The sequence below is a fragment of the Chiloscyllium punctatum genome, chromosome 26 (genome assembly GCF_047496795.1).
Source record: "Chiloscyllium punctatum isolate Juve2018m chromosome 26, sChiPun1.3, whole genome shotgun sequence".
In the NCBI taxonomy this organism is placed as follows: domain Eukaryota; kingdom Metazoa; phylum Chordata; class Chondrichthyes; order Orectolobiformes; family Hemiscylliidae; genus Chiloscyllium; species Chiloscyllium punctatum.
This window is the reverse complement of record NC_092764.1, coordinates 63113248-63401605: the sequence shown is the minus strand read 5'-3', so window position 1 is coordinate 63401605 and position 288358 is coordinate 63113248. Positions and strand designations below refer to the sequence as shown.

The window sequence follows — 288358 nt, the reverse complement described above, 5'->3', positions numbered from 1 at the left end:
AACATAGGGAAAGGAGAGAAATACCCAACACGTGACAAAAGGTAAGCACCTGACCCCCACACAACATTCACATGAACGCTTGCTCGTAGATGTTTAATTTAATCACCGGGCTGAAACTGGAATTGTACATTAATTGGAGGTGAAAATTAGACGGTGTCTATAACAGACAGCTGATTAGCAACAAGTTGAAAATCACAGATCTCCTGCAGTGCCACATGGCCCATTGAGTCTGCACCAATCAGACAGTCAGCCAAGGCTGGAATTGAACTGAGATAACTGGTGCTGGGAGGCAGCAGTGCTAACCACAGTGTGACCAATCAATCCCACAGATTCTGTTCTCAGATGAACATCACATTTTATGAGCACTGATACCTACCTGTCAGGAATGACACCATCACATTGCCCTAGGAATTTGTTCACTGAATCAGAGTTGTTCATATTTTTCTCCCGGGAAAGCAGTTGCTGCATCATGTCACGGCACATTTGGTTGGGATCCAAATTCTGGGGAGTGGGATTGTTACCTGCACGATGACGGAATATGAAGGAGACAAAATATAAACAAGTAAAATGGTTTGAACTTTATCAGGAATAATACAGGAAATAACAAGAAACTACCCAAAACTCGCAACTAGAATTGGGGAATTGGAAACCTTTGTTCAGATGTTTTTTTGAAAGGAGGAGAGGGTGTTTAGTCATAAGCCCGTGGGTAATGTAAGAAAGGGCTCTTTATTTATTTATTCATTTGTGGGATGTGGGCATTGCTGGCTGGCCGGCATTTATTGCCCGTCCCAGCTGCCCTTGAGAAGGTGGGTGTGAGCTGTCTTCTTGAACCAGTCCACCTGCTGTGGGTTGACCCCCAATGCCATTAGGGAGGGAATTCCAGGATTTTGACCCAGCGATGGTGAAGGAATGGTGATATATTTCCAAGTCACGATGGTGAGTGTCTTGGTGGGAAATATGCAGGTGGTGTTGTTCCCATGTCTGTACTGCCCTTGTCCTTCCAGATGGGTGTGGTTGTGGGTTTGGAAGGTGCTGTCTGAGGATCTTTGGTGAATTTCTGCAGTGCATCTTGTAGATAGTTCACACTGCTGCTACTGAACATCAGTGATGGAGGGAGTGGATGCTTGTTGATTTAGTGGGGATAAAGCGGGCTGCTTTATCCTGGATGGTGTCAAGCTTCTTTGGTAAGTGGGGTAAGTGGGGAATATTCGATCACACTCCTGATTTGTACCTTGCAGATGGTGGACAGGCTTTGCGGAGTCAGGAGTTACTCGTCACAGCCTCTGACCTGCTCTTGTAGCCACTGGGTTAATGTGGTGAGTCCAGTTGAGTTGCTGGTCAATGATAACCAGGATGTTGATGGTGGAGCATTCAGTGATGGGAACATCATTGAATGTCGAGGGGTGGGGGTTAGATTGTGTCTTCTTGGTGATGGTCACACTCTCGCATTTGTGTGGCTTGAAACTTGTCAGTCCAAGCCTGGATATTGTCCAGATCTTGTTGCATTTGAACATGGGCTGCTTCAGTATCTGAGGAGTCATGAATGATGTTGAACATTGAGCAATCATTGGCAAACACCCCCACTTCTGACTTGGTGATGGAGGGAAGATCATTGATGAAGCAGCTAAAGTTGTTTGGGCCTAGGACACTACTCTGAGGAATGTGTACAGAGATGTCCTGGAGCTAAGATGACTGACCTCCAACAACCACGAGTATCTTCCTGCGTGTCAAGGGATGACTCTAAATACCAAAGATTTTGCCCCCTGATGCCCACTAATTCCAGTTTTGCTCGGACTCCTTGATGCCACACTTGGTTGAATGCAGCCTTGATATCAAGGACTGTCACTCTTACCTCACCATTGGAATTCAGTTTTTTTGTCCATTTTTGAGCCAATGCTGTAATGAGGTCAGGAGCTGAATGACCTGGTGGAACCTAAACTCGGCGTTACTGAGCAGGTGCTGCTGGAAAGCACTGTTGATGGACACCTTCCATCACTTTCCTGATGGTTGAGAGTAGACTGATGGGCGGGAATTGGATTTGTCCTGCCTTTTATGTGCAGGACATCCCTGGGCAAATTTCCACATTATTGTGTAGATCCCAGTTTTGTAACTGTACTGGAACAGCTTCGCTCGGGATGTCGCAAGTTCTGGAACACAAGTCTTCAGCACTATTGCCAGTACTATTGTACTATTTATGGGCAGCACGGTGGCACAGTGGTTAGCACTGCTGCCTCACAGTGCCAGAGACCCGGGTTCAATTCCCGCCTCAGGTGACTGCCTCTGTGGAGTTTGCACATTCTCCCCGTGTCTACGTGGGTTTCCTTCGGGTGGACCGGTTTCCTCCCACAGTCCAAAAATGTGCAGATTAAGTGAATTGGCCATGCTAAATTGCCCGTAAATGAAGGGGTAAATGTAGGGGGTGGGTTGTGCTTTGGCGGGTTGGGCGGAAGGACCAGTTTCCACACTGTAAGTAATCAAAAAATGTTGTCAGGGCCCAGAGCCTTTGCAGAATCCAGCATTTCCAGCCATTCCTTGATGTTAGAACATAGAACATAGAAGAATACAGCGCAGTACAGGCCCTTCGGCCCTCGATGTTGCGCCGATCAAAGCCCACCTAACCTACACTAACCCACTATCCTCCATATGCCTATCCAATGCCCGCTTAAATACCCATAAAGAGGGAGAGTCCACCACTGCTACTGGCAGGGCATTCCATGAACTTACGACTCGCTGAGTGAAGAACCTACCCCTAACATCAGTCCTATATCTACCCCCCCTTAACTTAAAGCTATGCCCCCTTGTAACAGCTGACTCCATACGTGGGAAAAGGTTCTCACTGTCAACCCTATCTAACCCCCTAATCATCTTGTACACCTCTATCAAGTCACCCCTAAACCTTCTTTTCTCCAATGAAAACAACCCCAAGTGCCTCAGCCTTTCCTCATACGATCTTCCTACCATACCAGGCAACATCCTGGTAAACTTCCTCTGCACCCGTTCCAGTGCCTCCACATCCTTCCTATAGTATGGCGACCAAAACTGCACACAATATTCCAGATGCGGCCGCACCAGAGTCTTATACAACTGCAGCATGACCTCAGGACTCCGGAACTCAATTCCTCTACCAATAAAAGCCAGTACGCCATATGCCTTCTTCACTGCACTATTTACCTGGGTGGCAACTTTCAGAGATTTGTGTACATGGACACCAAGATCCCTCTGCTCTTCCACACTACCAAGTAGTCTACCATTAGCCCAGTAATCCATCTTTTTAGTACTCTTACCAAAGTGAATCACCTCACACTTTGCTACATTGAACTCCATTTGCCACCTTTCTGCCCAGCTCTGCAGCTTCTCTATATCCCGCTGTAACCTGCCACATCCTTCCTCACTGTCTACAACTCCTCCGACTTTCGTATCATCCGCAAACTTGCTCAGCCAACCTTCTAACCCTTCCTCCAGGTCATTTATAAAAATGACAAACAGCAATGGTCCCAAAACAGATCCTTGCGGAACACCGCTAGTGACGGCACTCCAAGATGAACCTTTGCCATCAACTACTACCCTCTGTCTTCTTCCAGCCAGCCAATTCCTAATCCAAACCTCCAACTCACCCTCAATGCCATATCTCTGTATTTTCTGCAGTAGCCTACCATGGGGGACCTTATCAAACGCCTTACTAAAGTCCATATATACCACATCTACCGCTTTCCCCTCATCTACCTCCTTAGTCACCTTCTCAAAGAATTCAATAAGGTTTGTGAGGCATGACCTGCCCTTCACAAAACCATGCTGACTATCCTTGATCACATTATTCTTATCCAGATGTGCATAAATCCTATCCCTTACAATTCTCTCTAAGACTTTGCCCACAACAGAAGTGAGACTCACTGGCCTATAGTTACTAGGATTATCCCTATTCCCCTTCTTGAACAAGGGAACCACGTTTGCTAGCCTCCAGTCCTCTGGCACTACTCCTGTAGACAAAGAGGACACAAAAATCAAGGCCAATGGCTCTGCAATCTCCTCCCTTGCTTCCCAGAGAATCCTAGGATAAATGCCATCAGGCCCAGGGGACTTATCTATTTTCACCCTTGCCAGAATTTCCAACACCTCTTCTCTACATATCTCAAAGCCATCCATTCTACTTATTCGTGCCTCAGTATTCATATCGACAACAATGTCCTGTTCCTGAGTGAATACTGACGAAAAGTATTCATTCAGCGCCTCCCCAATCTCTTCAGCCTCCACACGCAACTTCCCATTACTATCCTTGATTGGACCTATTCCTACCCTAGTCATTCTTTTATTCCTAACATACCTATAGAAAGCCTTAGGGTTTTCTCTAATCCTACCAACTAAGGACCTTTCATGTCCCCTCCTTGCTGCTCTTAGCTCTCTCTTCAGGTCCTTCCGGGCTACCTTATAACTCTCAATCGCCCCTATTGAACCTTCACGCCTCATCTTTACAAAGGCCGCCCTCTTCCATTTAACAAGGGATTCCAATTCCTTATTAAACCACGGCTCCCTCACACGACCCTTTCCTCCCTGCCTGATAGGTACGTACTTATCAAGGACACTCAATAGTTGCTCCTTGAACAAGTTCCACATATCAATTACGCTCTTGCCTTGGAATCTACTTTTCCAATCCACACATCCTAAGTCATGCCTCAACGCATCATAATTTCCCTGCCCCCAGCTATAACTCTTGCCCTGTAGGACACACTTATCCCTCTCCATCACGAGAGTAAAAATCACCGAATTGTGGTCACTGTCCCCAAAGTGCTCACCTACCTCTAGTTCTAATACCTGGCCTGGTTCGTTACCCAGAACCAAATCCAGTATGGCCTCACCTCTTGTTGGCTTATCTACATATTGTGTCAGGAAACTCTCCTGCACACATTGCACAAACACTGACCCATCTAACGAACTTGAGCTATAGCTTTCCCAATCAATATCAGGAAAGTTAAAGTCTCCCATAACAATCACCCTATTACTGTCACTCTTCTCCTGAATCATCTTCACAATCCTTTCTTCAACGATTCTAGGACTATTAGGAGGCCTGTAAAAGACTCCTAACAGGGTGACCTCACCTCTCCTATTCCTAACCTCAACCCAAACTACCTCAGATGGCAAATCTTCGTCCATCTTCCTTTCCACCACTGTAATACTATCTTTGACAAGCAAAGCCACACCCCCCCCCTCTTTTACCCCCACCTCTGACCCTACTAAAACATTTAAACCCTGGAACCTGCAACAGCCAATCCTGTCCCTGATCTAGCCATGTCTCCGTAATAGCCACAACATCGAAGTCCCAGGTACCAACCCACGCTGCGAGTTCACCTACCTTATTTCGTATACTTCTGGCATTAAAGTATACACACTTCAAGCCACTCTTCTGTTTACAGGCACCCTCCTTTAAGATTGATGCCATATTCCTAACCTCCCTACACTCCAGGTCCTGCACCCTAAAGCTGCAGTCTGGGTTCCCATGCCCCTGCAGAGTTAGTTTAAACCCCCCCCAAGAGCACTAGCAAACCTCCCCCCAAGGATACTGGTGCCCCTCAGGTTCAGGTGCAGACCATCCTGTTTATAGAGGTCCCACCTTCCCCAGAAAGAACCCCAGTTATCCAAATACCGAAATCCCTCCCTCCTGCACCATCCCTGTAGCCATTCCTTTCTAAATATAAGTAGATCCTATCCCTCAGTACCTTCTCCAGCAACTTTCCCACCACTGACATCAGGCTCACTGGTCTATAGTTACCTGGAATATCCCTACTAACCTTCTTGTACAGGGGTACAACATGAGCAAACTTCCAGTCCTCTGGCACGTCACCTGTGTTTAAGGATGCCACAATGATATCTGTCAGGGCCACACCTATTTCCTCTCTCGCCTCCCTCACCAACCTGGGATAGATCCCATCCTGTCCTGGGACAATCCTTTCTTCAACGATTCTAGGACTATTAGGACTATATTATGTGGAGGGAACTGAATTGGCTGAAGATTGGTATCTCTAACGCTGGGGGCCACTGGAGGAGGCCAAGATGGATCATCCACTCAGCACTTCTGGCTGAAGGTTGCTGTGAAAGCTGAGGGGAATGATGGTTGATGCAGAGCAGTGCATGAGTGAAAATCAACAGGATCTGGTGGGAGGGGGGAGAGACAGGTTAGGGGGAAGACTACACCAAGTTAGTGAGATTGGTGGACTCTTGAGGGGAAGTATCCTGAATATAAAATACCATTGCCATCATTATCTCATATTTAATTCTATTCTGAAGACTTTGGAAACTAACAGCAGGTTGCTCTACATTTGCAGTAAAACAATGGATACACCATAAAGCTGAAATCATTGGAACTGTGGTTTAGATTAGAGTGGTGCTGGAAAAGAACAGCAGGTCAGGCAGCATCTGGGGAGCAGGAAAATTGACATTTCAGGCAAAAGTCCTTCATCGGGAATAGAAGCAGAGAGCCTCCAGGGAGGAGAGATAAATGGGGGCTGTGTTTTATAAGAAAATTCAAACAAGATATTTCCACAATCTGCTGTTACAGTGGTCTTTCTCCCACTGTGCTTCCATCCAGCAAGCTCTGCACTAATACAGCCATCACTGTAGCACAATTCCCAAAACTGAATAGTCGATTTTATGATAAAGTTCATTTACCTGCTGAAGAGGACAGGCTGGAGGATGATTCCTAAAGTGGAAATTCATACGTGAGATATTTTTCAATCAAATCGATGTTTATAAATAATGGAATTGAGATACTGAAGGGTAATTCTGTCTTACTGGGGGTGTTTCACAGGCTCTGCCTGTCACTGGGGTAGTGACACTGACATGATTGGAAAGGTTACTCTGTGTTATAATTTTAAATGGGTCACCACTTGGAAAAAAGGCAAAAATGTCCTGTAAAGAAATATGGTAAAAATATTGCAACAGATCATCCTAAATTAAAGCTTCATACTATAAGTATTTCACAGATTGATTCATCTCCAACATGGAAATGTTAAACATCTTCATGTCTCTACCTGTCATCAGAGCACAGAAAAATGAGAAGTGTAATTGGTTTTGAGCAAGTGAAAGGAGATCAGGGAACATTCCAGAATGTCCCTGTTCTTGATCAGTACCCAAGTATCATTGTGTCTTGGATAAATGTTTAAATACTTCAATGGTGACTAAAACGTGATCATTATTATCACAAAGTGTCAGTCCACAGATTCCAAATGTGAGAATTCCCAAGTCTAAGCCCTTCAGTGGGTGCTATTGTGTAACTGCTCTATCTATCCCTGATCGGAGGGGAATCCCACATTAACAGGAGTGGAATTGGGGCTAACCAGGGGCTCAGGCTGAGATCAAGATTTGGACTGCTGAAGGAAATCCAAACATTTAAAATTGAAGCTTTAATACAGCTCTCACTGGGGCCCTATTCAGCCTTCCCAGTCTGGTGGAGGTTCCAGATGTACCTGTTAAACATTGAGGCCTAGCAGGCAGGGACACATATAAACAGATGGACATGGAGCAGGAGCAGGCCAGACAGGCCTTGGGCCTGTTCCACAATTTAATAAGATCATAATACATTGGAGCAGAAGGAGGCCATTTGGCCCATCGTATCTGCTCTGTGATTCAATAAGTTCAAGGGTGATGTGATCATCCTCACTTCCACTTCCCGACCTTTCTCCAATAATTCTTAACTCTGTCACTGAATAAAAATCTGTCGAACTCAGTCTTTAATACACTTTATGGCCCAGTCTCTCCAGGCCTCTGCAGTAAATAGTTTCATACGACCAGTGCCTCAGAGAAAAGACATTCCTCATCGTCTCTGTCTTAAACAGACACACCTTACTCTGAGATTATTCCCTCTGCCCCTGAACTCTCTCATGACGAGAAATAACCCTCAGCATCTCAACTGTCAAACCCCCATAACCTGAAATGTTTCAACAAGGTCATCTCCCAATCTGTGAGACCTCAAGTACAGGCAAAATCTCATCAACTTCTTATCATAGCGATATCCCTCCGTACAGAATCACAGAATTCTTACAATGCAGAATGAGGCCATTTGGCCCATTGTGCTTGCACACCTCTTCAAACAAGCATCATTACCTCATCCCAATCTCCTGCCTCCTCCCCAAAACCTTGCATATGATTTTGATCCAAATAACCAGCCAACGCCCTGTTGAAAGCATCAATTGAACCTGCCTGCACCACATTTCCAGGCAGACCATTCCATACTCTAACTCTTCACTCAGTGAAAATGTGTTTGTTTGTTCTCACATCACCCCTGTTTGATTTGCCCATCCCTTTAACTCCCTGCCCTCTTGTCCTTGTTCCTTTCACAAGCAGGAGCAGTTTCTCCCTGTGGGCTCCATCCAGCCCACTCGGTTTCAAAAGCCTCTATCAAATCTCCTCTCAGCCATCCTCTCTCGAATGAGAACAGTGTGAACTTCTTCAATCTATTCCCATCACTATCATTCCTCATTCCTGGACGTATTCTTGTAAATTACTTCTGCATTCTCTCCAATGCACTCACATCCTTTCTATAATAATATGCCCACATCTCCTAACAATACTCCACTTGTGGTCTAACCAATGAATTATACAAGTTCAACATCACCTCCCTGTTCTTGTACTCCATGCCACTACTAATACAGGTGAGAATACTGTGGGCTTCAACTGCTTTCTCCACTTGTCCCACCACCTTCAATGATCTGTGCACCTAAACACCCAAGACCCTCTGCTCCTGCACCCCCTTTTCCTTGGGACCCACACAGTGAACATTTCGGGACTATCTCCAATGTCCGTACATCTTTCCTTAGAGTAGGGGACCAAACTGTTCACTGTCTTCTTGGTGTGTTCCAGCAGGTGCCCAGTTTCATTTTAACAAGTCGTCCTTATTTTTACACTTCATTCCCTTTGAAATAAGGAGCAACATTCCATTGGCCTTTCCGATTACCTTCTGAACTTACACACTCACGTTTTGAGATTCCTGGAAGAGAACTTCCAAAACCCTCTTTTGTCGTTTTCTACAGGCTTTCTTCATTAAATAACATTCAGCTCCTCCGATCTCCCTGGCAAACCTGACAAACAGCCATGGTGTGATTGAAAACCATGTCCCCAGAAGACCAGCCTGGGGTTCAGCATTACTAATCCAGTTACATTCCCACATTCCCACCACTTCCCCTCCAGTTTGATTGGGGCGTGATGTGCTGCTTTCTCGTTATTGCCAGCGCCAACACGTTCTCAATACGCACCGACCTTTCGTCCTTTCACACAATTAGTTCCCTTTCTTCTCTGATGCAGGCTCTTGTGAGACCCAGCAAACCACCACAAAGAAGAGACACAGACTGGAGTGCTTCAGTTCGAACCCCACCTCTGAAGAGGATGCTGCTGAGTGCTCAGAGGATGTCCCAGCAAGGCTTTCACTGCACCCTGTACCAGCTCAGACTTTCATCTCAGTGGGTACACTTTCTAGATTAGAGATAGGAGCACAGTCTGGTGAGCACATCATTGTGCTGTCCCACAGTTGGCCGAGGAAGAAATGTCCCAGGTCACTGGTCAGGAGAGAACTGGAGACCAGGCACCTGCACAACACCAGGCAGAATATGACCCTCTGTTCACAGCAATTAAAGGAGATCAGCAACATGCAGAGAAACACCCAGCAACAGTATACAAGCTTGTCTGCAGCAGGCAGGAAAGTGAATCCAAGGATGGATGAGTGCACCAATGCTAGCTCTGGCACCATGGACAGGCTGGTGACTGCTCTGGAAACCCAGGTCCTGCACACCAAGTGTCTGCTGCTTATACACCCAGGCCTGAACTCCATTAGTGTAGCTATCGGCTCTCAGCATCAATGGCAAAGCCAAAGGGGGATGAGGGACCTCAACCTCATTCCAGATCCTTCTTCCTCTCAGGGAGACAGGATGGTGCCAGCAGACACCCACTGGAGAAGGAGTCCCACATGAGACCTCCCGCAGCTTCTCAGGACAGTCTAGTGGTGTCTGGCCCCTTCACCTCCCCCCTGCCTCTGATGCTAATACCTACTGAAGTCCAAGCCAAGAGGGATGAGCCTATAACCCGGCAGGACAATCTCAGCTAACCTGGGCCCTCTAGAATCAAATATCCCTGATTTGGGTGACCAACCAAGTCTTCCAGGCTAACAAGACCGGCTACAGAGAACATTGCCCCTATCCCAGCAGCAGAAGGCCGGACTGCACTGAGACATTGGACTGAGATGGAAAGGAAATTAAAAACTGCACTGAGGGCGTATGGGTGACAGGGATGACACATCAGTGCATTTCTCTAAAAATATGCTCCTTTGCATTCTCAAAGTGTCGGCTTCATTGTCTGTGTGGCTGTTGGAGCTAGTAAGAGGTGAGCAGCCTTTTCAGATATCCCAAGGGAGAAAGAAGCTGTGATGGCCAAGCCTTACTCATTCTCTCAGAAGCACCCAACTCCTCGACTGCAGATAGCATCAGAATTACTGCAGATACTGGAAGGTGGAAGCACCTGAAGAGAGCAAGCAGACAATCACATGAAGAACAAACCATTTCTTCATTAACAGACAAGTTCAAGGAGTACAGAAATTGTCTGCTCCACACATACTGACCTGGGGTGTCTTACCATACACCTCACCGAGAATGAAAGGAAGTTGAAAACCCAGCACATTCATCCTGGAAGCAGGTTTCAGTTATTTCCTCGAGCTTGATGAAACATAGCTCTATCATGCTTCCTTGGGCACCTCTCCTTGTCAATGTCCTGATCCTCATCTTCCTCCTCAGAAACTTCCTCAATGAAGTTGCACACCCTTTCTGGTTAGACTCTAAGTCCCAACAGGAGCAGTCCAGGCAGCAAAGCCTCACAGGAACGCAGGAGGCAAAGATGGCCATTCAGCCCATTGAAACTGCCCTGCCCTTCAGTATGATCATAGCTGATTGAACATTTCAAAAGTCCTTTACTCACCCTATCCCCATATTAGTGACCACCAGAAATGTATCAATCTCTCCCTTAAATATACTCAAATCTGGATTCTCCACAGTCTTCTGCGGAGAATTCTTTGGAAGTCTGAGGGTTCCAAACATTCACAACCCTCCGAGTGAAAACAATTCTCCTCATTCACACCGAAGTGGCATCCCCCTTATTTTTCAATTGTTCCTGGTTCTAGACCACCCCCACTAGGGATAACGTTTCACCCGCATCAACTGTTTTACTATTTTGCATTTTTCAGCGAAATAATTTCTTATTCTTTGAAACTCTAGAGAATAAAGACCAATTTTTTTTCAATCTTTCTTCATTGGACAGTATTACCAACGTCAACAGGTCTACGATCAGTTCCATTATGGCCTTGGTGGAAACATGGACAGTGTTGTGTCTCTGTTCTGCCTCAGTCTGAGCCTTTTGTAAAGGTGTCATCAGCTTTTGATGGAGTTGATGAAGTGGGAACCTTTTCGGTTGCCGACGTTTACCGGCTGGTGATAGAAAACGATCAGAGCAAGATGGGTGCACTCTATAGCACCCTGTACCTGGGAGAAACCAGCTCTGGGGGAGAATCCCACTGTTCAGGCTGCTTGACTGAGCCAGCACATACATCATTTGTAGATGTATGAGATTCATATGTGTCCCTGTCTGCAAAGTAACTGGCAGAAGCAAGCAGCTCATTAGCATCCCTGAGCTCGAAAGTGAAGTCTGAAGGGGGTGACGAGGTGTGTGTTTTGTCTAAAAGCAGCTGTGATGATGTGCTGAGGCTGGGTGTTTGGTGATGCCCACTTGCATGGATCAAGGGTGGAAGAGGACAGTGTCCATGGAGCATGTGGTGAAATGATGGAAAGATGGAGTTGTCCAAAGGCATGGAGAAGGAGGCAATAAGCTGCAGTTGCCAGGCAACCGCAGTGACATCCATGTAGTTTAGTTTGAATTGGTGTCATCTAGTTTCTCAGGGACAGGGAGGAGAACTGGAAGCTGCATACAGTGATGGGATTGGGGCTGATAATGAGATGCAACTTCAAGGAAATAAAATGGTGACCGCTCATGTGCAAGATTCAGAATTTGCTGTGTGAACTGTTGGGAAAACTGGAAATGTTATTCCCAACATTGAGGACCTGATTTTTCCATTCTCTCTGTATTTTCCCAATTTTCTTACCATTTCCCATGCCACTCAAGGGAGCAGAAATTTCCACCCAAAAGGACACTCTTCTCAAGTCAAACTGAGAGATGCTGAGAGTGGGAGTGAAGTCCAAAAGCCTATGTTTCTTTTGAAACAAAATGTAACACAGGAACAACATTGCACTGATTGCTGGAAATGGGCCCATAAACCAGGGGCAATAGAAGAGCAGCATGTTCTCCCAGAACCTTCTAGAATAGAGAATGTACCTCAGGATAGATAAGGAAATATTTCCTTGAACTCCATTGAACTTAGCCAGATTACAGGAGGTTACAGAGGTTTTATCTCTCAGTGAGAAGTATTCCCTTTCCTCTCCAACAAAACCAAGGAACAACTTCATCTTTTGAGAGACACTGGGACAGTGTCATTGATGAGTGTCTTGTTGCAGCTCCTGATCATGTTGGTCTTATCCAAACTCTCCACAATTACTGAGGCCAAACCCAAGCAGCCTATTGCTGATAATGACAGTTAAAGGAAAAGCTGATCAAGTGGTGAACCAATTTTGTGCTGAAATGGTGAATTTGCTGAAGAAAATACAAACTGGCGAGAGCACTTCAGCATCGGTCACAGGAACTAAAGTACTTGAGCGAGAACTTACAATGTCTCAATGATAAACACGTGGAAGCAAATTCAACAAAGATTGATCTTCACTTTAAAACGTCAAATGTCAAAAACCTCTCTGAGATCGTGTGACAAATACCGTGAATAGGAGAAGGAATTGCTGATGGCTCAGAATAGTTGGCTGAGTGCAGAATTAAAAACCAGGACGGATGGATTACTGATGCTTTGACATGAAAAGAACAATTAAAGTTCGAAATGCTGATGCAAACTGGGAAACACGAATGATGAGATATTCAGTATGAAAGACAATATCCAGACTTTACAACAGGCAAAGAGATTTTTAAGGAACAGATTTCGGACCAATTAGTAACCTATGGAGGAAAAGTTTTGAAATGAATGAAATTGCCATGTAAACTGGTCAAACTTGTGTCTGGGATTTACAGATAACTCTGAAACAAAGATAACTGCACTGATCAGAGGAGGTGAATGAAAAAACATTAATAAATTTGGGAATGAATTGGGAGATAAGAGAGAAAACAAATGTTTGAAGGAAATTAAGTGGCAGATGACATTCACACTAACTGTCAGACAATAATCATCTCCAACAAGAGAGAATCGAACCATCTCCTCATGACATTCAAGCCATTACTATTGTTGACTTCCCCCCCACCCCTTATAACATCATGGGCTTACCCCTGACCAGAAATGGGACTGATCAGCTATATCAGTCCTGTGGCTGTGAGAGCAGGTCAGCGGCTCGGTATTCTGCTGTGAGTGACTCACCTCTGCACTCGTAAGCCTGTCTACAAGGCACACCTCAGCATTCTGATGGGATACTCTCCACTTGTCCTTACTATGGTTCCAGCTGATGACGGGACTGGACAGTTCAGATCTTAAAATGAAATCGGCCTTGATAGATTGCATAGATCATACTTCTATTTACTTAGATGTGGGGATTATGTATCAAATCTGACAGTGAGGAAGGCAAATGCAATGTTAGCATTCACTTCGAAAGGGCAAGATTACGAGAGCAGAAATGTCCTGCTGAGGCCCCCCAAGACAGGGGTAGAATGAGGCCATTCAGCCCATTGAATCAGCTCTAGCATTCAATCATGGCTGGCCTGTTCCTCAACCACATTCTCCTGCCTGCTCCCCATAACCCTTACTCCCTTACTGATCAAGAACCTGTCCATCTCTATCTTAAAGACACTTGGACAATGAGATCCACAGCTTCAGCACCCTCTGGCAGCAGAAATTCCTCCTCATCTAAATGGTCGTCCCTTCACCCTGAGGCTGTGTCCCCAGTTCCTAATCTCCTATTGGTGGAAACAATTTCTCCACATCCACTCAATCCAGGCCTCTTAGTATCAAGTTTCAGTCAGATCCCCCTCATCCGACTACATGCCATTGAGTATGTTCCCAGAGTTCCCATTTGCTCCTCATGGGACAAGCCCTTTATCCTTGGGATCATTCTTTTAAGCCTCCTCGAGACCTCCTCCAATACCCTTCCTTCGATATGGGGCCCAAAACTCAGACTCAGCAACACATTTCTGTTATTATATTCGAGCTGTCTTAAAATTAATGTCAATAAAACATTTGCCCGTATGCTAATCTCGGGAGAATTCTGAATGAGGAACAACATTCTAGAAGCTTGGCAGTTCGCAGGATAAAGGAAACCACTTGGTTGGCATCACATCCACCACCTTCAACACTCACTACGTGCAGCTCAGGCTCACAGTGGTAGCAGTAAGTACCATTTATTGGATTAACTCACCAAAACTCCTTGAAAATCACCTTTCAAACCTGTTCCATCCATCATCAAGAAGGATGATGCCAGAAGATTAATGAAATCAGCACCGTCTGCAAGTTACCCTTCAAGCCACACACCATCTGATCTGGTAATAAATCACCATTAGTTCACAGCCACTGAGTAAAACTCCCAGAACTCCCCTCCTGTCAGCATTATGGGGATAAACATTATGGAGGTTCAAGTAGGCAGCACACAACCAGCTTCTCCAGAGCAATTAGGGACAGGGAACTATCGTTGGCCCATCCAGCAACACCTGCATCCTGGGAGAGAATGAAAAAACATGACTGATTTCCCTGGTTTGTCTGCACTAGCGGGAGCTCAGACACTGCAGCAGAGTTGGGAGGCCCATTGAAAATCCATGTATGGGCACTGATATCAAAGTCAGAACGGGATTTCAAGCAGGAGGTTCATCTGAACTGAGAGGCTGAAATATTGTTACATTGCTGGTTTTTAAACAGATTAAAAGTAAACATCGAGACTGGGGTGGGAGAGCTACAGAATATTTTGCAGAGGCATGTTCAAGACTTGGGCAGAGCTGTATTGAACTGCAGTAAGAATGTGATAACAGTCTCACTTTCCAGGCCAATTGAACCTTATATTGGAGTTTATTTACAGTGTGGAGATGAGCACAATTCATACCTTCGATTCCAGTGTTAGTACAAAGAAGAAACCCAGACGGTCACATCTGCAAGTGATCGTATCCACTCTGTTCCCTATTCCGTTTATGAGGGTGTTACATCCAGCCTGATTGAAGGAGCCTGTATTGGAGAATTATTAATCATGAGAATCATTCCCTCATTTACACATTCCAGTATTGAGTGATGTCAGCATTTTAAAACAATCTTCACTTACCATTTCCACCAGAGTCCCAGGCGCTGCATGGTGGAGAATCGGGCTAAAATGGAAAAGATAAACCAGAACATTAGCTTCACCAACAATAACACAGTTGAAGCAGCTGGGTCGATACAAACACATTGAGACATTTCTCTCTCGCCTGTCTAACAGGGTAAGGCAGGGAAGGAGGAGGAAATGTGATGCCAACTGGGAAATTATTGGGTTATAATTTTCCGGATCCTGGGTATGACCTCAGTGTTCCCACCAAAGCAACTTTACACAAAGCAGATTCCTAATTGGTCACCTCCCCATTCACCATCTTTAACTTTACCAGGAAGTACAGGGCCCAGGGGGAGGGTCTGAAGCAGTGTCCAGACAGCAGCCTCATTGGGAGAGGAGAACGCTGCTGGACACGGGAGAGACCAAGCAGACACCTTCAAATCGAGGCACTCACAAATGTCCCTCTCTTCAGTGGTGAGAACGATACAAAGTCCTGTGAGGAACCTCAGGTTGGACAGTGATCCCTCTGAAAGACTGTCTGCTCTACTCCAGGACCACTTTGAGCATTGCAGCTCCCTGAAGCTGTCAGTTATATCAGTTACCCATGGTCCACTGCCCTCCCAGTGAGAGAGCCCTTCCACCATGTTACTCAACTCCTGACAGAGTAGGGGCCTGTGTAACACCAGCAGCATTGCAGCACTGGAGGATCATGGTCCCTGATTGGGGCCATATTTGGCCTCACTGCCTGGCCATCTCTGTGGAGGTTGCTGCTGAGTCCTGTGATTGCTCCAGTCCCTTATCATGAGAAAGTCACCCCTGAACAGAGTTAAGGAATACCCACTCAAGCCACTGTCCCCATAACCACGCCCACTCAAGTTACTGTCTCCACCCCCACCTTGAATTCCAGCCCCACTCCAGGTCCTAGCCCCCATCCATGCCGAGTCTTCACCATTCCCCCAGACCTCCCCCTCACTGAGGATGAACGTTTTGTCCTCAATATCGGCCTCACTTTTATCCCTCTACACTCCCAGATTAATGAGTTCGACACACGCTGTGGCCTTGAACGTTTCATCCACCACCTCCTCCTCTGGGCCTACTTTTACAACCAAGACTCCTGCCCACCCACCGAGGATCCCTTCTCCCACCTCCAAGACACCCCATCCACCTTGACACCCCATGCTGGCCTGTTACCCGCCCTTGATCTCTTCATTTCAAACTGCTGCCAGGACATCAACCGGCTCAACTTGTTCACCCCCCTCACCCACTCCAACCTCCCACCCTCACAATGCACAGCCCTCCACTCCCTCGGCTCCAACCCCAACCTCACCATCAATCCAGTGGACAAAGAGGGTGCAGTGGTGGTTTGGTGCACTGACCTCTACACCGCTGAAGCCAGACTTGAAGACACATCCTCCTACCGCACCCTCGACCATGACTTCACCCCCCCCACATCACCAAACCATCATCTCCCAGACCACACACAATCTCATCACCTCAGGGGATCTCCCACCCACCTTCCTACCTCATTGTCGAGGAACCCCGCACTGCCCAAATCTACCTCCTACCCAAGATCCACAAGCCTGACTACCCCGGCCGACCTATTGTCTCAGCCTGCTCCTGCCCCACTGAACCCATCTCCACCTACCTCGATACTGTCCTGTCCTCCCTGGTCCAGGAACTCCCCACATATGTTCGGGACACCACCCATGCCCTCCACCTCCTCTAAGACTTCTGTTTCCCCGGCTCCCAATGCCTCATTTTCACTATGGACATCCAGACCCTCTACACCTCTATCCGCCATGACCAGGGCCTCCAAGCCCTCTGTTTCTTCCTCTCCCAGCATCCCCACCAGTACCCTTCCACTGACACTCTGATACATTTGGCTGAACTGGTCCTCATCCTCAACAATTTCTCCATCGAATCCTCCCACATCCTCCAGACAAAACAGGTAGCCATGGGCACCCACATGGGCCCCTGCTATGCCTATCGTTTTGCTGGCTACGTAAAACAGTCCATCTTCCGAAGATCCACCGGCAGCACGAGGAAGTCAAACAGTTCATCAACTTCACCAACACATTCCACCCCAACCTAAAATTCACCTGGACCATCTGTGACACTTCCCTCCCCTTCCTAGACTTCATCATCTCCATCCACGAGGACCGACACAACACTGATATTGTTTGCAAACTCACCAACTCCTGCAGCTACCTGGATTACACTTCCTCCCACCCTACCTCCTGCAAAATTGCTATCCCATTTTCCAAATTCCTCCACCTCCTGTGCATCTGCTCCCAGGAGGACCAGTTCCACCACAGATGGTTTCCATCTTTAAGAACCGAAATTTCCCCTCCACTACATCTCATCCACGTCCCAAATGTCCAGCCTCAAACCCCACCCTTCCAACCGCAACAAGGACAGAACCTCCCTGGTCCTCACCTTCCACTCCACCAACCTCTGGATACATCACGTCATCTTCTGCCATTTCCACCACCTACAAATGGACCCCACCAGCAGGGATACATCCCCGTCCCTATCCCATCTGCTTTCCACAAAGACCGTTCCCTCCACCACTACCTGGTCAGGTCCATGCCCCCTAACAAGCCACCCTCCCATCCTGGCACCTTCGCCTGCCACCGCAGGAATTGCAAAACCTGCGCCCACACCTCCCCCCCTCACCTCTGTCCACATCCATCAAAGTTTCACATGCACTTCCACACATGTCATTTATTGTATCCGTTGCTCCTAATGCGGTCTCCTCTACACTGGGGAAATTGGACGCCTTCTCCAGAGTGCTTTAGGGAACATCCCTGGGACACCCACACCAACCAACCCCCCCCACCCCATGGCTGAACATTTCAACTTCCCCTCCCACTTTGTTGAGGACATGACATTCTGGGCCTCCTCCATCGTCACTCCCTTTCCACCCGACGCCTGGAGGAAGAACGCCTCATCTTCCACCTCAGGACCCTTCAACCCCAAGGGCATCAATGTGGACTTCGCCAGTTTCCTCATTCCACCCCCCCCCCCTCCACTTTACCCCAGTTCCAACCTTCCAACTCAGCACCAACCTCATGACTTCTCCCATCTGTCAATCTTCCTTCCCACCTATCTGTTCCACCCTCCTCTCTGACCTATCACCTTTACCTCCACCTCCATCCAAATATTGCACTCTCAGCTACCTTTTCCCCAGCCCCATGCCCCTCCCATTTATCTCTCCACCTCCTGAGGCTCCCAGCCTCATTCCTGATGGAGGGTTCTGGCCCAAAACATCGATTCTCCAGCTCCTTGGATGCTGCCTGACCTGCTGTGCATTTCCAGCAACACACTCTCAACTCTGACCTCCAGCATCTGCAGGCCTCACTGTCTCCTCACGGAGTGACCTGTCAGGGTTTCTGGCTGTTTTACCAGGCCATTCACCTCCAAACCTGTCTCCCATGCAGCCCATGCTGAGTGCCTTCCAGAACTTGTGGAGGTCATTTTACTGAAACAGGCATTAGTGCTAATGAAGGAAAGATGACAGCTAAAACCATCATCGTCTGGGAGAGATTCAAGTGAAGACTCACCTCAATTCCCTGAGGACAGGCAGGACATGGCTGTTACTGTCAGGGAATTGAGGTGAGATTGTGTAGCTCTGTTTGAGGTGATGCTCCATGAACAGGTTTCACTCCCAGAGTCTCTCAGGCTGTAAAGGGGATGGGTTTTGGGTGTTTTAGATGGCCAATGGGGCAGCACCTGTTTACACCGAGTCCCTGTCCTTCTCCTGCTGATCTGAAACTGTGGCCATGGGGGGCTGTGGGTCTATTGATGTAAATGAGGAAAATGTCCCATTTAATTTCTTTCTGCTGTTTATGGTCCTTCGAATTCCAAGAGCAGCAATTACTGTTTTATCTGCTGCTGCATTGTTTGGAACTTTGGAGAAAAAAAGTCAAAAGAGCAGAAGTTTTAAAAGGGAGAGGTACAGACAAAGGAAGCACAAGGTGAGGTCAGTGCAGGAGAAGGAGAGAGAGAGAGACAGACCCACATTGCTAACTGACCCAGCAGTGAACCTGTACAGTTACTGCCTTTGCTGTTTGAATTCATGTATCACTGGACATCGGAGTGCGTCTGGGAAAATTAACAAACAGTGAAATTCACACCTGATCTTGGAGGAAACAGAGAAGTGAATATTTTCGGTATGGCCTTACAGTAAGTCTGCAATAGTGAGTAGAGTGGTCTATTTCTTGATTATATGTTATATTGAGATCTATCTCTTGATTAAACTTAAAAATATAAGTCATAAGTATTAATTTAACCTGGAGCAGTGTTTTGTAGAGGAATAAGACAGTGCTATTTTCTACGTCTATGGATTGAAAGAAGCAAAAATAGCCTTTAGTCGAGTGATATGCTCTTCTTGTCAGATGTGGGAGTTGAGGGAGAGTTTACATGTTAGTGAGGATTATACTGGAGTAAATGCCATTAGTTGCAAATCCTCTCAGATTGAATGGATCAACTTTTAGACAGTTAGAGGAAATGAGGAATTTACAAGAGCAAGGGGATGTGATGGATTGCAGTCATAGGAAGGGAGAAAAGCCACAGATGCAGTCAACTGGCTAAAAGGTAGAAGACAGAGGGTGGTGGTGGAGGGTTGTTTTTCAGACTGGAGGCCTGTGACCAGTGGAGTGCCACAAGGATCAGTGCTGGGTCCTCTACTTTTTGTCCTTTACATAAATGATTTGGATGCAAGCATAAGAGGTACAGTTAGTAAGTTTGCAGATGACACCAAAATTGGAGGTGCAGTGTACAGCGAGGAGGGTTACCTCAGATTACAACAGGATCTGGACCAGATGGGCCAATGGGCTGAGAAGTGGCAGATGGAGTTTAATTCAGATAAATGCAAGGTGCTGCATTTTGGGAAAGCAAATTTTAGCAGGACTTACACACTTAATGGTAAGGTCCTAGGGAGTGTTGCTGAACAAAGAGACCTTGGAGTGCAGGTTCATTGCTCCTTGAAAGTGGAGGTAGATAGGATAGTGAAGAAACTGTTTGGTATGCTTTCCTTTATTGGTCAGAGTATTGAGTACAGGAGTTGGGAGGTCATGTTGCAGCTGTACAGGACATTGGTCAGGCCACTGTTGGAATATTGCATGCAATTCTGGTCTCCTTCCTATCAGAAAGATGTTGTGAAAATTGAAAGGATTCAGAAAAGATTTACAAGGATATTGCCAGGGTTGGAGGATCTGAGCTACAGGGAGAGGCTGAACAGGCTGGGGCTGTTTTCCCTGGAGCGTCAGAGGCTGAGGGTTGACACCTTATAGAGGTTTACAAAATTATGAGGGGCATGGATAGGATAAATAGATAAAGACTTTTCCCTGGGGTGGGGGAGTCCAGAACTAGAGGGCATAGGTTTAGGGTGAGAGGGGAAAGATATAAAGGAGACCTAAGGGGCAACGTTTTCACGCAGAGGGTGGTGCGTGTATGGAATGAGCTGCCAGAGGAAGTGGTGGAGGCTGGTACAATTGCAACATTTAAGAGGCAGTTGAATGGGTATATGAATAGGAAGGGTTTGGAGGGATATGGGCCGGATGCTGGCAGGTGGGACTAGATTGGATTTGGATATCTGGTCGGCATGGACGGGTTGGACTGAAGGGTCTGTTTCCGTGCTGTACATCTCTATGACCTTATGACTGTATGACATAGATGGGTTAACTCCAGGAAAACTAAGAGAGGTAGGCAGGTAATGCAGGAGTCTTCTGTGGCGATCCCCATTTCTAACAAGTATGCTCTTTTGGAAAATGTAGGGGGTGATAGATTCACAGGGGAATGTCACACGAACAGCCAAGTTTACGGTATCAAGACAAGCTCGAATTTAATGTGGGGAACGTCAGGTTCCAAGTGTTCAATTGTGTTACAGGACTCTCTAGTCAGAGGCACAGACAAACGTTTCTGCAGCTAGCAGCAAAAAATCCAAATGGTGTGTTGCCTCTCTGGTGCCAAGTTCAAAGGTGTCTCAGAGAGGGTGCAGAGTGTTCTCAAAGGGGAGAGGGGCAAGCAGGAGGTCATTATACACATTGGAGCCAATGACATTGGAAGGGAAAAGGTTGAGAGTCTGAGGGGAGATTACAAAGAGTTAGGCAGGAAGTTAAAAAGGAGGACCTTGAGAGTAGTAATATCTGCTACCAGTGAGTGAGGGCAGGAACAGGAGGATAGAGCAGATGAATACATGGCTGAGGAGCTGGTGTATGGGAGATGGATTCACATTTTTGGATCTTGGGAATCTCTTTTGGGGTAGAAGTGGCCTGTACAAGAAGGACGGATTGCACCTAAATTGGAAGGGGACCAATATACTGGCAGGGAGATTTGCTAGAGCTGCTCTGGGGGATTTAAACGAGTAAGGTTGGGTGGGGAAGGGGGGGTGGTAGTGGTGGGGGGGGTGGGTGTGGGGGGGGTGGTGGTGGGGGAAGGGTGTGGGGGTTTGGTGGTAGGGGAGGTTGTGGGGGGTTGGTGGTAGGGTGAGGGTGTGGGGTGGGTGGGAGTGGGTGTGGTGGTGGGGGGAGGGTGTGGGGGGTTGGTGGTAGGGGGAGGGTGTGGGGGGTTGGTGGTAGGGTGAGGGTGTGGGGTGGGTGGGAGTGGGTGTGGTGGTGGGGGGAGGGTGTGGAGGGGCAAGGGGGGGTAGCGGTGGGGGGAGGGGGTGATAGTGAGGAAGGAGATCAATCTGAGACTGGTACAGTTGAGAACAGAAGCGAGTCAAACAGTCAGGGCAGGGAATTACAGAAACATAGCTCAGGGATGGGCAGGACTGGCAGCTTAATGTTTCAGGATTCAAATACGAGAGGAAGGATAGAAAGGGAGGCAAGAGAGGAGGGCAAGTGGCATTTTTGATAAGGGATAGCATCACAGCTGTACTGAGGGAGGATATTCCTGGAAATACATCCAGGGAAGTTATTTGGGTGGAACTGAGAAATAAGAGAGGGATGATCATCTTCTTGGGATTGTATTATAGACCCCCCAATAGTCAGAGGGAAATTGAGAAACAAATACGTAAGGAGATCTCAGTTATCTGTAGGAATAATAGGGTGGTTATGGTTGGAGATTTTAACTTTCCAAACATAGACTGGGACTGCCCAGTGTTAAAGGTTTAGATGGAGAGGTGTTTATTAAGTGTGTACAAGAAAATTTTCTGATTCAGTATGTGGATTTACCTACCAGAAAAGGTGCAAAACATGACATACTCTTGGGAAATAAGGCAGGGCAGGTGACTGATGTGTCAGTGAGGGAGCACTTTGGGGCCAGCGACCATAATTCCATTTGTTCTAAAATTATGATGGAAAAAGATATAATCGATCTAAAAGTTGAAGTTCTAAATTGGAGAAAGGCCAATTTTGATGGTATTTGGCAAGAACTTTCCAAAGCTGATGGGGTCGGGGGGTGACATGCAGATGTTTGCAGGTAAAGGGATGGCTAGAAAATGGGAAGTTGTCAGAAATGAGGTAATGAGAATCCAGAGAAAGTATATTCCTGTCAGGGTGAAAGGGAAGGCTGTAGGTACAGGGAATGCTGGATGACTAAAGAAATTGAGGGTTTGGTTAAGAGAAAGAAGGAAGCATATGTCAGGTACAGACAGGATAGATTGAGTGAAACCTTAGAAGAGTATAAAGGAAGTAGGAGTATACTGAAGAGGGATAACAGGAGGGCAAAACGGGGACATGAGATAGCTTTGGCAAACAGAGTTAAGGAGGATCCAAAGGGTTTTTACAAATACGTAAAGGACAAAAGGGTAACTAGGGAGAGAATAGGGCCCCTCAAAGGTCAGCAAGGCTGCCTTTGTGTGGAGCCACAGAAAATGGGGCAGATACTATTTTGTATCAGTATTTCCTGTGGAAAAGGACATGGAAGATATAGAATATAGGGACATAGATGGTGACATCTTGCAAAATGTCCATATTACAGAGGAGGAAGTGCTGGATGTATTGAAACATATAAAAGTGGATAAATGCCCAGGACCTGATCAGGTGTACCCGAGAACTCTGTGGGAAGCTAGGGAAGTGATAACCTGGGCCTCTTACTGAGATATTTGTGCCATCAATAGCCACAGGTGAGGTGCCAGAAAACTGGAAGTTGGCTAACGTGGTGCCACTGTTTAAGAAGGGTGGTAAGGACAAGCCAGGGAACTATAGATCAGTGAGCCTGATGTCGGTGGTGGACAGGTTGTTGGAGGGGATCCTGAGGAACAGGGTGTACATGAATTTGGAAACGCAAGGACTGATTAGGGATAGTCAACAAGGCTTTGTGTGTGGGAAATTATGGCTCACAAACTTGATTGAGTTTTTTGAGGAAATAACAAAGAGGATTGATGAAGGCAGAGTAGTAGATGTGATCTATGTGGATTTCAGTCAGGCATTCGACAAGGTTCCCCATGGGAGACTGATTAGCAAGGTTAGATCTCATGGAATACAGGGAGAACTAGTCATTTGGATGACGAACTGGCTCAAAGGTAGAAGACAGAGGGAGGTGGTGGAGGGTTGTTTTTCAGACTGGAGGCCTGTGACCAGTGGAGTGCCACAAGGATCAGTGCTGGGTCCTCCACTTTTGGTCATTTATATAAATGATCTGGATGCGAGCATAAGAGGTATGGTTAGTAAGTTTGCAGATGACACCAAAATTGGAGGTGTGGTGGACAGTGAAGAAGGTTACCTCAGATAACAACAGGATCTTGACCAGATGGGCCAATGGGCTGAGAAGTGGCAGATGGAGTTTAATTTAAATAAATGCAAGGTGTTGCATTTTGGGAGAGTAAATCTTAGCAGGACTTAGACACTTAATGGTAAGGTCCTAGGGAGTGTTGCTGAACAAAAAGACCTTGGAGTGCAGGTTCATAGCTCCTTGAAAGTGGAGTCGCAGGTAGATAGGATAGTGAAGAAGGTATTTGGTATGCTTTCCTTTGTTGGTCAGAGTATTGAGTACAGGAGTTGGGAGGTCAGGTTGTGGCTGTACAGGTCAGTTTTAGGCCAATTTTAGAATATTGCGTGCAATTCTGGTCTCCTTCCTAACAGAAAGATGTTGTGAAACTTTAAAGGGTTCAGAAAAGATTTACAATGTGCTGCCAGGGTTGGAGGATTTAAGCTATAGGGAGAGGCTGAATAGGCTGGGGCTGTTTTCCCTGGAGCGTTGGAGACTGAGGGGTGATCTTATAGAGGTTTACAAAATTATGAAGGGCATGGATCGAATAAATAGGCAAAGTCTTTTCACTGGGGTCGGAGAGTCCAGATCCAAATGGCATAGGTTTAGGGTGAGAGGGGAAAGATATAAAAGAGACGTAAGAGACAACTTTTTCATACAGAGGGTGGTACATATATGGAATGAGCTGCCAGAGGATGTAGTGGAGGCTGGTACAATTACAACATTTAAAAGGCATTTGGATGGGTATATGAATAGGAAGGGTTTGGACGGATATGAGCTGGGTGCTGGCAGGTGGGACTAGATTGAGTTCGGATATCTGGTTGGCCTGGATGGGCTGGACCGAAAGGTCTGTTTCCATGCTGTACACCTCTATGACTCTAAGTCAAAGGAGAAGCGAACGGTCTGGCTGGGAGGTTGAATGGCTGTTAATGGGGAGTATTAGTATCCCTTCCTTTGTTTGTCCAACTGTTCGTCTCTCAATTTGGGCTCTATCCCCAGCTATCATCTATTCCTTACACCTCCCTGCATTCCCCCACCCCACCCCACAACCACCCTACCTCTGCATATAAACTTTCCGAGCTACCATCGATCTACCTTCTGAGGAAGGGTCACTCGACCAGATTTCTCTCCAGAGATGCTGCCAGACTTGTTGAGCTTTTAGAATGTTAAATCTGTTTCTCTCTCCACTGATGCTGCCAGAACAGCTGAGTTCCTCCGGCACTTCCTGCTTTTATTCAGATCTTTGCTCTTATTGACCATGTTTAATATATACTTCAGCCTTTTAAACTTGATTTGTTATTTTTAAAAGAGAATCAATTGGCTGATATGGGAAGGAGAGTTTAAGCTTCCTGTAAACATTGTTATTCATGAGATCAGCTCACTGTGGTACACCTCATTTCTCCTTAGTCCCTCTTGCTGTCCCTAAGTACTATATGTTGCTGCTAGAACCTGCTTGAGTCCCAGCCACGTCTGCCTTTCTGTGATGTGTGGGCTACATTCTTTGTTCCAGTCCTACTTGGGGACATGATCCCACAACACTTTCTCCAGTACATTGATGGCTGTACACTGCTCTTGCTCTCAGTTGGACAGTATCCTTATTTGACTTTTATTTCCACTCTGCTCTCACCTTCACACAGTCTGCCTCTGACTTTTTCCCTTTGTTTCTTATTTTCTCCATTTCAATTTCTGGAGTAGATGATTAACTAACATTATTACAAACCCATTCCTGACACCCTATGTCTGGCGAGGTCACTGTTCTAGTCTCCAGTTTCTCCACATTCTCATAATGCGACCTTCCAAATCAGTGCCCTTTAGCTTTGTCCTCCCTTTTCCTTAACTCCTGTTCTGATAGGCCCTTTAACTGAGGTATTTTTAAACATTATTTCATATGATGTGGGCGTGGAGCAAGACCAGCACTTGCTATCCATCTCCAGTTACCAATGAACGGGTCCTGGTGAGATGCCTTCTCGAAGGGCTGCAACCCATCCTGATGGTGTTTGCAACAGAGTTCCAGGCTTTTGATGTTATTTTAGTGATGAAGCCAGCAATATAGGGCAAAGGCCTGCTTCGTCTCCTGTGGTACTTCAGGGAGATAGGGAACATTTCACCAAACAGGAAGTGACTGCTGTATAAGGTATTGGGTCAAAAAGGATTACCAGTGGAGATCAGTCTGTTAGTGGAGAAGAAGCAGTCTGTCATGGGATCCCCATGGAGACAGATGTGTTAGTCACTGGTTCCTTTGTAATTATTCCTCACTAGTCAAACCCCCACTTGTAGCTATTGCTATCAGCTAATATATAGTATCTCATTATAGTCTTACAGTCATAGATGTCGAGACATTGAATATCCACCCCTAGCCAAGCATCTCAGAATTTCAGATACTTCTATCAGGTTGCCCCTCAGCCTCCGATGCTCCATTGCAAACAATTTAAGTTTGTCTACTCTCTCCTTATAACTAATACACTCTAATCTTGGCAACATCATGGTGTTTTTGCACTCTTTCCAAAACTCCCATATCCTTCGTCAATGTGGCCAATAGAATGACATACAATGTTCCAAATGTGGCCTAACAAAGGTTTTATACAGCTGCAATAAGACTTCCTAACTTTTCTCCTCAATGCCCCGGTTACTGAAGGTAATCCTGCCATAGCCCTTCTTTACTCACCTTATCCAATTATGTTGCACTATCTTCAGCTGCTTCATCACTGACCTTCCTTCCATCATAATGTCAAAAGTGGGGATGTTCACCAATGATTGTATGATGTTCAGCACCATTCACAAAGCCTCAGATACTGAAGCAGTCCATATTCAAATGCAACAAGATTTGGACAATATCTGGGCTTGGGCTGACAAGTGGCAAGGAATATTTGTGCCACAGATATGCCAGGCAGTGACCATCTCTAATACAAGATGATCTAACTAATGCCTCTAGACATTCAATGGTATAAACATTATTGGCAGTGAGTAATTCACCTCCTGACTCACCAAAGCCTGTCCACCATCTGCAGGACCCAAGTATGATGGAATGCTCCCCACTTGCTGAGGAGCTTGAATGGTTTCAGCTCCAAAAACACTCAAGAAGCTTAACAACACCCGGGACAAAACAGCCCACGTGATTGGCACTACATCAACAAGCATCCACTCCCTCCACCTCCGACGCTCAGTAGCAGCAGTGTGTACCATCATCAAGATGCACTGAAGAAATTGACCAAAGATTCTTAGACAGCACATTCCAAACCCATGATCACTTAGATCTAGAAGGACAAGGGCAGCAGGTACATGGGAACATCAGCATTTGCATGTGCCACTCACCATCCTAACTTGGAAGTATATCCCTGTTCCATCACTGCTGCGTGTATACTTAACACCCAGAGTGTCCCCACTCCATTTGCTGCCTCTTTCGAAGGGTGAAGAAACCCTTCACTGTTGAACTGATCTCCCTCTGGAAATGCAGCTTTCACATCAGTGGGTCTACAAGTCTGATCTGACAAACAAGCCAAGAAAATATTCAACACTGCTGTGGGTGAATCTACTCTCACATCTTGATCCTCAAGTTTCTCTTAAAAACCACCTGCCACTAGCCTGGCTTTAGGCTGAGATATTCAATCAGAAAGCACTTTTTCATTGTGTATCCATATCTGTGATAGAGCTGGTTGTCCCCAATCTGACCACTCTCTTTCCATCTCGAATTCTGTCCAGCTCTGCCTGCTTCTATTAATTTGCCTTCTAGTTTGTAAGAGCTGCCAATCCTATGGGCTTCTGCTCCTGGTCTGTGCTACATTCCTTGACCTTGTTAAAGGTTACTCTCTGTCTTGCCTCCTATCTCCTTCTAGACTGCTCCTGTTTGACTTCCTCTCTTTCCAGTAGATTCCTTTCAATGGGTCGAGATCAGTTTCTCGGGGTATGTTCACTCCCAGAGTCACTGTCTGAGTTTACACTGCAATTCCCTGCCTTTCAATATTGTAGTTCGATGCTCACAATCTAAGGACCTAATCACTTGCCCCTCATTCTCCATAATCAACCAACTGGTAACAGTTGTATTTCACCATTGACTAGCCCCTTCTGGTAAATATTTGACTTTATTACCTCCTTATATCTGTAGTCCTTGTGACTGATGAACATACTGCCCATCAGACCTGATATGTCCATGGGACAAACTATCGATTACAACAGTTTGATCTGCGTATTTGGGTAGGAGTAGTACATGGTTACTCATTACCTTCCATAGCTCCTTTAGAATCTGGAAAGTTCTAAATCAAGTAGATTTAGATTGTACCCAACCAGTCTGGTTCCCATGCTGTATAATTATTATTTTTCAGTCTTTACCAAAAGTCCCTATTCCGTCACTGTTGCTGGGTCAAAATCCTGAAATTCCTACCCTAAGGGAATTGTGGGTCAACCCACAGCATGTGGACTGCAACAGTTTGAGAGGCAGCTCACCGCCACTGTCTCAATGGGGCAACTAGGGACAGGCAATAAATGCTGGCCAGCCAGTGATGCCGATGCCCCATGAGTGTACAATAAAGGAGCAGGTCAAAGACTGGGGGCATGGCTGGGCTTTAAGAATGATACCAGTGCCAGAAATCACAGGATGTCCAAGCAGTGGTGAATACTACTGCCTTTGGCAAGAGGGAAGATCGCAGGAACAGGGCCCAACACAGGCAATGAGGCAAGTTGGGGAGAATTGAAGGAGACATTGTGCCAAACCATCCATGTAGCTCACCTCAATGGTTACTTTGCCAATTTCTGATGAAATTCAGCCGATGGTTTATTATAAAAGGTAAGGGCTTAAAAGAGTAGATAGGCTTAGAATTCATGCTTGGCAAAGGCTGCAAAATAATAATTATACAGCATGGGAACCAGACTGGTTGGGGCCACTCTTCAAGGTTACTCAATATAGAAATTTGCAGATTCTGAAGGAGCTATGGAAAGTAATAAGGAACCAGGTACTTCCCATACCCAAATACGCGGATCAAGCATAAATTGTGATGGACTTTTGAAATGTTCTACAATCTACACTGAAACACTACAGCCCAATTCCTATTATAATGCTTCTTGCTGTACCATGGGCATGTTTATACATGGGGCTGTCAGGTAGATGGGAACAAAATAGATAATTCAAACAAATGGCCTGAGTTTAAAAACAGCACTGTGTTTAAAATTATAATAAGAAATCTCCTGAGTTATTGAAAATAATCAAAGCAATGATGCAATTTCAAGCTTTAATCTGCATTTTAATATGTAATGAATAAAACAATAAAGCATTCAAATCTCATAAAATGCAATAAGATTCTTCAAACAAAATTGACAGGCAAGATTCAATGATAGCTTCATTAAAAAGTCAGTGTTTCTCACAAAATAGTGTGGTAGCAAAATAATCATTTAATACATGAAGGTGAAACAGATTTTTGTGCAGAGCCCACAAGAAACAGCCAGAATGTTGTGGATTTACTGAAACAAAGGAATTTTGAGTGAACGGTAACTGAGCAATCAGAGCTTCCCCTCTACGGTTTTATACACGCCTATTGATGTATTGTATTGACGCGAATTCCAACACAATCATTGACCTTCCATCCTGAAGATAATTCTGATCAGGAAAAACATCACTTGACTCGTTGATGCAGAGTATTGATCCCAGATGATGCGGTGACATATGGTGAGATTTTTCATGTGATGAGAATACAAGGCAGCGGGGAACACGACTGGTTTTTACAGACCATCACAAGGTTTTCAGGGTGGCACCACATTGACTCCACATACATTTATATAAGGAACTTGTTTGCATTTGGTAGCAGATGCCAAATGAAAGATTACTGTACAGACTCTAGAGTGTGCAGTATGGGGTAACATCTTAGCAGGGATAGAGAACTGGTTAGCTCACAGGAAATGAAGAGTCAGGGCAAATGAGTCATTTTACAATTGTCACATTGTAATTATTGGGGTGTCACAGGGATCAGTACAGGGGCTTCAATCATTCACAGTCTTTATAAATGATTCAAGAAAGGGATTGAATCTGGTTAGTATTTTCACTGATGACACAAAGGTAGTGAAGAGAGTAAACTGTGCTGAATAGATAGGGAGTATGGAAAGGGATATAGAGAGGGAAAATGAATGGGGAAGAAAGTGGCATGTGGTGTATAATGTAGGAAATGTGAACTCGTTTACTTTGGCAGGAAGAAATGTAAACAGAGAAATTGAACAACATTGTGGCCCAGAGGGATTTGGCTGATCTGATTTGTGAATCATAAAAGGCTGGTGTTCAGGAACAGGAAATCATCAGGAGGACAAATGGACAATGGCATTTATTGCAAGAGGAGTCCAGTGTAAAAGTATTAAAGTGTGAAACCAGTGAATCCACATCTGGAGCCTGAAGTACTGCCGACAGTTTTACTCTCATGTCTTAGAAAGGATCTGATTCCATTTGAAGCAATTCAGAACAGATTCAGCACTGATTCCTGCGATGAAGGGAATGTCTTATGGGGAAAGATTGGACAGATTGGGCTTGTATTCATTGAAATTGAGATGAGTGAGCAGGAATCTTATTGAAAAGGATAAAGTCCTGAGGGGGCTTGATATAGTGGATAAATAAAGGATGGTTTACTTTCTGGGAAAATTTAAAACCAGGGCCACAGATTAAAAATACATGGTCTTTGATTTAAAAGAAAAACAGGGAGAAATATTTTCTCTGACATGATTGTAAGTAAGTTGAATCCTATTCCACAAACAAGCGAGGAGACAGAGTTATTGACAATTTGTAAGGTTGTGTTAGCTCCTTTATTAACAAAAAGAGGAGACAAAGTTATTGACAATGTGTAAGACTGTGTTAGCATCTTTATTAACAAAAAGAGGAGACAGAGTTACTGATGATGTTTAAGATTGTGTGAGCTTCTTTATTATCAAAGTAGTCAAAGGTAATGGAGTAAATAGGAAAGGAGAACTGAAAACATGATCAGATCAGCAATTATCTCAACAAATTGTTGAATAGGCTTGTTGGGCTGAATGGCCTACTCTTTCCCCTTATTTGTTTGATCCTATGTCTCCATGGTCACATGTATGAGGTATTTTATGTTGACCAATAATAAGCAGACATTAACCATTCTATAATGAATGTTGTTATGCTGTTGTATTGCTCTTATTGGCATCTGGGATCCAACCATTTCTCTGCACCGAACTTCCTCTGTCATCTGTCCATCCATTCCACCAACCAAACTATGTCCTTTCTAAATTCTCTACTATCCTCCTCACTTATGGCTCACCACACTTCTACATTTTGTATCAGTTACAAACCTTTGAAACTGTGCCCTGAACACACAGGTTTGGTCATTGATATACATTGAGCCTAGAGTGCCAACACACCCCTGACAATTCTCAACAATAGGACACTCCAACCTTTCTATTCACTGAACCGCTCTTGTTTCCTCTCATTCAGCTGATTCCATAGCACATTGCTATTCCACAAAATGACAACTTCACTTACAAGTCTATGTGTAGCATTGTATCACATGATTTCTGGAAGTCCATGTAAACCACACAAACCACATTGTGTTCATCAAACTTCACTCTAATCTCTTCAAAACCTTCAAGTTATTAAGTCCAGTTTTCCCTTAAGAAATCCATTTTGCTTTTCTTCAATTGAGGCATATTTGTCCATGTCAAAAAGTGTGGTGTTAGAAAAGCACAGTCGGTCAGGCAGCATCTGAGGATCAGGAGAGTTGACATTTTGAGCATAAGCTCTTCATCAGGAACTGCCTGATCTCCAGCATCACTTTCTCCGTATTTGTCCATGTGACTATTAATTTGAGCTCATATTATCATTTCTCAAAGATATTCCACCACTGAAGTTAAACTAACTGGTTTGTCGTTGCTGATTAACCTAAGAACATTAATAGGTATTCATAAACAAATAAAAACTATAAGCTAGGTTTCAAGCCAATCATTGCAATCATTAACACTCTTAAATATTATTAAATAAGACAATGTTTTATCATAGCGATTCCAATTGATAAACTCATCAGTGACAATTGATCTAATAACAATTAGATGATCAAGGCAGTAAATCACACTAAAACTTCCGAATAAAAATGTCACAAGGTTTTCGCAGGACATTGGTCCCTAGTTACAGTGAGAGAAGAAGAAACATGATTAAAAATTAAATACAAATCAAATCAAAGCAAGATGTAAATGTTCAAAATGATCAACATTCTGTGATTCAACATCATAAAGATCAAATTTCTCAGAAATAGATTTTGGATATGAAAGATAATTTTAAAGGACATTCTCTTTATGTATGTTTGTTATTTTGCATTAAAATATTTGTGAAACTCTAACAGAAAATGATATCTGGTGGGTTCTGAACTTATCAAAAAAGAAGCTGTGATCCTAAATAGAATGACATCGACTCTGCAGCACAAAACAGGCCATTCAACCCAATGGGGCTGTGTCACTGATTATGCTGCACATGAGCCTCCCTCATTTCATCTTTCTCTCACTGGTTTGGGGTATGGCTCCAACATTCTTGGACAATGCCTGACAGCTTCTGTATCAGGCTCAGCTGAAACAGCCTGAACATAGTTTGGAATCAATTGGTGGGAAATCTGTGCACATGGAAGGGGAGACTCTCTTTGATCTTTGGTCTTTCCAGTGCACAGCTTCAGGGGTGCACCAGGAATTCAGGTACAGAGGCCACATTCTTTTCTATCTGTGATGGAAAGTTATGGGGCCCTCGCAGAATTCCCTGAATACGTCCCTGATGTGCTGCTCTGTGCTGGGAAATGTGCTCTGTGCTGGGAAATCTGCTGGGAAATGAGAGATGAAAGTTTAACATTGTGAGTCAGAAACAGATGGCAGCACATTACAACTGTCTTCATCAGTTGGTTGTAGTTTTACTTGTCTCGCTGACCGTGCTACTGGGTGATCGTGTTAACATGCAGTACCACAGGAATATGAAAAACCCTGCAAGCAAAACAAACTATTTCAGGAATTTGTTTCGGTGTTTACATCAAGTATGTTAAACATTAATAAATATATTTTAAGATTATTTATTAAAGAACTAGATATTTAATTGTGAGATGGCCAACATTAGTTTGATGATCCAGAACAAGGCATATTGATCCTTGAATGAATGTAAATTGGTAGATTATTTTTAGTGTTTATGTAATTGATTTATTATTCTCCATATCAAGAATGGTGGTCTGATGAATTTCTCCCTCCTCTCTATCAATGACATGGTACAAAGAAAATTAGAACAGCAGTAGACATTCGGCCCATCAAACCTGTTCCATCATTCATTCTGACCATGACTGATTGTCCAACTCAATGCTCTATTCCTGCTTTTCCCCCACATCCTCTGTTCACTCGAGTCCCAAGTGCTATATCCAACTCCTTCTTGAAATTAGACGATGTTTTGGCCTCGACTGCTTTCTGTGATTCTGAATCCCACAGCCTCAGCTCTCTCTGGGTGAAGTTATTTCTCCTCATCTCAGTCCGAAATGGTTTCCCCTGTATCATTAGACTGTGATTCCTGGTTCTGGACTCCCCCACCATTGGGAACATCCTTCCTGCATCAATCTGTCAAGTCCGATTAGAATTCTATAACATTTCTTAATCGTCCTGACTGGCCCAGGCTTGGCCAGTTTTACACTCTCCTGGCGCAGGATCACAAGACTTCAACTTAATGTCCATCACTAGGAGAGTTTGAGCACTTGATAAGTGGGGAAATGATCAATGGTCCAATGTTCATAATAGTCAGAGGTGAACCCCTTCCTAAAAACACTCAGGAAAGTTCAATCACAGGGGTGATCACTCAGAGAAAAGTCATCCCTGCAGGTAGAATGGACAGAATCTACAAGGATCTGCTCCTCCAATCATCTCCAATCAGCAGTGACAGTGGCATAGAAACAGCCTCTGATTGTCGGAACTTAGAGAAGGTGAGTGGCAGCAATGAGCAAAGCTTTTGAGATGGAGAAAGTAGGGGCCCTGATGTTGGAGATGTCGAGGCTACAGACTATAGGAGGGACAAGAGACAGGGTGAGAGTGGAGCCCTGGAGCAAGGTTGCTAGATGGGGGAGGGGTGGGGAGTGTGCTGTGAGGCTGGGGAGGGAGAAGTGAGGACAGCTGCAGGGAGTGAGACCTGGGGACAGAAAGTTGCAAATGGGAGAAAAATGCTGTAACCATGGGAGAAGGTGTGCAAAGGGGGAGAGAGGCTGCAAAGAGAGAATTCACTGCAAAGGATAGAAGAATCTACACAGGGGAGAGACTTTCACAAAGGGGAGAGAGTGGCTGTAATCGGGAGCAAACAGAAAGCTGAATGAGGTCAGGAGCTGCAAATAGGGGGAAAGAGGTGATGAATGCTAGTGAAATGAAGCCTCTGTTAATTGTGTAATTCAATATTAGAACACAGAACATAGAACACTACAGCACAGTACAGGCCCTTCAGCCCACGATGTTGTGCCGAGCATTTATCTTAACCTAAGATCAACCCAACCTCCACACCCCTCAGTTTACTGCCATCCATGTGCTTGTCCAACAGTCGCTTAAACATCCCTAATGTCTCTGACTCTACTACCACCACTGGCAGTGCATTCCACGCACCCACCACTGTCTGTACAAAAAAAACCTCCCTCTGATATCTCACCCTTCTTCCAATCACCTGAAAATTATGACCCTTCATGACAGCCATTACTGCCCCAGGGAAAGGTCTCTAACTATCTACTCTATCTATGTCTCCCATTCCCTTGTATACCTCTATCAAGTCACCTCTCTCTCTTACTCTCTCCAGTGTGAAAAGCCCAAGCTCACTCAACCTCTCTTTATAAAACAAGCCCTCCAATCCAGGCAGCATCCTGGTAAATCTCCTCTGTACCCTCTCTAAAGCATCTACATCCTTCCCCTAATGAGGCGACCAGAACGGGACACAATATTCCAAATGTGGTCGAGTCAGGGTTCTGTAGAGCTGCAGCAAAACCTCCTCACTCTTAAACTCAATCCTCCTGTTAATGAAAGCCAAAACACCATATGCCTTCTTAACAACCCAATCAACTTGGTGGCCACTTGAGGGATCTATGTCCATGGACACCCAAGATCCTGCAGTTCCTCCACACCACCAAGAATCCTGTATTTAATCCTTTTTCATCATTCAAATTCTACCTTCCTAAGTAAATCATTCATATTTATCCAGGTTGAACTCCATCTGCCACTTCTCAGCCCAGCACTGCATCCTGTCAATGTCTTGTTGTAGCCCACAACAGCCCTCGTCACTATCTACGACACCACTGACCTTTGTGTCATTGGCAAACTTACTAACCCATCCTTCCACTTCTTCATCCCAGTCATTTATAAAATCCACAAAGGGCAGAAGCCCTGGGGACCCCACTGATCACAGACCTCCAGGCGGAATACTTTCCATCCACTACCACTCGCTGTCTTCTATGGGCCAGCCAACTCTGTATCCAGACAGCCAAATTTCCCTGTAATTTTCTGAATAAGCCCACCGTAGGGAACCTTATCAAATGCTTTACTGAAATCCATATGCACCATATCCACTGCCTGACCTTTGTCAACGTGTCTGGTCACATCCTCAAAGAGGTCAGTAAGGCTTGTGAGGCATGACCTACCTGACTCTGACAAAGCCATGCTGACTATCTTTAATCAAATGATGTTTTTCCAGATAATCTTAAATCTTATCTCTTAGAATCTTTTCCAATACCTTGCTTGTAACAGATGTAAGACTGATTGGTCTGTAATTCCCAGAGGTTTCCCTATTCCCTTTCTTGAACAAAGGAACACCATTTGCCTCTCACCAATCAGCCGATATTACTCCCATGGAGAGTGAGGTTGCAAAGATCATCACTAGAGGCACAGCAATCTCATTGCTCACTTCCTGGTCCAGTCCTGGGGAATTACCTATCTTGATGCTTCCCAGAATTTCCAGCACATCCATTTCCTCAATATCAATCAGTGCAAGCCTTTTAATCTGATCCATGGGGTCTTCACTATCAACAAGGAGTCTCCCTCGTGGGTTGTGAAGCAAAAACCTCATTTAGGGCCTCCCCTACCTCTTCAGACTCCAGGCAAAGTTCCCCTCCACTGTCCCTGATCATCCTCTCTCTGATCATTCTCTTATTCCTCACGCACATACAGAACGCCTTTGGGTTTTCCCTCATCCTGCCCGCCTAGGCTTGGAGATAATCCTTGGCTACAGGATTACCGGTTAGTGAGGAAAGAATTCAAAAATGGATTGAAGATTGCTAGGAGGGAAATATTGATCAGCTGTATTTCACAAAGATTTGCTTTTATATGTTATCCTATCACGTATTACTTCAACTCATCTCACATGCAGTGAATTATCCGAGGTGCAGTGACCGTGTTTGAGACAATCATGCTCCCACTTAGCAGAGACCTCGCCAGTCCACAGCAAACATGTTTAAGGTGATGGATGTTTGATTAGAGTATGTGCCAGTATGTTTTTTTCAAAAACCATTTGTTGCTTGCTAAATTACTCTGACTAACTTAAATGGAAATGCAGTCTCCAAAATCCAAAATCCCAAATAAAATCTTAAGAGAAGCCCTCAAAACATAATATTATTTTGACCTAAAATCTCAGCAATGTGAACAGTCCCAGTAATAGTCTGACTGACCTTGGAGAGGGTTGAGGATGCAGAACAGGTATATTGCAGTTACACTCTGAGGTCCATATGAGAAGAAAGCTATGCCATAGGTAATGCCCAGTAGACAGGTCAAGCCGAATACACTGATTACACTCTTTCTATCTCTTCCTTTCAATCTGAATGCCTTCACACCCACAATTAGCAGCACGATTGAGTTACTCAGGAACACAAGTGCAAAATATGCAATATTTGTAACATAATGCACTGTCCGGTTTTCTATCCAACACCTGTTGAGAGGACAGAAAAATATTTTAATTAAGATCCCAAAAATCATCCCAAGAAGAGTTTTGTGCAGAATGAGGTGATGGTGTAATATTCATCCAAATGGGGAGGTGCCCATTTCAGTTGGTCAATCCTGCTGCCACAGAGAGGGGGGTGGATGGGTCGGCTCGCTCAGTTGGCTGGCTGGCTTGTTGACGATGTGAAATGACAATAACAGCATGGGTTCAGTTCCTGCTCTGGCTCTGGTTACTATGAAAGTCTCTCCTTCTGGATACGCAACAACGCAGAGTGGCTGGGCAGAGGCTGAAAGCCAAGTTCAGTACCCATAAGGATGGCCTCAACTGGGACCTTGAGTTCATGTCACACTACAGGTGACCCCACTTCACTATATACACTCACTATCTCTCTCTCTCACACACTCCGCAGTCCCTCTGTCATGCACACGCTCTCTCTCAGAGACACACACATACAATCCCCACACTCACACTAACGCACACACCCTCTCACAGACTTATACTCCATCACACTCATGTATAGACTACCAAGGACGCACACACACAAACGCGCACTCACGCTCATGCTCTCAGATGCACACAATGACATTTTCTCCTGCACCCCAACCCCTCCCCAATACACACATACACACACACACACTCTCTCTCTCTCTCTCTCCCTCACATGCACGCACATACACATATGAGTCTCTGGAGTGAATTTGCATTTGCAGAATTGTAAAAGCAGCTACATTCTATTTTGTACAAAAAGCACACAATCTGCAGGCAGTCAATCATGTAACATTTCATAAATTCCTACTTTGAAAATAGAACTAGTCTGGTTTAAGATTGGGATACAGACAGATACTAACTTCACACCTTTAATACATTGTCTGAGCTGAGATGTCACCATTTTTTAATGAAACCTTCAGTTATCTTGAAATTTGACTTGAGAAATGTTCTGGGATTTACATATTATTGAAACGAAACCTGCAACCCATTCTAAAAGATGAAAGTTAACAGCAATTCAGGTTTGTTCACTATATAATTCCAGTTGCATGACACTGCGAGCTGTTGCTATAAATTCTGTGTCTTATGATCCTAATTAGAGAGCAACTCTGTGGTAACTTTGTCTTCACATTGAGAAACAACCTTTTCGCTCTGATTGTATCTCTTTGTATTCTATTTTAGCAGCTAGTGGTTAAGGTGTTCATTGAACATTTCTGTTTGCAGACTTTTCACAAAATCATTAACTAATTCAACAATTTGAGGATGTTTTATACTGAATAATTGAGTCTGATAATGTGTGAATTTACCATGAGTGTTAAATAAGTCAGCAATACTCTCAAAGCACTAGCTGTCTGTAAAAGGTATAAAGAAGTGTTTTACCAAGTAATATAAGGCTTATTGAGATTATATTAGATTTCCTGCAGTGTGGAAACAGGACCTTCGGCCCAACAAGTCCACACCGACCCTCCGGAGGATAACCCACCCGACTCTCTCCCCTATATTTACCCCTGACTAATCCACCTAACACTACGAGCAATTTAGCATGGTCAATTCAGCTAACCTGCACATCTTTGGACTGTGGGAGGAAACCGGAGCATCCAGGGGAAACCCACACAGATATAGGGAGAACGTGCAAACTCCACACAGACAGTTGCCTGAGGTGGGAATTGAACCTGGTTCCCTGGCGCTGTGAGGCAGCATGCTAACCACTGAGCCACTATGCTGCCCCATATTGGATCACAAGCTGGATTTACAATTCCATTCAAGCAGTCCCTGTTATACAGAAGTTGAGAAGGATTTTGGGTAATCCAAGATGGAGGACGGGAAAAATTTCTGCCTGTAACAGGGTGCTCCTTTTTTGAGGTATTTTAGGTGTTGGAGGTGATTTTGCCAAGTTCCAGGAACAGCAATTACTGTTTTATATGCTGTTGCATTGTTTTGCAACTTTGGAGAAAAAAAAGTCAAAACAGCAGCAGTTTTATAAGGGAGAGGAACAGACAAAGGAAGCACAAGGTGAGGTCAATGCAGGGGTGAGAGCAGGAGAGAGAGGAAGAAACCCACACTGACCCAGCAGTGAACCTGCACAGTTACTGCCTTTGCTGTAGGTACAGGGAATGCTGGATCACTAAGGAAATTGTGGGCGACACGGTGGCATAGTGGTTAGCACTGCTGCCTCACAGTGCCAGAGACCCAGGTTCAAATCCCGCCTCAGGCAGACTCTCTGTGTGGAGTTTGCACATTCTCCCCATGTCTGCGTTTCCTCCCACAATCCAAAAATGTGCAGGTTAGGGGAATTGGCCAGGCTAAATTGCCCGCAGTGTTAGGTGAAGGGGTAAATGTAGGGGTGGTGCTTCGGAGGATCGGTGTGGACTTGTTGGGCCGAATGGCCTGTTTCCATACTGTAAGTAATCTAAATGGAGGGTTTGGTTAAGAAAAAGATGGAAGTATATCTAAGGTATAGACAGGATAGATCGAGTGAATCCCTAGAAGCGTATAAAGGTTGTTGGTGTATCCTTAAGAGGGATATCAGGAGGGCAAAAAGGGGACATGAGATAGCTTTGGCAAATAGAGTTGAAGAAAACCCAAAGGGTTAATACAAATACATTAAGGACAAAAGGGTAACTAGGGAGAGTATAGGGCCCCTCAAAGATCAGCAAGGCGGCCTTTGTGTGGAGCTGCAGGAGATGGGGTGATTGCTGGGCCTCTTACTGAGATATTTGGATCATCAATAGCCACAGGTGATGGGTCAGAAGACTGGAGGTTGGCAAACGTGGTGCCACTGTTTAAGAAAGATGGTAAGGACAAGCCAGAGAATTCTCGATCAGGGAGCCTGACATTAGTGGTAGGCAAGGTGTTGGAGGGAATCCTGAGGGACAGGATATACATGTATATGGAAAGGCAAGGACTGATTAGGGATAATCAACATGGCTTTGTGCATGGGACATCATGTCTCACAAACTTGATTGAGTTTTTTGAAGAAGTAACAAAGACGATTGATGAGGGCAGAGTGGTAGATGTGATCTATATGGACTTCAGTAAGGCATTCAACAAGGTTCCCCATGGGAGACTGGTTAGTAAGGTTAGATTTCACAAAATACAGGGAGAACTAGCCATTTGAATACAGAAGTGGCTCAAAGGTAGAAGACAGAGGGTGGTGTGGAGGGTTGTTTTTCAGACTGGAGGCCTGTGACCAGTGGAGTGCCACAAGGATTGGTGCTGGGTCCCCTGCTTTTCATCATTTATATAAATGATTTGGATGTGAGCATAAGAGGTATAGTTAGTAAGTTTGCAGCTGACACCAAAATTGGAGGTGCAGTAGATAGCAAAGAACGTTACCTCAGATTACAATGGGATCTTGATCAGTCAATGGGATGAGAAGTGGCAGATGGAGTTTAATTTAGATAAATGTGAGGTGTTGCATTTTGGGGAAGCAAATCTTAGCAGGGCTTATATACTTAATGGTAAGGTCCTAGGGAGAGTTGCTGAACAAAGAGACCTTGGAGTGCAGGTTCACAGCTCCTTGAAAGTGGAGTCACATGTAGATAGGATAGTGAAGAATTCGTTTGGTATGCTTTCCTTAATTGGTCACAGTATTGAGTACAGGAGTTGGGAGGTCATGTTATAGAACATAGAACATAGAACATAGAAGAATACAGCGCAGTACAGGCCCTTCGGCCCTTGATGTTGCGCCGATCAAAGCCCACCTAACCTACACTAACCCACTATCCTCCATACACCTATCCAATGCCCGCTTAAATACCCATAAAGAGGGAGAGTCCACTACTGCTACTGGCAGGGCATTCCACGAACTTACGACTCGCTGAGTGAAGAACCTACCCCTAACATCAGTCCTCTATCTACCCCCCCTTAATTTAAAGCTATGCCCCCTTGTAATAGCTGACTCCATACGTGGAAAAAGGTTCTCACTGTCAACCCTATCTAACCCCCTAATCATCTTGTACACCTCTATCAAGTCACCCTTAAACCTTCTTTTCTCCAATGAAAACAACCCCAAGTGCCTCAGCCTTTCCTCATAGGATCTTCCTACCATACCAGGCAACATCCTGGTAAACTTCCTCTGCACCCGTTCCAGTGCCTCCACATCCTTCCTATAGTATGGCGACCAAAACTGCACACAATATTCCAGATGCGGCCGCACCAGAGTCTTATACAACTGCAGCATGACCTCAGGACTCCGGAACTCAATTCCTCTACCAATAAAAGCCAGTACGCCATATGCCTTCTTCACTGCACTATTTACCTGGGTGGCAACTTTCAGAGATCTGTGTACATGGACACCAAGATCCCTCTGCTCTTCCACACTACCAAGTATCCGACCATTAGCCCAGTACCCCATCTTTTTATTACTCGTACCAAAGTGAATCACCTCACACTTAGCTACATTGAACTCCATTTGCCACCTTTCTGCCCAGCTCTGCAGCTTCTCTATATCCCGCTGTAACCTGCCACATCCTTCCTCACTGTCTACAACTCCTCCAACTTTCGTATCGTTTGGAATATCGTGTGCAATTCTGGTCTCCTTTCTATCGGAAAGATGTTGTGAAACTTGAAAGGGTTCAGAAAAGATTTACAAGGATGTTGCCAGTGTTGGAAGGTTTGAGCTATAAGGGGATGTTGAATAGGCTAGATCTGTTCTCCCTGGTGCATCGGAAGGTGAGGGGTGACCTTATAGAGGTTTATAAAATCATAAGGGCCACAGATAGGATAAATAGACAAAGTCTCTTCCCTGGGGTGGGGGAGTCCAGAACTAGAGGGCATAGGTTTAGGGTGAGAGGGGAAAGATATAAAAGAGATCTAAGGGGCAATGTTTTCACGCAGAGGGTGGTACGTGTATGGAATGAGCTGCCAGAGGATGTGGTGGAGGCTGGTACAATTGCAACATTAAAAGGCATCTGGATGGGTATATGAATAAGAAGGGTTTGGAGGGATATATGCCAGGAGCTGGCAGGTGGGACTAGATTGGGTTGGGATATCTGGTTGGCATGGACGGGTTAGACCGTCATTTAGACTCTAATTTAGACTCATTTAGTCTCTATGACTCTAAATGACAGTTGATTATCGTTGGGTAGATGTTCAAAGATCGAATGTGACATTTTGCTGGCTGCTGTTTCATCATCAGAAATGACTGGTTTATATGAAACAGTGTAATGTTTCAGGGTAAAATAGTGCACAGAGGAATGTTGCGTGTGCATTAACCGTTTGTGGTGATTATCTCTGAGAGTGACTCTTGGCCTCGAGTCTCCTTTCAAACATTCCATGTTGACAAATGAGAATTCTCCAGCTCGAGTTCTTCATGGGTTAAAATATTCAGTGAGGAAATCCACATCTCAGTGCTTTTTAATTGCTGTAAAAATAGTGTTAAAAGTCAGGAGCTAAAACAAAGTGATTTCAATAAATGAAATGAATTCAACACCTCCCAAGGCATCCTGGGAAAATGAAGACTGAAGGAATGAGAAAGGAAGCTATAGACAACAATTTGCAATCTTTTATTTACACTTTTAAACAGGATTGCTAACTCTCCAATGTATTTTTTGTAAATAAAACAATCAATTTAAGATAAAATGGATTGATCATTTCATTAGCCACTTCTTTTCAGACCCTGGGATGGAGTCCATCAGGACCCGAACACCTGTCAGCCTCCGGGTCCAGCAATTTATTCAGGACCACTTCTCCAGTGACTGTGATTTTCTTCAATTTCTCCCTTCCTTCATCATTAACTTCTCCATGGTAATGTCTCTGACAACCAGAGTTTACCTGCTCACCAGTGACAACTCTTCTCTCTTAAAGTATAAATGTTGTTGCCCCATCAAATTGGTATTCTTGCAAATTGTCCTGATGATTATAAGACAGAAAGCTTTGACAAGATGCATCTTTCTTCCGCAATACAAAAAGATAAACTGTTTCCAGAGGTAAAAGGGTCAATACCTGGGAAGCGATGGGGAAAGAGTAGGAGAGTAAGGATGACTGGACAATTTTACCAAAGGAGCTGGCACAAACTTGATCAGCCAAATGGTCTCTTTCTCGATTGCATTATTTTATTTACCAGTAGCTTCTTATAAGTTAAATTATTAAAACTTACATGCTAGAAGGGGCATGATCGCCATTGAGAAGAATTGAGTACTGGCCATAATTATCTGTGCGTACTCCAATGATGATTAAAAGCACACCAGCTGGGAGGCCTGGGAATACAAATGAGTACAGTTACAGAGATTACTGACATTATTCTGTGATTGTTAATAGAAAACATTTATTAATAATTCCGACTACAGTGAGAATTACACTCCAAACCAATCAGGCTCACAGTGAGAGTTAGCTTCACGTGATAGAAGCAATATCTCTTCGCACACAGGACCCTATCCTTTGGAGGAAGAAGATATTTGCCCATACATCGTATATTCTTCATTGAGGAAAGGGTTATGGAATCAGTCAATCCGTGCTGCTTTATCCATGACAATGCCTTGACGGCACAATTTGGAGGGACCAGTGTTGGACTGAGGTGGACAAATTTAAAAATCACATGACACCAGGTTATAGTCCGACAGCTTTACTTGGAGCCACTAGGTTTTGAAGCACTGTTTCTTCATCAGGTGGTTGATGACCTGATGGAGAAGCAGCAGTCCGAAAGCTAGCGCCTCCAAATAAACCAGTTGGACTATAACCTGGTGTTGTGTGATGTTTATCCTTGACTACACAAAGTATGCTTGCCTGGCCGAGTTTAAGCATCTAACTAAGACTAACAGCTTTGAGTTACTGCTGCATCTATATCCCAAACACGGTCCGATCAGTACCCTCGTCTTACACTACATGGGTTGATGGTCCCTTTTCAACATTATTTCCTTGCACCCCAGTCTTGATGACTCAAGAGGAAAATGATTCAAGTTGTGTTTATTTTAAGCAATATTTTAGAAGTAACCTTGCATAGCAAGAGTTCAAACTGCTCTTGGAGACCTGTTTCCTTGTTTCAATTTGTTTTATTTGGCTTGAAATGAAAACTCTTGGCTATATTTGTCAAATCCACAGAGAATATAAACTGAGACAGTGTATGACAAGCTGCTGAATTCACTCAGAGCCCCTGCTGTGTCGCTGGTATATAAGAATTTCACTCCCCCGAGATTCCAGTATACAGGAGTGTCAGACACACAAAGAGGTCACTGACGTTAAGACTCAGACTTCAGATGTTGGCAGGCTGCTATGGGGTGCTGCGCTGGGAATGTTGAATACAGTCGGCAGGGTTTCTACCCAGCATGGAGCTGTCCCCTGACTCTGACTGTTTTTCTGCTGAGTAATGTGAGTACAGTCAGAAATACCTGCTCTGTTATGGGGAGTGGTGACAGATTGGAAAGTGAACGTTGCTGTCAGAATCCTTCACTTCCTGCTACAGCAACACGAAGGTGGCAGCTTTTGGAAGAAAACTTGTTCTTTGGTTTAAAATACCGGCCTGTGTGTATAGTCATGCTTGGCACATATTAACATGTGTCTCTCAGTGATGACTCTGGGGGACCTCACCCTTGAACCTTTCAGCACTGAATTTAGATTCCTAAGACCCAGCTTTCAATCAGAGACACAGTTCATTGCTGGAGGAATCTCTCTAATTAATCAAGAGAAACCCTCTATCCATGAATTCCACTCTCACAAGAGGGGATGGTGTCTTTGATTGGTGCTGTCTCAGGATTACATTTCAAGGATGTTTCATGCTGTATTCATTCCCAGCTGGAAGTAAACCTGGACTATCAAACATCACTCCCATTCTGTTTTCTGTCTGGGTTTGAATCTGTTCACTTATCAATTACAATTCCTACTTTCACCAAGTTTGATCCTGAAATTTGACAGAGATTTTCTCCTGTTATCTGACAGAGACAGCCAGAACCCTTAAAGAATAGCTGTTTTATACTTCAGCCCCTTTTCTTGTAACAATGAAATAAAAGTTGTTACTACATGAGTGAGAATCAGACCATGCACTTACAAATAACTCAGTGACAGAATACTTCACACTCACCCCAACCGAGAAGGCAGAGTTTCAGCATGTAAAACCGAATGTAAATGTTGAAGACTTTGATCAGCATGAGGTACAGGTGAAATGCTTCAATTCCCATCCATGTAAAACTGCAAAGCAGTGAGTAATGCAGCAGGGCAGCAATGGCTTTACACAGCTCATCAGTGCTCTTGGAACTGAACACTGTGCTGGTTAAGAAGCTCACATTGAGAAGAAACAAGGCAACAGAGAGATTCACGTGGATCTGGATGGAAGCTTCCTTTTGTCTTTTTCTGAATGAAGGGAAAAGAAACAGCAGAAGGTTACCTCAGAGTGCAATGGGATCTTTATCAGGTGGGCCAATGGGTTGAGGAATGGCAGATGGAGTTTAATTTAGATAAATGTGAGGTGTTGCATTTTGGAAAGGCAAATCAAGGCAGGACTTCCCCTTAATAGTAAGGTCCTGGGGAGTGTTGCTGAACAAAGAGACCTTGGAGTGCAGGTTCATAGCTCCTTGAATGTGGAGTTGGAGGTAGTCAGGATAGTGAATAAGGTGTTTGGTATGCTTTCCTCTGTTGGTCAGAGCATTGAGTATAGAAGTTTGAAGGTCACGTTGGTTTGGCCATTTTTGGTACATGACATTGAAGGTCACGTTGGTTTGGTACATGACATTGGTTTGGTCATTTTTGGAATATTTTGTGCAATTCTGGTCTCCCATTTATTGGAAGGATGTTGTGAAACTTGAAAGGGTTCAGAAAAAAATGACAAGGATTTGCCAGGGTTGGAGGGTTTGAGCTGTAGATAGAGGTTGAACAGGATGGGGCTGTTTTCCATGGACCATTGGAGGCTGAGGGGTGACCTTGTAGAGGGGCATGAATAGGAAAAATAGACAAGGTCTTTTCCCTGGGGTGGGGAAGTTCAGAACGAGAAGGCATACCTTTAGGGTAAGAGGGGAAAGGTTTAAAAGGAACCTAAGGAATAATGTTTTCATGCAGAGGGTGGTACGTGTATGGAATGAGCTGCCAGAGGAAGTGGTGGAGGCTGATACAATTACAACATTTACAAGGCTTCTGGATGGGTATATGATTAGGAAGGGTTTGGAGGGATATGGGCCAGATGCTGGTAAATGGGACTCGCTCAGATTGGGATGTCTGGTCAGCACGGATGAGTTGGACTGAAGGTCTCTAACCGTGCTGTATATCTCAATGACTCCATTTGGGAATAAAACAGCAAGTTGATAAACATTGACTTTGAAGATTTCCTGCATCTGGAGATGCCTGAGGCAGGTGAAGCATGTGCCTATGGTTGTTTCTATAACTCCCATCTCCTGGAGCAGGTGGATAACCTGAAGGCACAGCTCGAGGGGCACCTCTCTACAGCAAGAACCCCTAATCAGGAAACTCTCCCTCTCTGACCACCTGCTAAAGGTGTGCTGGAAGGAATTGTAGCTCGATAATCAATCTGGCCTCAGTCTGGATGCACCCTCTATGGTCCTCAAGTCCTGGAGTGGGACTTGAACCCAGAGCTGCTAACTCAGAGGTAGTGACACTGCTCACTGCAGATACAAACTTTGACCATGACATACTGAGGTACAATCTGAAAGTAAAGTGAATCATTACTCAGCTACAATACTCTTAGAATTAATGTCAAACACTAAAACAGAAGTAAGCTTTGTTTCATGAACTTGCTGTTGTGAATTACTCATAAGCTCTATCTTCAAGGAGACATTTGTGATATATTGTGATTATACAGTGAGATCATTGAGAATGGCTTCTTCTCCATGAAATTTCATCTTTGATGATTAATGTTCCTACCTGAGAATAAAGTGGATGATTAAAGTAATTGCTGTGAAAATGCCAGAAACACCACAACCAATCTGGGTGATGTATGTTAGCGATCTCAATGTCTTCTCATCCAAGTGTTGGTTCCCATCGATTTGCTTTATAACAGAAAACGAGACCATTGACATGAGGATTGGGTAATGTTTTCTTCAACTGAGTGACACACCCTACTTTCACTGCACTTTCCCTCACCTCTGGGTTGGGGTCCCCCTGTGATATCTACTCATCTCCTGTTGAGAAGCCACACAAACATCTGATCTAAGGCCAGGTCAGTCTGAAAGCAGCCACAAAGATGTGCACTCTGAACAATTCTCTTTTCTACTCTGAGCTACTGGGCCTCCACACAATCCCCAGAACGACAAGCTCCACATCAGATACTCAGCACCTGGAGAGTAATGAAACTCCCAGCCCTAATGTTGACAATCCTAATGGGATAGACAGTGAAGATGGTGTCGGGGCGGTGGGAGATGACAAATGGGTTAGATACTCAGAAACAATTCACTTCCCAAGAGCCATAAACCTTTAGAAAAAAAATCACCAACACACACTGGGAGTGAGAGATTTACTGCAACCAATCCTTAGGGAGCTGGATGAGTTTTGGTGAGTGGGAGACATCTTGATCTGCCCAAGGTGAGTGGATTAACTGTGATTGTGACATCAGTTGTCATTGTCTCATGGACCTATCAGGGTCAGTGTGACACTTCCCAAAGCTCCTCCCTCAAATTTGGATTCTCCCTCAGATTTAATTTCTCTTGCCTCCCTGTAAAGATGGGATAACTCTGAAAGAAAGGAATGGGGGGAAATGGGTTTGAAGCTGAGTAGCTTGCTGCCTGTTGGGATGGGATCGTCTTAATAAAACAATTGGCTTTTCTAATCTGTTTTTGCATCTTTATGTATTTTGTATTTTTATTGCTGCTAAAATTTGTTGATCGCAGCCAAAGTGGAATAGGCCAAAAGATACATAATATTGCATTACATTGACCCTACCAGCAAGACAGCAAAGAAAGTCAGGTGATTGCACCGACAGATGACTTCATTGACTGTGTTTTGTGTTGTGCAGCCGGAATCGTTCCAGTGACCCTCAGCTGGGTTCCCTGCAATAGAAAGGGGCAGCACTGAGAACTCAATCCTTGGGTCAAGGATAACTGAAATCTGTTTGTAATTTTTATTAATGACTTAGATGAGGGAGTCGAAGGGTGGGTCAGTAAATTTGCAGATGATACAAAGATAGGTGGAGTTGTGGACAGTGAGGAGGGCTGTTGTCGGCTGCAGAGGGACTTAGATATGATGCAGAGCTGGGCTGAGGAGTGGCAGATGGAGTTCAACCCTGCCAAGTGTGAGGTTGTCCATTTTGGAAGAACAAATAAGAATGCGGAATACAGGGTTAATGGTAGGGTTCTTGGTCAGGTGGAGGAACAGAGGGATCTTGGGGTCTATGTACATAGATCTTTGAAGGTTGCCACTCAGGTGGATAGAGTTTGTAAGAAGGCCTATGGAGTATTATCGTTCATTAGCAGAGGGATTGAATTCAAGAGTCGTGAGGTGATGTTGCAGCTGTACAGGACTTTGGTTAGGCCACATTTGGAGTACTGTGTGCAGTTCTGGTCGCCTCACTTTAGGAAAGATGTGGAAGCTTTGGAGAGGGTGCAGAGAAGATTTACCAGGATGTTGCCTGGAATGGAGAGTAGGTCATACGAGGATAGGTTGAGAGTTCTCGGCCTTTTCTCGTTGGAACGGCGAAGGATGAGGGGTGACTTGATAGAGGTTTATAAGATGATCAGAGGAATAGATAGAGTAGACAGTCAGAAACTTTTTCCCCGGGTACAACAGAGTGTTACAAGGGGACATAAATTTAAGGTGAAGGGTGGAAGGTATAGGGGAGATGTCAGGGGTGGGTTCTTCACCCAGAGAGTGGTGGGGGCATGGAATGCGCTGCCCGTGGGAGTGGTAGAGTCAGATTCATTGGCGACCTTTAAGCGGCATTTGGATAGGTACATGGATGGGTGCTTAATCTAGGATAGAAGTTCGGCACAACATCGTGGGCCGAAGGGCCTGTTCTGTGCTGTATTGTTCTATGTTCTATGTTCTATGACCGTTTTCCTTACCATTTTGTTGTAACTCCCAAAAGACACATTTTGGAATGGCCTTTACCTAATATGAAGAAAATGATCAATAAATCTTTGCCACCCTTAACATGAATATTTCCTGTTAATCAATTGAATAATGAAAAGTGAAAAATGTCCTTACCGGTGATGATTTGTTAAATACAATTATCACAGGGTCTGTCAGATTATCAAGCGCTCTATTCCCCACTTGAATTCCAACCACACGATTTAGAACAGTTTGATTTTTAACCTGCAAAGATATACATATAGGTTACAGTAGAATTTCTGATTAAAATCAAATGAAGGAAAGGAATGAACAGCAGCCTAATTTCTGGGTGAAGACAGACTCCACTCACTATAGTCAAACGTACAAAGTGTGTTGACGTGGAGTGTTTGGATCGAGGTCTTACCCTTGTGTTTTCAGTCATCCCACCTTGTGTGATGGACTGGGATCAATGGTTCTCATCTCCACCCAGCTCTCACTGCTGGCTCGAAGGGTCATACCCTGTCTGAGTTGAGGGACAAACCGTAATGGAAGGAGAAATGATGAACATTGAGGTGTATTCATTGACAAAGAAAACAGCCAGGGCAGAAAGATTCCAAAGGATTCAAATAACCAGAATGTTCTGGACCAAGTGCATGCTCCGATCCTTCCCTTAAAAGGTTTGACCGGAAGAGAAAGTCAGAAAGCTGTCTGCTGGAATGGAAGAAAAATGCTCAATGTTGGTGACACCGGTCCCCCCAATGACGAGGGGCCCCTGTACCAGCCAGACTCGACTTGATCTACTGGTCCCAGGGTGAGGTCCTGATGAATACAATGCCAGTGACACCCTCCATTGGTGGGATAGACCTAAATGAACAGGGAGCCTGAGGTGTCAGCTTCATGGTGAAGAAAACGTACTGTCATTAAACATTCAATCCATTCAATCGGCCATTCTGAACATATCATGTCCATGTGTAACCCTGTCTAAGACCAGCAGCATATAACTCTCAGCAGTGTTCATGCTTCACTCCACAGGGATCAGTGCTAGAACAGCAGCTACTCACAATGTTTATGAAAGATTTCGATCAGGAAGTCAGCGTCATATCTCCATGTTTGCAGATGAGATGAAGCTGGGTGGGAGGGTGAGCTCTGTGGAGGATGCAGTGATGCTTCAATATGATTTGGACATGCTGAGTGAGTGGGCTAATGCACGGCAGATGAAGTATAATGTGATTAGTTTACAAAAATAGGAAGGCAGATTATGATCTGAATAATGATCGATTTCCAAAGGGGAGGCGTAACAAGATCGGTGTGTCCTCATAATGCAATTGCTGAAAGTGAGGATGCAGGGGCAGGAAGCAGTGAGGAAGGTCAATGGCATGTTGTCCTTCATAGTGAGAGGGTTCGAGTACAGGAGCGGGAGTGTCCTGCTGTAATTATACACGGCCTTGGTGAGACCACACTTGGAGCATTGTGTCCAGTTTTGGTTTCCTTATCTGAGAAAGGATGTTCTGGATATTGAGGGAGTTCAATGAAGGTTCAGTGACCTCATTCCTGAGACTGCAGAACTGACATTTGAAGAATGTCTGAACCAATCCAGTCTTTGTTCACTGGAGATTAGAAGAATTGGGCAGAATCTCATAGAAACCTATCCAATTCTAACAGGAGTAGACAGGGTAACTGCAAGAAAGATGTTCCCGGTGACTGGGGAGTCCTGAACCAGGGATCACAGATTGTGAATATGGGGTCAGTCATTTAGCACTGAGATGGGGAAAACGTTCTGCACTCAGTGAGTGGTGAGCCTGTGGAACTCTTTACCACAGACAGTGGTTGAAACCATTTCATTGAATGTTTTCAAACTGAAGTTAGATATAGTTCTTAGTGCTAAAGGAATCAAAGGGTACAGGGAGAAAGCAGGAACAAGGGACTGAGTTAGATGGTAGATAAGGATCGAAGGACTGAATCGTCTCGTTCTGCTCCTATTTTCTGTGCTTCCATCCTGCCCCAGCATAAAAACACAGTGAGCAGGAAATAGAGGCATTTTTGGTGGCAATCTGAAGTGTTGCAAATTCAGTTAAATGGGATGTTATGATAATTGCAATGGGTGACTTATACAATTAAATTGGTGAAGGAATATCGGGACATGTGTCGATCAATATGACCTCAGATCCAGAAGACCATTAGACCATAATAGATAGGAGCAGGCATTAGGCCGTTCAGCCCATCAAATCTGCCCTGCCATTTAACCATGGCTGATGAGTTTCATCTTGCTTTCTCCCCATAATGCAATGGAGTGGCTGAAGGACCTGAACTTAAGGGAATTTATATTTGCCAGGATTTGGTGTTGGAGAGACTGTTAGGTCTGAAGGTTGATAAGTCCCTGGGGCCTGATGGTCTACATCCCAGGGTACTGAAGGAGGTGGCTCAGGAAATCGTGTATCCGTTGGTGAATATTTTCCAGAGTTCGATAGATTCGGGTTCAGTTCCTGAGGATTGGAGGGTGGCTAATGTTATACCACTTTTTAAGAAAGGTGGGAGAGAGAAAGCAGGAAATTATAGACCAGTTAGTCTGACCTCAGTGGTGGGAAAGATGCTGGCACATCTGGATAGTAGTAACAGGATAGGTCAGAGCCAGCATGGATTTATGAAGGGGAAATCATGCTTGACTAATCTTCTTGAATTTTATGATGCTGTAACTCTGAAGATGGATGAGGGAGATCCAGTAGATATAGTGTACCTGGACTTTCAGAAAGCTTTTGATAAAGTCCCACATAGGAGGTTAGTGAGCAAAATTAGGGCACATGGTATTGGGGGCAAAGTACTAGATTGGATTGAAAATTGGTTGCCTGATAGGAAACAAAGGGTAGTAATAAACGGCTCCATTTTGGAATGGCAGGCAGTGACCAGTGGGGTACCGCAGGGATCAGTACTGGGACCGCAGCTTTTTACAATATATGTTAATGATATAGAAGATGGTATCAGCAATAACATTAGCAAATTTGTTGATGATACAAAGCTGGGTGGCAGGGTGAAATGTGATGAGGATGTTAGGAGATTACAGGGTGACCTGGACAAGTTAGGTGAGTGGGCAGATGCATGGCAGATGCAGTTTAATGTGGATAAATATATGGTTATCCACTTTGGTGGCAAGAACAGGAAGACAGATTACTACCTCAATGGAATCAATTTAGGTAAAGGGGCAGTACAGAGAGATCTGGGTGTTCTTGTATATCAGTCAATGATGGCAAGCATGCAGGTACAGCAGGTAGTAAAGAAGGCTAATAGCATGCTGGCCTTCATAACAAGAGGAATTGAGTATAGAAGCAAAGAGGTGCTTCTGCAGCTATACAGGACCCTGGTGAGACCACACCTGGTGTCCTGTGTGCAATTCTGGTCACCAAATTTGAGGAAAGACATTCTGGCTATTGAGGCAGTGCAGCGTAGGTTCACGAGGTCAATTCCTGGAATGGCGGGATTACCTTACACTGAAAGACTGAAGCGACTAGGCTTGTATACCCTTAAGTTTAGAAGACTGAGAGGGGATCTGATTGAGACATATAAGATTATGAAAGGATTGGACACTCTGGCAGCAGGAAACATGTTTCTGCTGATGGGTGAGTGCCGAACCAGAGGACACAGCTTAAAAATACAGGGTAGACCATTTAGGACAGAGATGAGGAGAAACTTCTTCACCCAGAGAGTGGTGGCAGTGTGGAATGCTCTGCCCCAGAGGGCAGTGGAGGCCCAGTCTCTGGATTCATTTAAGAAAGAGTTGGATAGAGCTCTCAAAGATAGTGGAATCAAGGGTTAAGGAGATAAGGCAGGAAGAGGATACTGATTAGGAATGATCAGCCATGATCATATTGAATGGCGGTGCAGACCCGAAGGGCTGAATGGCCTACTCTTGTACCTATTGTCTATTGTCTATTGTCTATAACCCTTGATCCCCTTGATACTCAAGAACCTTTCTATCTCAATCTTAAATATACTCAATGACCCGGCCTCCACAGCCTTCTGTGGCAATGAATTCCATAGATTCTCCATTCTCTGGCTGAAGAAGTTTCTCCTTATCTCCGTACTATAAGATCTTCCCTTTATTCTAAGGCTATGCCCCCAGGTCCTAGTCTCTCCTACCATCTTCTCAACACCTACTCTGTCCAGGCCATTCAGTATTCTCTGTGCTTCAATGAGATCCCCCACCTCATCCTTCTAAACTCCATCGAGTAGAGACCCAGATAAAATGGAAAAGGAGAGAGACTGTCACAGTTTGATCAAGAAAATGATGCGATAATAGAAAACACAACCATAGTGAAGCAACCACAATTAAATTACAGACTTGAGAAGTTGAAGCAATGTGTTTAGAAATTATGTGCCGTTGAAATAATATTTTTGAAAAGTATAAATGATATTTATGTGTGTCCCAGCATGGAGAGACATTCCGAAAATCCCAGATAAGTAAATGATGTCTGATCATTTAGACCATCGCACGTTGAAGGATGAAAACATGTGACAGGCATTCACTCTGAAAGGAAAACTCGATTGGAACGTTTCAGGATTGAGGAATCAGACAAACCGAGAGCTCAGGAGAAGGAATAGGAAAAAAGTGGAAAATAAACATGAAAGAGAGTAAGCAGCTGCTGCAAAGGAAATATGACCAACACAGAAAAGAAAGCAAGACCTGAACTGGATGAGAGATGAGAACCCAGCAAGGATGGCAGAAAGGGGAGAAACCAAAGAGAGTACGATGGAATTGAAAAGAAAACCCTCTGCATGGAGGCAAAGATGTGTGGGGAAATGTTGGAGCTGGAAAGAAACCACAAAATGAGAGTTAGGCACGAGACATTGTTCACAGATAGAAAGGGATGACAACAAACAATGGAAGACAAAGCTGGTCAAATATTGTTTGAAAGTGATGCAGTAGCAAGACAATCATGCAAATTGAGGAATATAAATCCAGAGGAAAATGCTGGACAAAACATTGGCATCAGAGATTATAGAACGCTTTCAAATTGATGAGTACAGGAAAAAACTTCGAGTATAGATGAAATAAGAATATACCATTCAAAAGCCCCGAGAGAAATAGAATTAAAAGGGATAACAGGAGGTTGGAATTAAATATAGACCAAAGAACACGTTCTAAGTTGGTTGAAGTGTTCATTGTTCATGAACCAAGCAGCCTCAAGGACTGGAGTACAATCATTTTAGAATGACAATTTTTAAGTCATCTTATTAAAGACATTTGAAAAATCATAATAAAAAGGTATAATACCCCATTTGAAGCAGCCATTGGAGAAACACAGTCATGTTTTAGCCCTGGAATAGGAAGAAGGCATGAAATATTTAACCTCAGGACAATCTCTGATATATACAAGCACTGCATCGTTTTTATCACCAAAAATTAATTGGTGTGTTGCTGAAATGTATCATTGAGAGTAAGGAAAAGTGATTTATCCAGACTCTGAACGTTAGACTAGAAGAGGGACAATCAGATATATTTCACATTGAAGAGAGGAGCTTAACAATACAGGATACTGGAGCCAAAACGTTTCAATCAGTTCACAGAACATATATGTAGAAAATTAGGTGTGCTTCCAGGAGTAGAAACTGGAGGTGAGTACATTCGAGATGTGGGAGGTAAGGTTTTCACACAAAGGGTGGTGAGTGTTTGGAACACTCTGCCTGAGGAGGTGGTGGAAGCAGACACAATAGCAACATCGAAGATACACCTGTCCCAATACGTGAATAGGAAGGGAATAGAGGGATACTGTTTCTGTAAGTGAAGGCAGTTTTAGTATGGAAGGGCAAAATGTGTCAGCACAGGTTTGGAGGGCTGAAAGGTCTGTTCCTGTGCTGGATTGTTTTTTGTTCTTTCATTCTCTTTGTTCTTTATACATAACGAACTTGGAGTATGCTGACAACACTACTTACAGAATCAGAAGAAGGGAAATATTATGGAACAGGTGAAAAATAGAAGTTTAGAATATGGATTAACCCGGGCTCAAGTCCCACCTGCTCCCGAGGTATGTAATAACATCCCTGAACAGGTTGATTTGAAAATATCTAAGATCGAGAAAACGTCGAGAATATGGATTAAGTACGAACAACAAAAAGTCAAAAACAAGAATAGAATATATTTAATGAAACCAGGGCAATGTCACACTGGAATAAGTGGAAAACTATGTCCATTTCTGCCAAATGACAACCATAGATTACAAATATGATGCTGAAGGTTGAAGGAGGATAGAGATAGGCAGGAGTAATTTTGTGAAGATAAAGTATGACAGAACAATATAAAAGTTCAAACGTAAAGCAAGGAAAAAACTTCAGAAGATGTTCCATTCCATTCACGTTCCCCTTTCTCTCAGAAACCTGGACAATACATTAGGATCTATGGAAGAAAACAGAGGCCTTTGGAATGTATCTAATAAAACATATGCTCAGATTGTCATACAGAAACCACATTGAAAATGGAGAGGGGGTTGACATTTCAAGAGCAAAAAGAACTCTAAAATGTGACACCCAGAAAAGAAAGTGTCAGTATTTCAGTGACTGGATCAGAACTGAAAAACCAGGAAGGTCTCTTCTGAAGGGCAAAGTGGGGGCTGCAGAAAGAGGCATCATCGGTGATAGACTCAATGAAAGATGTCAGAGAGGGGTTGTAGGTTAGATATAGTGGATATGGGAGGATGGTACAAGTCAGAAGGGTGTTGCATAGTGTGACAGCAGATCTCCTTGCGGGATACAAGCAGTACCATGAGTCCTCTCAAGTTTTGAAAATGTACCAAGGTTGTGCACACACACTTCCAACAGGAGCACAGGAGATACCATATTCATTGAAGAGTTTGTGTGCATGTACCTAATGATCACCAGCATCATCGACAGGAGATAGATCATGATGTCAGTCAGTGAGTAGCAGCGATTTGACACCAGTGCTGCCACTTTGGAGTTCCATCATCCAGCCGACCCCATGGTTCACCCTGAACACAACATTAAGATCATCACCTGTGCTACTTCGAGTCCTCTGAGTTAATTGTAGGATTGCTGTATTCTTTCTGGCTGATGCTACAATTTTGTGCATTTGGGAATCTTTCCATTCTTGTTAATAGATACAAGGAGTGGTTCAGGGAGTGGTTAAGGAAGTGTACAGGGTCTGATACAGGGAGTAATACAGGGAGTAATACAGGGAGTGGTACAGGGAGTGATACAAGGAGTGATTCAGGGAGTGACACAGGGAGTTGTACAGGGAGTGGTACAAAGAGTGGTACAGGGAGTGATTGAGGGAGTGGTACAGGGAGTTGTACAGGGAGTGATCTGGATAGTGCTGAGTTTTTTTGGTGGATTTTGCTGTATTAATTCGTTGTCATCAGACACAGTGGGGCCTGTGAAGATTCATCATGACGGGGAAAATGAACAGAGGCGTAACCATGAGAAAAGGGACACGGCTTTCAAACAGATACCATGTCAGCTCAGGATGGTTTGGAAGCAATTTCTCCCTGAATTTTAGCGATGAAAACAATTTGTGACTATTTCACTAAAAAGGATTGTGACTGTAATTTACCAACGATTGCAGCTCAACCTCAGAGCTAAGCAGGGACAGCATTAATAATAGCCATCAATTGGACTGTGGCTCTGAACTCTTTAAGCTTCTGACTTTCCCTGAGGCTGCAACAGCTTGCAGTTTTCAGTATACTCCTGCATGAGAGAGACTCTCCGTTCAAAGGGAATGAAATTCATCCCGGTCCCTCTTGAAGGTGGAACAAATTGAAGGATTTCTTTGGATTGCAGCCTTTACACAGTGCGGGTTTCTCAATGAGCTGACACACAGTGCCTTGTGTATGATTACAGTTTACGTTTTACCATTTCCCTGAGCTGAAAGTAATTCCACTCCCTCAATGTGGGTCTGCTGTGTGACCACAGGTAACGTATCTTTCAGGTACATGCCCATTATCCTGGCAGCAATTCTGACACATTCATTCTGTGGCAGTCCTCTGTGCCATCTGTGCCCATTATCCTGGCAATGCAAAGATTGGTTAATGATCAGCAGGATGACCTCCCCATGATATGGCCCATGACTCCAGATGGGAACCTTGCACATGTGCACATGACATTTGACATGCTCCCATTCTTTAGAACAGACCATTGATGTCCTGAAGCAATGTCCTGAACTGTTGTGGAAGAGCCCTGTAATCTCCAGCTGATCAGGTGTCAGGATTTGTCCTGGTCTGCAGTATGTTTGTTATAATGAGAATGCCTGAACGCAAGATCACACAATAGGCTCCTGTAACAAGCTCAGGCAGAGACTCTGATAGACCAGACTACAGAAGAAGGCCGCTGGGTTTATAGTGATCCAACGTCATCATGAGGCTTTCGATGTCCCCTCTGAGTTGAGAAGTTGAGGAACAGGCGTAAGAATGGGAAGGGAGAAGTGGAAGAACAAGACAGATATCTGGAATGAGGCAGCCCCTTTCTGTTCAGGCTGGATGTGAACAAATCATTCACAAGCAATACCAAGAATTTCAAAATAAAAACCGAAAGAACTGCAGATGCTGTAAATCAGAAACAAAAACAGAGAAAGTTCAGCAGGTCTGGCAGCATCTGTGAAGGGAAATCAGACTTAACGCTTCGGGTCCGGTTTCCAGAAACATTAACTCTGATTTCTCTCTGCAGATGTTACCAGACCTGCTGAGCTTTTCCAGCAACTTCTGTTTTTATACCTAGAATTTTAACTCCACTTCCAAGTCAGAGATTCCTTATTGGTTCTCTGTCACTGACCGTCACATTGTTTACTTTCCCCACAAAACAAGAGTAAAAGCCGACACAATGGCTGATGCTGCCTCCTCCAGAGCAGCTGAAACACACAGGGGCCTCTCCCCCCACTTCCTGCCTCCTCATCTGTGACCCACCCTGTCCTGCAAGAATGAAGCGAGTGTGTCTGTGAGTAACATGCAATGCTGATGCAGCTGTTCTGATTGAATAAGTTGTGAGTATTATAATAGTGTGAAGTGTGTGTGGATGAGGGATAACGTGTGTGTGTTAAGGCTGTGTCTTTACTGATGGTTATTGTGTGTTAGTGGGTGGTGGGTCTCTGATGATTTGAGATGTGACTGAGGGATTCTGTCACCCTGAGTACACAGTGCACCTCTCCTATTCATGACATCTCTTCTTTTCAATACCTCTTCCAATAAGATTTGCAGTGCATATCTGAAAGTTTGATCCATGCTGTCCCCGAGGATCAGCACGGTTGGCTGTTCCACAACCCTGATGTTTGAATGGTCTCAGCACCATCTGCAGCCAAAGAGCATCTCCCCATTTCGAAGTGGACACTGGCTTTAGACTATGTTTGACACACATGATACTGGAACCTTTACTGATCTGTTTAGCCAATGATCAGCCACGGGGCAGTGGTTGTATGTAGCAACAATGGAAATGAGGTCGCACAAAACTGATATCCGGTCTCCACCTCAATCAACAGGCATGGATTAATTGGACATCACAATCCCTGGACCTGTGTCCATCAGTAAACCCATACTGTCTCTGCAGTTATGATACAAACTGGTTCCAAGATCCTCACACCAGGCCTCACTCCACGCTCTCTGACAATGACCATCACTGATGATCACACTAAAGTGGGAGACTCGATAAGTAAGAACTCCCTGTACTTTGGAGCACTCTCATCTTCAAGAACATGAAGGGGCTGTTACATAACTGAGAGGATACTCTGGGTCATTCTTGGAGGGATGTTACATACCTGAGAGGATACCCTGGGTCATTCTTGGGGGGATGTTACATACCTGAGAGGATACCCTGGGTCATTCTTGGAGGGATGTTACATACCTGAGAGGATACCCTGGGTCATTCTTGGGGAGATGTTACATACCTGAGAGGATACCCTGGGTCATTCTTGGGGAGATGTTACATACCTGAGAGGATACCCTGGGTCATTCTTGGGGGGATGTTACGTACCTGAGAGGATACCCTGGGTCATTCTTGGGGGGATGTTACATACCTGAGAGGATACCCTGGGTCATTCTTGGGGGGATGTTACGTACCTGAGAGGATACCCTGGGTCATTCTTGGGGGGATGTTACATACCTGAGAGGATATCCTGGGTCATTCTTGGGGGGATGTTACATACCTGAGAGGATACCCTGGGTCATTCTTGGGGAGATGTTATGTACCTGTGAGGATACCCTGGGTCATTCTTGGGGGGATGTTACGTACCTGAGAGGATACTCTGGGTCATTCTTGGTGGATCACACCACTGTGCAGCACCTTGGCAGATTGCTATTTAAATGCAATCTGTTATTGTTGCATTGATTGAATGGAAACCTAAAGCTTGAATCTGTCCCTTGCTGTTGTCCATCAGAAAGGTAACATTTCGGTGCTTTCTTTAGAGATGTTATTACAAACCTCTGGAACAGATGGAACTTGAAACCAGGTTTTCTGGCTTAGAGGTAGGGACACTACCACTGCACTGCAGTGTTTACTGTCATACTAACACACTGGTCACTTGTTGTTGTGTAGTGATGTACAACAAAGTGACTGATGTTAGCCTGAAGCACAAATATTTGACCATTAGGTTTTTAACCAAAGATGGTCATTTTTATTCCATTCCCTCCCCCACCCTGGTGTACTCTGCTCATGTTACTCGGTATGGCCTTGGAAATTCTCACATTCAGGACGGTGTACTAACTGAACACACAAAGAAATATCTGCTCAAAGCATCAATTTACCTCAGCAAGAGTTCAATAACTGTTTAAATAATGCTCAACAAGAACGAAAACTATCGCCTCCGATAAAATGCTCAATAAGCAACAGGGAGAAAGGTCAATTATTTTAGTATCTTTTGATAAAATCCAACAGCTCATTACACACTTGGAAAAGTGATTAATTACCTGGAACAGTCTTGCATCCCTGAATAATAGTACTTTACTCCGTATCATTTTCGTTGTAATGTTGATGTTGTCCAGGAGAGTTGGTGACAGACTGATCCTAATCGCTGGGTCAAAGGCAGAGATATTCTCCTGTGTTTTATATTCAATAGAAATAATACATTTGGTTAACTGACAAGAATCTGCAATGCCATTTCCCTCTTCCCTTCAGGAGTAACGCGCTGAAGAAGTTTCAAACTTTTGGCCTTTTGTCCCACTTTAGGACTTCAGCACAAGAATTAAGGCTGACCCACCAGTGCAGTACTGAGGAGGTGAAGGGGGGGGGCTGCATTGTTGGAGGGGATGACTTTCAGATGGGATATTAAACGGAGGTCCCTTCTACCTGCCTGGTTGGATGTGAAAGGCCCTATGGCACCATTTTGAAGAGGAGCTCAGGAATTATCTTTCAATCAACATCAGAAAAGCAGGTAATCTGGGTCATTGTTATATTGTTGTTTGGAGGAGGTTGCTGTGTGTGAGTTCACTGCCCTGTTTCCGACAACCGTGTCCACACTTCAGAAAGTACGTCACTGGCTCTAAAGTGGTTTGAGAAATGCCAAATAAATCCAATTCTTTTCTTTCTATTAAAAAATCCTGTTGACCTTTGGTGGAAGTTCTAACACTCGCTGTGGGAGTTCTTTAGCAGCACTCAGAGCATCTTCCACCTCACAATATGGTACCAGAGGCCTGGGGCCTGCATGAACATCAGGGAAATGACAGTGGGACCAGAAAATAGAGGCTGACTCACAAGATCAGAAATATAATTATGGTCACCCTCAAACTGTTCAAACTCATTACCAAAACTCTGCTCGTCTCAAAACAGAATTGGAATTTTAAATGTTTTATGAGAGAACTTCTGAGGTAATTTTAATCTCACTTGTCCCGTTTGAAATGGAGTTAAAGCAACCGACAGTTTTATGCTGCACTCAAATTTCCACCGTATTAATTTCAGTTCCCTCTCAATCTTCCGGTCAGTAACGGGGTCATTGAATCAGCACCAGGATGGAGCCCTTACTCATTCCCTTCGTTAAGAATATGGGAGGAGAAGAGTGTGAGCACGTACACAGGGTTATGTGCTTGTTTGTTATGCACTTGTTTGCATGTTATGTAGAATCCCTACAGTGTGCAAGCAGGCCATTTGGCTCATCGAGATCATACTGACCCTCCGAACAGCATCCCACCCAGATCCATCCCACTGTGTTATCCCTGAAACCCTGCGTTCCATATGGTCAATGGATCATCCCTGGATCACATCCCCACTTTAGCATGGCCAATTACCTTACCCACACAGTTTTGAACTGTGGGAGGACCCTGGAGCACCCGGAGGAAACTCACGCAGACACGGCAAGAAGGTGCAAACTCCACACAGACAGACGGTCACCCAAGGCTGGAATCAACCCTGGGTCACTGGCACTGTGAGGCAGCAGTGCTAACCACTGTTCCACCCAGTTGTGTAGTGTGTTTGTGTGTATTTATGTCTGTATATGTGCATGTGTGTTTGTTTACGTATATGTGTCCGTGTTTGGGTGCATGGTGTGTGTGTGTGTGTGTGTGTGTGTGTGCGTGTGTGTGTGTGTGGGTGTGCGTGTGTGTGCGTGTGTGTGCGTGTGTGGGTGTGTGTGTTGCATGGTCTTGGTGGAGGTGGAACAGAAAGTAAGTGAATGTCACACGTTCAAACTCGGAGCAATAACAGAGAAAGAGAGACTGCACTATGAAGAGAAAGTGGGGACACATGACTTCCAGCCACTCATCCTGCCAGCAGGACTCTAACTGGGACACAAGAGGATTTCCACATACACTCACCGTATCTGCATTAGGGAACTGGAGAGCTGGGAAATTTTCAGCTTCTGTATCTTGAATGTAGAATATGACATTCTCTGTTTCAATAACTTGTCTGTCCATTTCACAGTCTCCAATCAGTAATTTGTTTTCCAAACCTGAGATGATCGAAGCTCTGCATAAGATTAGTAAAGGAAGAATGTTACTGCCCGCCAGTTAAGGAGGGCTGGAGTTCAGCAGCAGTGGGTTCGGGATAACTTGCTGCATCAGGACAAATAGTTTTACATAGTGCATTGGCCTGAGGCCCACACTGCACTCTAGCTGCCCGTCTGGGTGAAGGAGGTGAAGGAGAGAGGCCTGAAGCCCTTTGGGGAGGCTATACAGCCGGCTCATGAGGATCTTTATCTTCAGTGTAAATACAGCACGTCCTCAGGGTGCAACCAGACCAGTTTGTTCATTTGGTACGGGTCAAAATGTGAGGCTGCATTCCTGATTACAATATTTCACACATTTTCTTCCTGATGGCATCCTGGGATCTGCCCAGTGCCTTGAGCAGCTTGCTCTAGGCCAAAGAATGTCCTGGTTCTGCACAATGCCATCCAGACAATGCTCATTGATTACGTTCTCTGCATAACATGCAGCACTCACATGAAATAAGACAGAATGATGCCAATCAATTGGCCTGGAGATATCTGGTGGGGTCAGACCAGTTGGTGCAGAGGCACTGGGGGACTTTATCAGACCCATGAGCTTTATTCAGTCATTAGCCACAACAAAAACCTGAGTAATTGATAGAAGATATCATTCTGAGGCCCAGAGGAGGGAAAGGATAGCTCCCAGGAAGCTCAGTTATTCAACAAGACAGTAGATGTTTGCAAATGGCAATGGGGGAGTGCTGAGGGAAGGGAGGATCAGAAGCTTCAGGAAATGCAGGATGGCACTGAACAAAGTAGGAAGACACTGCACACTCGCTGCACTTGGTAGGATTACAGATCGTGGTGTTTATCACCAATGTGATTCAGGGAAGTGACTAAATTACCTTCATGTGTACATGTATAGATCTGGGAGTCAGTTAGCTTGGTTGGCTGGATGGTTGGTTTGTTTTGCAGAGTAATGTCATGACCATGGGTTCAATCCCCTTACTGACCCTCCTTCTCAAACACCCCATCCCCTCGGTGACCTTCAGGTTTAATCACCTCCAGTAATCTCTCTCCATGAGAGAGTAGTTCAGTGATCTTCTAAGATTATGACAACTTTACCTCTTCTATAAATCTACAACTATGATTTTTAAAATGTTTCAGGATTTAAGTGTTTTACATGATTGAGATACGACATCTGTCTATCTGAGTAATTCCATAAAAGTACACAATTACAGCCGGTTTATTCATGATTAATTATAAAACAGAAAGGCAGAGAAAGATATCGAGGACATTCCCGATGTGTAGAAGCAGAAGACTTTGTAACTAAGAAAGATGGATGGTAGGGAGGGTTATAGTCACAGAATAAGGGGTCAGCCAGTTAGGACCAAGGCAAGGAGGAAGGTCGTGTTGGGAAATGTCTTCATTTTTTTTAAAGACAAAAGCCACATTGCACTGACTGAGGATCACAGTCACAGAAAGCACCATCACTTGTACATTCTACATTTTAAACCAGTGAAATGGAGTGACCCTGTCTGCCAGGCTGCACCAAGAGAAATAGCCTGGAAAGAGTGTGAATGGGTGCCAATCCTTATCTCATGAACAAAGGTCAACAAACAATCCAACAGGTAAACTCAAGGGGCTGGTGATACACCATGAGGTGGAGGTAGTGACAAGCAATCGAGGAGGGCTCTAGGAGCAGTTGGCTCACTTCCCACAACTGAGAAGGGGATCGCGGAGGTCCCTGTGCTCAACAAGAGAATGAGCTTCTAACAGAGGTCGGTCATGAGAAGTGACCAAGGAGGACTCTGGGAGAAGACAGCTCGCTTACTCCAACTGAGAAGGGGATTGTGGAGGACCCAGTATCGAAGAACAGTCTCAAAGAACAGTCGTACCAAAGAGTGGTCACTCCACAATGTGATGGCCAGGCAGTAGGAGTGTAGAGATGGCAGGCATGTGAGTGACTGAAAGGAATTGAGACAGCAGATCCAGGAAACTCAGGATTCCATGGAGCTGTCTAACGGGTCTGACATTTTAGATCCCTATTTAGTGAGCAATGTGACTGAATTGGGGATAGATGACTCGAAGGAAAACCACAATACCATGGTGCATGAAGGTACTCTGGGAAAAGAGAGAAGGGCTGAGAGGCTGATTAGGGAGACAGTAGCAGTTGGTGACTCAATAGCTCGAGCAATAGACAGTCTGGTTTGCAGATGAGATTGTGAGTCCCGTATGCTCTGCTGCTTCCTGAGTGCATGGATTTGGGATGTAATGTAACGGCTGGATAGGGAGGGTGAAAAACCGATGGCTGTTCACATTGGAACCAATGACATAGGGAGGGATAGCTTGGAGGTCTTACAGGATCAGCTTCAGGAGGTAGGGAGTAGGTTGAAATGCAGCACCTCCAGGGCAGGAATCTCAGGAATACTCCCTGTGCCATGAGCTTCACCATTTAGGCAAAGGGAGATCAGGGAGGTAAATGTGTGGCTTGAGGGATGCTGCAGGATGGAGGGGTTTAGATTTTATTACAAGTGGGATCACTTTTGGGAAATAGGAGATGGGCTTCACCAAAACAGAAATGGAAATAATCTCCTGGCTGAAAGAGTAAATAGTGTAGTGAGTGTGGGTTTAAACTTGTAAGGCAGGGATGTGGGTTAACTAATGGACCTAGTTTTGGAGGTACCAGAGAAGGGCTAAACAGAGAAGATGGAGAACAAGGAAAAGGAAGTGAAGGAAGGTTTGAGTGTTGACGGTGAACAAAGAAATGGTTGCCTCCCACTGGGCAAGGAAGAAATAAGGGCAGGGTAAATTGTATGTATGTAAATGTACGGAGTATAGTGAACAAAACTGGGGACAGGAAACAGAGATTTGTCTCGTGGGATATGATGTAGTAGCAGTGATGGAATCGATATGGTTAGAGGTGAGAAACTGGAAGGGAGTGGTGACCTTGTTAGATATTTATTATAGACGTCCAAATAATGGGGAGGAAATAGAAAAGAACATTTGCAGGCAGATTATGGAAATCTTCAAGACAAGTCGGATTGTGATTGTTGGTGATTGCAATTACCATTAGGGTAGACTAGTCAGGAAACAAGTGTTCAGGAGAACAGTGTGGAACAGGACATTTCCAGTCGTACAGAGAGGGAGCAGGATTGGATCTGGTCCAAGGAAATGAGGGAGGCCAAGTGGAGAATGTCAGAGTAGGGGAGCATTTGGGAAATAACCCAGGAAACTGCAGACCTGTCAGCTTGTTATCAATAGGAGGAAATCTGATGGAAGCTATAACAGGGGAGAAGATAAAGATATACCTAGAGACAATCAACACAGTTTTGTCAAGTTTCAGCAATATCTGACAAATTTAATTGAGTTCTTTAATGAGGTGAAACAGGCAGTGGAGAGGGTAGTGCTGTGGATGCTGTACATTTGGACTTGTAGAAAGCATCTGATACGGTGCCACACGGCAGGATGGTTCGTGAATTAGAAAGGTTTAGGATTGATAGGTCCTTGTCAGCATGGGCTAGACATTGGCTACAAGGTCGGAAACAGACGGTAGGTGTAGGTGAGCATTTCTAAGACTGGAGATGAGTTGAAACTATTGTTCCCTGTGGACTGGTGTTGGGACCCTTATTTTTTCTGATTTATACAAATGATTTATAGTTGGGTGTTTAGGGTAAAATCTCTAACTTTGCAGATGATACTAAGCTCAGGAGAATAGTGAATTGGGAGGAGGATACTGAGGGACTTCAGAGGGACATTGACAAGGTGACCAAATAGGCAGACACCTGGCAGATGAATTTCAAAGCAGAGAAATTTGAGGTGATACATTTTGGTAGAAGAATCACGATACAGAATCCAGGCTCAATGGTACCACCCTGAGGGGAGGTACAGGAGCAGAGGGAACTCAGGGGTCATGTGGATGATTCTCTGAAGGTGGTCAGACAGTTTGAAACAGTTATTGAGAAGGTGTAAAGGATCCTTGGGTTTATGTAGGAGCTGAATGTATAAAAGCAGGGAGATGATGCCATACCTCTGTAAATCATTGGTCAGACCACATTTGAAGTATTGTATTCAGTTCCAGGCACCTTATTTAAGGAAGGATGTTAAAGCCCTGGAGCAAGTGTAAAGGAGATTTACCAGAAATTTCAGGATTGCCAGCAAGAGAGCTGGGAGTGAAATGAGGAGAAACTTCTTTCCTCAGAGAGTTGCTAAGATTTGGAACTTGCTGCCAGGGAGAGGGATGGAGTCAGATTCCATTTCAGGTTCCAAAAGAGAACTGGATATATATGTGAAAGTAATGGAATTACAGGGATACAGAGATAGGGCTAGAGACTGGGACTGGCTGGGCAATGCTTTCAGGAGACAGTACAGACCAAATGGATCAAAGGGCCTCCTTCTGTCCAGTGATATTCTATGATTCAATAATTCAAGGATGAATTATTTGAACAATGGGATTCTGGCTGAGAGAGGAATTCCCAGCCATGATTGAATCAAGTTCTAGCTGAACTGTACTTACCAGTGTCACACTTGGGTCACTGGGCAATCGGACAGAGAATGCCATGTGACAACAAACCTCTTTATATGTTTAAGCAGCTGCCTTACTGGGCAAACATCTGAGACACTGAGGGATGAAATGCATGAGTGGGTTCTCCTTGTTTCGCTTTCTCTCTACCCAGTTTGCAAGTTTGGAACCCTGTCAGCTGATCTTGACTATCCACGTGCCACAGACCAAGGTTGTAAAAAGAACTCAACCTATCGCTGCTGTCTCCACAAAAAATGGATAAACCATCAATCGACATCTTTAAGCCACATCGATGCTGAAATTAACACAACCACCAAATTCAGTCTGGAGTAAGTCATCAGTCTTCAAGAACTATGTACCCCTTCAATATTATTGGACTCTAAATTGGGTGATCTACCCTCCTAGTCTGTAACTTTAGCCCTAACATCAGATGCATGTACCTTTCCCACAAACAATGTTAAACTGACAGGAGGTGTTGCAACTGGTTTCCCTCTTTTTCCTATCTTAAATAATTAGTAAATTTCCAATCCAATGCACAATTCTCAAAACAAGGTCGACTTGAAATTATGATGCCCACCCTTTTAGTTTCTGCACTGACTGCTTCAATACCTATAGGAGGAAACATCAGAGGTTGGAAATTTAACTAAACCAAGTCCCATTATTTTTTCCATTCAATTTTCTGAAACTGATACTGAAACCTTGATGTATGTTCCATTTTCCCTCTTGCAATGGTCACATTGCTGTGGAAAGACATGCAAAAAACTAACTTCACAAAATGTCAATATCTTTCATGGAATTTCATTTTTGAAATGCAAAGTACATGTTAGGAAATTTCATGGTGACATAGTGATAGCCCTTGGAAAATGTAATTGTTAGAACAGTTTTCAATTCTCAATGACAAAGACAACCTATACATTAAGATCTTCTACATGGTTAGAAAATTAAATCACTTCACATCATTACAGTTTTATGGACATTATCCGTCCCTCAAGAGCATTTCAGTCTCCTCAAAAACAAAATGTCACCCCACATCGTAGATTAAGATCCTGGCTAAGGCAAAAATGAGTCTGTTTGAACTTAACACTGAGTCTAAAGGGGCCTGCTAATTTTAGGTTTCCTTCATGTTTGAATCATATGCTGCTATCTTTTCCCTTCCAGTGAAAATGGAATCTGTCAGAAATGCATCCAACAGTTTCACATCTGGGTCGTGTCCACCATTTTAATGGGTATAGGTGTCTCCAGGACTCCACTGGAAACCAGATCTTTGTGTCTGTGGCAGTATTGCCTTTCTTTGTGTTTAATTAGCTCAAGTCTCCCTCAAACACTCATATTAGAATAATCTTCTAACATTAACCACTGTATTACTCAGAAGATCTTTTCAATCTTGTGATGACAGCGAGACCTGATACGGCAGGATAATAGGCCTCAGATGGAAAGAAATTTGCAATCATGAGGGAAATGCTGTTGAGCTTTGTGCTGACAAGTTCTCTGGTCCGGATGGACTCCATCCAAGTGACTTAAAAGTGGCGGCGAGTGGAAGTAGATATGTAGTTTCTCGTATTGCACAGTTTGCTGGATTTGGGGAAATATCTGTTCAAGTGGAAGATAATTAATGCAATTCCTTTATTCAAAATCTGTCAGAGCGAAAATATTAGAAGCTATGATCAAAGATATTATCATAGAGCACTTAAAAAAATTGAAAATAATTAGGCAGAGTCAACAAGGCTGTGTGAAAGGGAAACCATAACAAAATGAATTAATTTACTAGAGCTCTTTGAAGAAGTAACATGTGCTGTGGAAAAGGTGGATATACTGCACTGATTTCCGGAAGGCACCATGTCAAAGGTTAGGGAGGAAAATAAAGCCTGAGGGTGTCGGGTATAATACATTGATATGAACCAAAGATTAACTCATTAACAGGAAACAGAAAGTGGCATAAATAGGCCTTTTTCTGGTAGGCAAGGTGTTACAAATAATGTGCCTCAGGAATCAATGCTGGGGCTTCTAACTTGTATAATTTATATAAAGGAATTGGATTAAGAAACCTAAGGCAGAATTGCTAAATTTGTTGATGACACCAAAATAGGTAGAATACAGAGTCATGAATAGGACAGATTGAGGCTACAACAGGTTACAGGGAAATAATTGGGTGAAGATTTGATGAATGGAGTATAACGTGGGAAACTGCAACGACCCCGTTTTAGAGAAATAAAACAGAAACATTTCTAAATGGAGAGATTGTAGGATCTTTGTGAAACACAGCAATCTGGGTTTATTAGTGAATTAATCACAGAAATCTAGCATGCAAGTACAGCAAGTATTTAGGAACGCTGTTAGAAAGTAATTGTTTATTGTGAGAGGAATTGAATATAAAAGTGGGAAGGTTGTGCTCCAGTTATGCAGGGCACCAGTGAGATCACATCTGTGGATCTATGTATAACACTGATCTCCTTATTTAAGGAAGGATGGAAATGAAGGAGGAGGTTTAAGAGACTCAAATGGGCATGTTGGCTAATGAGAAAGGTTTGGACGATCTCATCTTGTATCTGTTGGAGCTGGGAAAAGTAAGAGGTGACTTGATTGAAATGTAAGACCTGGAAGGAATCGAAGTGGAGGATGTGGAGATTATGTTCTTTCTTTACGGGAGAATCCAAAACTAGAGGTCACTGTTTAAAAACAAAGGGTTTAAAGATGGAGATAAGGAGAGTTGTTTTCTCTCAGAGGATCATGTATCTTTGGAACACTCTTCCTCAAAAGCTGGTGGAAACAGAAACTTTGAGTATTTTTAAGTCAGAGGTAGATAGATTCTTGGTAAAGGGTGAAAGGTTATGGCAGGAGGAGGCGGAATGTGGAGTTGAGGTTACATTCAGATCAGCAACCCCTCCCCCCCAACTCCCATGATCTTCAATAAGATCTTCAATGGCGTAGACAGGCTCAAGGGGCCAGATAGCCTGTTTCTGATCCTGACTCATACGTACATATATTATGTTTTATACTGTCTCCTTTAATTCAAGATCAACCGTAATGCTTTGGAGCGAGTGTGTGACCTCTTACAAACCTCCTGGTGACAAGCTCATGTAACCTCATTTTATGTCTGCCCAGAGATAGATCCATGTGACTTCTTGGTCTGCAGACATAAAGTCAAACTGAACCTGATTCAAGGTTAGGCCCAAGCTTAACATCTGGATACAACAGGCGGAAACTGGCCTACACTCACAGGCTCAGAGTTAGTCTGACTGAACAATATGGAGAATAAAACAGTTGCTGCTTTGTCACAATGGTGTAAAGGTCTAATTTCATGTTAACTCGCAAGCAGAATATACGTAGTATATTGAGACCAATAATTCCAACTGTTCAATCTAATCTTCATAGCTGAAGGATCTCATCTCTGGAACATTCTCAGAAGCTTCTTCAACACTCTCTAACATTCATCTAAAGTGTGGTACCCCAGCACTGTACACAATACTCCAACTGAGGACTCACCAGTGTCTAAGACAGGTTCAGAATCCCCTCCCTGTTCTGTTATTCTGTTAATAAAGTGAAGGATGCTTTATTCTTTGAACTGTCAGCTTTAATGACTCACACACATGTACTTCCAGGTCTCTCTGCCCTTGCACATCCTTTGTTTCATACTGTCTCTCTATGTTCTTTCTAACAAAGTGCATCACCTCACACTTTTTTGCATTGAATCTTCCACATCCATTCTACCATTTCATCAATATCCTTTGGAGGTGCTGCACTACTATCCTCACAGTGTACAGTGTCTTGAAGTTTTGTATCTTCTATAAATTTGGAAGCTTGGCCCCTATACTCCATGATCTAGAATTTTAATATAACTCAGGAAAAACAAGGGTTCCAATACTGATCCCAGTTTGGAAACTTGTCATCTCTCAGGAGAACATTCTCTCAGACAATGCACATTGATCTCTGTGGAGAAACTGCTTCATACAGCACGAGTTCTGTTGGAGACACACAAACATGAAAGGGTAAAACTCCCAGATCAAGGTCCATTACAGCGATGTTGATTTCCGTACCAACTGCTGCCCTACTCAGAGTATACACAAATATTAACATGAGTTCGCAGAAGGAGTAGGCCAAAAGCCCCATTTGTGCAGACACTTTTAAATGGCAATGTAACATGTAACACACTTAAATTATTTTGCAAGCTCGATCCAGCCATTAGGAAAGAGACCAGAGTGGTTTAAACATTGGGGATGCTGGTTTAACAAGACAATGGCTTGCTTTCTGTAGTTCCTTTCTGGGAATAGGTATATTTTTCAGCACTGTCCTGAAGTGTATTGGGCTCCACACATGCAGGGAAACAGAATAGGGAGGTGTGCAAAATATAATGAGCATTCCATGGAAGCAACACAGAAATGTTCAAGTTTAACGTCTTACATCAAGAAAGATTTCTCCATTTGATGCCAATTTTACCTGAGCTTGCTGATGGTAAAAGAAGCAATATAAATCCTAATTTCTGCCCCCCTACTTATCACTCTGGCAAAGGATTTTCATGAATAATACTAGCATGAGGCTAGAGCAGAATATCCTGTTCTCACTGGTGTTCTCACGAGCTTGGAGACAGGGAGGGTAAATAATTAGGTGGGATGGTGTTTTACCTGAACCCTGCTGACTTCCCATCTTCACCAGAGTTAGGGTCTGGGCTGCAGCTCAACTTCCCCACCATGCTCATAGTCAAGGCCCTTAAGTGCTGAAAATGTGTTGCTGGAAAAGCGCAGCAGGTCAGGCAGCATCCAAGGAGCAGGAGAATTGACGTTTCGGGCATAAGCCCTGCTTCAGGAATGAGGAAAGTGTGTCTAGCAGGCTAAGATAAAAGGTAGGGAGGAGGGACTTGGGGGAGGGGCATTGGAGATGCGATAGGTGGAAGGAGGTCAAGGTGAGGGTGATAGGCCGGAGTGGGGTGGGGGCGGAGAGGTCAGGAAGAAGATTGCAGGTTAGGAAGGCGGTGCTGAGTTCGAGGGATTTGACTGAGACAAGGTGGGGGGAGGGGAAATGAGGAAACTGGAGAAATGTGAGTTCATCCCTTGTGGTTGGAGGGTTCCTAGGCGGAAGATGAGGTGCTCTTCCTCCAACTGTCGTGTTGCTATGGTCTGGCGATGGAGGAGTCCAAGGACCTGCATGTCCTTGGTGGAGTGGGAGGGGGAATTGAAGTGTTGAGCCACGGGGTGGTTGGGTTGGTTGGTCCGGGTGTCCCAGAGGTGTTCTCTGAAACGTTCCGCAAGTGTCAATAATGGATCACAAGATGGCCTCATCACACCACCTCTGCTGGGATTAACGCAGCTACAAGTGGGCATGGTGCTATGTGGCGTGCTGGACTGATCAAACTGTGTGGGCTGCTTGTCACCTCTGGGGAGATTGTGTGTTGATGTCCTTCAATCAGAGGCAATCAGTAACTAATTGAGGGATAGCAGATCAGGAAGGGATTGGTTGGTGAGAATTGCCCCTGCATTTGTTTCCTACCCTCCTGGCCCCTATTTCCCTGCAACTTCCCACAGCACTATCCCTGCTACATTACTGATCTGTGGCTTGGCTCCTCCAGGAGCCTGGGATTTGGGGGAGCCAGTGGGCGGGGATCCTTCTGACATCATCCATGACCACTTCAGTGGCACTGCTGAGCACATCGACTGCCAGCAGCTCTCACTGTATGGCACTGCTACCCCCAGGGTAATGATTCCAAGGAAGGCTCTGTCAATCGCCGTGCCACTGCCTGATTGGCATGTGGTTTGGCTGGTATTCGTCCTAAAGAGACACAATGGGTTTCTTGCTGACTCTCTCCAGTCATCAGGTGAGACCTCTGATATTTCAACAAGACTGCCTCGGGTACCTCCTTCAGACTGGGATACGAGCACAGAGTAGGTTCAAACAGAGGGAACAGCCAGAAAAACACCAAGTATTATTGAACATACAGTCTAGTTAAAAACCCTAGTACTGGGATGATATCTAAATGAACTGTGTTGTGAGGCTGACATTGCCCTTTAGGAGAATAATTATTTACATGTGAGGAGTGTGGTTGGTACATCTCTGGATGAATTTGTTCACTATTCCAACTGCAGCCGTGCATTGTTCACTTTCATCAAGCTGGCGCCGCAAATGTTCACAAGTCTCAGTCGGCCCTGAGTGGAGAAGGAGAAGATTAAATAGTCAGGTCAATACAAATCAGCTCCAGCCCTTCAAAATACCAACAGGAAAAGACCCACAGTACGGTCTCGGGGTAAACCCGCTTTGTTTTATTCTGGGAGTGGAATCTCTTTCTCAGCTTTTTAATTAACTGGTTAATGAGTTTGAGAGAAATTTCCAGTTTTGACTCAAATCGATCAGTGAAATCTTCAATTGGGTTGTAAGGAGAGAAGTTTCAAACTGGTGCATCAATCAGTTCATTACAAATAATTTAAACAGTAATAATCCCATCATGTTACTATGCTTTTACAATTATTCAAACTTATCAAATATTTCAAAAAACTAGAATAATTATTAACTGGGACTACAGCAAATCCACAATCTGACAGAGGGATCATTTGGACCAGTTTACATGAAGAACCTTCTGTCATAGAGAAAAAATTGAGCCTAATGAAATGGATAGACTGTAACCTCTCCAATCCAGAATGTTCAGGATCAAAGTATCTCTGGATATTGGAATTTTCTGGATTAAAGAATAACATTAAAACACAAAAGTGGAGAACATCAAACTTATAAATGTTCACCTACAGCATAAAACACCGATAAAACATTATAAAGCAGTAAAAATATTGAGTTACTTATGCCCCATTTCCACTCACAAACTATTGGACTAAAATGGTGCTTAAAGTTAATCAAATCCACTCAGAACATTTCTAGAACACTCATGTTTCTAAACTCTAGATTTCTAGACTGCAGAGGCTGGAGTTTATTTCCAATTTTATATCTCATTTACACAATCGAAACAGTTTGGGATCTAATTGTCTCTTTATCCACTGATGGATTCCTATCTTCATTCAGTGAACAGTGATTCAGTTTTTAGAATTCTGTTTCCTGTGGGTTTGTTTGTGAAGTGAAGCTAATTAAGATGTGACTCCACGGATTTTGCTAAACCTCTTATCAGAATTGGTTAAAAATGGTCTGCAATATCCAAAATTCCACATAAAAGCTCAATCCTGTAACGTATGTTGGAAATGTCCACATGAGGCCATGATTGGAGGTTCTGGTCTCACTCCGAGGTTTGACAGTTAAAGATGGGGTGTTCATAAACAAAAACCAAAATTGCTGGAAAATCTCAGCAAGTCTGGCAGCATCTATGAAGAAAAATCAGAATTAACGTTAGGGGTCCGGTGACCCTTCCTCAGTTCTGAAACGTTAACTCTGATTTCTCTTCATAGATGCTGCCAGACCTGCTGAGATTTTCCAGTGACTTCAGTTTAGTGACCACTTCTAAATGCTTCCAACATATGGCAATGGCAGATGGCATGAGTAGCCATGGTGAGATATCAAAATGAATTAGACCTTTGACCATCACCCTCAATAGTTCCAGGCTTCAACATGTGTCAAACAGTACATGTTCAGATCCCTTGAAGTGGCCAGTGAGCTCAGTTGGCTGGATGGCTGGTGTGTATCAGATTGGTGCCCCCAGCACACAGATATCCTCCAATCTAACTGGGGTGGGTTCAAGACCCTTCTCCTCACTCCATTCATGGTGGAGATTGATGGGCTGTGAATTGGACCTCTCTTCAGGCAGAGAACTGAAGGAAACCATGACAAACCTCCACCATCTGCTACAAGCAGCCATTGCTGTCCCAATAAAGCAGCAGCAAAGAGAATTGCAGTACTTGATTTTCCTGGAACAGGATCATTTCACGACCCCATTGTTCATGTTGCACACATCAGACTGATCATTGCTGCATTATAAAGTGACCGATGCACTAATTGGGTGCATGGCACCAGCTTCACCAACAGGGCAGGGAGAGTGGTTCCTTTTACATTTCTGGCCCTCCCAGGCTGTAAGGAGTCACCGATTAGTCCAATATTTACAGTGAAGGCCAGAACTGCATTTAATTAATCCAGTCATGGGATTCACTTCCATTAGTAAGGAATAGTTTGTGATAACTAGCAACAGAATATTTATGTAAAAGTCTGTCTTCTTGACAATATCCATAATCTGCGAATGCTTTAAATGATTCATTGGTGGAAAGATGTACTTCCCATAGTTGTGTGGTAAGTAACCAATGAGGAAACCTCTTACTACACTCCAGATTGGTTACGATGAGATCCTCACCAAAGTGGACACTCTTGATGAGCGGTTGGATTTGAATTGTCAAACAGCTGTTACCTTGCTGCTGGATTATTAATCCACGAGGGAGTTGAGGTTTACAGTGATTGGGCGGGAAAGTGAAGATTAGGCCAAGCTCGGATCTGCCATAATCTTTTTTTTAAGTTTAAAGTACTCATATGTAATGGGAATTTTGCCAGTATTTCCTTCAATGGACATACAATTGAGCTGAGTTTAAATTTCTGATGGAACTGTCTCACAGAGGTCCAACTGCAGCAGGCCTCGATGTGTGATAGCAAAGGGCATCTATCACACAACAGTCATGTACAGTACCCTGAAATATCACAGAATGGGTCCTCAATGGCAACCTAATTGCTTAAGAAAATTGTAAGTTGTTGATGTAAACAGATTTAACTTGAGATGGAAATTGTCCAGATCAGAATAATATATTTATAAAAGCATTTATTTACCTGCTGAAGAGGATGTGCTGATGCTTGATTCCTAAAGTGGAAATTTACAGCATCAGATAAGTTTTCAATCAAATAAATGTTTATAAATAACAGAATGGAGATACTGAATAATAATTGGAACTTACCAGGGGTGTTTCACAGGCTCTGCCCGTCACTGGGGTAGTGACACTGACATGATTGGAAAGGTTACTCTGTGTTGTAATTTTAAATGGGTCACCACTTGGAAAAAAGGCAAAAATGTCCTGTAAAGAAATATGGTAAAAACATTGAAACAGATCTGAAAGTAAAAGTTCATACCATGAATATTTTATAGATGTTTTTATTTCCAACTTGTTGTCAGTCGCTCTAATAAGTGCTCAGTGAAATAAGCAAGGTTTATTTATTTTTAGTGCATAAATTAATTAGAAACAGAGATAAGAAAATACCCATTGCCCTGATATTTCAGGTGACACTGTTTTACAACAGAGTGTCACACTGTGTCTCAAACAATAAAACGCCCAACAATCTGCCAAGGACAAATACAAAAGGAAGTATTTAACATGTCCAGCAGCATCTATGGAAAAGGAAATGAGAGAGTTAACATTTTCAAATGTTTGACCTTTCTTCAGAACTCAGAAAATGAGAAGTGTAATTAGTTTTGAGCAACTGAAAGGGGGTCAGGGAATATTCCAGAATGTCTGTGTACTCGATCAGTACCTAAGTACCACTGGGTCTTGGATAAATGTTGAAATACTTCAATGATGACTAAAACATGATCATTGTTATCACGGAGAATCAGTCTACAGACTCTAAATGTGAGAATTCCCAAGTCTTAGCCCTTCAGTGGGTGCTATTGTGTAACTGCTCTATCTATCCCTGATCGGAGGGGAATCCCACATTAACAGGAGTGGAATTGGGGCTAACCAGGGGCTCAGGCTGAGATCAAGTTTTGGACTGCTGAAAGAAATCCAAACATTTAAAATTGAAGCTTTAATACACTGGGGCCCTATTCAGCCTTCCCAGTCTGGTGGAGGTTCCAGATGTACCTGCTAAACATTGAGGCCTAGCAGGGAGGGACACATATAAACAGATGGACATGGAGCAGGAGCAGGCCAGACACGCCTTTGGGCCTGTTCCACAATTTAATAAGATCACAAGGAGTAGAAGTAGACCATTCCGCCCAAAGGGTCTGCAATTCAATCAGTTCATGGCTGATCTGATCATTCTCACTTCCACTTTCTTACTTATTTTCCAATAACCTTTAACTCTGTCACTGATTAAAAATCTGTCTACCTCAGTTTTGAATACACTTTATGGTCCAGTCTCCACAGCCCTTTTCTGTAAAGAGTTCCACAGAACCAGTGCCCTCTGACAAAAGATATTCTTCATCATTTCTGTCTTAAGATGATCCCTTCCTCTGAGATTATGCCCCCTGCCTGTAAACTCTCCCACAAAGAGAAATAACTCTCAGCATCTAGGGAGTGTCAAATCCTCAAAGAACCTTAAATGTTTCAAGAAGGTCATCTCTCTCATTTTGAGAGACTTCAGTGAGTACAGGCCAAACCTACTCAACCTCTCATAAAGATATCCCTCCATACAGAATCACAGAATTCTTATAGTGCAGAAGGAGGCCATTGCACTGGCTCCAGCACTGATCCCTGTGACATTCTGTGAGTTAGAGGCTGTCATCCTGGCAAATGTTCCCCTTATCTCAACTCCAATATCTTTTAGGAGTGGTCTTATTCTCCACAACTACCTGATGAAGGAGCAGCACTTCAAAATAAACCTGTTGGACGATAACCTGGTGTTGTGTGATGTTTAACTTGGTCCACATTTTGAATGAATGTGTTAGGCAGGCAGTTTTCCAATCCTCTGGGAATTTTCCAGAATCTAACGATTCTTTGAAGGTTACCGCTATCACATCCAGTATCTCTGTAGCTCCCTCCTTTAATATTCTAGGAAGCAGCGAATCAGGTCTAGGGAACCTTTATCCCTATTAGTTTCCTTAATACTTTGTCTCTGCTGATTTATTTCCTCCCCAGCCTCAATGTTTCGCCTCTTGATTATTTTTAGAATGTTATTACTGGTTTACACTGTACATGTAAAAAACTGTGACTCAAATCCATTTTTCACTCCCATTAATAACCTTTCACCTCTTGCTTTAAGAAGAATTTAGCAAATTCTGACATCAAAATATTCAAGGCCTCTGCTTCTACCAACTTTTCAAGATGACTCTGAGAAAAATATATTTTGCTTCCTCTCCATTTCTCAAGCCCCAAATCATACACAATGAGACCGAGTTGTAGTTTCTTCGAGATGAGGAAACATCCTTTCTCCATCCACCAAGTCAAAGCCGTTTAGAATCTTATATATTTCAACCGTGTCATCTCTTACCCTGTTCAACTCTAATGGATACAAACCTCGTCTGTCCAACTTTCCTCATAAGTCAACCTTTCTATTCCAGGTATTAGTCTGGTAAACCTTCCCTGAACGGCTTCCCATTTATTTCCATCTTTCCTTAAATAAGGTGAGCAATACTCCACAGAGTATTCCAGATGTGGTCTCACCTCTTCACTTCTGGATTCCATTTTCCTCTCATTAAATTATACCATTCTATTAGCTTTCCCAATATTTTGCTGTACCCACACACTGACCTTTAATGATTCCTGTATTAGGACACAGATATATCTCTCTGCACCCGAGAGCATGGCAATCTCTCACCATTTAGATCATAAGCTTTTTTATTCTTTCTGTCAAAATGGACAATTTCATGTTTTGCTTCATTATATTCCATTTGCCAGATCTTCCCCATTCACTTCACTTATCTACAGAGGAACCTCGATTATCTGGCATTCGATTATCCAAATTTTGGATTATCCAAACAAGATCACAAGGTCCCGATGCATGGCTAATCTATGTTATCCGGCATTCGGTTCACCGAATGGAATACTCCCCGCCTGTGGCCTTCGGATAATCGAAGTACCTCTGTATATCTTTTGGGAACATACCTTCTGTCCTTTTGTCCAAGTCATTTATGTCAATTGTATACAGTGGAGTCCCAGTACTAATCCTACAGCACATCACTCATTATACCCTTCCCAGCTGTAACAGGCCCATTTATGATTAATCTCTGCTTCATTTTACACAGCCATTTTAGAACAGCACTTGCTGTTTTTACTACAGTCTGAGCTCTCTCTAATTGGCAAGGTTAACGACCCCCTGGTTAAACCTAACTTTTGTAATGACCAATGGAGAAGTGGCCCTGCAATGGAATCAGTGCACACCTCCAACATTGGCCAAAACAAATACTTGGATGCTCGTATCTGGCATCGAACCATAGACAGTGCTGGGAATGGCGGCTTTCTACACTTTTCACTGTACACATGTGATCACACATGACGCTGACATGGAATCCTAATTCTAGAGGAATGAGGATAATTGTGCTGTAAATAATCATATTTTATAAATCCAGGTTCCTGTGCACAAGACTAAAATTATACAAACCAAAATCATGGATTATTTTAATCTTTATGTAGATTGGGTCAGTCAGATTAGCAGAGGGAGCCATGAGGAGAAGATGACACTGGAAGGAATAGTCTATAGGCCTCCTAACCAGAGCTATATTGTGGGACAGAGAATAGGCAAGGACATAATGAAGGCATGTAACAAAACCAGTACATTAATCATGCGTGATTTTAATCTTAACGCAGATTGGGCTAGTCAGATTGTTGGGAGAAGTCAGGAGGATGAGTTCATTGAATATTTGGGACAGTTTCCAAGAATAATGTGTTATAGATCCAACTAGAGATCAGACTATTTTGGATCTGGTGATATATAATGAGACAGGTTTAATAAATAACATCAGAGTAAAAGAGCAGCTGAGAAACAATGATCGTGATATGGTACAATATACCATTCAAATTGTGAGGGAGAAATGTGGGTCTGAAACAACTCTGCAAAGCTTAAATAAGGGTAATTACAAAGGAATGAAGACAGAGTGGTTTGGAAAAGGGGTTTAGCAGCAATGATGGTTAAGGACAATGGCAGAACTTAAAGAAAATAGTTCATGGCTCCCAGTAAAGACATATTCCAGTGAGGAAGGTGGATCCCAGGAAGATTATAAGCCAACCATGGTTGACCAGGGAAGTTAAGGATCGAATCAAATTGAAGGAAGGAGAGTACAAGGTGGCAAAGATTAGTGGCAAGCCAAACAATTTGGAAAGCTTTAAAAACCAAAAAAATATGACCAAAAATATTAAAGAGGGAGAAAATAATCTCTGAGAGTACACTTACAAATTATTTTAAGATGGTTAGCAAAAATTTCTTTAATGGTATAAAAAGGAAGAGAGAAATCTAAGCCTCTTAGAGAATGAGGAGAACCAGGAAATGGCAGAGGGGCTGAAAAATACGTTGCATTAGTCTTCACAGTAGAAGACACTAACAACATTCTGAAATTATTAAATAATCAAGTTGCAAAGGAGGAGAGGAAATAAATACAATAATGATCACCAGAGAAAAAGTGCGAGAGAAACTGCTGGGGCTAAAGACACTCCGATGGGATCTATCCCAAGTAATTAATGGAAGTGGCTGGAGAGATCACGGATGCAATGATAATAATTTTCCCAGACTCTTTCCAGGATTCAGAAATGTTCCCAGAGGTTTGGAAAACTGGCAATGTAGCACCTTTACTTAAAAAGTGAAGTAGACAATAACAAGTAACTATAGGCCGATTAGGTTAACATCTGAACAAAGTCAAGTTGGAGTCAATTATCGAGAATGTAATAGGAGAGCATTTAGAAATATGTAATATCATTGAGGAAAGTTAGAATGGCCTCATGAAGGGGATAAATTTACCTGAATTCTTTGAGGAAGTAACCAGCAGGACAGATAAAGTGGAAGTGGTTTATGATATAAATTGGATTTGCAGAAGGCTTTTGATGAGGTATCAAACATTGGGCTGTTTAAAAAAATAAGCACTCATGGTGTTGGAGGAAGTACATTAGCATGGACAGAGGATTGGTTAACTAATAGAAGACAGAGTTGGGATAAGGGGGGGGGGGGCATTTTCAGGATGGCAGCCTGTAACCAGTGGTGAGCCACAGGGACCAGTTCTGTGGCCACAATCATATACAATATATATTAGTGACTGCATGAAGAAGGTGACTGTTCTCTCACCAGGTTTGCAGACAGCAGAAAAATAGATGGAAAAGCAAGTGGTATGGATGACACAAAAAAGAGATCGATTAAGCGAATGGGCAAACTCTTGGCAGAAGGAACATAACGTGAGAAAATGTGAATTTATGCAGTTCGTCAGGAAAAACAAGGGAGTAGAATCTTATTTAAATGGAGAAAGACTGCAGAAAGTTACAGAACAGAGGGATTTGACAGTCCTCATGCATGACTCAGAATTAATTAGTATCCAATTTCAAAAGGAAATAGGGAAGGCAAATGGAATGTTAGCCCTCATTCCAAAGGGAATAGAGAATCAAACCAGGGAAAGTTTGCTAAAACTATACAAGGTACCAGTTGTACAACAGCTGGAATACTGTGAACAGTTTTGTGTTTCTTATCTCAGAAAAATAGACTGGCCTTGGCGACATTCCAGAGAAGATTCACAAGGTTGGTACCAGGTTTGGAGGGGATGTCTTATGAGGAGAGGCTGAGCATGTTGGGCCTGTAGTCATTGGAGGCTTCAGGAATGAACAGTGACCTTATTGAAACACACAAGACTCTTAGAGGACTTGACAGGGTAGATGTGGGGAAGTCGGTTTCCTTTGTGCGAGAGTCTAGGAGCAGAGGGTATAATTTCAAAGGAAGTGTTTGCACTTTGAAGAGAGAGATGAGGAGGCATTCCTTCTCTCAGAGGGTGGTGTATCTGTGAGACTTTACCAGACAGGGCTGTTGAGGCTGGGCCATTAAGGATATCCAAGGCTGAGATAGACAGATATTTAACCAGTAAGGGACTCGAGGGTTCCAGGGAAAAGGTAGGAAAGTGGAGCAGAGGATTATCAAATCAGCCAGGATCTCACTGAATGATGGAGCCGACTCAATGAGCTAAATGACCGATATCTGATGGTTTTATGGAAACGGCTAATTTTGAGGGAGATAGAGGGAAGTGTAGAGCTGGAAATAGATGAGGTAGCACTGGGAAAGAATTTGTTGGAACACAGGAGACCAGAACTAGAATTCCAAAGGGAAGGGGAGGAAAGCAAAAAGGGAGAACAGGGAGGGGGCAATAAAGGGAATTTCAGTCCTAAAAGTTTGAACTAAGATGGAACAATTCCCCAGAACTCAGTGAAGATATTGATGGGGAAAGATCTGCCTCCAGCTCAGGGCCAAGTCTGGTGCTATTTAAATTTTCCCAACAATCCACAAATTTGAAGAAACGGACATGGAGGCATTTTCCTTTCCTTTGAAACATTGCAGAACAAAACAATTGTCCCACAGAAGGCTGGACCCTTCTCATGCAGAGCAGGCTGACTGGTGAAACCCCTGTGGGTTTTGAAATGCTTTCTGAAGAAGTTTCTGTCGATTGTGAAACAGCCAAGATCACTCGCCTCAGTGCTGTTGGGTTTGTCCCTAAAGGGGACAGGCAGAGCTTTCCAAACTTCCAGAAGCAGCCTGAGCAGAGACTCAGAGACCATTGGATGTGGGCACTTATCTACTGGGTAACAGGTGGAAAACTAAAACAATTCCCCACTGTTATATTCCAAACCCAATGAAATAAGGCCCAATGTTCCACTGGTCTTCCTGATGACCTGCTTTCTGAGTTTCATGCACATGTCCCTCCAATTCCTTTAGTGTTGTAGCTTTCTGCAGTTATTCTGCATTTAAATAACACTGTTCTTGTGTTCTCCCTTCCAAAATGAACAACTTCACATTTTCCTACATTATACATCATTTGCCAACATTTTGCCCACTATTTCACCTGTTGATATCGAGTCAGAGAGTAGCAGAGATGTACCTCATGGAAACAGACCTTTGGGTCCAACTGGTGTACATGGCGACCAGATATCCTAAATTAATCTCGTCCCATTTGCCAGCACTTGGCCCATAACCATCTAAACCTTTCCTATTCATGTACCTATCCAGATGCCTTTTAAATGCTGTAATTGTACCAGCCTCCAACACTTCCTCTGGCAGCTCATTCATGCAACACCCTGCATGAAAACGTTGCCTCTTCGGTCCCTTTCAAATCTTTCCCCTGTTGCCCTAAATCTATGCCCTCTAGTTCTGGATTCTCCCACCCCAGGGAAAAGTCTATTTAGCCTATCCCTGCTCCTCATGATTTTATAAACCTCTATAAGGTCACCCCTCAGCCTCCGACGCTCCAGAGAAAACAGCTTCAGCCTATTCAGCCTCTTCCTATAGCTGAAATCGTCCAACCCTGGCAACATCCTTGTAAATCTTTCCTGAATCCTGTCAAGTTCCACAATATCCTTCCTATAGGAGGGAGACAAGAAATGCACACAATATTCCAAAAGTGGCCGAACCAACATCCTGTACAGCTGCAACATGACCTCCCAACTCCTATATTCAATGCTCTGACCAATAAAGGCAAGCGTACCAGTACCTTCTGTAAACTCTTTGTATTCCTCTCACAACTTGCCTTTCCACCTGTTTTTGTGACACGTGCAAGTTTAGGCTGCAGTACATTTGCTTCCTTCCTCCAAGTCATTAAAATACATTGTAAACAGTTGCAGTCCCATCACTGATCCCACTGATCCCAGGTTGCGAACCTGAGAAATAACCCCTGTTCTCCACTTACTGTTTCCTGTCCATTAGTCAAGTCTCTATCATTGCCAACGTACAATCTCCAACACCATGGACTCTTATGACTTAATCTTCAGTGAGATGCCTTGCTGATCACCTTCTGCAAGTCCAAGTACAACACATCTCCTGGTTCAGAGAGAGTATGGTTCTGGAACAGCATAGCTGGTCAGGCAGCATCTGAGGAACAGGAGAATCGATGTTTCAGGCGTAAGCCCCTCATCAGGAATGCAGCTTGTGGGTCAGGGAGCTGAGAGATAAATGGGAGGGGGGTGGGGCTGGGGGGAAGAAAGCTGGGAATGTGAGAGGTCGATGAAGGTGAAGGGGAAAGGTGAGAGGGATATATTGGCCTTCCCACCCCAATCTGCATTTCACAGAGACCATTCCCCCTGCGACACCCTTGTCAGATCCATGCCCCCCACCAGCCCAAACCCCACTCCTGGCACCTTCTCCTGCCAATGCAGGAAGTACAAACCCTGTGCCCACACCTCCCCACCTCCGCCCAAGGCCCCAAAGAATCCTTGCCCATCCGACAGAAATTTACTTGTACTTCCACACATATCATCTGCTGTTTCCTCTTGATGTGGTCTCCTCTACATCGGGGAGGCAGGACGCCAACCTGTGGAACATTTCAGTGAACATCTCTGGGACCCCTGCAGCAACCAACCCTACCACCCTGTGACTGAACAGTTTAACTCCCCCTCCCACTCTACCAAGGACATGCAGGTCCTGGGCCTCCTCCATCGCCAAACTCTAACCACCCGACACCTGAAGGAAAAACACCTCATTTTCCGCCTTGCGACCCTGCAAACACATGGGATCAATGTGGATTTCACCAGTTTCCTCATTTTGCCTCCCGCCACCTTATCCCATTCCTAGGCTTCCAACGTGGCACCACCCTCTTGACATCTTCCTGTCCATCTATTCGCTTCACCCTCCCCTCTGACATATCACCTTTCCCCCCGCCCCAACCTTCACCTACTTATCACATTCCCAGCTACCTACCCCCCAGCTCCACATCGCCCCTCCCTCCCATTTATCTCACAGCCCCCTGACCCACAAGCCTCATTCCTGATGAAGGGCTTATGCCCAAAACGTCGATTCTCCTGCTCCTCGGATGCTGCCTGACCTGCTGTGCTTTTCCAGCACCACACTCTCGACTCTGCTGTCTCACATCTACTGGATCCACCCACTAAAGCCTTCAGAATACAATATCCAGTTTAATCATTTTTGAGCATCAACACCTCCTTCCAAGTCTATTGTCTACACAATGTACCTCAGGTTCTGTCATGAAATGGATTGCTTTTAGCACAGCTAACCCAGTTTTAATTACTCATAATCCTCATTATTACCTGTTTAGCTTCTCTTCCCTGGTTAACTCTCACCAATCCCTTTGTCTGCCTACCTTTGTTCTCTCTCTCTCTGTCTCTGTCTCTGTCTCTGTCTCTGTCTCTGTCTCTGTCTCTTTCTCTGTCTCTTTCTCTGTCTCTCTCTCTCTGGTCTCCATTGCGACCGATCACTTGCACCTTTTCCATTCCATCTCCTGTCATCCAAATAAATACCCAGCTATTCCCAGCCTCATCACTTCTGAACAGGGGTCACTGGACTCAAAACATTAACTCTGTTTTCTCTCGACAGATGCTGTCAGACCTGCTGAGTTTCTCCAGCAGTGTCTGTGTATAATTTGTTAAAGGTAGAAGGTGGAGGATGAAAAGAAGGTGAATAGTCAGGGATGGGAAGGAACAACGGGGAAGACAAAGGGCTGAATTCTATCACTTTGTTGCAGTGAGATTCATGGTGCCCTGACCCCTCTTGACCTCTCTCATGCCAACGCCCAGTCTCCAGCTTAATAATTCCCCCAGCAGCCTCTCTGGTACCTGACCCATGGAATTGTGTGCCAGGACAGGTGGAAGTGTTCACTGCTACCGGGACTTTGTAACATACTCACCACTGGCACCAAATTAAATTCCAGTTCCAAAGAACACCAGGCACTGCAAACCAGGACCTGCCCTTCCCACTGTGCCACACCACTCCTGATACTGAGGAAATGGCTCAGAAAGGGAAGCTGGAACCTCCTTTCATTGACAGGGACCTGGAGTTGCTCATGCCTAAGGTGGGGGGATAGGCTACTGCCCCTTTTCCCCGAGAACCACCAAATGAGGCCACAGCACAGGATACAGCCAGCCTGGATGGTGATAGCAACCCAGGTCAGTGCATAGTCTCGGGTTAAACGCAAGGCCCAGCAGTGCCAAAGAAAGTTAAGGACACTCTGCACACTGCACGGCCAAGTGTCACTACTTTCTCTCTGCTATATCATTCTCACAGGGCCACCACACCCTCTAATAATATCACTACACACACCTCTCGCCAAGGCCTCTGAACTAAAACTCTCACTGTAGCATATCCATTCCAGCAGCTCCCTCTCTGGGGCAGGTAGGGAACAAGGAATCGTCCAACCTCAGATTCTATCTGACACTTGAGCTGAGAAATCTGTGGACATCGTCAGGATTGGACAACATATCAGTAATGGCCCTCCTGAGCCTTCAACTCAATCATTAGGAAACGACGTGTAATACCCTCAAACAATGTGCAATACAGGCTTTGTCAGGAGGTCAGTATCAAGATAAAAGATGGAAAATTATAGGCCAATTAGCCTAACCTCGGTTGTAGGTAAAATTCTAGAATCCATCATTAAGGATGAGATTTCTAAATTCTTGGAAGTGCAGGCTCAGATTAGAACAAGTCAGCATGGATTTAGTAAGGGGAGATGGTGCCTGACAAACCTGTTAGAATTCTTTGAAGAGGTAACAAGTAGGTTAGACCAGGGAAACCTAGTGGATGTTATCTATCTAGACTTCCAAAAGGCCTTTGATAAGGTGCCTCACGGGAGGCTGCTGATTAAGGTGAGGGCCCATGGTGTTTGAGGTGAGCTACCGGCATGGATTGAGGATTGGCTATCTGACAGATGGCAGAGAGTTTGGATAAAAGGTTCTTTTTTGGAATGGCAGCAGGTGACAAATGGGGTCCCGCAGGGTTCAGTGTTGGGGTCACAGCTGTTCGCATTATATATTAATGATCTGGATGAAGGGACTGGGACATTCTGGTGAAGTACACCAATGATACAAAGTTAGGTGGACAGGCAGTTAGTACTGAGGAGGTGGGGAGGCTGCAGAAAGGTCTAGACAGTGGAGGAGAGTGATCCAGGAAATGGCTGATGAAATTCAACGTGAGCAAATGTGAGGTCTTGCACTTTGGAAAGAAGAATACAGGCATGGACTATTTTTTAAACAGTGAGAAAATTCATAAAGCCAAAGTACAAAGGGATCTGGGAGTGCTAGTCCAGGATTCTCTAAAGGTCAACATGCAGGTTGAGTCTGTGATTAAGAAAGCAAATGTATGCTGTCATTTATCTCAAGAGGGTTGGAATACAAAAGTAGTGATGCACTTCTGAGACTTTATAAAGATCTACTTAGGCCCCATTTAGAATACTGTGTCCAGTTTCGGGCCCCATACCTCAGGAAGGACATACTGGCACTGAAGCGTGTCCAGCAGAGATTCACACGGATGATCCCTGGAATGGTAGGCCTAACATACGCTGAATGGCTGAGGATCCTGGGATTGTACTCATCAGAGTTTAGAAGGTTGAAGGGGAGATCAAATAGAAACATACAAGATAATGCATGGCTTAGAAAGGGTGGAAGCTGAGAAGTTGTTTCCGTTAGGCGGGGAGATGAGGACCCATGGGCACAGCCCTAGATTTAGAGGTGTCAATTTAGAAATGAAATGAGGAGACATTTCTTCAGCCAGAGTGTGGTGGGCCTGTGGAATTCATTGCCACAGAGCACAGTGGAGGCCGGAACGTTGGGTGGCTTCAAGGAAGAGATTGATAAATTCTTGATCTCACAGGGGATTAAGGGCCACGGGGAGAGTGCAGGTAAATGGAATTGAAACACCCATCAGCCATGATTAAATGGCAGAGTGGACTCGATGGGCCGAATGGCCTTGCTTCCACTCCTATGTCTTATGGTCTTATGGTCATATACCTTGATATAGAGCTCGAAGCAATGTAACCTTATCCACAAATATGCCGCAGTGCTATTTCTAGATTAGGGGAGTGAAATTAAGGCACATACCCACGGTGATAAAACCTCCATCTAAAAAAGGTCACCCTGAACATCACGGACCATGCCTTTGCACATTACAGTTCAGAGTGAGAATGTGGCAGTGCTGTCTTCCAGTAACAGGTTGGAAAAGTGACACAGAAATGGCAAACCAGTGAGATTACTCAGTTTGCAACTGACATGACATGGAGGCTCGAGATGAAATGATGGTAAAATGGATTTGTCCAAAGACACAGAGAAGGAAACAACAAGCTATTGTTGCCAGGTAACCGCGGTGACTTTCATGTCAGGAATTGGTGCGATCTGGTTTCTCTGGGACAGAGAGGAGAACTGGAAGCTGCTTACAAAATGACATGAGTCTGTCGAATAATGAGATGCAACTTCATTTGAAATAAGGTTGTAACTGCTGATTTGCAAGATTGAAAATGCATTATGTAAACTCCAGGGAAAACTGGGAATATTATCAAGAATCTGATTTTTCCATTCTCCCTATATTTTCCAGTTTTCTTACCTTTTCCCATGCCACTCAATGGAGCAGAAATTTCCACCCAAAAGGATACTGTCCTCAAGTCAAAATGAGAGATGCTGAGAGTGGGAGTGAAGTTGAAAGCTTCTGTGTCCTTGGAAACAAGATGCGCCATAGCAACCACATTGCACTGATTGCTGGAAATGGACCCATGAACCAGGGGCAATAGACAAGCAGCATGTTCTCCTAGAACTTTCTAGAATGTGTCTCAGACCTTTTGAAGGAATTGTTCCTGGAACTCAGCACTGCTAAATTGCATTACTGTCATGTTATGGGAGGGTTACTGGTATTTTATTTCTCAGCAAGAATGATTCTCTTTCTCCTTCATGAGAAAATTAATTAATATTTTGACAGACTCTGGGCACGTCAGTCTTTGATGGCGGCTGATGTTGTGATATTTGTTGCTGATGGTTTGACAAATAAAAAGTATTAATAAAGATTTATGAATCTATTTACTTGCACAAAGTTAACTTACAAAGTGGCTAGGAAGTGGAATTAAATTGTGTAAATTATTCCTGGTTTACTCATTGAAGGGGGAGGAAATGATATTGAATAGTGAGTTGTCCAGCATAGACAGTCACACAGCAATGAGTGTGTTGCTGCAGTTCCTGATCATGCTGATCTTGCCCAAACTCCACAATTACTGCGGCCAAACCCAAGAAGCCTTTTGCCGATAATCACACTTTAAGGAAAAACTGAGTAATGTGGGGAACCAACTTCCACGCTAAAATGATGAATTTACTGAAGAAAAATTAAACAGGTGAGAACACTTCAGCATCGGTCACAGGAACGAAAATACTTGAGTGAGAACTGAAAATGTTTCAATGATAAACACGTGAAAGCAAATTCAATAAAGATTCAGTTTAGAACATCAAATATCAAAAGTCTCTGTGAGGTATCATGACAAATACCTTGAACAGGAGAAGGACTTTCTGAAGGCTCAGAATACTTGGCTCAGTGCAGAATTAAAAACGAAGACAGACAAAATGCTGACTCAGACTGGAGAACAAGAAAGATGAAATGTTCCATGCAAAGAGAAAAAACGAGATTTTTGAACAAAGAGACTTTCAAGAAATCAGATACAGAGGGAGGAATAGTTCCATAATGTATGGAATTATTATGTGAAATGGTGAAACTTGTAGCTGGTTTTTTTAAGACCACGATGAAACAGAGGCAACTAAACTGACCAGAGTAGTTGCGTGGTTGAATGTAAAAAAAAATCAGCAAATTTGAGAATGAATTATGAACTAAGGGAGAAAACAAAAGTCAGAGGAAATGGTGAAAGAAGTGAAAATTAAGTTTCCACTCTTTAAAACTTCACAGGGAAGAAAATGATTGGTTACAGAAGGCTGTGCGATGTATCTCAGAGAAACTAGAACATGATCGGAGTCAAGAAACCAAAAGTCCCTTCACCCTGATTGAATAAACTAATATAGACCCACACAATGCAGCCAATTCTGTTCCAAAGGAAGTGATTCAGGGAGATGAGTCTGAAGCCGGTTGTCAGTCAGGAACCCAGCTTCCCACAGCCACCGTCATGGAGCCATGGAATTTCTACTGATAGGGAAGAGGAAAAGCAAAAGGCCAGAGGATGGGAAGGATGTGGTACATTAATTTCCCAAAAGACTGAAAATATTAGAAAGAGAAACAGAAGAAGGGAACTATTGACATCGCTGAGAAAGATTCCAATGAAGCACATTCAAAAGGGGATCAGGAGAAGGTGACAGATCTCAAAGTCTTCAAAGGTCAAAGCCAACAAGAATCCAAAACATTTCAACACACAAAATCTCAATAATTTTCTCAAACCAGCTAAAAGGGATATTATTTGGAATAGAGGTGTCTTGTTGGAACACAGAGATATCATTTTTACCTCAGTGACTAAAAATGAGAATCTATCGTATTTAAGTTTGAAGAATAAACTTAGAGGTTAAGGTACAGCTCCAGTGCATGAACGGATGGATGATGTGTCTGTGTCCTTAACTCAAAGATTCAGTGCAGCTTTAAAGGAAGATTATTAAAACAGTGCTGATACCTTGAAATGCTATGGTTTTAGATTAGATTAGATTAGATTAGATTAGATTAGATTAGATTACTATGGTGTTTAAATCCTGCTACTTGTTACTACATTTGGAAGTGTGAAAATTAAGCTGATCTTCATGCTCTGCGAGTGTTGCTACCTTTGCCTGTTCCAATGGTTGCAATCCTACCAAGGAATAAGGATGGGGCTTGTTGAGGGGTTTTGATAAGTCATGCAAAACAACTCAAAGGAAACTGAACAGCAGCTGAAGAGTTGCAGTCAGTAAAGCAATGGCAGAGAGAGAGAGAAACAGAGTCAGAAACAGGCTCCATGTAGGAACTGACTGAAGTTACAGAGAGGGCCTGTAACTAGGGATCAGGGAGAAGTCCCAGGAGCGATTTGATAGCTGCAGTTAGTCAGGATTAAGGAAAGTTCCAAAAAGAGCCAGGAGTTGTAACTGAGAGGAGGCCAGAGTGTAGAATTGCCTTCAGGCAGAGTAAGGCTGTTAGTTGATATCAAACCAGTTACACAGTTAAGATTTAGCAAAAGTACTGAGAGCCATGGTGTGGCTGTGAAGAAGCCTGTGAGACATTAATAGCTCAGGGCAATATACAGTGAGATCATATAATCCCACAAGTAGTGTTTGCTTGGTGCAGCTGAGCAAGCTTGGATCTCCGACTAACCTTGGGAAAGCTTAAGTTGTAATGGAGTACACTTTCCAGAATCCAGAGCATGGTCCCAGGAAAAAGGGTGAATCAACAGAACATGAGCATCACTGAAAATGGGGGGTCAACCTGGTGATCCAACGACACAGGACTACTTGCATGTTAAACATTATAAACAGCCTGCAATAGACAGAGCTAAGCAATCCCACAACCAATGGGTCAAATCTCACCCCTGCAGTCCTGATGCTGAATGGAGGTGGACAATTAGACAATTCCCTGGAGTAGCAGGCTCCACAAATATCCCCCACCTCAATGATGAGGGAGCTCAGAACATCAGGGCAAAGGACAAGACTGAAGCATTGTCATCATTTTTGGCTCAAACTGCTGAGTGGAAACTCCATCTTGGCCTCCACCTGACATTCCCTGCACTGGAGATGCCAGTCTGTGGGTAAGTGGATTCACTCCATGTCATAGCAAGGAGGAATTGAAGGTCCTGGACACTAACCTGGACACAAAGGTTAAGTTATCCAGCGGTAACCACACCCTTGACCAAGGTACAGCGCTGCCATTTACAAAGCAGCTTGGAATATCTCATCGACAGTAACCAGGACTGAACCAACCCGATCAATTACAGCTCAAGCTGTCTATTAGATTAGATTAGATTAGATTACTTAGTGTGGAAACAGGCCCTTCGGCCCAACAAGTCCACACTGCCCTGCCGAAGCGCAACCCACTCATACCCCTGCATTTACCCCTTACCTAACACTACGGGCAATTTAGCATGGCCAATTCACCTGACCCGCACATCTTTGGACTGTGGGAGGAAACCGGAGTACTCAGAGGAAACCCACGCAGACACGGGGAGGACGTGCAAACTCCACACAGTCAGTCGCCTGAGGCGGGAATTGAACCCGGGTCTCTGGCGCTGTGAGGCAGCAGTGCTAACCACTGTGCCACCGTGCTGCCCATAACAGTGTGGAAACATGCCCTTCGGCCCAACAAGTCCACACCGACCTGCCGAAGCGCGACCCACCCAGCCCCATTCCCCTACACCTAACACTACGGGCAATTCAGCATGGCCAATTCACCTTACCCGCACATCTTTGGACTGTGGGAGGAAACCGGAGCACCCGGAGGAAACCCACACAGACACGGGGAGAATGTGCAAACTCCACACAGTCAGTCGCCTGAGGCGGGAATTGAACCCAGGTCTCTGGCGCTGTGAGGCAACTGTGCCACCGTGCCACCCTATTGTTAATAACCATAGCAGGCCTGGTTAATAGGGCTCTCAAATGGCACTTTCAGCAATACGTTGCTATCGGAGTTTGGGAACTACAGCATCCCCAGCTCCTGATAGAATTATAGCTTTGGTCCAACTGTTTACAAAGAGCTGAACTGAAGTGAGAGTGACTGCCCTTGACACCAAGGCAGTATTTAACCTTGGGTGGGCATCATGGAGCCTCAGGAAAACCTGAATCAATGGGAATCAGGGAGAAAACTCTCCGCTGACTAGTGCCATCCCAAACACAAAGGAAGATGGAACCAAAAGAGAAAATGCTGGAAAATCTCAGCAGGTCTGGCAGCATCTGTAAGGAGAGAAAACAGCTGACATTTCAAGTGTATCTGACCCTTTGCCAAAGCTAAAAAATAGGGAGAAATAGGGAGGTATTTATACAAGGCTGAGAGAAGGTGAGCCTTCCAGATTCCAGCATCCGCAGTAATTTGCTTTTTTTACAAAGGAAGATGGTTGTGGTTAGTGGAGATCAATTATCTCAGTCTAGAATATTCGGCAGGACTTCCACAGGGGAGTGTCCTAGGCCTAACCTGAATAAGCTGCTTCTTACACAACAATCCCTCCATCATAAGGTCAGACGTGAGGATCTTCACTCTCAGTACTATACCTGAGCTACTGAAGCAGTCCATGTGAACATGCAGCAAGACCTGGACAACATGCAGCTTCAGCTGCCAAGTGGAAAGTTAACCTTCACTCCCAACTACCAGACAGTGGTCATCTCCAGCAAGAGGGAATATAACCATCTCCCCCTGACATTCAATGGAATTATCGTTGTTGACTTCCCCACTTTTAATGTTATGAGCTTACCACTGCCCAGCTATACCAGCGATATAAATACAGTGGCCAATCAGCAGGCCAACCGCTGGGAATTGGGTTGTGAGTAACTCATCCCTACATCCATCCGCCTGCCTACGTCACATAACTCCAGACTCCGATGGGATACTCTCCACTTGTCTTTGTTATGATACCAGCTGATATTATCGCCGGACAGTTCAGATCCCAGGGAGGAGAAAGTGAGGACTGCACAGCAGGTCAGGCAGCATCCGAGGAGCAGGAGAATTGATGTTTTGGACATAAGCCCTTCGCCAGGAATGATGCCTGTGGGCTGAGGAGCTGAGAGATAAATGGGAGGGGGTTGGGACTGGGTCGGGGGGGAGGCGGAAAGATAGCTGAGAATGCAACAGGTAGATGAAGGTGGGGAAGAAGGTGATAGATCAGAGAGGAGAGTGGAGTGGAGAGATGGGAAAGATAATGGACAGGTCAAGAGGGTGGAGTTGTGTTAGAGGCTTGGGACTGGCATAAGGTGGGGGAGGGGGGAGGGGAAATGAGAAAACTGGTGAAATCCACATTGATCCTGTGTGGTTGCAGGGTCTCAAGGCGGAAAATGAGGAGTTCTTCCTTCAGGTGTCGGGTGGTTAGCATTTGGCAATGGAGGAGGCCCAGGACCTGCATGTCCTTGGTGGAGTGGGAAAGGAGTTGAAGTATTCAGCCATGGGTCAGTGTGGTTGGTTGATGCAGATGTTCCAGAGATCTCCTACTAAAGATTCACAAACCTGACTTCCCCAGTCAACCCACTGTCTCAGCCTGCTCCTGTCCCACTGAACTGATCCCGGCCGACCTTCACACCATCCTGTCCCCCTTATTCCAAGAACTCCCCACCTATGTTCGGGACACCACCCATGCTCTTCACCACCTCCAAGATTTTCATTTCCCTGGCCCCCAACACCTCATTTTCACCGTGGACATCCAGTCCCTGTACACATCGATCCCCCACAACGAAGGTCTCCAAGCCTTCCATTTCTTCCTCTCACGCCCTCCCAACCAGTACCCTTCCACTGACACCTTCAGCTGGCTGGCTGAACTGGTCCTCACCCTTAACAACTTCTCCTTCCAATCCACCCACTTCCTCCAAAACAAATAGGTAACCATGGGCACCCACATGGGACCCAGCTATGCCTGCCTCTTTGTTGGATACATGGAGCAGTCTATCTTCTGCAGCTACACCAGCACCACCTCCCACCTGTTCCTCCGCTACATCAATGACTGTATCGGTGCTACCTCGTGCTTCCAGGAGCAGGTTGAACAGTTCATCAACTTCACTAACACCTTTCACCCCAACCTCAATTCACTTGGACCATCTTGGACACCTCCTGGACCCCTCCATCTCCATCTCCGACAACCGACGAACCATGGACATCTTCCAAGCCACGGACTCCCACAGCTACCTGCACTACACTCCTCCCACTCTACCACCTGTAAAAACGCCATCCCTTATTCCCAATTCGTCCGCCTCCACCTCATTTGTTCCCAGGATGCCAATTCCACCTCAGAAAGTCCCAGATGGCCTCCTTCTTCCACAATCGTAACTTCCCCTCCCACGTGGTCAACGCTGCCCTCCAGCACATCTCCTCCACTTCCCGTACCTCCGTCCTTGAATCCCACCCCTCCAACAACAACAAGGACAGAACCCCTCAGGTTCTCACCTTTCACCCCACCAACCCTCACATACATCGCATCATCCTCCGCCATTTCTGTCACCTCCAAACAGACACCACCACGAGGGATATATTTCCCTCTCCACGCTTGTCAGCATTCTGGAGAGACCATTCCCTCTGCAATTCCCTTGTCAGAGCCACGCCACCCCCACCAGACCACACCCTACTCCCGGCACTTTCCCCTGCCAACGCAGGAATTGCAAAACCTGTGCCCACACCTCCCCCCTCACCTCTGTCCAAAACCCAAAGGATTCTTCCACATCTGACAGATATTTGCCTGTACTTTCCCACACATCATCGACTGTATACATTGCACCCGATGTGATCTGCTCTACATCAGGGAGACAGGATGTCAATTTGTGGATCAGTTCAGAGAATATCTCTGGGACTGCTTCACCCACCAACCCCACCGCCCCGTGGCTGAACCCTTTAACTCTCCCTCCGACTCCATCAAGGACATGCAGGTCCTGGGCCTCCTCCATCGCCAAAACCTAACCACCCGATGCCTGTAGGAAGAATGCCTCATTTTCCGCCTTGAGACCCTGCAACCACACGGGATCAATGCGGATATCACCAGTTTCCTCATTTCCCGTGCCCGCACCTTAACCCAGTCCCAAACCTCCAACTTGACACCGCCCTCTTGACCTGTCCATCATCCTTCTCCCCATCTGCTCCACCCTCCTCTCCGACCTATCACCTTCTCCCCCACCTCTACCTACCTATTACATTCCCAGCTACCTTCCCCCAGCCCCACCCCCTCCCCCCCCATTTATTTCTCAGCGCCCCCCCTCCCCCCCACAAGCCTCATTCCTGATGAAGGGCTTATGCACGTTGATTCTCCTGCTCCTCGGATGCTGCCTGACCTGCTGTGCGTTTCCAGCACCACACTCTTGACAGTTAAGATCGCAGAATGAAATCTGGATTGTATAAATCATATTTATTTTTAAAGTGAGGCTCATTTACCGAACCACAGATACACAAGGCTGCAGTTCTCTTCAGCAATAAAACAGAAGCTTCCTGGACAAAACAACAAAAAAGCTGTCTAAATAAAGAATATAGATTAGATTACCTACAGTGTGGAAACAGGCCCTTCGGCCCAACAAGTCCACACCGACCCTCCTAACAGTCACCCACCCACACCCATTTCCCTCTGAACTGAACATTATGGGCAATTTAGAAGGCCAATTCACCTGACCTGCACATCTTTGGACTGTGGGAGGAAACCAGAGCACCTGGAGGAAACCCACGCAGACACGGGGTGAATGTGCAAACTCCACACAGACTGGAATTGAACATGGGACCCTGGTGCTATGAGGCAGCAGTGCTAACCACTGAGTCACCATAGTTTGACAGATGTTAAAACATGGCATAACAATCTCTCATCTAATCCCTGACATTATCATTTTATAGTGATTCAAATCCAGAGAAATTTACCTTCGATGTCAAATCTTTAAATTCAACTTAACTGCTGCTTCCAGTTTTTTTTAACAGTGCGCTGTCAAGTCTCTGACATGAACACTCATGTCACTGAAAGCTTACTCTTTCTCAGTCTCGTAATCATCTGCATATTTCGAATCAAACACTCCTGGTCTGGAAGTTTCACAAGTTAATCTCCTACACCAAGATGGCCATGCTTTCCTTGAACGTGTTGTCTTTTTAGGTGAGAAAATATATTCCCTTCTTCCTCCAGTTGTCTCCTCCTAAACTGTCCAAAGATCAATCCTTGATCATTAAGCAAGTTAATGTTTTGCAATATGTATTCCCCCTGTCATAAACCCCATCAAATCAACAACCCTCCATTCACACAGACAGGGGTTTGCAGTGACCTGCTCTCTGACACCTGCTGCATTCGGTCCCTCTTCCAGACTCGCTGACGATTTTTTAAACACCCTTGACAAAGTCACCAACATCCTGATGCCACCAGTTTGAACTCTAAACTCTTAAAATGATATTAACATTTGTAAAAATCCGAACCTTACATCACACCTGGATAAGTATAGCTGCAAGAACATTCAGGAAGGTTGACAGCTCCCAGGATAAAGGACCCCAATTGAGTGGGACTCCATCCAACACCTTTACCATTCCTTCCTTTCACCACTGGCTGACAGGGGGCAGCAGTGAGTACCACATCTCACATTCAGTGCAGCTCCTCAGTAAAGCTCCTTCACAAGTCCCTTTCAAACCTGTTACATCGACCACAAGGCCAGCAGGTTCATGGAAACAACACCAGCCACAAGTTGCCGATCAAGTCATACACTACCCGACCTGGAAACACATCACCCTTCACTCACAATCTCTGGGTAAAGATCAGGGCAATCCCTTCCTCTCTGCATGATGGTGCATCTCCAAGGATTACAGAGGTTCAAGTAGGCAGCACACAACCAGCTTCTCCAGAGTAATTAGGGACAGGGAACTATCGTTGGCCCATCCAGCAACACCTGCATCCTGGGAGAGAATGAAAAAACATGACTGATTTCCCTGGTTTGTCTGCACTAGCGGGAGCTCAGACACTGCAGCAGAGTTGGGAGGCCCATTGAAAATCCATGTATGGGCACTGATATCAAAGTCAGAACGGGATTTCAAGCAGGAGGTTCATCTGAACTGAGAGGCTGAAATATTGTTACATTGCTGGTTTTTAAACAGATTAAAAGTAAACATCGAGACTGGGGTGGGAGAGCTACAGAATATTTTGCAGAGGCATGTTCAAGACTTGGTCAGAGCTGTATTGAACTGCAGTAAGAATGTGATAACAGTCTCACTTTCCAGGCCAATTGAACCTTATATTGGAGTTTATTTACAGTGTGGAGATGAGCACGATTCATACCTTCGATTCCAGTGTTAGTACAAAGAAGAAACCCAGACGGTCACATCTGCAAGTGATTGTATCCACTCTGTTCCCCAGTCTGCTCATGGGGGTGTCACATCCATTCTGATTGAAGGGGCCTGTATTGGAGAATTATTAATCATGAGAATCACTCCCTCATTTACACATTCCAGTATTGAGTGATGTCAGCATTTTAAAACAATCTTCACTTACCATTTCCACCAGAGTCCCAGGAGCTGCATGGTGGAGAATCGGACTAAAATGGAAAAGATAAACCAGAACATTAGCTTCACCAACAATAACACAGTTGAAGCAGCTGGGTCGATACAAACACATTGAGACATTTCTCTCTCGCCTGTCTAACAGGGTAAGGCAGGGAAGGAGGAGGAAATGTGATGCCAACTGGGAAATTATTGGGTTATAATTTTCCGGATCCTGGGTATGACCTCAGTGTTCCCACCAAAGCAACTTTACACAAAGCAGATTCCTAATTGGTCACCTCCCCATTCACCATCTTTAACTTTACCAGGAAGTACAGGGCCCAGGGGGAGGGTCTGAAGCAGTGTCCAGACAGCAGCCTCATTGGGAGAGGAGAACGCTGCTGGACACGGGAGAGACCGAGCAGACACCTTCAAATAGGGGCACTCACAAATGTCTCTCTCTTCAGTGGTGAGAACGATACAAAGTCCTGTGAGGAACCTCAGGCTGGACAGTGATCCCTCTGAAAGACTGTCTGCACTACTCCAGGACCACTGTGAGCATTGCAGCTCCCTGAAGCTGTCAGTTATATCAGTTACCCATGGTCCACTGCCCTCCCAGTGAGAGAGCCCTTCCACCATGTTACTCAACTCCTGACAGAGCAGGGGCCTGTGTAACACCAACAGCATTGCAGCACTGGAGGATCATGGTCCCTGATTGGGGCCATATTTGGCCTCACTGTCTGGCCATCTCTGTGGAGGTTGCTGCTGAGTCCTGTGATCGCTCCAGTCCCTTATCATGAGAAACTCACCCCTGGACAGAGTTAAGGAGTGACCTGTCAGGGTTTCTGGCTCTTTAACCAGGCCATTCACCCCCAAACCTGTCTCCATGAGATTGGGAAAATGCAGCCCGTGCCGAGTGCCTTTACAGAACTTGTGGAGGTCATTTTACTGAAATGGAGATGAGTCATAATGAAGGAAAGATGACAGCTTAAAACCATCATCGTCTGGGAGAGATTCAAGTGAAGACTCACCTCAATTCCCTGAGGACAGGCAGGACATGGCTGTTACTGTCAGGGAATTGAGGTGAGATTGTGTAGCTCTGTTTGAGGTGATGCTCCATGAACAGGTTTCACTCCCAGAGTCTCTCAGGCTGTAAAGGGGATGGGTTTTGGGTGTTTTAGATGGCCAATGGGGCAGCACCTGTTTACACCGAGTCCCTGTCCTTCTCCTGCTGATCTGAAACTGTGGTCATGGGGGGCTGTGGGTCTATTGATGTAAATGAGGAAAATGTCCCATTGAATTTCCTTCTGCTGTTTATGGTCCCCAGAATGTGGGGTATAAGGAACATTGTGTGAACAATTACATTTCATGAAGTGACCAAACTGGAACATGGCCATTTTTAATGAACTTTTCCCCCAAGCTCCACAAACCTGAAGAAACAGGGTCACCTGACCCGAGGGGAACAACCTGTTTTACCAGGAATGTTGTGGGGGGTCCATCTGTAACAGAGATATCCCTCTGACCATGGGATTTTGGATGGAGCCAGGGTCATATCCATGGGGTGGACAATCATTCTGTCCTGTCCCAGACCCTCCTTTCTCAACTCTCCAGAGGAATTTCAGGACACAAGTGATGGGAAATGTCTCACAAGGCCCAGCGATCCTCATTTGTACAGCATCATAACATTCCACACCCTCACCATGATCACAGCTTCTGATGGACATGAAAGAGACAAGGAGATCAGCTCCGAATCCTCAAACCTGCCCAGACAGGGCCCCATTCACAGCCTGAGGACTATAGAATTTCGGGGTCATTCAGTTTAACTTGTTCATCAACACTGGAGATGATCCAGACTCTGCTGCACAATCCAGTCAGACCTGGCTGCTCACAGGGTCAGCTCAATGATAATGTGGAGGTTTATCTCACCTGGAAAGGTACATCCTGAAATGTAACTGTCAGAGGGCTGGTGAGATCATCAATCATTGAATCCCCCACTTGGATTGTAACATCGGGTGAGACAGGGTTCCTCTCCTGGCCCTGTAACAACACACAGAATGAATGATTGAAAATCTACTCACTGAGGATTTACAGAACACACAGAAACATTTCAATGATCTTCATTTCTGTGGTGAGGGTGAACAGAGGAGGCTTCCTCATTGTAACAAATGTTACCTTAGGGGCTGTAATCCCAGAAGCTCCCTTTGCTGTCAGAAATGTGTGAATGATAACTCCAGACCCTCCATGAAGCTTTCTGCCCGCCCTGCCCTAGACTGTGGGGATGGGTCATGAACACATTAAAGTACATCAGTGATGTCCACCCCAATGGGAGTTCAGAGAGACAGAGCAACCCCTTACATAGGGACAGAAACAGAAATACAGAGACACTCAGTGTTGGGGAGTGAAGGGGTGTGGGCTACAAACCCTGTTCATGATGATTCAGCCCAGTCACCCTCTGGTTTGAGGGCTGGATGCTCATTCCCACTGTTGACCTTTTTAAGCATCAAGACACCTCACAAAATCGAGAGCTTTCAATGCTGACTGATGCAACAGTACGACACGTTCAGGACAATGTACAGGGAAACACCAGGGAACTGGTTTTGATGTGATTTTGGCTTCCTTGCCATGTGTACTCAAGTACAAACATACAGGAGTACAGAGAAAAATGTTTCATGTCTCCACATAAAATGCCATCTTCAGCACAAATACCAAGTTACAAAATCCTAAAAACTAGGTCGGAAGGAAGAAAAATGTCAAGAGGTAAACATTGTAGTAATTATAATGTAGTGTAAAATAAATGAAGTAAAGTTAAAAGTTATATACAATGGACCTTCTTAGTTTTCAACAGAAAATAAAAAGATAAAACTGTAGGTTCCAACAGTACAGTCTTTCTTCAGTGCTTCACCCATCACAGATCTCCATTTAATAGCACAAACAAGGAGGGACAGAGATGTTATCCCATGGTCACAGCTCAAACAGGGAGGGACAGAGACCTTGTCCCATGGTCACAGCTCAAACAGGGAGGGACAGAGACCTTGTCCCATGGTCACAGCTCAAACAAGGGAGACAGAGGCCTCGTCCCATTGTCACAGCTCAAACAGGGAGGGACAGAGACCTTGTCCCATGGTCACAGCTCAAACAGGGAGGGACAGAGACCTTGTCCCATGGTCACAGCTCAAACAAGGAGGGATAGAGACCTTGTCCCATGGTCACAGCTCAAACAGGGAGAGACAGAGACCTTGTCCCATGGTCACAGCTCAAACAGGGAGGGACAGAGACCTTGTCCCATGGTCACAGCTCAAACAAGGAGGGACAGAGACCTTGTCCCATGGTCACAGCTCAAACAGGGAGGGACAGAGACCTTGTCCCATGGTCACAGCTCAAACAAGGAGGGACAGAGATGTTATCCCATGGGCATGGCTCAAACTTAGAGGGAGAGAGACCGTGTCCCATGGTCATAGCTCAAACAGGGAGGGAGAGACCTTGTCCCATGGTCACAGCTCAAACAATAAGGGACAGAGACCTTGTCCCATGGTCACAGCTCAAACAGGGAGGGACAGAGACCTTGTCCCATGGTCACAGCTCAAACAAGGAGGGACAGAGACCTTGTCCCATGGTCACAGCTCAAACAAGGAGGGACAGAGACCTTGTCCCATGGTCACAGCTCAAGCAGGGAGGGACAGAGACCTTGTCCCATGGTCACAGCTCAAACAAGGAGGGACAGAGATGTTATCCGATGGGCATGGCTCAAACTAAGAGGGAGAGAGACCGTGTCCCATGGTCATAGCTCAAACAGGGAGGGAGAGACCTTGTCCCATGGTCACAGCTCAAACAATAAGGGACAGAGACCTTGTCCCCTGGTCACAGCTCAAACAGGGAGGGACAGAGACCTTGTCCCATGGTCACAGCTCAAACAGGGAGGGAGAGACCTTGTCCCATGGTCACAGCTCAAACAAGGGAGACAGAGGCCTCGTCCCATTGTCACAGCTCAAACAGGGAGGGACAGAGACCTTGTCCCATGGTCACAGCTCAAACAGGGTGGGACAGAGACCTTGTCCCATGGTCACAGCTCAAACAGGGTGGGACAGAGACCTTGTCCCATGGTCACAGCTCAAACAGGGAGGGACAGAGACCTTGTCCCATTGTCACAGCTCAAACAGGGAGGGACAGGGACCTTGTCCCATGGTCACAGCTCAAACAAGGAGGGACAGAGGACAAAGACAAAAAAGAGGCAGATAGTTGGTTAGACACTGACCTTAAAACATTACAATGAGAAAACAGCCTCTAATGGAGCCTCTGAGAATCAGTTTGACATGTGTTGGCTCAGTACAATCTCCTGAAGATCTCTGTACACATTCAAGGAGCTTAATGAAACCACATTGCAGACTTTCCTGTAAAGTACAGATTTGGGGACAGAAGAAGGCCATTCACCCATCATGTCTCCCCTGGGTCTTCAAATTAGCATCATTCCCTGGTGCTAATCCCTTGTTTATCCTCCCTATCTTTGTACATTATTTCTGCCCAAATACTGACCCACCGTCCTCTTGAATGTCTCAGTTGAACCTGGCTCCACCACACCTCCTCGGTAACACATTCTAGACCCAAACTATTTGCTGAGTGAATGTTTTTGTCTCATATCACATTTGTACCTTTTGTAAAACACTTCAAATCAATGCCTTTGCATTTTTTCTTCCTTCTGCAAGCAGGAATAGTTTCTCCTGGTCTACTCGAGCTCATGGTTTTGAAAACATCAATCAGATCTCCTTTTCACCTTCCTTTCTCCAAAGACAACAGTCACAACTTCTTCAATCCAATCTTAGAACCAAAGTTCCTCATCTCTGGATCACTCTTGTAAATCCCTTCTGCACTCTCTCCACTGCATTCATGTCCTTCCTACAATGTGCCACCCAGAACTGTACTCACTAAAGTGAAAGTATAAATACTGTCAGTAGTGTACAGTCAGTCGGGATAAAGATGAGGGATGATGCAGAGCAAAGGTTAACTAGGTCCTTATTTTAAGAACAGCTGCTGAGCATGTGTGAAAGGATCTATCTCACAGTAACATCAGGTCAGATGGAATCAAAGTCTGAGTCTGTCCCAACATGTGCCCAAGATAAGATATGAACCATTGTCATTGCTCAAGGATTCACTCATCTCCTTATCTTTCTGTCATCAGCTGGGTCACCTCTTCAAACACTCAAACACCATCTACGCTCCCAGTCACTCTGTTAACTCACATTATCTTCAATAAATGATTTGGATGTGAGCTTCGGAGTTATAGTTAGTAAGTTTGCAGATGACACCAACATTGTAGATGTAGTGGACGGAGAAGAGGGTTACCTTTGATTACAACAGGATCTTGATCAGATGAGCCACTGGGCTGAGGAGAGGCAAATGGAGTTTAACTTAGATAAATGTGACGTGTTGTATTTTGGGAAAGCAAATCAGGGCAGGACTTATACACCTAATGTCGAGAATGTGTTGCTGGGAAAGCACAACAGGTCAGGAAGCATCCGAGGATCAGGAGAATCGATGTTTCAGGCGTAAGCCATTCATCAGGAATGAGGCTTGTGGGCTGGGGCTGAGACATAAATGGGAGGGGGTGGGGTTGGGGGAAGGTAGCTGAAAAATCGATAGGTGGATGAAAGTGAGGGAGAAGGTGATAGGTCGGGGGTGGGGGGGGAAAGTGATGGACAGGTCAGGAGGGAGGTGCCAAGTTGGAGACTTGAGACTGGGATAATGTTGGGGGAGGGGAAATGAGGAAGCTGTTGGATTCCACATTTATCTTGTGTGGTTGTAGGGTCCCAAGGCAGAATATGAGGCATTCTTCCTCTAGGCATCGGGTGGTAACGGTTTCGTCGTGGAGGAGGCCCAGGACCTGCATGTCCTTGATGGAGTGGGAGCGGGAGTTGAAGTGTTCAGCCATGGGGCGGTGGGGTTGGTGGGTGCAGATGTCTGTGAGATCTTCTCTGAAATGATCTGCAAGAACGTGTCCTGTCTCCCCGATGTAAAGGAGACCACACTGGCTGCAATGGATGCCGGGGCTAACATTGGGAGAGGAACAGGTAAATTTCTGATGGATTTGGAAGGATCCTTTGGGGCTTTGGACAGAGGTGAGGGGAGTGGTGTGGGTGCAGGTTTTGCACCTCCTGTGGTGGCAGGGAAAGGTGCCAGGACGAGGGTGTGGGCTGGTGGGGGGCGAGTGTGGACCTGATGAGGGAGTCGTGGAGGGAATGTTGTTTCTAGAATGCTGATAGGGGTAGGGAGGGAAATACATCTTTGGAGGTGGCGGAATTGGCAGAGGATGATGCGATGTACATGGAAGTTGGTGGGGTAGAAGGTGAGGACTGGGGGGTTCTGTCCTTGTACGTTGGGAGCGATCGTTCCAGAGGACCACCTCATATTCCTCCTTGGGACCCTGCAACCACATGGGATAACTGTGGATTGAACAGCTTTCTCATTTCCCCTCCACCCACATTATCCCAGTCCCAAACCTCCAACTCGGCACTCCCCTCTCAACCTGTCGATCAGTCCCCCCCCGACCTATCACCTTCTCCCTCACCTTTATCCACCTATCGCTTTCAGCGACCTTCCCCTAACCCCACCCCCTCCCATTTATCTCTCAGCCCCAGCCCACAAGCCTCATTCACCTTTGGCCTGAAACGTCAATTTTCCTGCTCCTCAGATGCTGCCTATCCTGCTGTGCTTTTCCAACAACACACTCTCAACTCTGATCTCCAGTACCTGCAGTCCTCACTTTCTCCTTATCCAATTAATGGTAAAGTCCGAGGGAGTGTTGCTGAACTAAGACACCTTGGAGTGCATGTTCATAGCTCCTTGAAACTTGAGTCACAGCTAGATAGGATAATGAAGAAGGGGTTTGGTATGGTTTCCTTTGTTGGTCAGATTACTGAGTACAGGAGTTGGGAGGTCATGTTGCGGCTGTACAGAACATTAGTTAGGCCACTTTTGGAATATTGCATGCAATTCTGGTCTCCTTCCTATTGGAAGGATGTTGTGAAACTTGGAAGTATTCAGAAAAGATTTAGAAGGAGGTTGCCAGGATTTGAAGATTTGAGCTATAAGGAGAGGCTGAATAGGCTGGGGCTGTTTTCCCTGGAGCGTTGGAGGCTGAGGGGTGATCTTATTGAGGTTTATAAAATTATAAGGGGCATGGCTAGGATAAATAAACCAGGTTTTTTCCCTGGGTAGGGGAGTCCAGAATGAGAGGGCATAGGTTTAGGCTGAGAGGGGGAGAAATATAAAAGAGACCTCAGGGGCAACGTTTTCACACAAAGGGTGATCCGTGTTTGGAATGAGCTGCCAGAGGAAGTGATAGAGGCTTGTATGATTTCAACATTTAAAAGGCATTTGGATGGGTGTATGAATAAGAAGGGTTTGGAGGGATATGGACCAGGTGCTGGTAGGTGGGACTAGATTGTGTTGGGATATCTGGTAGACATGGTCGATTTGGACTGAAGGGTCTGTTTCTGTGCTGTAGATCCCAATGACTCTATGACTCTAAGTATTTCTGACAATCTTCAAAGAACTGTTCATTCAGCGAAACAATGTACTTGAACCTTGCCCCATCATGCATCCATCTGGAAGAAAACACGCCTGCTGACACTCCCATTGCATTCACAATAGCTTTACTTGCTAACAAGATACAAGGTGATAAGGAACCAGCGACAGAGAACTGCAACTGGAGAGGAAAACTCAGACTGAAACTCCTGAATCCAGAATGAAACCACAGGATAAGTCCATTCAATCCAACAAATCTGTCACTGATGGTTTAAAGAGCATGCCCTCCTTTGCTCTGTCCTCATAGAGTCAAACAGCACAGACTCAGCTTCTGGCAATCTTTTCTCCTTCAATTATTTATTCAATGCCATTTTAAAATTTAGTGTTGAATATGTACCCACTACACTGTCAGTCACTGAATTTCACAGTCTAACTGGAGATCAAATAAAAATATTTCTCCTCATGTCACCTCTGACTTTTTTTTCCTAAATCTGTGCTCCCTGGTGAGCCACCCTTCGGCTATAGGAAACAGGCTTCATTTCTTTGCTCAATCAAAGCTCTTTATTGTATTAAATTCCTTTATCAGGTCTCCTCTTGGCTTTCCTTTCCACACTCCTCCAGGTTGCTCTTTCCTCACTCCATTTTGACCCTTCCCTGACTCCATGACTTTGATCTTCTGTTCTTTCCTGCCTCCAATCCCCCAGCTCCACTAATCCTCATTCTTCTTGATGTGGTGGGATGATCCAGGGGCTTGAGGACAAATTTTCACATTGTAGTTCTTCCAGAATTTGAAACTGAATTAATTTCCAGTGGGGCCTTGTGATCAGTGATGTTTAAAAAATCAACCGCTGCTAATAAATATTCTCCATCTAAAACCGTAAATAAATCAGGTAACTCCTTCCCACCAGGATTTCCTTAATTCACGAGTCATTTCTACTGCAATGATTTCAAATGGAAGAGAATGAATTTCCTCAAGTCTGAGATTCAAACATTACTGTGAAAGATCAGAAACTCTTTAAAATTCAGTCACTGTTTGTATGTGACAGGAGACACATCAAGGACAGTGCCATGTGAATGTTAACTCCCAAAGGGTCATTCTAAGATTTGGTTTTCTTGCAATGCCTAATCCCAGGCTGCCAGGCTCCCACATGGAGGCTGTGGACAAGGTTACAACTCATATTAAACTCAGACAATGACACAGAATTAAAATCAGCTTGCTCTTTTGAAAACTGCTGTTTTTGACCTAGAAACACAGGAAATAGGAACAGGAGTAGGCCATTCAGCCCATCGAGTAAGCCAAATATCACCAAATCCATCATTCTGCATTTAAACACAAATGGATTGAAATGAAAGTGTGTGGAATAAATTATTGAAAGCTTTAATCCAACGCCTTTGCTAAAAATAAATTTGAAGCAAATCTTTTCATCAATCTGCTGCAACTTTAACTGGTCTGTTGGCTGTACTAAAGGTTGTGGAGGCACATGAACATACGAATTAGGGACAGGGGGAGGTCATTCGGCCCCTGTTGCCTACTCTACCATTTGAAAACAAAATGGCTGACCTGTTTGTGGCCTCACCTCCTCACTCCCACCTCCCATCGCTAACCTTTGTAAGTTAAGGAGACACAGAAACATTGGGCCCCTTGAGCCTGCATGATTAAGGCTGATCATCCAACTCAGTTCCCTGATGCCTTTCTCTCCCTGTACTGAAGAACAATGTCTCCCTCTTTCTTGAAAGTTATCAATGTGTTGGTCTCAATGCTTTCTTGTGGCAGAGAATGCCATAGGCCTCCCACTCTATGGGTGAAGAAATTCTTCTCATCTCTGCCCTAAGAGGCCTAACCTGTTTCCTTCGATAGTGACGGCTGGTCGTGGATGCCCTGGTTGTGAGGAACATCTTTCCTGAAACACCCCCATCAACACCTGTTAGAAACTTAAAGGTTTCAAAGAGATTCCCCCTCATTGTTCTGAACTCCAGTTAATATAGTCCTGCCACAGCCAGAGAAGCTGGGTTCCAAAACTTATAAAGAAATAATAGGAATCCTCCAGAACCAATTTCACTGAAATCATTGGGAATTGCTCAAAGGTTCAGATTCCATAATGATAACCAGCAAGATGGCGAATCTGTCTCCCAGTTTGTAGCAACTTCAAAGCCATTAGCAGAATGTTGTGAATTAGGAGACAACTTAAATGATGGAATCAGAGACAGACTGGTGTGTAGTTTAAGATTTGATACAATCCAGAAGTCATTACTGACAGAAAGGAACTGAGATTTAAAGAAAGCACTGGAAATAGCAGTTTCTATGGAACCAGCAGATAAGAAACCTCAACAGCTAAGCCTTTTTGAACATCCATTCACAGAATGAATATGTCACTGGCTAGGCCTGCATTTATTGCCCATCCCTAATTGCCCAGAGGATAGTTAAGAGTTAACCACATTGTTGTGGGTCTGGAGTCACATGTAGGCTAGACCAGGTGAGGATAACAGTTTCCTTCCCTAAAGCACGTTAGTGAACCAGATGGGTTTATCTCAAATATCTACAATGATTGCACAGTCATTGACTCTTAATCAAATTTAAATTCCACTAACTTGCTGTGGCAGGATTTGAATCCTGGCCCCCAAAATTTTACTTGCAATGCTGGATTAATAACCCAGCAATAATACCACGAGATCATTGCCACTCAAGCTGAAATATGAGAGCTTGTAAAATGGCGGTTGAGAAAGTTCACAAAATGGTGGCTGAGAGACAATCACCAAAACAGACTCAAAACATTACCACCTTCAGGACTCAATCCCAAGGTCAACAATTTTAAACCATGAATATCTTTTTCCTTTTCGATTACCCACTCCTACATTTGCCATTGATGTGGTAAAACAGGTCAGACAGCAGCACCTCGCTGGGATATAGAAACTAAACATTCAAACTGCAGCAAAAAAAGAAACATTTAATGGGTGCAGTTGATTGTATCAATGTGAATGTTCCCTTATAGGGTCAGGCTGACATTTTGCCCTTACACATTGTCAAAGGAAATGTTCCAGCTTTATTGTGAAGAATGTAGTTGGAGAAAGTCAAACTCAACTGGACAGAAGTGAATCACTGAGAGTCACAGAGTCATGTAGATGTACAGCTCCGAAACAGACTCTTCAGAACAGCTCATCCAAGCCAACTAGATATCCCAACATAATCTAGTCCAACCTGCCAGTACCCAGCTCATATCCCTCTAAACCCTCCCTATTCATATATACCCATCCAGATGCCTTTTAAATGCTGTAATTTTACCAGACACCACCACTTCCTCTGGCAATTCAAATCATACATGCACCACCCTCTGAGTGAAAAAGTTGCCCCTTAGGTCTCTTTCATATCTTTCTCCTCTCACCCTAAATCTATGCTGGACTCCCCCACCCAGGGAAAAGTCTTTGTTTATTTATCCTATCCATATCCCCCATGATTTTATAAACCTCTATAGGGTCATCCCTCAGCCTCCAACACTCCAGGGAAAACAGCCCCAGCCTGTTCAGCCTCTCTCTATATCTCAAACCCTCCAACCCTGGCAATGTCCTTGTAAATCTTTTCTGAACTCTTTCAAGTTTCACAACATTCTTCCAATTGGAAGAAGACCAGAATTGCACACAATATTCCAAAAGTGGCCTAACCAATGTCCTGTACAGCCGCAACATGACCTCCCAACTCCTATACTCAATACTCTGACCAATAAAGGAAAGTATACCAAATGCATTCTTCACTATCCTATCTACCTGCAACTCTACTTTCAAGGACCTGCACTCTAAGGTCTCTTTGTTCAGCAACACTCACTAGGACCTTACCATTAAGTGTATAAGTCCTGCTATGATTTGCTTTCCAACAATGCGAGCAGCAGCTAAGGTAAGACAGTTTGTTTTAAAATTACTTACCGGTAGCGGGCAGCGGTGTTTTTTTCTCTCTTCACAGAAAGAGCGGGAGAAGCGGGGGAAGTGACGAAGACCAGAGAGGCAGCCAAGACCCGGAAGTAGGTACAGCGTAAGCTTACCTGGGTAGGTTTTTTCCCTATAAAAGCACGCAGGAGAAGAATCTGAGGCACTACAGAGGTAGTGCCTCCCACCCGCCCTCCTCCTCTAACCTAATAATAAGACCTGTTGTGGGAAGGAGGTAAACATAGAAACATAGAAACATAGAAAAATACAGCGCAGTACAGGCCCTTCGGCCCTCGATGTTGCGCCGACCGAAGCCTACCTAACCTACACTAGCCCAATAACCCCCATATGCTTGTCCAATGCCCGCTTAAATGACCATAAAGAGGGAGAGTCCACCACTGCTACTGGCAGGGCATTCCATGAACTCACAACCCGCTGAATAAAAAATCTACCCCCAACATCTGTCCTATACCTACCACCCCTTAATTTACAGCTGTGTCCCCTCGTAACAGCTGACTTCATACGCAGAAAAAGGTTCTCACGGTCAACCCTATCTAAACCCCTAATCATCTTGTACACCTCTATCAAATCTCCCCTAAACCTTCTTTTCTCCAATGAAAACAACCCCAAGTGCCTCAGCCTTTCCTCATACGATCTTCCTACCATACCAGGCAACATCCTGGTAAACCTCCTCTGCACTCGTTCCAATGCCTCCACATCCTTCCTATAATATGGCGACCAAAACTGCACACAATACTCCAGATGAGGCCGCACCAGAGTCTTATACAACTGCAACATGACCTCAGGACTCTGGAACTCAATTCCTCTACCAATAAAGCCCAGTACACCATATGCCTTCTTCACAGCACTATTTACCTGGGTGGCAACTTTCAAAGATCTGTGTACATGGACACCAAGATCCCTCTGCTCATCCACACTACCAAGTAGTCTACCATTAGCCCAGTAATCCATCTTCTTGTTACTCCTACCAAAGTGAATGACTTCACACTTAGCTACATTGAATTCCATTTGCCACCTTACTGCCCAGCTATGCAACTTATCTATATCTCGCTGTAACCTGCCACATCCTTCTTCGCTGTCCACAATTCCACCGACTTTCGTGTCATCCGCAAACTTGCTCACCCAGCCTTCAAGCCCCTCCTCCAGGTCATTTATAAAAATGACAAACAGCAATAGTCCCAAAACAGATCTTTGTGGAACACCGCTAGTAACTGCTCTCCAAGATGAACCTACACCATCAACTACTACCCTCTGTCTCCTTCCAGCCAGCCAATTCCTAATCCAAACCTCTAATGCACCCTCAATGCCATACCTCCGTAGTTTTTGCATTAGCCTGCCATGGGGTACCTTATCGAACGCCTTGCTAAAATCCATATACACCACATCTACTGCTTTACCCTCGTCCACTTCCTTGGTCACCTTCTCAAAGAATTCAATAAGGTTTGTGAGGCACGACCTGCCCTTCACAAAACCATGCTGACTATCCTTGATCACATTATTCCTATCCAGATGTTCATAAATCCTATCCCTTACAATTCTCTCTAAGACTTTGCCCACAACAGAAGTGAGACTCACTGGCCTATAGTTACTCGGGCTATCCCTGCTCCCCTTCTTGAACAAGGGGACCACATTCGCTATCCTCCAGTCTTCTGGAACTATTCCCGTAGACAACGACAACATAAAAATCAAGGCCAATGGCTCCGCTATCTCCTCCCTAGCTTCCCAGAGGATCCTAGGATAAATGTCATCAGGCCCAGGGGACTTATCTATTTTCATCCTTTCCAGAATTTCCAACACCTCTTCCCTACATACCTCAAAGCCATCCATTCTAATTAATTGTGACTCAATATTCACATCGGCAACAATGTCCTGTTCCTGAGTGAATACTGACGAAATGTATTGATTTAGTGTCTCACCGATCTCCTCTGCCTCCACACACAACTTCCCACTACTATCCTTTTCTGGACCTATTCCTACCCTAGTCATCCTTTTATTCCTGACATACCTATAGAAAGCCTTTGGGTTTTCCCTAATCCTACCAACTAAGGACTTTTCATGTCCCCTTCTCGCTGCTCTTAGCTCTCTCTTTAGATTCTTCCTGGCTACCTTATAACTCTCAATCGCCCCAACTGAATCTTCACGCCTCATCTTTACATAGGCCGCCCTCTTCCATTTAACAAGGGATTCCAATTCCTTGTTAAACCACGGCTCCCTCACAAGACCCTTTACTCCCTGCCTGACTGGTACATACTTATCAAGGACACCCATTAGCTGTTCCTTGAACAATCTCCACATTTCATTTGTGTCCTTCCCTTGAAGCCTAGTTTTCCAAGCCACGCATCCTAAGTCATGCCTCACCGCATCATAATTTCCCTGCCCCCAGCTATAACTCTTACCCTGCAGTGCACACTTATCCCTCTCCATCACTAGAGTAAAAGTCACCGAGTTGTGGTCACTGCCCCCAAAGTGCTCACCTACCTCCAAGTCTAACACCTGGCCTCGTTCATTACCTAGAACCAAATCCAGTATGGCCTTGGCTCTTGTTGGCCTGTCTACATATTGTGTCAGGAAACCCTCCTGCACACATTGGACAAACACCGACCCATCTAACAAACTCGAGCTATAGCTTTCCCAGTCAATATCTGGGAAGTTAAAGTCCCCCATAACAACCACCCTGCTACTTTCACTCTTCTCCTGAATCATCCTCACAATACTTTCCTCTACTTCTCTCAGACTATTAGGAGGCCTGTAGAAAACTCCTAACAGGGTGACCTCACCTTTCCTATTTCTAACCTCCGCCCAAACTACCTCAGATGGCAAGTCTTCCTCCATCACCCTTTCTATTGCTGTAATACTATCCTTGACAAGCAATGCCACACCTCCCCCTCTTTTACCCCCATCTCTGACCCTACTAAAACATTTAAACCCTGGAACCTGCAACAACCATTCCTGTCCCTGTTCTACCCACGTCTCTGTAATGGCCACAACATCGAAGTCCCAGGTACCAACCCATGCTGCAAGTTCACCTACCTTATTTCTTATACTTCTGGCATTGAAGTATACACACTTCAAGCCACCTTCCTGTTTACAGGCACCGTCCTTCGAGATCGATGCCATGTTCCTAACCTCCCTACACTCAAGGTCCTGTACCCTAAAGCTACAGTCTAGGTTCCCATGCCCCTGCAGAGTTAATTTAAACCCCTCCCAAGAGCACTAGCAAACCTCCCCCCAAGGATACTGGTGCCCCTCAGGTTCAGGTGTAGACCATCCTGTTTATAGAGGTCCCACCTTCCCCAGAAAGAACCCCAGTTATCCAAATACCGAAATCCCTCCCTCCTGCACCATCCCTGTAGCCACGCATTTAACTGTTCTCTCTCCCTATTCCTCGACTCTCTATCACGTGGCACAGGTAACAAACCAGAGACAACAACTCTGTTCGTTCTACCTCTGAGCTTCCAACCTAGCTCCCTGAAAGCCTGTCTAACATCCTCACTCCTCTGCCTACCTATGTCGTTGGTGCCAACGTGGACCACGACCTGGGGCTGCTCCCCCTCCCCCTTAAGGACCCGGAAAACACGATCAGAGACATCACGTACCCTTGCACCTGGGAGGCAACATACCAATCGTGAGTCTCTGTCGTCCCCGCAAAACCGCCTATCTGTGCCCCGAACTATTGAGTCCCCAATAACTATCTTTCTACCTTTCACCACCCTTCCCTTCTGAGCAACGGGGACAGGCTCCGTGCCAGAGGCCTGAACCTCATTGCTTACCCCTGGTAAGTCATCCCCCCCCACAAGTATCCAAAACGGTATACTTGTTATTGAGGGGAATGACCGCAGGGGGTCCCTGCACTGGCTGCTTCCTCCCACTCCCCTTCACTGTCACCCATCTGTCTGCAATCTTTGGAGTTACTACTTCCCTAAAGCTCTGATCTATGACCCCCCTCTGCCTCCCGAATGATCCACAGTTCATCCAACTCCAGCTCCAGTTCCCTAACACGGTCTTGGAGGAGCTGGAGATGGGTGCACTTCCTGCAAGTGTAATCAGGAGGGACGCTAATGGCTTCCCTCACCTCATACATGTTGCAAGAGGAACTTTGCACTGCCTTCGCTGCCATCCCTCTAAAAGGTAAACTTTAAAAACTAGATCTAAAGAAACAACCAAGCAAAATGCAGCACTTACCTGCTTATCACAACGGGTCATATTATTCGGTTAGAGGAAGAGGGTGGGTGGGAGGCTCTACCCCTGTATTGCCTCGGGTTCCTCGCCTGCGCGCTTTTATAAGAAAAACACCTTCCCAGGTAAGCTAGCGCGACACCAGCTTCGGGTCCGCTAGGCGCTTAAAAAAAAAACTTTAAATTTTAGCCGTTAAAAAAACAATAACTGGACTATACCGTGACTTAAAAAAACACCATCAGATAGCCGTTACCTGCTCCGCCCAGAGAGAGTGCTGCATTTTGATTGTTCTATTCTTTAGACCCAGTGTTTTTTTTAAAAAAGGTTACTTTTAGAGGGATGGCAGTGAAGGCAGTGCAATGTTCCTCTTGCAACATGTATGAGGTGAGGGATACCATGGACGTCCCTGCTGATTACACTTGCAGGAAGTGCACCCATCTCCAGCTCCTCCAAGACCGTGTTAGGGAACTGGAGCTGGAGTTGGATGAACTTGGGATCATTCAGGAGGCAGAGAGGGTCATAGATCAGAGCTTTAGGGAAGTAGTAACTCCAAAGATTGCAGACAGATGGGTGACAGTGAGGGGGACTGGGAGGAAGCAGCCAGTGCAGGGACCCCTGCGGCCGTTCCCCTCAAGAACAAGTATACCGTTTTGGATAGTTGTGGGGGGGACGACTTACCAGGGGTAAGTGACGGGGATCAGGCCTCTGGCACGGAGCCTGTCCCCGTTGCTCAGAAGGGAAGGGTGGAGAAGAGCAGAGCAATAATAATTGGGGACTCGATAGTTCGGGGCACAGATAGGCGGTTTGTGGGGGCGATAGAGACTCACGTTTGGTATGTTGCCTCCCAGGTGCAAGGGTACGTGATGTCTCTGATCGTGTTTTTCGGGTCCTTAAGGGGAAGGGGGAGCAGTCTGAAGTCGTGGTCCACGTTGGCACCAACGACATAGGTAGGAGGAGGGCTGAGGATGTTAGGCAGGCTTTCAGGGAGCTAGGTTGGAAGCTCAGAGTTAGAACAAACAGAGTTGTTGTCTCTGGTTTGTTACCTGTGCCACGTGATAGAGAGTCGAGGAATAGGGAGAGAGAACAGTTAAATGCGTGGCTACAGGGATGGTGCAGGAGGGAGGGATTCCGGTATTTGGATAACTGGGGTTCGTTCTGGGAAAGGTGGGAACTCTATAAACAGGATGGTCTCCACCTGAACCTGAGGGGCACCAGTATCCTTGGGGGGAGGTTTGCTAGTGCTCTTGGGTGGGGGGGGTTTAAACTAACTCTGCAGGGGCATGGGAACCTAGACTGTAGCTTTAGGGTGCAGGACCTGGAGTGTAGGGAGGTTAGGAACATGGCATCAATCTTAAAGGAGGGTGCCTGTAAACAGGAAAGTGGCTTGAAGTGTGTATACTTCAATGTAAGAAGTATACGAAATAAGGTAGGTGAACTTGCAGCATGGGTTGGTACCTGGGACTTCGATGTTGTGGCTATTACGGAAACATGGGTAGAGCAGGGACAGGATTGGCTGTTGCAGGTTCCAGGGTTTAAATGTTTTAGTAGGGTCAGAAGTGGGGGTAAAAGAGGGGGAGGTGTGGCATTGCTTGTCAAGGATAGTTTTACAGCGGTGGAAAGGACGATGGATGAAGACTCGCCATCTGAGGTAGTTTGGGCTGAGGTTAGAAATAGGAAAGGTGAGGTCACCCTGTTAGGAGTCTTTTACAGGCCTCCTAATAGTCCTAGAAACGTAGAAGAAAGGATTGCGAGGATGATTCAGGAAAGGAGTGAAAGTAATAGGGTGGTTGTTATGGGGGCCTTTAACTTTCCTGATATTGATTGGGAAAGCTATAGCTCAAGTTCGTTAGATGGGTCGGTGTTTGTCCAATATGTGCAGGAGGGTTTCCTGACACAATATATAGATAGGCCAACAAGAGGTGAGGCCATACTGGATTTGGTTCTGGGTGACGAACCAGGCCAGGTGTTAGAATTGGAGGTAGGTGAGCACTTTGGGGACAGTGACCACAATTCGGTGACTTTTACTTTAGTGATGGAGAGGGATAAGTGTGCACTGCAGGGCAAGAGTTATAGCTGGGGGCAGGGAAATTATGATGCAGTGAGGCATGACTTAGGATGTGTGGCTTGGAAAAATAGGCTTCAAGGGAAGGGTGTAATTGATATGTGGAACTTGTTCAAGGAGCAACGATTGAGTGTCCTTGATAAGTATGTACCTGTCAGGCAGGGAGGAAAGGGTCGTGTGAGGGAGCCATGGTTTAATAAGGAATTGGAATCCCTTGTTAAAGGGAAGAAGGCGGCCTATGTAAAGATGAGGCGTGAAGGTTCAATTGGGGCGATTGAGAGTTATAAGGTAGCCCGGAAGGACCTGAAGAGAGAGCTAAGAGCAGCAAGGAGGGGACATGAAAGGTCCTTAGATGGTAGGATTAGGGAAAACCCAAAGGCTTTCTATAGGTATGTCAGGAATAAAAGAATGACTCGGGTAGGAATAGATCCAGTCAAGGATAGTAGTGGGAAGTTGTGTGTGGAGGCTGAAGAGATTGGGGAGACACTGAATGAATACTTTTTGTCAGTATTCACTCAGGAACAGGACATTGTTGCTGATGTGAATACTGAGTCACAATTATGTAGAATGGATGGCTTTGAGGTACGTAGGGAAGAGGTGTTAGAAATTCTGGAAAGGGTGAAAATAGATAAGTCCCCTGGGCCTGATGGCATTTATCCTAGGATTCTCTGGGAAGCAAGGGAGGAGATTGCAGAGCCATTGGCCTTGATTTTGTCCTCATTGTCTACAGGAGTAGTGTCAGAAGACTGGAGGATAGCAAATGTGGTTCCCTTGTTCAAGAAGGGGAGTAGGGATAACCCTGGATAGGCCGGTGAGTCTCACTTCTGTTGTGGGCAAAGTCTTAGAGAGAATTGTAAGGGATAGGATTTATGAACATCTGGATAGGAATAATGTGATCAAGGATAGTCAGCATGGTTTTGTGAAGGGCAGGTCGTGCCTCACAAACCTTATTGAATTCTTTGAGAAGGTGACTAAGGAGGTGGACGAGGGTAAAGCGGTAGATGTGGTGCATATGGATTTTAGTAAGGCGTTTGATAAGGTTCCCCATGGTAGGCTACTGCAAAAAATATGGAGGTATGGCATTGAGGGTGAGTTGGAGGTTTGGATTAGGAATTGGCTGGCTGGAAGAAGACAGAGGGTAGTAGTTGATGATAAAGGTTCATCTTGGAGTGCTGTTACGAGCGGTGTTCTGCAAGGATCTATTTTGGGACCATTGCTGTTTGTCATTTTTATAAATGACCTGGAGGAGGGGTTAGAGTGTTGGGTGAGCAAGTTTGCGGATGATACAAAAGTCGGAGGAGTTGTTGACAGTGAGGAAGGATGTGGAAGGTTACAGCAGGATATAGATAAGCTGCAGAGCTGGGCAGAAAGGTGGCAAATGGAGTTCAATGTAGCTAAGTGTGAGGTGATTCACTTTGGTAAGAGTAACAAAAAGATGGGGTACTGGGCTAATGGTCGGATACTTGGTAGTGTGGATGAGCAGAGGGATCTTGGTGTCCATGTACACAGATCTTTGAAAGTTGCCACCAGGTAAATAGTGCGGTGAAGAAGGCATATGGCGTACTGGCTTTTATTGGTCGAGGAATTGAGTTCCGGAGTCCTGAGGTCATGTTGCAGTTGTATAAGCCTCTGGTGCGGCTGCATCTGGAGTATTGTGTGCAGTTTTGGTCGCCATATTATAGGAAGGATGTGGAGGCACTGGAACGGGTGCAGAGGAGGTTTACCAGGATGTTGCCTGGTATGGTAGGAAGATCGTATGAGGAAAGGCTGAGGCACTTGGGGTTGTTTTCATTGGAGAAAAGAAGGTTTAGAGGTGACTTGATAGAGGTGTACAAGATGATTAGGGGTTTAGATGGGGTTGACCATGAGAACCTTTTTCCACATATGGAGTCAGCTATTACGAGGGGGCATAGCTTTAAATTAAGGGGTGGTAGGTATAGGACAGATGTTAGGGGTAGGTTCGTGACTCAGCAAGTTGTGAGTTCATGGAATGCCCTGCTAGTAGCAGTGGTGGACTCTCCCTCTTTATGGGCATTTAAACGGGCATTGGATAGGCATATGGAGGATAGTGGGCTAGTGTAGGTTAGGTGGGCTTGGATCGGCGCAACATCGAGGGCCAAAGGGCCTGTACTGCGCTGTATTCTTCTATGTTCTATGTTCTATAATGCTGCACCTCGCATTTATCTAAATTAACTCCATCTGCCACTCCTCAGCCCATTGGCCCATCTGATCAAGGTCTCTTTGTAATCTGAGGTGTAGTGACCACTGTCCGCTACACCTCCAATGTTGGTGTTATCTGCAAACTTACTAACCACACTTTCAATGTTCAAATCATTTATACCAATGGCGAAAATTAATGGACCCAGTACCGATCCTTATGGCACTCCACTGGTCACAGGCCTCCAGTCTGAAAAATAATCCACCACCGCCACCCTCTGCCTTCAACCTTCAAGCCAATTCTGTATCCAAATGGCTAGTTCTCCCCGTATTCCTGAGGTCTAACCTTACTAATCAGTCTCCCATGGGGAACCTTGTCGAACGCCTTACTGATGTCCATATAGATGACATCCACCACTCTGCCCTCATCAATCCTCTTTGTTACTGCTTCAAAAACCTCAATCAAATTCATCTGACATGATTTTCCACACACAAAGCCATGTTGACTATCACGAATCAGTTCTTGCCTTTCCTAATACATGTAAATGCTGTCCCTCAGGATTCCCTCCAACAACTTGCCCACCACTGACGTCAGGCTCACTGGTCTATAATTCCCTGGCTTGTCCTTACCACCCTTCTTAAACAGTGGCACCACGTTAGCCAACCTCCAGTTTTCTGCCACCTCACCTGTGACTATCGCTGATACAAATATCTTAGCACAGGTCCCAGCAATTACTTCTCTAGCTTCCCACAGAGTTCTGGGGTACACCTGATCAAGTCCTGGGGATTTATCCACTTTTATACATTTCAAGACATCCAGCAATTCCTTCTCTATAATATGGACATTTTTCAAGATGTCACCATCTATTTCTGCCAAGTCCTTCTCCACAGTAAACACTGATGCAAAATACTCGTTTAGTATCTCCCGCGGCCCCTCACAAAGGCCGACTTGCTGATCTTTGAGGGGCCCTATTCTCCCTCTAGTTACCCTTTTGTCCTTAATGTAACTGGAAAAACCCTTCGGATTCTCCTTAACTCTATTTGCCAAAGCTATCTCATGTCCCTTTTTTGCCCTCCTGATTTCCCTCTTCAGTAAATTCCTACTGCCTTCATACTCTTCTAAGGATTCACTCGATCTATCCTGTCTATCCCTTATATATGCTTCCTTCTTTTTCTTAACCAAACCCTCAGTTTCTCTTGTACCGACCAGCCTTTCCTTTCACCCTTACAGGAATATCGTTTTCTCTCTGGAGTCTCGTTTTCTCATTTCTGATGGCTTCCCAATTTCCAGCCATCCCTTTACCTGCGAACATCTGGCCCCAATCAAATTTTGAAAATTCTTGCCTAATACCATCAAAACTAGCCTGCCTCTAATTTAGAACTTACACTTTTAGATTAGACTCCTTTAGATGAGATTACGTATCGAGGGGAAAGAGGCCCTTCAGCCCAACAAGTCCGCACTGACCCTCCAAACAGCAACCCACCCAGACTTATTCCCCTACGTTTACCCCTTCACCTAACACTATGGACAATTTGGCATGGCCAATTCACCTAACCTGCACAGTTTTAGACTGTGGGAGTAAACCCACAGGGAGAATGTGCAAACTCCACACAGACAGTTGCCTGAGGCAGGAATTGAACCCAGGACTCTGGCACTGTGAGGCAGCAGTGCTAACCACTGTGCCACCGTGCTGCCCACAGTCTATCCTTTTCCATCACTATTTTAAAACGAATAGAATTATGGTCACTGGCCCCAAAGTGCTACCCCACTGACACCTCAGTCACCTGCACTCCCTTATGTCCTAAGAGTAGGTCATGTTTTAAACCATCTCTCGTAGGTACAACCACATACTGAATCAGAAAATTATCTTGTACACACTTAACAAATTCCTCTCCATCTAAACCCTTAACACTGTGGCTGTCCCAGTCTCCATTTGGAAAGTTAAAATCCCCTCCCATAACCACCCTATTATTCTTACAGATAATTGAAATCTCTTTAGAAATTTGTTTCTCAATTTCCTGCTGACTGTTAGGGGGTCTATAATACAATCACAACAAGGTGATCACCCCTTTCTTATTTCTCAGTTCCACCCAAATAACTTCCCTGGATGTATTTCCAGGAATATCCTCCCTCAGTACAGCTGTAATGCTATCCCTTATCAAAAACACCCCTCCTCTCTTGCCTCACTTTCTGTCCTTCCTGTAGCATTTGTATCCTGGAACATTAAGCTGCCTTCCCTGTTAGGCCCCTTGCATTGAAATAAATGCAGTTAAATTTATCAGTCCTACCTTGTTCTCTGCTTTGTTCCTGCCTGCCCTGACTGGTAGACTTGCTTCTTTTCTCAACTGTACCAGTCTCAAAATGATCTCTTTCCTCACTATCTTCCTGGGTCCCACCCCCCCCCACCTTAATTGTTTAAATCCTCCCAAGCAGCTCCAGCAAATCTCCCTGCCAGTATATTAGTCCCCTTCCAATTTAGGTGCAGTCCATCCTTCTTGTACATGTCACTTCTACCCCAGAAGAGATACCAATGATCCAAAAATGTGAATCCTTCTTCCATACACCAGCTCCTCAGCCATGCATTCAACTGCTCTATCCTCCTCTTCCAACCCTCACTAGCTCATATCACCGGGAGTAATCCAGATATTACTAGCCTCAAGGACCTCCTTTTTAAATTCCTGCCTAACTTTCTATAATATCCCTTCAGAATCTCATCCTTGTCGTTGGTTCCAATGTGTACAATGACCTCCTGCTTGCCCCTCTTCCCCTATAGAACATTCTGTACTGTCTCGGAGACATCCTTGATCCTGGCACCATAGAGGCAACACACCATTCTGATTTTTCACTTCTGGGCACAGAAATATTTTCCTGTGCCTCTGACTAAAGCGTCTCCTAACACAATTGGTCGCTTGCAAACCGGTGAACCCCTAATTACATTAGAGCCTGTCTTGATACCAGAAACATGGCTGTTCGTGCTACATTCCCCTGAGAATCCATCATCCCCTACATTTTCCAAAACAGCATACCTGTTTGAAATGGGGATAGCCACAGAAGACTCCTGAACTACCTGCCTACCTCCCTTACCTTTCCTAGAGTTAACCCATTTATGTGATGCTATCTGCAACTTTTCTCCCTTCCTATAACTGCCATCTATCACATCCTTTTGCTCTTGTAATTTCCTCATTGCCTCTAACTATTGCTCCAACTGATCCATTTGATCTGATAGGATTTGCAACCAATGGCATTTACTGCAGATATACTCCTCAGTAACATGTAAACTCGCCCTAAACTCCTACATCCGACAAGAAGACCATATCACTCTACTAAAGGCCATTTTTGCTTCTTTCAATCTACAGACCCAGAAATAGCACCGTCTTCTTCCTCTAGAAAACACTGCTCCAGGCTAACTTGACACTTATGATTTCAGAGACAGATCTCAATAAAACATATAATCAATAAAGAACTCACTCTACTCACTATTGTAGATTGACAGCAAGGCTATACTTAAAACTATCCACTTATCTGTTTCTGTGCTGTGACCTCTCCCAAACAGGTTCCTTCAAGATCAGGTGTGAATTTCACTGTTAATTTTCCCAGACGCACTCCGATGTCCAGTGATACATGAATTCAAACAGCAAAGGCAGTAACTGTGCAGGTTCACTGCTGGGTCAGTTAGCAGTGTGGGTTGGTTTCTTTCTCTCTCTCTCCCTCTCTCCCGCACAGATCATGTGCTGCCTATTGTCTGTTTTTCTCTCTTTTAAAAGTGCTATTGTTTTGACTTTATTTCTCCAAGGTTCCAATACAATGCAGCAGCATATAAACAGTAATTGCTGCTCCTGGAATTCAAGGGAATCACCTCCAACACCTAAAATACCTCAAAAAAGGAGCAGCCTGTTACAGCTGGAAATTTTTCCCGTCCACCATCTTGGATTACCCATAATCCTTGTTAGATTCTGAGACTGATCTCCACAAAATGTTTTCAATGGGATGTGGTCGATTGTCGAATGAGATGAGATTCAAACAGAATGTTACATTGATGGATCAGCCTCATACAATCAGAGCAAAGGTCGAGTCAGAATGAGAGAGACTGGTCAAGATGGGAGTCCTTGACCCACCAATGTGAGTGATTGGGCCATGGCCATTGTGACAGTGTGAAAGAAAGATGGATTGTACCCATCTGCGATTAATTTAAGGTCACTATTAACCCAGAACTGTGTGCTGTGCAGTGAAGTATACATTAATCAATGATCTATTTGTTGGAACAAACAAAACCAAAATTGCTGGAGAAACTCAGCAGAAATGGCAGCATCTGTGGACCAAAAACAGAGATAACCACTCAAGTCCCTTGACCCTTCTCCAGAACTGATAGCAGGTGGGAAAGGGTGGTATTTATGCTGGGGACAGGGGTGGTGGAGGGGTGGAGTGGGGAGGAGAGCTTGGAGTTAGTGGATGGGTGAAGACAGGGCCGAGAGAGAGAGAGGGAGAGAAAATGTTAGTCAACAGCAGGACTGATTACAGTAAGCCAAGAATAAGAGAAGCCAGAGAGATGACAATGGGGACTTTAAGTTGGTGAGAATGGGTTTGCTGTTTTCCTCTTCCTCGTGTGCTGAAAGCAACCCATTTCATGACAGGATCTGGGGTGTGTGGGGCTCAGTAACAGAAAGGGAAGGAGGTGTTCATGCTGTAAAATTATTAAACTGGAGACTGAGTCCTGAAGGCTGTAAGGTCCCCAAGCAGACGATGAGATGCTGTTCCTCCAGTTTGTGTTGAGCCTCAATGTAACAGGCCTGAGACAGGAATGTTAGGATGGGAATGTAGTGGTGTGTTGAAGTGGCAGGCAACTGGAAGCTCAGGGTCATTTTTACAGACAGCACATCGATGTTCCACAAAGTGGGAACCCAAAGGCTCTTTCAATTATCTTTGCCAAACAAGTTGAATACAAATAGTCCTGAGGTGGACATCTTCTACATTGAACCAATAGAGAACATTCCAGAAATGACAGGACACATTAAGAAGTGCACCAGAAATGATCCACTGTTATCAAAAGTGACGGATGTGGTGTTTCGTGGTAAAGTCACACGAACAACACCAGAACTGAAGCCATATGTCACACAGAAGCTACAACTATCCATACAAGCAGAATATCTTCACTGGGGAATGTGGGTCACCATTCCAACACAGTTAGGGAACTGTGTGTTAAATCAACTACATGAAGGCCACTGTGGCATTGTCAGAACAAAGGAGACAACCAGAAACTAATTTTGGGACCAGGGCTTGACTCTGAAATTGAGGAGAAGGTGGGAATATGTGCTGCTTCTACAAGAGCCTCAACTGACCTCCATTAGTGCCTTATCCCCATGGGAATGGCTGGAAAGGTCATGGGAAAGAATCCATATCGACCACACCAGACCTTTCGAAGGTCATTTGATTTGCTGGATCCACCCATTACACAGGACATTGTTGATGGGAAACAGCAGAATCAGGGTTTCCAATGAGAGAACAAGGACAAACACAGGGTTTTACAAAAAGCTCAACTCGTGTTGGTGAGGAATTATACCACTGGTGTGAAGTAGATATCGGCCATCATTATAGCACAGATTGGACCAGTTTCCTACACTGTACAGACGACAGATGATGTCATATGCAGATCAACACTTGGCAACCTGAACAAATGTGTCAGAGACAACATTGTTTGAAGATCCACAATAATTTTGCCAAATAAAGACCTGGATATCCCTGAGGACACAGCAGTAACTTGAATATCTGACGGTGACAATACCTCAGTGGAGAAGATCACAACATTGTGTAAAACCTCTGAACATTGATTCATCTCAGGAAAAGACAACATTAGATGATTCTCCTCAGTTACATTAACTACTCTCCAATCCATAGGAACTGTTCCAGAGTTGAGAGGATTATGGGAGATAACCTCGAGCACATCTGTATTTTCCAGGGCCACATTCTAAACCTCTCTGTGATGAAGGTTATCAGGCCCTGGGATTGATCTGCCTTTTCTCCGATCTGCTTCCCCAATACCATTTCCCTAAGAAGACTTCTTCCTTTCAATTCCTGCTTTCCATTTGTCCTTGTGTCCCCCATCTTTTGGGAAGTTGTTTGTTTTCTTACTTTGTGAAGATTGAACTAAAGTATGTCATTAATTGTTTCCTATTATTAGTTATCTTGTTCCTGACTGCAGGGGACCTATGTTCATGTTTATTCATCCTTTTTCTCTTAACATACTCCAAGAAGCTTCTACAATTAGCTTTTTTGTTTCCTTTAAGATTACTCCCATACTCTGTTTTGCCCTTCTTAATCTGTCTCTATTTCTCCTATTGCAAGGGCCAAAGGTCTTTCCAATCCTCTGATCTTTGGTTTTCTGGCCAATTTTGGTATGCCTTCCTCAGATTTAATACGACCCTAATTTCCCTTGTTAACCAGGGCGTTATACAGTTCCTGTTTTAATTCCATTACAGAAATCAATACATTTTGCTGTTTTTCTGTTTAAATGTTTGTCATTGCCTAACCACTATCATCCCTTTAAATAACAATCCCCAAATTATCATGGTCAGCTTGTATCTCACACCATCATAATTTCTTTTATGTAAATTCAGGACCACAGTCTCAGAAACAACCATTTCCCTCTCCATCTTAATGAAGAATTTTACCCTTTTGTGGTCACTCTTTCTGAACGGCCGACATAAAATTAGAGTCACAGAGTCACTTAGATGAAGAGCACGGACACAGACCATTCGGTCCAACCCGTCCATGCCAATCAGATATCCCAACCCAAACCCTTCCTGTTCATATACCCATCCAGATGCCTTTTAAATGTTGCAATTGTACCACCCTCCACCACATCCTCTGGCATCTCATTCCATACACGTACCACCCTCTGCGTGAAAAGGTTGCCCCTTAGGTCTGTTTTATATCTTTCCTCTCTCGCCCTCTAGTTCTGGACTCCCCCAACCCCAGGGAAAATACTTTGTCCATTTATCCTATCCATGCCCCACATGAGTTTGTAAACCTCTCTAAGGTCACCCTCAGCCTCTGGCACTCCAGGGAAAACAGCCCCAACCTATTCAACCTTTGCAACATCCTTGTAAATCTTTTCTGAACCATTTCAAGTTTCACAACATCTTTCCGATAGGAAGGAGACCAGAACTGCATGCAATATTCCAACAGTGGCTAAACCAATGTACTGTACAGCTGCAACATGACCTCCCAACTCCTGTACTCAATACGCTGACCAATAAAGGAAAGCATACCAAACACCTTCTTCACTATCCTATCTACCTGCAACTCCACTTTCAAGGAGCTATGAACCTGCACTCCAAGGTCTTTTTGTTCAGCAACACTCCCTAGGACCTTACCATTAAGTGTATAGGTCCTGCTAAGATTTGTTTTCCCAAAATGCAGCACCTCACATTTATCTAAATTAAACTCCATTGCCACTTCTCAGCCCATTGGCCCATCTGATCAAGATCCCATTATAATCTGAAGAATTCCTGAAGAAGGGCTCATGCCCGAAACATCGATTCTCCTGCTCCTTGGGTGCTGCCTGACCTGCTGCGCTTTTCCAGCAACACATTTTCAGTGCATTGTAATCTGAGGTAACCTTCTTCACTGTCCATGATTTCCCACGCACAAAGCCATGTTGACTACCCCTAATCAGTCTTTGCCTTGCTAAATACATGTACATCCTGTCCCACAGGATTCCCTCCAACAACTTGCCCACCATCGACATCAGGCTCACTGGTCTGTAGTCCCCAGGCTTGTCCTTACCACCTCTCTTAAACAGTGGCACCGCATCAATCAACCTCCAGTCTTCCAGCACCTCACCTGTGACTATTGATGATAAAAATATCTCAGCAAGAGGCCCAGCAATTTCTTCCCTTGCTTCCTAAAGAGTTCTAGGGTACAACTGTTCAGGTTCTGGGGATTTAGTCACTTTTATGCATTTCAAGACATCCAGCATTTCCTCCTCGGTAATATGGACATTTTACAAAATGTCATCACCTATTTTCCTACGTTCTATAACTTATATGTCCTTTTCCATAGTAAAAACTAATGCAAATTACTTATTTAGTATCACCCTATCTCCTGCTGCACCACATAAAGGCTACCTTGCCTTTTGAGGGTTTGAGGGTCCCTATTCTGTCCCTCGTTACCCTTTTGTCCTTAATGTATCTGTAAAAACCTTTTGGATCCTCCTTAATTTTATTTGCCAAAGCTATCTCATGTTCCCTTTTTGCGCTCCTGATTTCACTCTTCAGTTTATTCCTACTGCCTTTATACTCTTCTAAGGATTCAATCGATCTATCCTGTCTGTACCTGTCTGTCTTAACCAAACCCTCAATTTCTTTAGTCATCCAGCATTCCCTATGCTTACCAGCCTTTCCTTTCACACTAACAGGAATATACAATCTCTGGGCTCTCATTACCGCATTTCTGAAGGCTTCCCATTTTCCAGCCACCACTTTACCTGCGAACATCTGTGCCCAATCAGTGTTTGAAAGTCCTTGCCTAATACTGTCAAAATTCACCTTCCTCCAACTTGGAACTTCAGCTTTTAGATCTGGTCTATCTCTTTCCATCACTCTTTTAAAACGAATAGAATTATGTTCGCTGGCCCCAAAGTGCTCCCCCACTGACACCTCAGTCACCTGCCCTGTCCTATTTCCCAAGAGTAGGTCAAGTTTTGCACCTTCTCCAGTAAGTACAGCCACGTACTGAATCAGAAAATTTTCTTGTACACACTTAACAAATTCCTCTCCATCTAATCCCTTATCTCTATGGCAACCCCAGTCTCTGTTTGGAAAGTTAAAATCCCCTCCCATAACCACTCTATTATTCTTACAGATAACTGAGATCTCCTTACAAATTTGTTTGTCAATTTCCCTCTGGTTATGAAGGGGTTTATAATACAATCCCAATAAGGTGATCACCCCTTTCTTATTTCTCAGTTCCACCCAAATAACGTCCCTGAATTATTTCTGGGAATATCCTCCCTCCATACAGCTGTAATGCTATCCCTTATCAAAAAGGCCACTTTGCCCCTCCTCTCTTGCCTCCCTTTTTATCCTTCCTGTTACATTTGTATCCTGGAAAATTAAGCTGCCAGTCCTGTCCATCCCTGAGCCATGTTTGTGTAATTACTATGATGTCCCAGTCCCATGTTCCTAACCATGTCCTGAGTTCATCTGCTTTCCCTGTTAGGCCTCTTGCATTGAAATAAATGCAGTTTAATTTATCAGTCCTTCCTTGTTCTCTGCTCTGTTCCTGCCTGCCCTGACTGTTCGATTCACCTTTGATCTCAACTGTACCAGTCTCAGATTGAAATCTTTCCTCACTATCTCCCTGGGTCCCACCCCTTCACCACACGAGTTTAAATCCTCCCGAGCAGCTTGAGCAAATCTTTCTGCTAATATATTTGTCCTCTTCCAATTTAGGTGCAATCGGTCCTTCTTGTACAAGTCACCTCTACCCCAAAGGTGCTTCCAATGATCCAAAAATCTGAATCCATCTCCCATACACCAGTTCCTCAGGCATGCATTCATCTGTTCTCACCTCCTATTCCTGCCCTCACTCGCATGTAGCACCGGGAGTAATCCAGATATTACTACTCTCGAGGACCTTCTTTCTAAATTCCTGCCTAACTCACTGTAATCTCCATTCAAAATTTCAACCTTTTTCCTTCCTATGTCATTGGTTCCAATGTGTACAATGACCTCCTGCTGGCCCCTCTCCCCCTGCAGAACATTCAGCACCATCTCTGAGACATCTTTGATCCTGGCACCAGGGAAGCAAAGCACCGTTCTGATTTTTCACTGCTGGTCACAGAAATGTCTCTCTGTACCTCGGAGTAGCGAGTCCCCTAAGACAAGCGATGGCTTGGAACCTGATATACCTCCCATTACATTAGAGCCAGTCTCAATACCAGTAACTTGGCTGTTCGTGCTACGTTCCCCTGAGAATCCATCACACTCTACATTTTCCAAAACAGCATACTTGTTTGATATGGGGATAGCACTACCTGCCTAACCCTCTTACCTTTCCTGAACCCATCTGTGTGACTGTATCTGAGATATCCCCCCTTCCTTTAACTGCCATCCATCACATCCTCTTGCTCTTGTAAATTCCTCATTGCCTCTAACTGCCTCTCCAACTGATCCATTTGATCTAATAAGATTCACAACCAATGGCTTTTATTGCAGCTATAACCCTCAGTAACCCATAACCTCTCCCTCAACTCCCACATCCGACAAGAAGAGCATATCACTCTACTAAGGGCCATTTTTGCTTCTTTCAATCTACAGACCCAGAAAATAGCACTGTCTTATTCCTCTACAAAACACTGGTCTAAGTTAAATTAATACTTATGGCTTATATGTTAAGTTTCATCAAGAGACATAGCTCAATAAAACATATAATCAAGAAAGAATCCACTCTACTCATTACTGCAGACTTCTTTTAAGGCCACTCTTAAACATCCCCTTCTCTGTTTCTGTGCTGTCACCTCTCCCAACAGGTTCCTCCAAGATCAGTTGTGAATTTCACTGTTTTTTTAATTTTCCCAGACACACTCCACTGTCCACGAGACATAAATTCATCAGCAAAGGCAGTAACTGCTAACTCTGTCAGTGAACAATGTGGGTTTCTTTCTTTCTCTCTCTCTCTCTCTCTCTCTCTCCTGCACTGACTGCACCATGTGCTTCCTTTCTCTGTTTTTCTCCCTTTTTAAAGTGCTGTTGTTTTGAGTTTTTTTCCCGGCCAAGTTCCAAAACAATGCAACAGCATTTCAAACAGTAATTGTTGCCCCTGGAATTCGAGGAAATCACCTCTAATACCGAAAACACCTCAAAAAAGGAGCAGCTGTTACAGCCAGATAATTTTCCCGTCCTCCATCTTGGATTACCCAGAATCACTAAATTTCAATTATTTCTTCCTGATTACACAAACCAGGTCAAGGATGGCCTTTTCTCTAGTTGGTGCCTCAAAGTATTGATTCATAAAACTAACCGGTACACCCACCAAGAATTCCTCCTCTCTGCTGTTACTAATGAGTTGGTTTGTCCAATCCATATGCAGATTGAAATAGCCCATAATTACAGCATTACCTGTATTAGTTGTGACTCTAATTTCCTTTTTAATGCCTTGCCCAATATTCCTACCACAGTTTGGGGGTTGATATTCCAACTCCCACTATCATTCCCTGCCCCCTGGTGTTTCTAAACCCATACAGATTCTACTTCACAAGAGCTATTCTCGGGCAGCTCGGTGACACAGTGGGGAGCACTGCTGCCTCAAAGTGTCAGGGACCCGGTTTCAATTCGAGCCTTTGAGTGACTGTCTGTGTGGAGTTTGGATGTTCTCCCAGTGTCTGTGTGGGTTTATGCCAGATGCTATGCTTTCCTCCCACAGTCCAAGGATGTGCAGGTTAGGTGGATTGGCCAGGCTAAAAACATTGCCTTAAGGCCAGGGATGGGCAGGCGAGGTGGGTTAGCCGTGGCAAATGTGAGCTGACTGGGATAGGGTGGGATGCTTTTCACGAGGTTGGTCCAGACTTGATGGGCTGAATGGCCGCTACCTGCACTGTCACATGCCTATTCTAATATCTTTCTTCACAATCACAATTTCCCTTTTAATCAGCCGTGTTACTGTCCCTTTTCTTTGTGTCTATTCTTTATAAAATCTGAAAACTTGTGGTAATTCAGGTCCTATTCCTGGTCACCCTGCAGCCACATCTCTGTAATACCCACTATATCATATCCACTCTGATCTATTTGTGTGATAAATTTATCAGTTTTATTGAGAATGATTACACATTAAGGCACAAGGCCTTAAGGCTTCCATAGTTCTGTTCGCTGTGGCCCTGCTCAATTCTAGACCTTGTAATCTGTGCCCAGCATCATTCTGACCTCCCATTCTCTTTTCTGATTTAATCCTTATTTCAGTGTCATCCATCTCCCTGTATAGAGTTTCATCCCCTTGGCGTATTAGTATAAACCTTCCTGACTGCATTCACCAGTGTATCCCCAAGTTCCAGTCCTGTCCAGGTACTACACATCCAGGTTGTCGTGATGACACCTCCCCCAGAAAAGATTCCAATGCTGCAGCAAACTGAAACCCTCTCCCGTGTACCATCTTTCCAGTCTGATATAACCTGCTATTTCTACTCTGATATGCACAGAGCATCAGCAGTAATCCTGAGATCACTGTTTTTGAGGTTCTACTTTATAACTTGCTTCCTAAATCCCTATATTCTGTTTTTAGGACATCTTCACTTGTCTTACCCATGTCATTGGGACCAATGTCTACCATGGCCATTGGCCGTTCACCCTCTCACTTCAGAATGTCCTGTAGCCACACTGAGACATCCTTTACCCAAGCAGCTGGGAGGCAACATACCGTCCTGGAGTCTGGTTTACAGCCCCAGGCCCATCGATCTGTTCCCCTTATTACTGAATCACCTCTGACAACAACCCTGCTCATTTTCCTCCAGGGGGTAGGCCTCCAAATCCTCAAATCATAGAAACTCAACAGTGTGGAAACAGGCCATTTTGCCCAACAAGTCCACACTGACCCTCCGAAGAGTAACCCAGCCAGACCATTCCCCTACCCTACTGGTCTCACTAATGCACCTAACCAACACATCCCTGAACACTTTAGCATGGCCAATTCCCCAAACCTGGATATCTTTGGACTGTGGAGGAAACCAGAGCACCTGGAGGGGACCCACACAGACACGGGGCGAATGTGCAAACTCCACACAGAGAGTCACCCGAAGCTGGAATTGAACCCGGGACCCTGGCGTTGTGAGGCAGCAGTGCTAACCACTGAGCCACTGTGCCACTCTGAACTATGTGGGGGACAGACACTGGGAGTGGAGTCAGCACTGGGCCCCTTGGGGGAGGGGCACGGAGCAGTGAGTGCAAGTGTTGGCCACTGGGATAAAGGCACAGGACCCAGTGTTGGCTCCACTCCCTGTGCCCCTCCCCCACAGGGCCCAGTGTTGGCTCCACTCCCTGTGCCCCTCCCCCACAGGGCCCAGTGTTGGCTCCACTCCCTGTGCCCCTCCCCCACAGGGCCCAGTGTTGGCTCCACTCCCTGTGCCCTCCCCCACAGGGCCCAGTGTTGGCTCCACTCCCTGTGCCCCTCCCCCACAGGGCCCAGTGTTGGCTCCACTCCCAGTGCCTCTCCCCCACAGTGCCCAGTGTTGGCTCCACTCCCTGTGCCCCTCCCCCACAGGGCCCAGTGTTGGCTCCACTCCCCGTGCCTCTCCCCCACAGGGCCCAGTGTTGGCTCCAATCCCCGTGCCTCTCCCCCACAGGGTCCAGTGCAGACTCCTCACAACATCCTCCTCCTCCTCAACAGGGCCCAGTGCTGACTCCACTCCTTGTCCCCCTCCCCCAAAGGGCCCAGTGCGAACTCCACTCCACGTGCCCCTCCCCCACAGGGCATAGTGCTGACTCCACTCCACGTGCCCCTCCCCCACAGGGCATAGTGCTGACTCCACTCCTTGTCCCCCTCCCCCATACGGCCCAGTGCTGACTCCACTCCCCATACCCCTCCCCCACAGGGGCTGGCACTGACACCCCATGCCATTCTGCTCTAAGGTTGTCACTGGGGTAAAGCAGTCTGAACTGTTTGGTGGAATGCCCAGTGCTATAGGAAGAAAACAATGACCTTCTCCAGTCTGCCAGCATAAGTCCCACCATCTTCTCTCGAATACCTCATACTCACACTGTGCTCACTCTGGTTCCCCAATCAAGTTTCCCTGCCATCGGGCTTGTTAGTGAGTTTGGTGAGATGGCAGTCTGACTGTTAATGAGATGGTCTGGGTTATGAGCCTGGTGTTTAACCATCAATACTGAGCATCAGTTGGTAACTCCCCTCTGCCAAGTGAGAAACTTGCCATGCTGCTTGTGAAAAGATGGTGTGAGTTTCTCCTGATGTCGAGATGGGCCTCACTGCACGTGTCACCCAATTCTGTCACACAGCTCACCATAATACATGCTGCTCAGACCCCGATACGATTCTGCCCATTACATTTGGTCCCCACATCCACATCATTGGTTGAGATTGTGAACAGCAGTGATGCAAACACTGATCCTTGTGGAACCTCACTGGACACAGGCTGCCACCTTCAGAGTGACCCATTTATTCCAACTCTGTTTTCTGTCTGGTAACCAATTCCCAACCCCCACAGCAGGACCTTTCTCCCAGTCCCTGCTGCTCGAAGTGTGTTTCCCAACCTCCTGCTTCAAGCCTAATGAAAATCCAATACATCCCATCCTCCTGTTCTCCATTATCTATATTACAAGTAATAGCTTCAAAAATCTCCAACAGATTTGTCAAACATGATTTCCCTTTCACAAATCCGTGTGGACCCTGTCCAAACAAATGTTATTTTCGAAGTATTCAGTTATCACATTCTTACAAATCGATTCTCGTATTTTCGCTCCTCCTGGTATAACGCTAACGGGTTTGTGGTTTTCTGTTTGTAGTTCTCTTTCTCCCTTCTTCATTGTTGGGGAATATATTTCTGAGTGGTTTCAGCTACTGCTTGGATAACAGTGGTGAGGATTGTGGGAATAATGGTGTCAGGGAAAGGTTACTAGACTAGTCATCCAGAGGCCTCAGTCAATGCAGGATGTGGGTTTAAATCCCAGTGCAGATGTGAAAATTAAATCCAATTAACTAACAAATACATTTGGAATCAAAAGCACGTCCCAGTAATGGTGACCATGGAACTATCAGGTTGTCACTAATGCTGTTCAGGGAAGGAAATCTCCCATCCTTCCCCAGTCTGGCTGATATGTGACTCCACATTGGCTCATGTGAAATGGCCCAGTAAGGTGAACCGAACAGCCCCTCCATTGTAATGACTGTGCACAGGAAGGGGAAATGGTGAACCAGGAAGAGCAGTCCATCACACACAATACAGGACATTTCACACAATTTGGACAATGACAGATATGTCCTGACAAAGGACAGAAAGTGCTGGACAAATCCATCCCAACTAATTCTCACCCGATCAGTCTGCTCTCAGTCATCTGTGAAAGTGATGGTCATGGTGTTAATGTCAATATTAGCCAGCATTTGCAAAGGAATAGACAAACAGGCTGGGACAGACAGATTATTAATCAGTCAGGAATCAAGGGTATCAGGGAAAAGGCAGGAAAGTGGAGTTGAGGATTATCAGACCAGCCATGATCACATTGAATAGTGGAGCAAACTTGATGGGCTGAATGGCTTCCCTTCGCTCCTCCATCTTATGGTCTTAGTTTAACCACAAAACATGAGTCAAATAAGAGATGAACCATCACCAACCCAGTGACAAGGGGAGGCTCCACACGGAAACAGATGATAACGAGCTGCTCCTTTTTGGCTGGAGAATGGAAGAATGGTGACTCCAGAAAAAGTAATGGCAAAACTTTAAGGAGCTGGAGGAAAATACCCCGCGTTTCTGAAACACTGGAAATAGCAAATGGTGGAGCATATCCCAACCCAAATTACTGAGTGCAGTGGGATGTCCAGTGGGCACCCCCGTGTCTACTAAAGTGGAACAGGCCGGATTGTTCAGTTTGTGATGAAAGGTGTGTGACGATGGAGCTTCATCTGTGTCGATAATGTCTCCTCCTCTGCCAAGTTAAAAGATCATGCAACACCAGGTTATAGCCCAACAGGTTTATTTGGAAGCAGCAGCTTTTGGAGTGCAGCTCCTTCTCAGGTGGTTGTGGAGTATAAGGGATTTTCAGAATGGTTCATGGATTCATGCAGTAAAATGGAATTCTGCTGGTACAGATTACACCACAAATGTATGTGTGTTTGTATGTGTGTGAGTGTGACTGTAAAAGGGTATAAGTCTGTGAGAGGGTGCGTGTGAGGGTGGGAGTGTGGGAATGTGCAGAATTACGTTTTACTTTGTAATTTATTAAAGTGTTGTTCTGCAAGTACAAATGACCTCACAAACTTACATGTATGTGTGTGTGAGTGTGTGTGAGAGAGAGGCTGTGAGAGAGAATGTGTGTATGTGTGGGAGTGTGACTGTAAAGGGATATAAGTCTGTGAGAGTGTGTGCAGGAGGGTGGGAGGGTGAGAATGTGCACAGTTACATTTTATTTTGCTCAAAAACTGCCTGAATCCCTGTATGATTCTGTAAATCCCTTTTTGAGAAATAGAATCACTGTGAACATTGGGGCACAGAGAGCCTCACACAGGGCACCTCACACCTTCAATGCATTATCTGGGCGAGCATGGCACCTATTGTTAAAGTTCACTTGAGCATATAACTTTAATAAAGTTCTGGAATTTACATATGAAAGAACTGAAACCAACAAGTCATTGTAAAATGAGAGACTTAACAAACCATCCAGGTCTTTTTCAATATATAATGTCAGTGACATCACACTGTAAACTTTTGCTATAAATTCTGTGTCTTACGATCTTATGCTCCACAACCACCTGATGAAGGAGCAGCGCTCCAAAAGCTAGTGCTTCCAAATAAACCTGTTGGACTATAACCTGGTGTTGCGTAATTTTTTTTTAACTTGACAGAGGGGTAGACATTGACTGCATGGATTTTTAGTGAGGCCTTTGACCAGGTTCCACATGGCAGACCAATTAGTAGAGTTATAGAGTCATAGAGATATACAGCACAGAAACCCATCCTTCAGTCCAACCCATTCATGCTGACCAGAAATCCCAAACCAATCTAATCTCACATGTCAGCAGCTGGCCCATAACCCTCCAAAACCTTCCTAATCATATACCCATCCAGATGCCTTTTAAATGTTGCAATTGTACCAGCCTCCACCCCTTCCTCTGGCAGCTCATTCCATACACGTACCACTCTCTGAGTGAAAAATGTTGCCCCTTAGGTCTCTTTTTATATCTTTCCCCTCTCACCCTTAACCTCTAGTTCTGGACTCCCCCAAATGAGGGAAAAGACTTTGTCTATTTCTCCTATCCATGTCCCTCATGATTTTATAAACATCTATAAGGTCACCCCTCAGCTTCTGATGCTCCAGGGAAAACAGCCCGAGCCTATTCAAGCTCAAATCCTCCAACTCTGGCAACATCCTTGTAAATATTTTCTGAACCATTTCAAGTTTCACAACATCTTTCTGAGAGGAAGGAGACCAGAATTGCACGCAACATTCCAACAGTGGCCTAACCAATGCCCTGTACAGCCATAACATGACCTCCCAACTCCTGTACTCAGTACTCTGACCAATAAAGGAAAGCATACCAAAAGCCTTCTTCACTATCCTATCTACCTGCGACTCCACTTTCAGGAGCTATGAACCTGCTCTCCAAGGTCGATTTGTTCAGCAACACTCCCTGGGACTTTACCATAAAGTAGATAAGTCTTGCTAAGATTTGCTTTCCCAAAATGCAGCACCTCACATTTATCTGAATTAAACTCCATCTGCCACTTCTCAGCCCATTGGCCCATCTGGTCCAGATCCCATTGTAATCTGAGGTAACCCTCTTCGCTGTCCACCAGACATCCAACTTGGTGTCATCTACAAACTTACTAACTGTACCTCTTACGCTCACATCCAAATCATTTATATAAATGATGAAAATTACTGGACCCAACACTGACCCTTATGGTCCTCCAATGGTCACAGGCCTCCAATCTGAAAAACAACCCTCCACCACCAGCCTCTGTCTTCTACCTTAGAGCCAGTTCTGTATCCAAATGGTGAGTTCTCCCTGTATTCCATGAGATCTAACCTTGCCAACCAATCTCCCATGGGGAACCTTGTTGAACGCCTTACTGAAATCCATATAGATCACATCAACTACTCTGCCCTCATCAATCCTCTTTGTTATTTCCTCAAAAAACTCAATCAAATTTGTGAGACATGATTTCCCTCACATAAAGCCTTGTTGACTATCCCGAATCAGTCCTTGCGTTTCCAAATAAATGTACATCCTGTTCCTCAGGATCCCCTCCAACAACCTGTCCACCACCAACGTCAGGCTCACTGATCTATAGTTCCCTGGCTTGTCCTTACCACCCTTCTTAAACAGGGGCACCACGTTAGCCAACTTCCAGTTTTCTGGCACCTCACCTGTGACTATTGATGGCACAAATATCTCAGTAAGAGGCCCAGGTTATCACTTCCCTAGCTTCCCACAGAGTTCCAGGGATACACCTGATCAGGTCCTGGGCATTTATCCACCTTCATAAATTTCAAGACATCCAGCACTTCCTCCTCTGTAAAATGGACATTTTTCAAGATGTCACCATATATTTCCCTACATTCTATATCTCCCATGTCCTTTTCCGCAGTAAATACTGATGCAAAATACTCGTTTAGTATCTCCCCCATCTCCTGCGGCTCCACACAATGGCTGCCTTGATGATTTCTGAGGGGCCCTATTCTCTCACTAGTTACCCTTTTGTCCTTAATGTATCTGGAAAAACCCTTTGGATTCTCCTTAACTCTGTTTGCCAAAGCTATCTCATGTTCCCTTTTTGACCTCCTGATTTCTCACAGGTTTACTCCTATTGCCTTTATATTCTTCTTAGGATTCACTCGATCTATCCTGTCTATACCTTACATATGCTTCCTTCTTTTCCCTAACCAAACCCTCAATTTCTTTAGTCATCCACCATTCCCTATACTTACTAGCCTTTCCTTTTACCCTAACAGGAATATACTTTCTCTGGACTCTCATTATCTCATTTCTGAAGGCTTCCCATTTTCCAGCCGTCCCTTTACCTGCGAACATCTGCTCACAAACAGCTTTTGAAAGTTCTTGCCGAATACCGTCAAAATTGGCCTTTCTCCAATTTAGAACTTCAGCTTTTAGATCTGGTCTATCTGTTTCCATCACTATTTTAAAACGAATACAATTATGGTCGCTGGCCCCAAAGTGCTCCCCACTGACACCTCAGTCACCTGCCCTGCCTTATTTCTCAAGAATCGGTCAAGTTTTGTACTTTCTCTAGTGGGTGCATCTACATACTGAATCAGAAAATTTTCTTTTACACACTTAACAAATTCCTCTCCATCTAAACCCTTAACAGTATGGCATTCCCAGTCTACATTTGGAAAGTTAAAATCCCCTACCATAACCACCCTATTATTCTTACAGATAACTGACAGCTCCTAAAAAATTTGTTTCTCAATTTCCCTCTGACTGTTAGGGGCTCGATAATACAATCCTAATAAGGTGATCATCCCTTTCTTATTTCTCAGTTCCACCTAAATAATTTCCCTGGATGTACTTCTGGGAATATTTTCCCTCAGTACAGCTGTAATGCTATCCCTTATCAAAAACGCCCCTCCCCCTCCTCTCTTGCCTCCCTTTCTGGTCTTCCTGTAGCATTTCTATCCTGGAACATTACGCTGCCAGTCCTGTGCAACCCCAAGCCACATTTCTGTAATTGCCATGATATTCCAGTCCCATGTTCCTAATCTGCCCTGAGTTCATCTGCCTTCCCTATTAGGCCTCTAAATAAATGTAGTTTAATTAATCAGTCCTAACTTGTTCCTGCCTGCCCTGACTAATTGACTCTCTTTTATTCTTAACTGTACTAATCTCAGATTGACGTCTTTCCTCACTATCTCCCTGGGTCCCAACCCCACCTTAAAATTCGATCACATGGGATTCAGGGTGAACTTGTCAATTGGATACAAAATTGGCTTCATTGTAGGAGACAGAGAGTGGTGGTGGAGGGTTGTATGTCAGACTGGAGGTCTGTGCCCAGCAGTGTTCCACAGGGACCAGCACTGGGCCCACTGTTATTTGTCATTGATATAAATGATTTAGATGAGAATATAGGAGACAGGGCCAGTAAATTTGCAGATGACACCAAAATTGGTGGTGTTGGAAACAGTGATGACGATTATCTGAGATTACAAAGGGATCTTGATCAATTGGGCCAATGGGCTGAGGTGTGGCAGATGGAGTTTAATTTGAATAACTGTCAGGTATTGCATTTTGGTAAAACAAACAGGGGCAGGACCTACACAGTTAATGGTCGGGCCTGAGGGAATGTTGTAGAACAGAGAAACCTTGGGGTTCAGGGACATAGTTCATTGAAAGTTGTGTTACAGGTAGACAGGATGGGAAAGAAGGTGTTTGGCACCTTTATTGCTGAGACCATTGAGTAAAACAATTGGGATGTCATGGTGTGATTGTACAGGACATTGGTGAGGTCAATTTTGGAGAACAGTTACATAATCCTTTTTCTGGGGCCAGTTGTTTTTCTGAATTAGGAATTTTTCGGATTCAGAATAAATGACATTTTCACAGTAAAATGTGAAAAGTATTACCTAACAGCAGATGCACGTCTCAATAGTACAAGCACTGAGACCCAATTGATGCCAGTCAGTGCTGGGTCACACCACCATGTCACATCTGAGTGATGCGAATCGAGTGGGTCACCTGTTCACACGCCAAAATGGCGCTCCACACTCCACAAAAACAATCTTGGATTTTGGAGCTTTTTGGAGTTTGGAATTTTGGATAAAGGATTGTGTACCTGTACTGTGTACAGTTCTGGTTCCCCTGCTATAGGAAGGATATGGTTGAATTGGAGAGGATGTAGAAAAGGTTCACAAAGATGGTATAAGGAATGGAGGGTTTGATTATAAGGAGAGGCTGGAAAAGCTACAAGGCTTTTTTCGCTGGAGCAGAGGAGGTTAAGGAGTGACCTTCGAACCCAGAACACAGAACAGGACAGCACAGGACAGGCCCTTCAGCCCACGAGGTTGTGCTGAGCATTTACTTTAATCTAAGATCAATCTAACCTCCACACCCCTCAGGTTACTGCCATCCATGTGCTTGACCAACAGTCGCTTAAACATCCCTAATGTCTCTGACTCTACTACCACCACTGGCAGTGCATTCCACGCACCCACCACTCTCTGAGTAAAGAACCTGCCTCTGACATCACCCCAATACCTTCTTCCAATCACCTTAAAATTATGATCCCTTGTGACAGCCATTACTGCCCTGGGGAAAAGTCTCTGGCTAACTACTCCATCTATGTCTCCCATTCCCTTGTACTCCTCTATCAAGTCACCTCTCTCTCTTCCTCTCTCGAGTGTGAAAAGCCCAAACTCACTCAACCTCTCTTCATAAGACAAGCCCTCCAATCCAGGCAGCATCCTGGTAAATCTCCTCTGCACCCTCTCTAAAGCATCTACATCCTTCCCCTAATGAGGCGACCAGAACTGGACACAATATTCCAAGTGTGTTTGAACCAGGGTCCTATGGAACTGCAGCAAAACCTCCTGGCTCTTATCCTCAATCCCCCTATTAATGAAAACCAAAACACCATCCACCTTCTTAACAACACGATCAAGTTGGCAGCACCTTTTAGGGATCTATGTCCATGGGTCCCAACATCCCACTGTTCCTCCACTCTGCCCACAATCCTGTCTTTAAGCCAAAAGCCAATATCACCCGCACTGTCTGTGTCCTCATTGATCTCCCCTCCACTGTCTCCAAACTCATAGTCCCCCAGCCCCACACTGCCTGGTTCGATCTGCTCTGCAAGGTCCACAAGCCCAATTACCCCGACCGACCCATCGTCTCAGCATGCTCCTGCCCCAATGAACTCATCTTGTCTTACCTCGACTCCACCCTCTGTCCCTCAGTTCAGGCTCTTCCCACCTCCATCCACGACACCAACCACGCTCTCCATCTCTTCAGCAACTTCCAGTTCCCTGGCCCCCAGTGCTATCTCTTCACTATCGACGTGCAGTCCTTATACATGTTAATATCTCACAAGGATGGCCTCCAGGCCCTTTGCTTCTTCCTCTCCAACAGACCCATCCAGTCCCCCTCCACCTATACCCTCCCCTCCCTCGCCGAACTGGCCCTCATCCTCAATAACGTTTCCTTTAACTCGTCCCATTTCCTCCAAATCCAGGTGGTGGCCATGGGTACCCACATGGGCCCCAGCTATGCCTGCCTCTTTGTTGGCTATATCAAACAGTCCCTCTTCAGCACCTACACAGGCAATGTACCCCAACTCTTCTGCTGTTATATCAATGACTGCATCGGTGCAGCGTCCTGCACCCAGACTGAACTGGAGCAGTTCATCGACTTCGCCCACAACTTCCATCCCGCTCTCAAATTCACTTGGTCCATCTCGGACACTTCCCTCCCATTTCTTGACCTCACCGTTTCCATCTCCGGTGAGTCACCAGACGGATGTTTACGACAAACCCACAGATTCCAATAACTCCCTGGGCCACACCTCCTCCCACACAGTATCCTGCAAGAACTCCATCCCATTCTCCCAATTCCTCCACCTCTGCCGCATCTACTCGGATGAGGAAACATTCCACTCGTGAGTATCCCAGATGTCCACCTATTTCGAACAGCATGATTTTCCTCCCTCTCATCCAAACAGCTCTCCACTGCACCTCCTTCATTCCCTGTTCCACTGCTCCAAACCCCCGCCCCTCCCAACGCAATAAAGGCTGGGTCCCCCTTGTCCTCACCTACCACCGCAATAGTCTCCGCATCTAACACATCATCCTTAAACGCTTCAGCCAACTCCAATTAGACCCCACCACCAAGACCATCTTCCAGTCCCCACCCCTCTGTGCCTTCCACAAGGACCATTCCCTTTGACAATCCTTGGTTTGTACCACTCTCCCCACCAACCCCTTCCAGCTACCAAGTACCTTCCCCGGTAACCGGAAAAGATGCAGAGCCTGCAGGTACACCAGCCGGTCACCTCCATCCAGGGCCCCAAACAGTCCTTCCAGGTGAGACTGAGGTTCACCTGCCTCTCTTCCAACCTAGTTTACTGCATCAGGTGCTCCCGATGTTGTCTTAGGGAATGGTTCGCCGAACATCGCAACTGGGTCCACAGGGACTGACCGGATCTCCCACTCATCCCCCAATTTAATTCCCATTCCCACTCGCTTTCTAACATGACCATCCTTGGCATCGTCCATTGCCACAATGAAACACACTGCAAATTGGAGGAACAACACCTCATCTTCCACCTGGGCAGCCTACAGGCCAGATGACTCAATATTGGCTTCTCCAATTTCAAATAACCTCCCTTTCCATCCCCCAACTCCCTTTCCAGCTCCTTCCCCTCCCTCCCAGTGCTCCCTGCCACCAACTGGATTCATTCCTCCCATTGACCCAACCAGGTCGTCCCCTGTACCTGTCTTCACCTGACCCTACTTTACAACCTTACCCCTGCCACCTGTTTTATCTGCAGCACCCCCCCCCCACCCCACACCCAGCCCCAGTCCTGAAGAAGGGTTACTCCCAAAACATCAGCTTCTCCACCTCCTGATGCTGCCTGTCTTGCTGTCTTCTACTTCTAGCTTCCTCCCGTCTACCTTGGATTCCTGCATCCAGTATAGCATTTGTTTTGGCTTTAACCCTGTGTTCAACATCCAAATTTGACCTTCCTAAATTAATCACTTCTTATTTAACCAGATTTAACTCCATCTGCCACTTCTCAGCCCAGCTCTGCATCCTGTCAATGTCTTGTTGTAGCCCACAACAGCCCTCGCCACGATCCACGACATCACCGACCTTTGTGTCACTGACAAACTTACTAACCCATCCTTCCACTTCTTCATCCCAGTCACTTATAAAAACGACAAAGGGCAGAGGCCCAAGAGCAGATCCTTGTGGGACACCACTGGTCACCGAGCTCCAGGAGGAATACTTTCTGTCCAATACCACTCGCTGTCTTCTTTCGGCCAGCCAATTCTGTATCCAGACAGCCAAAATTCCCAATATCCCATACCTCCTAACTTTCTCAATGAACCTACCATGGGGAACCTTATTAAATGCCTTACTGACATCCATTTACAGCACATCCACTGCTCAACCTTCATCAACTTGTCTCATCACATCCTCAGAGATCCCAGTGAGGCATGACCTGCCCCTCACAAAGCCATGCTGACTGTGTTTAATCAAATAATGTCTTTCCAAATGGTCATAAATCCTGTCTCTCAGAATCCTTTCCAGCACCTTGCTTACCACAGACGTAAGACTGACTGGTCTGTAATTCCCAGGGATTTCCCTATTCTCTTTCTTGAACAGAGGAACAGCATTCTCCTCCCTCCAATCAGCCTGTACTACTCCCATGGAGAGTGAGGATGCAAAGATCATCACCAGAGGTGTAGTAATCTCATTCCTCAATTCCTGTAGTAACCTCGGATATATCTGGTCTGGCCCTGGGGACGTATCTAACTTGATGCTTCCCAGAATTTCCAACACATCCATTTCCTTAATGTCAATCTGTTCAAGTTTATTAACCTGGTCCACAATGTTCTCATTATCAACGAGGTCCCTCTCTCTTGAACACAGAAACAAAAGCTCATTTAGGGCCTCACCTACCTCTTCAGACTCCAGGCACAAGTTCCCTCCATTATCCCTGATCAGCCCTACCCTCTCGCTGATCATTCTCTTATTTCTCATGTAAGTGTAGACCGTCTCTTGGTTTTCCCTAATCCTTTTCCCCAAGGCTTTTTCATGCCCCCTTCCTAGCTCTCCTCAGTCCATTTTTTGAGTTCTTTCCTAGCCATACTGTAATCCTTTAAAGCTGTGCTAAATCCTTGCTTCCTAAACCTTCAGTAAGCTTCCTTCTTCCTCTTGACAAGAAGCTCCTCTTCTCTTGCCATCCAAGGCTCCTTATCCTGACCATTCCTTGCCTGTCTCAGTGGGACAAAGTTATCCAACACTCACAACCAGTGTTCCTTAAACAGCCTTCACGTTTCTGTTGTACATTTCCCGCAGAACAATGTTCCCAATTTATACTCCACAGCTCCTATCTAAGAGCGATATAATTTCCCCTCCCCCAATTAATTATGGATGTTTATAAAATCATGAGGGGCATGGATAAGGTAAGAAACAAACTCTTTTCCCAAAGAGTTAGGGAGTTCAAAACTAGAGCGCATAATTTTAAACTGAGTGGAGAAAGATTTAAAAAGAAGCTGAGGGGAAATGTTCTCACACAGAGGCTGGTTCATATGTGGAATGAACTGTTAGAGGAAGTGGCAGATGCAGGTACAGTTACAACTTTTAAAAGATATTTGGACAGGTACATGAACAGGAGGATCACTGTGTTTCCACATTAAAGTTCCCCATTCAGCTCACACAGGTATAATTGGTCTGTGCTGTTTTCACCTGACTGACCTCCAGGAGATTTTGGAGACAGCTCAACAGACAGTAGCTCTTCGATGTGACTGAACCTACAAGTATCCTTTGATTTTCTGTACAATTCTGCCTTTCTGTGTTACGTTAGCCCTGTCAGTAGACAACAGCTGTTTCTCTTTCAATAACTTTGATTTCTAATGCACTGAACTGTTCACCTCAAGATCTATTCCAGTCTGTAAACCCGCAGTAAAGTGATGATGAACAAACTGTCCAACATTCCAATACCAATAACAAAAATCAAAAGTGAAACTAAAACTGTGTTCCTCCATTCTTATCACATACTTTAGAAATACAAATCAACTTGAAAGCTATCCATGCATCTCCTGCCTGAGAACACAGTTTCCCAAGTGATATTAATATTATTTCCTGAACCTTCATCACTCTGGTAACCAACTGAGTTTTATAATGTATCAAGATTGCCTCCATTTTGTGTCCAGCAGATGTTCACTGAGCAAAGTGATTTGACCTTGTGTCCTTCACCAAGGTCATTGCTGTTTGCTGTATTGACAGGAATGTGGAATACTGCAGCTCAGTGCATACAGGCAGTGGTCACAGCAATGGCTCCATGGGCCATCGATCTGGTCAGAAGGAAATAATGTCCAATTCTCTGGCCTTGGTGTTCCACTCTAGGGAAACAGGTTATCCTTCCCATAAAGTTATGGAGGTTGTGGGCAGTCACCTTCATATAAGAGATGCAATTTTGTGAAAAAATACTTGATTGTGGTGAATCAACATGTCACCCAACTCAAACCAGCCAGTGACCTGCTGGTGTCCAGCAGCTCCCACTGCTGCTGGTGAATTCCTGGCTGGTCATTCTAGGCAGTGGCTTCACCTTCATTGTTGCTGTGGCTGGATGGCAAGTCCCACTGCATCGGAGTTTAGGATGGGAAGCCCACAGGCAGAAAGACCTCACAGTCTTTGCTGTTCTCCCTCATGGAGGTCTCAGACAGCAGTATGAGGGAGAGTCTGGACAAACACCTCAGTGAGGCCAGAGGGGTTCGGAGACGTGACTTGTCAGCTTGGACCAGGAGAAGGCCTTTGGAAGAATATCCAACACCGATTTAATCAACTTGCTCTTCAAATGGGGTTAATGCAGGGACTCCATAATTTGATCCATCTGCTCTGAACAAACATCAGTGGAACAGTTTAAATAATGGTTGGGAATGGGAAAGCTTTCCGATCAGAGATGGAGCCAGGCAGGACTGTCCTCTCTCCTGTCCTGTTTGTGTGCTGTATTGAACCATTTACTGAGTACAATAGGAAGGAGGCAGGTGTAGGAAAAGGGAAAATGCCAGATATTGCAGGCACTGAGTTAAAATCATCCCTGCACATGGAAAACATCACTGCTTTCTGCACAGATCCACCGTCAGTGATCAGATTGATGAGAATCTGTGACCAGTTCAAACTGGCTTCAGGACACAAGATCAACTGCAGCAAGAATGAGCTCCTGTTCCTTTTCAGAACTGGGCCAATCAATCCTTTGCCCTTTGCCCTGTCCGAGCAGACGACCTGAAGGTGCTGGGAATGTGATTCAGAGGAGCCGAGGTGTGTGCTAAAACCTGGAAGGTGTGGGTAACTGTGATGTGACTGAAACTGGGCTGGGGCAGTGACATTCCCTCTCCATTGGAGATAAGGAGCTGGTCATCAGCTGGGAGATGTTTCTTCATTTCTCAATGTGGTGTAACTTTGGCCCATACTCCACTCCTGGACAGTGGAGGACACTCAAAACATCTTCCACTTTGTCTGGAGTTCAACAATGGGCCATGTCTGTGGGGACACAGCAGTAGGGAATGTACCCAACACCCACCTCAGCCCAATATAAAACAAAGAACGGTGGATACTGGGAATCTGAAAGGAAACAGGCAAGTGCTGGAGAAACTCAGTAGATCTGGCAACATGTACAGAGAGAAAAACAGAGTTAATGTTTCCAGTCCAGTGATCCTTCTTCAGAATTGCTGTGTTTCTCCAGCACTTTGTGTTGTGTTTCTGATTTCCAGAACCCACAGTTCTTTGTTCCAGATGACTGTGGTTTATCAGGTCAGGTTTCACTCTGAGATCTGACGTGTCCAGTATCACCATCAGCTGGGATTGGAACACAACTAAAGTTACCTGGACCTTGGGCGTTCTGTATATCCAGAAGGTTCCCATTTGGTTTCACTGTAGTTGATCTTGTTCTGATCCCAGCTGGAGGAGAGAGGGTACTCCCTGTCAGATCCACCCTGTCCACCCAGAGTCTCACTGCCTCTGCATGTTGCTCTCACCGTGGTTCAGGTGAGGAACAGGCCATCACTAGCTCCTTGTGGGATGTGCCTCAGTGGGAACAGATAAACTCATCGCCTGGGATGACAGCCTGACAGCTAACAGCCTGAGGTGGAGCCAAATGTGGACAGGACTGACACCACCTTCAAGGCCCCTCATTTCCTTACCCTGTCTGACTGTTCCCAGTCTATCGCCATTCCCTATCCCACCTCTGCCCTCCCCTGAATTCCTTGTGTATCCCTCCACCCCATTGACCCCATTCCCCCAGCTCCCCTCACTGCCACAACCTGGCCATTCCCAATGCTCCATGCCAGCTGCCAGCTTTCTGTCCCTCTCCCTTGTGCCGTAACCAAGAGAAAGTGCTGCCCTCAGACCAAATTGCAGAAACCTGCCGCTGTACATCACCGGGAAACAAACATGAACCGGGCTCACCAGATTCTCACACACTGCTGACTGGGTCTTCAAGGAGGGACTGGGTTTTTATGTTAATGAATATTCATGGGATCCAAATGTAAACCAAGTACGAAGCACCACAGTCTGGTGTAATACCTGACAAACTGTAAACACACGGCTTTATCTCGACACCACAACCTGTCATTGGGAAATACATCAATTCATACCCGGCCTAATTCAGCCACACTCCCAGCACGTCTCCTCAGTTCATCAGAAAAGCAAGATTGGACGGATAACATTAACTCTGTTTCTCTCTCCACAGATGCTTCCAGACCTACTGAGTTTCTCCAGCACATTCTGATTTCATTCCATTTCCTGCTCTTGCAGGTTTCATGAGATCCCCTTGACATTTCTGTTCTTGCTGTAAACCAGGCAGTCAGTCTGGGCGACTGTCCCTCGGGAGGCTGGACAGAATGATGGAAATGTCTCTCTCCAGGGAAGATCATGAGGAGCTCCACCTCCCCAGCCTTGTCAGGTCGGCCTGGGCAGCCATCCGACAACCCAAAGGACTTAACATTGAGTTCCTGAATCTCCAATAACCTTCCCACCCATCCCCCTGCTCCCTTTCCAGTCCCACCTCCTCCCTTCTATTCCACCCACTGACCCTTCCTTCCAGTTCCCAACTGGATCCATCACTCCCATTGACCAACCAGGTCGAACCCACTACCTGTGTTTACCAATCACTGCATCACCATTCTGCTACTCTCCCCATCCCTCCCCTCCCCTCCCCTCTCTCTATCTGCAGCTCCCCCTCTCCCCCCATCCCCCCATCCAGTCCTGATGAAGGGTTAGACCTGAAGCATTGTCTTCTCCACCTCCTGATGCTGCCGGGATTGCTGTGTTCTTCCAGCCTCCTGTTTGTCTACTTGGTCAGGTCATTCACCCCCTGCTGGGCTCCCTGCACCCTCCCCATTTCCCCATTAATATCGAGGCCCCTGTCCCAGCCATTTACACTGAATAACATCCTGATTGTGGACATACTGCTATCCACAGGTCTGGATCAATAATATCATAGAATCCCTACAGTGTAGAAACAGGCCATTTACTAACCAGTCCACACCGACCCTCCGAAGAATATCCCACCCAGACCCATTCCCCTACCCTATTACTCTACATTTTCCCTGAATACTGTACCTAACCTCGATATTCGTGAAGTCTATGGGCAATTTAGCGTGGCCAATTCACCTAACCGGCACATTTTTGAACTGCTGGAAGGAAACTGGAGCACCCGGAGGAAACCCACGCAGACACAGGGAGAATGTACAAGCCCCACACAGACAGTCGCCTGAAGCTGGAATCGAACCCAGGTCCCTGGCGCTGTGAGGCAGCTAATCACTGAGTTACTGTGTCACCGTAATCTCCTGTAGTTCGACGTTTGGTGAATAAACAGATTTATTCTCGCGGTATATAGAAGGAGATGGGGTGGATCGGATATACTCAGATGATGTCATGATGATTGTAAATGTAAGATCTTGTTCACGTGAAGCCCAGGAATTAAAGCCTGCCTTTAGCTGAAGTGAGGAGGAGCCATGTCAGAAATACTGGAGACACAGCAGGTTCCAGATAAAGAGAGAATAATCCCCAGATTCATCCACAAAGGGAATAACAAACAGAAACACTGACAGTCTGGAATCCAGATCAATCCAGATTCAGAGGGAGTGGGTTCCTTCCATTACCTGGATGGAGGGTTCGTTCTTCAACTGAGTGACAACGGCCCTCGTGTTCCTGGCCGTAGATGATGCAAATGACAAAGAAATCCGAACAGCAGTGTCCTCCATCTGACCATCAGGGCCCACCTGCACAATGACAATAAGATTGTTTGAAATAACTTCCATCGGCTTTTACTGAACAAGCCACTGACAATGTAACCTTGTTGTTTAATAATTCCATGGTGACAGGTTGAACGAGGCAGAGAGTGGGTTTGAAGGGAGTTGATGATCTGTCACTCCAACCTTCACTCTGAATGTGGGATATGATTTGGAGGAGTTGGTGTTGGACTGTGGTGGACAAAGTTAAAAATCCCACAACACCTAGTTACAGTCCAACAGGTTTATTTGGAAGCACTAACTTTCGGAGCGCTGCTCCTTCATCAGGTGGTTGTGCTGTAGGATCATAAGACAGATCACAAAATTTTGCTCTTAATCTTGTATCTTACAATCTTAGACTCCACAACCACCTGATGAAGGAGCAGCGCCTCAGAATGTTAGTGCTTCCAAATAAACCTGTTGGACTATCCCAGCATTCCACAGTTCATCAATCTTTCAGGAAGTTTGAATGGGAATCAGACAGAAAATGCAGTTTATGGACTTGGAGCCTTCCTGAACCCTCTGTTTTTAATGATGGGGCCCATCTCGGTGTTGGCACGCGGAGCGGGTGCTGTTCCCACACAAGGAAAAGGCCCAATGGTAATAGGACCCGGGGGGGTGAGGGACATGCTGAATGGATAAGTGGGAGTGGGTAATGAGGTGCCAATCTCAGTGTCCCCTCACTGAAAGACAGGGCCTGGCACCATCTCAAAAGAACTTTTCATCCTGTGAGCAGAGCGATCTTGTTCATCAGGATCACTTGGCTGATTTCCAACTGCCCTCTGAAATGGCCGAGCAAGCCACTCAGTTGTGTCAATCGCGATAAAGTCTCAGTTGGACAGCAGTGGGTCAGGAAGGCAGCTCACCACCACCTTCTCAAAGGGAATTCCCAACGGGCAAGAAGTGCGGACCTCGCCAGTGACACCCGTGTACCAGGAATAAATTGAAGGAAATAGTTTAGGATGAAAACCTGGTCCATGTTTTCTGTTAACCTGGGTCTAAAAAGTCAAGTAAATGAGGGAGTTTTGAATATGATGTAAAAATCATTAACTTTTGTAATGACTCTGGGAATAGCAGGGTTTGATTTCCAGTCCATTCCCCCCGTGAGGTGGAACAGCAAAGAGAGTGAGGGGGCATTGAGCTCCTGTGTCACCACTGGGCACACAGAGATTCACAACAGGCAGGGCAGGGCTGGGAGGAGGGGATCTGAAGCCCTTACCCCCCTGACTGTTTGTGTTTTCTCAGACAGGACTCCGTGCTCCAGAAGGACAGTCAGCTGCTGAGACCAGGGAGCTGTATTCCACTCGGAGAAGAAGGATCCTTCAGAGGATGCAGCATCACATCATTCCCCCCCCCCCCCCCCCCCCCACCAACACAGACCGTCTCCGGGCAGTGGCTATCTGCTCACTATCTGATACAATGTCACAAGCTGGTGAGTACATCACTGCCTCTCCTGAGCAGCTGATGGAGACTGTGATGACTGAAGCCACTGACAGACAGAGGTCTGGTAGAGGCCAGGCACAGGCTGAGTCCCAGGCTGATGAGGGGCCTCTGCAGTCAGTAACATGGAACCTGCTGCAGTCGCAGCGAGAGGTGAGGGAGCTGCCAGGGGCTGACAACCCCACGGATGGACAATGGAGGAGTCCATTCAGGCCATCGGTGCTATCCTGTCCCAGCCGTGGGTGTGTCTTGCTTCCTGTATCGATGGGTTAGTGCCCCTCATGGAGAGCCACATCCAGCAGGTCACTTGATGGATACACACACACAGGGTGACCAGGTGAGAGAGGAACAACATAGCTGGAGAGTCTCTCCCAGGGGCTCCTCCATCTCCCCATCACATAATGGGGCAGGTGTCCCTTGCAACGGAGGAGAAGAGACTCCTTCTGGCTCAGGGCCTTCTTTCAGTGTGCTCCAAGTACACACAGAGCCTCCTCAGCCCCTCTGCCAGTGACCCCAGCACCTCCAGGAGCCATGGGGACACAGTGAGCTCCTGTAGCTGTGAGGCAGTCCCACAGCATGTCAGGGCACTTCAGGCCTCAGGTAGTGAAGGGACAGCTCCCAAGGACATCAGGGAAGGCAGTGTTTGGTCATTACCTCAGCTGGGTCACTGTGTGTGGAGAGTCTGGGCCCTAGACCCCCTTACCCCCTCTACATCCTCCTGGTCAGATGAAGAGTGACAATTGATGATGTGGTCCTGATAAAAGACCTCCCCTCTCTGCAGTGTGAGGTTACACAGAGCACAGGGACAGTATGGGAGGCCCTTTCTGGGACATAGTGCAGACCAGCCAATGGGATCACATGTTTAAGAGGCCAAGGGCCTGCTCATGCATTGCTGGGTCACACTGTGACAGGCCGTGTACCTTTCCCCTGCTATAATGGGAGGGTTGGCCACGTGTCTGTGTCTGCAATGGCCACCCCTTGTCCCTGAGGATCCTTTCCGGAAGGTGCACAGGAGGAGAGGACAGCTGGAGCATCGGGAACAGGGAAAGTGTGTGGATCAGTGACTCCCAAACTTTAGACAAAAATCACTGTGTTCCCAGAGCTGTGAGAGTGTGGGTGGGAAGAGGACACTGTGACAGTATTGGAGGGACAGGGGGGAGAGTTGTGAAAACTGAGGTGTGTAAAGGGAGCTGTGAGAGTCTAGTCTCGTCTGCTCACTCCCATTTCCCTTATTGCTCTCAATTGGGGAAAGTGCAGGGATTGGAACAAGGTCAGGCAGAAGGCCCTCAGAGAATATACACTCCCTGATTGGGGCTATTCACCTGGTTCAACCAATAGGAGAACATCACATGATCCAGGGGTCAGAGGTTGGCTGGTGCTCTGAAATGGAAGTAACACGGTTGAGCTAAAACCTGACAAAAGGTGATTTTGGAAAGACTGTGTTTCAGAGCAATGACAAGGCTAAGTGTTCCTATGAGAAAGGGAAGAAGGGGTAAGATAAAGGAACCTTGGATGACGAGAGCGGAGGAGCTTCTCATCAAAAGGAAGAAGGCAGCTTCCGTAAGGTGGAGGAAGCAAGGGTCAAGCTCAGCCCTAGAGGATTACAGGCAGGTGAGGAAGGAGCTCAAAAATGGTCTGAGGAAAGCCAGGAGGGGGCACGAGAAAGGCTTGGCAGGAAGGTTTAGGGAGAATCCAAAGACATTTTACACATATGTGAGGAATAAGAGAATGATCAAAGAAAGAGTAGGGCCGATCAGGGATAGCATTGGGAACTTGTGTACAGAGTCTGAGGAGGTAGGGGAAGCCCTAAATGAGTTTGTTGCTTCTGTCTTTACGAAGTAAAAGGACCTTGTAGTGAATGAAACCATAGAAGAGGAGGTAAGCATACTGGAACAGATAGAGATTGAGGAAGCTAATGTGCTGAAAATTTTGACAAACATTAAGATTGAAAAGTCACCAGCATTGTCCTCGGCTGCTTTGGGAAGCGAGAAATGTGATTGCTTTGCCACTTGCGAAGATCTTTGCATCATCGCTCTCCACCAGAGTCATACCTAAGGACTGGAGAGAGGCAAATGTAATTCCTCTCTTCAAGAAAGGAAATAGGGAAATCCCTGCAAATTACAGACCAGTCAGTCTCACGTCTGTCGTCTGCAAGGTTTTAGAAAGGATTCTGAGGGATAGGATTCATGACCATGTGGAAGAGCATGGCTTGATTAAAGGCAGTCAGCATGGCTTTGTGAGGGGCAGATCATGCCTCACAAATCTTATTGAGTTCTTTGAGGATGTTACCAGACAAGTTGATGAGGGGCGAGTGGTGGATGTTGTGTATATGGACTTTAGTAAGGCATTTGATAAGGTTCCCCATGGTAGGCTTGTTCAGAAGGTCAGGGGATACAGGGAAATTTAGCAGTCTGGATATAGAATTGGCTGGTTGACAGAAGACAGCGAGTGGCAGTGGAAGGAAAATATTCTGCCTGGAAGTCAGTGGTGAGTGGTGTTCCACAGAGCTGTGTTCTTGGGCCTCTATTCTTTGTAATGTTTATTAATGACTTGGATGAGGCGATTAAAGGATGGGTTAGCAAGTTTGCAGATGACACAAAGGTTGGAGGTGTCATTAACAGTATAGAGGGCTGTTGTAGGCTGCAGCGGGACATTGACAGGATGCAGAGATGGGCTGAGAGGTGGCAGATGGAGTTCAACCTGGAGAAATGCAAAGTAATGCATTTTGGAAGGTTGAACTTGAAAGTTGAATACAGGATTAAAGACAGGATTCTTGGCAGTGTGGAGGAACAGAGGGATCTTGGTGTGCAGGTACATAGATCCCTTAAAATTGCCACACAGGTGGACAGGCCTGTTTACAAAGCATATGGTGTTTGGCTTTCATTAACAGAGGGATTGAGTTTAAGAGCCATGGGATCTTGTTGCAGCTCTATAAAACTTTGGTTAGACCACACTAGGAATACTCTGTCCAGTTCTGGTCGCCCTATTATAGGAAAGATGTGGATGCTTTGGAGAGAGTTCAGAGGAGGTTTACCAGGATGCTGCCTGGAATGGAGGGCTTATCTTACGAAGAGAGGTTGACTGAGCTCGGACTTTATTCCCTGGTAAAAAAGAAGGCAGAGAGGGGACCTAATTGAGTTGTACAAGATAATGAGAGGCATAGATGACAGCCAGAAACGTTTTCCCAGGGCCGAAATTGTTTACAAGAGGGATCATAGTTTTAAGCTGTTTGGCAGAAAGTATAGAGGGGATGTCAGAGGTGGGTTCTTTATGCAGAGAGTTGTGAGAGCATGGAATGCGTTGCCAGCAGCAGTTGTGGAAACGAGGTCATTGGGGATATTTAAGAGACTGCTGGACATGCATCTGGTCACAGAAATTTGAGGATTCGTACATTAGGTTTACCTCACATGAGGATCAATGGTTGGCAATATTCCAACAGTGGCCTAACCAATGTCATGTACAGCTGTAACATGACCTCCCAACTCCTGTACTCAATACTCTGGCCAATAAAGGAAAGCATACCAAACGCCTTCTTCACTATCCTGTCTACCGGTGAGTCTACTTTCAAGGAGCTATGAACCTGCACTCCAAGATCTCTTTGCTTGTCAACACTCCCTAGGACCTTACTATTAATTGTATAAGTCATGCTAAGATTTGTTTTCCCAAAAGGCAGCACCTCGCAATTCATTCAAACTAAGATGTGACTTCAGCCCTGTTCTGCATGGTTGATTCTTAATACCTTCAGGATCACGAATCAGAGAGATCACTGCTCTACAGATGAACAAATTAACTGCTGACTCTGCTAGCACATAGATCTTTTTCAGTTTCATCCTGAGCTTTCGAATTGTTTTTCCACGCACACACACACAGACACACGCACACACACAGACACACACGCACACACACACACGGACACACACACACACACACACACGGACACACACACAAACACACAGAAACACACAGAAACACACACACACAAACACACAGACACACACACACACAGACACACACACGCGCACACACAGACACACACACAAACACACACACACAGACACACACAGAAACACACACGCACACACACACAGACACACACACAGACATGCACACACAGACACCGCACACTCACGCACATACACATGCACATACACGCACAAACAGACACACACACAGACACGCACACACATACAGACACACACGCACGCACAGGCACACGCATACACACAGACACACAAAGACACACACATATACACACAGACACACACACATAGACATGCACGCACGCACAGACACACGCATACACACAGACACACAGACACAGACACGCACATACACACACACAGACACACACACACAGACACAGACACACCCCAACACCAACTCTTGCTGATTCCACTTCCATCCAGCTATTCAGCTGTGGGTCATCACCCCAACACACTACAACAGACTCAATCACATCTTACAGCAGAAGGTTCTCCATAATAGCTACAGGGCCGACAGAATCAGTGGGGACAGGACCATTTCATTCACAGAGGGACCTCTGGGAATATGCTGAGAATCATGGGGACAGCTGGAACAGAGCCCATGGCTTCATGAGGGACATTAAGGATGACGGTGAGTCACTGCCTCTGCTGCTCTCAATCCCCTCCTCACTCTCACCCTGAGATGGGGAATCAAATGAAAGCTGCAGACTGTGGGACCATGGATCTGGTGCTTTCCTCTGCCTCTCCCTCCAACATCCCAACCCTCCCGTTCTGATTGGCTGCTTTTAGATTCCCAGGAACTGCCGGCTGGGGACCTGCTCACAGCCGTGAGGAGGTGGAAGTTCAAACCCAGGTCACTGGTGAGGGGGCATTGTAACTTGATCTCACAGGTGAGCTGCCAGGGGAAATGGGTACCTCGTGTGCCAACTCCATGGAGGGCAGGTTCTGCTGCAGGGAACACAGATGGGGACATTAATGGGAGGCCTACAGAAGGAGGTTGATGGGAATACACACTGAGATGCTTGGTACATTAGCAGGCCATGTCAGACAGCCTATCAAAGGGCATGGTGAAGCTCAGTCCCAATGTGACAGAGGGCACTGTACAGAGCTTGGATCCCATCATTTCCCCCTGGGCCAGTGGGAACCAGCTCCTTGAGTGCAGCAGCTGACAGGGCAGTGATCCAGTATCTGTACTCACTGTCTCAGCCTCTGCTGAAGCACAGACAGAAGCCAAGAAACCCCTCAATGCTGCAGTGTGAGTTCAGACTGAGGTTGTGCTTGGTCCCATGTAGGCTCAGACCTGCTGTGAACATGACTGTGGATCCCAGTGGGCAAAGGGGTTTGCAGGGTCTTGGAGCAGACCAGCTGCTCATCCTCCAACAGATCACTAGGGATTAGATTAGATTACTTACAGTGTGGAAACAGGCCCTTCGGCCCAACAAGTCCACACCGCACCCGCCGAAGCGCAACCCACCCATACCCCTACATCTTACCCCTTACCTAACACTACAGGCAATTTAGCTTGGCCAATTCACCTGACCTGCACATCTTTGGAGTGTGGGAGGAAACCGGAGCACCCGGAGGAAACCCACGAAGACATGGGGAGAATGTGCAAACTCCACACAGAGAGTCGCCCGCATCTCAGGCGCTGTGAGGCAGCAATGCTAACCACTGTACCACCGTGCCGCCCACTAGGGATCTGGGGATGCTGCCTGGGGGACTGGCAGAGGCACCATGGAGCATCAACCTGCTGCCCTCTCTCAGGGCGACAGCATTTGTGCTCTCACTGTGGCCACTCCACCAGTCCCCTTGCTGTTGTCCCTTACCCTGTCAGTCCAGACAGCTGCTGTCTGTTGGGAGATGGTTCAGTCTGAAGCCAGGCCCAGGGTTTCCCCAGGAAATCCTGCAAAAGCCACCTGCAGTCTCCCCCATTGGAGGTCAGCTGCCTTCCACTAACCATGCAGTAACCAACGGGGTAAAGCTGCACAGGAACACCAGGACAGGCACTCGGGCACTGCACAACGATGGTCAGTTCCCATTTGTCCACGTCACTGGCTATGTTCCTGAATAAAGATTCTGTGATGCACATGTTTGGTGCTTGGCCCTGGGTGGTCCAAGTTGGGGAATTCAGTATTACATCAGGCAGGGAGGCTGCTGTGTAAAACCAGGATAGCAGCTCATCACCTGGTTCCAGTAACACACAGGGGTCAGGGGGCACCTTCTCAAGAGGCTGTACCATGTGGGGTATACTGGAAACAGCTGGCACCACAGCACCCATCTCCAGGGGGGCACAGGGCCCATGTAGTCTCATCACAAGCAACACTACAAAGCTGGGACTTTCCCCCTTGGTCATTGTTCAGATTATCCAGTTAGAAATAATCTGATTCTATTGAACTGTTGCAGTTAAATATTTGTGTGATCCTTACTCCGGGGAGTATTTAGTACTCAAATATTATCAAGTCAGACAATGTCACATTTCATTACTGCACCCTTATTAATTACTGCATTGTGAAAACACTTACCCATGAGAAATTGGCAGTAACCTTAAACTCAGAAACATTCATATCCAGTTTGATCACAGCAGCCTTAACATTTGGAAGTACAAAGGTTTCACTGTCCATTGGAAAATCCATATCCATCAGGACCTTACGTAGATCAGACTCCAGCCTGGAAAATGCAAAGACAGTGAGCATTGGACTGGATAAGAAACAGGGATTCACACATTAGGGTCAATATTAACTTATTCATGACACTTCAGTCTATGTCATGAAACAAAACAGTAATTGCTGGTGAAACTCAGCAGGTCTGGTATCTGTGGGGAGAAAGCAGAATGAATGTTCCGAGTCCAGTGACTCTTCATCAGAACCCATCAGCCTTTATCATGATGTCATCACTATGTGTGCTGAGGGACCAATCATTTACATTTGTTTTAAATGGAAATATGTAAATTAGTTTGACACAACCATGCTGTAAGTTGACCTTCAATAAAAAATCTTGCTTTAATTTAAAATGAAATGGATCACAGTTTGAATCAAATCCTTCCACAAAATGTTTCTATTTCCTCTGTGCGTTTCTGTCCAAATTCACCACCATTTTCTGTCCCGGGTCATTTACAGATTTCAGAGGGACAATGGCAGGGATCCGTGTGAGAAAATGTTTAGGATGAGGCCAAACCTTTCCATGCAGTGAGTTTGATGAAGATGTAGAGAGTGATGCTGCTCTGATACCTTCCTGCCGTGCTCAGTGTGATCATAAACATACTGTAATAATTACTAAGGTGTCTGATCTGAGTTTCTGTTAATCCCCAAAGAAACCACATCACCACCACATCAAACATAGCAGCTTCAATGGGGGCATCAGTCTCTTCTCAGTTTCTTCTCAGATGAATCTGAAGAACCATGAGGTAAGATTAAACTGGGAGACAAGAGTATTGTCAGACTTCCTGAAGGCAGTGGCTCAATTGCTTACTCAGCGTGAGGTGCAGTTACTGAACACTGTCGTGACTGACACAAGGTCAGTCAGGTGGATCTCAGAGAATATGAGGTCCCTGATCGGGGCTGTTAACCTGGTCCAATCAGGGAGCCCTGGCTGACAGATACAGGGGTTCTGCTCCCTCCAGGAGCCAGCTCTGAGCTAGCTGGGTCAGTGTTATTGACTACGTTGGTGTGAATAAAGGGTGACTTGGTGATGGGATACCAGCTTTCAGTGAGTTATTTCTGTAATGATGAGAAAAAAGCACGTTCCTGAAGAGATCCACTTGCTTCAGGTGTCTTTGAGTTGGAGTCAACATTTCTGACATTGTGCTGCTATTTGGGAAGCTTGACTCATTCAATCCTGCCGTCGAAGACTGGGCCCAGAATGTGGAAAAATGCAGTATTTTTTCCGGCAAATGACATTAGAGCAGAAAACAAGCAATGAGTAATTCTACTGACAGCGTGTGGCCTCACAATCTTTTTGGTTATTAGGAGCCTGAGTTTTCTTGCAGCACCAGACACTAAAACATTTCAAGAGTTGATGGATTTAATGAAAGTTTGTTACAGACCCAAGCCTGCTCTCATTCTGAGACACCATCGGTATTACTCGACAGTTCGAGAACCTTTCAGGGAAATCCGTATCAGAGATTTGGTTAAGACAACTGACAGAGGAATATGATTTTGGTTTAACCCTCAGTGAGATGCTGAGACAGCGTTTGGTGTGTGGGCTTTATGAGGTGACCATGCAAAAGCACTGACTCGCTGAAGCCCAACAGGACTTCAAACAGGCACTACAACTGGCTTTGTGGTTAGAAAATGCAGCAAGTGGAGCTTGAGTTACAGGGTATGTTGGTGGAAGTGGACAGTCTCACCAGGCAGATTGAGCTTGGGAACACCACATGAGGGAAGGCCATTGCACAGCCTCACTCAGGACATATCCTGAACAGAGGGACCCTTGGACAGCCCACAGCAAAACCCCAAAACAAAGCCAGGCCTCGGACAACCAGTTGACGTTTTCTCCTTGATCCGGCCTGGTAGACCATTGTAGTCACAGCCAGTATGTGGACCCGAGATGGCAAAGGGTCCCACTTGGCCTGAATTGAATAAGAACTCACAGGCCGTTTTCCAGGAGAGTGCACACACTGGAAAGTTCACCGACAGCTGGTTAGGGACAGTTAAAATGCTCCATCATCTCCAAATCAGAACCAATCAAAATAAAGGTCGGGTTAAATGGTCACCCAGTTCCAATGGAGGTCCATACCAGCGCGGCTGTATCAGTGATTGTGGAACCAGTCTTTACCAAAATTCCCTCTGGACTCTAACCCCTCAGTCTGGGTAAGACCTCGGCCAGGCTGAGAGCCTGTACTGGGGAGTCTTTCCAGATTAAGGGTACAACTTCAGTTCCAGTCTTTTCTGAGAAGGAGCTGGTTCAGTTCCCACTGATTGTAGTAAAAAGCCCAGACTCAAGATTGATAGGACAGAACTGGTTGAGATTCATTGAAAAAAGATCCCGAGGCTCCTTCATCTGTACCGGAGCATAAACCTTTGCTTGGGTTGGTGGATTATTACAGAACGTTCATCCACAACCTCGCCTCCATTCTGGCATCCTTCCATCTTCTATTGAAAAAGGGTCAGCCTTGGGAATGGCCTTGGAGCTCAGATGTAGCCTTTGGGGAAGTAGAGAAGCAGCTGTCATTGTCTCAGGTATTTGCTCACTGCAATCCCAAGCGAGATATGGTGCTGATGTGTGATACCTCCCTGTGGGGTGTCAGGGTAGTGTTGGCTCACTGGAGGGCCAATGGAGAGGAACGCCCGATAGTGCATGCTTCCTGGATTTTGGCTAATGCTGAACGAAGATACGCCCAGACAGAGAAGGAAGGTTTTGTGGTCACCTTTGATGTGAGAAAGTTCCACCTGTACCTTTCCGTGTGTACATTTGTAATAGGAACAGACCACAATCCCCTGCTAGGGCTACTTAAAGAGGACTGGGCCAGGCCGCCCAGACCTTCAGGATGAATACAGTGGTGGGCTCTTATTCTGAGGCAGACAGTGACAAGTTAGAACCCTGTCCAGGAGGCCAAGTGGGAAATGCAGATACATTGAGGCACCTCCCACTGGCCAGTGGTTCCACCACAAGAAGAGTCTGTTCTGGTTTTAAACTTTCTGGACACCCTTCTGGTCACCACTGAAAATATCAGATTGTCGCCACAAAAACATCCCGTCCTGGCAAAACAAAAACAGCTGGTGGTGATAGAGGAAAGAACCCATCACCAGAATTGAAACCTTTCTGGACTCAGTGAGACCAGATCACCATAAAGGGTGGCATATTGTTATGGAGAGCAGGAATGATTGTCCCGAGTAAAGATCATTGACAGATACTGGCTGAACTCCACCGGGGTCATCCAGGGGATTCCAAAATGAAGATGTTAGTGAGAAGTTACATCTGCTGGCCAGGATTGGATGATGACATAGCTGCATTGGTGGGGCAGTGCCCAGAGTGCCAACAAGGACACAAATTACCACCAGCAGCTCCCCAACATTTGTGGGAATGACTGGGTAAACCCTGAACTCAGTCACACGTCTACAACGCCAGCCCTTTCACACACTCCGTGTTTTCAGTCATTGTGGATGCTCATTTAAAAGTGGTTGGATATGCACAGAATCCATTTGTTCAACACGGGGAAAACGATTGGAAAGGTGCAAGTATCCTCCACAATGCATGGACTCAAGGGAATGTTGGTCACAGACAATGGCCCATTATTCCCAAAGCTGAGTGGCATTAGGCAGGAAGGGACAGCCCCATACCATCCACTGTCCAATGGTCTGGTGGAAAGTGCAGGGCAACCTTTGAAGGTAGGCTCAAAGAAACAGCCATACAGCTTCACGTGATACCAAACTGTCCCAGTTCCTGTTTGATATCAGACCACCCCTCACCCAGCTCCAGGGACAGCTCCAGCAGAGTTGCTAATGGGGACAAGACGCTGCACCAGGTTAAACCTGATCTTCTTGGACCTGGGCAGGGAGGAAGGTAAAACAACATCAGGAACATCAATGCTGGACACAAGAGTCCACTCAGCGAGAGAGACAGTTTACCAAAGGGGATGAGGTTGAGTTGTCAAAACCACAGGAATGACCCTGCGTGGGTAAGAGGCTTGGTCAATGTAAGGTCAGGTCCCATAAAGTTCATGTAGGTGAGGTGGTCCTGAACAAGCATGTGGATCACATGACAGCTGCAACCATGTAACTGGGGCAGGAGCAAACTGTACCCAGCCCCTCAGAACGTCCAGCAAGGCTGTCAGAATCCATGGGGTTCACCCCCTTCACCGAACATTGAAGAAACCTCTGAGGATGAGATGGCCATGACAGATGTTACAGCCTTGATGCACTTATCGTCTGATGAAGATGTAGAATATGAATCCTGGCTGAGACACTCCGGGTACAGTAGGTGGCCCACAGAATGTACATGCTGCCAATATCCGAGGCATTGTCAGAGGAACTGTATCTGAAGGAAAAATATCCCAGGAGAAGGGACAGGAAAAAGAACAGGCCTCTGTCCCAGGTCTTAGAGAGAAAGGATGTAGTGATTGGAACAAGGTCAGTCAGGTGGATATCCTGGAATATGAGTTCCCTGAATGGGGCTGTTAATCTGGTCCAATCAGGGGGCCCTGGCTGACAGATACAAACAGAGTGTCAGGGGTTCCACTCCCTCGAGGAGCCAGCTCTGAGCTTGCTCGGTCAGTGTCATGGATTATGTTTGTGTTGGTGACTTGATGATGGGATACCAGCCTTGGTGGAGTTATTTCAAAATGGAGCTGAAATGGGGGGAATTAGGGCTTCTTTTCAAGTTCCAACATATTAATGTCTGCCCCACAGTCCAGTGTTGTTGAAGGACCAATGTGAGAAGTTCGATGGGAGGTGTAGACCCAACAAGACCCACAGGTACAGAGTTACCAAGCTCTCCATTTGAAACAGAAGCTGCTCCAGGTCAGTAATTCCTTTTCTGCAGTGGGCCCCATTGCTAAAGAGATCCTCATGAAGCAAGGTATTGATGAAGCTTCAGCCGGTTCCAGTCAGTGCCAGCAGCCTTTGATGTTTATTGCAATCCTGAGAATGTCATTGTTGTGTGTGATTGGTCCGGCCAGATGTCCCAGCAAACAGCCACCTTGTCTCTCTCAAAGATTTATTTAGTGTCACTAATTCATGCGAAGATGCAGCATTGAGAGATAGTTTTGTTTGAACTCTGAATGGTATAATCTCTCAGTTCCTGCAGTCAGAACAAGGGCTGACCTTTGTCCAGGAGAGCCAGAGTACAAAGCAGGCTGGGCTTGAAGTTAACACCATGATGTTGTGGGTAAATCACCACAAGCTCCCTTTAATTCAGCAACTGATTCAGAAATATCACAATCAAATACTGAAATAATTCCTGAAACTTTACTGCATGTAGTGACCAAAATAAATCCCCTCAAGTAAGCAAGTGCAGCCTCACAACCCAACTTCACTATGACCCGATTAATGATGGAATTTAACACCGACTCCAACCAACAATGTCTCTCTCTGAAGGTTCAGGATTCCATGTCTGTGCAATATTGCTCTTCTGCTACTGAAGAATCCTGAAGATGAAATCTTAAAGCTTTTCCAGTCCTTCAAGTTTCCATCATTGATGATCCTTTAGATTCTTCCATCCACAATACTGACTACTGTGCAGACTGAATTCTTATCAAAAGTAGCTTCCCTGTTCCTGTTACATTTACATTTGGCTGTCTGTTTGGAGACACAACTTTCCTGCAATTAACTGCTTCAGTTCTTCTGCAGGGCAATCATTGGGCCTTGGGGCAGAAGGCAGCCAGTTACCCAGCAGTTATTCAAATGGTTTTTGTTATGTCGCAAAGATCAGTGCAGGTGTGGGAGAGGGTTGTCACAGGATACAGTGGGAGATCGATTGGTCACAGATATGAGCGGACCAATGGTCAATGGAGTTGAATCTGGGTAAGTGTGAGGTGATCAGATGTTAAGGAAAAGTATATGGTTAACAGCAAGACCCTAAACAGCATTGATGCAGAGAAGGATCTTGGGGTTGAAGTCCATAGCTCCCTCAAAGTGACCACGCAAGTAGCTCGGGTGGTAAAGAAAGCAAATGACCATGCTTGTCTTTATTGCTCACGGAGTGAATACAAGATTCAGGATGTCAAGTTGCAGCTTTACAAGACTTTGATTCAGCCACATTCAGAATGCTGCATTCAATTCTGGTCAGCACATTGCAGGATGGCAATAATGGAGGCTTTGGACAGGGTGTAGAAGAGGTTTATCAGGATGCTGCCTGGGTTAGAGGGTCTGAGCGAGAGGGAGAGAGTAGACAAACTCAGGTTGTTTTCTCTGGAGCAGCAGAGGCTGAGGGGGGACTCGATGGAAGTCTATAAAATGGTGAAATGCATAGATACAGGATCATTCAGAATCTTTTTCCTCAGAGTTGAAATGTCTAATACTCATGGGCATGGTTATAAGGTGAGAAGGGGAAAGTTGAAAGGAGATGTGAGAGTCATGTATTTTTCACAGAGAGTGGGAGGAGTCTGGAACATGCTGCCAGGGGTGGGGGTGGAGGCAGATCCATGGGGCCTTTCAGAGACTTTTAGATAAGCACATGAATAGGCAAGGAATGGAGGGAAATAGCACAAGGACAGGCAGAAAGGGATTAGTTTAATTTGGCTTCATGTTTGGCAAAACATTGTGGGCCGAAGGGCCTATTCCTGCTATGATCATGAAGTGGGGGGTGTTAGTGTTGGACTGGGGTGGACAAAGTTAAAAATCACACAACACCAGGTTATATCTGATGAAGGAGCAGTGCTCTGAAAGCTCAGACTTCCAAATAAATCTGTTTGGCTATAACTTGGTGTTGGGTGGTTTTTCAGTAATATTTCATGCTCGTTCTTGCAAGAAGATTGAGCTGAATTGTAATTGGATTCCAGATGGGTGCCCTAACTGAATCAGTGCATTCACGATGAACACAATTGCACCTGGGAGGGCAACACAATCAAAGAATTAAACTTCATCCCCAAAGTGAAAACCATTTGGTGGCAGTCATTTTGTTTTCTTGTTCAGTGTAATTTGAATTGAAAATGGCAAGGTTTCATAGAAACATGAAGAATAGGAGCAGAGTAGGCCATTCGGCCCTTTGAGCTTGATCTACCATTCAGTATGATCATGGCTGTTTGTTCCCTCATCTACATCATGAATATATATTGTGAATAACTGGGACCCAAGCACCACTCCATGTGGTACCCCACTACTTACCGCCTGTCACTAAGAAAAAGACCGATTGATTCCTGCTCTTTGTTTCCTGTCTGCCAACCAGCTCTCTATTGATGACAGTGCACGACCACCAAACCCACACACTTTAATTTTACATTAACCTCTTCTGAGAGAGCTTACCAAAAGCCTTCTGGAAATCCAAGTAGACCTCATCCACTGGATACCCCATTAATAACTTTTCTAGTTCGATTCTCAAAACCTTCCACTGGATTTGCCAAGCATGGCTTCCCTTTCCTTAGTCTACAATGACTCAGTCCAGTCATCTTTCTAATGAACTGTTATTAAATCTTTCCAAATGGACTCTTGCATTTTGCTAAATCCTGCTGATAGGCTCCCTCCTCTATAAATCCCTGTTTGCTCTCTTTGTAATATACTGGGTTAAATTAATAACCCTCCAATCCATTGGAACTGTTCCAGAGTCGAGAGAATTCTGAAAGATGCCCACCAATGCATCCACTATTTCTCAGGCCACTTCCTTAATTACTCTCGGATGGAGATTGTCAGGCCCTGGGCAGTTATTTATCTTCAATCCCATCAGTTTCTCCAATTGTTTTCCTTCAGTTCCTCCCTCTCACTAGATCCTGATTCCCTCAACATATTTCAAATGTTATTTATGAAAATCAGACCAAACTCTGTATTTAAATGGCCTGCCATCTCTTTGTGCCCCATTATAACTTCCCTCTTTCTGATTGTAACTGATATACTTTTGTCTTCAATCATCTTTTTCTCAGCAATATCTCCACAAGCTTCTACATTCAGTTTGTACCTTTCCCACTAGCTTACTCTCATATTCTGTGTTCCCTCTCTTTATCAATCCCTTTGTCCTCCTTCGTTAAATTATAAACTGGGTTCCCAATCCTCAGGTCTGCTGTTTACTTTATGTCTGTTCTTTGGATCTAATGATATCTATAATTTCCTTTGGGAGCCATGGTCAGGTCACCATTCAGGCCACCATTTTATTGCATTGCCAGGCAGGAATGGAAATTGTTGCAGTTCCTCAGTGTTCTGTAAATGTTTGCCATTGCCTATACACCATCATTACTTTAGGTAACATTCCCCAATTTGATCATAGACAGCACATGCTTCATACTATCACTGTTTCCTTATTTAGATTCAGGACCTGAGTCTCAGAATCAGCTCCGTTACTCTCCATCTGAGTGAGGAATTCTATCATGTTATGATCACTCTTTCCCAAGGGGCCTCTGACATTATCACTTCCAATTATTCCTTCCTCATTCCACAATACTCAGTCTAGGATGCCCTATTCTCTATTTCATTCATCAACACATTGATCCAGAAAATCATCTCGTAAACACACTGGAATTCCTCTTCCTACAGCATTGGTACTGACTTGATTTGCCCAATCCATCTGCAGATTAAAGTTACCCTTGTTTACCATGTACCTTTATTTCCTGTTTCCATGATTTCCTGTTTAATGCCGACTTTATCATGACATTGTTGTGGTATATACAACTCCCACTATCGTTTTATGTCCCAAGGTGTTTGTAAGCTCCACCCATACAGATTCCATTTCATTGGAGCCATTATCCTTCATTACTATTGTGTAAATTGCTCTTTAACCAGCAAATGTTCCTCTCCCTCCTTTTCCCTTTTTGTCTGTTATGTCATTTGTTTTTGTCCTGGTTTCCCTCTCTGTCTCCCTGGATAGGTTCCCATCCCCCTGCTATGTCAGTTTGAATCCTCCCCAACCAGACTGGGAAATACTCCCAGCAGGACATCAGTACCAGTCCAGCACAAGTGTACACCATCCAGACTGTACTAGTCCCACCGCTCCAGAATTCTCCAATGCCCCAGTAATCTGACACTCTCCCCCTCACACCATCTCTCCAGCCACATATTCAACTGATGTGTCCTGCTATTTCTACTCTGACTTGCACATGGTATTGGGATCAATCCTGAGATCACGGCCTTTGAGAATGTCCTTTGTAACTTGTTTCCTAACTCCCAACATTCTAGTGAGTTTTGAGAAGATTTGTAACTCAGATTGAGGTTCTGGATGGAGGATTGCTCGCTGAGCAGGAAGGTTCATTTTCAGATGTTTCATCGCCGTACTAGGTAACATCATCAGTGAACCTCTGGATGAAGCTTCACCTGAAGGCTCACTGATGATGTTACCCAGTACGGCGACGAAACGTCTGAAAATGAATCCCAATATTCTGCTTGTATGACCCCATTCCTTTTTTTAACCCATGATGTTGATATCTGTGCAGTCTACAACCATTGGCTGTTAACCCTTCCACTCCAAACTGTTCCTCCTCTCCAATACAGCAGAGCCAACCACGGTGCAACAGATGTTAGAGTCACTACGTTCCTCTGAGAGGCCATTACCCCCAGCAGGATCCATTGTGGGTCTATCTGTTTTGTAGGGGGACAGCCACAGGGGATTCCTGCACTTGCTGCATCGTTCTGTGACTCGGCCCGGTGATCAACTATTCACTTTCTCACTTTGGAGTCTAAGCCTGTGATGTGACCATCTCTCTGTACGTGTTATCCTCGATACCCTCAGCCTCCCAGATGCTCCACAGTGTCCCCAGTCTCTGCTCCAGCTCTGAAACCCAGGCTCCCTTCCAGTAGCTGCAGCTGGAGCCACTTCCTGCACATGTTCTGGTCCCACTTTCCCCACAGAGCAGGAGGAGCACACCACAGCATTGAGATCTACTCCCATGACTTTCTGCTCAATTAGACCCTCAGATTGTCTGTAAAATCAATAACGCTGATTTTTTCCAGGTTCTTCTTCTCTGGGCCACAGCACTATTGCACTTGTAAAGTATAAACCCAAAATAAAGACGTTAAGTGATAAAAATAAATTAAACGCTCACCCAACCGTACTCAGTAAATCAACTACTTCTTCTTGCCCCACATGACTATTTGATTCTTCCCAGAGTGCCTCACGATGATGCTGACTGTGGGACACCCTTCCCAGACTGCTTCACCGTGATGCTGACTGTGGGACACCCTTCCCAGACTGCTTCACTGTGATGCTGACTGTGGGACACCCTTCCCAGACTGCTTCACCGTGATGCTGACTGTGGGACACCCTTCCCAGAGTGCCTCACTATGATGCTGACTGTGGGATACCCTTCCCAAACTGCTTCACCGTGATGTTAATGATACAATACTCATATCTGACGATTTCAGTTGAGTGTCCTTGTGAGTGATGAGCAGTCTTTATCGAGATGAATGATGATCTTCACCTGTGCTCCATGCTCCCTTTCCTGTTGCTGTCCTTGCACCTTCAGTGACCTGTCAGCCTCCACCGTTTCTATCCTTCCCCTTTATATAACCATCAACGTTCCCACTTTACCCTCAGAGCCCATGGTTCTGTGAATTGCGATGTCCTCGTTGGCCATACACCTCCTCCATGTTGTGGCTAAAGTAGTAGCACCTTGTGAAAACCATCCCTCCCTTAGCTTTCCATCCCATTCCATGCTTCAAGAAATTCCAGCCTTCCATTTTGAATTTCCTCCTTTCACTCCCACCATTCCCTCATCAACCCAATCCAATGAACCTGATCCTCAGACCTGAGATTCCTGCTTTCCCCAGGAGTCCATGGAAAGGACCCTGAAAAGCCCCTGACCATTAATACCCAAACCTCCAGCTCGGACCATGTCCGAGTCCCCAGAGTAACTTGGGCAGGCCAGCCTCGAATGAGAGCCAGCCCAAAGACAGGTGTCCCCACAGCACCCCAGCTGATATACCTGTGATCTCCAACCTGCTTGAACTTTACCTCAGGGCTGTTCCTGGCCTGTTCCCTGGACTGCAGGGATCCCCACATTCTGGGAGACTGTGGCCAAGCCCCTGGACTGGGATTAGATGAGCTCCTTGACACATAGTCCCCTTCACTCCACTAAGGACTGGTCCCTTTGACCTTTAGACAGAGCCATTTGCTTGAAGCCCATGCAAATTGTTGCCACATAAGCTGCTGCCACAAGCTCTCGGTGTGAGATTGACAGAGCCCAGTGCTGTACAACAACATGTCCAGCCCCTTGACTGCTCAGTGCTCCCAACAATGGCACGCTGCCTGCCTCTCCCTCTGCTGCTAAAAAGCAATGCAGGCCACAGAGCCTCCAAGTCTATGGGTCTATGATCTTCAATTAAAACATTTGAACTAAGTACACATCACAATGCATTTTAACATTTCACATTCTTCCAGGAGTTTTAATGACAAGCAAAACATTGAAGGTGAAAAATAGCAGCTTTGCATTAACAGGAGATTTTATTCACCTATCAGAAACCTTCAAACTAGACAAACACTCCTCACAGACACATCACTGAAGCAGGAAGGAACCGAAACCTGGCAGTGAATCTGTTTAATCTTCCGATAAAATATGTCCAAAATGTGCCCCTTCACTACATCACCTTTTAAACATTGTTTTCAACTTCAAGTTGTTCACACTTACCCAACTGAAATGTTCCCATCACATTGGCCCAGGATTCTGTTGGTCAGTAACATTGCATAGCGAGCATCATTTAGTTTCAATTGTCCTTTCCTTGTGAGGTCAGTCAATTTGTTTTTCTGATTTATGCAATCAGCCAATGGGGATTCTAATAGGAAAGATACTGTTAGAAAGAAGAGGGAATCTCAACATTTCAATATCAGGAAAATATTTCAAACTTTGAAATGTTATGTCCATGTGTTTGCAAATTGCAGCTTGATGTTAAAAAGACTTTGTGTACACACATCTCCATCTTTGTGTTGAACTCTGTCCTGAACAATACAATTAAAATTGTGAAACACTAACAGGAAATGCTGGAACTACCCAGCAGGCCTGCAGCATCTGGGGAGAGGGAAACTGAATGGACGTGGTAACTTAATGATGTCCAGCCAGATCTTTCTCCTGAGTGAAAGGTCCCGCATCAGAAACAGGAACAATACAAGGAAAGGAGAAAGGACGCTTGGGACTGGGAAAGTAAATCACTTGTGGTCCTGACAGAGCATCGGGAACATTAAACTCTCAAACATGGGTCCTGATAAATTGCTGAAAACTTTACATCTGTTGTGATTATTATCAATCATCTAATTTACCAAAACCCTTTTAGTTTTATTAGATTACAATTGAGTTTGGTTAGAACAGACATTGGCAAATCTAGCTGGACAGGAACTAATATTCCTGGAATACTGGGAGTAGTTTACCTGTGAGAAATATACTCTCAAGCTTAAAGAAATGCATATTCCACAATCTGGGTTTAAAGTCACCGATCCTTTTCATTAAGCAGGTCATGAAATTAATTGTGTTGTGACATACAATTAACATTATTTACAGAATCAAGGTGTTGTTTTTAGTGCTCATCTGGTGCTCCATAATATAGCCCAGGCCTCCCATCTCCCCCTCCCCATTGACTGGGGACATCTCTGAAGACAGGGAGCAGCACACACCCCCCACTCACACTTTCCTCCTCCTGTGGTTGTAGGAGAAACAGAGAAAGCCTGGGCCTATGTTTCTATTTTATTCTTTATCTGTGATAAATAGAGTCATCGAGTCACATATCTATGATTCACAATGTGTCAGTTATTATTCTACTCACCCCTTGCTCCTTCAGATCCAGTAAATTCCAAATAAGAAGCATTTTCCATGTGAGCTGGACTGAAGTCTGACTGATTTATGTAAATAAGGTCTCTCAGCAACGGTGAACTCTTGTGTGAACTGCTATTGGTGAGAGTGAAATGTTGACAACATTTCCCTCCAGTGGACATGGCAGTTGGATACGACTTTCCAATATCAACACGGGTTATGTAGAGTTGGCCAACGGATCCTTTCCAGGTGATGCAGATTTCTGATGAAGCTGCAGGTGTCGGTGCTGCAGGATCTTGTGTCCAGGAAGATGAACCATTCCCAATGAGATGAGCTTCTATTTCTAAGCCTGTTTTCTTTACAGACACTTTCAATGAACATGGGTCTGGGCCAATGTAGTGATGAAATTTATTAATGTGACTGTTCAGGAATCCACAAACTGTAAACTCAGCACCAACGATTGCTGCAAATACAATCACAAAGTAAGCATTAATCAACACCGGAGAAATCTTCTCAGAAGCTTTTTAAATCAAGACTGTGACTTTGCTGGAAAATTGAGGGAAATCCCACACCAACTGCATAATCAGGAATTGATCATCAGCAACAACAACAACTTTTTTTTCACTCAGATGGAGGAAGTTGTAGCTCTTCCTAAACAGAGCCCTGGAAAAGGGATCAGGCAATGTAAAGGCAATAGATAGTACCGAACAGCAAAGTGACACTGAGTTTAATCTGTAACTTTGATGAAATGAGCTTGCCTGAGATTTTGCACTGAAAGGTGATCGCATGTTCAGAGAGTTCACAATATTCCCTCCTCCTGCCGTGTCTGTTCCCTTCCTCAGCCTGGGCCCGTCACCAAGGAAGAAGGTCAGGAACAGAATCTCATGTCATATCCTGCTCACTGAGGAGGCCTTTCACCAAACTGAATGACTTCGCTGCTGGAGAGTTTATTGGACTTTGACTGGAGGAAGTTTCAGGATTCAGGAGGATAAATGTACTTTTCCAATTTTTTATTCAGCTTTTGAACTTGTTATAACGAGTTGTGTGAAGGGAACTGTGGGATATCAGTAGGATTAGTGTTACTTCTGCAATTCCATTTTACAAAGGAGGTGAACTCACACCAGTGGGTAATTGTTTTAGCCAAGAGCTGAGTCAACAAGAATGGAAACGATGTGGAGGAAATATATAATTGTTTTTATATTAGCTAAAACTCTATGTCAGAAGGTAGACATTATGGGCAAGTAGATAAGATGTTGTGAGGGGATGAAGTTAAGCTAGATACGCCTGTACAAACAGTAGATATAAACATGTGCTTCCCACTTTTACAAAAACACAGGAACAAACCCCAATTAAAAGGGTCATAGGGATCAGAACGGCCTCGGGAAAGACACAGATGAAGGGGGTAGATAATGATGAAGAAGGGATATGCCTAACAATGACCTATAACAGGGTAAGGTCAAACAGCCTTGTGAGACCAGAAATAAGCATTTTATCACAGACAAGGCCGGATAAGGCAAGAGGTAAACAGGGGTAATGGGGGCCGGTCTTAGGGAAGTGGACGATGTAAGCAGGGGAGGGAGCAGTGTAAAACAATAGACATCAAATCATATAAATGTTATGTATGAATTGAATTTAGTGTGTGTATGTCTTTTGCCTCTTAGACACGGGACAACACACCCACTTGCAAGTGTAAAATAAATGACACTATTGATTCAGATCTTGTCTCGGACTGAAATTATTGAAGTGAGTGGGCTTTGTTTCTCACAGAACCAGCTCCCTGTTTTCTCACTCCAATTAGTCAGCTGCAAAAACATTTTATTTATTTTGTTCAGCTTACAGTGATGATCTTTCAACTTCAACCAAGTTCACTACACAATGCAAGAGCCCATTTTCAAGCCTTTCTTAAATGAAAAGAGGACTTTTATGACTCACTTGAATCAAGGACCAATGATTAAAATGAACAGACGCACACATACACAGAGGTAGGAAGTTCAAAATAGACAGTGGTAGAGGCAGTGAGAATAATGTTGATGTGGCCTTCGACACCTTGGGGTGTTACTTCTTCACCTGAAATCAGAGTTTAGTGACTTTTATCCTCAACAGTAACAGAATCTGGAGATCTTTGAATTCTTGGTGAACAGTTGTTTCTCGAATTTACTTTTTCACTGGGTACTGTTTCTCAATAGTTTGAATAGAGATAGTCAGCATGGTTTGTGAGGGGCAGGTCATGCCGCACAAACTTTATTGAATTCTTTGACGATATGACAAAACACGTTGATGAAGTTAAAGCAGTGGATGTGGTGTACATGGATTTCAGGAAGGCATTTGATAAGATTCCCCGTGGTAGGCTCATACAGAAAGTAAGGAGGCATGGGATACAGGGAAACTGTCTGTCTGAATACAGAATTGGCTGGCCCATAGAAGACAGAGAGTGATGGTTGATGGAAAGCATTCACCTGGAGCTTGGTGAACAGTGGTGTTCTGCTGGGAACAGTTCTGGGACCTCTGTTCTTTGTGATGTTTATAAATGAGTAAGATGAAGAAGTGGAAAGATAGCTTAGTAAGTTTGTTGATGACACAAAGATTGGTGGAGTTGTTGATAGTGCAGAGGGCTGTTGTAGGTTGCAACAGGTCATTGACAGGATGCAGGACTGGGCTGATAAGTGGCAGATGGCATTCGACCTGGAAAGTGTGAAGCTGTTCTCATTGGAAAGTTGAATTTGAATGCTGAATACAGGATTGAAGGCATGATTCTTGGCAGTGTGGAGGAACAGAAGGATATTGGGTTCCATGTCCATAGATCCCTCAAAGTTGCCACCCAGGTTGATAGGGTTGTTAAGAAGATGTATGGACTGTTAGCTTTCATGAGCAGGGGGATTGAGTTTTCGAGCTACGAGGTTATGCTGCAGCTCGACAGAGCCCTGAAATGTTGTGTTCAGTTCTAGTTGCCTCATTATTGGAAAGCTTTCAAGAAGGTGCAGAGGAGATTTACCAGGACATTACCTGGACTGGAGGGCATGACATCTGAAGAAAGGAGTTGGGTTTTTCTCATTGGAGCTAAGAAGGATGAGAGGTGACTTTATAGATGGGTATAAGATGTTCAGAGGCAGAGAAAGAGGGGATTGCCAGAGAGTTTTTCCCATGGCAGAATGTCTATCATGAAGGGACATAATTTTAAGGTAATTGGTGGAAGATTTAGGGAAGATATCAGATGTAGGTTCTTTACTCAGAGAGTGGGGTGTGGGTGGGGGAGTTGCTATGTGGAATGCACTACCAGCAGTGGTAGTAGAGTCAGATACATTAGGGACATTTAAGTGAATCTTGGAAAGGCACATGGAAGATCGTACAAGGAAGGGTGAATCGGTGAGTCTGATCTTAGAGGAGGATAAAAGACTGGCACAACATTGAGGGCCGAATGGCCTGTACTGTGCTGGACTATTCTATATCTGTCAGCAGCATTTGTGTGATAACTTTATCTCTACAATTGTCTTAATTTGTTACTTTACCTTCGATGAACTCTGTTTGTATCGTGTTAATTTTCTGTCTCTCTTTTCAACAGTCAATGATGGGAAATGTACAGGAATCACATTAACACTGGGACCAATGTTCACACTGAGATACACAATCCATCCCATTGGATCACCAGCCTCATACAGCATTGAAAATAAACTGGGGAATTTAAAAGGAGTGAAACAAAGGAAGTCCTGAGAAATGAATTACCTTTCCCAATGTGAAAGCTGAAGAAACAGAACAGAAGGCATTGAGAGTTGATCAGTCTGTGAAAGGAGCTGGTTTTGAGAGGCATCTTCCACTGGGTTCCTCCTCTGGAAAATCAACATTGTGAATATGAGAGCACAAGGTGAGGATCACACAAATGGTGGTTACATCCAAAACATACAAAATTACATGGAGTTAAATGATGACCTGTCATTGTACCAACACCCAGTGACACCAATTGGCAGGATGTAGCTCCCATTTGAAATCACCGTGATCGGTGAATTTTGGGGGAAATTATTGAGATTTTGTTGGAGTGAAAACCTCAGCTGGAGTTGTCAGGCTGCTGGGACTCAGCTGTGAGTGACCAAGTGAAACAGGGACTGATAGAGGCTGAGGGCAGCTCATCTGTCCTTGTTAGTTCAGGGTCTGAGGAGACCAGAGACCCCAACCTTCATTCTCCTCATGTTTTTAATCATTCAGGACCATACATTATGAAAAAGAGTGAATCAAATTACACCACTGCAGAATATTTAAGGCAGGAATCAGACCAGCCACAATTACTGGGCAAATGGATGAATAGCACTGAAAATGTGTTGCTGGAAAAGCACAGCAGGAGCCTTTCCTGAAGAAGGGCTCATGCCCGAAACGTCGATTCTCCTGTTCCTTGGATGCTGCCTGACCTGCTGTGCTTTTCCAGCAACACATTTTCAGCTCTGATCTCCAGCATCTGCAGTCCTCACTTTCTCCTCCAAATAGATGAATAATCAATTGAAAACACACATGATTATTCAGACCATAACCGATAGACCTACTACTGGCAACGTATGGTTTATAGGTTTGGGGGAAGATTTGAAGTGGTTCAAGTGATAAATTGGGGATAGGGTCAGAGGTTATTAGTTCAGATTAGGTGTTCAAGTTGGAAATCAGGATGACTGATGTAAATTGGGTTTTGGGGATGGGGTTTGGGAGTTGGGGTTAATGCTGAGGGTTTTTAGTTAAGGAGTGGGGATGGGATATTGGTGAAAGTTTAACCCAGCAAGACCAGCTTCCTCATTGTGACACCAGTTACTGTTAATACCACTAATGTCAATGCTGTCGACATCACAAGCATTCTGTGAAGGAATGAAAAATAGATAACAAGGTGTGAAATGGAAGAACTGAACTAGGACAGAGCATTTAGTAAGGGGTTTCAGAATGATACTGAACAAACCAATTTCAATGGTCTGAACAATATGAAAATAACTACTCAATACAGCACAGAATGGTCAGACATAAGAATGTAACTGTTTAAAAGTCTAAAGTGATGGTTTTCTAATACACTGGTCTCATCTTTCTTGGATTTTTGAGTTCGCATCTTGTCACCAAAAACATATACATTCATTCATTAAACAATATTCAAAAGGAGTATATTAATAATATGAAGATTGATCCCTGTTTCAAATGTGGAAAGGCGAGAGAAACCCAAACAGCTCAATGGGAAATGGTCTTTCCAGGGAGATATTGTTAATGTCCCTCAGGTACGAATCTGTCAGGATGAACACAGAATACGGCTTTAACTAAATAACTGACTGTGGATGAAAACTTCCAGTGAGGAAACTTCCATGTTAGAAAACAGGAATTACAATTTATGATGAGTCCACATTTGTTCTCATTGAGACAGGCAGCATGCAAACTACACACTGTCTCCTCACTTCAATAATGTCAGTGTGCAGCCCAGCACTGAATCAGACTGCACAATCAACAGGGGGCCGGTAAAGTGTTTGGATCACCCATCGTTCAGCTCGACCTTCACGTTTAAAGGTTACTACAGGCCATCCACAAACTTTGCAACAACAAAACTCAAAGTACCTGAGTGCTGAGTGGCCATTGGATGGCTGTCTGTTTAAATGACCTTGTTGGGTGTTGGCTCATTGTCCACCAGCTCGGAGTGATTAGGAGAGGGCATTGACTGGACCCATGGTCTCCACGTTGGCAGGATATGCACCAAATCAGCCAAAGAGGCTGTTTTCACATCAGAATCTGCTGTATATTTCCAGCTCACCCATAACATGTCCACACATCTGCCCTGACAAGAATGGGCTGGAGTGGAATTCTACAGCCCCTGTCTCTACCACACCTCAATTAAAATACACATCAAATAGGCTAAGTAGGTCATGGAAATAACTTGTTGATTAAACAAATGATAAACATCAGGAATAATCTGCATAAGCAGCAAAATGAAAACAAAATCTACAGCCGCTGCAAGTCAGGAGCTAATTGCCAAATATGGAGGGTGGGCTTTACACATACATTCAATGTTAAAATTGCACTGACCACCTCACAGATGACACCAGAATTACTGACATGTTCCCCTTACACCAATATCTTCTTGGGGATACTGGGGTTAAAGTACAGTGTGTAAAACCAGCAGCTCCATGAGCAGCACTGCATGGTCAAGAGAAAAATCGCCTGAATGATGTTTGTCTGAATTTGGGCAGTGGGCCAGATAGATCCCTCTGACAACATAGTATTCAATGGAGAGGTCAAAGTGTAATGGTGAATCCATGTGAGACCTCAGCAACACGGACAATTAGACTGCATTCACTTCATGTTTACACCACAGCCTCTAAATCTGTGGAAGAAGCATCCACTGCCCTCTGGCCTAAATCACTCACATTGGGGTGTACTCAGGACCCTCATCATTGTGAGACACAAATATCAGTCTAGTCAGCTGTCCACTAAACAAAACTGTGACCCTGCAATTCTAATCCCAATGATACTGCTTTCTCACTGTCTTGGAAAGTTCACACAGTGACTCAGAACTTATGATGGACAGGAAATAGGAATTTCTGTTCTTCAGAAAGTCATCCTGATCTGGAACCAAGACCCAGCCTTTGTACAGACTGGATGTCTGTGTGAGTGAGTCATATTAACATCCACAGAGAATAGAAGGAGTATTACTGTGTTCATACAGTCCTCATTCCAAATCTTACACAGGGCAGTGTAGGAGCTTCTGAAAACAGGGACGGCAGGTTCCAGAGTTACACCCAAAGTTGTGCACCAATCCCACCCTCACCAATGTGATACCCTCCTGTAGGTCCCACTAACCCTGGCAGGGTCAGTGTTGGAAGGAACCGTGAGGGACAATAACAGACCAAGAAATTCAGGAACAGTTTGTTCAACTCTCCATGAAACAGTGAACAGACAGAGGGTCACAAAATACTTCACACAGAATGTTCTCCTCCTTCCATTATAAAACCTCGATTGGATCAATACATTTATGTTCCGAAATTTGCAAAAAACAGAAAAATATACAATTGCCCTGAACATTCCTCACACAACATGTAGTGTTGGTCAGTTTCATTCAGGAAGACTCGATTAATGACAATATATTAAAACAAGTAGGTTTACATTTCACATTCGACTTTGTCAACCTGGACTTAAATAGTAAAAATATTCCGATTAAAAGCATAAATAAAGTAATACCAGCTCCTTCCCTGTGGCCTGCGGGTCCTGGACATTGAGAAACTGACACACAATGTAGGAATTCTATATGTGCTAGAAATTTGCCTGTGCAGGTACTTTTGCATTGATAACCAGCTTTATTGATTTCCTGGAACAATCGGAGCTGAGCTCTGTGTGCACCAGTCTCATAAACTTGGAAATACATTCATAGAATCCCTTCTGTGTGGAAACAGGCCCTTCAGCCCAACAGGTCCACACTGGCCTCCAAAGAGTATCCCACTCAAATCCATTCCCCTACATTTACCCCAAACTAACACATCCCTGAACACTATGGGGAATTTAGCATGGCCAACTCACCCAACCTGAACTCCTTTGGATTGTATGAGGAAACCCACACAGGTACAGGGAGAATGGGCAAATACCACACCGACTGGCACCTGAGGCTGGAATCAAACCTGGGTCCCTGGTGGTATGAGGGAGCAGTGCTAACCACTGAGCCACCGTGCCACCCCTAACATTGAGCTGGACACAGGCCTGCAGGAAATGGTATCCATTGATGGTTCAAAAAACAATAAGGGAATGTTGAGCCAAGTAAGAGGTGAATCCGAATATGTCAAAGGCAGCACCATCTTCTGATGTTATCAATCACTGAGGGAACTCATGCAGTCAGTTACACTTGGGCCAAGCTTCAATGTTGGGGCAGTCTCAGAGGGGATTCCAGTCAGTGAATGTCCTGTGTGGGGGAGGAAAGCATCGGACACAGAAATAATGAGCAGTTTATCCAAATACAATGTGGATATAAATCTTCATGAAAAGGATATTTCAACAAACAGCCCTCTGATTATCTTTAATTCCCAGGGCACAAAGTATGACTCTGACTGAGAGAGTGGTCCCCCTGAGCTACAATCAATGAGACAAGTTTTTTTCCATCTGTTTGCTCCATATTGCGTACTGTCCAAGGCAGAGATCGGATGCTTTGCTGCTGCTGACAACAGGAACAGCAACAAGAGAATGTCCAACCTGGGACAGTGCATGGGCAACAGCATGGGGAGCTGGCAACACTACAACAACAACATGTATTTATATAGCACCTTTACGAATGAAACATCCCAAAGTGTATCACAGGATACTTTGAGGGAGGAGGGAAGGCAGTAATTTGGAGTGAGTGGAGAAATCGATTGTTGGGGGAGAAGAGGACACAGATGAGGAAATACAGCTGTGTAAAGTCACTCCAATTCACTGAGCAGGGTCAGGGATGGACTGGAAATAATCCTGAAGGTGAGAAAGGAAGAGGCCAAGGATCGAGGGAAATATAATAATGACCAACATTGGATGGGATGAGATACCTGTGTCCATCCTCCACCTCCATCATAAACACAAAGTCTGACTCTTCTGATTTGTTTGTGTCCCATCCATGAGAAGATTAAAGACTGTGAGGTGGGCAGTGGGAAAGTGACTCAGCTGCTCCTTCCTTGACTGGGACTCAGACTCGAATGTGTCAAATTCAGCAAAGATTTGGGAGAGGATGTGAATATTCAATGAGTTCAAGGTAATGTCACCACAGGCTGAGTGGTCCATTACAGAGAGAGGATCAACTGGTCCTGGTTTAACCTGAGGGTCACCCTGCACAGGGGATGGGAGAGGTTGAGAAGAAGAGCCCTTTATGGGAACCTCAATTCATGCAGGAATTGAACCCACAATGTTGGCATCACTCTGCACTGTAAACCAGCTCTCCAGCCAACTGAGCCCCACTGTCAAAGTTCAAGGATGTTTCTGGGAACTTTGAAGAGCACAGGTTCAGGTTTCTCTTCCACGCTGTCCTCGGGACCAGAGAGTGATTCCCCAGTCGAGGGAACACCTGCTGGAAATCTGGCTTCCGGATAAATGTTAGATCCTTCTGGTACACTCTTATTGAATCTCAAGTAGGATAAGCCTGTCTTACTACAACAGAAACCATCTGTCACTCTATAAGGAGCTGTTTAGATAAGAAACACAGAAATATCCAGCAAATTGAGCAGATGGTAGCTGTTGAAATACCACCGAGACCATGAGAAACTGTGGGAGCTGATTTATTCCCATATCCAGAGAGGAGTCTCACAGGCACAGGCTCCTGAAAGGTCCCTTTTATATTCAGAAAGTCAACAGCTTGAGAACCACAACAAGTATCTCAGCAGCTCGAGTTCCTTTTGCTGAGCAAGGGATTCTGCAAGGACTAAGATTTGACAATGCACCCAATTCAAATACAGACGGTCAGTCTCGGAGAATGAATCACTGACACTGGGGACAATTAGTGTCTTACAATGGGCTGTGTGTAATAGCAGACCATGTGATAACAAGACCTAGTGTGTGGGGGTTGGTTTGGGGTTGGGTTTCCTAAGCTGACCATTATCTACTCCTTTGTCTGTCTGACTGTCCATCTCTCACTTTGGGCTCTATCTCCACCTGTCGCTTACCCCTCAACCCCTCCCCAAACCCATCTTCTGTATAAAAGCCAACTTTCTCCCAGCTACCATCAGTTCTGAGGAACGGTCACTAAACCCAAAATGTCAATTCTGATTTCTCTCCAAAGATGCTCCCAGACCTGTTGACGTTTTCCAGCAATTTCTGTTTTTGTTTCTGATTTCCAGCATCAGGATTTCTTTTGGCTTTCTTATTGGATCATAATTTTATTGGTTTTAAAATAGTTTAGAAAAGGACAGACCTGATCCAAAAATTAATGTTCAATATTGGAGTGAGCCCAATTTTGATGATATTAGGTAGGAACTTTCAAAGGTTGATTGGGTGAGGCAATTCACGGGGTTGAGATGGGGAGGTGATGGTTAGAGATGGGGAGGCCTTCGAAAATGAGATAATGGATGTTCAGAGACAGTATGTTCCTGTTAGTGCAAAGCGTAAGGCTGGTGGGTACAGCAAATACTGGATGGATATAAAAATTGAGGCGAGATAAGAGTGGTGCTGGAAAAGCACAGCAGGTCAGGCAGCATCCGAGGAGCAGGAAAATCAACGTTTCGGGCAAAAGCCCTTCATCAGGAATAGAAGCAGGGTGCCTGCAGAGTGGAGAGATAAATGAGAGGGGGATGGGGCTGGGGAGAAAGTAGTATAGAGTACAATAGGTGAATGGGGGTGGGGATGGAGGTGATAGGTCAGGGAGGAGGGTGGGGGAAGGTAGCATAGAGTACAATGGGTGAATGGGGGTGGGGATGAAGGTGATATGTCAGAGAGGAGGGTGGGGTGGATAGGTGGGAAGGAAGATTGGCAGGTAGGACAGGTCATGAGGGCGGTGCTAAGCTGGAAAGTTGGAGCTGGGGTGAGGTGGGGGAAGGGGAAATGAGGAAACTGGTGAAATCCACATTGATGCCCTGGGGTTGAAGTGTTCCAAGACGGAAGATGAGGCATTCTTCTTACAGGCGTCGGATGGTGAGGGAGTGGCGGTGGAGGATGCCCAGGACCTCCATGTCCTTGGCAGAGTGGGAAGGGGAGTTGAAATGTTGGGCCACAGTGCGGTGTGGTTGATTGGTGTGGATGTCCCAGAGATGTTCCCTAAAGCACTCTGCTAGGAGGTGTCCAGTCTCCCCAATGTAGATCAGACCGCATCGGGAGCAACAAATGCAATAACTGACTTTGGTGGATATGCAGGTAAAACTTTGATGGATGTGGAAGGCTCCTTTGGGGCCTTGGATAGATGTGAGGGAGGAGGTGTGGGCGCAGGTTTTGCAATTCCTGCAGTGGCAGGGGAAGGTGCCAGGACGGGAGGGTGGGTTGTTGGGGGGCATAGACCTGACCAGGTATTCACACAGGGAATGGTCTTTGTGGAAGGCGGACAGGGGTGGGGAGGGAAATATATCCCTGGTGCTGGGGTCTGTTTGGAGATGGTGGAAATGTCGGCGGATGATGTGGTTTATGCGAAGGTTGGTAGGGTGGAAGGTGAGCACCAGGGGTGTTCTGTCCTTGTTACGGTTGGAGGGGTGAGGTTTGAGGGCAGAGGTGTGGGATGTGAATGAGAAGCATTGGAGGGCATCTTCAACCACGTGGGAAGGGAAATTGTGGTCTCTAAAGAAGGAGGCCATCTGGAACACACTTCAGTTTGCTTTCCTAATATCCTTTTTGATTTCTCTTTTCACTCTCCTACCCCTCTTAATTTTCTACAGGGTGAGTTCTCAGCATCAGACAGAATTATTTACTTCAGTCAGATACTGGTTAGGTGTGATGTGACACACCTTTGGGGCAGGTGGGACATGTACCCAGATCATTCTGGCCCTGAGGAAGGGGCACTGCCGCTCTCCCACAACACCCCTCGGTATTGGATAGAAACTTTCCTTTCTGCCTTATGTTATCCCCATAAGCTCCTTGATATCTTGGGGAGAGTGGGTCTTGAGATTTGGCTATTGCCCCCTGTTTTCTTTGTGGGAACATATTTACTCTAAAACCCTCGCATCTCCCACTTGAATATCTTGCAGCACACTGACACTGATGTACCTTCAAGAACCTGTTTCCACCACACTTTCGCAAAGTCATTGCGCAGCTGACCTTCCACCTCCAATTGCGAATTCTTCTAACTCCTGTTCTATCGCTGTCCTTTTCAGTAATTATGTAGTTACTACTCACTGGTGACCCTGCATCACTGCTATTGACACTTCATTCCCCTGCACATGCTCAGTTCCTCCTTTTCTCTCATTGCAGGACAAATTGGCCAATAACCTGATTGAGAGGCTCAAGGTGGAGGGGAGTGAACAAAGAACAAAGAACGAAGAAAATTTACAGCCCAGGAACAGGCCCTTCAGCCCCCCAAGCCTGAAGCCACATCTACTGTCTAAACCTGTCGCCCAATTCCTAAGCGTCTGTATCCCTCTGCTCCCCACCTCCTCATGCATCTGTCCAGACGCAATTTCAATGAATCTACCGGGCCTGCCTCTACCACCCCTGCTGGCAATGCATTCCAGGCACCCACCACCCTCTGCGTAAAGTACTTGCCGCGTGTAATCCCCTTTAACTTTTCACCTCTCACCTTGAAAGCGTGACTTCTCGTTATTGGATCCTTCACCCTGGGAAAAAGCTTATCGCTATCCACCCTGTCGATACCCTTCATTATTTTGAAGACTTCAATCAGGTTCCCCCTCAATCTCCTTTTTTCTAATGAAAACAAACCTAACCTACTCAACCTCTCTTCATAGCTAACACCTTCCATACCAGGCAACATCCTCGTAAAACTTCTCTGAACCCTCTCTAAATCTTCCACATCCTTTTGGTAATGTGGCGAACACAACTGTACACTGTATTCTAAATGCAGCTGAACCAATGTCTTGTACAATTTTAACATGATCTGCCAGCTCTTATACTCAATACCCCATCCAATGAAGGTAAGCACAACATATGCCTTCTTGACCACTCTATCCACCTGTGCAGCTACCTTCAGGGTACAATGGACCTGCACTCCCAGATCTCTCTGCACATCAACTTTTCCCAAGGCTCTTCCGTTCACTGTATAATTCACTCTAGAATTAGACTTGCTGAAGTGCATCACCTCACAGTTGTCTGGATTGAACTCCATCTGCCACTTCTCCACACAACTCTCCAGTCTATCTATAACCTCCTGTATTCTCTGACAGTCCCTTATGCTTTCTGCTACTCCCCCAATCTTTGAGTCATCTATAAACTTGCTGATCATACCAACAGTGCCCTCTTCCAGATAATTTATGTATATCACAAACAACAGTGGCCCCAGCACTGACCCGTGTGGGGCACCACTGGTCACCTTTTCTCCATTTCGAGAAACTCCCTTCAACTACTACACTCTGTGTCCTGTTGCTCAACCAGTTCCTTATCCACCGAGCTAGAACACCCTGCACACCATGTGACTTCACTTTCTCCATTAGTTTACCATGGGGAACCTTATCAAAAGCCTTACTAAAGTCCATGTATATGACATCAAAAGCCCTTCCTTCGTCAATCAATTTGGTCATTTCCTCAAAGAACTCTATTAAGTTGTTAAGGCACGATATCCCCCGCACAAAACCATGTTGCCTATCACTGATGAGCCCATTCCTTTCTTAATATAAGTAGATCCTATCCCTCAGTGCCCTCTCCAGCAAATTTCCCACCACTGACATCAGGCTTACTGGTCTATAGTTACCTGGAATATCCCTACTAACCTTTTTGTACAGGGGTACAACATGAACAAACTTCCAGTCCTCTGACACCTCACCTGTGTTTAAGGATGCCACAAAGATATCTGTCAGGGCCACATCTATTTCCTCTCTCGCCTCCCTCACCAACCTGGGATAGTTCCCATCCTGTCCTGGGGATTTGTCCACCTTAATAATCTCTAGCATACTTAACAGATCTTCCCTATTTATGTTCACATGATCCAGACTAATCTCTAATCTCAACATTCATCATGTTCCTCTCCTCCGTGGACACTGATGCAAAGTAATCATTCAGAATCTCACCCATTTTCTCAGGTTCGACACACAGCCTTCTTTCATTATCCTTTAGTGGACCAATCCTTTCTCTAGTTACCCACTTGCTCCTTATATAAGAATAAAATGCTTTGGGATTCTCCTGAATTCTGCTCACTCAAGCTATTTCATGACCCCTTTTAGCCCACTTGATTTCTCGTTTAAGACTGGTCCTACTCTTCTGATATTCCTTCAGGGCCCACTCTGTTCTTAGCTGCCTGGACCTTATATATGCTTCCCTTTTCCTCTTGGCTAATCGTACGATTTCTCCTGTCATCCATGATTCCCGAATCTTGCCCTTCCCTATCCTTTACCTTCAATGGGACATGCCTATCCTGCACTATCTTTAACCTATCTTTGAAAGCCTCCCACATCTCAAATGTGGACTTCCCTTCAAATAGTTGTGTCTAATCCACATTTCCCAACTCCTGCCTAATTTTGATATAATTGGCCTTAGCCCAGTTTAATACTCTTCCCTTAGGACCACTCTCATCCTTGTCTACGAGTATTCTAAAACTTAGAGAATTACAGTCACTGTTCCCAAAGAAATCCCCCACCGCAACTTCTACCACCTGGCCTGGCTCATACCACAATATCAGGTACAATATGGCCCCTTCCGTCGTCGGACTATTGATATATTGCTCTAGAAAACTCTCCTGGACACTTCTTACAAATTCTATCCCATCCAGGCCTCTGACGCTAAGTGTATCCCAGTCAATGTTGGGAAAATTAAAATCTCCCATCGCCACTACCTTATTGCCTCGACATCTTTCCATAATCTGGTGGATTTCAGTTCCTCACTCCCTGCAGGGAAAACATTCTGGAATTAGCTGGAGAAGAACCTGGTGGCTCATGTGGGAAGAGGGAAGCCTGTATGTCGCACACACTGACCCAGCTTCATTGGGCTGTGCTTCCCTCACATTAACATCAGGGCTAATTGATTCTTAACCACTCCACCCACCCCAGAAGAGGAATATCTTGCTCCACCCACTTTTCATCTGGTCTCAGCCAGTTTTGCTGCTGTTGTGTAATTGATATTTGAGCTTTTGTGATAAAGTTCCAATTTCATGTTCTTGTGAGAGACGTACAGGCTGCTTCTGTGTGAGAATATTTTCCCTCCATCCTTCATGTTCCCTTTTATGTTGCTGACCCTGTGTCCCCTATGACCTTACAGTGTCCCCCTGATTCTTTGAGCACCTTCATGTTACAATTAATGTGCTCACTTTAGTCCGATGGGCAATAAATTTATAAATTCCAATGTCCTTGATGGCTTTGCATGATCGTTACCTGGGAGAGCCAGTCCCCCTCTGATTTCATCTTTCTTCTCTAGAACGTCCCCCTGTCGATTCATATCCCCCGAGTGACTCGATGCAATGAAATCCACCCCTAGGCATGAGTAGCTCACTTTCCCCAGGTTACCATGATCCTTCACCCATATGCCCCTGAATGATACTGAGCAAAATACAGAAACACAGAAGATAGGAGCAGGAGGAGGCCATTCGGCCCTTCAAGCCTGCTTGACCATTCATCATGATCATGGCTGACCATCCAACTCAATAGCCTAATCCTGCTTTCTCCCCATAACCTTTGATCCCATTCACCCCAAGTGCTATCTCGAGCTGCTTCCTGAATACATTCAATGGTTTGTCACCAGCACCTTCCTGTGGTAATGAGTTCCACAGGCTCACCACTCTTTGGGTGATGAAATGGCTCCTGATCTCCGTCCTAAATGGTCTACCCTGAATCCTCAGACTGTGACCCCTGGTTCTGGACACACCCACCATCAGGTACATCCTCCCTGCATCTACCCTGTCCAGTCCTGTGGAAGTCTCTAAGTCTCTATGAGATCCTCCCTCATTTGTCTGAACTCCAACAAGGACTGAGCTGAGGACTGACAGTGGGCCACCCCTTAGGTCTGACTTGGAGGGACAGCCGTGACTGAACCTAGCGCAGCCCCGACTGATGTCTCCACTACACCCTGACTGGTTTCCCTGTAACCTGGGGACTGGCTGCCCTAGGCCTTTGGGATTGATCGTGATCCAGTCCATGGACTGTAAGGTAATGGATCTCTGGACTGACCATGTTCCACATCCTGGATTGGAATCAGACCGGTCCCTTGACTGATTATGGATGAAGGGTCAAGGAGGGTGATGGCCATGGAGTATGCAGGGATACTATGCTGAAGGCAGAGATGGCTGATGGCTGGGACAAGCAATCAGTGAGGTGCAGTCTTCAGGGTTACACGTTGGAAACTTGTGCTGTCTCGTTTCTCAGAGAAGGGGAGGAGAATTGTCAGTGTCATATAAATGAGGTGAGTTGGATTATTAATAAGATGCAAATGCATCAAAATGAGATAGTTACCTCTCAATAGCGAGATGCTGAAGGATTTAAGGTTGAAGTGAAAAATTACAATCAGTGTTGAGATTCTGATGCCTCTCCATTTTGTCCCGTCGCTTTTGCCATTGCTGAGGTCACACCAAGATGAAGTGAATTCTGTTGGATTTTTAATTTGAAAAGCAAAGCAGATTGGAAAACTTTTGGAGATCAGGAAAGGATGATGAAACATTTTGAGGAAGAAATTGGGGCATTGCAAGGGAACTAGCAAGAAATAGTAAAAGATAATAAAAACTTCAACAAATAGTAAGAGTAGCGACAGTGAGCATTCCAGGGTGAAGCTTGAGAATGAGGGATGGGAAAGAAGGTGGTCACAAGGCATTTAGAAGATTACAATACAATCAGGCAGAGTCCAAGCTTGGTTTTGTTAGTGGGAAACCTTTGACCTGCTAGATTATTGATGGGGATTGATGAGACAACACCATGAGAACTGTGTAGAGTTTTGGTCTCCTTCCTTCAGGAGGGAGAGAATAGCATTGGAAACAATTTGAAGAATGTTCACCAAGCTGATCCTTGGGATGAAAGGATTTTATTATGAGGAAACTTTGAACAGGTTGGGGGCATATGCTCATTGGAATTTGGAGGAATGAGGGGGATCTTATTGAAACTGATAAGGTTCTGAGGGGGACTGAGAGGATTGTTTTCCCTTGTAGGGTAATCCACAGCGATGGGGATCACTAATAAAAGGGGCCTCCCATTTCATGTGGAGATGAAGAAGAATTTTCCCTTTTGGAGAATCCTTAATCTTTGGAATTTATCTGCCTGGATCGTGGTGGAGGCTGGGTCATTGAATATATTGAAGGTTGGGTGGGATTGCTTTTAGACCAAAGAAGTCTCTGTCGAAGGCTCCAGGTCGGAAAGTGAAGCCAAGGCCACAATCAGGTCAGCCCCAGGATTGTATTCAATGACGGAGTGGGGTCAATGGGCCAAATGGCCACCTCCTCCTAATTAGTGTATCCTTTTGCTGGTTTGGCACCAGTTTGGTCATCATCGCTTTTGAGAGTATTTTTAAATAATCAGATATAACAATGTGAGAACAGCTATTTCATTTTGTTTTATTATTGGCAAGTAAAGCATTAAACACAATAGTATGTGGACTCTGTCCGAGCAAATTCTCACCAGCCTGCAATAATCAGTCACAACTTGTACATTTGTTTGATACACCAGATATTCAGATTATTTCAGTGTCTCGACATCCAGCAAGTCTCACACTCAACTCCAATAGGATATGTCTTCCAATGATTAAAACGTCAAAATATAATTTCTCCAACAAACGTGAAACAAGCTTGCTAATGATTTCATAAATCATGTCAATTTTTCTTGGAAATCATTTTTTCGATAGAAAATTACTTTTAATAAATAGAGAAGCACCTCAGCAAATTTGAAATACTTATAAAGTTAAAAATCACACAACACCAGGTTATAGTCCAACAGGTTTAATTGGGAGCACACTAGCTTTCGGAGCGTCGCTCCTTCATCAGGTGATTGTGATGAAGGAGCGACGCTCCGAAAGCTAGTGTGCTCCCAATTAAACCTGTTGGACTATAACCTGGTGTTGTGTGATTTTTAACTTTGTACACCCCAGTCCAACACCGGCATCTCCAAATCAGAAATAATTATAGTGTGTAATGACAAACACTGTTAGAATGGTGACCATGAGGAGAGGGAAAGGAATTATCCAGACAGTGCAGGGACCCTCCTGTGGCCACCCCCCTCATCAATAACTATACCATTTTGGATACTGTTGGGAGCAGTGACCTATCAGGGGAAAGCCTCAATGGCCAGGTCTCTGTCACTGAGCCTGGCTCAGTGGCTCAGAAGGGAAGGGGGGAAATAGGAGAGCAATAGTGAGAGGAGATTCAATGGTGAGAGGAATAGACAGGAGATTCAGTGGTTGCAGACGAGACTCCCGGATGGTATGTTATCTCCCCGATGCCAAGGTGAGGGATGTCTTGGATCGAGTCTACAGGATCCCTAAGGGGGAGGGTAAGAAGCCAGATGTTGTGGTACACATCGGTACCAATGACATAGCTAGGAAAAGCGATGAGGACCTGAAAAGTGAATACAGGGAATTAGTTTGGAAGCTAAAAAGGCAGGATGAGCAGGGTAGGAATCTCAGGATTGCTACCAGTGCCAAGGGCGAGTGAGGCTAGAAACAGAGAGCGAGTGTAGATGATCACATGGCTGCAGAGCTGGTGGAGGAGGGAGGCCTTCAGAGATATGGATCATTGGGATACCTTCTGGGGAAGGTGACCTGTACAAGAAGGACAGGTTGCACCTGAACTGGAGCAGCATCGATGTATTGGGCAGGAGGTTTGCGAGAGCTCTTTGGGTGGGTTTAATCTAGTTTGGCAGACCTCCTCAATAGCAACAGAGACATGGAGGAGTAGATTGGAAGGCAGAATTTGGAATGGCGCAGAAGTAACAGGTTGTTGTCATGGGTGACTTTAACTTCTCTAATATTGATTGGAACCTCCTCAGTTCAAATAGTTTGGATGGAACAGTTTTTGTCAGGTGTGTCCAGGAAGGATTCCTGACTCAATATGTAGGTAGGCCAACTAGAGGGAAGGCCATATTGGATTTGGTGCTTGGTAACAGACCAGGCCAGGTGTCAGATCTCTCGGTGGGAGAGCATTTTAGTGATAGTGATCAACAACTCCCTGACCTTTACAATAGTCATGGAGAAGGATAGCAGCAGACGGTATGGGAAAGTATCCAGTTGGTTTAAGGAGACTTACAGTGCTATTAGACAGGTACTGGGACACCTAAACTGGGAATAGATGTTCTCAGGAAAATGCACGACAGAAATGTGGAGGTTGTTTAGGGAGCAGTTGCTGATAGTGCTGGATAGGTTTGTCCCACTGAGGCAAGGAAGGGATGGTCGGGTGAAGGAACCTTGGGTAAGAAGGGATGTGAAACATCTAGTCAAGAGGAAGAAGGAAGCTTACTTAAGTTTGAGGAGGCAAGGTTGAGGACTCTCGAGGCTTGCAATGTGGCCAGGAAGGAATTGAAGAACGGACTTAGGACAGCGAGAAGGGGGCATAAAATTGGTTAAGTGGGTGGGATTAAGGAAAATCCTAAGGTTTTTATCACTGATGTGAGGAACAAGAGAATGGCCAGAGTGAGGGTCGGGCCAGTCAGGGATAGTGGAGGGAACTTGTGCCTCGAGTCGGAGGCGGTAGTGAAGGTCCTTAATGAATAATTTGCTTCAGTATTCACGACTGAGAGGGACCTTGTCGTTTGTGAGGACAGTGTGAAACAGACTGATATGTTTGAACAGGTTGATGTTTGGAAGGAGGATGTGTTGAATGTATTCAGCCTGAAACTTTACATTCTGCCTTCTTGCCATGTGCTTTATTCCTAACTTTGTAAAATACCTTAGCAAGGTATGACAGACAGGGATAGCACTGGGTTTCAGTGGTTTGATTTGATTAGATTCCCTACAATATGGAAACAGGCTCTTCAGCCCAGCAAGCCCACACTGACCCAGACCCATTCACCCCTGACTTGCCAACTTAGCATGGCCAATTCACCTGACCTTCACATCGTTTGGATTGTGGGAGAAAACCAGAGCACCCAGAAGAAACCCACACAGACAAGGGGAGAATGGGCAAACTGCACACAGACAGTGGCCCAATGCTAGAATTGAACCTGGGTCTCTGTATTGACAGGCAGCAGTGCTAACCACTGAGGCACCATGCCCCACCATGAATGACATGCACCCACCCATGTTTCCCGTTATCCTGATCTCATTATGGAAAGCCATGAGGCCTGTCAGCTGCTCATTCCAGAATCACAGCAGTTTGCTTCTTGGGTTTCAGCAATGCTGTTTGAGCTGGACAGACATACATCCTGAAGGCAGAACACCGAGACAGTGACTAGGAAGGAGTGTGCACTCCTGGTTCAAGACTGAGAACTAGCTCTCACCATTTTTCTCAACAGTTTGGTGTAGTGTAACACTAAGATCGAGGAATGATTTATTTCCTCTTCTTTCTTCACCCACACTCCAAGCTGAGCAGTCATTAAGTTGAGATTGGAATCCATTGACAGTGATAAACAATTTAACAAAGGAAGACTGGCTTCAGAGGCAAACCTGTTACTGGAAGATATTCTGGAGGTTTGTTCCAAGCATTCATGATGTAGAATGACATAGAAATTACCAGCTCTGGTTACAAGGTTATGTTTGTGTCTCTTCATGAGCAGAAAATTTTGGAAATTCTTCAGCTATTTGAAAAGTATTCCAGCCACAGAATGTAATGGCACTCGAGAGGAAAAAGCCAGGATCATTTTGTTCAAATTGCTTAGAACCGGGAACGTCCTGTAGGTTTTCCTGAAGGCCACATCATCCTGCTGTTGAAGAAAGAGAATATAAATATTCAAAGGAAGCAAACCACTGACAGTATATTTCAGAGCCAATTGTCTTCATTCGCTTGACCTTGACATGAGCTTGAAATACTGACACGCCTTTATTCATAATGGCTTTAAGATACAAGTTTCTGACAATAAAAACAACAATTGGGAGAGAACAAGTTGGGTTAATCTGTGAGAAACAGGAATTTAGAATGATTATTTGTCGAGAGTTGAGTTTAATCTGAAATCCTGATTGTGAGGGAACAGGCCTACACCTTCAGGCTACATCCTGTACCTTGTGGCAGGTTTGAGGCTGTGTCAGAGGTGAGCTGGGAATTCCAGCAAGTGCAGCACCCTTCACATTAACAGACCCTGCCTTGTCTCAAGGCAGCAATGGGGTTGGTAATGGGCCTCACAGATACCCAAGTACAAGAGTATAAACCCACTTTGGTCTAGCTCCCCAGCTGTGTTTCAGTAGAGGCCCAGGGGATCTTTTCTATCCACCTGAGAGGGCAGTGAGGCCTTTGATTTAATGCTTCATCTGAAAGACAGCCCCTCTGCCACTGCAGCACTTCATTTACACTTCACTGAGGGACCAGCCTCGATCAGGTGCTCAACTCTCCAGAATGAAACTTGAAACTACAACCATTGATTTGCCACAATTTCAACTTAAAACACTTTAACAAAGGCAACATTTCACTTGCCACATCATCGAAAATTCAAAATAGTCAGTCCTATAGGCCACGGGTGAACTGATTGAAGTCCCTCCCAGGAGGGGAGTAAAGTCAAGCATCAGCTCCTATGAAAAGCTAAGACTCGGAAGACAAGTCCATGAGAGGAGCTTTCATGAATAAATGAACAATTTGGGAAATAAACCTAAAGGTTAATGTTTTAGATTTTTTCAGTGTTTCGGTGCGAACATCCTGTATGGATTTTCCCCTCATACACGCTGTGAATCCATATTCTAATTACTTCTACCCAACCTGCAGTTTTCCATCTGCTCACATCCAAGAATACAAAGAATTTCAGGCTGGGATTGCAAGGTTTGAAATAGGGATCATCACATTGGAATGTTCACAGTGAAGTTCAGGAGTTGTTGGCAATTCAAGACAGCAACATTTGATTCAACATTGTCCCTTCTCCTCGTCAAAGGTTTATTAATAGCTGATCATTGCTTTGGGTTTGTTATTATACTGTTCATTGTGTGAAGAAATTCAAATAATCAAAGCATACACCAAAATCAAAGTAAAATGTGGAAACTAGTCACTTGATCCAATCAGTTTGTATTAGCGTATGTGCATGTCGCCTGTAATTGATTGAAAGAAATAACAATTCAGAATGAACAATGTGTAAATGTGAAACAGAATGGATTTGCAGCAGAAATACACTTCAAAAGGAGAATGACAGCCTTGAGAGCAGATTTTCTTACCTGATTGTCTCATAGCAGTGAACTGTAATCACTATGAAAATGATAAAGGCCCCAACAATAATCAATGCAATAGAATGTGTCGATGAAGCAACATCTGAGGCATCGTCACTGTGATAGTCCTTTGAGAAAGAAAATTCGAAATGTTATTATATCAAAGCACCATCAGGAATCTAGCCACAGGTCCACCATATTTAAGGGCTGATCACAAAAATCCTGAAAGCCGTTAGAAATGTTCGAAAGGCACTTCCGCCAATTCATACTTTAACTCAAGGCTGAAAGAGGAGAGGTTGAAGAAATAACAGGAAAAAGGAAAACGAAAGGAAATATGAAATATGGACAAGACGAAAGAAGTCCAGTCTCCAGTACAACATGCCTCACTGGTGCAGAGGGAAATTTCCAATACTGGCTGTACCAGCCTTCAACTGCACAGTGGTTGTAGGTGCCCTTGTAATCCCCGCGGCATTTAGCTCCCAGAAGACAGTGTCCCATGGCTATGAGCAGCTGGAGATGTATGTGGATTGTGCCATCTTGCAGAGTCTGTCAAACCAGCTTCGTTGCCAGTGGGTGACCCTGTTTTCTTTTCACATTAGAATTGAGGCAGTTCAGCCTCAACCAACTATTCTGAATGTTCCTTAAAACTCCAGCTCCCACCCAGCTCCCATTCAATGTGCAGAAGAAACCGAGGTCTAAAGGATCAGAGAAATATCTGTCAATCAAAATGGAACAGCTGGACAAAACAGCGGAGTATTAGAAACCAGGATTGTTGAAGTACTTTTTAATTAATTGTCTCTGTTCTATTCTGTTAAATCTACATCAAATGCCGCCTAAATTAAGGACATTTCATACACTGGAGAAAGAGACAGTCAAATCAAAATGGACATGTAGCAATTCAAAACGAACCCTCAGAAACCCCGATTTCTGTAAAGGTGACAAACAACTCCAACAATTCAGTCTGCTGTGTAATGGATTACACATTTCCAATCTCATCTGCATCAATGATCATGACATGTTGTACTGTCGGAAAAATGATAGCTTACAGTGGTCTGTTGTGGGTGAGAGAAATGTGCACTGGGTAGAGACTTTGATTTGGTATTCTCTCTTGCCTGATACACTTGGAGACATCAAAATTTGTGCCATGTTTTATTTTTGGCGCTGGGTTGGCAAGGGGTTCTGGGAGAAAACTGCCTGCCCTTGGATCATTTGAACTTGAAATGCCTCGACCTTGACTATTGCCAACTTGACTCTTTCCTCAGCTCATCAATGACAATGTCTGATCCCACAAGGATGGAGAGAGTCAGGTGAGTGAAGTGGGTCACAGGAGTAATTGCAGTGATTTCAATGGCAGTGTAACAGAGTAACAGCAAAGGGAGCTGAAGGACACAGCATGAAACACATAACAAAGTGGCATCACAGAGCAAGGCAGATCAGCGATTCACAGGGAAATGTTTCAGTTCAGTTACTGATAACTTCATTGTGATCAAGAAATCAGGTCGAAACAAATTAAGTTGAAATGGAAAGCCTGGAGGGAAGGGAATGGGAGCAGTGGGGATATAAAAGAATAGTGTGATATCAGCACAAGGGGAGGAGGAGCAGATTCCAAGTAACTGGGACTATTTTTCAACTAAGGCACAACCCTCTGTCTTTCTGGTACGTTTATACACTGTGCACTGAAAAAGGTCATGGTGGGGCACCTCCGTTGTGTTGAGTACACACCCTGTAGCACGTGACAATCCAGGATGCTTCACGTGTTGGACAAGGTATTTTCTAATGAACCCGTTCAGAATTGTGATGTCACTCCTCTGGAGCAGGGAGGACTTGAACCCAAGCCTCCTGCCTCAGGGGTAGGGACACTACCCACTGTACCACAGGAGCCCTCTTGTGCTGGACAATCACGTACACAGGAATTATCACCATCTGGAGCAGCTTGAGCTTCAGAGTGTGAGCAGGAGCTGACATGCTGCAGTTTAAGAATCCCCGAGCAGAGAGGGAATGAATGACTGCCTAAAGAGAACCAGGGAGGAGTCCCAATGCATCTTTCTCTTTGATTGGAGGTGGGTTTGTGAACTGGTGATGGCAATGCCAAACTGTGAGCACCTTGGTGACTCTGTTTAGGGAAACACCGAGAAAATTCCGAATGATGACAGTGGAAGTGCAACCACTACTTAAGGGAATAAACACACATTACTGTAGCCACAGACACCAGGGGGGTATGTTGCCTCCCTGTTATCTGGGTCAGTGATATCACTGAGCAGACAGGGACCACTCTAAGGGGAAAGAATGATATGGGAGACTGGGCAGAAAAGCAAGAACCCACAGGATCCAAGAGCACGGGACAAATTGAATCTGAGCTGTTCAATGATAGGAAGGAAAGGGAATGGGCAACAGTGCTTTTGTGATTGGGAGGCTGTTTCAGTGGGGTTGTGTAAGGCTCTGTCCCTTACTTTACTTGGCAGGTATCAATGAGGTAGGGACAGGATTCAGTTTGCAGATGTTATAAAAATGGATAGTGAGGAAGAAAGCTTCAGGCATTAGAGAGATTACCACTGAGCTGGGAGAAAACGCGATGGAGGGAAATGTAAGTAGGCAATTAGAGGAGGGCAAATGGGTGAGGGTAGAAACAATAAATAGTGGAATACTGAGCAGTGTGAAGGAATAGAGAGACTGTGGAGCACATGTTCCCTGAGGTTACAAATTAGGTCAATCAGCTGCAAAGAAGGCCAATGGGATTGTTGATTAACCAAGGTGTAAAATATAGCAGCAGAGAGCATCAGCTCAATCTAGGGCAGACACTGGTGGAGTCCTGCACACAACACCATTTACAGGGTTACTGGAAGGATTTAATCACAGACAAAATGTACACAGACATTGACAAAGATATCACCAGGAATAAAGAACACAAGGACAGATTGGAGAGACCAGGTGTTTTTGGAACAGGGATGGTTGAGGAGAAATTTAATTGAGATGGACAATGCAATAGGCGCTTGAGGCAGAGTGAGCCTGTTTCCCTTGGCAGAGAGATCATTAACCATGGGGTAGAAATTTAGATTAATTTGTGGATGAATAGAGGGCAGTTGAGGAGAAGATAGGGATCTGGAACTCGCAACCGAAAAGTGTAATGGAGTCAAACCTTAATTATGTTCAAAAATGGATATTGGATCTGCTTGTAATTGTTATAATTTACAGAGCAGCTACTGGAAAGTGGGATTGATTTGGGATAGATCCCTCTCGGTACACACAGACGTGATGGACAGAATGGTCCCCATCTGTGCTTTCAATGATCTATGTCTATCTGCTTCCCTTTCATTCCACAATGAAATTGGATTCAAACCACAATGAGAGGACAGATTGATCACAGCATGCTGGAGATTTATTGTTCCAGAATAAAACACAGTATTTGATTGGATCATTCGTACCAGTAACACAGCGAAAGAGGTCAAGTGGTTGCACTTGCAGGTGATGTTGTGAAGCTGACTTTCTGTCGTACAGCCAGACTCACTCCAGATGCCATGACTTGTGCTCCCTACAATGAAAAGTTAGAAAATCAGAGGTGAGCCATTACTCCTCAATTCTAGAGCTAACAAATTTTGTTTTATCAAATGTTAACTCACCTTTTCTGAAATCCCAAAAGGCACATTTTCCACTTGAGTTAGTCTAAAATGGAATTGATTTGCATCATAAAGGACACTCATTCACTTAAATAACTTATTTGTTCAGGTGCACAACGATGAATGAATGAATGAGTGTTTTTTCCCTTACCAGCAAGGTTGTGTTCTGGAAGACAATGATCACTGGGTCTGTGAGGTTTTCAATGGTGACATTGACCACTTCTATTCCACTTACTAGATTGTTTAACACAGTGCTGTTATTGTCACGCTGGAGACAAAGAACAGCAAGAGTAATGTATACTTAAGGACTGTGTATACTTTTTACAGATGGGACAGTGTATTTTAAACAGGATTAAATTTGAATAAATTCATATATACAACCCTTTTTGCAGAGACTTGGCCTTATTGGTATTTCAGTAAGTGAGGCAAAATAAGGAGCATTTCTGAACGGTATGAGTGTACAGCCAGCATGAAACTGCCCACCCAAACAAGGCAGAGGCAGCTTAGGTTTGCAGAAACATGTTTGGATTCATTTGTCAGAATGTCCTCACCAACATATGGGCAGCACGGTGGCACAGTGATTAGCACTGCTGCCTCACAGCGCCTGAGACCCGGGTTCAATTCCCGCCTCAGGTGACTGACTGTGTGGAGTTTGCACATTCTCCCCGTGTCTGCGTGGGTTTCCTCCAGGTGCTCCAGTTTCCTCCCACAGTCCAAAGATGTGCAGGCTCGGTGAATTGGCTGTGCTAAATTGCTCGCAGTGTTAGGTGCAGCGGTAAATATAGGGGAATGGGTCTGGGTGGGTGCGCTTCAGCGGGTCGGTATGAACGTGTTGGGCCGAAGGGCCTGTTTCCACACCTTAAGTAATCTAAAAACATTCCAAAAGGCTGATCAAAACTGAATCTTCTTTCCAACTTTGAACACATTGTTTATGATCCGACATTTGAAGGAAGAATCTCTTCCTGTAATGAGAGGCTGTTCATCCGGGGCACTGAATATTGGAAATAGAAAAGTTCATGTTGTGTGGATGGAAGTAATCTCCTGATCTCTGTACTGGAAAGGAACACTTTGTCTGTGACTGCCGATGTTCCAGTTTACCTGACATCAAGTTAAAACTGGAAATGGTTTTACAATCCATGGATTTTCCGATGGTTGTAGCACCTTCACTTCCATTTCAGTATTTACACCAGGTCTCCCAATGTCAGCTATTTTCCCAGCTCGTTAAAGCTGTTCCAACCCATACTGCCCAATTCTTTTACAGTTACAGAGTACTGCCCGGAGTAGAAAATTACTAAATGAAAATGGAGCATATAAGGACAACTGATGTTTGAAACGTCAAAGTGATGCAAAAGATGAAATAATCAAAAACTGAAAGTATTGTTCCTGTTGGTTCCTTTGTTTTTTTATTTGCTGGAGACTGGTATTCTGGAAGAAACACCAAGCTAATGATGGATCAATATACTGAGTACCTTGTGTCCATTTTCACACAAGAGGAAGCAGACAAAACACCAGTAGTAAACAGTAAACCTATTAACTAGGAGCAGGAGTAGGTAACTCAGCCCCTCAAGCCTATTTTGCCGTTCAAATGATCATTGCTGATTTAATCTCTGCCTCAACTCCACTATCCTGCTCTCTCCCCATAACCCTCTAACCCAGTATTAATTAAACATCTGTTTCTCTCCTCCTCAAATTGATTCAGTCTCCCATGTCCACTGCATTCTGGAATAGAGAATCCCATAGATTCATGACCCTTTGAGAGAACAATGGATGAATGAAGGGATTGGGGTTCTCGTCAAGAATACAAAAGCATTATACATGAGATGTAGACAACTGGGATGAAATGATTCTTATGACGAGTATAAAGAGGGTAGGAGCATTCTGAAGAGGGAGATCAGGAGGTCAGAGAGGGGTTATGAGAGCCTTGACAGATAAGGTTCAGGAGTCTCTAAAAACATGAACATTAAAAGAGGAGCTCGAGAGAGAATCGGGTCCCATATAGATCAATGAGGTTCTCTCTCTGTTAGGAGATGGGAGAGATACAAAATAAATACTATGTGTCAATATTTTACTGTGGAGAATAAAGATGGTGGCTAGGGAACTCTGGGTAAATAAATATTGATGTGTTGAAAACAGTTCACATTGCAGAAGAGGAAGTGTTGAATGTCTGAGAAAACATAACGTTAAATAAATCTCCAGGACCTGATCAAGTGTATCCCAGAATGCTGTGGGAAGTGACGGAAGAAATTGTGGAGCCCATTCAGAAATATTTGACTCATCTGTCATCACAGGTGAGTTGCCAGAGGACTAATGTTGTGCCTTTATTGAAGAAAATTGCTTGGAGAATTGTGTTCAAGAGTCAGGGGGTCATGATGCAGCTATGTAAGACATTGATTAGGCCACACGTAGGATTTTGTGTTCATTTCTGGTCATCAGTCCAAAGGAAGGATTGGAGGCTTCAGAAAGAAGAGTTTACAAGGATGTTGCCTGGATGAGAGGGTATGAGCTATAAGGAGAGGTGAGTAAAACTCGGAACGCAGGAGCTTAGTCGAAATCTACAAAATGAATGAGATGCATAGCTAGGGTTGACATCACTGTCCTTCTGAGCAGTTTATGCTCTCAAACCCAGTGTTCTCCTGCTATAACTTCAATACAGCCCAGAACTAAAAACTACTTCACAAGTTTTGTAAATTGAAGGGTCAAATGTGATGTTCGTACAGGCACACAAGCCCCCACAAGAGGCAAAATACAGTTAAGTGGCAGTCTAAATGATTCATGTAATTTGGTAGCTTTTCCTTTGAGTGACAGAGTGAGTGCTGAAGCTGTGTTCTCTCCTGTTTTCAAGTGTGGGTCTTGTGTCTGAAGCAGTGCCACAAGTATGGCAGTGAGCTTACACAGGTGGTCGAGGTCAGTGAATGTATCTTCAAAAGGACATTTCCCCCCAACCACACCACTCTCACCACACGCTGCTCAATGCACCACAGCCATATCACCCAGCAGTCCCTGGGGACTGGGACTCAGACCAAACATCCAGATACTGCACCTTGTGCTCATGCAGAACCCAGTGAGGCCAGACCCTGACCCAGTTCCTGCTGCTTCCACAAAACTCCAGCTACTCGGTATAGCAGCCCCATCACACGACACGGTACAATACAATCACTGGGACATTTCTCTCTCTCTCTTGTTGGAAAATGTTGACCATGAGAGTATGAAGCAGCGTGTATGAGCATAAACCTGCTGTCCTTTCTTGCATCCCACTCCGAGGCACAGCACGACATTTCACGTTGTTAATTTCATAAATGTAGCAATTACTTGATATAATATAATCCGATTGTTATTTTTCAAATGAATTAACTTGCATTTTACTTCAATGTTGATTCTGACTACGTTACCTGGAAAAGTTTTGTATTTCCATAGATAACAAAAATGATTCTCGATATCAGAACATTTGGCTGTTCCTTAACCTTGTCCAGAAGAGTTGGAGGCAATTCAATTTCAACCTTTCGGGCTAAGCTTGAGACATTTTTCTGCTGGATCTGTTTGAATGAAACAAGGTAAATCAGTTGTTTATCATGAGCCCAGCTGGTGATAATACTGAACCAGTTAGATTCCAGAGTGAAACCTGACTTGATTGACTGTAAAGTTTATTTTTCCAGTTTGGGTACCATGGTGATCAGTCACTGAACATATTCATAAGAGGTTTCTCATATTCTTTTAACTAAGAGCAGAAGTTTAGCATACAAACTGGAAAAACCAACAACATGATATAAGTGAGACATTTTGGAAGTATTCAATCATAAACAGCAAAAAGACCCATGAACCCATTTCCACGATAGTATCTCTCAAACAGACTTAACCCCCTGTGAACTGTGGCTCCGGTCAATGTCTTACTCAACTGACAAGCTCACCAGGGTGACATTTACACATTCACCTGTGATCTTTTCTCCTTTTCTGAGATACCCAGACACTGACAGACTAAGAAATGCTAAGGGAGTTTTTCTGCTCTGTCTACCTGTACAGCTGAAACAGCTTATGACATCTTGTTCGCTCTGATGGTCTGGGGACTGTCAAAATTAAACTGCTCTTTTACTGGTATGTATTCTTTTCTTTCAAACCTCTCCCTACCCTCTCTCCAACTGTCTCTCAGTCTGTCATGAATCTTAAATTGGTAAACACTCCAAGTGGCTCACTTTTCTAACTTGGAAGTATTTCACCATTACCTCATTGTCACTGGGTCAAAATCCTGGAGCTCCCTCCCAATCCCATTGTGGGTCTACCTACAGCACAGGGACTGCAGCAGTTCAAGAAGGGGATCTCACCACCACCTTTTCATGGGCAACTCGGGATGGGCAATAAACGCTGACCCAGTCAGTGACACCCACATCCAATGGCGGGGGGAAAGAAACAAAGAAACATTGTCCAATAGTCTTTCCATCAGGTGACATGTTTGGGTGTTTAGCTTAAGCACATCATTTCATGGAGAGGTCGTTTTGATCCAATGCTTCACAGAACATTTTTCACAGAACTGAAAATCCATTTACCTTGAGAGTCCAAGATCCCTGATAATAGCATATTGGGAGCCTTTATCACAGTCTGTACTCTGAAATATCAGGAACAATATGCTGAAGGAAAATAGGTGGAAAGGCAACTTGTCAGAGGGAGATGAACAGTTTATACAGAAATACTGATCGGTTCAGTGAGTGGGCACAAAGTTGGTAAATGGAGCATAATATGAGAAAATGCAAAGCTGTTCATTTTGGAAGGGAAACCAAAACAGTGTCATTTAAATGGAGAAACCCTGCAGAAAGCTGCAATACAAGGGGACTTGGGGAAACTTGTGCACAAAACACAACAAGTCCACTCACAGGTGCAGCAGGTAATCAGGAAGTCTAATACAATATTGGCCCTGATTTCAATGGAGTTGGAATATAAGAGTAGGGAAGTCTTACTGCAACTGAACAAGGTGCTAGTGAGACCACATCTGTAGTATTTTGGTCCCCACCTCTTGAATACATTCAACATTTTGTCATCAACTACTTCCTGTACTAATGAAGTCCACAGGCTCACCACTGTCTGGGTGAAGGAATGTCTCCTCATCTCCATCCTAAATGGTCTACCCTGAATCGTCAGACTGTGACCCCTGTTCTGGACACACCCACCATCAGGAACATCCTCCTGCATCTACTCTGTCTAGTCCTGTTAGAATTTTATAAGTCTCTATGAGATTCCCCGCTCACTCATCTGAACTCCAGCAAAAACCATCCTAACCTCGCCAATCTCTCCTCATGTGTCAGTCCTGCCATCCCTGCAATCAGCCTGGTAAACCTTCACTGCACTCCCTCGAGAGCAAGTGTATCCTTCCTCAGAAAAGGAGACCAAAACTGCAACAATATTCTCGGTATGGCCTCACCACGGCCCAGTACAAGAGTCACATGTAGTGCAGACCAGGTAAACACAGCAGATTTTATTCCGAAAGGGGATTCGGGGATTTCAATATCTAACTCTAATAGACTTACCCTGTGTTCCAGGGTTCTGAACCTTTCCCACCCAGGGCACCTGTACAAGGCTGAAAAGTTGTTGTGGCCATTCAGGGAGAATAGGAGATGTCAGGGCCAGTGGAGCTGGGGAAGACCGTTAGAGCAGGGGAAGGGCAAAGACTTTTAAATGAAGGGGGAAACATTGAAGAATGGAGGCATGTGGGACTGTAAGAACAAGAGGTATAGGTCAGAGAGGTTTGAGGAAATCTCATGGTTTTCAAACAGTGTGTAAGGTTGGCCAACGTCAGTGCTGCAGGAGCCACGCCTCAAAGTTGAATCATTAAGGCCACACCCACAGATTGAGGAAATGGAAGAATGTAAAACTGCATCATTCTGTCAGAGCATTTGCAAACCCACTTTGGAAAGCTTTGCTGTATTCCCTTCTCCCACATGGACGTACAGTACTTCACCTCCCCTTCAATCCATCCCCGCAGTTCACCACAATTCCTCCCCCTCGTAGTGAGTTCCACATTCTCTTGGAGTAAACAGGACTCCAAGAGTGATCTAACCAAGATTTGAGATAAGTTTTGCATAATTTCCTTCCTTTTCAGTCTATTCATCTAGATGTGAACTAAGCACGATGATTCTTTTATTCTGAACTTAAAAACCTGCATTTTTATAGAATCCCGACATTATGGGAGCAGGCCATTTGGCCCATCAAGTTCACACCGACCGTCCAATGAGCATCTCACCCAGACCCACACACCGACATTTCCCATGGCTAACCCACCGAGCCTGTACACCCCAGAACACTATCACGGTCATTCCTTGCAACCTGCACAACTTTGGACTGTGGGAGGAAACCTGAGCATCTGAAGGAAACTCACACAGACACGGAGAGAATCTGCAAACTCCGCACTGACAGCCACCCAAAGGTGGGATCGAAACCAAGCCCATGACACTGTGAGGTAGCAGTACTATCCATCAAACCACCATGCCACCCTAATTATCTGTGTACTGCTGCTGAGATCCTTTTGTTACTGTCCTCAAATTAAATTCTTGGTTTTCAAGAAAGAGATGATGTCTTTATCTTTCAAACCAAAATATGTATCACATGTTGATACGTATTGATATTTGTTTGTAAACTTTGTGCCCATTCTGCAATTATTAGATTTCTGATCATTTGTGGTAATCCCCATCTTTATTGGTTTCATCCATAAATTTACATTGTTTTTCAATTCCAAACTTGAAGTGAATAATAAAAATTATCAACAATTGTGATGTATCTCCTGATGCCAAATTCAAGAGCACCTTTGGAGAGGCTCAGGATCGGATTAAGTCTGACCCCGAGGTAGTTCACAAACATTGAGTGGAATTAAATAAGTCTAGAATACAGTATCAATGTGAATTCACAGGAAGGGTTAACTTCAGTTTAAAATAACTACACTGAAAGATTCTCAAGCCCTCTCACAACATTTTCTCTAAAAATGGTGTTAGTTTCCAACACATGATAGTCATTGCTTACAATGCCCAGCTAAACACAGCACTCACCAAATCTGATGGAGGAAAGTGAAGTCCTGGGAACTTTTCAGCTTCTATTTTTTGAATGTGAGCAAAGTAATTTGGCGTTGAGAAGGATTGATTTCCTCCTTCAATTTCTATCTCTGAGAGTATTCTCTCCAGTGTTGTACTACAACAGAAACACAATTTAATAAAAGCAGAAAGTGCTGGAAATATTCAGCCTGGCAACATCTGTGCAGTGAGCAACATGTACATGGCTCCACAATAAAACGTAAAGGGGTCACCCCCACAAGCTCATAACCAGAGGGACCTTGTTGATGACACATGTAGGATTTTCCAGGGGAAATGCTGTAAAGTGCTTCAATAAATCCAGGAAAACATACTGTGGATTATTAAGTAAATGATGAAATGAAGCAAGATATATTTCTCATACTGTGAGCCCTGGGGGTGCTCAGAGTCTGGCAGCCAGCATTACCAGGGACTGGGCATGTGTGCCAGGCACTAACCATTTTAATCACGGATTAGTGCGATCAATCAGGGAGCTTTAAACAGACAAAAAAGGGAGCTTTAAAAAGGTGAACATGTAAAGAAATTCTTCCATCTTCTCATGATATTACAAATGCCCCCATTCCATCAGCAATGTTAACAGACCTGCTCACATGGAACCTGACCTTGATGGGTGGAAATTATCCTGAACCAGGATCTGAACCAGGAACATAGGGAAAGGAGAGAAATACCCAACACGTGACAAAAGGTAAGCACCTGACCCCCACACAACATTCACATGAACGCTTGCTCGTAGATGTTTAATTTAATCACCGGGCTTAAACTGGAATTGTACATTAATTGGAGGTGAAAATTAGACGGTGTCTATAACAGACAGCTGATGAGCAACAAGTTGAAAATCACAGATCTCCTGCAGTGCCACATGGCCCATTGAGTCTGCACCAATCAGACAGTCAGCCAAGGCTGGAATTGAACTGAGATAACTGGTGCTGGGAGGCAGCAGTGCTAACCACAGTGTGACCAATCAATCCCACAGATTCTGTTCTCAGATGAACATCACATTTTATGAGCACTGAAACCTACCTGTCAGGAATGACACCATCACATTGCGCTAGGAATTTGTTCACTGAATCAGAGTTGTTCATATTTTTCTCCCGGGAAAGTAGTTGCTGCATCATGTCACGGCACATTTGGTTGGGATCCAAATTCTGGGGAGTGGGATTGTTACCTGCACGATGACGGAATATGAAGGAAACAAAATATAAACAAGTAAAATGGTTTGAACTTTATCAGGAGTAATACAGGAAATAACAAGAAACTACCCAAAACTCGCAACTAGAATTGGGGAATTGGAAACCTTTGTTCAGATGTTTCTTTGAAAGGAGGAGAGGGTGTTTAGTCATAAGCCCGTGGGTAATGTAGGAAAGGGCTCTTTATTTATTTATTCATTTGGGGGATGTGGGCGTTGCTGGCTGGCCGGCATTTATTGCCCGTCCCAGCTGCCCTTGAGAACGTCGCGGTGAGCTGTCTTCTTGAACCAGTCCACCTGCTGTGGGTTGACCCCCAATGCCATTAGGGAGGGAATTCCAGGATTTTGACCCAGCGATGGTGAAGGAATGGTGATATATTTCCAAGTCACGATGGTGAGTGTCTTGGTGAGAAATATGCAGGTGGTGTTGTTCCCATGTCTGTGCTGCCCTTGTCCTTCCAGATGGGTGTGGTTGTGGGTTTGGAAGGTGCTGTCTGAGGATCTTTGGTGAATTTCTGCAGTGCATCTTGTAGGTAGTTCACACTGCTGCTACTGAGCATTAGTGATGGAGGGAGTGGATGCTTGTTGATTTAGTGGGGATTAAGCGGGCTGCTTTATCCTGGATGGTGTCAAGCTTGTTGAGCATCTTTGGGGCTGCACTCATCCAGGTAAGTGGGGAATATTCGCTCACACTCCTGATTTGTACCTTGCAGATGGTGGACAGGCTTTGCGGAGTCAGGAGTTACTCGTCACAGCCTCTGACCTGCTCTTGTAGCCACTGGGTTAATGTGGTGAGTCCAGTTGAGTTGCTGGTTAATGATAACCCCAGGATGTTGATGGTGGAGCATTCAGTGATGGGAACATCATTGAATGTCGAGGGGTGGGGGTTAGATTGTGTCTTCTTGGTGATGGTCACACCCTCGCATTTGTGTGGCTTGAAACTTGTCAGTCCAAGCCTGGATATTGTCCAGATCTTGTTACATTTGAACTTGGGCTGCTTCAGTATCTGAGGAATCATGAATGGTGTTGAACATTGAGCAATCATTGGCAAACACCCCCACTTCTGACTTGGTGATGGAGGGAAGATCATTGATGAAGCAGCTGAAGATGTTTGGGCCTAGGACACTACTCTGAGGAATGTGTACAGAGATGTCCTGGAGCTAAGATGACTGACCTCCAACAACCACGAGTATCTTCCTATGTGTCAAGGGATGACTCTAAATACCAAAGATTTTGCCTCCTGATGCCCACTAATTCCAGTTTTGCTAGGACTCCTTGATGCCACACTTGGTTGAATGCAGCCTTGATATCAAGGACTGTCACTCTTACCTCACCATTGGAATTCAGTTTTTTTGTCCATTTTTGAGCCAATGCTGTAATGAGGTCAGGAGCTGAATGGCCTGGTGGAACCTAAACTCGCCGTTACTGAGCAGGTGCTGCTGGAACGCACTGTTGATGGACACCTTCCATCACTTTCCTGATGGTCGAGAGTAGACTGATGGGCGGGAATTGGATTTGTCCTGCCTTTTATGTGCAGGACATCCCTGGGCAAATTTCCACATTATTGTGTAGATCCCAGTTTTGTAACTGCACTGGAACAGCTTAGCTAGGGATGTAGCAACATCTGGAACACAAGTCTTCAGTACTATTGCCAGATCAGGGCCCAGAGCCTTTGCAGAATCCAGCATTTCCAGCCATCCCTTGATATTATGTGGAGTGAACTGAATTGGCTGAAGATTGGTATCTCTAACGCTGGGGGCCACTGGAGGAGGCCAAGATGGATCATCCACTCAGCACTTCTGGCTGAAGGTTACTGTGAAAGCTGAGGGGAATGATGGTTGATGCAGAGCAGTGCATGAGTGAAAATCAACAGGATCTGGTGGGAGGGGGGAGAGACAGGTTAGGGGGAAGACTACACCAAGTTAGTGAGATTGGTGGACTCCTGAGGGGGAGTATCCTGAATATAAAATACCATTGCCATCATTATCTCATATTTAATTCTATTCTGAAGACTTTGGAAACTAACAGCAGGTTGCTCTACATTTGCAGTAAAACAATGGATACACCATAAAGCTGAAATCATTGGAACTGTGGTTTAGATTAGAGTGGTGCTGGAAAAGAACAGCAGGTCAGGCAGCATCTGGGGAGCAGGAAAATTGACATTTCAGGCAAAAGTCCTTCATTGGGAATAGAAGCAGAGAGCCTCCAGGGTGGAGAGATAAATGGGGGCTGTGTTTTATAAGAAAATTCAAACAAGATATTTCCACAATCTGCTGTGACAGTGGTCTTTCTCCTGCTGTGCTTCCATCCAGCACGTTCTGCACTAATACAGCCATCACTGTAGCACAATTCCCAAAACTGAATAGTCGATTTTATGATAAAGTTCATTTACCTGCTGAAGAGGACAGGCTGGAGGATGATTCCTAAAGTGGAAATTCATACGTGAGATATTTTTCAATCAAATCGATGTTTATAAATAATGGAATTGAGATACTGAAGGATAATTCTGTCTTACCGGGGGTGTTTCACAGGGTCTGCCTGTCACTGGGGTAGTGACACTGACATGATTGGAAAGGTTACTCTGTGTTGTAATTTTAAATGGGTCACCACTTGGAAAAAAGGCAAAAATGTCCTGTAAAGAAATATGGTAAAAATATTGCAACAGATCATCCTAAATTAAAGATTCATACTATAAGTATTTCACAGATTGATTCATCTCCAACATGGAAATGTTAAACATCTTCATGTCTCTACCTGTCATCAGAGCACAGAAAAATGAAAAGTGTAATTGGTTTTAAGCAAGTGAAAGGAGATCAGGGAACATTCCAGAATGTCCCTGTACTTGATCAGTCCCCAAGTATCATTGTGTCTTGGATAAATGTTTAAATACTTTAAATGGTGACTAAAACGTGATTATTATTATCACAAAGTGTCAGTCCGCAGATTCCAAATGTGAGAATTCCCAATTCTTAGCCCTTCAGTGGGTGCTATTGTGTAACTGCTCTATCTATCCCTGATTGGAGGGGAATCCCACAATAACAGGAGTGGAATTGGGGCTAACCAGGGGCTCAGGCTGAGATCAAGTATTGGACTGCTGAAGGAAATCCAAACATTTAAAATTGAAGCTTTAATACAGCTCTCACTGGGGCCCTATTCAGCCTTCCCAGTCTGGTGGAGGTTCCAGATGTACCTGCTAAACATTGAGGCCGAGCAGGGAGGGACACATATAAACAGATGGACATGGAGCAGGAACAGGCCAGACCGGCCTTTGGGCCTGTTCCACAATTTAATAAGATCATAATACATTGGAGCAGAAGGAGGCCATTTGGCCCATCGTATCTGCTCTGTGATTCAATAAGTTCAAGGGTGATGTGATCATCCTCACTTCCACTTCCCGACCTTTCTCCAATAATTCTTAACTCTGTCACTGAATAAAAATCTGTCTAACTCAGTCTTGAATACACTTTATGGCCCAGTCTCTCCAGGCCTCTGCAGTAAATAGTTTCATACGACCAGTGCCTCGGAGAAAAGACATTCCTCATCGTCTCTGTCTTAAACGGACACACCTTACTCTGAGATTATTCCCTCTGCCCCTGAACTCTCTCACGAAGAGAAATAACCCTCAGCATCTCGCCTGTCAAACCCCCATAACCTGAAATGTTTCAACAAGGTCATCTCTCAATCTGTGAGACCTCAAGTACAGGCAAAACCTCCTCAACTTCTTGTCATCCCTCCAGACAGAATCACAGAATTCTTACAATGCAGAATGAGGCCATTTGGCCCATTGTGCTTGCACACCTCTTCAAACAAGCATCATTACCTCATCCCAATCTCCTGCCTCATCCCCATAACCTTGCATATGATTTTGATCCAAATAACCAGCCAACGCCCTGTTGAAGGCATCAATTGAACCTGCCTGCACCACATTTCCAGGCAGTACATTCCATACTCTAACTCTTCACTCAGTGAAAATGTGTTTGTTTGTTTTCCCATCACCCCTGTTTGATCTGTCCATCCCTTTAACTCTCTGCCCTCTTGTCCTTGTTCCTTTCACAAACAGGAGCAGTTTCTCCCTGTGGGCTCCATCCAGCCCACTCGGTTTCAAAAGCCTCGATCAAATCTCCTCTCAGCCATCCTCTCTCGAATGAGAACAGTGTCAACTTCTTCAATCTATTCCCATCACTTTCATTCCTCATTCCTGGACATATTCTTGTAAATTACTTCTGCATTCTCTCCAATGCACTCACATCCTTTCTATAATTATATGCCCACATCTCCTAACAATACTCCACTTGCGGTCTAACCAATGAATTATACAAGTTCAACATTGCCTCCCTGTTCTTGTACTCCATGCCCCTACTAATACAGGTGAGAATACTGTGGGCTTCAACTGCTTTCTCCACTTGTCCCACCACCTTCAATGATCTGCACGCCTAAACACCCAAGACCCTCTGCTCCTGCACCCCCTTTTCCTTGGGACCCACACAGTGAACATTTCGGGACTGCCTCCAATGCCCGTACATCTTTCCTTAGAGTAGGGGACCAAACTGTTCACTGTCTTCTTGGTGTGTTCCAGCAGGTGCCCAGTTTCATTTTAACAAGTCGTCCTTATTTTTACACTTCATTCCCTTTGAAATAAGGAGCAACATTCCATTGGCCTTTCCTATTACCTTCTGAACTTACACACTCACGTTTTGAGATTCCTGGAAGAGAACTACCAAAACCCTCTTTTGTCGTTTTCTACAGGCTTTCTTCATAAAATAACATTCAGCTCCTCCAATCTCCCTGGCAAACCTAACAAACAGCCATGGTGTGATTGAAAACCATGTCCCCAGAAGACCAGCCTGGGGTTCAGCATTACTAATCCAGTTACATTCCCACTTTCCCACCACTTCCCCTCCAGTTTGATTGGGCCGTGCTGTGCTGCTTTCTCGTTATTGCCAGCGCCAACACGTTCTCAATACGCACCGACCTTTCGTCCTTTCACACAATTAGTTCCCTTTCTTCTCTTATGCAGGCTCTTGTGAGACCCAGCAAACCACCACAAAGAAGAGACACAGACTGGAGTGCTTCAGTTCGAACCCCACCTCTGAAGAGGATGCTGCTGAGTGCTCAGAGGATGTCCCAGCAAGGCTTTCACTGCACCCTGTACCAGCTCAGACTTTCATCTCAGTGGGTACACTTTCTCGATTAGAGATAGGAGCACAGTCTGGTGAGCACATCATTGTGCTGTCCCACAGTTGGCCGAGGAAGAAATGTCCCAGGTCACTGGTCAGGAGAGAACTGGAGACCAGGCACCTGCACAACACCAGGCAGAATATGACCCTCTGTTCACAGCAATTAAAGGAGATCAGCAACATGCAGAGAAACACCCAGCAACAGTATACAAGCTTGTCTGCAGCAGGCAGGAAAGTGAATCCAAGGATGGATGAGTGCACCAATGCTAGCTCTGGCACCATGGACAGGCTGGTGACTGCTCTGGAAACCCAGGTCCTGCACACCAAGTGTCTGCTGCTTATACACACAGGCCTGAACTCCATTAGTGTAGCTATCGGCTCTCAGCCTCAATGGCACAGCCAAAGGGGGATGAGGGACCTCAACCTCATTCCAGATCCTTCTTCCTCTCAGGGAGACAGGATGGTGTCAGCAGACACCCACAGGAGAAGGAGTCCCACATGAGACCTCCCGCAGCTTCTCAGGACAGTCTAGTGGTGTCTGGCCCCTTCACCTCCCTCCTGCCTCCGATGCTAATACCTACTGAAGTCCAAGCCAAGAGGGATGAGCCTGTAACCCAGCAGGACAATCTCAACTAACCTGGGCCCTCTAGAATCAAATATCCCTGATTTGGGTGACCAACCAAGTCTTCCAGGCTAACAAGACCAGCTACAGAGAACATTGCCCCTATCCCAGCAGCAGAAGGCCGGACTGCACTGAGACATCGGACCGAGACTGAAAGGAAATTAAAAACTGCACTGAGGGCGTATGGGTGAGAGAGATGACACATCAGTGCATTTCTCTAAAAATATGCTCCTTTGCATTCTCCAAGTGTCGGCTTCATTGTCTCTGCAGCTGTTGGAGCTAGTGAGAGGTGAGCAGCCTTTTCAGATATCCCAAGGGAGAAAGAAGCTGTCATGGCCAAGCCTTACTCATTCTCTCAGAAGCACCCAACTCCTCGACTGCAGATAGCATCAGAATTATGGATCCTGAACTGTGACCTCGATGACTACAGCTAAGGCAGGTTAATGTTAACAACACTAAGGATAAAAACAATGTTCAGGGATTCTGATAGGGCCTGGCCTGCACAAATCATCCACATTTACACAAACCTTGACAGTGAGAGGGTAGATTCAGTGATGATATCACATATCTCTGCAGGCAACGTTTTATTCAATCTCTCAGCTTTCGGAGGGAGTGTATTGTCATTAAAAGCTGGGAGGTACACAATGGGGCGTTCACATCTTCCCTCTCCCTCATAGCACAATGATCTGCTGAGAGAATCTGCACAAAACACTGCTTCTCTCTGGTTAGGTGCTGTCCAACAGGATGCCCAAGTTTTTCAGGGCAATTGAGCAGTTTGACACATTGAAGTCTAACCAATGATGGAAGGCTGTAATGGAGGTCCCTCAGAATTGCTCCCAACCTGCTGCAAATCGTGAGGGACTGCATCACCCAACACTCAGATCTCATGCTGTTGTTGAAGATCTAAAACTCCATAACCTCATGAGATGGGACTGTCCTATCTCACTGACTGCTGCTTTCTCCAAAATAGCAGGAAAACCTGCAAAGTGCAGATACTGGAAGATGGAAGCACCTGAAGAGAGCAAGGAGACAATCATTAGATTAGATTAGATTACTTACAGTGTGGAAACAGCCCCTTCGGCCCAACAAGTCCACACCGACCCGCCAAAGCGCAACCCACCCATACCCCTACATATACCCCTTACCTAACACTACGGACAATTTTAGCATGACCAATTCACCTGACCTGCACATCTTTGGACTGTGGGAGGAAACCGGAGCACCCGGAGGAAACCCACGCAGACACGGGGAGAATGTGCAAACTCCACACAGTCAATCGCCTGAGGCGGGAATTGAATCCGGGTCTCTGGCGCTGTGAGGCAACAGTGCTAACCACTGTGCCACTGTGCCACCCACAATCATATGAAGAACAAACCATTTCTTCATTAACAGACAAGTTCAAGGAATACAGAAATTGTCTGCTCCACCAGGGGTGTCTTGCCATACACCTCACCGAGAGTTACAGAATGAAAGGAAGTTGAAAACCCAGCACATTCATCCTGGAAGCAGGTTTCAGTTATTTCCTTGAGCTTGATGAAACATAGCTCTATCATGCTTCCTTGGGCACCTCTCCTTGTCAATGTCCTGATCCTCATCTTCCTCCTCAGAAACTTCCTCAATGAAGTAGCACACCCTTTCTGGTTCGACTCTAATTCCCCACAGGAGCAGTCCAGGCAGCAAAGCCTCACAGGAACGCAAGAGCCAAAGATGGCCATTCAGCCCATTGAAACTGCCCTGCCCTTCAGTATGATCAAAGCTGATTGAACATTTCAAAAGTCCTTTACTCACCCGATCCCCATATTAGTGACCACCAGAAATGTATCAATCTCTCCCTGAAACATGCTCAAATCTGGATTCTCCACACCCTTCTGCCTAGAATTCTTTGGAAGACTGAGAGTTCCAAAGGTTCACAACCCTCTGAGTAAAAACAATTCTCCTCATTCACACCAAAGTGGCATCCCCCTTATTTTTCAATTGCTCCTGGTTCTCGATCCCCCCCCCCCGCCACTAGGGGTAACGTTTCACCCACATCAACCCAGTCTATCCCTTTAACTATTTTGCATTTTTCAGTGAAATCATTTCTTATTCTTTGAAACTCTAGAGAATAAAGACCAATTTTTTTTCAATCTTTCATCATTGGACAGTATTACCAACATCAACAGGTCTATGATCAGTTCCATTATGGCCTTGGTGGAAACATGGACAGTGTCGTGTCTCTGTTCTGCCTCAGTCTGAGCCTTTTGTAAAGGTGTCATCAGTTTTTGATGGAGTCGATGAAGTGGGAACCTTTTCGGTTGCCGACATTTACCGGCTGGTGATAGGAAACGATCAGAGCAAGATGGGTGCACTCTATAGCACCCTGTACCTGGGAGAAACCAGCTCTGGGGGAGAATCCCACTGTTCAGGCTGCTTGACTGAGCCAGCACATACATCATTTGTAGATGCATGAGATTCATATGTGTCCCTGTCTGCAAAGTAACTGGCAGAAGCAAGCAGCTCATTAGCATCCCTGAGCTCGAAAGTGAAGTCTGAAGGGGGTGACGAGGTGTGTGTTTTGTCTAAAAGCAGCCATGATGATGTACTGAGGCTGGGTGTTTGGTGATGCCCACTTGCATGGATCAAGGGTGGAAGAGGACAGTGTCCATGGAGCATGTGGTGAAATGATGGAAAGATGGAGTTGTCCAAAGGCATGGAGAAGGAGGTAATAAGCTGCAGGTAACCGCAGTGACATCCATGTAGTTTAGTTTGAATTGGTGTCATCTAGTTTCTCAGGGACAGGGAGGAGAACTGGAAGCTGCATACAGTGATGGGATTGGGGCTGATAATGAGATGCAACTTCATGGAAATAAAATGGTGACCGCTCATGTGCAAGATTCAGAATTTGCTGTGTGAACTGTTGGGAAAACTGGAAATGTTATTCCCAACATTGAGGACCTGATTTTTCCATTCTCTCTGTATTTTCCCAATTTTCTTACCATTTCCCATGCCACTCAGGGGATTAGAAATTTCCACCCAAAAGGACACTCTCCTCAAGTCAAACTGAGAGATGCTGAAAGTGGGAGTGAAGTCCAAAAGCCTATGTTTCTTTTGAAACAAGATGTAACACAGGAACAACATTGCACTGATTGCTGGAAATCGACCCATAAACCAGAGGCAATAGAGGAGCAGCATGTTCTCCCAGAACCTTCTAGAATAGATAATGTACCTCAGGATAGATAAGGAAATATTTCCTTGAACTCCATTGAACTTAGCCAGATTACGGGAGGTTACAGAGGTTTTATCTCTCAGCGAGAAGTATTCCCTTTCCTCTCGAACACAACAAAGGAACAAATTCATCTTTTGAGAGACACTGGGACAGTGTCGTTGATGAGTGTCTTGTTGCAGCTCCTGATCATGTTGGTCTTATGCAAACTCTCCACAATTACTGAGGCCAAACCCAAGCAGCCTATTGCTGATCATGACAGTTAAAGGAAAAGCTGATCAAGTGGTGAACCAATTTTGTGCTGAAATGGTGAATTTGCTGAAGAAAATACAAACTGGTGAGAGCACTTCAGCATCGGTCACAGGAACTAAAGCACTTGAGCGAGAACTTACAATGTCTCAATGATAAACACGTGGAAGCAAATTCAACAAAGATTGATCTTCACTTTAAAACGTCAAATGTCAAAAACCTCTCTGAGATTGTGTGACAAATACCGTGAATAGGAGAAGGAATTGCTGATGGCTCAGAATCGTTGGCTGAGTGCAGAATTAAAAACCAGGGCGGATGGATTACTGATGCTTTGACATGAAAAGAACAATTAAAGTTCGAAATGCTGATGCAAACTGGGAAACACGAATGATGAGATATTCAGTATGAAAGACAATATCCAGACTTTACAACAGGCAAAGAGATTTTTAAGGAACAAATTTAGGACTAATTAGTAACCTATGGAGGAAAAGTTTTGAAATGAACGGAACTGCCATGTAAACTGGTCAAACTTGTGTCTGGGATTTACAGATAACTCTGAAACAAAGTTAACTGTACTGACCAGAGGAGGTTGAAAAAAATCAATAAATTTGAGAATGAATTGGGAGATAAGAGAGAAAACAAATGTTTGAAGGAAATTAAGTGGTAGATAGCATTCACACTAACTGTCAGACAATAATCATCTCCAACAAGAGAGAATCGAACCATCTCCTCATGACATTCAAAGCCATTACTATTGTTGACTTCCCCCCCCCCCCCCCCAACCCCCACCCCTTATAACATCATGGGCTTACCCCTGACCAGAAATGGGACTGATCAGCTATATCAGTCCTGTGGCTGTGAGAGCAGGTCAGCGGCTCGGTATTCTGCTGTGAGTGACTCACCTCTGCCCTCGTAAGCCTGTCTACAAGGCACACCTCAGCATTCTGATGGGATACTCTCCACTTGTCCTTACTATGGTTCCAGCTGATGACGGGACTGGACAGTTCAGATCTTAAAATGAAATCGGCCTTGATAGATTACATAGATCATACTTCTATTTACTTAGATGTGGGGATTATGTATCAAATCTGACAGTGAGGAAGGCAAATGCAATATTAGCATTCACTTCGAGAGGGCAAGATTACGAGAGCAGAAATGTCCTGCTGAGGCCATAAGACAGGGGTAGAATGAGGCCATTCAGCCCATTGAATCAGCTCGAGCATTCAATCATGGTTGGCCTGTTCCTCAACCACATTCTCCTGCCTGCTCCCCATAACCTTTACTCCCTTACTGATCAAGAACCTGTCCATCTCTATCTTAAAGACACTTGGACAATGAGATCCACAGCTTCAGCACCCTCTGGCAGCAGAAATTCCTCCTCATCTAAATGGTCGTCCCTTCACCCTGAGGCTGTGCCCCCAGTTCCTAATCTCCTATTGGTGGAAACAATTTCTCCATATCCACTCAATCCAGGCCTCTTAGTATCAAGTTTCAGTCAGATCCCGCCATCCGACTACATGCCATTGAGTATGTTCCCAGAGTTCCCATTTGCTCCATTTGGGACAAGCCCTTTATCCTCGGGATCATTCTTTTAAGCCTCCTTGAGACCTCCTCCAATACCCTTCCTTCGATATGGGGCCCAAAACTCAGACTCAGCAACACATTTCTGTTATTATATTCGAGCCATCTTAAACTTAATGTCAATAAAACATTTGCCCGTATGTTCATCTCGGGAGAATTCTGAATGAGGAACAACATTCTAGAAGCTTGGCAGTTCGCAGGATAAAGGAAACCACTTGGTTGGCATCACATCCACCACCTTCAACACTCACTACATGCAGCTCAGGCTCACAGTGGGTGCAGTAAGTACCATTTATTGGATGAACTCACCAAAACTCCTTGAAAAGCACCTTTCAAACCTGCTCCATCCATCATCAAGAAGGATGATGCCAGAAGGTGAATGAAATCAGCACCGTCTGCAAGTTACCCTTCAAGCCACACACCATCTGATCTGGTAATAAATCACCATTAGTTCACAGCCACTGAGTAAAACTCCCAGAACTCCCCTCCTGTCAGCATTGTGGGGATAAACATTATGGAGGTTCAAGTAGGCAGCACACAACCAGCTTCTCCAGAGCAATTAGGGACAGGGAACTATCGTTGGCCCATCCAGCAACACCTGCATCCTGGGAGAGAATGAAAAAACATGACTGATTTCCCTGGTTTGTCTGCACTAGCGGGAGCTCAGACACTGCAGCAGAGTTGGGAGGCCCATTGAAAATCCATGTATGGGCACTGATATCAAAGTCAGAACGGGATTTCAAGCAGGAGGTTCATCTGAACTGAGAGGCTGAAATATTGTTACATTGCTGGTTTTTAAACAGATTAAAAATAAACATCGAGACTGGGGTGGGAGAGCTACAGAATATTTTGCAGAGGCATGTTCAAGACTTGGGCAGAGCTGTATTGAACTGCAGTAAGAATGTGATTACAGTCTCACTTTCCAGGCCAATTGAACCTTATATTGGAGTTTATTTACAGTGTGGAGATGAGCACGATTCATACCTTCGATTCCAGTGTTAGGACAAAGAAGAAACCCAGACGGTCACATCTACAAGTGATCGTATCCACTCTGTTCCCCGGTCTGCTCATGGGGGTGTTACATCCATTCTGATCGAAGGTGCCTGTATTGGAGAATTATTAATCATGAGAATCATTCCCTCATTTACACATTCCAGTATTGAGTGATGTCAGCATTTTAAAACAATCTTCACTTACCATTTCCACCAGAGTCCCAGGCGCTGCATGGTGGAGAATCGGGCTAAAATGGAAAAGATAAACCAGAACATTAGCTTCACCAACAATAACACAGTTGAAGCAGCTGGGTCGATACAAACACATTGAGACATTTCTCTCTTGCCTGTCTAACAGGGTAAACCAGGGAAGGAGGAGGAAATGTGATGCCAACTGGGAAATTATTGGGTTAAATTTTCCAGATCCTGGGTATGACCTCAGTGTTCACACCAAAGCAACTTTACACAAAGCAGATTCCTAATTGGTCACCTCCCCATTCACCATCTTTAACTTTACCAGGAAGTACAGGGCCCAGGGGGAGGGTCTGAAGCAGTGCTCAGACAGCAGCCTCATTGGGAGAGGAGAACGCTGCTGGACACGGGAGAGACCGAGCAGACACCTTCAAATCGGGGCACTCACAAATGTCCCTCTCTTCAGTGGTGAGAACGATACAAAGTCCTGTGAGGAACCTCAGGTTGGATAGTGATCCCTCTGAAAGACTGTCTGCACTACTCCAGGACCACTGTGACCATTGCAGCTCCCTGATGCTGTCAGTTATATCAGTTACCCATGGTCCACTGCCCTCCCAGTGAGAGAGCCCTTCCACCATGTTACTCAACTCCTGACAGAGCAGGGGCCTGTGTAACACCAGCAGCATTGCAGCACTGGAGGATCATGGTCCCTGATTGGGGCCATATTTGGCCTCACTGTCTGGCCATCTCTGTGGAGGTTGCTGCTGAGTCCTGTGATAGCTCCAGTCCCTTATCATGAGAAAGTCACCCCTGGACAGGGTCAAGGAGTGACCTGTCAGGGTTTCTGGCTCTTTAACAAGGCCATTCACCCCCAAACCTGTCTCCATGAGATTGGGAAAATGCAGCCCGTGCCGAGTGCCTTTACAGAACTTGTGGAGGTCATTTTACTGAAATGGAGATGAGTCATAATGAAGGAAAGATGACAGCTTAAAACCATCATCGTCTGGGAGAGATTCAAGTGAAGACTCACCTCAATTCCCTGAGGACAGGCAGGACATGGCTGTTACTGTCAGGGAATTGAGGTGAGATTGTGTAGCTCTGTTTGAGGTGATGCTCCATGAACAGGTTTCACTCCCAGAGTCTCTCAGGCTGTAAAGGGGATGGGTTTTGGGTGTTTTAGATGGCCAATGGGGCAGCACCTGTTTACACCGAGTCCTGCTGATCTGAAACTGTGGCCATGGGGGGCTGTGGGTCTATTGACCTAAATGTGGAAAATGTCCCATTGAATTTCCTTCTGCTGTTTATGGTCCCCAGAATGTGGGGTATAAGGAACATTGTGTGATCAATTACATTTCATGAAGTGACCAGACTGGAACGTGGCAATGTTCAATGAACTTTTCCCCCAAGCTCCACAAACCTGAAGAAACAGGGTCACATGACCCGAGGGGAACAACCTGTTTTACCAGGAATGTTGTGGGGGGTCCATCTATAACAGAGATATCCCTCTGACCATGGGGTTTTGGATGGGGTCAGGGTCATATCCATGGGGTGGACAATCATTCTGTCCTGTCCCAGACCCTCGATTCTAAACCCTCCAGAGGAATTTCAGGACACGAGTGATGGGAAATATCTCACAAGGCCCAGCGATCCTCATTTGTACAGCATCATAACATTCCACACCCTCATCATGATCACAGCTTCGGATGGACATTAAAGAGACAAGGAGATCAGCTCTGAATCCTCCAAACCTGCCCAGACAGGGCCCCATTCACAGCCTGAGGACTATAGAATTTCGGGGTCATTCAGTTTAACTTGTTCATCAACACTGGAGATGATCCAGACTGTGCTGCCCAATCCAGTCAGACCTGGCTGCTCACAGGGTCAGCTCGATGATAATGTGGAGGTTTATCTCACCTGGAAAGGTACATCCTGAAATGTAACTGTCAGAGGGCTGGTGAGATCATCAATCATTGAATCCCCCACTTGGATTGTAACATCGGGTGAGACAGGGTTCCTCTCCTGGCCCTGTAACAACACACAGAATGAATGATTGAAAATCTACTCACTGAGGATTTACAGAACACACAGAAACATTTCAATGATCTTCATTTCTGTGGTGAGGGTGAACAGAGGAGGCTTCCTCATTGTAACAAATGTTACCTTAGGGGCTGTAATCCCAGAAGCTCCCTTTGCTGTCAGAAATGTGTGAATGATAACCCCAGACCCTCCATGAAGCTTTCTGCCCGCCCTGCCCTAGACTGTGAGGATGGGTCATTAACACATTAAAGTACATCAGTGATGTCCACCCCAATGGGAGTTCAGAGAGACACAGCAACCCCTTACATAGGGACAGAAACAGAAATACAGAGACACTCAGTGTTGGGGAGTGAAGGGGTGTGGGCTACAAACCCTGTTCCTGATGATTCAGCCCAGTCACCCCCTGATTTGAGGGCTGGATGCTCATTCCCACTGTTGACCTTTTTAAGCATCAAGACACCTCACAAAATCGAGAGCTTTCAATGCTGACTGATGCAACAGTTCGACACATTCAGGACAATGTACAGGGAAACACCAGGGAACTGGTTTTGATTTGATTTTGGCTTCCTTGCCACGTGTACTCAAGTACAAACATACAGGAGTACAGAGAAAAATGTTTCATGTCTCCACATAAAGTGCCATCTTCGGTACGAATACCGAGGTACAAAATCCGAAAAACTAGGTAGGAAGGAAGAAAAAAGTCAAGAGGTAAACATTGCAGTAGTTATAACATAGTGTAAAATAAATGAGGTAAAGTTAAAAGTTACATTCTATGGACTGTCTTAATTTTCAATGAAAATGAAATAATAAAACTACAGGTTCAAACATTATATCTTTCTTCAGAGCTTCACCCATCATAGATCTCCATTTAATACCTCAAACAGGGAGGGACAGAGACCGTGACCCATGGTCACAGCTCAAACAGGGAGGGAGAGAGACCTTGTCCCATGGTCACAGCTCAAACAGGGAGGGACAGAGACCTTGTCTCATGGTCACAGCTCAAACAGGGAGGGACAGAGACCTTGTCCCATGGTCACAGCTCAAACAGGGAGGGACAGAGACCTTGTCCCATGGTCACAGCTCAAACAGGGAGGGACAGGGACCTTGTCCCATTGTCACAGCTCAAACAGGGAGGGACAGAGACCTTGTCCCATGGTCACAGCTCAGACAGGGAGGGACAGTGACCTTGTCCCATGGTCACAGCTCAAACAGGGAGGGACAGAGACCTTGTCCCATGGTCACAGCTCAGACAGGGAGGGACAGGGACCTTGTCCCATGGTCACAGCTCAAACAAGGGAGATAGAGGACAAAGACAAAAAAGAGGCAGATAGTTAGTTAGACACTGACCTTAAAACATTACAATGAGAAAACAGCCTCTAATGGAGCCTCTGAGAATCAGTTTGACATGTGTTGGCTCACTACAATCTCCTGAAGATCTTTGTACACATTCAAGGAGCTTAATGAAACCACATTGCAGACTTTCCTGTAAAGTACAGATTTGGGGATAGAAGAAGGCCATTCATCTGTCATGTCTCCCCTGGGTCTTCAAATTAGCATCATTCCCTGGTGCTAATCACTTGTTTATCCTCCATATCTTTGTACATTATTTCTGCCCAAATACTGACCCACCATCCTCTTGAATGTCTCAGTTGAACCTGGCTCCACCACACCTCCTTGGTAATACATTCTAGACCCGAACTATTTGCTGAGTGAATGTTTTTGTCTCATATCACACTTGTACCTTTTGTAAATCACTTCAAATCAATGCCTTTGTATTTTTTCTTCCTTCTGCAAGCAGGAATAGTTTCTCCTGGTCTACTCGAGCTCATGGTTTTGAAAACATCAATCAGATCTCCTTTTCACCTTCCTTTCTCCAAAGACAACAGTCACAACTTCTTCAATCCAATCTTATAACCAAAGTTCCTCATCTCTGGATCACTCTTGTAAATCACTTCTGCACTCTCTCCACTGCATTCATGTCCTTCCTACAATGTGCCACCCACAACTGTACTCACTAAAGTGAAAGTATAAATACTGTCAATAGTGTACAGTCAGTCGGGATAAAGATGAGGGATGATGCAGAGCAAAGGTTAACTAGGTCCTTACTTTAAGAACAGCTGCTGAGCATGTGTGAAAGGATCTATCTCACAGTAACATCAGGTCAGATGGAATCAAAGTCTGAGTCTGTCCCAACATGTGCCCAAGATAAGATATGAACCATTATCATTGCTCAAGGATTCACTCATCTCGTTATCTTTCTGTCATCAGCTGGGTCACCTCTTCAAACACTCAAACACCATCTACGCTCCCAGTCACTCTGTTAACTCACATTATCTTCAATAAATGATTTGGATGTGAGCTCAGGAGTTATAGTTAGTAAGTTTGCAGATGACACCAACATTGTAGATGTAGTGGACGGAGAAGAGGGTTACCTTTGATTACAGCAGGATCTTGATCAGATGAGCCACTGGGCTGAGGAGAGGCAAATGGAGTTTAACTTAGATAAATGTGACGTGTTGTATTTTGGGAAAGCAAATCAGGGCAGGACTTATACACCTAATGTCGAGAATGTGTTGCTGGGAAAGCACAACAGGTCAGGAAGCATCCGAGGATCAGGAGATTCGATGTTTCAGGCGTAAACCATTCATCAGGAATGAGGCTTGTGGGCTGGGGCTGAGACATAAATGGGAGGGGGTGGGGTTGGGGGAAGGTAGCTGAAAAATCGATTGGTGGATGAAAGTGAGGGAGAAGGTGATAGGTCGGGGGGGGGGAAGTGATGGACAGGTCAGGAGGGAGGTGCCAAGTTGGAGACTTGAGACTGGGATAATGTTGGGGGAGGGGAAATGAGGAAGCTGTTGAATTCCACATTTATCTTGTGTGGTTGTAGGGTCCCAAGGCAGAATATGAGGCATTCTTCCTCTAGGCATCGGGTGGTAATGGTTTCGTCGTGGAGGAGGCCCAGGACCTGCATGTCCTTGATGGAGTGGGAGGGGGAGTTGAAGTGTTCAGCCATGGGGCGGTGGGGTTGGTGGGTGCAGATGTCTGTGAGATCTTCTCTGAAACGATCTGCAAGAAGGTGTCCTGTCTCCCCGAAGTAAAGGAGACCACACTGGCTGCAATGGATGCCGGGGCGAACATTGGTAGAGGAACAGGTAAATTTCTGATGGATGTGGAAGGATCCTTTGGGGCCTTGGACAGAGGTGAGGGGAGTGGTGTGGGTGCAGGTTTTGCACCTCCTGTGGTGGCAGGGAAAGGTGCTAGGACTGGGGTGTGGGCTGGTGGGGGGGGGAGTGTGGACCTGATGAGGGAGTCATGGAGGAAATGGTGTTTCTAGAACGCTGATAGGGGTAGGGAGGGAAATATATCTTTGGAGGTGGCGGAATTGGCAGAGGATGATGTGATGTACATGGAAGTTGGTGGGGTAAAAGGTGAGGACTGGGGGGTTCTGTCCTTGTACGTTGGGAGCGATCGTTCCAGAGGACCACCTCACATTCCTCCTTGGGACCCTGCAACCACATGGGATAACTGTGGATTTGAACAGCTTTCTCATTTCCCCTCCACCCAAATTATCCCAGTCCCAAACCTCCAACTCGGCACTCCCCTCTCAACCTGTCGATCAGTCCCCCCCGACCTATCACCTTCTCCCTCACCTTTATCCACCTATCGCTTTCAGCGACCTTCCCCTAACCCCACCCCCTCCCATTTATCTCTCAGCATCAGCCCACGAGCCTCATTCACCTTTGGCCTGAGACGTCAATTTTCCTGCTCCTCAGATGCTGCCTATCCTGCTGTGCTTTTCCAACAACACACTCTCAACTCTGATCTCCAGTACCTACAGTCCTCACTTTCTCCTTATCCAATTAATGGTAAAGTCCTAGGGAGTGTTGCTGAACTAAGAAACCTTGGAGTGCATGTTCATAGCTCCTTGAAACTTGAGTCACAGCGAGATAGGATAATGAAGAAGGGGTTTGGTATGGTTTCCTTTGTTGGTCAGGGTCCTGAGTACAGGAGTTGGGAGGTCATGTTGCAGCTGTACAGAACATTAGTTAGGCCACTTTTGGAATATTGCATGCAATTCTGGTCTCCTTCCTATTGGAAGGATGTTGTGAAACTTGGAAGTGTTCAGAAAAGATTTAGAAGGGGGTTGCCAGGATTTGAAGATTTGAGCTATTAGGAGAGGCTGAATAGGCTGGGGCTGTTTTCCCTGGAGCGTTGGAGGCTGAGGGGTGATCTTATCGAGGTTTATAAAATTATAAGGGGCATGGCTAGGATAAATAAACCAGGTTTTTACCCCGGGTAGTGGAGTCCAGAATGAGAGGGCATAGGTTTAGGCTGAGAGGGGGAGAAATATAAAAGAGACCTCAGGGGCAACGTTTTCACACAAAGGGTGGTCCGTGATTGGAACGAGCTGCCAGAGGAAGTGATGGAGGCTTGTATGATTTCAACATTTAAAAGGTAATTGGATGGGTATATGAATACGAAGGGTTTGGAGGGATATGGACCAGGTGCTGGTAGGTGGGACTAGATTGTGTTGGGATATCTGGTAGACATGGTCGATTTGGACTGAAGGGTCTGTTTCTGTGCTGTAGATCCCAATGACTCTATGACTCTAAGTATTTCTGACAATCTTCAAAGAACTGTTCATTCAGCGAAACAATGTACTTGAACCTTGCCCCATCATGCATCCATCTGGAAGAAAACACGCCTGCTGACACTCCCATTGCATTCACAATAGCTTTACTTGCTAACAAGATACAAGGTGATAAGGAACCAGCGACAGAGAACTGCAACTGGAGAGGAAAACTCAGACTGAAACTCCTGAATCCAGAATGAAACCACAGGATAAGGCCATTCAATCCAACAAATCTGTCACTGATGGTTTAAAGAGCATGCCCTCCTTTGCTCTGTCCTCATAGAGTCAAACAGCACAGACTCAGCTTCTGGCAATCTTTTCTCCTTCAATTATTTATTCAATGCCATTTTAAAATTTAGTGTTGAATATGTACCGACTACACTGTCAGTCACTGAATTTCAGAGTCTAACTGGAGATCAAATAAAAATATTTCTCCTCATGTCACCTCTGACTTTTTTTTCCTAAATCTGTGCTCCCTGGTGAGCCACCCTTCGGCTGTTTTTGACCTAGAAACACAGGAAATAGGCACAGGAGTAGGCCATTCAGCCCATCGAGTAAGCCAAATATCACCAAATCCATCATTCTGCATTTAAACACAAATGGATTGAAATGAAAGTGTGTGGAATAAATTATTGAAAGCTTTAATCCAACGTCTTTGCTAAAAATAAATTTGAAGCAAATCTTTTCATCAATCTGCTGCAACTTTAACTGGTCTGTTGACTGTACTGAAGGTTGTGAAGGCACATGAACATACGAATTAGGGACAGGGGTAGGTCATTCGGCCCCTGTTGCCTACTCTACCATTTGAAAACAAAATGGCTGACCTGTTTGTGGCCTCACCTCCTCACTCCCACCTCCCATCGATAACCTTTGTAAATTAAGGACACACACAAACATTGGGCCCCTTGAGCCTGCATGATTAAGGCTGATCATCCAACTCAGTTCCCTGATGCCTTTCTCTCCCTGTACTGAAGAACAATGTCTCCCTCTTTCTTGAAAGTTATCAATGTGTTGGTCTCAATGCTTTCTTGTGGCAGAGAATGCCATAGGCCTCCCACTCTATGGGTGAAGAAATTTCTTCTCATCTCTGCCCTAAGAGGCCTAACCTGTTTCCTTCGATAGTGACGGCTGGTCCTGGATGCCCTGGTTGTGAGGAACATCTTTCCTGAAACACCCCCATCAACACCTGTTAGAAACTTAAAGGTTTCAAAGAGATTCCCCCTCATTGTTCTGAACTCCAGTTAATATAGTCCTGCCACAGCCAGAGAAGCCGGGTTCCAAAACTTAAAAAGAATTAATAGGAATCCTACAGAACCAATTTCACTGAAATCATTGGGAATTGCTCAAAGGTTCAGATTCCATAAAGATAACCAGCAAGATGGGGAATCTGTCTCCCAGTTTGTCGCAACTTCAAAGCCATTAGCAGAATGTTGTGAATTAGGAGACAACTTAAATGATGCAATCAGAGACAGACTGGTGTGTAGTTTAAGATTTGATACAATCCAGAAGTCATTACTGACAGAAAGGAACTGAGATTTAAAGAAAGCACTGGAAATAGCAGTTTCTATGGAACCAGCAGATAAGAAACCTCAACAGCTAAGCCTTTTTGAACATCCATTCACAGAATGAATATGTCACTGGCTCGGCCTGCATTTATTGCCCATCCCTAATTGCCCAGAGGATAGTTAAGAGTTAACCACATTGTTGTGGGTCTGGAGTCACATGTAGGCTAGACCAGGTGAGGATGACAGTTTCCTTCCCTAAAGCACGTTAGTGAACCAGATGGGTTTATCTCAAATATCTACAATGATTGCACAGTCATAGACTCTTAATCAAATTTAAATTCCACTAACTGCTTTGGCAGGATTTGAATCCTGGCCCCCAAAATTTTACTTGCAATGCTGGATTAATAGCCCAGCAATAATACCACTAGATCATTGCCACTCAAGCTGAAATATGAGGGCTTGTAAAATGGCGGTTGAGAAAGTTCACAAAATGGTGGCTGAGAGACAATCACCAAAACAAACTCAAAACATTACCACCTTCAGGACTCAATCCCAAGGTCAACAATTTTAAACCATGAATATCTTTTTCCTTTTCGATGACCCACTCCCACATTTGCCATTGATGTGGTAAAACAGGTCAGACAGCAGCATCTCGCTGGGATATAGAAACTAAACATTCAAACTGCAGCAAAAAAAGAAACATTTAATGGGTGCAGTTGATTGTGTCAATGTGAATGTTCCCTTATAGGGTCAGGCTGAAATTTTGCCCTTACACATTGTCAAAGGAAATGTTCCAGCTTTATTGTGAAGAATGTAGTTGGAGAAAGTCAAACTCAACTGGACAGAAGTGAATCACTTAGAATCACAGAGTCATGCAGATGTACAGCTCCGAAACAGACTCTTCAGAACAGCTCATCCAAGCCAACTAGATATCCCAACATAATCTAGTCCAACCTGCCAGTACCCAGCTCATATCCCTCTAAACCCTTCCTATTCATATATACCCATCCAGATGCCTTTTAAATGCTGTAATTTTACCAGACACCACCACTTCCTCTGGCAATTCAAATCATACATGCACCACCCTCTGGGTGAAAAAGTTGCCCCTTAGGTCTCTTTCATATCTTTCTCCTCCCACCCTAAACCTATGCTGGACTCCCCCACCCAGGGAAAAGTCTTTGTTTATTTATCCTATCCATGTCCCCCATGATTTTATAAACCTCTATAAGGTCATCCCTCAGCCTCCAACACTCCAGGGAAAACAGCCCCAGCCTGTTCAGCCTCTCTCTATATCTCAAACCCTCCAACCCTAGCAACGTCCTTGTAAATCTTTTCTGAACTCTTTCAAGTTGCACAACATTCTTCCAATCGGAAGAAGACCAGAATTGCAGACAATATTCCAAAAGTGGCCTAACCAATGTCCTGTACAGCTGCAACATGACCTCCCAACTCCTATACTCAATACTCTGACCAATAAAGGAAAGTATACCAAATGCATTCTTCACTATCCTATCTACCTGCAACTCTACTTTCAAGGACCGATGAACCTGCACTCTAAGGTCTCTTTGTTCAGCAACACTCACTAGGACCTTACCATTAAGTGTATAAGTCCTGCTATGATTTGCTTTCCAACAATGCGAGCAGCAGCGAAGATAAGACAGTTTGTTTTAAAATTACTTACCGGTAGCGGGCAGCGGTGTTTTTTTTCTCTCTTCACAGAAAGAGCGGGAGCAGCAGGGGGAAGTGACGAAGACCAGAGAGGCAGCCAAGACCCGGAAGCAGGTATAGCGTAAGCTTAACTGGGTAAGATTTTCCCGATAAAAGCACGCAGGAGAAGAATCCGAGGAACTACAGAGGTAGTGCCTCCCACCCGCTCTCCTCCTCTAACCTAATAATAAGACCCGTTGTGGGAAGGAGGTAAGTGCTGCATTTTGATTGTTCTATTCTTTAGACCCAGTGTTTTTTTTTAAAAGGTTACTTTTAGAGGGATGGCAGTGAAGGCAGTGCAATGTTCCTCCTGCAACATGTATGAGGTGAGGGATGCCATGGTCGTCCCTGCTGATTACACTTGCAGGAAGTGCACCCATCTCCAGCTCCTCCAAGACCGTGTTAGGGAAATGGAGCTGGAGTTGGATGAACTTCGGATCATTCGGGAGGCAGAGGGGGTCATAGATCGGAGCTTTAGGGAAGTAGTAACTCCAAAGATTGCAGACAGATGGGTGACAGTGAGGGGGACTGGGAGGAAGCAGCCAGTGCAGGGACCCCCTGCGGCCGTTCCCCTCAAGAACAAGTATACCGTTTTGGATACTTGTGGGGGGGATGACTTACCAGGGGTAAGTAATGGGGCTCAGGCCTCTGGCACGGAGCCTGTCCCCATTGCTCAGAAGGGAAGGGTGGAGAAGAGCAAAGCAATAGTAATTAGGGACTCGATAGTTCGGGGCACAGATAGGCGGTTTTGTGGGGGCGAGAGAGACTCACGTTTGGTATGTTGCCTCCCAGGTGCAAGGGTACGTGATGTCTCTGATCGTGTTTTCCGGGTCCTTAAGGGGGAGGGGGAACAGCCTGAAGTCGTGGTCCACGTTGGCACCAACGACATAGGTAGGAGGAGGGCTGAGGATGTTAGGCAGGCTTTTAGGGAGCTAGGTTGGAAGCTCAGAGTTAGAACGAACAGAGTTGTTGTCTCTGGTTTGTTTCCCGTGCCACGTGATAGAGAGTCGAGGAATAGGGAGAGAGAACAGTTAAATGCGTGGCTACAGGGATGGTGCAGGAGGGAGGGATTCCGGTATTTGGATAACTGGGGTTCTTTCTGGGGAAGGTGGGACCTCTATAAACAGGATGGTCTACACCTGAACCTGAGGGGCACCAGTATCCTTGGGGGGAGGTTTGCTCGTGCTCTTGGGTGGGGGGGGTTTAAACTAACTCTGCAGGGGCATGGGAACCTAGACTGTAGCTTTAGGGTGCAGGACCTGGAGTGTAGGGAGGTTAGGAACATGGCATCAATCTCAAAGGAGGGTGCCTGTGAATAGGAAGGTGGCTTGAAGTGTGTATACTTTAATGCCAGAAGTATACGAAATAAGGTAGGTGAACTTGCAGCATGGGTTGGTACCTGGGACTTCGATGTTGTGGCTATTACGGAGACATGGGTAGAGCAGGGACAGGATTGGCTGTTGCAGGTTCTAGGGTTTAAATGTTTTAGTAGGGTCAGAAGTGGGGGTAAACGAGGGGGAGGTGTGGCATTGCTTGTCAAAGATAGTATTACAGCGGTGGAAAGGACGATGGATGAAGACTCGCCATCTGAGGTAGTTTGGGCTGAGGTTATGAATAGGAAAAGTGAGGTCACCCTGTTAGGAGTCTTTTACAGGCCTCCTAATAGTCCTAGAAACGTAGGAGAAAGGATTGCGAGGATGATTCAGGAGAAGAGTGAAAGTAATAGGGTGGTTGTTATGGGGGACTTTAACTTTCCTGATATTGATTGGGAAAGCTATAGCTCAAGTTCGTTAGATTAGATTAGATTAGATTAGATTAGATTACTTACAGTGTGGAAACAGGCCCTTCGGCCCAACAAGTCCACACCGCCCCGCCGAAGCGTAACCCACCCATACCCATACCCCTACACCTACACCTACACCTAACACTACAGGCAATTTAGCATGGCCAATTCACCTGACCTGCACATCTTTGTGACTGTGGGAGGAAACCGGAGCACCCGGAGGAAACCCACGCAGACACGGGGAGAACGTGCAAACTCCACACAGTCAGTCGCCTGAGGCGGGAATTGAACCCGGGTCTCCGGCGCTATGAGGCAGCAGTGCTAACCACTGTGCCACCGTGCCGCTCAGTGTTTGTCCAATGTGTGCAGGAGGGTTTCCTGACACAATATGTAGATAAGCCAACAAGAGGTGAGGCCATACTGGATTTGGTCCTGGGTAACGAACCAGGCCAGGTGTTAGAATTAGAGGTAGGTGAGCACTTTGGGGACAGTGACCACAATTCGGTGACTTTTCCTTGAGTGATGGAGAGAGATAAGTGTGCATTGCAGGGTAAGAGTTATAGCTGGGGGCAGGGAAATTATGATGCAGTGAGGCATGACTTAGGATGCGTGGCTTGGAAAATTAGGCTTCAAGGCAAGGGCGTAATTGATGTGTGGAACTTGTTCAAGGAGCAACTATTGAGTGTCCTTGATAAGTATGTACCTGTCAGGCAGGGAGGAAAGGGTCTTGTGAGGGAGCCGTGGTTTAATAAGGAATTGGAATCCCTTGTTAAATGGAAGAGGGCGGCTTATGTAAAGATGAGGCGTGAAGGTTCAATTGGGGCTATTGAGAGTTATAAGGTGGCCAGGAAGGACCTGAAGAGAGAGTTAAGAGCAGCAAGGAGGGGACATGAAAGGTCCTTAGTTGGTAGGATTAGGGAAAACCCTAAGGCTTTCTAAAGGTATGTCAGGAATAAAAGAATGACTAGGGTAGGAATAGATCCAGTCAAGGATAGTAGTGGGAAGTTGCATGTGGAGGCTGAAGAAATTGGGGAGACACTGAATGAATACTTTTTGTCAGTATTCACTCAGGAGCAGGACATTTTTGCCGATGTGAATACTGAGTCACAATTATGTAGAATGGATGGCTTTGAGGTATGTAGGGAAGAGGTGTTGGAAATTCTGGAAAGGGTGAAAATAGATAAGTCCCCTGGGCCTGATGGCATTTATCCTAGGATTCTCTGGGAAGCAAGGAAGGAGATTGCAGAGCCATTGGCCTTGATTTTTATGTCCTCGTTGTCTATAGGAATAGTGCCAGAAGACTGGAGGCGAGCAAATGTGGTTCCCTTGTTCAAGAAGGGGAGTAGGGACAGCCCTAGTAACTATAGGCCGGTGAGTCTCACTTCTGTTGTGGGCAAAGTCTTAGAGAGAATTGCAAGGGATAGGATTTATGAACATCTGGATAGGAATAATATGATCAAGGATAGTCAGCATGGTTTTGTGAAGGGCAGGTTGTGCCTCACAAACCTTATTGAATTCTTCGAGAAGGTGACTAAGGAGGTGGACGAGGGGAAAGCGGTAGATGTGGTGTATATGGATTTTAGTAAGGCGTTTGATAAGGTTCCCCATGGTAGGCTACTGCAAAAAATACGGAGGTATGGCATTGAGGGTGAGTTGGAGGTTTGGATTAGGAATTGGCTGGCTGGAAGAAGACAGAGGGTAATAGTTGATGGTAAAGGTTCATCTTGGAGTGCTGTTACTAGCGGTGTTCCGCAAGGATCTGTTTTGGGACCATTGCTGTTTGTCATTTTTATAAATGACCTGGAGGAGGGGTTAGAGTGTTGGGTGAGCAAGTTTGCGGATGATACAAAAGTCGGAGGAGTTGTTGACAGTGACGAAGGATGTGGCAAGTTACAGCGGGATATAGATAAGCTGCAGAGCTGGGCAGAAAGGTGGCAAATGTAGCTAAGTGTGAGGTGATTCACTTTGGTAAGAGTAACAAAAAGATGGGGTACTGGGCTAATGGTCGGATACTTGGTAGTGTGGATGAGCAGAGGGATCTTGGTGTCCATGTACACAGATCTTTGAAAGTTGCCACCCAGGTAAATAGTGCGGTGAAGAAGGCATATAGCGTACTGGCTTTTATTGGTAGAGGAATTCAGTTCTGGAGTCCTGAGGTCATGTTGCAGTTGTATAAGACTCTGGTGCGGCCGCATCTGGAGTATTGTGTGCAGTTTTGGTCGCCATATTATAGGAAGGATGTGGAGGCACTGGAACGGGTGCAGAGGAGGTTTACCAGGATGTTGCCTGGTATGGTAGGAAGATCCTATGAGGAAAGGCTGAGGCATTTGGGGTTGTTTTCATTGGAGAAAAGAAGGTTTAGAGGTGACTTGATAGAGGTGTACAAGATGATTAGGGGTTTAGACAGGGTTGACCGTGAGAACCTTTTTCCACGTATGGAGTCAGCTATTACAAGGGGGCATAGCTTTAAATTAAGGGGTGGTAGGTATAGGACAGATGTTAGGGGTAGGTTCTTGACTCAGCGAGTTGTGAGTTCATGGAATGCCCTGCTAGTAGCAGTGGTGGACTCTCCCTCTTTATGGGTATTTAAGCGGGCATTGGATAGGCATATGGAGGATAGTGGGTTAGTGTAGGTTAGGTGGGCTTTGATCGGCGCAACATCGAGGGCCGAAGGGCCTGTACTGCGCTGTATTCTTCTATGTTCTATGTTCTATAATGCTGCACCTCGCATTTATCTAAATTAACTCCATCTGCCACTCCTCAGCCCATTGGCCCATCTGGTCAAGATCCCATTGTAATCTGAGGTGTAGTGACCACTGTCCGCTACACCTCCAATGTTGGTGTTATCTGCAAACTTACTAACCACACTTTCAATGTTCAAACCATTTATACCAATGGTGAAAAGTAATGGACCCAGTACCGATCCTTATGGCACTCCACTGGTCACAGGCCTCCAGTCTGAAAAATAATCCACCACCGCCACCCTCTGCCTTCAACCTTCAAGCCAATTCTGTATCCAAATGGCTAGTTCTCCCCGTATTCCTGAGGTCTAACCTTACTAATCAGTCTCCCATGGGGAACCTTGTCGAACGCCTTACTGATGTCCATATAGATGACATCCACCACTCTGCCCTCATCAATCCTCTTTGTTACTTCTTCAAAAACCTCAATCAAATTCATCTGACATGATTTTCCACACACAAAGCCATGTTGACTATCATGAATCAGTTCTTGCCTTTCCTAATACATGTAAATGCTGTCCCTCGGGATTCCCTCCAACAACTTGCCCACCACTGACGTCAGGCTCACTGGTCTATAATTCCCTGGCTTGTCCTTACCACCCTTCTTAAACAGTGGCACCACGTTAGCCAACCTCCAGTTTTCTGCCACCCCACCTGTGACTATCGCTGATACAAATATCTCAGCACAGGTCCCAGCAATCACTTCTCTAGCTTCCCACAGAGTTCTAGGGTACACCTGATCAAGTCCTGGGGATTTATCCACTTTTATACATTTCAAGACATCCAGCAATTCCTTCTCTATAATGTGGACATTTTTCAAGATGTCACCATCTATTTCTGCCAAGTCCTTCTCCACAGTAAACACTGATGCAAAATACTCGTTTAGTATCTCCCGCGGCCCCACACAAAGGCCGCCTTGCTGATCTTTGAGGGGCCCTATTCTCTCCCTAGTTACCCTTTTGTCCTTAATGTATCTGTAAAAGCCCTTCGGATTCTCCTTAACTCTATTTGCCAAAGCTATCTCATGTCCCTTTTTTGCCCTCCTGATTTCCCTCTTCAGTAAACTCCTACTGCCTTCATACTCTTCTAAGGATTCACTCGATCTATCCTGTCTATCCCTTATATATGCTTCCTTCTTTTTCTTAACCAAACCCTCAGTTTCTCCTGTACCTACCAGCCTTTCCTTTCACCCCAACAGGAATATCGTTTTCTCTCTGGAGTCTCGTTTTCTCATTTCTGATGGCTTCCCGATTTCCAGCCATCCATTTACCTGCGAACATCTGGCCCCAATCAAATTTTGAAAATTCTTGCCTAATACCATCAAAACTAGCCTGCCTCTAATTTAGAACTTACACTTTTAGATTAGACTCCTTTAGATGAGATTACGTATAGAGTGGAAGAGACCCTTCAGTCCAACAAGTCCGCACTGACCCTCCAAACAGCAACCCACCCAGACTTATTCCCCTACGTTTACCCCTTCACCTAACACTATGGACAATTTGGCATGGCCAATTCACCTGACCTGCACAGTTTTAGACTGTGGGAGGAAACCCACAGGGAGAATGTGCAAACTCCACACAGACAGTTGCCTGAGGCAGGAATTGAACCCAGGTCTCTCGCACTGTGAGGCAGCAGTGCTCACCACTGTGCCACCGTGCTGCCCACATCCTTTTCCATCACTATTTTAAAACTAATAGAATTATGGTCACTGGCCCCAAAGTGCTCCCCCACTGACACCTCAGTCACCTGCCCTCCCTTATGTCCTAAGAGTAGGTCATGTTTTAAACCGTCTCTCGTAGGTACAACCACATACTGAATCAGAAAATTATCTTGTACACACTTAACAAATTCCTCTCCATCTAAACCCTTAACACTGTCGCAGTCCCAGTCTCCATTTGGAAAGTTAAAATCCCCTACCATAACCACCCTATTATTCTTACAGATAATTGAAATCTCTTTAGAAATTTGTTTCTCAATTTCCTGCTGACTATTAGGGGGTCTATAATACAATCACAACAAGGTGATCATCCCTTTCTTATTTCTCAGTTCCACCCAAATAACTTCCCTGGATGTATTTCCAGGAATATCCTCCCTCAGCACAGCTGTAATGCTATCCCTTATCAAAAACACCCCTCCTCTCTTGCCTCACTTTCTGTCCTTCCTGTAGCATTTGTATCCTGGAACATTAAGCTGCCTTCCCTGTTAGGCCCCTTGCATTGAAATAAATGCAGTTAAATTTATCAGTCCCACCTTGTTCTCTGCTTTGTTCCTGCCTGCCCTGACTGGTAGACTTGCTTCTTTTCTCAACTGTACCAGTCTCAAAATGATCTCTTTCCTCACTATCTTCCTGGGTCACACCCCCCCCCACCTTAATTGTTCAAATCCTCCCAAGCAGCTCCAGCAAATCTCCCTGCCAGTATATTAGTCCCCTTCCAATTTAGGTGCAGTCCATCCTTCTTGTACAGGTCACTTCTACCCCAGAAGAGATACCAATGATCCAAAAATGTTAATCCTTCTTCCATACACCAGCTCCTCAGCCATGCATTCAACTGCTCTATCCTCCTCTTCCTACCTCACTAGCTCATATCTCCGGGAGTAATCCAGGTATTACTAGCCTCAAGGACCTCCTTTTTAAATTCCTGCCTAACTTTCTATAATATCCCTTCAGAATCTCATCCTTGTCGTTGGTTCCAATGTGTACAATGACCTTCTGCTTGCCCCTCTTCCCCTACAGAACATTCTGTACTGTCTCGGAGACATCCTTGATCCTGGCACCATAGAGGCAACACACCATTCTGATTTTTCACTTCTGGGCACAGAAATATTTGCCTGTGCCTCTGACTAAAGCATCTCCTAACACAATTGGTTGCTTGCAAACCGGTGTACCCCTAATTACATTAGAGCCTGTCTTGATACCAGAAACATGGCTGTTCGTGCTACATTCCCCTGAGAATCCATCATCCCCTACATTTTCCAAAACAGCATACCTGTTTGAAATGGGGATAGCCACAGAAAACTCCTGAACTACCTGCCTACCTCCCTTACCTTTCCTAGAGTTAACCCATTTATGTGATGCTATCTGCAACTTTTCTTCCTTCCTATAACTGCCAACTATCACATCCTTTTGCTCTTGTAATTTCCTCATTGCCTCTAACTATTGCTCCAACTGATCCATTTGATCTGATAGGATTTGTAACCAATGGCATTTACTGCAGATATACTCCTCAGTAACATGTAAACTCGCCCTAAACTCCTACATCTGACAAGAAGACCATATCACTCTACTAAAGGCCATTTTTGCTTCTTTCAATCTACAGACCCAGAAATAGCACCGTCTTCTTCCTCTACAAAACACTGCTCCAGGCTAACTTGACACTTATGATTTCAGAGATAGATCTCAATAAAACATATAATCAATAAAGAACTCACTCTACTCACTATTGTAGATTGACAGCAAGGCTATACTTAAAACTATCCACTTATCTGTTTCTGTGCTGTGACCTCTCCCAAACAGGTTCCTTCAAGAGCTGGTGTGAATTTCACTGTTAATTTTCCCAGACGCACTCCGATGTCCAGTGATACATGAATTCAAACAGCAAAGGCAGTAACTGTGCAGGTTCACTGCTGGGTCAGTTAGCAGTGTGGGTTGGTTTCTTTCTCTCTCTCTCCCTCTCTCCCGCACAGATCATGTGCTGCCTATTGTCTGTTTTTCTCTCTTTTAAAAGTGCTATTGTTTTGACTTTATTTCTCCAAGGTTCCATTGCAATGCAGCAGCATATAAACAGTAATTGCTGCTCCTGGAATTCAAGGGAATCACCTCCAACACCTAAAATACCTCAAAAAAGGAGCAGCCTATTACAGCTGGAAATTTTTCCCATCCTCCATCTTGGATTACCCATAATCCTTGTTAGATTCTGAGACTGATCCTCACAAAATGTTTTCAATGGGATGTGGTCGATTGTCGAATGAGATGAGATTCAAACAGAATGTTACATTGATGGATCAGCCTCATACAATCAGAGCAAAGGTCGAGGCAGAATGAGAGAGACTGGTCAAGATGGGAGTCCTTGACCCATCAATGTGAGTGATTGGGCCATGGCCATTGTGACAGTGTGAAAGAAAGATGGATTGTACCCATCTGCGATTAATTTAAGGTCACTATTAACCCAGAACTGTGTGCTGTGCAGTGACGTATACATTAATCAATGATCTATTTGTTGGAACAAACAAAACCAAAATTGCTGGAGAAACTCAGCAGAAATGGCAGCATCTGTGGACCAAAAACAGAGATAACCACTCAAGTCCCTTGACCCTTCTCCAGAACTGATAGCAGGTGGGAAAGGGTGGTATTTATGCTGGGGACAGGGGTGGTGGAGGGGTGGGGTTGGGAGGAGAGCTTGGAGTTAGTGGATGGGTGGAGACAGGGCCGAGAGAGAGAGAGGGAGAGAAAATGTCAGTCAACAACAGGACTGATTACAGTAAGCCAAGAATAAGAGAAGCCAGAGAGTTGATAATGGGGACTTTAAGTTGGTGAGAATGGGTTTGCCGCTTTCTTCTTCCTAGTGTGTTGAAAGCATCCCATTTCATGACAGGATCTGGGGTGTGTGGGGCTCAGTAACAGAAAGGGAAGGAGGTGTTCATGCTGTAAAATTATTAAACTGGAGACTGAGTCCTGAAGGCTGTAAGGTCCCCAAGCAGACGATGAGATGATGTTCCTCCAGTTTGTGTTGAGCCTCACTGTAACAGGCCTGAGACAGGAATGTTAGGATGGGAATGCAGTGGTGTGTTGATGTGGCAGGCAACTGGAAGCTCAGGGTCACTCTTGGAGACAGCACATCAATGTTCCACAAAGTGGGAACCCAAAGGCTCTTTCAATTATCTTTGCCAAACAAGTTGAATACAAATAGTCCTGAGGTGGCCATCTTCTACTTTGAACAAACAGAGAACATTCCAGAAATGACAGGACACATTAAGAAGTGCACCAGAAATGATCCACTGTTATCAAAAGTGACGGATGTGGTGTTTCGTGGTAAAGTCACAGGAACAACACCAGAACTGAAGCCATATGTCACACAGAAGCTACAACTATCCATACAAGCAGAATATCTTCTCTGGGGAATGTGGGTCACCATTCCAACACAGTTAGGGAACTGTGTGTTAAATCAACTACATGAAGGCCACTGTGGCATTGTCAGAACAAAGGAGACAACCAGAAACTAATTTTGGGACCAGGGCTCGACTCTGAAATTGAGGAGAAGGTGGGAATATGTGCTGCTTCTACAAGAGCCTCAACCGACCTCCATTACTGCCTTACCCCCATGGGAATGGCTGGAAAGGTCATGGGTCATTTGATTTGCTGGAACCACCCATTACACAGGACATTGTTGATGGGAAACAGCAGAATCAGGGTTTCCAATGAGAGAACAAGGACAAACACAGGGTTTTACAAAAAGCTCAACTAGTGTTGGTGAGGAATTATACCACTGGTGTGAAGTAGATATCGACCATCATTATAGCACAGATTGGACCAGTTTCCTACACTGTACAGATGACAGATGATGTCATATGCAGATCAACACTTGGCAACCTGAACAAATGTGTCAGAGACAACATTGTTTGAAGATCCACAATAAGTTTGCCAAATAAAGACCTGGATATCCCTGAGGACACAGCAGTAACTTGAATATCTGACGGTGACAATACCTTAGTGGAGAAGACCACAACATTGTGTAAAACCTCTGAACATTAATTCATCTCAGGAAAAGACAACATTTGATGATTCTCCTCAGTTACATTAACTACTCTCCAATCCATAGGAACTGTTCCAGAGTTGAGAGGATTATGGGAGATAACCTCGAGCACATCTGTATTTTCCAGGGCCACATTCTAAACCTCTCTGTGATGAAGGTTATCAGGCCCTGGGATTGATCTGCCTTTTCTCCGATCTGCTTCCCCAGTAACATTTCCCTAAGAAGACTTCTTCCTTTCAATTCCTCCTTTTCATTTGTCCTTGTGTCCCCCATCTTTTGGGAAGTTGTTTGTTTTCTTTCTTTGTGAAGATTGAACTAAAGTATGTCATTAATTGTTTCCTATTATAAGTTCTCTTGTTCCTGACTGCAGGGGACCTATGTTCATGTTTATTCATCCTTTTTCTCTTAACATACTCCAAGAAGCTTCTACTATGAGCTTGTATGTTTCCTTTAAGATTACTCACATACTCTGTTTTGCCCTTCTTAATCTGTCTCTATTTCTCCTGTTGCAAGGGCCAAAGGTCTTTCCAATCCTCTGATCTTTGGTTTTCTGGCCAATTTTGGTGTGGAGTAGATTTTATACTACCCTAATTTCCCTTGTTAACCAGGGCGTTATACGGTTCCTGTTTTAATTCCATTCCAGATATCAATACATTTTGCTGTTTTTCTGTTTAAATGTTTGTCATTGCCTAACCACTACCATCCCTTTAAATAACAATCCCCAAATTATCATGGTCAGCTTGTATCTCACACCATCATAATTTCTTTTATGTAAATTCAGGGCCACAGTCTCAGAAACAACCATTGCTCTCTCCATCTTAATGAAGAATTTTACCCTTTTGTGGTCACTCTTTCTGAACAGCCTACATAAAACTAGAGTCACAGAGTCACAGAGATGAAGAGCACGGAAACAGACCATTCGGTCCAACCCGTCCATGCCAACCAGATATCCCAACCCAAACCCTTCCAGTTCATATACCCATCCAGATGCCTTTTAAATGTTGCAATTGTACCAGCCTCCACCACTTCCTCTGGCAGCTCATTCCATACACGTACCACCCTCTGCGTGAAAAGGTTGCCCCTTAGGTCTGTTTTATATCTTTCCCCTCTCACCCTAAACCTATGCCCTCTAGTTCTGGACTCCCCCGACACCAGGGAAAATACTTTGTCCATTTATCCTATCCATGCCCCTCATGAGTTTGTAAACCTCTCTAAGGTCACCCCTCAGCCTCTGACACTCCAGGGAAAACAGCCCCAACCTATTCAACCTTGCAACATCCTCGTAAATCTTTTCTGCACCATTTCAAGTTTCACATCTTTCCGATAGGAAGGAGACCAGAATTGCATGCAATATTCCAACAGTGGCCCAACCAATGTCCTGTACAGCTGCAACATGACCTCCCAACTCCTGTACTCAATACGCTGACCAATAAAGGAAAGCATACCAAACACCTTCTTCACTATCCTATCTACCTGCAACTCCACTTTCAAGGAGCTATGAACCTGCACTCCAAGGTCTTTTTGTTCAGCAACACTCCCTCGGACCTTACCATTAAGTGTATAGGTCCTGCTAAGATTTGTTTTCCCAAAATGCAGCACCTCACATTTATCTAAATTAAACTCCATTGCCACTTCTCAGCCCATTGGCCCATCTAATCAAGATCCCATTATAATCTGAAGAATTCCTGATGAAGGGCTCATGCCCGAAACATCGATTCTCCTGCTCCTTGGGTGCTGCCTGACCTGCTGCGCTTTTCCAGCAACACATTTTCAGTGCATTGTAATCTGAGGTAACCTTCTTCACTGTCCATGATTTCCCACGCACAAAGCCATGTTGACTACCCCTAATCAGTCTTTGCCTTGCCAAATATATGTACATCCTGTCCCTCAGGATTCCCTCCAACAACTTGCCCACCATCGACATCAGGCTCACTGGTCTGTAGTCCCCAGGCTTGTCCTTACCACCTCTCTTAAACAGTGGCACCGCATTAATCAACCTCCAGTCTTCCAGCACCTCACCTGTGACTATTGATGATAAAAATATCTCAGCAAGAGGCCCAGCAATTTCTTCCCTAGCTTCCTAAAGAGTTCTAGGGTACAACTGTTCAGGTTCTGGGGATTTAGCCACTTTTATGCATTTCAAGATATCCAGCCCTTCCTCCTCGGTAATATGGACATTTTACAAAATGTCACCACCTATTTCCCTACGTTCTATAACTTCTATGTCCTTTTCCACAGTAAACACTGATGCAAAATACTTATTTAGTATCACCCTATCTCCTGCTGCTCCACATAAAGGCTACCTTGCCTTTTGAGGGTTTGAGGGTCCCTATTCTGTCCCTCGTTACCCTTTTGTCCTTAATGTATCTGTAAAAGCCTTTTGGATCCTCCTTAATTTTATTTGCCAAAGCTATCTCATGTTCCCTTTTTGCGCTCCTGATTTCACTCTTCAGTTTACTCCTACTGCCTTTATACTCTTCTAAGGATTCAATCGATCTATCCTGTCTGTACCTGTCTGTCTTAACCAAACCCTCAATTTCTTTAGTCATCCAGCATTCCCTATGCTTACCAGCCTTTTCTTTTACACTAACAGGAATATACATTCTCTGGGCTCTCATTACCGCATTTCTGAAGGCTTCCCATTTTCCAGCCACCACTTTACCTGCGAACATCTGTGCCCAATCAGTGTTCGAAAGTCCTTGCCTAATACCGTCAAAATTCACCTTCCTCCAACTTGGAACTTCAGCTTTTAGATCTGGTCTATCTCTTTCCATCACTCTTTTAAAACGAATAGAATTATGTTCGCTGGCCCCAAAGTGCTCCCCCACTGACACCTCAGTCACCTGCCTTGTCCTATTTCCCAAGAGTAGGTCAAGTTTTGCACCTTCTCCAGTAAGTACAGCCACGTACTGAATCAGAAAATTTTCTTCAACACACTTAACAAATTCCTCTCCATCTAATCCCTTAACCCTATGGCAGTCCCAGTCTCTGTTTGGAAATTTAAAATCTCCTCCCATAACCACCCTATTATTCTTACAGATAACTGAGATCTCCTTACAAATTTGTTTGTCAATTTCCCTCTGGTTATGAAGGGGTTTATAATACAATCCCAATAAGGTGATCATCTCTTTCTTATTTCTCAGTCCCACCCAAATAACTTCCCGGAATGTATTTCTGGGAATATCCTCCCTCCATACAGCTGTTATGCTATCCCTTATCAAAAAGGCCACTTTCCCCCTCCTCTCTTGCCTCCCTTTTTATCCTTCCTGTTACATTTGTATCCTGGAAAATTAAGCTGCCAGTCCTGTCCATCCCTGAGCCATGTTTGTGTAATTACTATGATATCCCAGTCCCATGTTCCTAACCATGTCCTGAGTTCATCTGCTTTCCCTGTTAGGCCTCTTGCATTGAAATAAATGCAGTTTAATTTATCAGTCCTACCTTGTTCTCTGCTCTGTTCCTGCCTGCCCTGACTGTTTGACTCATGTTTGATCTCAACTGTACCAGTCTCAGATTGAAATCTTTCCTCACTATCTCCCTGGGTCCCACCCCTTCACCATACTAGTTTAAATCCTACCGAGCAGCTCGAGCAAATCTTTCTGCTAGTATACTTGTCCTCTTCCAATTTAGGTGCAATCAGTCCTTCTTGTACAAGTCACCTCTACCCCAAAAGTGCTTCCAATGATCCAAAAATGTGAATCCTTTTTCCATACACCAGTTCCTCAGCCATGCATTCATCTGCTCTAACCTCCTATTCCTGCCCTCACTCGCATGTAGCACTGGGAGTAATCCAGATATTACTACTCTCGAGGACCTTCTTTTTAAATTCCTGCCTAACTCACTGTAATCTCCATTCAAAATTTCAACCTTTTTCCTTCCTATGTCATTGGTTCCAATGTGTACAATGACCTCCGGCTGGCCCCTCTCCCCCTGCAGAACATTCAGCACCCTCTCTGAGACATCTTTGATCCTGGCACCAGGGAAGCAAAGCACCGTTCTGATTTTTCACTGCTGGTCACAGAAATGTCTGTCTGTACCTCGGACTAGCGAGTCCCCTAAGACAAGCGATGCCTTGGAACCTGACATACCTCCCATTACATTAGAGTCAGTCTCAATACCAGTAACTTGGCTGTTCGTGCTACGTTCCCCTGAGAATCCATCACGCTCTACATTTTCCGAAACAGCATACTTGTTTGAAATGGGGATAGCCACAGAAGATTCCTGCACTACCTGCCTAACTCTCTTACCTTTCCTGAAACCATCTGTGTGACTGTATCTGAGATATCCCCCCTTCCTTTAACTGCCATCCATCACATCCTCTTGCTCTTGTAAATTCCTCATTGCCTCTACTGCCTCTCCAACTGATCCATTTGATCTGATAAGATTCACAACCAATGGCTTTTATTGCAGCGATAATCTTCAGTAACATGTAAACTCTCCCTAAACTCCCACATCTGACAAGAAGAGCATATCACTCTACTAAGGGCCATTTTTGCTTCTTTCAATCTGCAGATCCAGAAAATAGCACTCTCTCATTCCTCTACAAAACACTGGTCCAAGTTAAATTAATACTTATGGCTTATATGTTAAGTTTCAACAAGAGACATAGCTCAATAAAACATATAATCAAGAAAGAATCCACTCTACTCATTACTGCAGACTTCTTTTAAGGCCACTCTTAAACATCCCCTTCTCTGTTTCTGTGCTGTCACCTCTCCCAACAGGTTCCTCCAAGATCAGTTGTGAATTTCACTGTTTTTTTACATTTTCCCAGACACACTCCACTGTCCACGATACATAAATTCATCAGCAAAGGCAGTAACTGCTAACTCTGTCAGTTAACAATGTGAGTTTTTTTCTTTCTCTCTCTTTCTCTCTCTCTCTCTCTCTTTCTTTCTCTCTTTCTCTCTCTTTCTCTTTCTCTCTTTCTTTCTCTCTCTCTCTCTCTTTCTCTTTCTCTTTCTCTCTCTCTCTCTCTTTCTCTCCTGCACTGACCTCACCATGTGCTTCCGTTCTCTGTTTTACTCCCTTTTTAAAGTGCTGTTGTTTTGAGTTTTTTTCCTGGCCAAGTTCCAAAACAATGCAACAGCATTTTAAACAGTAATTGTTGCCCCTGGAATTCGAGGAAATCACCTCTAATACTTAAAACACCTCAAAAAAGGAGCAGCTGGTACAGCCAGATAATTTTCCCGTCCTCCATCTTGGATTACCCAGAATCACTAAATTTCAATTATTCCTTCCTGATTACACAAACCAGGTCAAGGATGGCCTTTTCTCTAGTTGGTGCCTCAAAGTATTGATTCATAAAACTAACCCGTACACCACCAAGAATTCCTCCCCTCTGCTGTTCCTAATGAGTTGGTTTGTCCAATCTATATGCAGATTGAAATAGCCCATAATTACAGCATTACCTGTATTAGTTGTGTCTCTAATTTCCTTTTTAATGCCTTGCCCAATATTACTACCACAGTTTGGGGGTTGATGTTCCAACTCCCACTATCATTCCCTGCCCCCTGGTGTTGCTAAACCCACACAGATTCTACTTCACTAGAGCTATTCTCGGGCAGCTCGGTGACACAGTGGGGAGCACTGCTGCCTCAAAGTGTCAGGGACCCGGTTTCAATTCGAGCCTTTGAGTAACTGTCTGTGTGGAGTTTGGATGTTCTCCCAGTGTCTGTGTGGGTTTATGCCAGATGCTATGCTTTCCTCCCACAGTCCAAGGATGTGCAGGTTAGGTGGATTGGCCACGCTAAAAACATTGCCTTACAGTGCCCAGGGATGGGCAGGCTAGGTGGGTTAGCCGTGGCAAATGTGAGTTGACTGGGATAGGGTGGGATTCTTTTCACGAGTTGGTCCAGACTTGATGGGCTGAATGGCCGCTACCTGCACTGTCACATGCCTATTCTAATATCTTTCTTCACAATCACAATTTCCCTTTTAATCAGCCGTGTTACTGTCCCTTTTCTCTGTGTCCGTCCTTTATAAAATCTGAAAACTTGTGGTAATTCAGTTCCTATTCCTGGTCACCCTGCAGCCACATCTCTGTAATACCTGCTATATCATATCCACTCTGATCTATTTGTGTGATAAATTTATCTGTTTTATTGAGAATGATTACACATTAAGGCACAAGGCCTTAAGGCTTCCATAGTTCTGTTCACTGTGGCCCTGCTCAATTCTAGCCCTTGTAATCTGTGCCCAGCATCATTCTGACCTCCCATTCTCTTTTCTGATTTAATACGTATTTCAGTGTCATCCATCTCCCTGTATAGAGTTTCATCCCCTTGGCGTATTAGTATAAACCTTCCTGACTGCACTCACCAATATATCCCCAAGTTCCAGTCCTGTCCAGGTACTACACATCCAGGTTGTCATTATGACACCTCCCCCAGAAAAGGTCCCAATGCTCCAGCAAACTGAAACCCTCTCCCATGTACCAACTTTCCAGTCTGATATAACCTGCTATTTCTACTCTGATATGCACAGAGCATCGGCAGTAATCCTGAGATCACTGTTTTTGAGGTCCTACTTTATAACTTGCTTCCAAAATCCCCATATTCTGTTTTTAGGACATCATCCCTTGTCTTACCCATGTCATTGGGATCACAGCCACTGGCCGTTCACCCTCTCACTTCAGCAAGTCCTGTAGCCACACTGAGACATCCTTCACCCGAGCAGCCGAGAGGCAACATACCGTCCTGGAGTCTGGTTTACAGCCCCAGGCCCATCGATCTGTTCCCCTTATGACTGAATCACCTCTGACAACAACCCTGCTCATTTTCCTCCAGGGGGTAGGCCTCCAAATCCTCAAATCATAGAAACTCAACAGTGTGGAAACAGGCCATTTTGCCCAAAAAGTCCACACTGACCCTCCGAAGAGTAACCCAGCCAGACCATTCCCCTACCCTACTGGTCTCACTAATGCACCAAACCAACACATCCCTGAACACTTTAGCATGGCCAATTCCCCAAACCTGCATATCTTTGGACTGTGGAGGAAACCAGAGCACCCGGAGGGGACCCACACAGACACGGGGCGAATGTGCAAACTCCACACAGAGAGTCGCCCAAGGCTGGATTTGAACCTGGGGCCCTGGCGCTGTGAGGCAGCAGTGCTAACCACTGAGCCACTGTGCCACTCTGAACTGTGTGGGGGAACGGACACTGGGAGTGGAGTCAGCACTGGGCCCCTTGGGGGAGGGGCATGGAGCAGTGAGTACAAATGTTGGCCACTGGGATAAAGGCACAGGGCCCAGTGTTGGCTCCACTCCCTGTGCCCCTCCCCCACAGGGCCCAGTGTTGGCTCCACTCCCTGTGCCCCTTCCCCACAGGACCCAGTGTTGGCTCCACTCCCTGTGCCCTCCCCCACAGGGCCCAGTGTTGGCTCCACTCCCTGTGCCCTCCCCCACAGGGCCCAATGTTGGCTCCACTCCCTGTGCCCCTCCCCCACAGGGCCCAGTGTTGGCTCCACTCCATGTGCCCCTCCCCCACAGGGCATAGTGCTGACTCCACTCCGTCCCCCTCCCCTAAAGGGCCCAGTGCTGACTCCACTCCCCATACCCCTCCCCCACAGGGGCTGGCACTGACACCCAATGCCATTCTGCTCTAAGGTTGTTACTGGGGTAAAGCAGTCTGAACTGTTTGGTGGAATGCCCAGTGCTAGAGGAAGAAAACAATGACCTTCTCCAGTCTGCCAGCATAAGTCCCACCATCTTCTCTCGAATACCTCATCCTCACACTGTGCTCACTCTGGTTCCCCAATCAAGTTTCCCTGCCATCGGGCTTGTTAGTGAGTTTGGTGAGATGGCAGTCTGACTGTTAATGAGATGGTCTGGGTTATGAGCCTGGTGTTTAACCATCAACACTGAGCATCAGTTGGCAACTCCCCTCTGCCAAGTGAGAAACTTGCCATGGTGCTTGTGAAAAGATGGTGTGAGTTTCTCCTGATGTCGAGATGGGCCTCACTGCACGTGTCACCCAATTCTGTCACACAGCTCACCATAATACATGCTGCTCAGACCCCGATACGATTCTGCCCATTACATTTGGTCCCCACATCCACATCATTGGTTGAGATTGTGAACAGCAGTGATGCAAACACTGATCCTTGTGGAACCTCACTGGACACAGGCTGCCACCTTCAGAATGACCCATTTATTCCAACTCTGTTTTCTGTCTGGTAACCAATTCCCAACCCCCACAGCAGGACCTTTCTCCCAGTCCCTGCTGCTCGAAGTGTGTTTCCCAACCTCCTGCTTCAAGCCTAATGAAAATCCAAAACATCCCATCCTCCTGTTCTCCATTATCTACGTTACAAGTAATAGCTTCAAAAATCTCCAACAGATTTGTCAAACATGATTTCCCTTTCACAAATCCGTGTGGACACTGTCCAAACAAATGTTATTTTCGAAGTATTCAGTTATCACAAACTTGCAAATCGATTCTCGTATTTTCGCTCCTCCTGGTAGAACGCGAACAGGTTTGTGGTTTTCTGTTTGTAGTTCTCTTTCTCCCTTCTTCATTGTTGGGGAATATATTTCTGAGTGGTTTCAGCTACTGCTTGGATAACAGTGGTGAGGATTGTGGGAATGATGGTGTCAGGGAAAGGTTACTAGACTAGTCATCCAGAGGCCTCAGTCAATGCAGGATGTGGGTTTAAATCCCAGTGCAGATGTGAAAATTAAATCCAATTAACTAACAAATACATTTGGAATCAAAAGCACGTCCCAGTAATGGTGACCATGGAACTATCAGGTTGTCACTAATGCTGTTCAGGGAAGGAAATCTCCCATCCTTCCCCAGTCTGGCTGATATGTGACTCCACATTGGCTCATGTGAAATGGCCCAGTAAGGTGAACCGAACAGCCCCTCCATTGTAATGACTGTGCACAGGAAGGGGAAATGGGGAACCAGGAAGAGCAGTCCATCACACACAATACAGGAAGTTTCCCACAATTTGGACAATGACAGATATGTCCTGACAAAGGACAGAAAGTGCTGGACAAATCCATCCGAACTAATTCCCATCTGATCAGTCTGCTCTCAATCATCTGTGAAAGTGATGGTCATGGTGTTAATGTCAATATTAGCCAGCGTTTGCAAAGGAATAGACAAACAGGCTGGGACAGACTGATTATTAATCAGTCAGGAATTAAGGGTATCAGGGAAAAGGCAGGAAAGTGGAGTTGAGGATTGTCAGACCAGCCATGATCACATTGAATAGTGGAGCAGACTTGATGGGCTGAATAGCTTCCCTTCGCTCCTCCATCTTATGGTCTTAGTTTAACCACAAAACATGAGTCAAATAAGAGATGAGCCATCACCAACCCAGTGACAAGGGGAGGCTCCACACGGAAACAGATGATAACGAGCTGCTCCTTTTTGGCTGGAGAATGGAAGAATGGTGACTCCACAAAAAGTAATGGCAAAACTTTAAGGAGCTGGAGGAAAATACCCCGCGTTTCTGAAACACTGGAAATTGCAAATGGTGGAGCATACTCCAACCCAAATTACTGAGTGCAGTGGGATGTCCAGTGGACACCCCCGTGTCTACTAAAGTGGAACAGGCCGGATTGTTCAGTTTGTGATGAAAGGTGTGTGACGATGGAGCTTCATCTGTGTCGATAATGTCTACTCCTCTGACAAGTTAAAAAATCATGCAACACCAGGTTATAGTCCAACAGGTTTATTTGGAAGCAGTAGCTTTTGGAGTGCTGCTCCTTCTCAGGTGGTTGTGGAGTATAAGGGAGTTTCAGAATGGTTCATGGATTCATGCAGTAAAATGGAATTCTGCTGGTACAGATTACACCACAAATGTATGTGTGTTTGTATGTGCGTGAGTGTGACTGTAAAAGGGTAAAAGTCTGTGAGAGGGTGGGAGTGTGGGAATGTGCAGAATTACGTTTTACTTTGTAATTTATTAAAATGTTGTTCTGCAAGTACAAATGACCTCACAAACTTAAATGTATGTGTGTGTGAGTGTGTGTGAGAGAGAGGCTGTGAGAGAGAGTGTGTGTATGTGTGGGAGTGTGACTGTAAAGGGAGAAAAGTCTGTGATAGTGTGTGCAGGAGGGTGGGAGGGTGAGAATGTGCACAGTTACCTTTTATTTTGCTCAAAAACTGCATGAATCCCTGTATGATTCTGTAAATCCCTTTTTGAGAAATAGAATCAGTCTGAACATTGGGGCACAGACAGCCTCACACAGGGCACCTCACACCTTCAATGCATTATCTTGGCGAGCATGGCACCTATTGTTAAAGTTCACTTGAGAATATAACTTTAATAAAGTTCTGGAATTTACATATGAAAGAACTGAAACCAACAAGTCATTCTAAAATGAGAGACTTAACAAACCATCCAGGTCTTTTTCAATATATAATGTCAGTGACATCACACTGTAAACTTTTGCTATAAATTCTGTGTCTTACGATCTTATGCTCCACAACCACCTGATGAAGGAGCAGCGCTCCAAAAGCTAGTGCTTCCAAATAAACCTGTTGGACTATAACCTGGTGTTGCGTGATTTTTTTAACTTGACAGAGGGGTAGACATTGACTGCATGGATTTTTAGTGAGGCCTTTGACCAGGTTCCACATGGCAGACCAATTAGTAGAGTCATAGAGTCATAGAGATATACAGCACAGAAACCCATCCTTCAGTCCAACCCGTCCATGCTGACCAGAAATCCCAAACCAATCTAATCTCACATGCCAGCAGCTGGCCCATAACCCTCCAAAACCTTCCTAATCATATACCCATCCAGATGCCTTTTAAATGTTGCAATTGTACCAGCCTCCACCCCTTCCTCTGGCAGCTCATTCCATACACGTACCACTCTCTGAGTGAAAAATGTTGCCCCTTAGGTCTCTTTTATATCTTTCCCCTCTCACCCTAAACCTCTAGTTCTGGACTTCCCCAACCGAGGGAAAAGACTTTGTCTATTTCTCCTATCCATGCCCCTCATGATTTTATAAACATCTATAAGGTCACCCTTCAGCTTCTGATGCTCCAGGCAAAACAGCCCTAGCCTATTCAAGCTCAAATCCTCCAACTCTGGCAACATCCTTGTAAATATTTTCTGAACCATTTCAAGTTTCACAACATCTTTCCGAGAGGAAGGAGACTAGAATTGCACGCAACATTCCAACAGTGACCTAACCAATGCCCTGTACAGCCACAACATGACCTCCCAACTCCTGTACTCAGTACTCTGACCAATAAAGGAAAGCATACCAAAAGCCTCCTTCACTATCCTATCTACCTGCGACTCCACTTTCAAGGAGCTATGAACCTGCTCTCCAAGGTCGATTTGTTCAGCAACACTCCCTGGGACTTTACCATAAAGTATATAAGTCCTGCTAAGATTTGCTTTCCCAAAATGCAGCACCTCACATTTATCTAAGTTAAACTCCATCTGCCACTTCTCAGCCCATTGGCCCATCTGGTCCAGATCCCATTGTAATCTGAGGTAACCCTCTTCGCTGTCTACCACACCTCCAATTTGGTGTCATCTACAAACTTACTAACTGTACCTCTTACACTCACATCCAAATCATTTATATAAATGATGAAAATTACTGGACCCAACACTGACCCTTCTGGTCCTCCAATGGTCACAGGCCTCCAATCTGAAAAATAACCCTCCACCACCAGTCTTCTACCTTTGAGCCAGTTCTGTATCCAAATGGTGAGTTCTCCCTGTATTCCATGAGATCTAACCTTGCGGACCAATCTCCCATGGGGAACCTTGTTGAACGCCTTACTGAAATCCATATAGATCACATCTACTACTCTGCCCTCATCAATCATCTTTGTTATTTCCTCAAAAAACTCAATCAAGTTTGTGAGACATGATTTCCCACGCATAAAGCCTTGTTGACTATCCCTAATCACTCCTTGCATTTCCAAATACATGTACATCCTGTCCCTCAGGATCCCCTCCAACAACCTGTCCACCACCAACATCAGGCTCACTGATCTATAGTTCCCTGGCTTGTCCTTACCACCCTTCTTAAACAGTGGCACCACGTTCGCCAACCTCCAGTTTTCTGGCACCTCAGCTGTGACTATTGATGGCACAAATATCTCAGTAAGACGCCCAGGTTATCACTTCCGTAGCTTCCCACAGATTTCTAGGGGTACACCTGATCAGGTCCTGGGGATTTATCCACCTTTATACATTTCAAGACATCCAGCACTTCCTCCTCTGTAAAATGGACATTTCTCAAGATGTCACCGTATATTTCCCTACATTCTATATCTTCCATGTCCTTTTCTGCAGTAAATACTGATGCAAAATACTCATTTAGTATCTCCCCCATCTCCTGCAGCTCCACACAATGATTTGATGATTTCTGAGGGGCCCTATTCTCTCACTAGTTACCCTTTTGTCCTTAATGTATCTGGAAAAACCCTTTGGATTCTCCTTAACTCTGTTTGGCAAAGCTATCTCATGTTCCCTTTTTGACCTTCTGATTTCTCTCAGGTTTACTCCTATTGCCTTTATATTCTTCTAAGGATTCACTCGATCTATCCTGTCTATACCTTACATGTGCTTCCTTCTTTTCCCTAACCAAACCCTCATTTTCTTTAGTCATCCACCATTCCCTAAACTTACCAGCCTTGCCTTTTCCCCGAACAGGAATATACTTTCTCTGGACTCTCATTATCTCATTTCTGAAGGCTTCCAATTTTCCACCTGTCCCTTTACCTGCGAACATCTGCTCACAAACAGCTTTTGAAAGTTCTTGCCTAATACCGTCAAAATTGGCCTTTCTCCAATTTAGAACTTCAGCTTTTAGATCTGGTCTATCTGTTTCCATCACTATTTTAAAACGAATACAATTATGGTCGCTGGCCCCAAAGTGCTCCCCCACTGACACCTCAGTCACCTGCCCTGCCTTATTTCTCAAGAATCGGTCAAGTTTTGTACTTTCTCTAGTTGGTGCATCTACATACTGAATCAGAAAATTTTCTTTTAACTCTTAACAAATTCCTCTCCATCTAAACCCTTAACAGTATGGCAGTCCCAGTCTACGTTTGGAAAGTTAAAATCCCCTACCATAACCACCCTATTATTCTTACAGATAACTGACAGCTCCTAAAAAATTTGTTTCTCAATTTCCCTCTGACTGTTAGGGGCTCGATAATACAGTCCTAATAAGGTGATCATCCCTTTCTTATTTCTCAGTTCCACCTAAATAATTTCCCTGGATGTACTTCTGGGAATATTTTCCCTCAGTATAGCTGTAATGCTATCCCTTATCAAAAACGCCCCTCCCCCTCCTCTCTTGCCTCTCTTTCTGGTCTTCCTGTAGCATTTCTATCCTGGAACATTACGCTGCCAGTCCTGTCCATCCCCGAGCCACATTTCTGTAATTGCCATGATATTCCAGTCCCATGTTCCTAATCTGCCCTGAGTTCATCTGCCTTCCCTATTAGGCCTCTAAATAAATGTAGTTTAATTAATCAGTCCTAACTTGTTCCTGCCTGCCCTGACTAATTGACTGTCTTTTATTCTTAACTGTACTAATCTCACATTGACGTCTTTCCTCACTATCTCCCTGGGTCCCAACCCCACCTTAAAATTCGATCAGATGGGATTCAGGGTGAACTTGTCAATTGGATACAAAATTGGCTTCATTGTAGGAGACAGAGAGTGGTGGTGGAGGGTTGTATGTCAGACTGGAGGTCTGTGCCCAGCAGTGTTCCACAGGGACCAGCACTGGGCCCACTGTTATTTGTCATTGATATAAATGATTTAGATGAGAATATAGGAGGCAGGGCCAGTAAATTTGCAGATGACACCAAAATTGGTGGTGTTGGAAACAGTGATGATGATTATCTGAGATTACAATGGGATCTTGATAAATTGGGCCAATGGGCTGAGGTGTGGCAGATGGAGTTTAATTTGAATAACTGTCAGGTATTGCATTTTGGTAAAACAAACAGGGGCAGGACCTACACAGTTAATGGTCGGGATGAGGAATGTTGTAGAACAGAGAAACCTTGGGGTTCAGGGACATAGTTCATTGAAAGTTGTGTTACAGGTAGACAGGGTGGGAAAGAAGGTGTTTGGCACCTTTATTGCTGAGACCATTGAGTAAAACAATTGGGATGTCATGGTGTGATTGTACAGGACATTGGTGAGGTCAATTTTGGAGAACAGTTATATAATCCTTTTTCTGGGGCCAGTTGTTTTTCTGAATTAGGAATTTTTCGGATTCGGAATAAATGACATTTTCACAGTAAAATGAGAAAAGTATTACCTAACAGCAGATACACGTGTCAATAGTACAAGCACTGAGACCCAATTGATGCCAGTCAGTGCTGGGCCACACCACCATGTCACATCTGAGTGATGCGAATCGAGTGGGTCACCTGTTCACACGCCAAAATGGCGCTCCACACTCCACGAAAACAATCTTGGATTTTGGAGCTTTTTGGAGTTTGGAATTTTGGATAAAGGATTGTGTACCTGTACTGTGTACAGTTCTGGTTCCCCTGCTATAGGAAGAATATGGTTGAATTGGAGAGGATGTAGAAAAGGTTCACAAAGATGGTATAAGGAATGGAGGGTTTGATTATAAGGAATGGCTGGAAAAGCTACAAGACTTTTTTCACTGGAGCAGAGGAGGTTAAGGAGTGACCTTCGAACCCAGAACACAGAACAGGACAGCACAGGACAGGCCCTTCAGCCCACGAGGTTGTGCTGAGCATTTACTTTAATCTAAGATCAATCTAACCTCCACACCCCTCAGGTTACTGCCATCCATGTGCTTGACCAACAGTCGCTTAAACATCCCTAATGTCTCTGACTCTCCTACCACCACTGGCAGTGCATTCCACACACCCACCACTCTCTGAGTAAAGAACCTGCCTCTGACATCACCCCAATACCTTCTTCCAATCACCTTAAAATTATGATCCCTTGTGACAGCCATTTCTGCCCTGGGGAAAAGTCTCTGGCTAACTACTCTATCTATGTCTCCCATTCCCTTGTACACCTCTATCAAGTCACCTCTCACTCTTCCTCTCTCAATGAGAAAAGCCCAAGCTCACACAACCTCTCTTCATAAGACAAGCGCTCCAATCCAGGCAGCATCCTGGTAAATCTTCTCTGCACCCTCTCTAAAGCATCTACATCCTTCCTCAAATGAGGCGACCAGAACTGGACAAAATATTCCAAGGGTGGTCTAACCAGGGTCCTATGGAACTGCAGCAAAACCTCCTGGCTCTTATCCTCAATCCCCCTGTTAATGAAAACCAAAACACCATCCAACTTCTTAACAACCCAATCAAGTTGGCAGCAACTTTGAGGGATCTATGTCCATGGGTCCCAACATCCTGCTGTTCCTCCACTCTGCCCACAATCCTGTCTTTAAGCCAAAAGCCAATATCACCCGCACTGTCTGTGTCCTCATTGCATCCGGTGAACTCCCCTCCACTGCCACCAAACTCATAGTCCCCCAGCCCACTGCCCGGTTCGACCTGCTCTCCAAGTGGGCAGCACGGTGGCACAGTGGTTAGCACTGCTGCCTCACAGCGCCAGTGACCCGGGTTCAATTCCCGCCTCAGGCGACTGACTGTGTGGAGTTTGCACATTCTCCTCGTGTCTGCGCGGGTTTCCTCCGGGTGCTCCGGTTTCCTCCCATAGTCCAAAGATGTGCAGGTCAGGTGAATTGGCCATGCTAAATTGCCCGTAGTGTTAGGTAAGGGGTAGGTGTAGGGGTAAGGGTGGGTTGCGTTTCGGCGGGTCGGTGTGGACTTGTTGGGCCGAAGGGCCTGTTACCACACTGTAAGTAATCTAATATTTTTGTGGGCGGCACAGTGGTTCGCACTGCTGTCTCACAGTGCCAGAGACCCGGGTTCAATTCCCGCCTCAGGTGACTGACTGTGTGGAGTTTGCACATTCTCCCCGTGATGGTGTGGGTTTCCTCCCACAGTCCAAAGATGTGCAGGTCAGGTGAATTGGCCATCCTAAATTGCCCATAGTGTTAGGTAAGGGGGAGATGTAGGGGTATGGGTGGGTTGCGCTTCGGCGGGGCGATGTGGACTTGTTGGGCCGAAGGGCCTGTTTCCACACTGTAAGTAATCTAATCTAATCAAGGTCCACAAGCCCAATTACCCCGACTGACCCATCGTCTCGGCATGCTCCTGCCCCAATGAACTCATCTTGTCTTACCTCGACTCCACCCTCTGTCCCTCAGTTCAGGCTCTTCCCACCTCCATCCGCGACACCAACCACGCTCTCCATCTCTTCAGCAACTTCCAGTTCCCTGGCCCCCAGTGCTATCTCTTCACTATCGATGTGCAGTCCTTATACATGTTAATATCTCACAAGGATGGCCTCCAGGCCCTTTGCTTCTTCCTGTCCAACAGACCCATCCAGTCCCCCTCCACCTATACCCTCCTCCACCTCGCCAAACTGGCCCTCATCCTCAATAACTTTTCCTTTAACTCCTCCCATTTCCTCCAAATCCAGGTGGTGGCCATGGGTAACCACATGGGCCCCAGCTATGCCTGCCTCTTTGTTGGCTATATCAAACAGTCCCTCTTCAGCACCTACACAGTCAATGTACCCCAACTCTTCTGCCGTTATATTAATGACTGCATCGGTGCAGCTTCCTGCACCCAGACTGAACTGGAGCAGTTCATCGACTTCGCCGGCAACTTCCATCCCGCTCTCAAATTCACTTGGTCCATCTCGGACACTTCCCTCCCATTTCTTGACCTCACCGTTTCCATCTCCGGCGAGTCACCAGACGGATGTTTACTACAAACCCACAGATTCCAATAATTCCTTGGGCCACACCTCCTCCCACACAGTATCCTGCAAGAACTCCATCCCATTCTCCCAATTCCTCTACCTCTGCCGCATCTACTCAGACGAGGAAACATTCCACTCGTGAGTATCCCAGATGTCCACCTATTTCGAACAGCATGATTTTCCTCCCTCTCATCCAGACAGCTCTCCACTGCACCACCTTCATTCCCCGTTCCACTGCTCCAAATCCCCGCCCCTCCCAATGCAATAAAGGCTGGGTCCCCCTTGTCCTCACCTACCACCGCAATAGTCTCCGCACCTAACGCATCATCCTTAAATGCTTCAGCCAACTCCAATTAGACCCCACCACCAAGACCATCTTCCAGTCCCCACCCCTCTCTGCCTTCCACAAGGACCATTCCCTTTGACAATCCTTGGTTTGTACCACTCTCCCCACCAACCCCTTCGAGCCACCAAGTACCTTCCCCGGTAACTGGAAAAGATGCAGATCCTGCAGGTACACCAGCCGGTCACCTCCATCCAGGGCCCCAAACAGTCCTTCCAGGTGAGACTGAGGTTCACCTGCCTCTCTTCCAACCTAGTTTACTGCATCAGGTGCTCCCGATGTTGTCTTAGGGAATGGTTCGCCAAACATCGCAACTGGGTCCACAGGGACTGACTGGACCTCCCACTCATCCCCCAATTTAATTCCCCTTCCCACTCCCTTTCTGACATGACCATCCTTGGTCCATTGCCGCAATGAAACACACTTAAATTGGAGGAACAACACCCGATCTTCCATCTGGGCAGCCTACAGGCCAGATGACTCAATATTGGGTTCTCCAATTTCAAATAACCTCCCTTTCCATCCCCCAACTCCCTTCCCAGCCCCTTCCCCTCCCTCCCAGTGCTCCCTGCCACCAACTGGATTCATTCCTTCCATTGACCCAACCAGGTTGTCCCCTGTACCTGTCTTCACCTAACCCTACTTTACAACCTTACCCCCGCCACCCATTTTATCTGCAGCTCCCCCCCCCCACCCCACACCCAGTCCCAGTCCTGAAGAAGGGTTACACCCAAAACATCAGCTTCTCCACCTCCTGATGCTGCCTGTCTTGCTGTCTTCTACTTCTAGCCTCCTCCCGTCTACCTTGGATTCCTGCATCCAGTATAGCATTTGTTTTGGCTTTAACCCTGTATTCAACATCCAAATTTGACCTTCCTAAATGAATCACTTCTTATTTAACCAGATTTAACTCCATCTGCCACTTCTCAGCCCAGCTCTGCATCCTGTCAATCTCTCGTTGTAGTCTGCAACAGCCCTCGCCATGATCCACAACATCACTGACCTTTGTGTCACTGGCAAACCTACTAACCCATCCTTCCACTTCTTCATCCAAGTCACTTATAAAAACTACAATGAGCAGACGCCCAAGAGCAGATCCTTGTGGGACACCACTGGTCACTGAGCTCCAGGAGGAATACTTTCTGTCCAATACCACTCGCTGTCTTCTTTAGGCCAGTCAATTCTGTATCCAGACGGCCAAATTTCCCGATATCCCACACCTCCTAACTTTCTGAATGAACCTACCGTGGGGAACCTTATTAAATGCCTTACTGAAATCGATTTACAGCACATCCACTGCTCAACCTTTGTCAACTTGTCTCCTCACATCCTCAGAGATCTCAATAAGGCCAGTGAGGCATGACCTGCCCCTCACAAAGCCATGCTGACTATCTTTAATCAAATAATGTCTTTCCAAATGGTCATAAATCCTGTCTCTCAGAATCCTTTCCAGCACCTTGCTTACCACAGACTGACTGGTCTGTAATTCCCAGGGATTTCCCTATTCTCTTCCTTGAACTGAGAAACAGCATTCTCCTCCCTCCAATCAGCCTGTACTACTCCCATGGAGAGTGAGGATGCAAAGATCATCACCAGAGGTGTAGTAATCTCATTCCTCACTTCCTGTAGTAACCTCAGATATATCTGGTCTGGCCTGGGGACGTATCGAACTTGATGCTTCCCAGAATTTCCAGCACATCCATTTCCTTAATGTCAATCTGTTCAAGCTTATTAACCTGGTCCACAATGTTCTCATTATCAACGAGGTCCCTCTCTCTTGATCACAGAAACAAAAGCTCATTTAGGGCCTCCCCTACCTCTTCAGACTCCAGGCACAAGTTCCCTCCATTATCCCTGATCAGCCCTACCCTCTCGCTGATCATTCTCTTATTTCTCATGTAAGTGTAGACCGCCTCTTGGTTTTCCCTAATCCTTTCCCCCAAGGCTTTTTCATGCCCCCTTCCTAGCTCTCCTCAGTCCATTTTTTGAGTTTTTTCCTAACCATATTGTAATCCTTTAAAGCTGTGCCAGATCCTTGCTTCCTAAACCTTCCGTAAGCTTCCTTCTTCCTCTTCACAAGAAGCTCCTCTTCTCTTGCCATCCAAGGCTCCTTATCCTGACCATTCCTTTGCCTGTCTCAGTGGGACAAAGTTATCCAACACTCACAACCAGTGTTCCTTAAACAGCCTTCACATTTCTGTTGTACATTTCCCGCAGAACAATGTTCCCAATTTATACTCCACAGCTCCTATCTAATTGCGATATAATTTCCCCTCCCCCAATTAATTATGGATGTTTATAAAATCATGAGGGGCATGGATAAGGTAAGAAACAAACTCTTTTCCCAAAGAGTTAGGGAGTTCAAAACTAGAGCGCATAATTTTAAACTGAGTGGAGAAAGATTTAAAAAGAAGCTGAGGGGAAATGTTCTCACACAGAGGCTGGTTCATATGTGGAATGAACTGTTAGAGGAAGTGGCAGATGCAGGTACAGTTACAACTTTTAAAAGATATTTGGACAGGTACATGAACAGGAGGATCACCGTGTTTCCACATTAAAGTTCCCCATTCAGCTCACACAGGTATAATTGGTCAGTGCTGTTTTCACCTTACTGACCTCCAGGAGATTTTGGACACAGCTCAACAGACAGGAGCTCTTCGATGTGACTGAACCTACAAGTATCCTTTGATTTTCTGTACAATTCTGCCTTTCTGTGTTATGTTAGCCCTGTCAGTAGACAACAGCTGTTTCTCTTTCAATAACTTTAATTTCTAATGCACTGAACTGTTCACCTCAAGATCTATTCCAGTCTGTAAACCCGCAGTAAAGTGATGATGAACAAACTGTCCAACATTCCAATACCAATAACAAAAATCAAAAGTGAAACTAAAACTGTGTTCCTCCATTCTTAACACATACTTTAGAAATACAAATCAACTTGAAAGCTATCCATGTATCTCCTGCCTGAGAACACAGGTTCCCAAGTGATATTAATAATATTTCCTGAACCTTCATCACTCTGGTAACCAACTGAGTTTTATTATGTATCAAGATTGCCTCCATTTTGTGTCCAGCAGATGTTCTCTGAGCAAAGTGATTTGACCTTGTGTCCTTCACCAATGTCAGTGCTGTTTGCTGTATTGACAGGAATGTGGAATACTGCAGCTCAGTGCATACAGGCAGTGGTCACAGCAATGGCTCCATGGACCATCGAGCTGGTCAGAAGGAAATAATGTCCAATTCTCTGGCCTTGGTGTTCCACTCTAGGGAAACAGGTTATCCTTCCCATAAAGTTATGGAGGTTGTGGGCAGTCACCTTCATATAAGAGATGTAATCTTGTAAAAAAATACTTGACCGTGGTGAATCAACATGTCACTCAACTCAAACCAGCCAGTGACCTGCTGGTGTCCAGCAGCTCCCACTGCAGCTGGTGAATTCCTGACTGGTCATTCTAGGCAATGGCTTCACCTTCATTGTTGCTGTGGCTGGATGGCAAGTCCCACTGCATCGGAGTTTAGGATGGGAAGCCCACAGGCAGAAAGACCTCACAGTCTTTGCTGTTCTCTCTCATGGAGGTCTCAGACAGGAGTATGAGGGAGAGTCTGGACAAACACCTCAGTGAGGTCAGAGGGGTTTGGAGACGTGTCTTGTCAGCTTGGACCAGGAGAAGGTCTTTGGAAGAATATCCAACACCGACTTAATCAACTTGCTCTTCAAATGGGGTTAATGCAGGGATTCCACAATTGGATCCATATGCTCTGCACAAACATCGGTGGAACAGTTTAAATAATGGGTGGGAATGGGAAAGCTTTCCGATCAGAGATGGAGCCAGGCAGGACTGTCCTCTCTCCCATCCTGTTTGTGTGCTGTATTAAAACATTTACTGAGTACAATAGGAAGGAGGCAGGTGTAGGAAAAGGGAAAATACCAGGTACTGCAGACACTGAGTTCAAATCATCCCTGCACATGGAAAACATCACTGCTTTCTGCACAGATCCACCGTCAATGATCAGATTGATGAGAATCTGTGACCAGTTCAAACTGGCTTCAGGACACAAGATCAACTGCAGCAAGAATGAGCTCCTGTTCCTTTTCAGAACTGGGCCAATCAATCCTTTGCCCTGTCTGAGCAGACTACCTGAAGGTGCTGGGAATGTGATTCAGAGGAGCTGAGGTGTGTGCTAAAACCTGGAAGGTGTGGGTAACTGTGATGTGACTGAGACTGGGCTGGGGAAGTGACATTCCCTCTCCATTGGAGATAAGGAGCTGGTCATCAACTGGGAGATGTTTCTTCATTTCTCAATGTGGTGTAACTTTGGCCCATACTCCACTCCTGGACAGTGGAGCTCACTCAAAACATCTTCCACTTTGTCTGGAGTTCAACAATGGGCCATGTCTGTGGGGACACAGCAGTAGGGAATGTACCCAACACCCACCTCAGCCCAATATAAAACAAAGAACGGTGGATACTGGGAATCTGAAAGAAAACAGGCAAGTGCTGGAGAAACTCAGTAGATCTGGCAACATGTACAGAGAGAAAAACAGAGTTAATGTTTCCAGTCCAGTGATCCTTCTTCAGAATTGCTGAGTTTCTCCAGCACTTTGTGTTGTGTTTCTGATTTCCAGAACCCACAGTTCTTTGTTCCAGATGACTGTGGTTTATCAGGTCAGGTTTCACTCTGAGATCTGATGTGTCCAGTATCACCATCAGCTGGGATTGGAACACAATTAAAGTTACCTGGACCTTGGGCGTTCTGTATATCCAGAATGTTCCCATTTGGTTTCACTGTAGTTGATCTTGTTCTGATCCCAACTGGAGGAGAGAGGGTACTCCCTGTCAGATCCACCCTGTCCACCCAGAGTCTCACTGCCTCTGCATGTTGCTCTCACCGTGGTTCAGGTGAGGAACAGACCATCACCAGCTCCTTGTGGGATGTGCCTCAGTGGGAACAGATAAACTCATCGCCTGGGAATGACTTTATCAGCTAACAGCCTGAGGTGGAGCCAAATGTGGACAGGACTGACACCACCTTCAAGGCCCCTCATTTCCTTACCCTGTCTGACTGTTCCCAGTCTATCGCCATTCCCTATCCCACCTCTGCCCTCCCCTGAATTCCTTGTGTATCCCTCCACCCCATTGACCCCATTCCCCCAGCTCCCCTCACTGCCACAACCTGGCCATTCCCAATGCTCCATGCCAGCTGCCATCTTTCTGTCCCTCTTCCTTGTGCCGTAACCAAGAGAAAGTGCTGCCCTCAGACCAAACTGCAGAAACCTGCCGCTGTACATCACCGGGAAACAAACATGAACCGGGCTCACCAGATTCTCACACACTGCTGACTGGGTCTTCAAGGAGGGACTGGGTTTTTATGTTAATGAATATTCATGGGATACAAATGTAAACCAAGTACGAAGCACCACAGTCTGGTGTAATACCTGACAAACTGTAAACACACGGCTTTATCTCAACACCACAACCTGTCATTGGGAAATACAACAATTCATACCCGGCCTAATTCAGCCACACTCCCAGCATGTCTCCTCAGTTCATCAGAAAAGCCAGATTGGACATTAACTCTGTTTCTCTCTCCACAGATGCTTCCAGACCTGCTGAGTTTCTCCAGCACATTCTGATTTCATTCCATTTCCTGCTCTTGCAGGTTTCATGAGATCCCCTTGACATTTTTGTTCTTGCTGTAAACCAGGCAGTCAGTCTGGGCGACTGTCACTCGGGAGGCTGGACAGAATGATGGAAATGTCTCTCTCCAGGGAAGATCATGAGGAGCTCCACCTCCCCAGCCTTGTCAGGTCGGCCTGGGCAGTCATCCTACAACCCAAAGGACTTAACATTGAGTTCCTGAATCTCCTATAACCTTCTCACCCATCCCCCTGCTCCCTTTCCAGCCCCACCTCCTTCCTTCCATTCCACCCACTGACCCTTCCTTCCAGTTTCCAACTGGATCCATCCCTTCCATCGACCAACCAGGTCGAACCCACTACCTGTGTTCACCAATCACAGCCTCACCATCCTGCTACTCTCCCCATCCCTCCCCTCCCCTCTCTCTATCTGCAGCTCCCCCTCTCCCCCTTCCCCACATCCAGTCCTGATGAAGGGTTAGACCTGAAGCATTGACTTCTCCACCTCCTGATGCTGCCGGGATTGCTGTGTTCTTCCAGCCTCCTGTTTGTCTACTTGGTCAGGTCCTTCACCCCCTGCTGGGCTCCCTGCACCCTCCCCATTTCCCCATTAATATCGAGGCCCCTGTCCCAGCCATTTACACTGAATAACATCCTGATTGTGGACATACTGCTATCCACAGGTCTGGATCAATAATATCATAGAATCCCTACAGTGTAGAAACAGCCCATTTACTAACCAGTCCACACCGACCCCCGAAGAGTACCCCACCCAGACCCATTCCCCTACCCTATTACTCTACATTTTCCCTGAATACTGTACCTAACCTCAATATTCGTGAAGACTATGGGCAATTTAGTTTGGCCAATTCACCTAACCTGTACATCTTTGAACTGTGGGAGGAAACTGGAGCACCCGGAGGAAACCCACGCAGACACGGGGAGAATGGACAAGCCCCACACAGACAGTCGCCTGAAGCTGGAATCGAACCCAGGTCCCTGGCGCTGTGCGGCAGCTAATCACTGAGTTACTGTGTCACCGTAATCTCCTGTAGTTCGATGTTTGGTGAATAAACAGATTTATTCTCGCGGTATATCGAAGGAGATGGGGTGGATCGGATATACTCAGATGATGTCATGATGATTGTAAATGTAAGATCTTGTTCATGTGAAGCCCAGGAATTAAAGCCTGCCTTTAGCTGAAGTGAGGAGGAGCCATGTCAGAAATACTGGAGACACAGCAGGTTCCAGATAAAGAGAGAATAATCCCCAGATTCATCCACAAAGGGAATAACAAACAGAAACACTGACAGTCTGGAATCCAGATCAATCCAGATTCAGAGGGAGTGGGTTCCTTCCATTACCTGGATGGAGGGTTCGTTCTTCAACTGAGTGACAACGGCCCTCCCGTTCCTGGCCATGGGTAATGCAAATGACAAAAAAATCCGAACAGCAGTGTCCTCCATCCGACCATCAGGGCCCACCTGCACAATGATAATAAGATTGTTTGAAATAGTTTCCATCGTCTTTTACTGAACAAGCCACTGACAATGTAACCTTGTTGTTTAATAATTCCATGGTGACAGGTTGAACGAGGCAGAGAGTGGGTTTGAAGGGAGTTGATGATCTGTCACTCCAACCTTCACTCTGAATGTGGGATATGATTTGGAGGAGTTGGTGTTGGACTGTGGTGGACAAAGTTCAAAATCCCACAACACCTCGTTACAGTCCAACAGGTTTATTTGGAAGCACTAACTTTCGGAGCGCTGCTCCTTCATCAGGTGGTTGTGGTGTAGGATCATAAGACAGATCACAAAATTTTGCTCTTAATCTTGTATCTTACAATCTTATACACCACAACCACCTGATGAAGGAGCAGCGCCTCAGAATGTTAGTGCTTCCAAATAAACCTGTTGGACTATCCCAGCATTCCACAGTTCATCAATCTTTCAGGAATGTTTAATGGGAATCAGACAGAAAATGCAGTTAATGGACTTGGAGCCTCCCTGAACCCTCTGTTTTTAATGATGGGGCCCATCTTGGTGTTGGCACTAGGAGCGGGTGCTGTTCCCACACAAGGAAAAGGCCCAATGGTGATCGGACCCGGGGGGGTGAGGGACATGCTGAATGGATAAGTGGGAGTGGGTAATGAGGTGCCAATCTCAGTGTCCCCTCACTGAAAGACAGGGCCTGGCACCATCTCAAAAGAACTTTTCATCCTGTGAGCAGAGCGATCTTGTTCATCAGAATCACTTGGCTGATTTCCAACTGCCCTCTGAAATGGCCGAGCAAGCCACTCAGTTGTGTCAATCGCGATAAAGTCTCAGTTGGACAGCAGTGGGTCAGGAAGGCAGCTCACCACCACCTTCTCAAAGGGAATTCCCAACGGGCAAGAAGTGCGGACCTCGCCAGAGACACCCGTGTACCAGGAATAAATTGAAGGAAATAGTTTAGGATGAAAACCTGGTCCATGTTTTCTGTTAACCTGGATCTAAAAAGACAAGTAAATGAGGCAGTTTTGAATATGATGTAAAAATCATTAACTTTTGTCATGACTCTGGGAATAGCAGGGTTTGATTTCCAGTCCATTTCCCCCGTGAGGTGGAACAGCAAAGAGAGTGAGGGGGCATTGAGCTCCTGTGTCACCACTGGGCACACAGAGATTCACAACAGGCAGGGCAGGGCTGGGAGGAGGGGATCTGAAGCCCTTACCCCCTGACTGTTTGTGTTTTCTCAGACAGGACTCCGTGCTCCAGAAGGACAGTCAGCTGCTGAGACCAGGGAGCTGTATTCCACTCGGAGAAGAAGGATCTTTCAGAGGATGCAGCATCACATCATTCCCCGACACACCCCCCCCCCCACCAACACAGACCGTCTCCGGGCAGTGGCTATCTGCTCACTATCTGATACAATGTCACAAGCTGGTGAGTACATCACTGCCTCTCCTGAGCAGCTGATGGAGACTGTGATGACTGAAGCCACTGACAGACAGAGGTCTGGTAGAGGCCAGGCCCAGGCTGAGTCCCAGGCTGATGAGGGGCCTCTGCAGTCAGTAACATGGAACCTGCTGCAGTCGCAGCGAGAGGTGAGGGAGCTGCCAGGGGCTGACAACCCCACGGATGGAAAATGGAGGAGTCCATTCAGGCCATCGGTGCTATCCTGTCCCAGCCGTGGGTGTGTCTTGCTTCCTGTATCGATGGGTTAGTGCCCCTCATGGAGAGCCACATCCAGCAGGTCACTTGATGGATACACACACACAGGGTGACCAGGTGAGAGAGGAACAACATAGCTGGAGAGTCTCTCCCAGGGGCTCCTCCATCTCCCCATCACACAATGGGGCAGGTGTCCCATACAACGGAGGAGAAGAGACTCCTTCTGGCTCGGGGCCTTCTCTCAGTGTGCTCCAAGTACACACAGAGCCTCCTCAGCCCCTCTGCCAGTGACCCCATCACCTCCAGGAGCCATGGGGACACAGTGAGCTCCTGTAGCTGTGAGGCAGTCCCACAGCATGTCAGGGCCCCCCAGGCCTCAGGCAGTGAATGGGCAGCTCCCAAGGACATCAGGGAAGGCAGTGATTGGTCATTACCTCAGCTGGGTCACTGTGTGTGGAGAGTCTGGGCCCTAGACCCCCTTACCCCCTCTACATCCTCCTGGTCAGATGAAGAGTGACAATTGATGATGTGGTCCTGATAAAAGGCCTCCCCTCTCTGCAGTGTGAGGTTACACAGAGCACAGGGACAGTATGGGAGGCCCTTTCTGGGACATAGTGCAGACCAGCCAATGGGATCACATGTTTAAGAGGCCAAGGGCCTGCTCATGCATTGCTGGGTCACACTGTGACAGGCCGTGTACCTTTCCCCTGCTATAATGGGAGGGTTGGTCACGTGTCTGTGTCTGCAATGGCCACCCCTTGTCCCTGAGGATCCTTTCCTGAAGGTGCAAAGGAGGAGAGGACAGCTGGAGCATCGGGAACAGGGAAAGTGTGTGGATCAGTGACTCCCAAACGTTAGACAAAAATCACTGTGTTCCCAGAGCTGTGAGAGTGTGGGTGGGAAGAGGACACTGTGACAGTATTGGAGGGACAGGGGGGAGAGTTGTGTAAACAGAGGTGTGTAAAGGGAGCTGTGAGAGTCTAGTCTCGTCTGCTCACTCCCATTTCCCTTGATTTACTCTGTGGGATTCAAATTTATTGCTCTCAAGTGTCCATCAAATTTCCTTTTGAAATTATTGATCCTTTCCACCCCCATACTCTTGAAGATAAGGAATTCCACTTCACAAACACTCACAATATAAAAACATTCTTCCTCACACTCCCACTGCAACTTTTACAAAAACCTTAAATCCCTGTTCCCTGACACTTGTGCAATCAGGAAATGGCAGTAGCTTCACACTGTCCACATTCTCCAATCTTCTCACTACCTTCTGCCTCTCTGTCAAATCATCCCTCAATCCCCATTGAGGAAAGTGCAGGGATTGGAACAAGGTCAGGCAACTGGCTGTCAGAGAATATGCGCTCCCTGAGTGGGGCTATTCACCTGGTTCAACCAATAGGAGAACATCACATGATCCAGGGGTCAGAGGTTGGCTGTTGCTCTGAAAGGGAAGTTACACGATTGAGCTAAAATCTGACAAAAGGTGATTTTGGAATGACTGTGTTTAGGAACAATGGGAAGGCTTAGTGCATGAGCAGGAACTCAGCAACTAAATGGGAGACTTCCCTGTTACTGGCAGGTTATAGTGCAACAGGTTTATTTGAAAGTATAAGCTTTCGGAGCGTTGATCCTTCATCAGGGGTAGTGCTCTGAAAGCTTGTACTTCCAAATAAACCTGTTGGACTATACCCTGGTGTTGTGTGATTTTTAACTTTGTACATCCCAGTTCAACACTGGCACCTCCACATCATCCCTGAAAATGGGCAGAAGTATCTGAAATGAGGGGGTCCAAATGACCTTTGCAGCAAATCTCCAATCATTGAGCTTTCTGTATAACCCAGTGTTGTGTCAGGGTAATAGGACCCTGGAGCAAGCTTGCTGAGATGTCACAGAGCTGCACATCACTGGGTATAAATACAGTGGTGAAAATGTGTTGCTGGAAAGCACAGCAGGTCAGGCAGCATCCAAGGAATAGGAGAATCAACGTTTCAGGCATAAGCCCTTCTTCAGGAATCCTGAAGAGCTTACATGAATGTTGGTGTTGGTGTTGGTGGTCAGATGTTGGTGTGAGGTCACCATGTATCTGAATATTTTGTATCCAGCCTCATGAACTGTGTTAATGTGAAGAATAGGACAGAGATAGGCTTTCACTTGTCTTCTCCACAACCAGTCTGTCTCAAACCCCAAACTCATTGTGTAGCAGAAAAACCCAGGAGTAAAGGGGAAGCAGTTTGTCACCTTGTCAGCAACAGCCTTCAGTTCACTCTGACAACAGAAGAATGGGCTGATTTATCTTACTGCAAGTGATGCAGGAACGAATGGGGAAAGAAACATTGTGCTTTAGGTGATTCTCTCAGACTGACAGATCTATTTCATTCCCAAAATTTAATCAATGAAATTATCAAATCTTTGAAGTCCAGTGAAGTTACATAGAGTAACAATTGTATTGCAGAGGGAGCTGTGCCTGGGCAGATAGATTACAGCAGCCATTTTGAGTTTTGGAAGTATATTGCCCGTGTTGGGAGCACAAATTCCATGTTGGAATAGGAAGGTCAAGGAAGCAGACACCAGGCAAAGGAGAGAGCTCCATTTTGTAATGGATTTAGGGAGGAGGCACCTTGTAGCTGTGGGCAGACTGAAGGCCCTCATGTAAGAGCTTGGAAATGGAGTCAGGACAGATTGCAAGGGAGATGACACCTCCAATGCCTGGCCCTGCTACAAAATAGTGAATAGTCTCAGATGTGTGGGAAAGGTGAGTGCATGCACCATCCATTGGGACGTCCCACCAACTGTACCACATATTCTTAACCACTCAATACACCAAGCCCTTCTCACTCACTGGCAGCACTCATCGACACTCAGTGCTCATGTTAAATATACACACACACACACACATACACACACACGCACACACAGACACACACGTACACATGCACAGAGACACACACACACACACACATACACATAGACACACACACAAACACACACACACTCACACAAACACACACAGACACACAGAGACACACATACACACAGACACACACAGAGCCATACACGCACACGCACACAGATATACATACACACACATACACGCGCACAGAGATACACACACAGACACACACAAATACACACACATGCACACAAACACACACACACACAGACACACACAAGTACACACACATGCACACAAACACACACGGAGACACACACACACATAGACACACACATACACACAAATTCACACACACACACACACACACACACAGACCAACTCTTGCTGCTCCCACTCCCCGCTGTGAGTCATCACCCCAACACACTACAACAGACTCAATCACATTTTACAGGTGAAAGTTCTCCATAATAGCTACAGGGCCGACAGAATCAGTGGGGACAGGACCATTTCCTTCACAGAGGGACCTCTGGGAATATGCTGAGAATCATGGGGACAGCTGGAACAGAGCCCATGGCTTCATGGGGGACATTAAGGATGACGGTGAGTCACTGCCTCTGCTGCTCTCAATCCCCTCCTCACTCTTACCCTGAGATGGGGAATCAAATGAAAGCTGCAGACTGTGGGACCACGGATCTGGTGCTTTCCTCTGCCTCTCCCTCCAACATCCCAACCCTCCCGTTCTGATTGGCTGCTTTCAGATTCCCAGGAACTGCCGGCTGGGGACCTGCTCACAGCCGTGAGGAGGTGGAAGTTCAAACCCAGGTCACTGGTGAGGCATTGTAACTTGATCTCACAGGTGAGCTGCCAGGGGAAATGGGTACCTCGTGTGCCAACTCCATGGAGGGCAGGTTCTGCTGCAGGGAACACAGATGGGGACATTAATGGGAGGCCTACAGAAGGAGGTTGATGGGAATACACACTGAGATGCTTGGTACATTAGCAGGCCATGTCAGACAGCCTATCAAAGGGCACGGTGAAGCTCAGTCCCAATGTGACAGAGGGCACTGTACAGAGCTTGGATCCCATCATTTCCCCCTGGGCCAGTGGGAACCAGCTCCTTGAGTGCAGCAGCTGACAGGGCAGTGATCCAGTATCTGTACTCACTGTCTCAGCCACTGCTGAAGCACAGACAGAAGCCAAGAAACCCCTCAATGCTGCAGTGTGAGTTCAGACTGAGGTTGTGCTTGGTCCCATGCAGGCTCAGACCTGCTGTGAACATGACTGTGGATCCCAGTGGGCAAAGGGGTTTGCAGGGTCTTGGAGCAGGCCAGCAGCTCATCCTCCAACAGATCACTAGGGATCTGGGGATGCTGCCTGGGGGACTGGCAGAGGCACCATGGAGCATCAACCTGCTGCCCTCTCTCAGGGCGACAGCATTTGTGCTCTCACTGTGGCCACTCCACCAGTCCCCTTGCTGCTGTCCCTTACCCTGTCAGTCCAGACAGCTGCTGTCTGTTGGGAGATGGTTCAGTCTGAAGACAGGCCCAGGGTTTCCCCAGGAAATCCTGCAAAAGCCACCTGCAGTCTCCCCCATTGGAGGTCAGCTGCCTTCCACTAACCATGCAGTAACCAACGGGGTAAAGCTGCACAGGAACACCAGGACAGGCACTCGGGCACTGCACAACGATGGTCAGTTCCCATTTGTCCACGTCACTGGCTATGTTCCTGAATAAAGATTCTGTGATGCACATGTTTGGTGCTTGGCCCTGGGTGGTCCAAGTTGGGGAATTCAGTATTACATCAGGCAGGGAGGCTGCTGTGTAAAACCAGGATAGCAGCTCATCACCTGATTCCTGTAACACACAGGGGTCAGGGGGCACCTTCTCAAGAGGCTGTACCATGTGGGGTATACTGGAAACAGCTGGCACCACAGCACCCATCTCCAGGGGGGCACAGGGCCCATGTAGTCTCATCACAAGCAACACTACAAAGCTGGGACTTTCCCCCTTGGTCATTGTTCAGATTATCCAGTTAGAAATGATCTGATTCTATTGAACTGTTGCAGTTAAATATTTGTGTGATCCTTACTTTGGGGGGTATTTAATACTCAAATATTATCAAGTCAGACACTGTCACATTTCATTACCATCCCTTATTGGGCGGCACGGTGGCACAGTGGTTCGCACTGCTGCCTCACAGCGACTGAGACCCAGGGTTCGATTCCCACCTCAGGCGACTGACTGTGTGGAGTTTGCACATTCTCCCCGTGTCTGCGTGGGTTTCCTCCGGATGCTCCGGTTTCCTCCCACAGTCCAAAGATGTGCAGGTCAGGTGAATTGGCCATGCTAAATTGCCCGTAGTGTTAGGTAAGGTGTAAATGTAGGGGTATGGGTGGGTTGCGCTTCGGCGGGTCGGTGTGAACTTGTTGTGCTGAAGGGCCTGTTTCCACACTGTAATGTAATCTAATCTAATCTTATTAATTACTGCATTGTGAAAACACTTACCCATGAGAAATTGACAGTAACCTTAAACTCAGAAGCATTCATATCCACTTTGATCACAGCAGCCTTAACATTTGGAAGTACAAAGGTTTCACTGTCCATTGGAAAATCCATATCCATCAGGACCTTACGTAGATCAGACTCCAGGCTGGAAAATGCACAGACAGTTAGCACTGGACTGGATAAGAAACAGGGATTCACACATTAGGGTCAATATTAACTTATTTATTACAGTTCAGTCTCTGTCATGAAACAAAAACAGTAATTGCTGGTGAAACTCAGCAGGTCTGGTATCTGTGGGGAGAAAGCAGAATGAATGTTCCGAGTCCAGTGACTCTTCATCAGAACCCATCAGCCTTTATCATGATGTCATCACTGTGTGTGCTGAGGGACCAATCATTTACATTTGTTTTAAATGGAAATATGTAAATTAGTTTGACACAACCATGCTGTAAGTTGACCTTCAATAGATTTTGCTGCTTTAATTTCAAATGAAATGCCTCACAGTTTGAATCAAATCCTTCCACAAAATGTTTCTATTTCCTCTGTACGTTTCTGTCCAAATTCACCACCATTTTCTGTCCCGGGACATTTACAGATTTCAGAGGGACAATGGCAGGGATCCGTGTGAGAAAATGTTTAGGATGAGGCCAAACCTTTCCATGCAGTGAGTTTGATGAAGATGTAGAGAGTGATGCTGCTCTGATACCTTACTGCCGTGCTCAGTGTGATCATAAACATACTGTAATAATTACTAAGGTGTCTGATCTGAGTTTCTGTTCATCCCCAAAGAAACCACATCACCACCACATCAAACATAGCAGCTTCAATGGGGGCATCAGTCTCTTCTCAGTTCCTTCTCAGATGAATCTGAAGAACCATGAGGTAAGATTAAACTGGGAGACAAGAGTATTGTCAGACTTCCTGAAGGCAGTGGCTCAGTGGCTTACCCAGTGTGAGGTGCAGTTACTGAACACTGTCGTGACTGACACAAGGTCAGCCAGGTAGATCTCAGAGAATATGAGTTCCCTGATCGGGGCTGTTAACCTGGTCCAATCAGGGAGCCCTGGCTGACAGATACAAACTGGAGTGGCAGGAGTTCTGCTCCCTCCAGGAGCCAGCTCTGAGCTAGCTGGGTCAGTGTTATTGACTACGTTGGTGTCAATCAAGGGTGACTTGGTGATGGAATACCAGCTTTCAGTGAGTTATTTCTGTAATGATGAGAAAAAAGCACATTCCTGAAGAGATCCACTTGCAACAGGTGTCTTTGAGTTGGGCTCAACATTTCTGACATTGTGCTGCTATTTGGGAAGCTTGACTCATTCAACCCTGCCGTCGAAGACTGGGCCCAGAATGTGGAAAAATGCAGGATTTTTTCCGGCAAATGACATTCGAGCAGATAACAAGCAATGAGTAATTCTACTGACAGCGTGTGGCCTGACAACCTTTTTGGTTATTAGGAGCCTGAGTTTCCTTGCAGCACCGGACACAAAAACATTTCAAGAGTTGATGGATTTAGTCAAGGTTTGTTACAGACCCAAGCCTGCTCTCATTCTGAGACACCATCGGTATTACTCAACAGTTTGAGAACCTTTCAGGGAAATCCGTATCAGAGATTTGGTTAAGAGGAATATGATTTTGGTTTAACCCTCAGTGAGATGCTGAGACAGCGTTTGGTGTGTGGGCTTTATGAGGTGACCATGCAAAAGCACTGACTCACTGAAGCCCAACAGGACTTCAAACAGGCACTACAACTGGCTTTGTGGTTAGAAAATGCAGCAAGTGGAGCTTGAGTTACAGGGTATGTTGGTGGAAGTGGACAGCCTCACCAGGTCGACTGAGCTTGGGAACACCACATGAGGGAAGGCCATTGCACAGCCTCACTCAGGACATATCCTGAACAGAGGGACCCTTGGACAGCCCACAGCAATACCCCAAAACAAAGCCAGGCCTCGGACAACCAGTTGACGTTTTCTCCTTGATCCGGCCTGGTAGACCATTGTAGTCACAGCCAGTATGTGGACCCGAGATGGCAAAGGGGTCCCACTTGGCCTGAATTGAATAAGAACTCACAGGCCGTTATCCAGGAGAGTGCACACACTGGAAAGTTCACCGACAGCTGGTTAGGGACAGTTAAAATGCTCCATCATCTCCAAATCAGAACCAATCAAAATAAAGGTTTGGTTAAACGGTCACCCAGTTCCAATGGAGGTCCGTACCAGCGCGGTTATGTCACTGATTGTGGAACCAGTCTTTACCAAAATTCCCTCTGGACTCTACCCCTGAAGTCTGTGTAAGATCTCGGCCAGGCTGAGAGCCTGTACTGGGGACCCTTTCCACATTAAGGGTACAACTTCAGTTCCAGCCTTTTCTGAGAAGGAGCTGGTTCAGTTCCCACTGATTGTAGTAAAATTCCCAGACCCAAGCTTGATAGGACAGAACTGGTTGAGATTCATTGAAAAAAGATCCCGAGGCTCCTTCATCTGTACCGGAGCATAAACCTTTCCTTGGGTTGGTGGATTATTACAGAACGTTCATCCACAACCTGGCCTCCATTCTGGCATCCTTCCATCTTCTATTGAAAAAGGGTCAGCCTTGGGAATGGCCTTGGAGCTCAGATGTAGCCTTTAGGGAAGTAGAGAAGCAGCTGTCATTGTCTCAGGTATTTGCTCACTGCAGTCCCAAGCGAGATATGGTGCTGATGTGTGATACCTCCCTGTGGGGTATCAGGGTAGGGTTGGGCTCACTGGAGGGCCAATGGAGAGGAACGCCCGATAGTGCATGCTTCCTGGATTTTGGCTAATGCTGAACGAAGATACGCCCAGATAGAGAAGGAAGGTTTTGTGGTCACCTTTGATGTGAGAAAGTTCCACCTGTACCTTTCCGTGTGTACATTTGTAATAGGAACAGACCACAATCCCCTGCTAGGGCTACTTAAAGAGGACTGGGCCATGCCGCCCAGACCTTCAGGATGAATACAGTGGTGGGCTCTTATTCTGAGGCAGACAGTGACAAGTTAGAACCCTGTCCAGGAGGCCAAGTGGGAAATGCAGATACATTGAGGCACCTGCCACTGGCCAGTGGTTCCATCACAAGAAGAGTCTGTTCTGGTTTTAAACTTTCTGGACACCCTTCTGATCACCACTGAAAATATCAGATTGTTGCCACAAAAACATCCCGTCCTGGCAAAACAAACACAGCTGGTGGTGACAGAGGAAAGAAACCATCACCAGAATTGAAACCTTTCTGGACTCAGTGAGACCAGATCACCATAAAGGGTGGCATATTGTTATGGAGAGTAAGAGTGATTGTCCAGAGTAAAGGTCATTGACAGATACTGGCTTAACCCCACTGGGGTCATCCAGGGGATTCCAAAATGAAGATGTTAGTGAGAAGTTACATCTGCTGGCCAGGATTGGATGATGACATAGCTGCATTGGTGGGGCAGTGCCCAGAGTGCCAACGAGGACACAAATTACCACCAGCAGCTCCCCAACATTCGTGCCAATGACTGGGTAAACCCTGAACTCAGTCACACATCTACAACGCCAGTCCTTTCACACACTCCGTGTTTTCAGTCATTGTGGATGCTCATTTAAAGTGGTTGGATATGCACAGAATCCATTTGTTCAACACGGGGAAAACGATTGGAAAGGTGCAAGCATCCTCCACAATGCATGGACTCAAGGGAATGTTGGTCACAGACAATGGCCCATTATTTCCCAAAGCTGAGTGGCATTAGGCAGGAAGGGACAGCCCCATACCATCCACTGTCCAATGGTCTAGTGGAAAGTGCAGGACAACCTTTGAAGGTAGGCTTTGATGGTATAATCTCTCAGTTCCTGCAGTCAGAGCAAGGGCTGCCCTTTGTACAGGAGAGCCAGAGTACAAAGCAGGCTGGGCTTGAAGTTTACACCACGATGTTGTGGGTAAATCACCACAAGCTCACTTTAATTCAGCAACTGATTCAGAAATATCACAATCAAATAGTGAAATAATTCCTTAAACTTTACAGCATGCAGCGACCAAAATAAGTCCCCTCAAGTAAGCAAGTTCAGCCTCACAACCCAACTTCACTGTGACCCGATTAATGATGGAATTTAGCACCGACTCCAACCAACAATGTCTCTCTCTGGAGGTTCAGGATTCCATGTCTGTGCTATATTGCTCTTCTGCTACTGAAGAATCCTGAAGATGAAATCTTAATGCTTTTCCAGTCCTTCAAGTTTCCATCATTGATGATCCTTTAGATTCTTCCATCCACAATACTGACTACTGTGCAGACTGAATTCTTATCAAAAGTAGCTTCCCTGTTCCTGTTACATTTACATTTGGCTGTCTGTTTGAAGACACAACTTTCCTGCAATTAACTGCTTCAGTTCTTCTGCAGGGCAATCATTTGGCCTTGGGGCAGAAGGCAGCCAGTCACCCAGCAGTTATTCAAATGGTTTTTGTTATGTCACAAAGATCAGTGCAGGTGTGGGAGAAGGTTGTCACAGGATACAGTGGGAGATCGATCGGTCACAGATATGAGCGGACCAATGGTCAATGGAGTTGAATCTGGGTAAGTGTGAGGTGATGTACTTTGGGTGATCAGATGTTAAGGAAAAGTATATGGTTAACAGCAAGACCCTAAACAGCATTGATGCAGAGAAGGATCTTGGGGTTGAAGTCCATAGCTCCCTCAAAGTGGCCACGCAAGTAGCTCGGGTGGTAAAGAAAGCAAATGACCATGCTTGTCTTTATTGCTCATGGAGTGAATACAAGATTCGGGACGTCAAGTTGCAACTTTCCAAGACTTTGATTCAGCCACATTTAGAGTGCTGCATTCAATTCTGGTCAGCACATTACAGGATGGCAATAATGGAGGCTTTGGACAGGGTGCAGAAGAGGTTTATCAGGATGCTGCCTGGGGTAGAGGGTATGAGCGAGAGGGAGAGAGTAGACATACTCAGGTTGTTTTCTCTGGAGCAGCAGAGGCTGAGGGGAGACTCGATGGAAGTCTATAAAATGGTGAGATGCATAGATACAGTATCATTCAGAATCTTTTTCCTCAGAGTTGAAATGTCTAATACTCATGGGCATGGTTATAAGGTGAGAAGGGGAAAGTTGAAAGGAGATGTGAGAGTCATGTATTTTTCACAGAGAGTGGGAGGAGTCTGGAACATGCTGCCAGGGGTGGGGGTGGAGGCAGATCCATGGGGAATTTCAGAGACTTTTAGATAAGCACATGAATAGGCAAGGAATGGAGGGAAATAGCACAAGGAAAGGCAGGAAGGGATTAGTTTAATTTGGCTTCATGTTTGGCAAAACACTGTGGGCCGAAGGGCCTATTCCTGTGATGTACTGCTCTATGATCATGAAGTGGGGGGTGTTAGTGTTGGACTGGGGTGGACAAAGTTAAAAATCACACAACACCAGGTTATATCTGATGAAGGATCAGTGCTCTGAAAGCTCAGACTTCCAAATAAATCTGTTTGGCTATAACTTGGTGTTGGGTGGTTTTTCAGTAATATTTCATGCTCGTTCTTGCAAGAAGATTGAGCTGAATTGTAATTGGATTCCAGATGGGTGCCCTTACTGAATCAGTGCATTTACGATGAACACAATTGCCCCTGGCAGGGCAACACAATCAAAGAATTAAACTTCATCCCCAAAGTGAAAACCATTTGGTGGCAGTCATTTTGTTTTCTTGTTCAGTGTAATTTGAATTGAAAATGGTAAGGTTTCATAGAAACATGAAGAATAGGAGCAGAGTAGGCCATTCGGCCCTTTGAGCTTGATCTACCATTCAGTATGATCATGGCTGTTTGTCCCCTCATCTACATCATGAATATATATTGTGAATAACTGGGACCCAAGCATCACTCCATGTGGTACCCCACTACTTACCGCCTGTCACTTAGAAAAAGACCGATTGATTCCTGCTCCTTGTTTCTTGTCTGACAACCAGCTCTCTATCGATGACAGTGCACGACCACCAAACCCACACACTTTAATTTCACATTAACCTCTTCTGTGAGAGCGAACCAAAAGCCTTCTGGAAATCCAAGTAGACCTCATCCACTGGATAGCCCCTTAATAACTTTTCTAGTAAGATTCTCAAAACCTTCCACTGGATTTGCCAAGCACGGCTTCCCTTTCCTTCATCTACAATGACTCAGTCCAGTCATCTCACTGCTTTCTAATGCACTGTTATTAAATCTTTCCAAATGGACTCTAGCATTTTGCTAAATCCTGCTGTTAGGCTCCCTCCTCTATAAATCCCTGTTTGCTCTCTTTGTAATATACTGGGTTAAATTAATAACCCTCCCATCCATTGGAACTGTTCCAGAGTCGAGAGAATTCTGAAAGATGCCCACCAATGCATCCACTATTTCTCAGGCCACTTCCTTAATTACTCTCGGATGGAGATTGTCAGGCCCTGGGCAGTTATTTATCTTCAATCCCATCAGTTTCTCTAATTGTTTTCCTTCAGTTCCTCCCTCTCACTAGATCCTGATTCCCTCAACATATTTCAAATGTTATTTATGAAAATCAGACCAAACTCTGTATTTAAATGGTCTGCCATCTCTTTGTGCCCCATTATAACTTCCCTCTTTCTGATTGTAACTGATATAAATTTGTCTTCAATCATCTTTCTCTCGGCAATATCTCCACAAGCTTCTACATTCAGTTTGTATCTTTCCCACTAGCTTACTCTCATATTCTGTGTTCCCTCTCTTTATCAATCCTTTTGTCCTCCTTTGTTAAATTCTAAACTGGGCTCCCAATCCTCAGGTCGGCTGTTTACTTTATGTCTGTTCTTTGGATCGAATGATATCTATAATTTCCTTTGGGAGCCATGGTCAGGTCACCATTCAGGCCACCATTTTATTGCATTTCCAGGCAGGAATGGAAATTGTTGCAGTTCCTCAGTGTTCTGTAAATGTTTGCCATTGCCTGTACACCATCATTACTTTAGGTAACATTCCCCAATTTGATCATAGACAGCACATGCTTCATACTATCACTGTTTCCTTTATTTAGATTCAGGACCTGAGTCTCAGAATCAGCTCCGTTACTCTCCATCTGAGTGAGGAATTCTATCATGTTATGATCACTCTTTCCCAAGGGGCCTCTGACATTATCACTTCCAATTATTCCTTCCTCATTCCACAATACTCAGTCGAGGATGCCCTATTCTCTATTTCGTTCATCAACACATTGATCTAGAAAATCATCTCGTAAACACACTGGAATTCCTCTTCCTACAGCATTGTTACTGACTTGATTTGCCCAATCCATCTTCAGATTAAAGTTACCCTTATTTACCATGTACCTTTATTTCCTGTTTCCATGACTTCCTGTTTAATGCCGACTTTACCATGACATTGTTGTGGTATAGACAACTCCCACTATCGTTTTATGTCCCTAGGTGTTTGTAAGCTCCACCCATACAGATTCCATTTCATTGGAGCCATTATCCTTCATTACTATTGTGTAAATTGCTCTTTAACCAGCAAATGTTCCTCTCCCTCCTTTTCCCTTTTTGTCTGTTCTATCATTTGTTTTTGTCCTGGTTTCCCTCTCTGTCTCCCTGGATAGGTTCCCATCCCCCTGCTATTTCAGTTTGAATCCTCCCCAACCAGACTGGGAAATAATCCCAGCAGGACATCAGTAACAGTCCAGCACAAGTGTACACCATCCAGACTGTACAAGTCCCACCGCCCCCAGAATTCTCCAATGCCCCAGTAATCTGACACCCTACCCCTCACACCATCTCTCCAGCCACATATTCAACTGATGTATCCTGCTATTTCTACTCTGACTTGCACATGGTATTGGGATCAATCCTGAGATCACGGCCTTTGACAATGTCCTTTGTAACTTGTTTCCTAACTCCCCACATTCTAGTGAGTTTTGAGAAGATTTGTAACTCAGATTGAGGTTCTGGATGGAGGATTGCCCGCTGAGCTGGAAGGTTCATTTTCAGATGTTTCATCGCTGTACTAAGTAACATCATCAGTGAACCTCTGGATGAAGCTTCACCTGAAGGCTCACTGATGATGTTACCCAGTACGGTGACGAAACATCTGAAATCGAATCCCAATATTCTGCTTGTATGACCCCATTCCATTTTTTAACCCATGATGTTGATATCTGTGCAGTCTACAACCATTGGCTGTTCACCCTTCCACTCCAAAGTGTTCCTCCTCTCCAATACAGCAGAGCCAACCACGGTGCAACAGATTTTAGAGTCACTACGTTCCTCTGAGAGGCCATTACCCCCAGCAGGATCCATTGTGGGTCTATCTGTTTTGCAGGGGGATAGCCACAGGGGATTCCTGCACTTGCTGCATCGTTCTGTGACTCGGCCCGGTGATCAACTATTCACTTTCTCACTTTGGAGTCTAAGCCTGTGATGTGACCATCTCTCTGTACGTGTTATCCTCGATACCCTCAGCCTCCCAGATGCTCCACAGTGTCCCCAGTCTCTACTCCAGCTCTGAAACCCAGGCTCCCTTCCAGTAGCTGCAGCTGGAGCCACTTCCTGCACATGTTCTGGTCCCACTTTCCCCACAGAGCAGGAGGAGCACACCACAGCATTGAGATCTACTCCCATGACTTTCTGCTTAATTAGACCCTCAGATTGTCTGTAAAATCAATAACGCTGATTTTTTCCAGGTTCTTCTTCTCTGGGCCACAGCACTATTGCACTTGTAAACTATAAACCCAAAATAAAGACGTTAAGTGATAAAAATAAACTAAACGCTCACCCAACTGTATTCAGTAAATCAACTGCTTCTTCTTGCCCCACATGACTATTTGAATCTTCCCAGAGTGCCTCACTATGATGCTGACTGTGGGACACCCTTCCCAGAGTGCCTCACTATGATGCTGACTGTGGGACACCCTTCCCAGAGTGCTTCACTATGATGCTGAGTGTGGGACACCCTTCCCAGAGGGCCTCACTATGATGCTGACTGTGGGACACCCTTCCCAGAGTGCCTCACTATGATGCTGACTGTGGGACACCCTTCCCAGAGTGCCTCACTATGATGCTGACTGTGGGACACCATTCCCAGAGTGCCTCACTATGATGCTGACTGTGGAACACCCTTCCCAGAGTGCCTCACTGTGCTGCTGACTGTGGGACACCCTTCCCAGAGTGCCTCACTGTGATGCTGACTGTGGGACACCCTTCCCAGAGTGCCTCACTGTGATGCTGACTGTGGGACACCCTTCCCAGAGTGCCTCACTGTGATGCTGAGTGTGGGACACCCTTCCCAGAGTGCCTCACTATGATGCTGACTGTGGGACACCCTTCCCAGAGTGCCTCACTATGATGCTGAGTGTGGGACACCCTTCCCAGAGGGCCTCACTATGATGCTGACTGTGGGACACCCTTCCCAGAGTGCCTCACTATGATGCTGACTGTGGGACACCCTTCCCAGAGTGCCTCACTATGATGCTGACTGTGGAACACCCTTCCCAGAGTGCCTCACTATGATGCTGACTGTGGAACACCCTTCCCAGAGTGCCTCACTGTGCTGCTGACTGTGGGACACCCTTCCCAGAGTGCCTCACTATGATGCTGACTGTGGGACACCCTTCCCAGAGTGCCTCACTATGTTGCTGAGTGTGGGACACCCTTCCCAGAGTGCCTCACTATGATGCTGACTGTGGGACACCCTTCCCAGAGTGCTTCACTATGATGCTGACTGTGGGACACCCTTCCCAAACTGCTTCATCGTAATGCTGACTGTGAGACACCCTTCCGAAACTGCTTCACCGTGATGCTGACTGTGGGACACCCTTCCCAAACTGCTTCACCGTGATGCTGACTGTGGGACACCCTTCCCAGACTGCTTCACCATGATGCTGACTGAGGGACACCCTTCCCAGAGTGCTTCACCGTGATGTTAATGATACAATACTCATATCTGACGATTTCAGTTGAGTGTCCTTGTGAGTGATGAGCAGTCTTTATCGAGATGAATGATGATCTTCCCTTTGCTCCATGCTCCCTTTCCTGTTGCTGTCCTTGCACCTTCAGTGACCTGTCAGTCTCCACCGTTTCTATCCTTCCCCTTTATAGAACCATCAACGTTCCCACTTTACCCTCAGAGCCCATGGTTCTGTGAATTGCGATGCCCTCGTTGGCCATACACCTCCTCCATGTTGTGGCTAAAGTAGTAGCACCTTGTGAAAACCATCCCTCCCTTAGCTTTCCATCCCATTCCATGCTTCAAGAAATTCCAGCCTTCCATTTTGAATTTCCTCCTTTCACTCCCACCATTCCCTCATCAACCCAATCCAATGAACCTGATCCTCAGACCTGAGATTCCTGCTTTCCCCAGGAGTCCATGGAAAGGACCCTGAAAAGCCCCTGCCCATTAATACCCAAACCTCCAGCTCGGACCATGTCCGAGTCCCCAGAGTAACTTGGGCAGGCCAGCCTCGAATGAGAGCCAGCCCAAAGACAGGTGTCCCCACAGCACCCCAGCTGATATACCTGTGATCTCCAACCTGCTTGAACTTTACCTCAGGGCTGTTCCTGGCCTGGTCCCTGGACTGCATGGATCCCCACATTCTGGGAGACTGTGGCCAAGCCCCTGGACTGGGATTAGATGAGCTCCTTGACACATAGTCCCCTTCACTCCACTAAGGACTGGTCCCTCTGACCTTTAGACAGAGCCATGTGCTTGAAGCCCATGCAAATTGTTGCCACATAAGCTGCTGCCACAAGCTCTCGGTGTGAGATTGACAGAGCCCAGTGCTGTACAACAACATGTCCAGCCCCTTGACTGCTCAGTGCTCCCAACAATGGCACGCTGCCTGCCTCTCCCTCTGCTGCTAAAAAGCAATGCAGGCCACAGAGCCTCCAAGTCAGTGCAAAAAGTGTCAGTTTGAATGAAATGGCAGAATACAGTGTGCAGGCTCATTTTTACTGGGTTGATGAACTTGAATTAAAACATTTGAACTAAGCCCCTTCACTACATCACCTTTTAAACATTGTTTTTAACTTCAAGTTGTTCACACTTACCCGACTGAAATGTTCCCCTCACATTGGCCCAGGATTCTGTTGGTCAGTAACATTGCATAGCGAGCATCATTTAGTTTCAATTGTCCTTTCCTTGTCAGGTCAGTCAATTTGTTTTTCTGATTTATGCAATCAGCCAATGGGGATTCTAATAGGAAAGATACCGGTAGAAAGAAGAGGGAATCTCAACATTTCAATATCAGGAAAGTATGTCAAACTTTGAAATGTTATGTCCATGTGTTTGCAAATTGCAGCTTGATGTAAAAAAGGCTTTGTGTACACACATCTCCATCTTTGTGTTGAACTCTGTCCTGAACAATACAATTAAAATTGTGAAACACTAACAGGAAATGTTGGAACTACCCAGCAGGCCTGCAGCATCTGGGGAGAGGGAAACTGAATGGACGTGGTAACTCAGTGATGTCCAGCCAGATCTTTCTCCCGAGTGAAAGGTCCCGCATCAGAAACAGGAACAATACAAGGAAAGGAGAAAGGAAGCTTGGGACTGGGAAAGGAAATCACTTGTGGTCCTGGTAGAGCATCGGGAACATTAAACTCTCAACATGGGTCCTGATAAATAGCTGAAATCTTTACATCTGTTGTGATTATTATCAATCATCTAATTTACCAAAAACCTTTCAGTTTTATTAGATTACAATTGAGTCTGGTTAGAACAGACATTGGCAAATCTAGCTGGACAGGAACTAATATTCCTGGAATACTGGGAGAAGTTTACCTGTGAGAAATATACTCTCAAGCTTAAAGAAATGCATATTCCACAATCTGGGTTTAAAGCCATCGATCCTTTTCATTAAGCAGGTCATGAAATTAATTGTGTTGTGACATACAATTAACATTATCTACAGAATACAGGTGTTGTTTTTAGTGCTCATCTGGTGCTCCATAATATAGCCCAGGCCTCCCATCTCCCCCTCCCCATTGACTGGGGACATCTCTGAAGACAGGGAGCAGCACACACCCCCCACTCACACTTTCCTCCTCCTGTGGTTGGAGGAGAAACAGAGAAAGCCTGGGCCTATGTTTCTATTTTATTCTTTATCTGTGATAAATAGAGTCATCGAGTCACATATCTATGATTCACAATGTGTCAGTTATTATTCTACTCACCCCATGCTCCTTCAGATCCAGTAAATTCCAAATAAGAAGCATTTTCCATGTGAGCTGGACTGAAGTCTGACTGATTTATGTAAATAAGGTCTCTCAGCAACGGTGAACTCTTGTGTGAACTGCTATTGGTGAGAGTGAAATGTTGACAACATTCCCCTCTAGTGGACATGGCAGTTGGATACGACTTTCCAATATCACCACGGGTTATGTAGAGTTGGCCAACGGATCCTTTCCAGGTGATGCAGATTTCTGATAAAGCTGCAGGTGTCGGTGCTGCAGGATCTTGTGTCCAGGAAGATGAACCATTCCCAATGAGATGAGCTTCTATTTCTAAGCCTGTTTTCTTTACAGACACTTTCAATGAACATGGGTCTGGGCCAATGTAGTGATGAAATTTATTAATGTGACTGTTCAGGTATCCACAAACTGTAAACTCAGCACCAACGATTGCTGCAAATATAATCACAAAGTAAGCATTAATCAACACCTGAGAAGTCTTCTCAGAAACTTTTAAAATCAATACTGTGACTTTGCTGGAAAATTGAGGGAACTCCCACACCAATTGCATTATCAGGAATTGATAATCAGTAACAACAACAACTTTTTTTTCATACCACCTTTAGAGTAATAAAATGTTGCAAGGCCCTTCAAAAGTGGGTTCTCAAACAAAACTTTGATGCCATTGTAAGGTCTCAATAGTATTTGTAAAACACAGGCTAAAATATTAAAACATTTTGCTGGTTAGAATTATATAAGGATGGAGTCAAGAACTGGGTGAAGAATAGACAGTGTCTGTGTCGTAAGTAATGTTGTAATATGTTGTATAAAGCTGGGAGTTGGCTGTAACCCAGGTGAGTTGATTTTACATTTTATGATGATCAGACTCACTGTCCTTGTATACACATGAAAATATACAACTGTTTGACCTGTTTCCTCAATCCTCCATCAACTTATCAAGTTGTGTGATAAAATAAGGCCACAGTCAAAGGCTTTGAGCTTGCCAACACTGAGATGGAGGAAGTTATAGCTTTTACAAACCAGAACCCTGGAAAAGGGATCAGGCAATGTAAAGGCAATAGGTAGTACCGAACAGCAAAGTGACAGTGTGAGTTTAATCTGTAACTTTGATGAAATGAGCTTGCCTGAGATTTTGCACTGAAAGGTGATCGCATTTTCAGAGAGTTCACAATATTCCCTCCTCCTGCCGTGTCTGTTCCCTTCCTCAGCCTGAGCCTGTCACCAAGGAAGAAGGTCAGGAACAGAATCTCGTGTCATATCCTGCTCACTGAGGAGACCTTTCACCAAACTGAATGACTTCGCTGCTGGAGAGTTTATTGGACTTTGACTGGAGGAAGTTTCAGGATTCAGGAGGATAAATGTACTTTTCCAATTTTTTATTCAGTTTTTGAACTTTTTATAACGAGTTGTGTGAAGGGAACCAGCTCCCTGTTTTCTCACTCCTATTAGTCAGCTGCAAAAACATTTTATTTATTTTGTTCAGCTTACAGTGATGATCTTTCAACTTCAACCAAGTTCACTACACAATGCAAGAGCCCATTTTCAAGCCTTTCTTAAATGAAAAGGGACTTTTATGACTCACTTGATTCAAGAACCAATGATTAAAATGAACAGACGCACACATACACAGAGGGAGGAAGTTCAAAATAGACAGTGGTAAAGGCAGTGAGAATAATGTTGATGTGGCCTTAGACACCTTGGGGTGTTACTTCTTAACCTGAAATCAGAGTTTAGTGACTTTTATCCTCAACAGTAACAGAATCTGTCGATCTTTGAATTCTTGGTGAACAGTTGTTTCTCAAATTTACTTTTTCACTGGGTACTGTTTCTGAATAGTTTGAATAGAGATAGTCAGCATGGTTTGTGAGGGGCAGGTCATGCCTCACAAACTTTATTGAATTCTTTGACGATATGACAAAACACGTTGATGAAGGTAGAGCAGTGGATGTGGTGTACATGGATTTCAGTAAGGCATTTGATAAGATTCCCCATGGTAGGCTCATACAGAAAGTAAGGAGGCATGGGATACAGGGAAACTGTCTGTCTGAATACAGAATTGGCTGGCCCATAGAAGACAGAGAGTGATGGTTGATGGAAAGTATTCACCTGGAGCTTGGTGAACAGTGGTGTTCTGCTGGGAACAGTTCTGGGACCTCTGTTCTTTGTGATGTTTATAAATGAGTAAGATGAAGAAGTGGAAAGATAGCTTAGTAAGTTTGTTGATGACACAAAGATTGGTGGAGTTGTGGAGAGTGCAGAGGGCTGTTGTAGGTTGCAACAGGATATTGACAGGATGCAGGACTGGGCTGATTAGTGGCAGATGGCATTCGACCTGGAAAAGTGTGAAGCTGTTCTCATTGGAAAGTTGAATTTGAATGCTGAATACAGGATTGAAGGCATGATTCTTGGCAGTGTGGAGGAACAGAAGGATATTGGGTTCCATGTCCATAGATCCCTCAAATTTGCCACCCAGGTTGATAGGGTTGTTAAGAAGGTGTATGGAGTGTTAGCTTTCATGAGCAGGGGGATTGAGTTTTCGAGCTACGAGGTTATGCTGCAGCTCTACAGAGCCCTGAAATGTTGTGTTCAGTTCTAGTTGCCTCATGATTGGAAAGCTTTCAAAAAGGTGCAGAGGAGATTTACCAGGACATTACCTGGACTGGAGGGCATGACATCTGAAGAAAGGAGCTAGGGTTTTTCTCATTGGAGCGAAGAAGGATGACTTGATAGAGATGTTCAGAGGCATAGAAAGAGTGGATTGCCAGAGAGTTTTTCCCATGGTAGAATGTCTATCATGAAGGGGCATAATTTTAAGGTAATTGGTGGAAGATTTAGGGAAGATATCAGATGTAGGTTCTTTACTCAGAGAGTGGGGTGGGTGTGGGGGAGTTGGAATGTGGAATGCACTGCCAGCAGTGGTTGTAGAGTCAGATACATTAGGGACATTTAAGTGAATCTTGGATAGGCACATGGAAGATCATACAAGGAAGGGTGAATCGGTGAGTCTGATCTAAGAGGAGGATAAAAGACTGGCACAACATTGAGGGCCGAATGGCCTGTACTGTGCTGGACTATTCTATGTCTGTCAGCAGCACTTGTGTGATAACTTTATCTCTACAATTGTCTTAATTTGTTACTTTATCTTTGACGAACTCTGTTTGTATCGTGTTAATTTTCTGTCTCTCTTTTCAACAGTCAATGATGGGAAATGTACAGGAATCACATTAAGACTGGGACCAATGTTCACACTGAGATACATAATCCATCCCATTGGATCACCAGCCTCATACAGCATTGAAAATAAACTGGGGAATTTAAAAGAAGTGAAACAAAGCAAGTCCTGAGAAATGAATTACCTTTCCCAATGTGAAAGCTGAAGAAACAGAACAGAAGGCATTGAGAGTTGATCAGTCTGTGAAAGGAGCTGGTTTTGAGAGGCATCTTCCACTGGGTTCCTCCTCTGGAAAATCAACATTGTGAATATGAGAGCCCAGGGTGAGGATCACACAAATGGTGGTTACATCCAAAACATACAAAATTACATGGAGTTAAATGATGACCTGTCACTGTACCAACACCCAGTGACACCAATTGACAGGATGTAGCTCCCATTTGAAATCACCGTGTTCGGTGAATTTTGGGGGAAATTATTGAGATTTTATTGGAGAGAAACCCTCAGCTGGAGTTGTCAGGCTGATGGGACTCAGCTGTGAGTGACCAAGTGAAACAGGGACTGATAGAGGCTGAGGGCAGCTCATCTGTCCTTGTTAGTTCATGGTCTGAGGAGACCAGAGACCCCAATCTTCATTCTCCTCATGTTTTTAATCATTCAGGACCATACATTATGAAAAAGAGTGAATCAAATTACACCACTGCAGAATATTTAAGGCAGGAATCAGACCAGCCACAATTCCTGGGCAAATGGATGAATAGCGCTGAAAATGTGTTGCTGGAAAAGCACAGCAGGTCAGGCAGCATTCAAGGAACAGGAGAATCAACGTTTCGGGCATGAGCCCTTCTTCAGGAAAGGCTCCTGCTGTGCTTTTCCAGCAACACATTTTCAGCTCTGATCTCCAGCATCTGCAGTCCTCACTTTCTCCTCCAAATAGATGAATAATCAATTGAAAACACACATGATTATTCAGACCATAACCGATAGACCTGCTACTGGCAACGTATGGTTTATAGATCTGGGGGAAGATTTGAAGTGGTTCAAGTGATAAACTGGGGATAGGGTCAGAGGTTATTAGTTCAGATTAGGTGTTCAAGTTGGAAATCAGGATGACTGATGTAAATTGGGTTTTGGGCTGGGGTTTGGGAGTTGGGGTTAATGCTGAGGGTTTTTAGTTAAGGAGTGGGGATGGTATATTGGTGAAAGTTTAACCCAGCAAGACCAGCTTCCTCATTGTGACACCAGTTACTGTTAATGCCACTAATGTCAATGCTGTCGACATCACAAGCATTCTGTAAAGGAATGAACAATCGATAAAAAGGTGTGAAATGGAAGAACTGAACAGGGACAGAGCATTTAGTAAGGGGTTTCAGAATGACACTGAACAAACCAATTTCAATGGTCTGAACAATATGAAAATAAGTACTCAATACAGCACAGAATGGTCAGACATAAGAATGTCACTGTTTAAAAGTCTTTCTTGGATTTTTGAGTTCGCATCTTGTCACCAAAAACATATGCATTCATTCATTAAACAATATTCAAAAGGAGTATATTAATAATATGAAGATTGATCCCTGTTTCAAACATGGAAAGGCGAGAGAAACCCAACTGCTCAATGGGAAATGGTATTTCCAGGGAGATATTGTTAATGTCCCTCAGGTACGAATCTGTCAGGATGAACACAGAATACAGCTTCAACTAAATAACTGACTGTGGATGAAAACTTCCAGTGAGGAAACTTCCATTTTAGAAAACAGGAATTACAATTTATGATGAGTCCACATTTGTTCTCATTGAGACAGGCAGCATGCAAACTACACACTGTCTCCTCACTTCAATAATGTCAGTGTGCAGCCCAGCACTGAATCAGACTGCACAATCAACAGGGGGCCAGTAAAGTGTTTGGATCACCCATCGTTCAGCTAGACCTTCGCGTTTAAAGGTTACTACAGGGCATCCACAAACTTTGCAACAACAAAACTCAAAGTACCTGAGTGCTGAGTGGCCATTGGATGGCTGTCTGTTTAAATGACCTTGTTGTGTGTTGGCTCATTGTCCACCAGCTCGGAGTGATTAGGAGAGGACATTGACTGGACCCATGGTCTCCACGTTGGCAGGATATGCACCAAATCAGCCAAAGAGGCTGTTTTCACGTCAGAATTTGCTGTATATTTCCAGCTCACCCATAACATGTCCACACATCTGTCCAGACAGGAATGGGCTGGAGTGGAATTCTACAGCCCCTGTCTCTACCACACCTCAATTAAAATACACATCAAATAGGCTAAGTAGGTCATGGAAATAACTTGTTGATTAAACAAATGATAAACATCAGGAATAATCTGCATAAGCAGCAAAATGAAAACAAAATCTACAGCCCCTGCAAGGCAGGAGCTAATTGTCCAATATGGAGGGTGGGCTTTACACACACATTCAATGTTAAAATTGCACTGACCACCTCACAGATGACACCAGAATTACTGACATGTTCTCCTTACACCAATATCTTCTTGGGGATACTGGGGTTAAAGTACAGTGTGTAAAACCAGCAGCTCCATGAGCAGCACTGCATGGTCAAGAGAAAAATGGCCTGAGTGATGTTTGTCTGAATTTGGGCAGTGGGCCAGATAGATCCCTCTGACAACATAGTATTCAATGGAGAGGTCAAAGTGTAATGGTGAATCCATGTGAGACTTCAGCAACACGGACAATTAGACTGCATTCACTTCATGTTTACACCACAGCCTCTCGATCTGTGGAAGAAGCATCCACTGCCCTCTGGCCTAAATCACTCACATTGGGGTGTACTCAGGACCCTCATCATTGTGAGACACAAATATCAGTCTAGTCAGCTGTCCACTAAACAAAACTGTGACCCTGCAATTCTAATTCCAATGATACTGCTTTCTCACTGTCTTGGAAAGTTCACACAGTGACTCAGAACTTATGATGGACAGGGGATAGGAATTTCTGTTCTTCAGAAAGTCATCCTGATCTGGAACCAAGACCCAGCCTTTGTACAGACTGGATGACTGTGGGAGTGAGTCATATTAACATCCACAGAGAGTAGAAGGAGTATTACTGTGTTCATACAGTCCTCATTCCAAATCTTACACAGGGCAGTATAGGAGCTTCTGAAAACACAGGGACGGCAGGTTCCAGAGTTACACCCAAAGTTGTGCACCAATCCCACCCTCACCAATGTGATACCCTCCTGTAGGTCCCACTAACCCTGGCAGGGTCAGTGTTTGGAAGGAACCGTGAGGGACAATAACAGACCAAGAAATTCAGGAACAGTTTGTTCAACTATCCATGAAACAGTGAACAGACAGAGGGTCACAAAATACTTCACACATAATGTTCTCCTCCTTCCATGATAAAACCTCGATTGGATCAATACATTTATGTTCCGAAATTTGCAAAACACAGAAAAATATACAATTGCCCTGAACATTCCTCACACAACATGTAGTGTTGGTCAGTTTCATTCAGGAAGACTCGGTTAATGACAATATATTAAAACAAGCAGGTTTACATTTCACATTCGACTTTGTCAACCTGGACTTAAATAGTAAAAATATTCTGATGAAAAGCATAAATAAAGTAATACCAGCTCCTTACCTGTGGCCTGGGGTCCTGGACATTGAGAAACTGACACACAATGTAGGAATTCTATATGTGCTAGAAATTTGCCTGTGCAGGTACTATTGCATTGATAACCAGCTTTATTGATTTCCTGGAACAATCGGAGCTGAGCTCTGTGTGCACCAGTCTCATAAACTTGGAAATACATTCATAGAATCCCTTCTGTGTGGAAACAGGCCCTTCAGCCCAACAGGTCCACACTGGCCTCCAAAGAGTATCCCACTCAAATCCATTCCCCTACATTTACCCCAAACTAACACATCCCTGAACACTGTGGCCAACTCACCCAACCTGAACTCCTTTGGATTGTATGAGGAAACCCACACAGGTACAGGGAGAATGGGCAAATACCACACCGACAGGCACCTGAGGCTGGAATCAAACCTGGGTCCCTGGTGGTATGAGGGAGCAGTGCTAACCACTGAGCCACCGTGCCACCCCGAACATTGAGCTGGACACAGGCCTGCAGGAAATGGTATCCATTGATGGTTCAAAAAAAAAGGGAATGTTGAGCCAAGTAAGAGGTGAATCCGAATATGTCAAAGGCAGCACCATCTTCTGATCTTATCGATCACTGAGGGAACTCATGCAGTCAGTTACCCTTGGGCCAAGCTTCAATGTTGGGGCAGTCTCAGAGGGGATTCCAGTCAGTGAATGTCCTGTGTGGGGGAGGAAAGCATCGGACACAGGTTCAGGTTTCTCTTCCACGCTGTCCTCGGGACCAGAGAGTGATTCCCCAGTCCAGGGAATACCTGCTGGAAATCTGGCTTCTGGATAAATGTTAGATCCTTCTGGTACACTCTTATTGAATCTCAAGTAGGATAAGCCTGTCTTACTACAACAGAAACCATCTGTCACTCTATAAGGAGCTGTTTAGATGAGAAACACAGAAATATACAGCAAATTGAGCAGATGGTAGCTGTTGAAATACCACCGAGACCATGAGAAACTGTGGGAGCTGATTTATTCCCATATCCAGAGAGGAGTCTCACAGGCACAGGCTCCTGAAAGGTCCCTTTTATATTCAGAAAGTCAACAGCTTGAGAACCACAACAAGTATCTCAGCAGCTCGAGTTCCTTTTGCTGAGCAAGGGATTCTGCAAGGACTAAGATTTGACAATGCACCCAATTCAAATCCAGACGGTCAGTCTCGGAGAATGAATCACTGACACTGGGGACAATTAGTGTCTTACAATGGGCTGTGTGTAATAGCAGACCATGTGATAACAAGACCTAGTGTGTGGGGGTTGGTTTGGGGTTGGGTTTCCTAAGCTGACCATTATCTACTCCTTTGTCTGTCTGACTGTCCATCTCTCACTTTGGGCTCTATCTCCACCTGTCGCTTACCCCTCAACCCCTCCCCAAACCCATCTTCTGTATAAAAGCCAACATTCTCCCAGCTACCATCAGTTCTGAGGAACGGTCACTAAACCCAAAATGTCAATTCTGATTTCTCTCCAAAGATGCTCCCAGACGTTTTCCAGCAATTTCTGTTTTTGTTTCTGATTTCCAGCAAAAGGATTTTTTTTGGCTTTCTTATTGGATCATAATTTTATTGGTTTTAAAATAGTTTAGAAAAGGACAGACCTGATCCAAAAATTAAAGTTCAATATTGGAGTGAGCCCAATTTTGATGATATTAGGTAGGAACTTTCAAAGGTTGATTGGGTGAGGCAATTCACGGGGTTGAGATGGGGAGGTGATGGTTAGAGATGGGGAGGCCTTCGAAAATGAGATAATGGATGTTCAGAGACAGTATGTTCCTGTTAGTGCAAAGCGTAAGGCTTGTGGGTACAGCAACTACTGGATGAATATAAAAATTGAGGCGAGATAAGAGTGGTGCTGGAAAAGCACAGCAGGTCAGGCGGCATCCGAGGAACAGGAAAATCAACGTTTCGGGCAAAACCCCTTCATCAGGAATAGAAGCAGGGTGCCTGCAGAATGGAGAGATAAATGAGAGGGGGATGGGGCTGGGGAGAAAGTAGCATAGAGTACAATAGGTGAATGGGGGTGGGGATGGAGGTGATAGGTTAGGGAGGAGGGTGGGGGAAGGTAGCATAGAGTACAATGGGTGAATGGGGGTGGGGATGAAGGTGATATGTCAGAGAGGAGGGTGGAGTGGATAGGTGGGAAGGAAGATTGGCAGGTAGGACAGGTCATGAGGGCAGTGCTAATCTGGAAAGTTGGAGCTGGGGTGAGGTGGGGGAAGGGGAAATGAGGAAACTGGGGAAATCCATATTGATGCCCTGGGGTTGAAGTGTTCCAAGATGGAAGATGAGGCATTCTTCTTACAGGCGTCGGATGGTGAGGGAGTGGCGGTGGAGGATGCCCAGGACCTCCATGTCCTCGGCAGAGTGGGAAGGGGAGTTGAAATGTTGGGCCACAGTGCGGTCTGGTTGATTGGTGTGGATGTCCCAGAGATGTTCCCTAAAGCGCTCTGCTAGGAGGTGTCCAGTCTCCCCAATGTAGATCAGACCGCATCGGGAGCAACAAATACAATAACTGACTTTGGTGGATATGCAGGTAAAACTTTGATGGATGTGGAAGGCTCCTTTGGGGCCTTGGATAGATGTAAGGGAGGAGGTGTGGGCGCAGGTTTTGCAATTCCTGCAGTGGCAGGGGAAGGTGCCAGGACGGGAGGGTGGGTTGTTGGGGGGCATAGACCTGACCAGGTATTCACGCAGGGAATGGTCTTTGCGGAAGGCGGACAGGGGTGGGGAGGGAAATATATCCCTGGTGCTGGGGTCTGTTTGGAGATGGTGGAAATGTTGGCGGATGATGTGGTTTATGCCAAGGTTGGTAGGGTGGAAGGTGAGCACCAGGGGTGTTCTGTCCTTGTTACGGTTGGAGGGGTGAGGTTTGAGGGCAGAGGTGTGGGATGTGAATGAGAAGCATTGGAGGGCATCTTCAACCACGTGGGAAGGGAAATTGTGGTCTCTAAAGAAGGAGGCCATCTGGAACACACTTCAGTTTGCTTTCCTAATATCCTTTTTGATTTCTCTTTTCACTCTCCTACCCCTCTTAATTTTCTACAGTGTGAGTTCTCAGCATCAGACAGAATTATTTACTTCAGTCAGACACTGGTTAGACGTGATGTGACACACCTTTGGGGCAGGTGGGACTTGTACCCAGATCATTCTGGCCCTGAGGAAGGGGCACTGCCGCTCTCCCACAACACCCCTCTGTATTGGATAGAAACTTTCCTTTCTGCCTTATGTTATCCCCATAAGCTCCTTGATATCTTGGGGAGAGTGGGTCTTGAGATTTGGCTATTGCCCCCTGTTTTCTTTGTGGGAACATATTTACTCTAAAACCCTCGAATCTCCCACTTGAATATCTTGCAGCACACTGACACTGATTTACCTTCAAGAACCTGTTTCCACCACACTTTTGCAAAGTCATTGCACAGCTGACCTTCCACCTCCAATTGAGAATTCTTCTAACTCCTGTTCTATCGCTGTCCTTTTCAGTAATTATGTAGTTACTACTCACTGGTGACCCTGCATCACTGCTATTGGCACTTCATTCCCCTGCACATGCTCAGTTCCTCCTTTTCTCTCATTGCAGAACAAATTGGCCAATAACCTGATTGAGAGGCTCAAGGTGGAGGGGAGTGAACATAGAACGAAGAACGAAGAAAATTTACAGCCCAGGAACAGGCCCTTCAGCCCCCCAAGCCTGAAGCCACATCTACAGTCTAAACCTGTCGCCCAATTCCTAAGCGTCTGTATCCCTCTGCTCCCCACCTCCTCATGCATCTGTCCAGACGCAATTTCAATGAATCTCCCGTGCCTGCCTCTACCACCCCTGCTGGCAATGCATTCCAGACACCCACCACCCTCTGCGTAAAGTACTTGCCGCGTGTAACCCCTTTAACTTTTCACCTCTCACCTTTAAAGCGTGACTTCTCGTTATTGGATCCTTCACCCTGGGAAAAAGTTTATCGCTATCCACCCTGTCGATACCCTTCATTATTTTGAAGACTTCAATCAGGTTCCCCCTCAATCTCCTTTTTTCTAATGAAAACAAACCTAACCTACTCAACCTCTCTTCATAGCGAGCACCTTCCATACCAGGCAACATCCTTGTAAACCTTCTCTGAACCCTCTCCAAATATTCCACATCCTTTTGGTAATGTGGCGAACACAACTGTACACTGTATTCTAAATGCAGCTGAACCAATGTCTTGTACAATTTTAACATGATCTGCCAGCTCTTATACTCAATACCCCGTCCAATGAAGGTAAGCACAACATATGCCTTCTTGACCACTCTATCCACCTGTGCAGCTACCTTCAGGGTACAATGGACCTGCACTCCCAGATCTCTCTGCTCATCAACTTTTCCCAAGGCTCTTCCGTTCACTGTATAATTCACTCTAGAATTAGACTTGCTAAAGTGCATCACCTCACAGTTGTCTGGATTGAACTCCATCTGCCACTTCTCCACCCAACTCTCCAGTCTATCTATAACCTCCTGTATTCTCTGACAGTCCCTTACGCTTTCTGCTGCTCCCCCAATCTTTGAGTCATCTGTAAACTTGCTGATCATACCAACAGTGCCCTCTTCCAGATAATTTACGTATATCACAAACAACAGTGGCCCCAGCACTGACCCGTGTGGGGCACCACTGGTCACCTTTTCTCCATTTCGAGAAACTCCCTTCAACTACTACACTCTGTGTCCTGTTGCTCAACCAGTTCCTTATCCACCGAGCTAGAACACCCTGCACACCATGTGACTTCACTTTCTCCATTAGTTTACCATGGGGAACCTTATCAAAAGCCTTACTAAAGTCCATGTATATGACATCAAAAGCCCTTCCTTCGTCAATCAATTTGGTCATTTCCTCAAAGAACTCTATTAAGTTGTTAAGGCACGATATCCCCCGCACAAAACCATGTTGCCTATCACTGATGAGCCCATTCCTTTCTTTATATAAGTAGATCCTATCCCTCAGTGCCTTCTCCAGCAACTTTCCCACCACCGACATCAGGCTCACTGGTCTATAGTTACCTGGAATATCCCTACTAACCTTCTTGTACAGGGGTACAACATGAACAAACTTCCAGTCCTCTGACACCTCACCTGTGTTTAAGGATGCCACAAAGATATCTGTCAGGGCCACATCTATTTCCTCTCTCGCCTCCCTCACCAACCTGGGATAGATCCCA

General features: G+C 45.2%; 3 protein-coding genes and 1 long non-coding RNA gene across 4 annotated transcripts in view; all 4 read right to left on the bottom strand.

Annotated features, from left to right (window-relative positions):
• LOC140453128 (uncharacterized) overlaps positions 1-6692 on the bottom strand; it is a 7290-nt gene extending 598 nt beyond the window's left edge. The window contains exons 1-2 of the long non-coding RNA XR_011952309.1: positions 6661-6692; positions 377-521 (exon numbers count right to left, since the gene is read on the bottom strand). This is a non-coding gene — a long non-coding RNA (uncharacterized lncRNA). The remainder of the gene's footprint in view (positions 1-376; positions 522-6660) is intronic.
• Positions 6693-32765: 26073 nt separating this feature from the next.
• Positions 32766-87348, bottom strand: LOC140496196 (adhesion G-protein coupled receptor G2-like). The gene is made up of 14 exons (XM_072595696.1): positions 87297-87348; positions 75041-75157; positions 74916-74946; positions 72202-72319; positions 61554-61704; positions 59715-59843; positions 48979-49086; positions 48837-48882; positions 47719-47825; positions 46705-46829; positions 44915-45183; positions 42998-43097; positions 36644-36900; positions 32766-32960 (listed from the first exon to the last, which is right to left on the bottom strand). Exons 5-14 carry the CDS (start codon positions 61650-61652, stop codon positions 32875-32877), a joined length of 1326 nt encoding a protein of 441 aa, XP_072451797.1. The 5' UTR covers positions 61653-61704; positions 72202-72319; positions 74916-74946; positions 75041-75157; positions 87297-87348; the 3' UTR covers positions 32766-32874.
• Positions 87349-94679: 7331 nt separating this feature from the next.
• On the bottom strand, positions 94680-182049 carry LOC140496215 (uncharacterized). The gene is made up of 9 exons (XM_072595714.1): positions 181986-182049; positions 167096-167545; positions 165970-166114; positions 154292-154436; positions 146218-146337; positions 98733-98843; positions 96820-96862; positions 96607-96725; positions 94680-94799 (listed from the first exon to the last, which is right to left on the bottom strand). The coding sequence occupies exons 1-9, from the start codon at positions 182047-182049 to the stop codon at positions 94680-94682; spliced, it is 1317 nt and encodes a 438-aa protein (XP_072451815.1).
• A 2596-nt stretch (positions 182050-184645) lies between these two features.
• LOC140453127 (uncharacterized) lies at positions 184646-276449 on the bottom strand. The gene is made up of 17 exons (XM_072547537.1): positions 276348-276449; positions 275223-275367; positions 264197-264341; positions 257012-257131; positions 214656-214766; positions 212755-212797; positions 212542-212660; positions 203242-203358; positions 203119-203149; positions 200561-200705; positions 199502-199640; positions 195866-196009; positions 192628-192744; positions 192480-192522; positions 192285-192391; positions 188872-188990; positions 184646-187442 (listed from the first exon to the last, which is right to left on the bottom strand). The coding sequence occupies exons 1-17, from the start codon at positions 276394-276396 to the stop codon at positions 187394-187396; spliced, it is 1743 nt and encodes a 580-aa protein (XP_072403638.1). The 5' UTR covers positions 276397-276449; the 3' UTR covers positions 184646-187393.
• Between the last annotated feature and the right edge of the window lie 11909 nt (positions 276450-288358).

Excerpts from the sequence above, each read along its gene's own strand:
- LOC140496215 (XM_072595714.1), bottom strand. The coding sequence starts at position 182,049 with ATGAATCGACAGGGGGACGTTCTAGAGAAGAAAGATGAAATCAGAGGG. Across the intron at positions 96,863-98,732 it reads TTCAGGATGTACCTTTCCAG|TCCGATTCTCCACCATGCAG; the intron begins GTGAGATAAACC and ends TTTCCATTTTAG. Across the intron at positions 94,800-96,606 it reads TACTAACACTGGAATCGAAG|GAAGCTTCTGTTTTATTGCT; the intron begins GTATGAATCGTG and ends TGTTTTGTCCAG.
- LOC140496196 (XM_072595696.1), bottom strand. The coding sequence starts at position 61,652 with ATGGACAGACAAGTTATTGAAACAGAGAATGTCATATTCTACATTCAA. Across the intron at positions 59,844-61,553 it reads AGTTCCCTAATGCAGATACG|GAGAATATCTCTGCCTTTGA; the intron begins GTGAGTGTATGT and ends TATAAAACACAG. Across the intron at positions 48,883-48,978 it reads TATTTAACAAATCATCACCG|GTAAAGGCCATTCCAAAATG; the intron begins GTAAGGACATTT and ends TCTTCATATTAG.
- LOC140453127 (XM_072547537.1), bottom strand. The coding sequence starts at position 276,396 with ATGGAAAATGCTTCTTATTTGGAATTTACTGGATCTGAAGGAGCATGG. Across the intron at positions 214,767-257,011 it reads AGAACGAACCCTCCATCCAG|GGCCAGGAGAGGAACCCTGT; the intron begins GTAATGGAAGGA and ends GTGTTGTTACAG. Across the intron at positions 192,745-195,865 it reads GAAATACAAAACTTTTCCAG|CGTGACAATAACAGCACTGT; the intron begins GTAACGTAGTCA and ends CTTTGTCTCCAG.